A 261,476-nucleotide genomic window follows, 5' to 3' on the forward strand; every position below is an offset into this window, starting at 1 on the left:
TCACTGAAATGACACTCGTGGCAAAGGAGATAAAGGAGATGACATACTTCAAGCTCCTTAAGAACTTAGAGCAGGGATTGGAATCAGTATTGAAAAGTCATCATTCTGCAAAATAAGGAAACACCATATTAAAGATCTGGAGACCCTGCCACATGGTTGTTAATAGCAGAATTCCATTCTCCTGACTTGTAGTGTCTCTTTGTACTAACTCACACTGGATGTCTTATCCCTATGTATGTGCTTTCCATTCAGAACCAAGAGTCGGTGCATAAATGTGATGAAAGCACATTCACACAACGAAGTACAGAAATGAGAGTTCGTACAGCAATGTACACAAATTTCACAAACTTTTTTTTTTTTTTTTTTGGTGATAACTGGGGTTTGAACTCAGGACTTCACTTTTGGTAGGCGGGTGCTCTGCCACATGAGCCACACCTACAGCCAGACAAACATAATATTTAAAGAAGCCAAGCCCACACCTCCCAAAAATACTGTATGATTCCACTTATTTAAAATTCAAAAACAAAACTAATCTGTTTGAAGTCCAAACAATACATGGTGGGAAGAGGATATTGATAAAAATGGCTGGGTGCTGGTGTCTCACACTTGTAATCCTAGCTACTCAGGATGCAGAGATCAGGAGGCTCATGGTTCGAAGCCAGCCCAAGCAGAGTTCACGAGATCCACATCTCGAAAAAACCCTTCACAAAAAAGGGTTGGTGGAGTAACTCGAGGTGTAGACACTGAGTTCAAGCCCCAGCACCACAAAAAAAAGGCAGGGGGCTTTCTGGAATGTTAGTAGAACTCTGCTTCTTGATGTGGGTCCAGCTATCATAGGCATAGTTACTTTTTAAAAATACACACACATACCTATTAAAACTACATAGTACTCAGTTAATATGTACAATTTTTTGTTTCATGTATAAGTTAATAAGTTTAAAACAAAATTGATACAAAATTCAAGCACTTTTCTGTATATATGTCATACAATTAAAAAAAGTAATGATTGTAATTAAGGAATACCCATATATTTAAAGTAGCTTTGTGCTAAAAAATATGATGGTTTAAAAATACTTTTAGATTTTACCTAATAATAAAATGATCTTGGTTTTGTTTGGTTTTTAAACTTGCACTTTCCTAGCAGTAGTGTGTTAGATTTGAATTTGAGTTTAAATTTATATTTGTTTATTGACTTTGGTGCTGGGGAGCAAACCCAGGGCCCCAAGCATGCTAGGCAAGTGGTCTACTACTGAACTACACCCTCAACCCTGAATTCAATTCAGTAACTTTTCAGATTTCTTTGCAACCAGTAGCTTGCTCTGTTTTGTTAGATAGCTGATGAGGATTTGGGAAATAATCTGTTCTTGAAACAGTAAAGCTAACCAGACCACACAGTCACAGAATACATGAACTGTTGTCTCACTCACACTGCTATAGCCACTTGCATACAAATATGTGTTTAAGTATTTATGAATATAGCCAGGCATAGTGATGCACACCTGTAATCCCAGCGCTTGGAGGCTCAAGCAGGAGAATTGCAAGTTCAAGGTCAGCCTGAGCTACACAGTGAGACCTTGTCACAAAAAAATATATATATATTATATACATATGTATGCATATATATATGTATGTGTGTATATATATATATATATATATGAATACATACCACAGTCCTCAAATTGCAATGAATGATTGTTAACAGCAGGTTTCATGTTTTTAATATACATTTTAATTAGGTTTTCCAAACTTGTCTGAATATACGAGGTATATGGGATGTGGTAATAACACAGATTTCCAGGCCCTGTCCCAAATCCACTTGAACTGGAATCTCTTGTCTAAGGAAAGGGTAGGGAGTTCAATTTAGCAAACATCCAGGTAATTCTTACTCTAGGGCAAGTTTGGGGAAATGACTTTTATTGAATGCTTAGGTATAAAAGGTAATACAGAGACTTGAATATGTCCTCCCTAATGCTAGTTTTATCACAAACTCAGTATTATAAGCTTTTGCTGAAGCATTTCTCTTGAAACATTCTTTGGTAACAGCTTTAAACAGTACTCTGAAGATTTACATGTATTAACTCACTTAGAATAGTCTGGCAGTAGGGCAAAGCTTTCCTAAATCATGAAGTTGAAGCAGTAATTATTGATAGACTTATGGATTTCAGACAGGATTCTATTACAGTAGTTCCAGGTAGGTACTTAATTGACCAGCAGTTTCTCTTCTGCTCTTTATACACAAACTTTAAAAAGGAACTTGGGTGGAGCGTAGTGGTACACACCTGTAATCCCAGCTACAAGGGAGGCGAAGATTGGGAGGATCATGGTTTGAGGCCAGTCCTGGCAAAAAAAGACCCCATATCAACCAGTAAGCCAGGTGTGGTGGTGTGCACCTGTGGTCTCAGCTACATGAGAGGTATAGATAGGAGGATCACAGTCCAAAGCCAGCCCTGGGCAAAAATGTGAAACCCTATCCAAAAAAAAACTAAAAGCAAAAATGGTGGGGTGCATAGCTTAGGTGGGAGAGTGCCTTCCTAGAAAGCATGAGGCCCCGAGTTCAAACCCTAGTGTCACAAAAGAAAAGAATAATAATTCTACAACATAAAATCATAGAAAGTTATAATCCCATTTTTAAAAAAATTACATGTGCATAAATTATCAATTTCATTTCTACATAATAAAGAGGACATTGAAAATATCACACAAGGCACAGTGGCTCATACCTGTAACTGTGGCTCCTCCAGACACAGAGATGGAGAGGACCGGCAGTCAATCAGTGGGGGAAAAGGTTCAAGAGACTCCAACTCAACCAATAAAAAGCTGAGCATGGTGGTGTGCTCCTGTCATCCCAGCTACAGCAGGAGGTGTAAAGAGGAAGATCTTGGTCTAGGCTGGCCCAGACGTAAATGGGAGACCCTATTTGGAAAATAACTAAAATGAAAAGGACTGGTGGTATGCCTCATGAAGGTGCCCTCCTTCCCAGCAAGTTCAAGGCCTGAAATTCAAATCCCAGTACCTCCAAAAGAAAAATTACCAAGATATGTGTGGCAGCACACACCTGTAATCAGTGCACTCAAGAAGCTGAGGCAGGAGGATCACGAGTTCAAGTCCAGCTTGGGCCATATAGGTAGAACTTGTCTCAAAACAACAATAGCAAGAGCAACAAAAGCCCAACAACAACAAAAACACAGATGTAACAAAATCAAGCATTGGAGGGCTAGGTATATAGCTCAGTGGCAGAGCACCTGCTTATCAAGTAAGAGAACCTAGGTTTGATCCCTAGCATGCGCATACACAAAAAATCAGATATTGGGTAATACTCTTAGAACCCCATTTCATATGCAATAAAATCAGAGAAAAAAGAAGAGAATGGTTATTAAGGAATCACTAGCTACTTCATTGGGTTTGTTGTGAGGATTAAATAGCTAGAAGAAAGAAACTTTGTTGAATATAGGGAGCATTTAGTAGAAATAACAAAAGAGCCATGTGCTAGAAGTAATGCTTCTCTAAACTGCTAGCGTTTGCTTCTCAAAAAAGTTTCAACATACTTTAATGGAATGTAACAAAATCCAGTATTCAGAGTTATAAAATTCGCAATGTCATAGGACATTGCCAATTAAAACTAGGAGAAAAATTAGCCAAGAGAAGCAAATGCAGTAATGATAGATGATAGAGTTGGTGGAATGAGTGAAGAAGAATCTGAAAAGGGTTATTATGAATGTGTATACTTCTTATACTCAGGAGAGGACTTACTGAGAAATGGAAGATAGGAAAAAAAGAACTGAATGGAATTTCTAAAACTATAAAGCACAAGTGGAAATTTACTAGAAGTGTTAATAGTAGATTAAATACTGCAGAAGAAAAAAATCAGTGAGCTTGAAGACAAAGCAATGGAATCTGTCCAAAACAAAGCACAAAAAGAGGACTAGAAAAAGTACTGAGCAGAGCCTCAGTGGCCTATGGGATAATAACAACTGTAACCAGTCTAATATATATATAATTGCAGTTCCAGTGGAGGAGAGAGCAGAACAATATATGATTAAATAATAGCAGAAAAAATTTAAATCTGATGAAAATGAAAAGCCCACAAATCCAAGAACTAAATGAAACTCTCCATAGACACATATACAAACACAAAGCAAAAACACACCAAGATGCATTATAATGGAGTTGCTGAAAGCCAATTATAAATCAAAAACCTTGGCAGAACTAAAGAAAATCCAACACATTCTGTATAGATGAAAGAACAGACGAGACGCAGATGAGGTACCTAGAAATACCTTGTACACAACCACACAGCTGGTGCGTGTTGGAGCCAGATTTTAAATCCACTTCAACTTTATGCAAAGTCTTTCCCCTTAACCATCCAACTACATGCTTACTTCAATTGGAGACTTTCACTTATTTTTATGAAAAGTAATTTAACCTTTTCTTTTTTTCTTTTTTGTGATGCTTAAGGTTGGAATCCAGAACCTGATGCATGCTAGGCAAATGCTCCCCCACAGGAGCACTATCCCCCAACCCTTTATTTTGCTTCTTAAAAGTATTTTCAAGCCAGGTGGCTCAAGCCTTTAATCCTAGCTACTTGGGATGGAGGTTTGAGGCCAGCCCAGGCAAATAGTTCACAAAACCTCATCTCAAAAAAACCAGAGCAAAATGGACCAAAGATGTGTCTCAAGAGGTACATACAGTGCTTGAATTCAAACCCCAGTCCCACCAAAAAAGAAAAGAAAAGATTTTCAAATGACAATGAACCCAGATGCTAAATAAAATATTAAACATTGGTTTCACCTTTAACATATTAATAACTATTACCAAAAATGTTCTTAAGTTAAAATATGAATTAAAGTAAATGGCAAAGTGTTAGGTTAAAAGAAAAACAAACATAAAAGCATTAGCTTCAGGAGATGCCATTGGTGACCTGCCCTTTCCCCTTTACCAGGCCATTTCAAGATCACTCTGACAGTTGTTGCAAGGATTCACAGCAGAACTTTGATACTGAGCTGCCCATCTTGGTTGCTTAAACCCTCTGGTTCTGCCACCCACCCAACCCACTCATGCCAGTGCGAGGTTATCAAAACCAATCCTCTTGTCTCACACTAACACAAGTCTGTGATGACATTCGTGCTCCAGAGCCCATGGGATCTCGCTGAGGATAAACGTTAAGTTCACCCACATCAGTAACCTTCACTCTCCTGCTTCCAGAGCAGCGCTTTTTACAGAATCTCTTTCACAAAAATCCCTTTCTCAAGCTCTCCTTCTGGGGAACTGAACAAGGAAGATGTTACTCTTTCATTTAGTTTTCCTCAGGTACTCTCCCTGAGCAGAAACTACTGTTATGATTTTTCCAGTTATGTGGCAGATGGTTAGAGGAGCATCTTGTTCTGAGACATGCTTAGGAAAACAAAACCTTCAGGCAACATGTTAGGAGTGCAGTATTTAGGGCTGGGGTTGTAGCTTGATGGTAGAACATTTGGCTAGAATGAGACCCAAGGTTGGACTCCCAGCACCACAAAAAAAGTTCATTAAAATATCTACCAATGAGGTCTATTTTTGTCTCATTTTATAGAACTGCTTCAGTGACCAACTTTCATTTTTAGAGAACCAGTAATTAAAGTCTTAATCTTTCATCCAGTGTCTTTCTTCTGTTCTAGAATCTGATAGATGCTGTGCTCCAACATTTATAATAAATGTACCATTTAATAAATGTACCATTGGGAGATCCAAGGTAAGATTCTCACTGATATTTGTATTCTCTCTTTCCAACAAACATAGCTATATAAAAATACTACACATTTTACACTTTATGTATTTTTAGCATGATTTCCAATCACAATGAACACAATTTCTATTCTTATCTTTAGAGGGCAGAATTAACACTTCCCCATGAATTATGACTGCTAAATTGCTAATGATCTCATTAGAGATTTTTATTATATAGTACTCCTGTGGCCTGTTAGAGTCAATGAAATAGACAATATGGTTTCTAAAATTGTCTAATTTCTAGGAATGCTTGAATAAAGGAATTGTCTTAATGTGTTTAGTGGTCTCTGAATTTAACTATATCATCAGTAAATAGTCTATTGTAAATATTTGCTTATGTCTTTGAAAAGACTGAGAATTCCCACTTAAAATGGCAATGTTAAAATTAAGAGGTTTATGCCAAAGGGATAGGAGAGGAGAGGGATAAGTTAGGCACACTTATTTATTTAACACCATAGGTCATAAAGACTATGTTGATATAAGGCATCTCACCTCAGAAATTGGCTCAAGACAAACTTGAATAATTCAGTTTAGTGAAACATGAATCCAGAAACCTAATATCCTTAGCAAATGACCTAAGAACTCTCACTTGTACTTTTCTTTTACCCCAATGCTAGCTTCTACTTCACATATAACCTAATTTTGCCAGTTCTGGCATTTGTTTAGTCCAGTGGATATTGTCCTGCTATATTCCAGGAAATTTCACCCCTCTTTTTACCCAGCTTATCTTAAACCTCTTTTTCCCTATTTGTTCTTTTCTATAAGATTATAAATACATTCCAGTCATTTTCACCTTACAAAAATCTTATGATTTCAAATCATAATAAAAATCTATCAATCCAAAATTCACTAAGAAACATTAAATTAAAAAACCATTCCTTTTATTAATTTCTTATTTTCTTTAAAATATAAAAATCTATATCATGCATACTGGAAGATATATAGTATTTATGTGAGCAATTTTAAAAATAATATGTATCTACTACTCAGTTTGAGGAATAGAACGTTGGCGTAGCATAGAAGCACTCTATGAGTTCTTCCCCAATTGCATCCATCTTCCTCTCTCCAAAGACAGACATTACCCTGATTTTGTGATAAATGAATGCCTTTTTAAAATTTATAGATATGCCATTCATGTATGACATAAATATATTTCTTAGTTAATAAAAAAGAAAAGATAGATAGAGAGTATCAATATCCCTATTAAGGAAAGGCTGACATTGTCAAGATCAGATAAGAACTTTCAGAAGCAAATAAACCCATCAGAGTCTTTGGGTCATTATCTGACTTCAGTTTGCCTCAGAGTTTGTGAGTCTTCACAGGGAAGTCAATGGGCAAGGGCCTGATGTTGTCCGGGACAACGTAAGCCTCACTGTAGCTGAAGCACCTGACCAGATACTAGATATTTGGCAAAAGTATCATCAGAGAGAGGGAAGCACCACATTTTCTACTTCTAAATCTTATATAGCTACTTCCAGCTTTCAGGGGTAAGTCAAAGAAGAATCTGTGGGGTGAAGCAGCAGAGCATAGAGGGAGAATGGGAACTTCACAAGCTAAGTACAGAAAAGAATCTCAGTGGCTCATGGAAAAATTCTGTCTTTAGTTAAAAAGAAGGGAAATGACCACAGGGATCTCGGAGAAGACAATGCCCAGTGAGTTTGTCTCTTGAGTTGCCTTGTTCCACTCTGAACTGGTTGCCTTCCATATCCAGCCCACAGCTGTCATTGTGGATTGACCATCAGCATTTTCTTTGGGATTCCTTCCATCTATCTTCTGTTTCCATCTCCCATTCTTTGTATTGTACATTTTGTCTTTACCGGTTTCTTAATAAGCGATTTCCCCAGTGACTTGTTTCTCAAGTAAGGTTGGTGGTAAAATGTCTGAGACATTGTACATCCAAAAAAATTACACTGCTGCCTAGCAGCCTCGAAGCAAGGAGATGAACCAGAATATGGCTTCTCACATGGCTTTGACCCTTGTCCCCCTTGTTTTAGCTACTCATTCCTTCCCTCCTCATTTATCACCAGTTCCAGAGGTATTTTAGTATTGCTACACCCATGCTGTTTGAGGACTCTGTGGTCCAAGTCAGGTGGGTCCTCAGTTTTCTTGGCTTTTTTCATTTTATGAACCCATTGTAATTTGTTCCACCGCTTTCCAGCTTGCAAAATTTCCTTGCTCTGACCCCCTCTCTTGGCCTCCCTATTTGTCCACAACTCTTATTTTTGTTTTGGTGGGTCTCAGGAAGGAATAAAATTAAATGCATTTGTACAGATATATCAACTCACCATTTATGGGGTAGGAAAACTAGGAAATGCAGTAAAAACTCATAGTGACATTTTCTACACATCAGGATGGCAAGCAGACATAGTCAACATTTTAAAATTTTGGAAGAGTGAAGTTTCCAAACTTCTTAAAATTTTTTCTAAAATGAAATGTAAATTAGAGAGCTATACTTAAGGAAAATTTCACCCAGTAAAGAAGCAAATGGTAACATATCATCCTTAGCACGGCTTGTGGACTATATGGGAAGGAACAAGTAGGTGACACCGACAACACCCCATGTTTCCTCAGCTCATATCTTAACTACCACCCCACTACCAACTCCAAAACTCTTTCCTAGTGTGCTAAGGAATTCAAGATCAGACATTTCCAAACTCCCCTATATCCCAAATTCTCTGAGTTTTCTCTGAAAATTCTCTAAAATTTCCTTTCATTTTGCTCTAACTGAAACCTGGCTCTTCCCTGAGGTCACTGCTATTTCTGCAGAACACTCAGGTTGTTTTCTCCCCATCATCATCATCATCACTTTTCTCTCAGAAAGCCTCCGGTGATCCTGGCCTGCTAGAGCTCATGCCTTCTACAGTTGCCTCCCCCAGCGAATCAGAGGGGGCTGGCTCCAATAAAGTATAGTGTAAGTGACAGTGTACATCTACTAAGATTAGGTCATAAAAGCTGGTACAGCTTTCACTTTGGTCTCTTGGATCACGTGTGCTGAGGAAAGCCACTTAAGCCACTTTCATATTATGAGAACACAAGCAGTCTAGTGTCCTAGTATGGAGGAACCAAGACCCCCAACCAATAGCCAGCATCATGTTGCCAGCCAAGCAAGTGAGACAGCCCAGAAGTGGATCCTCCAGCCTTGCCCAGGCCTTCTGATGACAGGAGCCTCCTGTAACTACTGCAGGCTACCTCTTGAGTGACCATGTACCAGAACTGCCCACCTGAGCTGCTCCTAAACCCTGATCCACAGAATCATGCAGGATAATGAATGATTATTTTTGTTCTCAGCCAACAGTACACCAGTGGGCCCAGATTAAAATTGCCTACCTTTCTCCTGTCTGTTACTTCTAGACTCTTCTTCACTCTTCCCTAAAACTCTAGTTTTCAAATTCATTGAACTAATACTATAATCCATCTAATCTACTGACTAGTCAATGTTTTCTAGTTGTCCCAATAATATCTTTATAGAAAAATATTTTTTCAATAAAAATCCAACCTAATCACACATTGTGTTTATTTGCCATATTTTTTTGTCTCCATTAATATGAAGCAATGCTTGAGTCTTTCTTTGCCCTTCAAGAACTTCACATTTTTGAACCATTTAAGTGGATTATTTTGTAGACTGTCTCTCAATTTGTTTGACTTTCCTCATGATTAGGTTTAGATTATGCATTTTTGGTATTCTTTGTAGTTTTTCACCTTGTTTTGTTCATGTTCTATTTGGCCAAATATCTGATTTCTATCTCTTTTGTCTCTCCTTCATAAACTCCCACTATGTATATGTTAATGCACTTTATAACGTTCCATAAGTCTCTTTTCATTTTGTTCATTTTTCTTCATTCCTTTTTTCTTTCTGCTCCTCAGACTGGATAACCCCAACTGATTTGTCATCAAGTTTTTTGATTCTTCTGCCTGCTTAAATGTATTTGAACCTCTCTAGTGAATTTTCAATTTCAGTGATTATACTTTTCAACTTCAGAGTTCCTATGTGGCTCTTTTTATATTTATTTCTGGCTCTTTGATAGTCTGTTTGGAGAGACATTGTACTCGTGGTTTCTCTTATAGACAGGTTTCTTTTAGTTCATTGAGGAAATATAAAATGATTGATTAAAAATTTTGCCTATCTAATGTCTGGGTTTCATTAGGGACCAGTGCTATTTTTTTTCCATGTATACTGCCCATACTTACTTGTCTCTTTGCATACTTTGTAAGTTTTTGTTGAAAATAGAACATTTTAATATTCTAATGTGGCAACTCTAGATATCAAATTGTCTCCCTCCCCAGAGCTGGCTGTTGCTTGTTCTAGTACTTATTATTATTTGTTTGCTTAGTGAATTTTATGAACTACTTTTTATTGTGGCAAAATATACAAAACATAAAATTTACCATCTTATCAGTTTTTTAGTGTACACTCCAGTGACATTAAGTACATTTGTATTGGGGTACATCCCCATCATGTCTTCAGAACTTTATCCTCTTCCCAAACTGAAATTCCAATCCAATACATTCAATATTATTCATGCTGCCCTCTGCACAGCCCCTTGAAACCGTCTTTCCATTTTCTGTACGAATTTGACTACTCTAGCTCTTCACACAAGTTGAACTAAATTGTAAAGTTTGTATTCTTTGTCTCATGTGACCACAGAAGTCACTGTTCTGTTATTTTAGTGATGAGCAGATCAAAAAAATGAAAAGAAAAAGAAGGAAGGAAGAACGGAATGTCCACGCATGGTGTTTTATGCCCTGTAATCTCAGCTACTTGGGAGGTAGTGATCAGGAGGATCACAATTCAAGGCCAGATCAGGAGATCCTCAACTCAACAAAAAAGCTGTCCATGGTGGCACATGCTTGTCATCTCAGTTATGTGGGAATCTTAAGTAGGAGGAAATACATAAAAGCTATCTGGAAAATAACTAAAGCAAAAAAGGGCTGAGGATATAGCTCAAGTGGTAGAGTGCCTGCCTAGGAAGATTGAGGTCCTGAGCTCAAACCTCCAGTATCATCATCACTACCAAAAAAGCAAAAACAAAAACAAAAAAATAAACAAACAAACAAAAAACCCTGGAAGATCTTCTAGTCTTTGCAGATGGGTTCTTATTATTAAGTATGCCTTTAACAACTGAGCCAGGCATGTTACAATTCTGCTTTTGCTTCCTCTTTCTGCCTGAGCAGAGTGAAAAGTCAGCCTGATGTAAGAATTTAGGACCTTCTTAGATCTTCTGAGCATGCTCCCAACTCATGGCATTGGGTGTGGCTTTCTGAATTCCCAGGAATTTGTGGGAGCTTTTCAAAACCCTTATTCCCCAAAGCAATATCATTCCCATAGTCTTTCCTTCAAAACTTTTTGTACTTAAATGTTATCTTATGCCCCAAGTGTCAGTGGCTGGTACATTTGCCTTCAAATGTTTTGCACAAATGTGTCATTGTCCCCACTCATTCCCCCTCCCCCCAGCTTTTTCCTCTAGGTAGCTGTCTTAGTTCTGGGAGAGTTCTGAGTTAGGTGAGATAAAGACAAGTAAATCCTTGAGCCTCCAGGGAGCCAACAGACAGGCCAAAGCAACAGCTTTTTTTTTTTTTTTTTTTGAATAACATCTATACTATTCCCTCTGAGACTAGGAACCAGTGCCAGGAATGGGCTATTAAAGAGTGTGGAATGGTACTAGAGTAGTTTAGATTGTCACACGATCACTTACTGGGATTCAACTTCCTTTTTCTTGATTAAATGTTGCCTGATCTTTAGCTTGTGGTTGGATTCCAGAGTGCCATATAAGTTGGTTCTGACAATTATTTGTTGCTCTCATGGTAGTACAGACTTTTGGAGTTCTTTGCTGTTTTTGACATTACTTCTCGTTCTTTTTCTTTTTTTAACTTTATAGAATTCCAGTATATAGAGATACACAACTTATTTATTTACCAGTCCTCTACTGATGATGAATTGGTTCTAATTTTTATTAATCTAAACTATCCTACAGTGAATAATTTTGCACATTATTTTGCATGCATGCAATTAAAGCTATAGGAGAAATCTCAGAATTGTCATTGCCATAAGGCTATGTGTATTTTATCATTTTATAGCTACTGCCAAAATACTATATCTCTTTATACTCCCATAAAGAGAATTCTTGCATCCCCATAGTCTTCTCAACAGAATGCAGTATCAGACTTCTGTATTTTTGTTGATCTAATAGGTGAAAAATAGTACTTCTGCGTGGATTTAATTTCTATTTATTTTATTCTGAAAGAAATTGAGGATTTTAAAATATTTTTTAAAGAAACACATATTCTTTTCTGTGAACTTTCTGGCATATACTTGGTTGTGGTTTTTCCATATTGATTTTTAGGAGCACTTTATGTGTTAGTATGATCTCAGTTTAAATACTGACCATTGATCTCAATTAGGCATTTATGTTGCCCAGCAATCTTACTACTATTTCATTAATAGCTCATTTTCCTATGCTTTCCTCCTTTCTCCTCAAACTTCCAAATTTTCCTTCATAATCACTTTCAGTGTGTGCTTTTTTGTGTGTGGTACTGGGGTTTGTAGTCAGGACTTGGCGTTTCCTAGGCAGCGCTCTGCTGCTTGAGCCATGTCTCCAGCCCATCATCTTATGCTCTTTTTCACTGAGTGTTATCAATGACCTTGAACCAAAGGCCACCAGGATTGTGCCTATAGTTGAACAACTTCGGGTTTATTGAGTCCTTGCAATAAGGACTAAAGCACCCATGGAGAATCATAAAGACATCTAAGTGGAAGGGTGTTAGAAAGGATTTAGTATAGGATTTGCATTTGCGCTCAGTGATTTGGGAGGCACAATTCAAGAAGTGGTCCTTTGTTCTGGATTAGATGTTGTCAAGAAGCTGTGGTAATTCTGTGGGCATGTTAATAAATCTTTCTGAAATGGTAGGTGGAATAAGCCTACGTTAAAGCTGGAACTAGGAAAGAAGCAGCATTCATTTATATCCCCAGCGTAGGGGGCATTCAGTCATTTTTTGTGGGTTAAGCTATGACCACTTTTTGGTCTGTGTTTAGACACAATTACACAGTGTCCTTGTTTTTGTTTTTCACGGTCACAGAGTGGCTTTGTTTAATATTGGCATTGTGTGAAACTTTTTGTGCTCAACAGGACACAGCTTACACAAAATTTTGCAGGATAAGGATGGAAATATGTCTTATCATGTCAGTATGTAATTTATCTTTAGTATGGAACATATGTTTTAAAAATACATTCAGTAGTTGGCTTTTTGTAGAACCAAATTCAATTTTTCTTTCTACTCACTTTACACTTATGGTGATTTTCAGACATATCAAAACCATAGAACAATCACTGACAGTATTATATCTTCTACCTAGATGCAATGATGGTTAACATTTTGCTATTTTGCTTTGTCTGTATTTATCTTTGTGGCAGCATTTGAAAACAAGTTAGCAAACATGGCACTTCACTCCTAAATACACCAACACAAATTTCCTAAAATACAAAAACATTCACTAACACAACCACAAATTATTAATTGTCCATAAATGAATATCCACAAATTTGCCCATACATCATTAATTGTTTCACAATGTCAACTCTAGTATATACATATATTCAGCCTTTTTCAGTTTTTCTGTGTCTTTAATGGATATTTTTTTAGACCCAAGGGTCTGCAATGCTCAACGACCTTTTATGAGTAACTTCAATCCCTTATTCAAAGGAACAAGACTTTCCCACGGAATTCACTTTGTTTTTGCACATTGGGTGAGGGCATGCATTTTACGCTAGGCACAGGTGTTGGAGGTTGAGAGGAAAGGATCGCCCTGATCGCTACCAGTTTGGCCTCCTGGCGAACAAATTAGACATCTTCGGGGGTTAGTCAAAGGCATGGGGAATCAACCGCCGCCAGAGGGCGCAAGGCGCGCCAGCAGGACCCTTAGGTGGTACTCAGAGGGCCGGCAGACGGGAGCGCGCGGCAGAATTGGGAGCGGAGCGCGCGCCTGGTCGCCCCCTCCCTGTGTGTGTGGGAAGGGGGAGGGAATAGACAGGGGGAGGGGCGGGAGGAGGGAGGGGAAAATGCAAGGACGCGCGTGCGCGGCCCCGCGGCCGCGGAAGGAGCCGCTATGGAGAGCGCTCTGACAGGCGGCGAGGTAAGCGGCCTCGGTTCAGCAGGCTCCCGAGCTGTGGCTCTGCCGGCAGTTTTCCTCTCCATGATTATTTGAACCTTCTCATTATGATAATAAATTCTTCCCTTATCCCTTCCTCCCTAGACCCCCGTGCTCTTTGGAGTCATTTAGAAAGTCGTTACCAAGGAAACTGTTTCCTGGGCTTCCCGCGAGCCCTTTCCCCTCTGGGTGATGGAATCAGCGTCTGCTGCTTTGAAGGTGTTGAGTGCTTGAATTTGGTCCCGAAATGACCAAGTCCAGATGTCTCAGGCCCAGGTCCTATGGAGTCTGGCTCCGTTGTGATTTTGACCTGGTATCAGGTCTTTCCAGCCTCACACCCTCCCCTTCATTATCAGCTGTTGATGAAAGGGCCCAGATAGGTTAAATCCCTGTGCTGTCAACCAAGCTTTTTGGTTTCAACTAAGTTTTCTCATTTGTTTACTACCTCATTTTGTAAAATGGAAAAAAATCTGCTTATTAATCGTCAGGGTGAAATTCTGTTGCAGGGGTTGCCTGCATTCCTTGACACTCTTCATTGAATTTGCAGTGGTTGTGTATATATTGTACTTTTGGAGAATTGCAATCAGTGCTATACCTGTTGGGTGGTATTTTAGTTTACCAAAGGGTAGAGGCATTCAAATAATTGTTGAATGAACAAATGAATGAATGCATCATTTTAACTGAGTCTCAAAACATTACTATGAAATAGGAAAGGTAGATATTCATGAACTCAATCAGTCGTTCATTCAGATGCGTCTCCTGAGGGGTGTGTTCAGGAAAAGACAGTGAGCAGCACAGATATGATCACTGAGCTTATTGCCTGACCAGAGAGAATTATTATCCCTACCTGTAGAGTTAAGGAGACAGATTTAGAGTAACTGAGTGACTTTCCAAGGACCACACTATTGTAGGAATTCATTGACACCACCCTAGAAAGCCAGAATGGATGGACCCCACCATTCTGGCTATTGCCATGAGCAATAGCTTACATAGTTGAGGCCTCTGAGGAGAGCAGGGTGGGCCTTTTAAAAGCACTGTAAAGAGACAGGCTCCAGGTTTTCACTGTGGTTAGGAATTGGGGCCTGGGTGAGGTTTCTATATATGGGCAGGGACCTGATTGGTGTGAATCTCCTACCCACACCGAAGGAAAGAACACTCACGTTTTCTTAACTACTTGCCCAGAGGAGGAAGAGGTAGGGGTGATGCTTAAAACTTGTCTGCAAGCAAACAAAAAAAAATTCTAACAACTTGTTATAATTCACCCCTGATATTTAACAGGTGACTGAAGTGTGCCATTTTTCATTTAATTGAATTCAAACTTGTTTAAGAGAGTCTTTGTGGCTGTCTATGAGGCTTGCAGCTGGAAACTAGTAAGGAAAGAGAAAGTTGCATTAAAGCATTGGTCAAGAGCCTGAAGTTGTATTTTGAGAAATAAAATGAGTGCCTTGGTCTTGGTGGGTAATGTCTGTATCTCTGAAGAGAGGATAAGAGTGTCTTGATGAGGTCTCGTGTTATGGCTTTAGTATTTGTAGACATATGTGTCACCTTGATTTATATGAAATAGGGTGTCTGAGAATTCTTTACCTCAAAAGGACAAATCCCTGGCAGTGACCCAAGAATCTGTAAAGATGTACAGATGGAGCCAGCTGTTGGCCAGAGCTCATAGTGTTAAGATGACTTCCTGAATGAAATTCAGCCAGTTGTGCTGACTCTTGGGTCCTGTCCCTTATCAGAGACCACCTGCTTAAAGGATGAAAAGCAACAGTTCTCCAGAGAGCCGCATCACATGTAATGGTGATACTTGATGCTGTCCATAACGCATACAAACTCCCATTGCTGTTCACTCAGTTGAATCCAGGCTGCTCCTCAGATCGACAAAGGTCCGGGAGAGGGGAGACTTCTAGCACTGTGGCATCTGCTTAGGAAATGAGGGTGCAGAGGCCATACTGTCCTGCCCAAAGGTCCAGATTTGGCTCAGTTGAGATCTTACATGTAAAGGTTCCAAGGGATGGTAAAGGTGTTTTGTTCTCTGTGGGTAACCAGGTAGAAGATCATGTATGCCTCTCTGCAGGTGAAGGCAACCTGTGGCTGAGAAGCTGTTGAAAGAGGCACTGAACAGATAGCCAAATCTATGATGGCAGAGTATTTACTGCTTGCTGATTGGCTAGTCAGTGATTTCAATAGTGTTGGATACAGGGGCTTTCTCAGGTAGGACTGTAGTACCGAGGATGCTAAAACCAATTATGAATCACCATTCATTCTTTCCAAGTTTAACAGGTTACATTGGGACGTTAAAAAGCAGTAGGGATGGTCACCCTTTTATTAATTAGGTTTTAGTTTTAATTCTTGAAAGCCCTATTTTATTTTACATTGAGCCATATTATTTTAACTAATGGTTGGGGATGGTGGTCCAAATTGGAGCCAATTTGTGAGCTCCAAAGACTTTAAAAAAAAAACATTATTCATTGGGTCAGAATGTCTATGTTTGCTAAGAATATCTTAGGACAATGTATTCTATGCCTGTGAGGACTTTAGGCAAGGCAATAGTTCTGATGGTTAAGGTGAAGCATGCCTAACAATTTGTTGTCTATTTTATGTTGCATTGCTCCCCTAAGATCATAGGTGTACTATGGCTCATAGTGCTCTGCACAGGGAATGGGATGCTCACTCATCTGTCCTTTAGCTTCCCAGACCCAACAAGTCCCACCTCTGACACAAGTACCCAACTTCTGTTGGGGAGTGGGGTGATGACTCGTCTAGCTGATTCCTGCTGACAGTGAGCAACGAGGGTAGGGGTGGTGGAACTTGTTTCAGGGGTTGACCCATGTAGTCTCCAGAGGCCCCCAATTGAACTGGATGGAGGGCTCATGCTTAGGCAGAGGTGAGTATTCCTTGACTAAGAGCTGAAATTTGATCCATTGGACCTGTTGAGATATGACTCTGGAGAAAGCATTTATTATACAAGGCCCAAATAGGAATATTAGAGGGAGCATAAAAAGGGGGCCAGCCAGAGATAGGCCCAAGGAACCCAGTTCCATATGTTGTTTCAGAAGGACCATGAATTGCCTAGCTCGCTGTTATGAGGGATTATTGGGGTCTTTAAAGGCAAACACTGTCAGGATGTAGAGGAATGTAAAAGAAAGCATCCTTTAAGTCTAGTGCAGAGTAATATTGAGCTTTTTGAGGGTATTTGAGCCTGTAGTTGAGATAACAAATCCTATCCCAGCAGGGGCTCTAGAGTCTCAGGAACTATGAGAAAAGAGTGACAGAAGTAGAGGTCTCCCCAAGAGCAGGTCAGAGGCCGAGTAAAATAGTGCTCTAGGGGCTGTCCAGATATGCCCCAAATTATAACCTTGTTATTGGACTGGGGACCAGGAGAGAATGGTAAGACAAAGAAACAAGCTCCACTGTCTAGGAGGAAGATGACCTTTTGCTTGTCTACTATTGTGGCTACCTGAGGCTCCTCAACATTGATGTCAAGAAGTGGAGCCTATACAGGAGGCCCTGGGACCCATCAATCCATAGGAGGTGACTCCTCGCCTTCCACTTGGAGACAGGGGCACTTAGACCTCCAGTGGTTACTTTTGCAGAGGGGGCAAGGTCCTGGTGGGGGCTGGGGCTGTCTCCTGGACTGTCCCCCTTTTGGGCATTCCCTGTAGAAGTGCCCCTCCTGTCCACAATGGTAGCAAGGGATGTAGGGCCCCATCGGGTGGGGCACCCCCTGAGAGCTGTGATTAGGTCATGGTGTTTTTTTATCCTTTTTTCTCTTTTTAGTGAGGTTCTGGTTATAGTATACAGATACGGGTAGTTGAATTAGTTGGTCCAATGAATTTTTCCCTTCAGAAAACTTTTGGAGTTTTCTATGGATATCTGGGGCTGACTGAGTTAGAAATCTATCTTTGAGAACCTCTCCCACCTGTGACTCTGGGTCCACTGTGGTATGCTTTCGGATAGCATCCTTGAGACGTTGTAGAAAGGTAAAGGGCTGTTCATCAGGACCCTGTTGTACTACAGTCACCTGGGAATAGTTTAGAGGTTTAACTTTGGCCCTTTTTAGCCCTTTCCCTATAAGATAGATGAAGTGGTGTCAACATTCATCCCTCTCATCATTTTGATCCCAATGTGGATCTGCCAAGGTGACTGCCTGTACCCTCATGGGCATGGGCATATTTATTTCCTCATTTCTAGGTGCCATGGGTATTGGGGCTCATTGTAGATGGAAATCATCTCCAATGATGTAGCCTGGGCTAGGGCCCATTGCTTTTCTAATGAGGAAAGAGTCTGGTCCAGGAGAAGCATGATATCCTTCCATGCCAATTCAAAAGTTTGGATCACAAAAATAAAGGCCTGGATATATTGGTCTGGGGCATCAGTATAGCTACCCAGATCTTGTTTAATCTCCCTTAGAGCTAATAGATGGAAGGGGACATAGACTTGCCCTCTTCCTACTACTGCCTGTTCAGGGGGAAACATTCATTAGGAGGTCCCAAATATTGGGGAGGCTCAGAAGGTGGGGCAGAGGGTGGAGCAATAGAGGGAGCAGTAGGGACAGGGGCTTGTCACTGGTAAGGGGCTTAACTGGTCTTCCTTCTCCATGTTTATCCTGTGACTTACAAAGAACAGCCAGTGTTTGAGTATCTAGATAGCAATTATGGAGCCATTCTGGGTGGTCCTGGAGATAAAAGAAAAGCTGTATATAAGGGACCTTAGCCCACTTTTCCTCCCTTTTACAGAAAAGGTCTAAGTGGAATATGGTATTATAATTTAAGGAGCCCTCTGAAGGCCACTTCTCTTGGTCACCCAAAGGGTATTGAGGCCAGGCCTCAGTACAAAGAAAGATAAAGCTTTTTGGTTTTTTTGTTTGTTTGTTTGTTTGGTTTTTTTTTTTTTTGAGAATATTAGGAAGAAGTTTCTTCCAACATTTCAGTAGACAGGTCAGGGGAGACTGCTTGGGTACTGAGGCCAGAAGATTGGAGGGGGCAGGTCCCATCTAGATGAACAACAAAAAAGACTGAGTCAGTTCCCCTCTTGTTGACATCCCGACTGGGGATTGACTTGACAAGAGCAGGCATCTCTGTCTCATGATTTCCTCTGCTGTCCATGGCCATGACTAAAACAAATGTGACTGGTTGGACTGGCCACCCTACTGATGCAGTGAATACCTCTAGGATCCTGCCTTTTAGCCTTATATCACCAAAAGCAGGCAGCCAAATGGAAGGCTACCTCTTTAACAAAGGTGTGAATCACCTGGAGAAGTGCCTGTAGAGTTACAGAAGGGTACTTGAGGGAGTCCCGGGGCAATCATAGTGTCACAGAAGGATGACTCATGTCAATGTTTGGAGGAAACTTTTTTTTATACTGAGGCCAAAAGTGTAAGTTTTAAATGAGAGGTCCAGAGACCATGTTAACACCCATTTTTTTCGCCTGTTCCTGGAAGATTACATTAACTCTTCTTCGGGACTGTAACTTTGGGATAAGAATTGGCTCTAAGGGCTGGGTCAGTTGGGCTCAGGCATGAAGTGAGGGTGGGCGCAGGGCTGGGTGCATACTGTGGCACATGCTGTGGCTGGGTGAGGTGCCACCACCCTCCTCCACGCCCAGGACAAGCAACCCTCGCTGCCCAGGCCCGCCCCTGCGCCTGCTGCTCCTCCTGTGCATGCGTGCACGTTTGTTTATTTTCCCCCTCATCCCTTTTCAGGGGACTGGCAGTTTGTAGTTTGTTGCCTTGCTTGGCAAGAGTACGAACCTGACTCTGTATCTGAGCTATGTGAGCTGGGCCCTTCGCATGAATTGTGTTAGCTATGGTGGGCAGCGCTGCTGTGCCCAGGAAGGCCAGTGGGACTGGCCAGCATCCCTATGCATGGGAGCGCTTCCCCTCCTCCCCTTGTGGGCTGGTGGGGTTAGGGTGTATGTGTAACACAGAGGCCCATGTCAGTCCTCACCCCTTGCTGGTCTGCCCCTGAGGCCCACAGCTCCTCCTCTAGTTCACGCACATGTGCACATTCATTTCCCTTTTCATCTCTTTTTGGGGGAGTGGTGGTGGTTACTCTCAATGACACCTGGGATCTTCCCCTGGATTGCCTTAGCTGCAGCGAGGACTGTGCCCCAGGGGTGGGGTTTGGGTGTGCCTGTGGTGCATGAGGCCTACATGGGTCCTTAACCCCACAGGGTCTGCCCCCTAGGCCACTGTTCCGTGTGGTGCTCTTGCCTTGGCTGGCACCCTGCAGTTGACTCAGAACTCGTATAGACCAAGGGGCATGACAAACTAGGTGCAGGAGTAACTCAAGAAAGTCATAAGAAACTATGGTATGAGTTTCCCATGGGAAGCCAGGATCACAGTAAACACAGGGAGGGGAAGGTGGACAGAGACAACCAAGGTGGTGGGACCTGGAAGGGAGCATATGAATAAAAGTATGTCCTCCATTTCTGGTGGGGACAGAAGGGGAAACCTGATACCCTAGGTGAGGGAGGGGGAACAGAGCCAAGAGACACGACACATGCTCAAGGGATTAACAATTAGGTGTGCTTTCAGGTTGCTCCCATTAAGTGGTACTGGGACACTGTCAGCCACACAAAAACTCCACTCTTGGGTCGCTGCCTCTGGCAGAAGGGGTTACCAACTGGTGTGGGACGAAGAAGAATACCAGGTGCCAAAACCAAACAGGCCTCCTCCAACATAGTGCAAGGCTCTGTCTTGACTCTCGTAGGGAGAGAGCACCCCCAAAGCCAGAACCCTGTGAGGCCATAGTTGGCTACGAGCTCTTGGTTCAATACCATGATGGGAAAGTCCCTCAGGAAGACAGGAACAGAGAGAGAGACAGGGGGACCAGCACAGGGAAGTCTGCTTTTGGCTAGTCCTCAGCAGGAGATTTCTCCCAGCAGGAGTATCCAGCAGGGTGCTGGAGGGTCACAGTCACACCTTAGGTAAACTCCTGTTGGTTTGGTGCTCAGTTGTACTGATCTTGGTCCAGGAGAGGTGTCCCTTCTTGGTCACCAGAAATGTTATGGGCCGGTGTTGATAGCTCTTGCCTTCACAGGCCAAAGAATTCGCTTGTGAGGCAGCATATTGACTCATGAGACAACAACGTCAGCATGCAAAGTAGAATTTATTAGAGAAAGAAAGAGCTACAGCTAGAGCAGGGCAGTGGAGCCCAGAAACTGGTGGCTCCCTGGTCAGGTGAAGTTTGGGGCTTTTTATGGACACTTTAACTCTGGATTAGGGTAAGGGTTAGGTGGGTTCTTTTCATTGTCGTGGATTTGCACACACGGGCTCTCTTAGATGAGCTGGTCTGTTTAACCTTTATGGGGGGAAACAACCTTGAGAGCATTTTGTTAATCAGCCCCATGGCAGATTAATGAGACCCTGCATCTCCTCCTCAGGGTGCAAGGCTCACAGTGCTCTCCATGGGGGATGGGACACTCATTCATCTGTCCTTTAGGTTCCCAGACCCAATGCCTCTTTGTTTATTTATTTATTTGTTGTTGTTGTTACTGTGTGAGGGTATATTGTGGCATTTATAATTTTTTTACAATATATCAAATACATCACTCTTGAGTTCACCCCCTCCACCATTCTCCTTTATTTCCTCCTCTTCCCCACTCCTGTAATTTCTTTAGCTCCCTATGACAGACAGCTCTTTCACGAGCAACTAACCATTCAATGGTCGCATGTTTGCACAAAGTATAATCAATCATTGTTTGAGTTCTCTTGGATTGGAGGTCAATGCCTGCTTGAATCTTCTAATTCATTAATTTTAACTCCATTGTTTTTATAAATCAGTTTTCATTTGTTAATTTATCTAACAACAGACAGTGAAGTTTTCACTTTGTTGGTGTTACAGACATCTTTGACTTCAGGCATATGTTAAATATCTGGGGTGGAGTGTATACCTACCTTAGACTCTATTGACATTGCAGATTGTTCTCTAAAATGGTTGCACCAACTGACATTTCCATTACATTGCATTTTTAATATTTAATTGTTGTTCTAGTAGACAATGAGCTTCTGGAGGCTGACTAAGCTACCTAATATTGTAGTAATTGGATAGTGTTTGTTGCATGTATAAATGATGAACTATAAAAGCAAGAACTTAATTTCTGTCTTTTAAAATTTTAAATATTTGTCTTTAAAAAGAAACTTCTATGTTTTGAACAGTAAGTCTTTTCTTTTTAAAATGGGCATTTCTCAACAAATAAATTTAAATTGATACTTGTTTCCCGGTAATATAGGAAGGGAATTCAAGCCTGGTCACCAAGTTACAGGAAGAGGTAGAGGAAAATCCTAGTCCAATTGTGGATAAGAATAATAGTGTCTGCTAAAAAACAGGGACTGCATTTATATAACTGAAATGGTGACTGGGGCTTTTGGGTAATATATATTTTTTTCTTTTTTGCATCTTCATTTTACTCTTGAATACAAATTCTCCATAGCAGTTCATATAGTACTTATAGTATTTTCTTATTAACTTTTAGATTTTAGATGTTTGATTTTAGTCTAGAGACATAAAGACATTTTTTATTATGCTCTCCTTTGACCACTAGAATGCACTCTTGTCTGGTTTGCTGGAATGGAATTGCCTGCTTCAGTTTCCTGTGAGAACACTACACCACAGAATTGGATTCCACGTACATTGTTGTTAGCTCTATTGGCAAGAAAACTAATGTTACGTCAACCACATTTCTCAGTATTGCTGAGAAACCAGCTATCTTATATACTTTTTATTTAAAGAATTAATTCCAGTACTTAAAAAGAAGTTTAACAACATTTGACCTGCAGTGTATAATGACTATAAGAAGGGTTTTAAGGTTAGGAGTTTCAGATTTTATTTGACGTGTAATCCGAATGTGCTTCAGGTTACCCCACTGTACAGTGACACTACTGCTTGTTGATTAGGCACATTGAGATGTTGGAGTCTTTTTATAAGAGCTATGTTATATTAAAGGGCTCATTCTAAATCTAACATTTCCTATGAGAATTACAAGTCATTTGATATATATTTAGTATAATACATTTTATTTATATAAAATCATAAAGTGTCTATGGTTCCAATATTAGAAACTGATCTTTTGAGAATTAGATGTCCTTGATGGTAGATTTTCTTGTAATTTTGAGACTGAAAAAGACAAAATATCAACAGGTTATAAAGAATAATGTTAAGTACCATCATTCTTTTCATAATTAGCAATTCAGTTCATGGGAACGTTATCAAATCTCATACCACAGTCACACTCTGACTTCCTATTAAAAATTTTTTAACAACATAAGATTTTTGAGCCATAACCTAAGGAGAATATTTAATTGCTAAGAAATATACCAAAATAACAGCATATCCTAAAAACCATTTTCATCTATGTTGACTATACTATTTTGGTCACATTTAGAAAAGGTTTATGACTATAAAAATGTTTTGATTCTTTTACATTATGATTTTATAATTTATGTTATGGATTGGAGAACCTTCAATAGCTGCAAGAGCTGTCTGTAGTTACTATGTTCATTCTTGGCAAACTTAAAGCAAGAAAAAGGTAATGAAAGAGGAAAAGCAAGGGAATGAGAATTCAGAAATAGAGAAGACAAAAAGTATGCGTGCCAGACTCTTGCTACTCAAAGTGTAGTATGTGGGACCTGCAGACTCAGCATCGGCAGCCAGCTGATTAGAAACGCAGCACCTTGAGCCCCCCTCAAACCTCCTGGATCAGAACCTTCATTTTCTCAAGATTTCCAGGTAATGTGCATGTACAGTCACATTTGAGAAGCACAGGCTTAAAGTCAGAAGTCTTCTTTGATTAGGTTTAGGTCCCTAAGCTGACTACAAACACTTTAAGAAACTTTTGTTTGAGTTTACATAGAATAGGTTTAAAGATAAAGAGTCTCAGACTTTTTCAGAGGTTACTTATGCAGAAACCAGAACTATCAAGAATTGAGAAGCAAACAAAAAAAAAGATGCTGCATAGACATATCAGTTCAGGCTAATATTGCTACTAATAGGAAACTTCCTCTTCATTTGGAGTTTCTTTAATATATTTTTGCCATATTTTTAATAAGCTTAAATAAGGTGACTGTTATTGAAAACGGTAATTACTTGACATGAACACGGCAAGAAATGGCAGCAGAAGCTCAGAAAGTACAGCAATCTAGGTTCTTTTATTATTATTATTATTATTATTATTATTATTATTGTGCTGAGTGGGGTACATTATAGCATTTACAAAGGTCTTTGCAGTGTATCAAATATATCATACTTGGGTTCAGCCCCTCCACTGCTCTCTTTCATCCCCCTTCCCCAATTCCTGGAACAGGGCAATCTAGGTTCTTAAGGTGGAGGTCAGAGGTCTTTGTAGTTAAGTTGATCTGTTATAGTACAGACATACATTCTGAGAAAAGCATTGTTAGGTGATTTCATCATTGTGTGTGTATCATAAAGTGTACTAACACAGTGTTAGACAGTAGAGTCATATTTTTCATTATCAAGTACTATGCACTGTACATAATTGTATGTGTCATGCTTTTTTATGACTGGCAGTGTAGTAGGTTTGTTTGTACCAGCATCACCACAAACATGTGAGTAACATGTCTCACTACAATGTCAAGACTGCTACAGCATTAGTAGGTGATAGGAATTTTTCAGCTCCTTAATAATCTTATGGAATGATTGGATTCTATGTTGACCAGCCATTGTTATGTGACACATGACTGTACCATAACTGGTAGAAATGACACTTAAGATGTCTGAAAAATAAATAACACATTTTTTTCTCTGCCATTTTAAATCACTCTGTTTCTACCACTGACTCTACCAGGTTGCTATTGTCTTTTTTTCATCCTTCCAGCAGTAAAATAGGAATTGAATGACTGCAATAAGATGGCAGAGTTCACAGAGGAATCCAAAATCAACACAGGAAGACCGGTAGCATAACAGGAAAATATTCTTGAGGCAAATGACTTGGTATTTAACCAAAGAGTAAGAATGTCAGAGACATTTCTTAGGAACGTTAAGGAATCTAGAATCCTGCCTTTGCACTTTATAAATGTTACTTTTCTCTATTTTTTAAGAAATATGCATCTCCAAAAGGTTTTTTGCTTGTTTGTTTGTTTATTTTGCATTGTTGAGAATCAAACCGAGGGCCTCAGGCATACTAGGCACTGAGCTACCTCCTAGTACCAAAAGGTTTATTTTAAAAAAGAATGGATTGGAAAAAAATTTTGGCAAAAGTTTAAAAACATTTTAAGGTTTTTATATTTAAAGAGTTAAGCTCCAGAGATCTGGAAAATTCAGTATTATAAATAACTCCTAGCTAGATCAGTTGTTCCACAGTAGTGAGTTGAGAAGGAGCATGGTATAGTTGAGCAAATTGAAGACTGGGAATAAAACATCGGAAATAGTGTCTACTTCGCCCCTGGTGATGTACTGTGTGGTGATCTTGAATGTCGTAGAACCTGTCTGACCTTAGTTGTATCACCAGTAAAATTAGAGATTGGGTCATTGTCTGACAACACTGGTATGCCTTGAGTCAGTCAGAATCACGTGCTATTTAACAGATTGGCTAATAAGTGTCTAACAATGAGACTTTAAAAGAAGTGTAAGTCTTTTTATTGATAGTGAGATTAATAGCTTCAGATTTTCTATTTCAATCCTGTTATATAAAGCTAAGAATCTCAATTATTTTATTTTATTTTTATTTAGAAGATAAATGAGTTTTATTATTGACTTTTAAACTTATGAAACAATAAAAATTATGTGAAATGAGTAAATGAAGTTAATAGCAAATAAATACTTATGACTTTGCTCTTTAACTGTTAGTAAAAAATATATAGGAAAAGGAAAAATATCCAAAACAAAAAACAGTTTTTTCCCAACTAAAATAATGATATATTCCCAGTGTATTTAAGGTCCCAGAGGACAAGCAAACAGCTCTGCAGCAGGTGTATTTATTTAGTGCAACTTTTCTTAGTGATGTAATGTTGGTGACTATAGAGAATAGAAAAAAGCTTCTGAGATTTTCTATTGTGTGTGTTTAGAAGATGACATTTTTAACTGGGTTTTTTGATAGAAGTAATAGTGCTTTGGATGAAGGGTTGATTACTAAACATCCTTTTGTGCTTTGGTATTTTATTAAGTTCCCCTTTAAAAATATTTGTCATTTGTATATACTTATTTCCTTAGTAGCTGATTTGGTTTATAATTGTATTTTAAAGGTGGTAAAATTTATAGTTTTCTGAATTGTGTTACTAAAATCAAATTTATTTAGGAGTTCATTTGCTTTTCTTTGCATAATTATGTATTTGAAAATCTTGATAAATATACATAGACTAAAGAAGATATGAATCTCAGATTTTTGATTAAGGAGGGGTAATGGGAAGAAAGGTGGAGGAGAATTTTAAAGGATGTTAGAATTCAAATGAATCATTTCTTTTTGCTATAAATATTTTAAGAATATAAAAATCTAGATTTTGAAACATTATTCTACATATAAATAACAATTAATATGTGCTTGTGTTTTAGTAGAAAATAGACTAACTTTTCTAGATCATAATCAAGTTCTTTTTAAGTACATAAGAAATCATAAGTTTGATTCTGTTCTTTATCATTAACGTATACAGGGGCCATGGCAACATTATTCCCAGGATTTTCTTTACTTATAAGTGAGGATAAAACTTGCCACAAGCCTGATGGTTTATGGGTACATTGTCAGATTAATTAATGTACTGTAAAATATTTTAAAAAGAGTCCCAGGGGGGTTAATTAGTGTGTTTATAATAAACCTTAGCACCTTTGGAGAAAAGCTTTCCTCTTCTCGTGTTGGCCTCCCTGACAGCACATCTTGAGTTTATTCAAACGTATTAGGGTCAGGTCTAATTTTCACTCTGATGATGAATAAGAAAGAATGAACTCATTTTACAATTTTATGTTGGATTAAAAAACATTTTATGCTATTAGAAAAAATTCAAGTATAGGTATTAGGTATTTTGACTAATCTAGAAACCTTTTAACATCTTTATAGTTACAAAAAGAATAGTAACTAATAATTGTGGTGGTATTAGGAGGGGCCTACTAAATTTAGGAGGCTCTTCTACTAACGGTACCTAGAATGCAGGATATGGTGTTGGAAAACGTCCTATGATGCTTGCCCAGGACCACAAAATAGCAACAGAAATACCTAAGAGTGAAAAAGAAGAGCAAACTGGTTACTAGAGCTATAAGCACATGGGCTCATGCTGAGCAGCACCGAGGTGTTTGCTAGTCATAATCTTTAGTGGACACATAGGGATAGGAGATGGTAGGAAATGATGTCTTGGACTTAACATGGGTTGGAACTGAGAATTCTTTACAAAGCCATGACTCATGAAGAATTATACATTCTGCAAAATGTTAACAAAGAAAAAAATCCACCTATATCTGCAGGTTGAAGACAAGGAAGCTTGTCTATCCAAACCTGGGCTTAATGGAGATGGGAGTGTGTTTCCTTTAAGAGTACATAATTATGTGTACTTCTAATGAGTTTGGGGGGGGCTTGAATTTAATGCTTTATTAGTGAGCAGAAGGAGATTCAATAAACAGCATATTAAATCCTCCAGAGCCAGGCATGCTGGCATATGCCTCCAGTCTCCACGACTCGGGAAGCTGAGGCAGGTAGATGGTGAGTTCCAGACCAGCAACCTGAGCTACATAACAACACCCTGTCTCAAAACAAACAAACAAACAACAAACAAAAAAGAAAGAAAAGGAAAGAAAGGAGACCCTTCAAACTTTAGATGAAACTGTCAAGTGAAGGCATGAAAGTCATACATATTAAAGACTTAGTAGAAGTCAAAAAATATGATCAATGGTTACAAAATTCTCTACAGGCAGATTTCAAACACAACCAAATAGAAGTTCTAGAAATGAAATATTATATGGAAATTGAAATAACAGTAATTAACAAGTGCAATAGACATGTAAAATAGCAGCTAAAGAAAAATCAGTATAATGAAAGATGTATATTAGGAAATTACTCAGATTGTTTCACTGAGAGGTAAAGGTAGAAAGTGGATTCAAAAGGAACATGCATGAACATTTTCTACTCTTGATGGAAGGACTGCAAGATACTGGCTTATTGAATTTTACTACATGCACATGTATAAATATGCTAAAAGTAAGTGTTAGAGTCACTTAAAGCAAGAAGATTGTTATTGTTCAAAATTATTTTAGAGAACTACAAAAAAAGAAGAAATTGAGGTCTTTAAGGACAGAAACTTGAAAAGTTTAATTTTTTATTTTTATTGCTTCAAATATTGCATCTCCCTCATTCTCTCTTCCTCTCCTTCAGTCATATGTGTGTTAGGCCTCCTCACTGTGTGCTTAGTCTATGATCCTTTATTCTTGGCTTTTCATAATTTTTGAGTCCAAGAGTGATGGCTTCTTCCAGGGAGGATTTTCATATGTAGCTGTCAAGAAATCTGGGCTTGCTCTATTCCATTTTTAAGGATTTCCTATTTAATGATGATTTGAAGCTGGGCTCTAGTCCTTCTGTTGTTGGCCTCTAATTTTCTTCTGTTGTTCACAGAAGCATACTTATTATGATTTCATTCCTTTAAAATTTATCAAAACTTACTTTGTGTCCTAGGATGTCATCTGTTGTAAAGAATGTTTGATATGTGCTTAAAAGAAATGTATATTCTGCAATTGTCAAATGAGGTATGTATTAGTCAGCTTTGCATTACTACAACTAAATACTGGAGGCAACAAACTTTATGAAGAGAAAAGGTTTGCGTAGCTCATAGTTTTGGAGGTTCAAGTCCAATATTGGGTGGTTCCATTGGTTTGGCTTCTGGTGAGGACAGCAGATGGCAATAGTGGGAGTACATATAGGAGCAAGAGTTCACATCTGAAACCTAGAAGGATAGGGAGAAGGGAGGGATGAAAGAGGAAGAGAGAAGAGATAGAAGAGGAGGAGGAGGAAGAGAAAGAGGAGAAGGGAGAACAGGAGGAAGACAAAGGGTCTCCTTTTGACACTACCATTACATGCATTTTAGTTCAGTGGATGTTGTCCTACAGGTCTCTGAGAGTGTTTATTTTCTTAAATCGTTTCCTTTGCAGTTCTTCAATCTTGATAATTTTTACTAATCCATCATGGACTTCACTGATTCTTTTTCTGCCATTTTAAATTTTCTGCTGAACCTCTCTAATGAATTCTTATTTCAGTGATTATAGTTTTCAGCTCCAAACTGTCCATCTGTTTCCTTAAAAAATAAATTCTATTTTTTAGATATTTTACTTCTTGAGTCAATATACTTCAGTTCTTTAAGCGTGGTTCTCTTTAGTTCTCTGAACATATTTATAATTGTTTTGATGCCCTTGACTGCTAAATCCAATGTCTGGAACCCTCAAAGACTGTTTTTATTGCCTCTTGATTTTTTCTTTCCTTGGTATGAGTCATATTTTCCTGGTTTTTTGCATATCTTACAGTTTTTATTGACAGTTTAGATAATATATTGTAGTATCTCTGGATTCTAAATGCATCATCCCTGTCCATAGGGTTGCCTTTGTTGATTTTTGTTTGTTTGTTTAGTAACTTGCCTAGAGTAAGTCTGTGTTTGTCCTTGGCATGCAGGAACTAATATCTCTGCTGAGTTTATCATTGTTTTTTCTTTTTAAGGCTGACTTTCTAGTAGTCTTCCCCTTTGTCAACCAGTGATTGCTCAATGATGTATTCAAATACATAGAGCCAATAGGCTTTTCCCTTCTGATGACAGATCTATGTGTAGATTGAGGAATAGATTGAAATTTCAGGTCAAGTTTGCTCTTGTTTCCATGCTCTCTTTAGGCCTTTTGTGTCGGGAATGTACAGATAACTTAGACTGTCTCTTGTCTCTTGTAGCCTCTATTTAGTGGGGAGAGAGTATCTGGAGAGTCTGTCTATGGTTGCTTGTCCTTTAGGACCTCCCTGTGAGTCTCTTGCTAGTCTTCCAGTCTGTTTGCTCCTGTTGGGACTGTACCCTCATACTTGCTTCAATAGCTCCAGGGTTTTCCTTTTTTCTTCTGGGCACAGATTTTCTGCTTTCCACTCCAAATCAGCCCAACCCTCTCTGTCAACACAGCTGCAAGATTTCATGGCCTGCTCCACATTCCTAGAATGATCATGCTGCCTTACCTATAGAGGAAGGGTTATAGGAGCAGTCCAGAAAGAGTGCAGCATGTATCTGACATCCTTATCCAGGTCAGTAGATTCTCATGAAAAATAAGCTTCTCAGTTTATTGTATACCTTTGGTCAATTTCCAGTCATTTGAAATTATTGTTTTTAACTTTTTTTCCAGCTATGTATTTGTTTTTGCAGAGAAGATAGCCAACTCCCCATTGTATTAGAAATAGTTTCTTCTGCTTTTTTTCTTTAAATTTTTTAAAAATTGTTTTTCTTATTTAAGGACATACAAAATATTGCATAGAAAGCATATCACTTAAAATTCCATTAAAGATTCATTTTCTAAGACATTACAATTATAATTAAATGAAAGTTTAATTATTTTATCATTGCAGATTTCCAGTTCCACCTATAAAGACAGGAATGAGGACTACAAAAGACAGTTCACACATCTCCGTGATACAGAGAGCCGATAGCAGGTAACAACAGATTGAACACAAAAAAACTATCTCTATCCCATCAAAATAGAAGTGGAAGTGACAGTATATGTAGAAAATTTAAGCCTAGTTTTCAAGATAAGCACCATCTTATCATTCACAATTAGACAACATAAAATTAAGTTGTAATTTGGTTACTTTTTTTTGTGGTTTGAACTCAAGTCTTCATACTTGATAGGCAGGCACTCTGCCACTTAAGCCACTCTACCAGCAAGTTGTAAGTTGGGAGGTATGATTACTGACTTAGAAGAATATTAAATACTGAGAAAATAGAACTAAGAAGAAATGGTTTGTAGTTTCTCTGGTACTTGCATCATGTGATTTTGGAGGGAAAATTTAAACCTGATGTTTAATATGTGTGAACTTTTCCCAGAAAACTACACTCTTTAACAAATGTACTCACAGAGCAATTTAATCGAGTGTTCTAGGATAAATCACTATTCATGCTATTGTTATATGGACTTTTTTTTTTTGAAGTAGGATTTAAGAGGAAAAATGTAGTCATTTTTCTTATGGAGTTGCTTTATTTTTTGTATAAGCTTATTATAGATTTATGACAATAAAATATTAGAACTAGGTTCTAGTTTTAGTACTTATTTAGTTTAAAACATGAAGAGAATCTTGAGTTTGAGGTCAGGATTGGACTGTGTATCAAGACCTTGTCCCAAAACAAAACAACTACTGCAATAAGCAAAAAAATCACCAAGAATATCAGGAATCCTAACTATGACAGTGAAGCTAACTGTATTACAAATGAGTGACAGGGTGGCACTCGAGGATGGGTTTATATATATAGTCACCCCTTGGTATCCCCAGGGGATTGGTTCCAGGACACTCCTTCAGATACTGAAGCCTGTGGATGTGCAAGTCCCTTACATAAAGTGGTGTAGTATTTGCATATTTCCTAAGCACAGTCTCCTGTGTACTTTAAATCTTCTCTAGATTACTTATACCTAATATAATGTAAATGATATGTTAATAGTTAATATATATTGTTCAGGGGATAATGACATGAAAAAGTTTGTACATATTCAGTACAGATGCAGTTTTTTTTAAAAAAAGACATTTGTATTTGCAGTTAGTTTAATCTGGGATGTGGAACTTGTGGGTTTGGAGGGCTGACTTTGTACATCTATTCCCTAGTTCTGTCTGCCAAGAGGGGTTTAAAAATGATATACTGTAGTAGGAATGAGCATGTCCTGGGCCCAGATCTTGTTTTCTAAATATCATTCTTCAATAAAAGGAATCAGAACTCCTTGAAGAAATAGCCTAGTTCAGGACTTAAGCAGTGAGTGTCCAAGACAATGAGGCTGGAGCATCTTGTAATGCCAGAAAGTAAAGAACTGTGTTAAGAAAGAAGACAGGCACCAACTTCAAAAGGCTCCCCATGATCAAAGCTAGAATATATTGAGCAGCAAAATAACAATAATTTTGGCTTAAAACCTGAAGAATAAAATAAGTACCCATGAGTCTGTTCTGTTATAAATAAGTGACTGAATAATTAAAGAGGAGAAGTCACACTGTTCCAGGGAATTTCATGTATCCCTAGGTAATTTATATGCACATTAAAATTTGAGTTGCCCTGATCTAGGGAATTAAGTATGTATCTAGAATTGAAAGCCTTACTAGGTTTTCTGCACCTATAATGGTGAGTCAAGTCTCTAAAGTATTTTAACCAATCCTTGAATATTGATCAAACTAATTTTACCATTGTTAACATTGGTTTACCATCCAATCACTAATGAACAAACCACTGATTTCACCAATGAAACCCGTTTCTAATCTGTGTGTGCTAATCAAACATTTGCTACCAAACATTGATAATCATAGTTGAAGGGCTTATAGCAGCCTCTGATAGAGTGTAGTCCTTCTAATTAAATTATTACATATTTCATCTCAAATGTAAATCTGTAATTAAGGCAACTAGCTGTCCCTGAACAATTTCTAAAAATTTTCTTTAGCAAGAGTATATGTATCTACTTTTTCACTCCTACTATTCATTTGTGCTTTCTTACTCATCTTGTTTAATTTTGGCCAAAGAAGTATATATTAAAATTAAAAACATATTTGATCTGCAATTCTACTTCTAGAAAAATGGTATTATGGTTGGGGTATATATTAATACCCCAACACTTCTGGCCTGTCATGAGTATGTGTAGAGGGAAGCTCTGGGGTTGAAGAGAACCTTGATGGTAGTTGGAAATTGGACTGGAATACATTGAAAGGCACTGGCAGAATCATAATGTAAGTTACTTAAAGAATCTACAAACTCAGGCTGGGTGACTCACATCTATAATACCAGCTACTAAGGAGGTGGAGAATGGAAGGATCACAGTACAAGGCCAGATCAGGCAAAAAGTTAGTCAATGAACCTGTCTCAATCAATAAGCTGAGCATTGTAGCACTCGCCTGTCATCCCAACTGTCTGGGAGGGAAAGGTAGGAGGATCAGGGTCTAAGGCTGGCCCTGGGCAAAAGCACAAGGCCCTACCTAAACAATAACTAAAGCATAAAGGAATGGAGGTGTGGTTCAAGTGATAGAGTGCTTGCCTAGCAAGCAAAAGCCCTGAGTTCAAATCCCAGTAATACCAGCAACAATAACTAAAAAGAAGCTATAATCTCAATTTTTATTAGTCAACAGTCTACCCAATAAAAAGCTCAGATGTTTTCTTATATAGTTTTATTTATCTTTGAAAAAACATTTATACTGTTAAAAAAAGAGTAAAAAATTCCCAATTTGGTTTAGGAGTTATTTTAACCTTGAAATGAATTGGGGCTGGTTGGTGAGGGTTGGGGGAAAGGGGAAAGAATGTGTGCCAAATGTACATGGCTTATATAGTCTTGTGTTGTCCTTTCATATTATGAATGGAGGACTAGACTGATTTAACAGTTGAGTGGGTTGCCTCTGAAAGTGTGTATCTCTGTTTAGCCAAGAGAGCTCCCTTGTCTGTGTGAAAAGATAGAAAGAAGGCAAGACAACCAATGCGTCGTCACTCTGTGCAGAGAGAAGGAAACAGATTGGAATTTCCATCCTATGTTAGTTGGCTTTCTACTACAGTGCCAGAATTCTTGAGATAATGTACTTTCAGTGAGGAAGGGTTGATTTGGCCTCATGGTTTCAGAGCTTTCAGTCCAAATTCCTTGGCTCCTTTGCTTTTGCACCTGTGGCAGGGAGCATGTGATAGAGCAAAGCTGCTCACCTCATGGTGGCCAGGAAGCGGTGAGAGAGAGAGTGAGTGAGAGAGAAGAGAGAGGAAGAACAAGAGGGAGAGGAAGAGGTGAGAGAAGGGGGAGAGCGAAAGAGGGAGGAAAGAGAGAAGGGGGAGAGGGAGAAGGGGGAGACAGGGAGAGAGAAAGAAGAAGAGAGAGGGAAACAGGGGGAAACAGTTGCCTGCTGAGCGACTCCCACGTGTTTCTTTGATCAGTGTTTGGGAACAGCACTTCTAACAATTTGGCGCCCAATGTGGGGCAAACATTGTTGCCATGGAGATCACAGGGATCCCCTTCTCAGAGGAGACACATCCTGCTGCCTAGTTGCTGCAGCTTCAGAGTGGGGAGATCTGTCATCCCCTGACCAACAATGAACCCAAGGTTTAGCGTCACTCAGCAATGTGGGGAAGGGGCCCTTATAGAAAACATCGTGGTGGTCAAGCAATCCTATGCATAGGCCAAGGTAAGAAATGCCACTGGGTGACAAAGTATTCCTTGGTGACCAGGTTCAAAGCACATGAGCAGCGTTTAGACACCTCCGGGAATTAGGGAGATTGATCACCTACTGGGTTTTCTCACCAGCTAGATAGACCAGGATGGGGAAAAACACAAGTAAAAAGAAAGCACTTTGGGTAAAATGCAAGAAACCTCCAGTACTGGGGGGTGAGAGGGGGTAGTTGAGCTTTTCCTGGGGAAATAGCCAAAACTGAGGCTAAGGGATGGGTAACAAAAATTCATTTCCACAGAGGGAAACTCACAAGAGAGGGATGGGTAACAAAAATTCAGTTCCACAAAGGGAAACTCACAAGAGAATAGATGCATCATCCACCATTAACCAGATAGCCCTCTAGGTATGGTTTAAAAAGTTTTTTCTGAGAGTGCATTCTAATTTTGTGTGTGTGTGTGTGTGTGCGTGCGTGCTTGTGTGTGTATGTATGTGTATGTAAGCATCTTCAAAATGGTTCTGAAACTGTTGTTATAAGGTTAATGTGATATTCAAGGTAACAAAAAAAACCCAGGGTGTTTGTGTTAAAGATCTCTGTTATACACTGCTTAAACTTTTTACATATGAATATGTAAACATCTTGAGGATGGTTCTTATTATAGAATCAGTGTAAAAAATTGTTACTTTTACTCTGTTCTACTGCTACTTTTAAGAAAACCAGTTTTCAAACTTATTTCAATCAGGTCTCACTAGGATACAGGCATTCAGGGGTTGGCACTATGTTTCAGACCAGAAAGAAAAAGGGGACCACAGCCTGCAGCAGGAATCTTGAAATTTGGGTAGTTAAAAAATGATCTTAGCCTGTTTCATTCTGTCATAAATAAAATCTGGGATTTAATTCTCTCTTATAATATATGGATCTATTAACAAATGGGCTTTCTCTAAATTGTTTTTATACAAAAAAAATAATTTTAAGGTTGTTTTCTGTCTGGTCTTTTCATGTAGATATAAGACTCTAAGTTAAAAGGTTTTATGAGTTATTTTCAACAAGTAACAAAAAATATATAAAAGGTATTAAGGATATGGTTTTTTAAAATAAAAAGCTAAAAATAAAAAAAGGATTATATGAAAAAGGTTTGTCCTCAAAATTGTCTCAAAATAGAAGAAAAAAGAGGATAAAGACAAGCTCCCCCAGGGGATACAAAATAAGTTGTCATAAAGGTACAGAGCAAGTTGTCATAAAAAGATGGAGCTTATAAATGCTGATGTAAGTGATTGAGTTGACTAAAATCCAGTTACATTAAAGATTTTGTAAGGTCAAAATTTAATGGACTGATGTTAAACTAAAACTTAATTCTCTAAGCTCATAACAAGGCTATCTTAAAAATATTGTATTGTCCTTGATAACATTTACAAAAAAACTGTCTTAAAAAAGGTTTTTGTTTTGTCAAGATAACTGTCAGGAATTTTTGGTGCTAAAGATTAATCCAAAAATTTATCAAGACAACAACAGTTTATTAAAACATAAAGAGACAATAGGCAGCTGAGCACCAGGGGTGCTGCTGCACTGATATAAGGATTGAGACAGATTTACTTATGTAAAACAAAGTAAAAAAAACAAAAACAAAAACAAAGCCAAAGTGCACCCTCCAGATAGGATAAAGAAAAGAAAAAAAACAAAAAACAAAAAAACAAGACCTCAAAAAAGAGCACTACATTGGAGGTCAAGACCTCCAGTTTTTATTAGAGTCAACAGAGTGGAGATGTTAGTCCTACTCCTTCCTCATGTTGGGCAGAGGGACTTTTTGGCCTGGGATGTCCAGATTAGGCCTGTTATTTTAAGGGGGTTCCATTGACTACAGGTTGGTGGGATCCTGCTATATGTCATGGGCCATCTGTTAATATAAAAGATCTGGGATGTGATCCCTTATCAACATCTGAGCCATGATTCTTGGCTATTAGGTTTCCTAACTCCACACTTAGTGCACATAAATATTTACCTGTGTTCTCTGGTGATTCTTGTCAGGGTTTTGACTACTGAGGTAACTAAGTCATAATTAAATAAAAGTTCATTTAAGAGTTGATTTATGTAAAATTTTCTAGATGACCTCATAATTGTTGTTAAATAATTAAACAACTATTAAACTGTTAAATAGTTAAACAACTCTTGTCTTGGGTGATTCAAATGCAGTTGGTACCCTATATGTGTCTTTGGGCTATTTGGGGTCACTGACACTGTTCTCCAACCCCTCCCCACAACTGATGAGAAAATCTAAGGTTTTACTTCAAGAGCAACAACTAAACTAATATGTATATATAAACTCTATAGCGCTGTAATGCTGTTGCTGGTTCCTGTATATTAAATATGTTTATGTTTTTCAAGTATATCAAGTCTTCTAAAATACAAGATTTAGATAAACACGGTAACAAAAAGTTAATGGTACTGATACAATGTTCTGTTAGTTGCTAAATTGTCCATCAGAATTTTAACTATGGCTCTTTTAAGTTTTTGTCATTATAGTTCTGATCCTCTGTGGCATTTACAATCAAGTCTATGAAAAATGACTCTAGTGTCAACCAGGTTAGCTTTTTGTATGCCTGCTTTTGTTGGATTTCGTTATGTACTGTCCTTGTTTAGAAGCCCACTGCCAAAGAATCATGCCTTCTAAGCCTCTTTTTAGCTTAAATTTGTCCAAAAGGGTCTAGTTGGCACTGACTCCACCTAATCTGCTCATTACTTCCCCAACCCCTACATGGGACCAAAATCAACCAAACAAACAAAAATCTAAAAAAGAGAAAATCCTCATAATGAGGGAAGAAAATGGCCAGTCAAGAAAGATCTTCAGTCTAAGGCCATACCACCCTAAACATGCCCAATCTCTCTGGTCTCAGAAGCTACATAGCGTCAGGCCTGCTTAGTACTTGGATGGGAGACAGATCTTCAGAGGAGACTGCTCAGAGACAAGCAACTTGGAGATAAGGGGGGAATGCCATCAAAGTTCAAATGAAGTCGCTTGTGCCAGACCTCTCAAAAATAACCAAAGCCGAGAGGATTGAGGAAATAGTTCTTAAGCATGTGTGGCTATCTGGCATTAAAGCCCTTCCAGGCACAAACTCATATTTTTTAGACGGGGTCTTCTACTTAAATAGAGACAAAGTGAGTATTTTTACTGACTCTAGACATGTCCTTTGATACATAAAGATGTTAAGCAATGTTTAAAAATGTTTTTCTGGGACATATACACTGATAATGTATTGTTGCTGTGGTAATTCTACTCAGCACAAGAAAAAAACCCCACAGGTTCAGACATTTAAAAAATGTACTATAGCCAACGCTTTCTGCTACAAGTATGAGAAAAAAAAATTAATCTTGACTACTGTCACTAACCTGGTTCCTCCCTCTTCTTGGCCCCTGGTTTCTTAATCTGCTTGTTAAGTTTGTTTCATCAAGGTTGGAGACAATCAAGCTCCAGACGGTGATGTAGATAAAGCCACACATGCCAAAGACCTCCTCCTGATACTATGGACTCTTTGGCAGACCCCCTTTGAGACACTAACTGACTATCCAGGGACCCCTTGAGTTAATGCCCCCTTTCCTGACAGAAGTCAGGGTTACCTCTAGAAAGGGGCAAATATAAAGAGACAAATGTAAAAAAGAAAAAAGACAAGGATGTCCCTGGTGATGTAAATGTAAAGGGACAGATGACAAAAGTAACTTTGTTTTAGATAAAGGAGACAAAAAGACATACTTAAAAACAAAACACTTAAAAAGACATGACAAACCAGCTTCGCATACAGTGCTGAGCAAAACATACTCCCCCAAAATAAACAAAAAGAGGTCTCACCAAAATAATGAGCAGTAGTCATAAAATATAGATAACAAGCCTCAAGTACAGGATGAACTAAGAAGGCCCTCTTAAAATGTACAGTCTGTCTGATAAGGATAGGGGCAACTAGATGGTCAGGCTTAACAAAAAGTCAATTAATACTATCTAAGTTTAAAGAAAAGAGCTATAAATAAAAAGAAAGGGGGGAACTGTGAAAATCGACTAAAGTTAGGTCTTTTCTGTCAAAGGAGTTAATGTAAAACTATCACTGTGTAGATGCCAGCTAACTTCTTACATGTTTTGTGAAAACGTTGCTTGACCTTGCAAGGTTCTTGTGGTCAAAGAGCTGTTTATCACCAGATGTCCTAATCTCAAACTGCTTGCTTAAAGGTGAATATTGCCCCAAAGAATTTTCTTGTTCTTCCTGCTTCGAGGTCCCCCTTACCCCACGTGCCCCCTTTTCTAAGCAACCAATTGCAAAAATTGTGAACCCAAACCCGTCCATCAGGATGAGGGACAGAGAGAGATAAACGAGCTGACTCCACTCTCAGTGTGTTCTGCCTATCAGACTCTGGACTGTGGCTGCACCCTTTTGCAGAAGTAAAACTTTTCTTTTTGCCTTGCTGAGCAACTCCTGCATGTTTCTTTGACCAATGTCTGCGAATGGCATTTCTAACAATAATAAACCTTATTTCCTTTTCCTCAAAACCCTGATCTCCTTATTTGTGAATTGGCATTGTGGCCAGGAAAATGACTTTCCAATAACAATTACTAAAATAAAGTTCTTTTTTGTTGGTATTGGGGCTTGAACTCAGGGCTTTGAGCCTGCTAGACAAGTTCTCTACCACTTGAGCCATGCCACCAGCCCCAAAATAAATCTTGGCAGTTGGGGCCATTCAGTTTTGCCAAAATTGATCATGTAATGGCTAGTAAATTGATGTAAATACATAGATCAGAGTGGCCTAAGTTGCTTGATTAATTAATTTTAATGTAACATTCTAGTAGCCATTATAAAGTTTTAAAACAAAATAATTTTGACATTTTCTTATTCCATTTTAGGTGATTCAAATTGTTAGTATGATTCAAGTCAGGTAAAATATTGCCTCCTGAAATGAGGTTTTTACTGTTGTACATATTCATTTATCAGGGAAATTGGGAGAAAAAAAGAGTAAAATCTTTTTGTTTTTTAAAGAAAATGTTCTATTTCTTGTATAGGATATATTGTCTTTGCCATTTCTAAAAAGGCCATTTTACTGAGATATATACTTGTTATGATAACACACGTACTTTAGGGACTCCGTTTTTTTAAGCCACTGAAATGTCTGTAATGTATATCAAATAATCTTCAGTTAAATTATTTCAAGTGGGTACCAGTGCTTTTAATATACCTAATATAAAATAATGCAGTGTGACCTACAGACTATGTGCACTAACATCACCTGAGATCCTGTTAGACACTCAGACACTTGACCCTGCCCCAGCCCTACTCAGTCAGAGCTTTGAGCCAGGGGCCTCGCAGTCTGTGTTTTAATAATTTGGCCAAGTACCTGAAGTCTGAGAAGCACTGAAATGATTAAATGTTTCAGTGGCTTAGACAAAATTTCATGACACCTCACAGTGACCTTTAGCTCAATCTCTGTTTGGGAGATTTATACCAGTAAATGAGTAACTTAATCTGTTTAATTATTTACTAGGAATTTTTGTTTGATGGCATCTCAGTTTTGTTTTTTTTTTAACTGAAGGAAACATTGCGAAAGACTAATTTGCTCAGTTTTTAGTATTTGCTTGGAAATTTAACACAAATTTTAATATTTTGAGGTTTATGCAACTTTTTTCTAAAGTTATGAATTACTGTATAGAATTTTAGGATTTGGTAGTTAACTAAGTCACCTCACAGCAGCCCTTTATATCTTGTATTATCAGTAATTTAGTAATACTGTTTATATTAGCCACAGAGTCAAATCTTACTATTAGAGGTATGATAGCTACTTGTTCTGTAGGCAATGATTTTGGTAGGCTGTGACTGTTTACAGAAGACTGCTTTTTCTTTTTTAAACTGAAGATTTGATTTTGCTAGATTTTAGTGTTCAGATGGAGAGGATCAGCTTTGAATCTGACTTAAATGTATACAAGTTTCTGAGATCTTTTTAACCACTGTCTTATTCTTGTCCAATGTCTAATCAATCAGCAATAACCCATCAGTGCTACTGTTGCCAGCAGGGGTGGTGTCTGTGGTCAGAAGACTTCCAAATTCTTTGTGTCCTTTGGGGAAGACTCCCATCATAGGATACGGGGGTGTAAATGGAGTTTATTAAAAGTTAGGTTAGGGAATTACAAAAGGGAGCATGGTAGGTGCAAGTGGAATCTGGAGGCAGAGCATATGTCTCTTCTCCAGGTTTTAAAATGTATTCAAGGTTTATGCTAAGGGAGGGACCAGGTGATTCTCATCCAAAATCAGTGAGTAGGGAAGGGTGTGGGTAGTTCCCAGCCAGGTGAGGGCGGTCCCAAGCCAGAGCATGGTCAATCTGAGATGCAATTTTAAGTTTCTATCAGTCCTGAACTTTCCCTAATTTTAGCCTGCCTCACTACTTCTTAAAGGTCTCTGAATCTCATTATTTGTGTCTCCTAATATTTCTACTTCTGGTCTGAACCACTATCAACTTTTCCCTGGACTTCCAGCTGACTTACTTGAATCCATTTTCAGAGTATAAATAAAGTGGTTTTTAATAATAAATAACCCATCATGTCCCTTGCACTTAAAGCTCATCAGTGGGTTCTCACAGAGTCTGTTCTACTGTGGTCTGTGAGACCTTACAGCATCTAGCTTCTCTGTCTTCTCTTCTTTGGCCCAAAGGTCACCTGTTTTCATTGAGTTCCTCTAGTGTGCTATGTCTTCTTCTACCCTGGGGCCTTTGCATGTGCTCTTCCTCATGATCCTGCTGGCTCTATTGATCTCAGCCTTTAGTTTAAAGATCCCATTCTCAGGGCAGTCCTTCCTGATAATGCTCTTCTCACACTCTTTACCCCTTACCTACATTGCTCTTGTTATAAGCTTTCATAGCTTTCTCTACTTTTGGTCATTATCCTACTTATCTTTGTTGTATTTATTAATGACTCACATTCTCTCTGTACTGTTTCATTATCATGCAAATCATTTCTGGTAACTACTAGTATACAACAAAATATCTAGCATATAATGTCGGAAGTATATGGATGGATGAATGAATGAACTAATGAACAAAGTGATGACTTTCCATGTGTCCAAGTAGCATAAGGTTTATGCAGTGGCCAGTTGTCTTTTTTGTGAATGAGCTGCTCCTTATTCTACTCTTCAGAGGGACATTTTGCTTCAGGGACGACTGTATCTTTCAGAAAACTGGTTGTGTTTCTATAGCAACATCTTTACATGGGAAACTATGGTAAGATGTATTTTTGCATTTGACTTGTTGATACAAATAATTATGTAGGTAGAACTATATATAGTCCTCTTTAAAACAATGTATTTTAGATGTAAATTCACAAATATTTCACAAAGTAAATTCACACATATTTGTGCATCTATACTTATATATGTGTAAATATATTTATTTGTTGTATGCATAAATTTGTAGTATATTTTTCTAAGTTAATATTTTGAGCCCCATTTGTACTTATTTAATATAGTAAGAGAAAGGATTCAGTTTGAAAAAAGATTGAACATTTGTCTTTTGGCTCTCCAACCATGTCTTACTTAAAGACTGAATTTTGCTTGTGTGTTTGTTAATGTGGAATCTGACACCCACATCATGTCTTTTCATACTAAGGTTAGATAAAGGAGTTGATGGGGAGAATGCTGAAGGAAAGAATGTCTGACTGCTGACCTTGGTTTGCATAGAGAACACAAGCACATGCTTATTAACTCTTAAAGTTTTCCAACTGAATATTCTTTTTTTTTTTTTCATTTTTCTTTTATTATTCATATGTGCATACAAGGCTTGGTTCATTTCTCCCCCCTGCCCCCACCCCCTCCCTTACCACCCACTCTGCCCCCTCCCTCTCCCCCCCCCTCAATACCCAGCAGAAACTATTTTGCCCTTATTTCTAATTTTCTTGTAGAGAGAGTATAAGCAATAATAGGAAGGAGCAAGGGTTTTTGCTGGTTGAGATAAGGATAGCTATACAGGGCATTGACTCACATTGATTTCCTGTGCATGGGTGTTACCTTCTAGGTTAATTCTTTTTGATCTAACCTTTTCTCTAGTACCTGTTCCCCTTTCCCTATTGGCCTCAGTTGCTTTAAGGTATCTGCTTTAGTTTCTCTGCGTTAAGGGCAACAAATGCTAGCTAGTTTTTTAGGTGTCTTACCTATCCTCACCCCTCCCTTGTGTGCTCTCGCTTTTATCATGTGCTCATAGTCCAATCCCCTTGTTGTGTTTGCCCTTGATCTAATGTCCACATATGAGGGAGAACATACGATTTTTGGTTTTTTGAGCCAGGCTAACCTCACTCAGAATGATATTCTCCAATTCCATCCATTTACCAGCAAATGATAACATTTCGTTCTTCTTCATGGCTGCATAAAATTCCATTGTGTATAGATACCACATTTTCTTAATCCATTCATCGGTGGTGGGGCATCTTGGCTGTTTCCATAACTTGGCTATTGTGAATAGTGCCGCAATAAACATGGATGTGTAGGTGCCTCTGGAGTAACAGTCTTTTGGGTATATCCCCAAGAGTGGTATTGCTGGATCAAATGGTAGATCGATGTCCAGCTTTTTAAGTAGCCTCCAAATTTTTTTCCAGAGTGGTTGTACTAGTCTACATTCCCACCAACAGTGTAAGAGGGTTCCTTTTTCCCCGCATCCTCGCCAACACCTGTTGTTGGTGGTGTTGCTGATGATGGCTATTCTAACAGGGGTGAGGTAGAATCTTAGTGTGGTTTTAATTTGCATTTCCTTTATTGCTAGAGATGGTGAGCATTTTTTCATGTGTTTTCTGGCCATTTGAATTTCTTCTTTTGAGAAAGTTCTGTTTAGTTCACGTGCTCATTTCTTTATTGGTTCATTAGTTTTGGGAGAATTTAGTTTTTTAAGTTCCCTGTATATTCTGGTTATCAGTCCTTTGTCTGATGTATAACAACTGAATATTCTTGATTAGATTGATGCAATACCTTTGTGTTGTATGTGCTTCTGAAAATTTATTTTTCAAATTTTATTCTTTTGTGTGTTTAGATATGTATTGCTTTAAAGAATATAACTTTAATGACCAAGGAGAAAACTGCTCAACTCATCCCAAATGCAATCCAGATCATTACAGAGGGTGAAAAGGTGAAAAACTATTCTACCTTTGTCATTTTACATGGTGTGAAGAAAATCTGCCTGATACTGATAATCATTCTGGAATATAGGCAGGTCTTATAGTTAGAAATGACTTATAGAGATATGCTGAACTTTAATACTAGAATTCTCTATGTTTGGATAGCTATGGGAGATTAAATGATTGCTGACTTTTTGTACTTTATAGTTTACAAGAATTTTCACCCATATTTTCCATTTCTTCATTGTAAGAGGTAGGTAGGGTAACTATTGGTAAAATGTTCTTAAAATTTCTAAATATCCTAATAATTTCATGGTTATTGTTTAGTCAATAATACCCACATAGTAGCAACTAATAAGAACAAATGGTTCTTGTGAACAGATTTTGGTAGCATACAAGTAAACACATAATCATTACAATATTTTTGTAGAATGGGCAATTATCTTTAACTGCCATCATTTTTATTATTCACCCTCAATATCTGTCATTTTGGGATATATGAATAATCTTTGTGTACCCATCTGAAAAATTGGTTAGGGCTCTGTTTATGACTTAGAAGCCTAACACTGAGAACAAAAAAGAAAAAAGGAAGATAAGAAGGAAGGTAAAGAAGTATGGAAAACCATGAAGGGGAGGAAGAAGGAGAGAAGGATGGAAGAAAATAAAGGAAAGAAAAACTTAAAGAGAAAGAAAGAAGGTGGGGAGAAATGGTACCATGACAAATCTTTGTAATTACACTTTTTACACTTGTAAAGTTTCCTTCAAATGTATTTTAAGTTCTACAAATTCCATTTAGTTAAATATTGCTCTTGAATTTCCTGGAAGAGTCCTGTAGTGTTTCCTTCACTTTTATGCTCTTGACATTTAAAAAATTATACGTTACTTATTTTGTAGAATATCCCTCAGTCTGTATTTATCTGGTATTTCCTTGTGATTAAATTTAGGTTATGCAATTTTGGAAGAAAAACATGGAAATAATGCTCTGTTCTTTCCATTGCATCATATCAGACGCCATATGTTTCAGTTAGTACCATTATGGTGATATTTACATTCATCATTTGATTAAGGTGGTATCTGCCAAGCTTTGCTATAGGCATGTCTGTGTTCCTTTGTCACAGGAATTCTGTGGCAAGAAACTTTGAAACTATGTAAACATACCATTCTCACCAAATTTTATTTTATTTTTTCTGATGGTAACAATATATTTAATTTAATTTTTAAAACTTTTTTTCTGTTCTTGAGAGATTTTTTTTCATTAAAAAATGTTATCATGTTATTGTTGTATTGGGGGTACAATGTGACATTTACAAAAGTGCTTACAATACAGCTTAGTTGAATTCATCCCCTCCATTATTCTTCTTTCTCCCCCTTCCCCTAGTCTTAGAATAGTTTCAACAGATCTCATTTTTCCATTTTCATACATGAGTACATAATATTTCTGCCACATTCACCCTCCTATATATACCTTTTCCTTATATCTTCCCACCTCCCACTGGTACCAACCTTGAGACAGGACCCATTTTACCTTCCTGTCCTCTATTTTTGAAAAAAACACATTTTTGTTTGTTTAAGAAAGCTACACACAGAGTTTCATTGTGACATTTCCATGTATGTATGTATTATAACCTGAATTGGTTCATCCCCTCCATTTTTCTGCTTTCTTCTTATGGTGATTTCAACAGGTTTAAAAATTCTGTCTTCATTCTTGTATAGAAAATACATCACATTTTCACCTTTTTTACTTCCTTCTTTTACCCTCCCCCTTCCCTTAGTATCCTCCTCTTAGTGTGACCCATTTTTCATTCTTAATCCTTCATTGTTTAGGTGTCTGTCTGTTTTTCAGTGAGATTTATGCCTTGGTATTATGCATGTATTATGTCAGTGTAACCTCCCTTCACTGTACTTCCTTGCTGTTCCCCTCCTATCTGTGTTGTTTAGGTTTTTAGTGTGTTTCCTTGAGTCCTGTTCCTACACAGATGTGATGTATTTCATTATTATTCACTATCTTTCTTTCCTTCTGTTCCTACTCCTTTGGTCTCCTCTACCAGTCTCACTTTTGGGTACATGGCCTATATATTTTTCTATGTATTTATAATATTGCTTATATTTGTATTGGGCTTTATATTCCACATGAGAGCAAACATGCTACCTCTGGCTTTCTGAACCTGATATCCAGAGTCTCCATACTGTTTTCCATAGTGGTTGTGCTAATTTAAATTCCCATCAACAGTGTATGAAGGTTCCTTTTTTCTTATATCCTCATCACTATTATTTGTTGTTTGTGTTCTTGATACATGCAGGAGTGAGGTGGACTCTTAATGTGGTTTTGATTTGCATTTCCTTTATGGCCGGGGATGTTAAGCATTTCTTCATGTGTTTTTTGGCTATTTGGACTTCTTCCTTTAAAAAAGCTCTATTCAGTTCATTTGACCATTTCTTCATTGGGGCATTGATTCTTTGGGAGTTTAGTTTTGTGAGCTCCCTGTATATTCTGGTTATTAGTCCCTTTGTCAGATATATAGCTGGCAAAGATTTTTCTCTCATTCTGTGAAAGAAAATAGTCTGGTGACTGCAGTGCAGAAGCTTTTTAGCTTCATGTAGTCCCATTTGTCAATCCTTTCTCTTAGTTGTTTAAAGTTCAGTTTAGGAAGTTATTGCCTGTGCCTAAAAGTTCCAGTGTATTCCCTGTTCTTTTCGCTACTAACTTCAAAGTTTCAGGTCTTATATTAAGGTCCTTTATCTACTTTGAGTTGGTATCGTACAGGATGAAAGACATGGATCTAGTTTCAGTTTTCTGCAGGCAGATATCCAACTTTCCCAGCAACATTTGTTGAAGAGGCTGTCTTTTCTCCATATGTTTTGGTTGCCTTTGTCAAAAATCAGGTGGGCATATCTGTGCCATTCTCACTAAACTTTAAATTTAATCATTCATTTGTATATATCACTTTGATCTCATGGTTTATTTTATTCATGAGTTATATCCCATTACTATAATTATGATGTTTTTTTTGAAGCTCAAATTTCCCAGATTCGGCCAGTGGAAACATTCTGAAGCTGGGCCTTGTGTTTTTGATTTATTCTCAGCATTGGTTGAGCATTTCTTGTGCTCTGATTTTCTGTTTTAAGTCTTATGAGGCCACTGTCCTTACCCTGCTCACACTCTGACATCCTACCCAAGTGCCCTGAAATGCCTGTGCAGATTGACCCACTCACAGCTACACTCTTCACCATGTTTGCCTTTTGAATACCCTATGCCAAGCTAACCCTTTACACAGTCACTGTCCTTGGGGTCTGACTTGTGCCAGTCTCCCATACTTTTCTTGTTCTAATACCGTACTTCAGGCCACTCCCATATATAGAGACCCATCTTACCCAATCTGACAATCTGTGTGGGGCAACCCTTCCATATGGACTGCCTTCTCATTCTTTTCTGGTTTTTTTCTTGTGTTTTTGAGACATAGTCTCACTGTGTAGCCCAGGCTGACGTGCAACTTATGATCTTCCTGCCTCAGCCTAATGAGTGCTGGGATTATAGGCACATGCTACCACACCCACTTATTTTCTGGTTCTGACACTCTGCTGTGGGCTGATGCAGCTCTCTGTACTCCCTAGAGTGGATGCCTACTTTTCTCTCTTCTACAAGTAGCTTTAGGGAAGAAAAGACTGAAATATACTTATTCTTAACTTTATGATCAATGCATGCATTCATTTAAAAATTAATACATTAATAAAAGCATCAAATAACTCTCAAACTAACGTCTTTTTTCCATCCTTATAATCTTCAATTCCATTGTGTTTCTAGAGGCAAACAATGTTATCAGTTTATAGTTTGCTTTTTTAAGTAAATGACATCTAATTCATGTTTATCTTCAGCTCTCCTTTTAAAACAAATATTATATATTGAAGTCACAGATGGACAAGTAATGATAAATCTATCTCTTTTTAGTGCTGTATAGTATTTCTTTGAATGGATAGACAATGGTTTCCTTAATCATTAGTTCATTTTTAATGTTTTGTTATTATGAATGGCACAGTAGTGAACAGCCTGACAAAACCTTCTCAAGCTTATGTGTGACTGTTTCTAATACATTTAATGAAATTTCAGGGTCAAGCATTTTAATTTTGATAATACTTACAACTAGAATCTACTGAAAACTATTTTAAACACTTTACATAAATTTTCTCCTTTAAGTCCCACAATTGATTATGAGAAATTATTGTGAGAAAATACAACAAGATCTGCTACTGTAATTAATTATTTTCATTTTACAGATGAGAAAAAAAAACTGAAGAAAAGAGAAGTTGCTCAAAGTGGCAGAACTGATAATTGGTTAGAGCCAAAAGATGACCCCAGACAGGTTCTGTCTTGAATTCCTCAAGGTGTTAACCCAATTTGCTTTTTCCATTATCATGGGGAAAAACTCTGTACTACTTAAGTTTTAGCCTTTTTTTATGTACTCTGTGACTAAAGGAAGGCTAATCATGCTACTTTGGGTTGTTTTAGGTTCTAAAATACTTTCTATGCTCTAGCAACTTAGACATATATGTTACTGTTCAGAGCTTTTCCCACATTGGGAAGCTTACTGTTAAACCAAGATTTATTACTACATTTTTGAAGTTGGATATATAACAAGGAATAAAGGAAGGTGCTGATTTGCAGAGAATATCCAGAAAACTGGGAGTTTTAAGGAGCTGGGAATGTGGTTCTTGTATAAGGGTGGATAAAGTTAATAGCAAACTATTTAGTTTTAGAAGTGGATATTAGCAAGCACAACACATTACTGGACATGACAAAGACTTTTCTAACCTATATATCTGAACACAGGGCTACTGTAATTAGGCAAAACAATTCTGCTTTGGAAAAGGGCAGAGGGGACAGTAGCAAGCAGTGATCAGTAGATCATTTAGTGTGTTTGTGATGCTGTTTGGAAGAGCTCCTGGATATATCCCCTCTATAAAAAGTTTTGCTCTATGAAGAGCATATATCAATGGTTCCAGTGTAATGATTTGGAAAGTAACACTTTAAAATATTTGTATGAAAAACATTAATACCCAAAACATCATTTGTTTGACAATTTACTTAACAACACCAGCATCGAGCTAAACTTTCTTCCTCCAATGATAACCACTTAGTGATGAAAGGTCACTAACTAGGGGATTGGAAGAGAGGACAGGGCTGCTTGTTGTTACATTCTCTCATAAAAGCCTATTTTTAAATATGGCTTTGCAAAAACTAATTAAATGCCAAGAAATATTGGGGCTGAAAGCAGGCATTATAGATTGAGACATGCTACTTTTTCTCCTATAGCATTAAAAGAAAAGTTCAGGGTTAACATGGGTATTTTATATCTAGGGGTAGCAGAGATTCAGTATTTCTGAAAGTTTTTTAAAATGTATAAAATATGGTATAAAGTTTAAGATTCTTAAAATAAATTTGTCTCAGAAGTCCACTTGTATTTTTTGATCTTCTTTGTGTATTTTTGCTCAAATGGCAAGCAATTCAGATATTGTTGTAAAGTTCAGGATAAAATAAAGTTTTCCCATTTTCATAAATTTATTTAGACTCATTTGAATGAACTATGATGAAAACAGCTGCCCTTTCTTTAGTAAATACTGACACAATTATGTAAGATACTATTTGTTGTAAGACAGAATTTGAATTTGCAGATCCCTTGTTTATGTAACAATTACCTATTTTTCTTCTATTGTAATGCAAAGTTAAATAAAAACAGTATATAGACTGTGACCACCACTAGTTTGCTCTGACCATAGCAAACACCCACAGATCTTCATGACAGACACTTTCCCTTATTTTTCATAACACTAAAATTGTCTTATTATCTTTCTTTGCAGTTTTTCTTTACATCTTTTGGTGCCAGGGATAGAAGTTACGTCAGTATATTTAGGTTGTGGCAGAACATATTATTAGATAAGGTAAGTGTCATTCCGGAGCCAAGTGCTTCTTATAGTAAGAAACTCCTAATCTGTACCTACCTAAGCAGAATTTGTGAAGAGCTCCTTTTTAATTTTTCTGATTCTAATTTTGAATAGACTATTCAAATTCCAAGAAGAAACTTCAAATAAAACAAGATCCCTTTGCAAGTTTTTTGGTGCTACGGATTGAACCCAGGGCCTCAAGTATGCTAAGCAAGTATTCTACCACTGAACTATACCCCCAGCTCCTGTAGTTGTAAGTTGATATGTTAATAGCAATCGCCAGTGTTGTCACCAAGAAAATAGCTAAAAAAGTAAAAGAAACATCAAAGGAATTAAGATGGTATACTAGAAAAATATATATTTAACATATAAGAAAGCAGTAATGGAGGAACAAAGGGACATAAAAGATAGGACACATAAGCCAGGTACTGGTGGCTCATGTCTATAACCCTAGCTAGTTGGGAGGCTGAGATCCAGAGAATAGTGGTTCGAGATCAGCCTTGGCAAATAGTTCACGAGACCCCATCTCTAAAATAACTAGAGCAAAATGGACTGGAGGTGTAATCCAGCAGTAGAGCACCTGCTTTGTAAGCAAGAAGCCCTGAGTTCAAAGCCCAGTCCTCCCCGCTGCATAAAAAGATATGGTATATTAGCAAAGTGGTAGATATTTCATAGTCATTAAACATAGATTAAACACTAGAATAAAAAACCAGAGGAAACCGATATGATGAAAAAATACATGATTCAACTGTATATGAGACAAATTAGATTCAAAGATACAAATATAGTGCAAATAAAAGATGGAAAATCACAAACAATAACCAAAAGAGAAAATAAATGGATACAGTAATACCAGACAAAATAAACTTTAAAACTTAGAATTAATAGAGACAAAGGAGAGTATTTTATAATGATAAAAGGTCTGTTCATCTGGAATTCATAGTAGTCATAGATGTATATGCATCTAGTAATGGAGCCCTAAAGTACATAAAGGAAAACTGACCAAATTGAAGGGAGAAATAGAGAATTCATACTTTCAGTGATGAATAAAACAACTAGACAGAACTAGTAAATAGAAGACTTGAACAACACCAAAAGCTAGCTAAAACCAAAAGACATCTATGGGACTCTCCATCCAACAACAGCAGAATATACATCTTTCTCAAGGGCACATGAACTTTCTCCAGAATAGACCACATACTAGGTTATAAAACAATTCTCAATATATTTACCAGGATAAGCATAATACTGTTTTCTGTCCAGAATGGAATGAAATTGGATATTAATTTTGGGAAATTCACTACAAAGTATAACTTAAATAGAACACTCCTAAATATCACAGGGAGAATCAGAAAATACTTTGGCGAATTAAATGAAAAGAAAACACTACATACCAAAACTTATGGGATGCAGCTAAAGCAATATTTGGAGGGAAAATTATAACTGTAAACAGATATACTAAAAAAGAATGAACTTGAATCAATAGCCTAACTTTGTACCTTAAGAAACTAGAAAAAAGGAGAGCAAACTAAACTTAGTGCAAGCGGAATCAAGGAAATAATAAAGATTAGAGCAGGATAAATGAGATAGAGAACAGAACACTGTACAATCGACAGAACCAAAAGTTTTTTCTTTGGAAAAAAATAAAAATTGATAAATCTTTAGCTAGATTTATCAAGAAAAAAAGAGAGAAAGGACTAATTTATTAAATTTGGAGTAAAAGTGTGGACATTACTACTGGCCTCACAAAAATAAAAAGGCTACAAGGGAATATTTTGGACAAGGGTATGCCAACAAATTAGCTACCCTAACTGAAGTGGACAAGTGCCTGGAAAGTCACAAATGACCAAAACTGACTCAAGTAGAAATAAAAAATCTGAATTGACCTGTAACAAAGAAAGAGGTTGAATTAATAATAATAATAAAAAAAAAACTACCTATAAAGAAAAGTCCAGACCCAGATGGCTTCATTGGTGAATTCTTCCACAAGTTTACAGTAAAATCAACACTAATCCTTATAGAACTCCACAAAGTAGAGGAAGAGGCAGACTTCTCACTCTGTGTGTCTGCTATTGCCTTGACATCAAAATCAGAAAAAAATGACAATAAAAATGCAGACCACTAAGTTAATTAATTTGGTGATAATGATCACTTCCCATGCATTCATATACCAAAACATCAAGTTGTATTCCTTAAATATATTTACATTTCCCACTTATTAATTATACTTCAGTAAACCTGAAAAAATTAAAACAAAAATGTTGAGGACAGAGAGAAACTGAAGTCCTCAAGTACATTACTGTTGAATTGTAAAATGGTGCAACCACTTTGAAAAACAGTTACTACATATTCTAGCAGTTTCACTCCTAGATATATATGCATCAGATTGAAAGCTTATGTCCATAAAAATCTTAAACCAAGGTGTTTACAGCAGCATCATTTATAAAAGCCAAAAAAAGTAGAAACAACCCACTGTTCCATCAACTGATGAATGGATAAAGGAAATACATATCCATACAATGGAATATTATCCAACAATAAAAAGTGAAATACTGATACATACTATGACATGGATGAACTTGTAAACATTATGCTATATTGTATAAGCCAGTCACAAAGAACACATATTGTGTTATTCTTTTCTTAAGAAATTTCCATAATAGGCTAATTCATTGAAATACAAAGTTGTGCCAGATGCTGGTGGCTTATGCCTATAATCCTAGCACTTGGGAGGCAAAGATCAGGAGTATCAAGGTTTGAAGCCAGCCTGAGCAAACAGTTTATGAGACCCTATCTTGAAAATACTGAACACAAAAAAGGGCTGGCAGAGTGGCTCAAGTGGTAAAGCGCCTGCCTAGCATGTGTGAGGCCCTGAGTTTAAACCCCAGTACCAAATATCTATCTCTATATCTCTATCTATCTATCTACCTATCATCTATCTATCTATCTATCTATCTATCTATCTATCTATCTATCTATCTATGTTATTGCCAGAGGGATGGAGTAGTGGTGAGTGAATGTGAATGGTTTCTGTTATTTTGGGGTTGATAAAAATGTCCTAAAATTAGTGGTGGTGGTAGTTTGTTTTGAAAAAAAATAGAAAGAAAGAAAAAAGTTTAGGGAAAAGAATAGTTATCCAGAGGATAAGAAAAGTCTTGGTCTGAGGGTGTACTCACTGGTATTCAATCCCCAGCACAGAAGTAAAGGAGAGAGAAAAAGAGAGAGAGGGGGTGGGGAGGGAGTGAGTGCCTAACAAGTAACAAAAGGCTGCTGTAACAATCCACACTTGTTTATACACTGACTCTGGGTATCCTCCCCAGATTACATTTGCACTTAGTATGCGTGAGTAAGTTAGAATCCATTCTTATAAAAAACAAATACCTCAGGCTGGTGGAGTGGCTCAAGCAGTCAAAGCACCTGCCTAGCAAGTGTGAGGCCCTGGGTTCAAACCCCAGTGCTGCCAAAAAAAACCCAAACAAACAAACCCCAAAAACGAATACCTCCAAGGAAGTGATAAAGTTCAGTTTTACAGATGAGTCAGGGAAAAACTGAGGTCCGTACTTTAAAAGTGAAGAGCTCTCTGAAACGGAAGGAAGAAAGGGAATCCCAGGACACTTTCGAGGCCCCCATAGCTGAGAAATGCTTTACATAGCATATGGAGTAACCTGGAATTTGTGGGGCCAGAGGGGAGTAACCTGGAATTTGTGGGGCCAGAGAACAGGCGCAGCACCAGTCTCTGATACAATTGGTGCTTCTCAGTCTTTTGTGATGAACTGTGCAGGCATGGTTCAAGATAAGGCCCAGACCCTTCCCCACCCACCCCTCAGCTATTTTGCTTAGTTTAAGCCAGCGCAGCTCCCATACCACAGCCAAACAGACAGGCCCGCCTCCTGTGTTTGTATGTTCTGCACATGAGAAATGGTTTTACATTTTAAATGGCTTAAAAAAAATCAAAAAATAACATTTCATGACACTTTTCAATTATATGAAATTCTAATTTTGGTACCCATAAATAAAGTTTTATTGGAACACAGCCATGCTCATTTGTTTGTTTTCACACTACTGCAGCGCAGTTGAGTATTTGTGACAGAGACCATATGGCTCACAGAGCCTATATTTACTATATGGCCCTTTACAGAAACAATTTTTCCAACCTTGAACAGGACTATAGCCAAAGTTACATTTTACAAAAAAATAAGTCTGAGAATTATTTTTTGTAAATTTTTTTTGTGGTATCAGGGAGACTTATTTTTAGTTTTTTGTTTAATACTAATTGCTCTTGGAATTAAAAATCTAAAATTTTATATAGGGACCACATCATCTGGCCCAAGCCCGCCACTGCAGCCATCTCTCATATGTCTCAATATCTCCTCTTCCTAAACGTTCTCTCTTTCTATGTGTGCATTAGGTCTCCAGATGTTCCTGCCTGGAACTCGTGACTCTCCTACTCACACCTCTTATCCTAACTGAAGCTGCTTCTTATGTCTGAAGTCAGTCCTTCTATTTCTATTTTCCTTGCTTACCTATAAACACCTTGAGGACAAGGACCATTTCTGTCTCCCTTGTCGTTATATACCCAGTAACAGAGTTAGTGTTGATGTCTCTGTTTACTCAGTGTAGTCTGGGAATGTCTGGTCCTAAACCTCTGTCAGAGAAAATATTAACCATGCTCTTTTGTCTCCAAATATGCCAGTTTATATAATACATGTTGCAAATGTTCAATATTTTTAAATGATTCAATTTGGCAGAATTTAAATGATTTAGAGTCTCAATAATCAGTACCCTGAATTAACATGATATTTAAATTTTTCTTTGTTCAAGGGAAAAAAAGCAAAGGATGGGGAGAAAATGCAGAAATATTATTGCAGACTAAGACTTTACTCTAAATTCTATGTATATTTAACTCAATGTTTTTGTTGACTTGTGTGTGTGTGTGTGATTGTGGGACTGGGGTTAGAATTCAGGGGCCCCTTGCTTATTAGGCAGCTGCTCTCTACTTGAGCCACACCCTTTTTGCTTCAAACTGCAGTGTTCCCAATCCCCACCTCCTGAGTAGATGGGAGGTGAGCCAGACTGGTGTGAGCCATGTGCCTGGCCTTTTAACTCAGTTTTCTTACCATCTCTATTCATAAAGGGATAGTAGATTATCTTGAGATAATAAGTATGCAGTGAAGTGTAAGATAAACTTTATTTTCTGTATTGAATTACTAAGAAAATAAGGCACGTATATAAGGTCATCAGTGGTAATAAGGGTTACAAATCAAAAGTTTTTTTTAATTAAAGCTCAATTAATTCTTTTATGTTCCTACTTATATTACTATGTTGTTGGATTTAGAGTTACTGATTAAAAATATAGGCAAGCTGCATACAGAATCAAAATTTACTTTCTGTGGTATTTTTCTCTCAATAAGATAATAGTTGTCTCTCTCACCAGTACATGGGAGTATAGGAAAGCTAGCTCTCCTCAGAAACTTTAAGAGTGCATTCTGAGAGTGAATACTTAAGTCCAGGGCCTAAAAGAACAGAAATCTACTTAAAGAGACTGCATGGCTTTCAGGCTTAAGGGCTTAGCATGTGTTGTTAGATTCAGCCGTGAGCTAATGAGGGGAGTTTTTTTTTTTTTAACGTATACAGCCCAAATTCTGGTATATGTTATTCCAGCTTTTTTTTTTTTGTATGTGAAGTAAGATTTATTAGAGAGAAAGGAAAGGCTACAGCTAGAGCACTGCAGTGGAGCCCAGAAGCCGGTAGCTCCCCAGCTTTTATTTTGAGAATCACTAAGTAGAAGGGTGACAAAAGAGAGTCTTGGTTGTCAAGTGTGTTTGGAAAAAAAAAAGAGTTTAAAACAGGTGACTGATTGTATTAGCGTACATATAAAGAAAAAGTATGTCAGTTGAAGAAGGTTTGGTCAGACTTAGGCCAAGAACATAGGACTTAGGACAGAAAAAGAGGCTAGCAGAGGTAAACTTTGATCAGTAGAGAGACGGGACAGAGATGAATTACCAGGCTCCACCAAGGTCATGGCAAGTTGTTCCTGAAAGCTGTCTCCGTTTATTCAGATTCCATGCTTAGCATGAAATTTTCTGATTACTAATCAACTTCCAAGGTGTTCAGGTGCCCTGGATGATAGAATGGAAGATTTCTGATCACCAGAAAGGTGATCAGATTATCATATTTCCAGCTGAGTAAGTCTATACAATTTGTGTGCATGTGTGTGTGTGTGTGTGTGTGTGTGTGTGTGTGTCTTGCTCAGGTCAGCCTCTCTGAGCCCATATCTAGGACACTGACAGCAGCCAAGGCTGTTCTCCAAATAGTGCTCAGCTTACAATGCTAATGTCACCTCCAAGGCTTTTTGGATTAGTGTCATCTACCTTTCTCCAGACACTTCCACCTTATTAAATCCCCTAGTTCTTCCTTGTGCCACTCTCCAATGATCATTCTTTTTGGAGTACTTAGCATTCTAGAAGTTTTCCAGTAGTGCTGTAACTCTAATAAATGCATCATTCTAACCTACCTTGAAAAAAATAAATGCAAAATTGCTAACTATTTTAGCAAATTCACATTTGCTATGTAATAGCCTGTCAGGGTAAAAGTATGTGCATTTCTATATTCCCTCTTTTTTACCTTTTTTGGTTGGCAGAACTCCTCCACTTATTCTCCTTGGCGAGTGAGCCATCCCATCTTCAGCCCAGTCATCCAAGGTAGAAGCCTGGGCACACTCTTGTTTGTTACTTCTTTGTCAACCATGTATAGTTGTTCACCAAGGCCCTCATTGTTTCTAGCTTGAGCCATCACAATAGTCTCCTAAAGATCTCTTTCTAACACTCTAATCTGTCCTTGGAGTTGTTGTCAAGTTGTGGTTTTAGAAGTGTCTTTTGAAAACACAGCTCTAAACTTGTTACTATTCTACCTGAATTCACTGGATGGCTTTATATTTCCATAATGCAAAGGCCACATTATTCAGCATGGCATACAAGGCTCTTTATGACCTGGCTGTTCCTCCTTCCTCACTGACTCTCTCCTTCCCTTACCCCAGCACACTACTCTGGTCACAGTGACCTGGTTTGCTAGGCTGCTTCAGCCCTTGTCCTACACTTGTCCTACATGTGTTCATCACATGCTCATCTCATTTGACCTTTCAGCAGCATTTCACACCTGTATACACTTCATTTTTGAAACACCTCTTCCCTTGACTTCCATGATGTCATTCTCTCTGGACTTTCCTCTCACCTCTTTGGTATTTCCCTTAATCTTTTTGGCTGGTCACTCCTTCTCTACTTACTACCATTTGTGTGTCAGGCTTTTTAGGGGCTCAGTTTGGGGTTCTATTTTTCCTCTTAAGGCTACTAAATTTAGCTGTGCTATACATATCAGTAGTTTGCTTTGCTATAAGGATTTTTACAGGTAGTGAAAGAGATAGATAAAACCAGTAACAGTATTTTTTTCATATTTGGTCAGCTGAGAAAAGAAAGTAGATATATCTACAGTTTCAGCCAATGAGAAGTATATACATAGTGTAAGCCAAGTGAGAACTAGTATAATGTCTAAATACTAAAAGCACTAGTATTTACACAGTGGAAGCTGGCCCCTACAGTCCGCTTTCTTCATTAGAGAAAATGGAATTCTCCAGTGTCATTCCAGTCTCTCATTCTGCCATTGTATAAATGATTACATTTTAACAACCCTAGAAAATGTTAATCATTGCAGTTCATCAAGTAGCATTTGACCTTTCTATATACTTTACTAAATTAATGAAGTGAGTTGATAGAGTTTTGATTTCTCATTTAGAAAATTCATCTTCTATAGAATGAATTTCCTGGAATTGGTAAATGAGACTCCTCTATGTACTGTTTATTATAGTCCAGGTTCCTGCCAGGAAAATTTTCTGAATGGACTAAAGTCAGAAATATTTTCAAAGCAAAGAGCTATTGATGTCACCTTAAACTTTTCAGTGATGAAAGACATGCAGGTGCTCAGTGGAACTGCTCACCCTGAGTACTGGCTCTTCCTATTTCCGGACTTTCCATTTACAACACTCAAGATCTTTGGTGATTGTGAAGGCAGGAGTCTCATGGGAAAGCTACATCACTATTGAAGAAGTGGTATGTGAACAAGTACTAATAACCTTGCCAGAATTAAACTGAACGTATTATCATAGAGAAGTTTAAACTTCAACATAGTTAATTTTTCAAGTGAGGTTAAAATCATATTGCAGTAGGCGTTTTAACATTATTTGGGCACAAGTGAGATATCTGCATTTCCATCTTGTCAGTAATGTGTGTGTAGAACAGTCACTGTCCCTTTAATAAAACCCTGTTTACCTATCCTCTTCTAGTAGGAGTGGCTTAAGAACCTGTAGAGTGAGGTATAACTTCCAATTCTACATTCTGACTGGAGCCTTGGAAAGTGTTGATACTGCAATCCAGGAAGTGACAAGTAATGTGCTTTTAAATGAACGAGAAATTGACTTTTATGTGGAAAAGCGTCTCCTAACAAAATTAGAAAACCGAAGCAGAGATTTTGCATGGCTGTCATTAAATATTTGTAGCTGTGCTGTGAATGGAGACTTTGCAGCATACTTAAAACACAAAGCTTTCTGGGACAGAAATTGATCTGCTGACTTTTGAGCCTTATCTGATTACTGTTTGGTTCATCTTTATTTTGCCAAACTACTCTGTAGGCTGAAACGGGGGAGAGTCTCCTTTGTTTGCAGGTAGGTGGTCATCTTTTGTTTAAAATTTAGGTTTTTTTTTTAAGGTTATTTAGACCAGTTGGTTTGGCTGCTGATTATTGAACAAATTGTGACTAGCAGGCTGGGCATGTTTTAATGTCTGAATATTCAGCATGTTGTAAAAAAAAGAAGTGTTTTATGACACCTAGACAACTTCATAGAAAACGTCATTTTTAACAAATGAGCAAATCTACATGTTGAATTAAATGAGTTTTATTTTGCTTTCTGTTAACCTAATATCTATTAATATTTAATTAATGGATCAAGAAGTATATTGAAGTTACCCTGCTATTAACTTTTGGCAAAAATTTAAAATGTATTTATGTACTCAAATAAAATACCATTTTTGTTGTTAGTTTTTTTACCAACAAATTTCATTTCTTTCACTGTTAGGAAGCTGTCTGAGTATTCATCATTGGTTTATTTGTTTTCTTTAGTCTGTCTTGGGAAATGTCATTATTTCAGAAAAGCTTTTATGAAAGGTTAATCTTGAACAAATATATTAAAGTACTGTCTGTTTCTCTTTATAAACTTAACCATCCTTTCATGACACTAAAAATATTTCAAAAAAAATGTCTTCAGAAGAATTAATTAGTAGTATGAATTGTTATTAATGAAAAAAAGAGTTCACAAATGAGTTTTTGGCGGGGATTTCAGAACAGAAATGTGGGGGGCTCCTTTAGGATCCAAGCAGTGGTTCCTGAACTTTCTCTACCTCTAATGGTTCTTTTTATTTTTCTTCTTCAGATACTGTATTTCAAAAGAGTTTGTCTACCAAAAAAGTGGTTCTAATTAAATAGTCAATATTAAAGTATTGCTATTTGTTAGGCATAGATTATTTCACCTATCTTCTTCTCTAGGTTAATAACTCAGCTCAAAGTGAAGAGGCTTGCAAGTTTTACATAGCATGGGTAACTTTATTGTAGGAAATGATTTTGGATATACTTGATGTTATGAAATGCTGATAATAATATCTGAATTTTCATAAACTATTCCATATCCTAATAATTTGGGCACAGCAGATTGAAAACTAATGGTTTAAAACCAGAAATTTTTTTCTTAAGCTCTTTGAGATTCCATGAAATGTAATGAAGGTCATCTAGTATAACATAACAAAGATGTTGTTGCTAGACAGAGAAGAGAAAGATGGAGAAAGCAAAAAGAGAAGTGACATTTGTTGTAGGGAATATCAGGATAAATTCAAGGCATTTATACATTTTGGCCTCACTAAGTTTATATTTATATGTACTGTTTTTCAACTTAAACTTTTTCTTCAGTTAGGCTGATAAACTATTAACTGATTTTAAAACACATATTTTTCATGTTCATGCAATTACTCTGTATTTATATGTTGGTTTCCTTCTCCCAACTTTTCCCATTCCTTCTTTCCCCCATTCATGTCTTTGCTTCATCTCAGCTGAAAGTCCTTTCCATCATGGAGCTTTATCTGATCACTCTAATCCACAGTAATATTTCCTTTCCTTAGGTTTTCCAGTCACCTTGAGTCTTCCAGTGCTTTAATACATAATCATATCTAGTCATATTTAACTCGAGTGTCCTGAGTCTCTTCAAATATATCAGAAGTCAAGAGCTTAACTATGACATCATTTTTATACCCCTTAGCATCTAGTGCAGTGGAACTCAGTAAATAAATACCTGTTGAATGAATGAAAGATGTGAAGAATAATGCTTCTAGAAATCAGACCATTGGTTTTCATAATATGATTGTTTTTGTTCTACTATGCGTGAGTTTGCTGTATTTGGTGATTTTAACACTAATTTGCTACCTACAAAGAAAGGACAAGTTGGACTTTGTTAAAAGCAAATCAGAGGAAATATGCTGAATCCCAGGATCTTGCATTTTATATATTAGGAAGACATTCTTTAAAGTTTAGTGGTATATAACTTTTTAAAAATGATTAAAATATTCAAATACATTTTGAATTAAAAGGATTGGTTCTGAGCTGGCATTTAGGACTCTGAAGGATGCAGTGGTCATGGTAGGCTGGTTGGATTTCAGATCAGTATTGCCAGAAATTATGAATAAATTATTTCATAAAAAAGGAAAATATATGCCGGATACTGGTGGCTCACACCTGCAATCCTAGCCACTCAGGAGGCAGAGATCAGTAGGATTGTGGTTTGAAGACAGCCCAGGCAGACAGTTTGCAAGGTCCTATCTCAAAAAAATCATCAATAAAAGGGCTGGTGGAGTAGCTCAAGGTGTAGGTCCTGAGTTCAAGCCCCAGTATAGCAAAAAAAAAAAGGAAGCTATAAATATTTTTACTTTCTCTATTAAATATTAAAAAGTCATTATTTGCTAAATGGCATGCATCTGTAGTCTCAGCTACTTGGGAGGCTGAGGTGGGATGATCACTTGAGCCCCATGAGTTCAAGACTAGCCTAAGCAACTTAGGGAGACCCCCCCATCTCAAAAACAAAACAGAACAAAAAAACCTTCAGTATTTTATCTATATTTCTCATATCAAATCTGTCAAATGGTTTTATCCACCCATTTTTATAGACAAAGAAAATTGAGGTATAGAAAGGTCAAAAAGCTACTGACACCACACTCCTTGTAGCTGTACCACAGGTCATTTGCCTTCAGTCTTCATGTTTGAATCACTGTGTTATATTATCTTTTACATTTTCCAGTAGTCTGTGTCATGTTACTGTCTTTTTAGAGCCTGACCAGACAGGAATTCTGCCAACTGCTTCAGCAGAACTATGGCACTGAGCTGGGCTTAAATGCTGAAGAGATGGAAAAGTTACCACAGTTGATTGAAGATAATGTGCAGCCAAGGTACAACAAAATCCTTTGGAATGTCATGATTTATTTATTTATTTGTTTGTTTGTTTATAGCAGTACTGGAGTTTGAACTCAGGGCCTCTTACTTGGTACACAGCCACTTGAGCTATGTCTGCAGCCCTTTTCACTTTATTATTCTTTGGATAGGATCTATGTTTTTGCCTGGGGTTGGCCTCAGGTCATGATTCTCCCACCTACACCTCCAACATACCTGTATTAGAAGCTTATGCCACCACACCTGGCTTCTTGATTGAGATGGGGATCTTGCTAACTTTTTGCCTGGGCTGGCTTTGAACCTTGATTCTCCCAATCTCTGCCTTCTGGGCAGGCGCTCTACCGCTTGAGCCATTCCTCCAGTCCTAATCTCTGCCTTCTGAATAGCTGGGATTAATAGCTGGGTGACTCACTGCACCTAGCTCTAAAATGTCAAGATTTATTAACCTTTAGGGTAGAACTATTTTAGTCAGGTTCACACCTGTAATCCTAGCTACTTGGGCTAGAGCTGTAGCTCAGTGGTAGAGCCCTTATCTAGCATGTGTGAGGCCCTGAGTTCAATATCCAGCACCACCAAAAAAGAAAAAAATGAGGTTGACACTCAGTAAATATTGAATACATTAATGAAAGGAGCTTATAGTACTGTGGGGATGCCAATAATTATGATATAAGATAAGGGTCATGAAGGAATAATAGATAATACAATAAAGAAATTAAGAGTAGAGAAAGATTATTTTGACAAATAAAGATTCATTTAGAAGAGTAGACATTTTTATTGATCTATACAAGTAAAAGTGCACTTTGCCCAATGGTAATTGAAGCCCAGTAATAAATAAAGACAATACATTAAAATTCTATAGCAAGCATTATGCTCAGTGAAAGGAGCATTACGTAAAGAAAAGACCATATGTTGTACAATTCCATATATGTGAGATGGAAACCAGAATCAATAAATCCATAAGGAAAGTAGATAAGTAGTTGCTGAGGTCAAGAGGAAGGGAGAATGGGGATGACTGCTGATGGGCACAGGGTTACTTTTGGGGTTGATGAAAATGTTGAATTAGGTAGTAGGGATGGTTACATAACCTTGTAAAGAACTGAGTTGTATGAGGCCAATAGGAAAAGGGGACCAGGAACTAGAGAAAAGGTTAGATCAAAAAGAATTAACCTAGAAGGTAACACACATGCACAGGAAATCAATGTGAGTCAATGCCCTGTATAGCTATCCTTATCTCAACCAGCAAAAACCCTTGTTCCTTCCTATTATTGTTTATACTCTCTCTTCAACAAAATTAGAGATAAGGGCAAAATAGTTTCTGCTGGGTATTGAGGGGGTGGGGGGGGGGAGAGGGAGGGGGTGGAGTGGATGCTAAGGGAGGGGGTGGGGGCAGGGGGGAGAAATGACCCAAGCCTTGTATGCACATATGAATAATAAAAGAAAAAAAAATTAAAAGTCAAAAAAAAAAAACTGAGTTGTATACTTGGAGTGGGGTGAATTTTAAATGTGAATTATATCCTAATAAAACTGTTATTTAAAAATATACTGCAAATCTTATAACAGAAATGTTTTGAAGGTCTTAATGCATATACAAATTTTTACTCATGTATGTAGTCCTCTAGTTCGGCTGATCTCATCTATACTGTTTCAGTTTAAATAAATATTTTATAGTATTTTTATATGGTTACACATGCATATTTTATTAGCTTTCTGTAATGTTAAAATTTCTATTGTTCTGCTCTCTTTGTAAAGTTTACTAGTCTCTCTCTGGTACAGAGCTGGGTACAAAAGCAGCTGATCAAATGCAAAGAGCCTAAAATAGTGGCAGATAAGATGTGGATTCTAGTCTGGGCTACCAGATAACTGAGCAACCTCAGGCAGCTCTTATCTTTCTCTTCCTCAGTCTACTCATCTGTGAGTGGATGTAAATTTTTTTGTAAATTTTTAAAATGCTTTTTGAAATTCATAGTCTCGTGTAAGCATATCTGTTTTATCTTTAGGAATAAAGTCATTTGGCATGTGATTGTTATAAGTAGAGGCTTATTTGTTAATTACAATAATTTGCTGTCAAAATGATTTATAATAGAGTAGTGAGGAGACAAAATCACTTATTTGTGTGGAGGTGACCTTGTATTTCTATAATGTGTTTCTTACAGAAGTCCAGGAAGAAGCACTGTGGATGATTCTGGGGAAAAAGATGAAAAATTATCCAAATCCATCAGTTTTACTCGGGACTCAATTACTCGAGTTGCAGAAACAGAGTCATTGGATGGAAATTCATCAAAAGGAGTTAGTATATGCTGTTCCTTTAAAAATACATCTGATACTGCATTAATCATATTTAAGATCAAGTGAAAATGCAATCTACAAAATGTTTTAAAACCTAAGATGTCAGGCTACTACTTTATATTAGAAAAGTTTTACGCCTGCAAGTAGCAGAGGTTCTGTGGTTTTGTTCAGAGCTGGATGAGGTACAGAGCTATCAGGTACCTCAGCATCAATATCATTAAGAAAAATAACAAGATGAGAATGTTGTAGTTAGCAGAATTTTCCTCAAGGTGAGTAGTGTGTGTGGTGGAGAGAATGATCTGTTTTGAGTGGAGAGCTGAGCCCTTGAGCAGCAGGCTGAGTAAAAACTGATGCTCCAGAAGCCACCTGCCAAAGAAGACTGGTCCAGATAAATACTAAGAATTCTACTTGGCTAGTTTCTTCATTCATGTTTTTTTCAAGTATCATTATAAGTGATTTTTAAACTTTAATTAGTTTTGATCACTTGGAGTCATTACTATTATTATTACTTTTTTTTTTTTAGACAAGTCTTGCTATGCAGCCTGATCTGGCATTTAACTATGTGGGCCTTGAACTTTCTATGTAAGCCCAGGCCAGCCATAAACTGGGGCTCCTCCTGCCTCCCTTTTACTAGTGCAACAATTACAGATGTGAGCCACCACACCTGGTTTATTATTATTATTATTTGATAATTAGTTTGTCCTCTCTGTCAATGGGAGCCTCCTCAGGTGGGCTCCTTTGTGTTTTTAAATGACCAGTAATCTTTGATGGTTTCCTTTCTCTTTGGCACAGCAGTAAGTTCCAAGCATATTTTGTGTGTGTTTTGTCACTCATTTTCTTGAGGAGTCGTTTCTTAGTGAAAAAAAAAATGGTATTTAAAAACTATTTGAAAGCTAAGAGTGCTCTTACTTTAGAGCTTTTATTCTCCTGACTGGGAATGAAAGTTGGGGCCACAGCCAAATTTATTGGTTTAAAATAGTGCTCTGGCTTCAAATCTTACCTCTGCCACTTGCTCACATACGACCTTAAATAATTAATTACTATGTTAATTACTTAAACTTTGCTTTGTTTTTTCAACTATAAAGGGAGGGTTTGTAAAATAAGAATTAAATGAATTAACATATATGAAAGTACTTAGAGCAATTCCTAGCACACATTAAGAATCCAAAAACCAGAAGCTGTTAAAATTGACAGTGAGCCTGCCTGTGGCCTTTTCTATCCTCCCCAGGGAACACCCTGTGTCGTTTCTGAGTAAATGTTGGGAAAACTCTGAAAGAGAATATATTTATGTAAAAGGCCCCAAAGTTATAAACTTGTCGTAGATAACCATCATCTATCCATTGTGGGGTGAATTTCTTGCAAAATTTATACATTTAGAGATATTTAGGGACCAGTGCAAGAAATGTGATTCTGGTTGTTAATCTCTCTGTATGCTCTCACGGAGAAGATGAAACCACTCAGTTGGGGAAGGTAACACTATAGGGGATTTCTTGCAGTCTGCTTATCCTTTTACAAAGGTCCAACTTTGAAAACTGGGTTCTCAGAACTGCTACCCTCTACCTGAGTCCTCTGACAACCTCTGATAATTTCTTTAGCACCTCCTCTGGAAATAATTAACCTGTTGGTTCTTGCCTCTAGTTTTTGTGCCTAAAGGAAGTCACCTTTTCTTTCAGTAAAGGAATAGAATATAGAGTAACAATGTTTTAAGATCAATTATACATTCATTGATGTTTAGTATAGATGTTTTCAGGTTATAAAATACAAGTTATATGAAGCTTGGTTCTTTTTTTTTTTCCTTTACATTCAAAAGCAGCATAGTGGGATTCTTGTGTGTCAACAAGTATTGCATGTCACTTACTCTGTTTCATTTTCACTTCCAACAAAGTTGGAAATAACAAAAGGTCAGAAATAACATTTTCTCAAGATGAAAATATGCTTTTTAAATTATAAAATTAATACTTTTTATAAAAATTGTTGAAATATAGAAGAATATTTGAAGAACTAAACATCAGCCACATGCCAACCACTAAAATAGTGACTTACTTTTCAATACAGGCAACTGTCTATATTCTTTATAATAGGAAATATATTTTAATCTGCTTAAATGTGGGCCCATTAGAAATGAGATTCATCCCCAATGAACAAAATACTGTAAATATTTTTCAAAGAGCAACATTTCAAAGCATCTTTAATATTAAAGTTGTTACTGTAAATCTAAACTTCAAACCTATTTTTATTTTTCACCTGTACTGTTTGCCTTTTAGGGATTAGGGAAAGAGGAGTCCCAAAGCGAGAAGCATATCAAAAAGAGTCCTTTATTAACTTCAGAGAAGAGGTTAAATAGAGTGCCATCAAAATCACTGGACTTGAATAAAAATGAGTATCTTTCTCTGGACAAAAGCAGCACTTCGGATTCTTTGGATGAAGGTAAAGAATTTCTTATAAATTTCAGGTATGTTTTTTAATGTTTTTCTTTGTATTAGGATGCACATGTTGAGAATTTATCCTCAAATGAGAAGCAGCTAAATCCCACCCATCTCCACTTCTTCTGAAGCCTTGAATTTGAAAGTCTTTATCACATTTAGCTTTTAAAAACTCAAGCTTTTGGCAATCCATGTGGAGCAGTACTGTTCATAAAATCCTGCATGTCCACTCTCACAGACCAGGCAGTGTAAAATGCTCACATTCTATAGGGACCCACCCATCAGTTCATCTAGGTTACCTTTCATTTTATTGGCAGGGAAGTAAGAGCTAGAGGGGTTTAGTCTAAAATCATGCAGCTAGTTAACAATACAGAACTAGGGTGAGGGACCGGTCTCAGTCCAGTGTTCTTTTTGTTTTACTCCAAGTACTTCCCAAATTCTTTTTTCTCTTCTTCCTTTTTAAAGAGACACCTTAGCAAAGAGCTAATCCAAGCCTATATCTTTATATAATTATGAATGCAAATAGTCATGGTAAGGGCATATTCTGAGATAAATATAAGTTTAAATTATTATTTTGCTTCCAAAAGGGAACCAAAGTTCCCCACAATTTTTAGAAAGGAATTTTTAAAAAAACTATGCACTGATAGTACTTATAAGAGTATTCAAGTCTGTGTGTGAAGAGGCAACCTTCATCTGTATTTCAGAACAGTAGGATGAGTTTTTGGAAGCAGGAGCATGAACAGCTCATCGAAATTACTTCTGAATTTAGTTTTTTAAAATTGTGATCAACTTTCAGTTAATTTTTTTAAGATTAATTTTTAAGATTTTAAAGATTTTTAAAAATTTCAATCCACTTTCAGAGGAACATTCTGTAGTTGAAATTTATTACAAAGACAACAAATAATAATATTCCATTTGGCATTAAAAAGTAACTAATTTGGTTTTAGAAGGTCAACAGAAATTTAGCTTAACTTTAAAGTGGCGAAGTTAGAGGTATACATGTGTCGAAGGTAAATGGGCTGCTGACTCGCCCACCAGTCACCTGTGATGTTCACCCTCCTCCCCAGGTGGAGGGAGGGCTGCCCTGGAGGAGCATCAGCTTCTAGAGCACTTAGGTCCTAGAAGAAAGAGCAGAGGCGTAGCTGGGCATAGTGGTGCACATCTGTAATTCCAGCACTTGGGAGGCTGAGGCAGAAGGATCACAAGTTCAGTGTAAGCTAAATAGCAAGACTCTTTTCTCAACATGAGAGAAAGAAGGAGAGCGAGAGAGAGAGAAAGAGAGAGAAGAGGAGAGGAGAGAGAGAGAGAAAGAGGAAGGAAGGAAGGAAGGAAGGAAGGAAGGAAGGAAGGAAGGAAGGAGGGAGGGAGGGAGGGAGGGAGGAAGGAAGGAAGGAAGGAAGGAAGGAAGAGAGAGAACGAGGCTTGCCAAGACTGCCCAGTGTACTCCTTCCATGGTTACTAATTATATTAGCGTGGCTGACCTATCAAAAGACACGGACTGTTTGGCTTAACAGAAATGTATTTTCTTATAATTGTGGAGGATACAAGTCCCAGTTTAGGGTCCAGCACAGTCGGTTTCTGGTGAGGACTCTTTCTGGCTTGTAGATGGCCACCTTCTTGCTTTGTCCTCACAGATCCTTTCCTCAGGGCATGCTCACAGAGGGGAGGGAGGGGCAAGAGGAGGGAGAGGCAGGGAAGAGGGAGGCAGGCAAAAGTTGAGAATATACTAAAAACTAAAAGTAGTTGTTTAAAGGAAACTTTATAGCAAATCATGTTCTCTCTACTTTCTCTATAACCTGGGCTTGTTGTACTTAAGGTATTTTAAGGAGTCTTTTTTTTTTTTTCTTAAATTATAAGATCACTGACATTGAAGTTAGTACAGTGGAGCCACTGGGAAAGATCAAGGGTAGTGACTGCTTTATTAGGACTGTTAACATCTACGCCTCAGTATACAGCAGGGTATGAATTAGTTAACTCTGCCTGACTGAACTTAGGACTTTAGGAAGATCTACTCTGGCACCCAGTGGCCAGATAGGTAAGTGACATGAAAACAAGAAATAATTTCTGTTTTTTTTTTGTTTTTCCTTTTTCTCACCTACTCTTTTGTAAGAATGGAGTTTAAAAATTAGTTTCATTATTGAGTTTCTATAAAAGTGTCATTGGTGATAAGTTATATAAGGGACAACATTAAAGCTCATAAAAGCTATGCATGTGTTTAGAAATAAAGCGAGAATAATAGCGGTACTCGCTGATGTGTTGGCTCAAGCCTATTATCCTCGCTACTCAGAGACTGGGGTCAGGAAGATTGCCTGGCCAGCCCAGGCAAAAAGTTCGAGAGCCTCCACCTCAGCCAATGACTGTTGAACTTGTTCTAAGAAGGGGGCTCAGGGAGAATGAGGGAGAACATCCGAGGGGGTGAATCCAATTAAGTACATATGTAAATGTCACAGTGTGTCCCCCCTGTACAACTATTATATCATAATAAGTTTCCTTAAAAGCTCTTTTTAGAAAAAGTTGCAAATTCAAAGTCCTATATAAATAGATCTTAATATATTTTTAGTATTTTCAGTAGTAATTTACTCATTCAAAAATAGTTACTTACATTTCTTATGTGCCAAGCCCTGGAGTTACATAGGTGTTTAAAACTGACATGGTCCCTAGTCTCATGGAAGTTAGAGTCAAGTGCAGGAGAAGATGATAAAGCAGTGAATCAGCCACCAATGAAATTAAAGATTGGGACAGGTTCTGTGAAGAAATGAGCAGGATAAATAGAATCACCTATAGTTGTTTACTTTCTATGTGAAGATTTGAGTTGTATCTACAATGAACATATAATACTTCTGTCAGTGAAAACCGTTTTCCAAGTCTAACTGGAAAGTCACCCCACAAAACCTTAGCAAATTGCCTGTTATTTGAAATTGCAGCAAATCATTTCTGCCTATGTATGTGGTGTTGTTGCAAGGAGACAGTAAGTCAATATCTACCTGGGATTCCTAAGTTCTTTGCACTTGGAGAGTAGAGAAACGCAAATCATTTAATGAGGGGGAAACAGCAGTAGTTAGGGTGATGCCAGAGCTGGAATGGTTTTTCTCATTCGTAGAGCACAGTCCTTTTATTTAACCAGACAGCATCCCACGGATTAACATTGACAAGTGCTTTAGGCAGATAATTTTTAGAACTTGATTTCTGAAAGTTGAGGGGCTTTTGTCATAGTTTTTGTTCTATATTGATGGGGATAATTCTTGAAATAATAACTAATCCCAGTCCACAAATCATTAAAATTTCATGTTGGATTGCTCTTCACTATTTCCTTTATTATCTTAGGCTCTTATTTCTAGCTGTCTTTTTAAAAATTGTTCTAAATTAAGCTCTTTCTGTCAGCATAAAATAGAAATTATGTAGGGCTATGTCTGGTAGTTCGTGCCTGTAATCCCAGCTATTAGAGTGGTGCGGGTAGGAGGATCATGGTCTGAGGCCAGCCCTGGAAAAAGTGTGAGACCCTATCTGAAAAACAAACTAACAGCAAAAAGGACTGGGGCATGGCTCAAGTGGTAGAGTGTGAAGTCCTAAGTTCAAATCCCAGTACTGCCAGAAAGTAGAGGTTATGTTTGTGTGTTGTGGAACTGGAGTGGGTTCAAATTCCTTATTAGTCACCAGCAGTGGAGTCTTGGTAATTCTCTCTGTGCCTCACTTTCTTCATCTGTGAAATGGAGATGATGATGATAATAACCTTTGTCTCAGAGGATTGCAGTGAAGGCAAGAGGGTCAATGCTTACAGGGTACTTAGCATAGTGTCTGAAGTTGTAAGTATCATGTAAGCTTTTATCTAGTGTTTCCAGGGAACATGAGAGAAGTGAGCAGTAATTTACAACATCCTTATCATACTCAAGTATGCCCAGAAAAAATGTAATATTCCACTGGGCATTATTTAGCTTTGAAGGATACTTTTCAGAAAGATTTTCTGTTCTTTTATTGTGTGGTTTTGGGAATAAGTTGTGAATACAGTGATCCTTGTCTTGAGGGAGTCAGTGTTAAGTTGTAGGTGAGTTATAATAATGTCCTGGAATGTGTTGGTCATTATAAACACTTTTGAAAACCATTGTGTGCCAAAAACAAAATAAAACACACAAAACACCGCCAAACCTTGAAATTACTTTCCCTTAATCTCTTCTTTTTTGGTCTGTGTTCTTGTTTCTCTAGAAAATATTCCTGACAAGGATCTTCAAGGAAGACTTTACATCAACCGTGTTTTCCACATCAGTGCCGAGAGAATGTTCGACTTGCTCTTCACTAATTCACGCTTTATGCAGAGATTTGTCAGTTCCAGAAATATAATAGGTTGGCCCTTCTGTCCTTACATCATGATACATTTGGAAGGATTTTTATTATCCTTAGAGGGTTGAGCCTGTATAAACTGACTTATGTTGCCAAGGGAAAAAACTAGACATGCTTTGATTTTATTTTGGTGACAAATAAAGTGGTATTTAAATGCTTGGTTAATTCACATGTAAACAGTATAATTGTTTAATTAGGCAGATGCTACTTACAATTAAGTTCAGACCTTTTAAAAACTTAAACTACATTTATTCATTAATGTACGTATTCAGATGGGTGGAACACCTGGATGTTGGTAGAGTATAAACGGAGCAACCACTTTGCCAAATGGTTCGGCTGTGTCTCTGACTTGGCAGTTACACTCCCAGGTATATACCCAGCAGAAATGGGCACATATGCACTCAGCATGGCATCTACTGCAGTGTTCACAGCAGCATTATTTATGATGCCTAATGTGCAACATTTCAGACATCCATCAATAGTAGAATAAACTGTGTAAATTTCCACAAAAGAACACTATATACAAGTGAAAGCAGTAACAAACTACTGCTACTAAACCAATATGAGGAAATTTCCCAGACACAATGTTAAGCAAAAGAAATCAGATACAAGAGTTCATGCAGATATGAGAGTTCATGCTATCTAATTTCTTTAAGTAAAGTTTAGAAACAGGCAAAAGAAATTTATAGACATACAGTCAGCCATAGTAGTTAGCATCGTGGAGAGTCGGGTGGTAAAGACTGAGAGGAAGTTTTGGGGCTATTAGTAAGAAGTTGTGTATCTTAGTCTGAGTTGTGGTATGCGTGTGTGTTCCCTTTGTGAAAATCATGGAGCTATACACTTGAGGTCACATTTTTTAAAGTTTCATTTGGGTGTACTCATAAGAAGAATTTCATTGATCATGTGTTAAGTGGTCTATTTTGGTAAATCTTTCAAATAGACATAGTTATTTTAAAGATGAGTTTACTTTAAATATTTTCAGATATTTTATTAACTTTGGGTACTTACTATATAAAATTAGAACACAACAGCAGCAGAAATTACTACAAGGTAAGCCATTTGACATAGTCAATAAGAAAGTAATTCTATAATCAATTTAAATACAGGGATTTTTATTACCTGGGATGTTATTCCTTTAACAATTAGATGTTACTCCTTTATATGAAACTTTTACATAAACGTAAGTATATATTCACAGATTATATTATTGATATAGATTCTAAGTATAAATATTATTTTTTTATTTTTATAGTAGAGTAGCAAAGAGATTTTGGCTAGAATGTCTTGTGATTATATTAGGATGGTTTTAAAAAATCATTTTTTTATTCCACTTTTTAAAATGTGGACTATTTCAGAGTTATAAATCTTCCTCTTTACTCAGGATTATATTTAACTTATTATATCTCTTCTGAGCCTATCTTATATTTTATTGCTAATTCATTTCTACCTGGAGAATCTGATATTTCAGAAGAGTTAAACATAACACTTCTTTTAATTTTCCAAGTGATGCCTGGTGACATTGCACTGCCATTTTTATGGCTGAAAAGGCCCAAGAGGAACCAGCTAAATGAAGTTTGTTTTTTGCAACAAAATTGCATTTACTGCTAATATCATATCAGGTTTCAACATGGATGACTATATCCAGTATTTGGTGTTAAAAAAGGTTTTGTTAATGAGAGGCTTCTGGCTAAATCCAAGACTAAACCGTTATAGGTACATTGCAAGGTAGATCTAGAATTAGTCAGAAGGTTTTCCTCAAAACAGAATCTGCTCATGACCAGAAACCATACTCTGTCCTTGGAAATTGTTACCTGATCATCAAAGTTATATTTCTTAAGACTAAGTTTCAAAGACTTCTTTCTAAAAATAAAAAGAATTTATTAATTTTGTATAATCAATTAATTGTGGACTCAATCTAATTCCAACATTAAAATGGTTACCACTGGATCCAATTTTAATTAGAGACCTTTTAAATTGGTATTTTCTTTAATCTCTGTTTAAAGTTGTATGACACTACTTATAGTTAAAAGGTCAGTTTTAAGTGTTCTTACCCAAACTTTTTACTTTGAAAAATGTAAACCTTCAGATAAGCTGCATAAATAATCTAAATCACCCATATATCCTTTGCCTAGACTTAGCAATTTTTAAAATTATGACAAAATATACACAACATACAATTTACCATTTGTAAGTGTACCATTCAGAGCATTAAGCACATTTACATTGTTGTGTAACCATGACTAACATCTATCTCCAGAACTTTTCATTATCCCAAAGTGAAACTCTGAAACTTTTAAATAAAAACTGTCCTTTTGTCCCTCCTCCAGCTCCTGGCAACTACCATTCTATTTTCTGCCTCTAAGAGTTTAACTACTCTAGGTATCTCCTATAAGTGGAAATATACAATATTTGTCCTTTAATGAAAAGTTTTATTATACTTAGTACAATGTCTTCAAGGTTCATCCATCCATGTTATAGGAAGTGGCCAAATTTCATTCTCTTTTAAGGCAGAATAATATCCCATTGCATGCATATACATCATATTCTTCTTATTCACTCATCTGTTAATGACATTTGGGTTATTTACACCTTTTACTTACTATTGTGAACACCAATGTGGAAGTACTCACTCAAGTCCTTGTTTTCATTTCTTTTGAGTATATACCTAGAAGTAGACTTGCTGCATCATGTTTAATTTTTAAAGCACAGCCATTGTTTTCCATAATGTTAAGTACATGCAGTAATGGAGGACTAGTACAGGCCAAAAATAAAATTTTAAATAGTTCTACAACCATACTTTTGATTCTGTTTAAAAATCATACCCTTCAAACTTCTAGAACTAACTTGTTCTATTTTTCTGTGATTAGATGTAGCATCTACACCTTGGACTGTTGAATCTGGAGGTGATCAACTGAGAACCATGACCTATACTGTCATTCTTAATAATCCACTTACTGGAAAATACACTGCTGCCACTGAGAAGCAGGTATGTCTGTTTTGTTGGTATTTCAAAAAACTTGTGTGTGGTAAGAGAGGATGCCAGTCATAGTGACCAGTTTACAAGACAATTTCAAGAAATAAATGGCATGAAAAAAAGAAAGGAGAAACTTTCATCGGATAAGAGACTGACAAGGCATCTAAACCACATTAATCCAATCCTAATCAAAGAAACCACCTATTTAAAAAAAAGTATGAGATTTAGGGAATGTTGTTATGTGCAATGATGATACTGTAGCTATATGCTTGTTTGTTTGTTTTGTGGAATCCATGCACACTAGGCAAATGCTCTGCCATTGAGCTATGTCCCCAGCCCTGTAGCTATGTTTTAAAGAACATGCTATTTATTTTTTAGAAGAGATGTACTAAAGAATTTATAAAGAGATATGCTAAAATATTTATAAATGAAATCGTTTTGATGCCTGACATTCCTTTTAAAACTAATCTAGACAGGCTAAGGATGGTGGTAGAGGGAAGGAATGTGAGGATGGGGTATGAACGAAATAAGACCAAGCAGTGGTTAATGCTGTTGAAGGTGGTGGATGAGTTTCTGAGGGCTCAGCATGCACATTTCTACTCTTATGTGTGTTTGGGTTTTTTCATAATAGAAGATTTAAAAGACAACACTTCTAAAAATCTGATTTACAGAATCATGTCAAAAGTGAGGGCCAAATAACTAGATGACTGCTGTGACACACTTGAGTTTTCAGAGCTAAACATGAGCAATTGAATGTTCCTCCTCTGTGTCCAGTGTAGCGCTGCCTTAGAGTGGAATATGTGTCTGGCCAATCTGTGTTGAAGAATAATATCTGAAGTACAGTTGGAATGCCTGTTTGACATCTGAACTAGGTGTGCTTTGCAGTTTTGTCCATCATTGTTAAAAAGGATGTGACTCCTTACCTTTTAGAATTTTTAAAAAGATTGTCAAACATAGGAAAAGCTCAGTATTTTGGTGCTGGGGAGTCTTTGATAACCTGAAAAAACCCTCTCCCCTTAGAAGATAGGTAGAATATGTGTGGTGAAAGCGGGAAAGGTTTAGGTGACAGCTACTTTAAAATCCTGTTAAGGGAAAGGAATGTTTTATCTGGTTATTCCTACTTCTTTGCTTTTTGGTGAAGGCTGGTTAAACTTTGGTGAATTTTTGGGTGGAGCCTTGTATTGTTCAACTGATTTTAAATTGTATTTTGTCTCCCCCATATGCGGACTTTAGATCTACGGCAAATGCAGCAATGTGGTTGGACTTGGATCACAAGACAAGGGGAGAGCACATATGGGAGACATAGGAATAGGTAGAAAACCCAAAACATGAAAGCATTTGATGTCCCCACTCCAGAGGAACTAATAAAGAAACCTTAAAGTGACAGAGGTCAACATGAGAAGGGGATCAGGAACCAGTGTAAAGATGAGTTAGAGTTGAATCAATATGGGTTGTAACACGTGTATACAAAAGCAATGCTGGGAATATTTCTGTATAGCTATCCTTAACTCAACTAGCAAAAATGCTTTGTCTTCCTTACTATGCTTATGTCTTTTCTTCAACAAAATTAGTGATAAGGACAGAACAGGACCTGCCTGGAACTGAGGGGGGGAGGGGGGAAGAGGATGGGGGAGGGGGGTAGGGAGGAGAAATGACCCAAACAATGTATGCACATGTGAATAAGTGAATAACTAAAAAAATGCACATCCAAGCAAAAAAAATTGTATTTTGAGTGTGTGTGTGTTTGTGGTGTTGAGGATTGAACCCAGGGCCTTGTACATGGTAGGCAAGAACTCTACCACTGAGCTATATCCCCAGCCCTTAAAGTTTGGAATTGTTAATTCAACTTTTCATTTAGTCCTCTTTATAAGCTAATTAATGCACAAGGAAGATTAATTCTTTTCCCCTCCTCATGCCTACAAGAAAAAGTTGTTAATGAAATGACAAGGAGACAGCAAATCTATTTCTGCAGCTCCCTTCCTTCTCAGTTCCTAGGCAGCACAGCCAACATGGAGGCTCTTCCTTCTAGCTTGCTATATAGACTACTTATGTCTTTAATATTTCTGAGAGGCAATTTTAGCATAGATGTTCTGAATTGCCAACAAACTTATAAGATATTTAAATTGTACATGAAAACTTTCAAATCTTATTTTGGCAGACACTGTATAAAGAAAGTCGGGAAGCACAATTTTATTTAGTAGATTCAGAAGTTCTGACACACGATGTTCCCTACCATGATTACTTCTATACCCTGAACAGATACTGCATCATCCGGTCTGCAAAACAGAAATGCAGGCTAAGGTGAGCTATTGAAAGTGAGCGTGTTAGCCAGAATAGGCTAAATTATACTTTGGTAACATATTAATCCTGAACTCTTAGCCTTTACACAGCAAAGCTTTATCTCTCGCCTAAGTTACATGTCCAACAGTGGTCAGAAGAGGAGTGGGACTCCAGCTGATGCTTTGATATCCTGGAGCTACACAATCCAGAATAAGTGTTTAGTTGCCACAGGAAGAGAAAGCAATGGAATTGCTCTCATGGCCAGAACTAGTCATCTGACCCTGTTTAAGGGCCCAGGGGCTGGGAGTTGGGGGTAGCACATGGTGAGAAGTAGTTGACTCTGCTACAGTGGGAAATAAGGCATGTTGGTGCCTTACAGAGTGACAGGCCATCATATGCCTGGCCTAGTCCTGGTTAATGCAGCTACTTTCAACTAATGTGTGACCACTAAAGATTTTTTTACATAAGGCATTTAGAAAATATAGCATTTATTTGCAACCTTGATTGCTATTTAGGTAAGGAAAATTCAGAGCAAGTGAAAGGAAATGAATAAAATGGCAAATACTTTGAAGGAAAATTTGATGAAATAATTAGCAGTTCACAGTAGTCTTTTTCAAAGAAGTCATTATTAGTGAACAAATTTTCTTTTATAACCTTAATGACTTTGAGTCCTTTTGGCTTTCCACCTAATGTAATCTGTAATTGCAATTTTAAGATAACTAAAGTCTGTCCTTAAATAAATATTCTTCTTTCATTCTTATCCTATTAGAGTTTCTACAGATTTGAAATACAGAAAACAACCATGGGGACTTGTGAAATCATTAATTGAGAAGAATTCATGGAGTTCACTGGAGAACTATTTCAAACAGCTTGGTTTGTAAAGTTTTTGATGCACCTATTTTTATAAAGATAGCCCTTATTCACAAAATAGATTGATTCTTCATTTGGATTCATAGCAGAAACTCGTAGGTGATGTTGGGATGAATCTTACTGAAGTGGTTTCAATTTCCCTACTTGTGAGATTTCAAAACTTTCAGTTTTCATTGGTCTAACAAACACTTATGTTATGCTTATTACATTCAGACATATAATAAAATTTAATGTGCATTACAAATATTAACTCATTTCATTCTCATAACAACCTTTGAAGCAAATGGGATTTTATTTTCCACTTTGCCAAAAAGGAAATGGAAACAGCATGGTTAAATGACTTGTCCAAGGTCACACAGTTGAGAGCCTCTGCAAAGAGCAGGAGGTTGGCAGTGGTGAGGGATTACCTAGCCACTTCACAGATACACCTTTGTGCTATGTAAAATCTGGAGAACGTCAGGCCCACCTCTCTTCTTGGACGCAGGCCCACTTAGCAGTGGTATTCTGTACATGTATTGATTTATGGAGGTAAGTACTGGGAGCTGGAAGGGGAAGTAATGCAGCTGTTCTGCTTGGATATTTCTTAATATATACATGAGGAAAAATTTACATACATGAGCATAATTTTAGTTAAGGAAAAGCTGGAGGTTGTTCAGCTCAGGATAGTTTAAGGCTTTATCATTTAGTTTGTTGGTTATTTTCCCAGTCTTTTCCCCTTTGGCTGTTTCATTATTAAATTCCTCATCAGGAGCAGAGAAAATGAAACTCAAAAATTAGTTTGGCCACTAGATGATGAGCTTCTAATAAAAGAATTGAGTGATAGCAAGCGTGAAGCCCTGCATTCAATTCCACGTACTACAAAAATAAATGAAATGAAATTTAAAAATTGCGTGAAGGAAGTTTGAAATAAATGACAAAATGGGGGTTTTAGGTTATTTGCAGATTTTCTTTTTTTTTTTAATTCATTTATTCACATATGCATACATTGTTTTGGTCATTTCTCCTTCCTGTCCCCCGTCCCCGCCCTCCCTACCTCCTCCCCTCACTTCCAGTCAGAACCTGTTCTGCCCTTATGTCTAATTTTGTTGAAGAGAAGACATAAGCCTAATAAGAAAGACAAAGCATTTTTGCTAGTTAAGATAAGAACAGCTATACAGACAGATTCCTAGCATTGCTTCCATGCACAAGTGTGTTACAACCCAAGTTGATTCATTTCTAACTGATATTTACACTGGTTCCTGATCCCCTTCTCGTCACTTTAAGGTTTCTGTATTAGTTCCTCTGCAGTGGGGGGGATATCAAACGCTTTCATGTTTTGGGTTTACTACCTATCCCCTTACCTCCCATATGTGCTCCCCTTGCCATGTGACCCAAGTCCAACAACATTACTGTATTTTCCCTAGATCTAAAGTCTGCATATGAGGGAGAACATACAATTTTTGATTATCTGAGCCTGGGTAACCTCGCTCAGAATGATGTTCTCCAGTTCCATCCATTTACTTGCAAATGATAAGATTTCATTCTTCTTCATGGCTGAGTAAAATTCCATTGTGTATAAATACCACATTTTCTTGATCTATTCATCAGTAGTGGGGCATCTTGGTTGTTTTCAGAACTTGGCTATTGTGAATAGTGCTGCAATAAACATGGATGTGCAGGTGCCTCTGGAGTAACCTGAGTCACATTCCTTTGGGTATATCCCTAGGAGTGGGATTGCTGGATCATATGGCAGATCTATGTTTAGATTTTTAAGAAGATTCCAAATTTTTTTCCAGAGTGTTTGCACTAGCTTGCATTCCCACCAGCAGTGTACCAGGGTTCCTTTTTCCCCCGCATCCTCGCCAACACTTGTTGTTGGTGGTGCTTTTGATGATGGCTATTCTAACAGGGGTGAGGTGGGGTCTTAGTGTGGTTTTGATTTGCATTTCCTTTATGGGTAGAGATGGTGAGCATTTTTTCATGTGTTTTTTGGCCATTTGAATTTCTTCTTTTGAGAAAGTTCTGTTTAGTTCAGTTGCCCATTTCCTTATTGCTTCGTTGATTTAGGGAAAGTTTAGTTTCTTAAGTTCGCTGTATATTCTGGTTATCAGTCCTTTGTCTGATGTATAGCTGGCAAATATTTTCTCCCACTCTGTGGGTGGCCTCTTCAGTTTACAGACCATTTCTTTTGTTGTGCATAAGCTTTTAATTTTATGAAGTCCTATTTGTCCATCCTTTCTCTTAGTTGCTGGGCTGCGGGGGTTGTATTGAAGAAATCCTTGCCTATACCTATTACTTCCAGAGTGTTTCCTGCTCCTTCCTGTACTAACTTCAGAGTTTCAGGTCTGATATTAAGGTCCTTGATCCATTTTGAGTTGATACTAGTACAGGGTGATAGACATGAATCTAGTTTCAGTTTCTTGCAGACAGATAACCACTTTTCCCAGCAACATTTGTTGAAGAGGCTGTCTTTTCTCTGTCATGTATTTTTGGCACCTTTGTCAAAAATAAGGTGAGTATAGCTGTATAGAGTCATATCCGGGTCCTCTATTCTGTTCCACTGGTCTTCATGTCTGTTTTTGTGCCAGTACCATGCTGTTTTTATTGCTTTTGCTTTGTAATATAGTTTGAAGTTGGGTATTGTGATACCTCCAGCATTGCTTTTTTTTCTGAGTATTGCCTTAGCTATTCGCGGTCTCTTGTGTTTCCAAATGAATTTTAGGGTAGATTTTTCAATTTCTGTGATGAAAGTCATTGGGATTTTGATGGGAATTGCATTAAATGTGTAGATTGCTTTTGGTAGTATAGCCATTTTTACTATGTTGATTCTACCAATACATGAGCACAGGAGATCTTTCCATCTTCTGTAGTCTTCCTCGCTCTCTTTCTTCAGGAGTTTGTAATTCTCCTTGTAGAGGTCATTCACATCCTTTGTTACATTTACTCCTAGGTATTTGATTTTTTTGAGGCTATCGTGAATGGAATTGTTTCCATATATTCCTTCTCAGTTTGTTCGTTGTTGGTGTATAGAAAAGCTAATGATTTTTGTAAGTTGATTTTGTATCCTGCCACCTTGCTATAGCTGTTTATGGTGTCTAGGAGTTTTTGGGTAGAGTTTTTTGGGTCTTTAAAGTATAGGATCATATTGTCTGCAAATAAGGATACTTTGACAGTTTCTTTACCTATTTGTATTCCTTTTATTTCTTCTTCTTGCCTTATTGCTCTGGCTAGAAATTCTATTACTATGTTGAATAGGAGTGGGGATAGTGGGCACCCTTGTCTTGTTCCTGATTTTAGGAGAAGTGGTTTCAGTTTTTTACCATTAAATATGATGTTGGCTGTAGGTTTTTCATATATAGCCTTTATAATGTTGAGGTACTTTCCTTCTATTCCTAGTTTTCTTAGAGCTTTTATCATGAAGTGGTGTTGGATCTTGTCGAAGACTTTTTCTGCATCTATTGAGATGATCAAGTGGTTTTTGTCTTTGCTTCTATTGGTGTGCTGTATTACATTTATAGATTTGTGTATGTTGATCCACCCCTGCATCCCTGGGATGAAGCCGACTTGGTCATGGTATATTATCTTTCTGCTGTGTTGTTGGATTCGGTTTGCCATTATTTTATTAAGGATTTTTGCATTGATATTCATGAAGGAAATTGGCCTGTAGTTCTCCTTTTTGGAGGTGTCTTTGTCTGGTTTTGGGATGAGAGTAATATTAGCTTCATAAAATGAGTTAGGCAATGTTCCTTCCCTTTCTATTTCATGGAATAGTTTAAGGAGGATTGGTATTTGTTCTTCTTTAAAGGTCTGATAGAATTCAGCAGAGAATCCATCAGGTCCTGGACTTTTCTTTTTTGGGAGACTCTTTATTGCTGCTTCAATTTCATTTTGTGTTATAGATCTATTCAGGTGATTAATTTCCTCTTGGTTCAGTTTTGGATGGTTGTAAGTATCTAGAAATCTGTCCATTTCTTCAAGATTTTCAAATTTGTTAGAATATAGGTTCTCAAAGTAGTCTCTGATGATTTCCTGGACTTCCATGGTGTTTGTTATTATCTCCCCTTTTGCATTTCTGATTTTACTGATTTGGGTTTTTTCTCTTCTTATTTTAGTCAGGTTTGCCAGGGGTCTGTCAATCTTACTTATTTTTGCAGATTTTCTTGTGCTTCCTGCTTCCTTTCTTACAAACACACATTGACAATTAGAACTTTGAGGTAGATGGGTACCATAACTTACACTGGAAATCTTTCTAATGATCCAATGTAAGTGGGTATCCTGTTGGTTCCATAACTGAAACCATTACATTAATATTTAATATAGCACATGAATGGCAGATTTGTCCTGCTGATCCCATAATTTATTAATACTCGTTCTTCCTAGAATAATGAAACCTCATTACAGGGTCATTGTATTCTAAAGCTTTTCATTAGGCCGTAAAATCCTAAGCAATAGTTAAAGAGAAAAATCAAGGTTTAAACAAACAAACAACACTTACATCTTATAGTGAGAAGGTTCCCCTATATCTAAAGATTCTTTAAAAAAATTTTTCCTTCTTAGAATCAGATTTGTTAATGGAAGAATCTGTGTTAAATCAGTCCATGGAGGAGCCTGGAAAACTCAGTAGCCTGAGAAGGAGAAGGCGAACATTCAACCGAACAGCAGAAACAGTTCCTAAGCTTTCTTCTCAGCGTTCTTCTGGAGATATGGGCTTAGAGGCCAAAGGTGATATTACAGGTAGCTGTCACTGTTAGAGGAAGGAGAAGTACCTCCTGTTTATAAGACATATCAGTTTGGAGGTCTGCCTTTCCCCTTCTTTTGATAATGTTTCTTGTACTCTGAGTTCTTTAAAGGTAACTACTATAGAAGCATAAAGCTGTAGCTGCAAAGTGGTAGGGCTATGGGCAATAGTAGTATTTTATTTGGCCCACAAGCATTTTAAAAATTGGGCATTTTAAATAAAATCTCAGATCTGACAGTCCTGTACTAAATCCCTGTGTAGCCGCAGTTGCAGCTTCCTTGTAACTGCCTTTCCAGATAGTCTGTGCTCCCAGCTGGTTACTGTCTTCAACTAAGTCACCTCTCTCCCTGCTTCTGGGCAGCTTCACTCATTTATTTCCTGCCTGGCTCTACAGACATTTGATTTCTTCCTCTGAATGTACTGCTCTTATGTAATGTCAGGGCCAGGCCAGGAAAAATGCAAAGATGGACCTTGACTTTTATTATCTCTACTTTCAATTTTGAAGACATTCTGCTTTTACTAACAGTTATTCCCTCTCTCTCTCAGGCTATAAAGCTGCCATACCTTCTGATCCTCCTATATTACCAAACCTCTTCAGAATTATGTCTTAGTATGACTATATTTACCCCCTATTTAAGATTAATGGCTCTCTAATTTTGGAATTTAAAGTTTTAGGTAACAGTGATTGGTGAGGAGGATTTTTTTAGAGAAGCACTGTACATAAACCCATTCAAGTATGATTTGCAAAGATTGTACTTAGCTATATGTCATGAATGATGTATTGAATTGCTTATTTAACTTTAGAGCAAATGAATTTGTTATATATCCCAAATTTGAAGGATTGCTATAGGTTTTCTCACTGTGGGTTTGTTCACTTTACCTAGTACATCAGAAGTGAAAAAAGAGATGCAGGGAATTTGTGCTAAATCACTTGGTCTTTGCAAATAATTTTCTTTTCCAGTTATTTTCAACCAAATATTAATTTTTTATCAGTGCAATCACAATCTTCACTCTAATTTAGCCTTTTTCTTATGACCTTCAGGAAAGAAAAAGGAAGTGGAAAGATACAACACTGCTCTTATTGTGGTGATGAGTTTTTTGTAAGTATTTGTTGCGGATGCTTATTTTGCTTGTGTCTTCATTTACCTTTAACTAGTTCCCAAAAGAATGTGAATGTATTTGTATATTATTGGGTAGAAATTTATCCACTGTGGGCTAAAAACAGCAATTTTATAGGTTTCAGTCTGATAGTTTTGGATATACGATTTTCAGAATTGTTAAATTTGAAGGAATGCAGTGTACATTCAACATTTTTTATTTTTTAACCAATTTGGTTTATTTCTGTTATCACAGGTTTTTTTGGGGAGATTCCATAAATTTAAAGGGAGTATTTATATACACATGCTGGTGAAGACCCAATAACACTATTTGACTCTGCTTGATTAGATCAGTGGCTCTTACCTGTTACTGTGCAGAAGAATCACTTGGGGAGTTTGCTAGAATGCAGAATTCTCAGCCTCAATACCAGAGAATGATTCCTCAGACCTTGACTAGGGATCAGAAATCAGTTTTTTGAGGCATACAACTTGTTACAATACAAGTGATCAAGCATCACATGGTGAGAAATACTGGGCAATTAGTGTAAATCTCAGGACACATTATAGGAATCAACTTAGTTATATTTAGAGCACTAGTATTTACTTTGCTGTATATAAATCTTGAGGTACTCTTTAGACTAACTGTATTGATTCTGACTTAGTGATACACTCTCGTGTGATAATTTTTTGAGATGAAGCTTTTATGTCAGCTGTTTTTTCTTATAGATTTCAGAACACAGAAAATATTTGTTATTCCTTTGAGTTTTATAAAATAGTTTTTTATATTCTGCTTAATCTGTGAAAATTTTGAGTGGCAAATATTATCATTGGGCTTCTGCAGTGCTTTGCAGAAGGCATACTCAAATATTGAAATGTTACCCACATACCATTTCAATGTCATAATAATTTCACAATTTGATTTTTTGCTACCCTTAAGTTTTTTCCTTACATCCTCTTCTTAATGGGTAAAGGTAAATTCTATATATGTGTATATATATATATATATATATATATATATATATATACACATATATACATATATGATTTGTTTGTGTTGTGTTGGGATCAGACTCAGGGTCTTGTACATCCTAGGCAAGTTCTCTACCACAGAACTATACTCATAGCCCCAATGTGTGTATATGTTGAAAGGCGAGTAAATATTTTAACAGAAAAAACATAAGTAGAGAAATATGATGCTACTTACATATTTGCATATGGGTCTTTATTCACTTGAAAGGCTGCTGTGAAAACCAATATATTTAATTCATGTAAAATTCTTTGACATTAGTGTATATTTGATATTAGATATTTCCTTTATTCAAGATGAACAAGACAAAAGTTTTGCTGATCGTATTTTTTTTGAGCTTCCTCTGAGAATAAGAGATATGTCATAGTCTCCCCAAGATCAGCTTCATATTGATCTTCATTTCTTTTCTGAAATGCAGCATTGTAGGTATGTAATTGCTTAAGCCAAAGTACCCAAAAATAGATCCTAAAAGCTTACCTGGTAGATTTCTTAGCTGGTGGTCCCACATCATCACTGGCTTAGATCCCTAGCAGAGAGTAACAGATGTCAAAGACAAATGCAACCTTGAGTTAGGATTATTATTATGTGACTTTTATTGTCACATTAGTTACTTTCCATCTTTTTCTTTAGTTTTTCAAAGCAATTCATACAGTGAAATGAGAGAATTTATTTAAATAACTGGAAAACAGTCTATATAATGTACATTTGTAAAGCTTTGTATTGTATGTATTTTTGTATATATATTTTTTTCTTTCTTTTTGGGGGGGGATTTTTTTGAGGCAAGGTCTTCCTATGTAGCCCAGTATGGCTCAAATTCACCATCCTCTTGTCTACACTTCTGGAAGACTGGGATTACGGGTGTGTCCTACCACACCTGGCTTTCATGGCCTGGATAAATATGGGTTAACCAGGTGTCATGTGTTCTGCCTAGTTTGCTGCTGCTAGTTTTGTTGAATGTGACACTGTTTCTGAAGTTGTCAAAGATAGAGCATGCTGCTCAGTCCTTTTACCATCTCCACTTCCAAGAAGAGAAATCCTTAAAGTAAGTATCCCTCTCCCTCGTCTGTTTCCATCACATTATTTCAATAGTTCTCTATAGAAAATCATATTCCACTTTCAGAAATTCTGGTTTTCTAGCTATCCTCTAGTCATAATGGCTTGTTTTTTTTGTTGTTGTTGTTTGTTTGTTTTTGTGTTTTATTTGTAATTTATGTGGTACAACACTTTCTGGAAATGAAAGAGCAAAGGCTCTTCTCTTGATTTTGAAGATGTTATCTTTCTTCCAGGTTAGCCTCTGACATGGTCTCAAGAGCGGAAAATATTGAAAAGAACAAGGATCAGACCCATCGTTTAAAAGGAGTCCTTCAAGATTCCATACTGATGCTAGAACAGGTATGCAATTTTCGTCCTGCAGTACTTAGAACCTTTGTACCGGTGTGAATCGGTTCCTCTGGTTATGAGAGAATATTTACTACACCATTATTTAAAGAAGGTTTCTGCATTCTGCATATTATGTATATAGCCACCTGTGTTATTTTTCTTACAAAATGGGAGCATACTCGACACACTGTTGGGTACACAGTTTTTTCAGTTAATATTAGATTTTGAAGATGTTTATCAGCATGTATACATCTGCATCATTCTTTCTCTTGATCCTTTTAGATCAAACTTTATGCTAAAAATAAACTTTTTTTTTGTGAGACTGGGGTTTGAACTCAGGGCTTCACACTTGTAAAGTAGGCACTCTACCACTTGAGCCACACCTCCACTTTATTTTGCTCTTGCTATTTTGGATATGGAGTCTCTTGAACTATTTTCCAGGGCTGGCCTCAAACTGTGATCCTCCCAATCTTAGAGTTCCAAGTAGCTAGGATTACAAGGCATGAGCCACAGGTACCTGCCTTTAACTTTTGATATAAACAGTAGCTACTATATATTGTGTTCATTATTTTGCTTTTATCTATTAACTGTGTATCTGGGGGATACTTATAAATGAGAATATAAGGTATTTCTTCTTTTTTAATAGATGGATAGGGCTCAACTGTATAAATGTGGCATAATTATTTTTACTAATTCTGCATTACAATGAATACTTAGGTTATTTCAGTATTTTGCTATTAAAATTATTAATATTCTTTTGGTCATTTTTACTTTTTTTTTTGAGACAGGGTCTTTTTTTTGCATGGGTGTTGGAGATAGAGTTTAGCTATGTAGCTCAGGCTGGTCTTGAACTCACAATCTGGCCTCTGCTTCCTGGATGCTGGGATCACAGGCATGTGCCACCACACCAGGCATGCATGTATACCTGCATTAGCAATGCATGAGTCTGGGCAAGTGGGGATTAGCCAGGCGCCATTTACTCTGCTCAGTTTGCTGCTGGTGGTTTCATTGGGTGCGATACCCCTTGAGCACCATGTCATCAGTATGTGCTGTCTCATCCAATGAACCAACACTTTGAAAAATAAAGATCAATATTTAGTTATGAATACAACACACACTCGCTTTTCAAAGTTGGAAAATAGAAAACAGTAGAAGAGAAGAAAACATAATAGTTCTAGTATTCAGACATAATCAGTGTATTTTATTTCCTTCTAGCCTTTTCTTCTATCCACATGATTTTTTTCAGAAGATTCAGTCATGAGCATTTCTTAGACTATCATGAAGGTTACTGCTTCAGCTGTGCACTCTTCAGATGTGCAGGCTCTACAGTTCCTTAGTAACTTTCTTCTCCATCCTCAGCAAGGAGCACATCAGTCTCACTTTTCTTCTCTTCCTCGCCCCCATGTCCACCTCACTCTCAACTGATGACCATGCCTTATGGAGAAAAGAGATACTTTGATTCTCTTTCTATAACCACATCTATAAGCCATCCTATCTTTGTGCCCATCTTCTTCTTTTTCTTTTTTCATTTCTATGTTGTTTTTTAATTGTACAAAGAAAGGGGGTTTCATTATGACATTTCCATATATCCACACAACAGACTTTGATCATATTAGCCCCTCTATTTCTTGTGGATATGTTTTCTCTTGTTCTTTAGTTTGCTTATGTCTTATTCGTACTATCATGTTAAGTTATCATCATTTCAAAATAGCTTGCAGTACTCAAATTTTAAGCCTCTTGTTAACCACAAAGCAAAAAATATAGTTGATACTTGTACAGGGTGAAAGTAATGAATCTAGTTTCAGTTTTCTGCAGGCTGATACCCAGTTTTCCCAGCAACATTTATTGAAGAGGCTGTCTTTTCTCCATTGTATATTTTGGGAGCCTTTGTCAAAAATCAGGTGGGAGTAGCTGCGTGGATTCACATTGGGTCCTGTATGCTGTTCCACTGGTGTTCAGCACATGCTGTTTTTATTGCTGTGGCTCTGGAGAATGGTTTGAAGCTGGGTAGTGTGATTCCTTCAGAGTCGCTCTTTTTGATCAGCATTTCTTCAGCTATTCTCTGTCTTTTGTGCTTCCAAATAAACTTTAGGGATGACTTTTTTCTTTTTTTAATCATATTATTGTTGTACTGAGGGTACATTTACAAAAGTTCTCACAGTATATCATAGTCAAATTCACCCCTCTATCATTCTCCTTTGTCTCCCCTGTATATCTATCTTAAACAAACAAAAATGTCTTTTTTCAAAAATGGAGAGCAGGAAGGTGAAACAAGTCCTGTGTGGGGACTGGTGCCAGAGGGAGAGGGGAGGATATAAGGAAAGGGATAGGAGGGATGTGCTGGAAATGCAATGCACACATTCTCTTCTTGACTAGCATTAGGGCATTCCTTTGCCTGTGGGAGGCAAGTTGCAGTGCATGAGGGAGACTGCGCCCACCACTTGTCTAGCTTCTTCATTTCCAGTCCTTTCTTCTGCTGGATCTTTACCATCAGCATGTGACCCTGGCTCATCATCTCTTGTGTTAACAGACCCACTTCATCTACACTCCTCTCCATCCACTCATCTGTTTCTACTTCCTTTCACAGCCAGTCTCTTTAAGACTTGCCTGCTCTGGCTGTCACTATAACCCATCCACTTTGTACTTGTTCTTTTCATCAAAATCACTTCATTGCACCAAGAGTTAACCTGTTCTATAAAGTTTGTTCAGAAAAATTGAAATCCCATCACCTTCCCCCATTTCTTTCCTAGAGTTAATAGTACATAACTTATTATTTTGCTTACCTCCATTTTGGAAATAAGCATGTATTTGATATGTCTTGATTTTCCAATTTTAGATATTATCTTTTGGCTTCCTATTATGGAAAAGTGTTTGGTTTTTCTTTATTACTCCGCCACCCTTCCCCAACATAATTTCAGTTTCCTACCATCTTCCGAAGGAAGTTACAGCATGATTTGGGTTACATCAATACTTGGTATTGACTCTGTTTTGACCAAGTTTGCTGTTCCAAGCTCCAGGACTACCTTTTCTATGCCTTAGGTTATCCTTATAATTACTTTCTTATCAGTTTCATCTCCTAATTCTGTTTAAAAGTCTCCTGGTGAAATCTGTATTTACTGATGGTGCCTTCTACTGACTCCAGTCAGGTCCAGGGGTCCTCTGTGTCAGGTGCACAGCTATCATCCTGGGATTCCTATTGTCTATTATTTCTGCTTCGTATGTCCCATGTTTTTCCTTCTTTTTTTTCCTTTTTGCCATGCTGGGGACTGAACCCAGTGCCTCATGCATGCTAGGCAAGTGCTGTACCACTGAGCTATATCCCTCACTCCTACTTTTTTCTTTTAATGGAGCACACCCTTTAAGTAGCTTCCTGAATTTGGAGGTAAATGTTTTAAGAGTACAACTTCCTGAAAAAAGTTCATTTTTTGAAGGTGCTGGTAGTTGAACTCAGAGCCTCATGCTCATACTTACTAGGCCAGGGCTCTTAACATTTGAGCCACTCTCCCAATCCTTTTTTGTGTTGGGTATTTTCAAGATAGGGTCTCACAGACTATTTGCCTGGGCTGGCTTTGAACCATGATCCTCCTGCTCTCTGCCTCCTGAGTAGCTAGGATTACAAGCTTGAGCCACCAGCACCTGGACCTTTCTGATCTTTTTATATGCAAACTCATTCTCTATAGTTGTGAAAATTTTCTTGAGTCATATAGTTGATGATTTCCTCCTTTTCATGTTCTTTCTCCTGATTTTCAGTAGGTTCTATTGTTCAGATGTAAGCTGTGTTAGCTTTTTGTAGCTATGACAAAAAAAAATAGAAAAACAACTTAAAGGAATAAAGATTTATTTTGGCCCTTGATCCCTTGCCCCCATTGCTGAAATGAGACCAAACATCCATGGTGGAGCAAAGATAGGAGGGGGAAGGAGGGGTACAAGGGAGGAGGGATAGCATTTGCAGAATATTTAAGATCCAGTAACATCAGCCTTCTGTTGAATGGTTTGTATAATTTTTTTCTTTCCAGCTTTTATCTCTTTGTCTTTGTGTTCTACTTCTGAGAGATATACTCAACTTTATTTTCAGATTCTCCTATGGAGTTTTCCAATTTTTGCTAATAAGTTTTTAATTTTAAAGAGAGATTATTTTTCTGAATTGTTCCTTTTGTGGTGGTGTAATCTCTTTTTTAAAAAATTTTTTCGCTTTACTGGGGTTTGTATTCAGAGCTTTCACCTTGAGCCACTCCACTTCTTTTGTGATGGGTTTTTTCAAGATAGGGTCTTGAGAACTACTTGCCCAGGGTGGTTTCATACTGTGATCCTCCTGATCTCTGCCTTCTGAGTAGCTAGGATTATAGGTGTGAGCCACTGGAGCTTGGCAGTATTTTTTAATAACCACAATTTTCAGCTCTCTGAGGCTAGTACTGACAGTTAAAATTTTTCTTCTTCTTGCATACTCATTTTACGTCAAGATCCTTTCCCCTGGTTTTAATGTCTGTCTTTAGCTTAGAGGGCCCATGGATTTCTGGTAGTCCTTGCTTGTCTGCTCATGTGGATAAGAGGCTCTTAACACGTAGCTTGGGCTTGTGTGTCCTGAGCTTCTCCGTCCACCTGGCTGGAATGGCAGTTGATTAATCCTGTTACTATCTTCAGGTCAGTCAGCTTGCCAGATGATTGGTCAGTATTCACAGAAGAGATGCTTCCAGTCTCCTAGCTAGCCAGAGCTGGCTGGCTAGCATCTGGGGAGCTGAGTGTAAAAAGAGGAATGGTGAAGGCAGAGCAGAAGAGATAGCCTTAGTCTTCGGCATACACTTTTTCATTTATCCCTGAGCTTTTGCTATGGCATTGTCCTTAATAACCAGGTGTCCTTCTTTATTATCCTCTTCAAAAACTACAAGTCTAGATTTCTGCCTAGGTAGTAATAGACATCAGGTGCCCCAAGTTTAATCTAGTCCTTCTTATTTTGGTTCTTCTTTCTGGCCATCAGTACCTGGTGATCCTGACTGTTAGCTCAGCATTGAAGTTTTTTTCAGGCCTGCTAAGTCTTTCATCTGCTTTCTAGTTCCCAATGTTGCATTGCTCTTGCCTCCTTTCTGTTCCTCCTGCCTTTGTGGACTAATGCCTAAAAAAATCTCTTTACTGTACTTTTAGTGGGATTTCAGGAGGAACAAAATTGGATGCGTGTTCACTCTTGCCTGGTTTTCTTCCTTCATATCCGCCCCCCACCATCAACAGTGCTTGAGATAAGGTCTGCAGTGATCTCTTTGTAAAAATAATGTACCTTTTTTTTAGTCTTCATCTTGCAGTGTCAGAATTTGACAGGGCTGACTACTCCTTTCTTGAACTGTATCTAATCTTGCCTTTTTTAAAACCATTAAAGGCTGGGGCTGTAGCTTAGTGGTAGATAACTTACCTAGCACATGCAAAGACCTGTGTTTGATCCCCAGCACTTGAAAAAAACCAAAACAAAATAAAACAGCTTTATTATGATAGAATTGACATACTAAAAATTCACACTTTTAAAGAACTTTTATAAGACTGACATGCTACCTTCTGCACTAACAAGTCACCTTAAAGAATTTTTAGTATATTCCCAAGGTTGTGCAACTTCACCACTATCTAATTGCTGAACACTTTCATCACTCCTGAATCAATCCTATACCCATTAGCAGTCACTCCTCTCAATCCCTGGTACCTACCAATCTACTTTCCATTACTACAAAGTTTTCCTCTTGAAGACTTTTCATATAAATTGCCCTTACAATATGTGACTGGCTTCTTTCACTTAGAGTATGTCTCTTCTACTTGACCAACTTTTCTAGGCCCCAGTGCTCCGGGCTCTGTGTTACATCCTTTTCCTTCTCTACTACTTTCCTTTTAGGCAATTTCATCAACTCGCCTAACTTTAAATAACTACTCCTGTCTTGGTCCATTTGTGCTGCTATATTAAAAAACAAATGGAAGGAAGGAAGGATGGAAGGAAGGAAGGAAGGAAGGAAGGAAGGTAGGTCTTAGACTGGATGGTTTATAAGCAACTGAAACCTCTCACAGTTCTGGAAGCTGGAAAGTTCATCAGGGTGCTGACAGGTTCAGTATCTGGTGAGGGCCCATTCCTCATAAATGGAGTCCTCAAATGGCAAAAGGGACCAATTGTCTTAGCAAGTTCCCTCTAGCCTTTTTATAAGAGCACTAATCCATTCATGAGGGCAGAACCTATCACCTTCCAAAGGCAACACCTCTCAATACTGCTGCATTGGGGATTCAGTTTCAACATGAACTTTGGGGCAAGAGGACACAAACATCCAAACCACACCAACTCCCAAATCTGAATCTCTCACTCTGACCCCTCCCTTGAGCTCTGAACTCATGTAGTCACTTGCATCTTCATCTGGATGACTAAGAGGCATCCCAAACTGATTATGCCCAAAACAGAATTCAATTTTCCTAAAGGCTAAAACTCAATTCTCTTCTAGTGGACCTCAAATGATAACTACTATGCTCTAATTTCTCAAGTCAAAAGTGTAGGAAATAAGTATATATTTATGTGATTATTGGTTTTGGTTCATCCCTCATGAGTCTGTCAGCTCTATGAAAGCAGGGAGCCATTTTGGTTCACCATCATATACTCAGTGCTTAGCATAGTGCCCAGCATGAAATAGATATGCAATAAATATTTGTTGAATGAATGAATAAATATAACAAAGAATAAGACATATTTTTGTCTTGAGTTGCTTACAATTTTATTAGAAAAATCAGATGCCCATGTGTATAGTTAAATAATATAAAAAGTACAAAATTAAATGTCAAAGTATTAAGTAGTAAGCGAAAACTACATGGACCAATGGATATGTGCAAAGGAACATGAGCACAATAGGAAGGAGTGGCCTAGCATAGAACCTGTGTTTATAAGGATAGTGAAGACACCACTGCAACTTCAGAAAACACTTAAGAAAACAAGCCTTTCGCTTGGAATAATTTGATTAGTGGGCCTACTGGAAGGCAGAATGTACAACAGCAGGAAGAACAGCCAATACTCCAGCACATGGGAGGAATTCTGTAGCAGTCACCCTGATAGTCAGATGTCCTATCATCAGTGTTTTATTTGTGCACTGGTATAACCAAAATTATATTGAATATAATTGTAAACTTTTGGCATAAAATGTCAGAAAAATTTAAACAATTTGGTTTTGAAAATTAATTTTGTTTGCAGCTGAAGAATTCCCTTGTTATGCTTCAGAAAACCTTTGATCTACTAAATAAGAACAAGACTGGCATGGCTGTTGAAAGCTAGTGATTTTAGGACTGAAATTGTAGCTACTTGGAATGACAAGAAAACATCTGGAAGAAAACCAGAGGATGAAGGATTGTCATAGGAACATTTCCACTTTTTCTTATTATTGGCACTTTTAATACAAACATTCTTTTTAATAACATTTACTTGATAATTATTCTCTGATGGTCTTAAGAATCTATTCTTTCACTTCCTATAGATATTTTTAAGCTGTGACTTTCTCCAGCGAACCGAGAAATGTAATTCTGGAACTGAAATTCTGTGATACAAAAAGAAAAGGATACGCTCTGAATTGAGTGGTACGGCTTCTTTTCTACAGAGAGGCTTGAAGATTGATGCTTTAAATTTACCTGTTAGCACAGAACCAGGATGTGTTCAATAGAATGTGTTTGCACTTGATATAATAGGAGACTAAGAATAATATAAAAAGTCACTTCATAATCATTACTATTTTTAAAGGATCAATTTTCAGGCATATACAACATTTCTAGGTTTGTATCTTATAAATATTATGCTCTCTTTATTTGGCATGCAAATTCAATGGACCTTTTGAATCTGTGTTGATGGATATTATCTAAAATGTTCTTCAGCCATGTATCTTTATGAAAGAAATGTTTATTAAGGTGGTGGAGGTGAAATTATCTTGCCTCTTCATACATCAAAAGGCAGAAGAGGAGTCAATTTAGCAAAAGGAAGCACTAAGTAGGATACCAATGCTCAAAATGAAGAACCATCCTCTGAGTTTTAAAAACCAGAAGGTATTGCTAAAATCTGGGCATTTAGTGATAAAAGTCAGATGCACACCTGAACTAAGCTTGGATTCTGCTTAGCAGTCCCATCTGGTTGTGTTATTTTTCAGTAGCCATGTATGACTTCATTCTTTATATGTGTGTGTGGCTTGTTTTTACTTGGTAAAGTATAAGCCAGACACAAACTCTTCTAATAAATACTTTTGGGAAATGTATGGCCCAATACTAGTGCACTGTGTGAAGTTGTAAGGCACAACCTTGGACTCTTTCATATGAGATTTTAAGGCATTTTTGTGTCAGTACAAAGGCTGTGAAAATTAGGATTCTGAACTGACTTGAAATCAGACTTTTTCATGAGTTAGGAAAAATTCAGGAAGTCCTTACTGTCTTCTTGAGGTCTTTTTCTGGAAAACACACACACACACACACACACACACACACACACACACACACACACAAAAACTGTATATATTCTTACTGTTTAAACAACTGTTACTTTAGTTTAAGTGTCCCTTTTTTCCCCAGAGTCACCAAAGCTACATGGCATCACCGAAGTAATTTTTGAGATGATTGTATGGAAAGAAATATGGACTGGATTAGAGCGAAAATACGTTCTTTGGGTGAATCTCAACTAACCTAAATTTATCTCTCTAAGGTGTTTTTTATTTGGTTCCTTTTTTGGCGGTAAGAATTTATGAAGTGTCTGGCTGTGAGCAAGAGTGACTGGATTATAAACGTGAAACTGTTAAATTCACAAAAATGATTACCGACAATATTTTTGTGGTTTCTCTAAAACTCGTCCTTTATAACATACCTCAAAGATTACCAAAGATGCTTTATAAATTATATGTATACAGAATTCAATTAATAAACTGCACCTGTTATGTTAATATCAATAAACTCCAAAATGCCTGAGTTGCATTTTTTTCTTTTTCTGCTTAAAAACAAAGACAAAAACCTAGAAAGCCCGAGGCAGTGGAAACGTGTCCAGAGTCTACACTCTAACATTTCCTGCAAAACTAAAACCCGAAGAGGACTCTTGGGGGAATTTCGTTTTCCAGGTTGTAGACTCCTGGAGCAAAAGTACTGGCGAGGCCTGCGAGCGAACGCGGCCCGCGCTCCTCGGAATCAGAAGGGACAAGCTGGTCAGCAAAGCTCCACCTGGGAGCGGGTTGGGCCTTTAAGGGAAGGTCCGCGAGTCCGGGGGAGGTTCCTCGGTGACACTGCGGGGGAGCGCGTCCCCTAACGCCTGTTGCCGGCGCCGGTCTCTCGTACTTGCGAAATCCACGGCTTCCCGGGATTTGTCTCCGCACCTCGCCCGCACCGAGGACTCCGGAGACCCACGCGCCGCCCGCAGTGCCCGGAGTGGGCAGGAGGGGCGGGGTCCGCCCTGCGCCCCGCGGCCAGGACGGTCTCGGGAACCGGCGCTCGGGTCCCGCCAGGGCCGCGGGCCGGGAGGCGGGGCCTCGCGGCGGGCTCGGCGGGGCGCGGGGCGGCGGGCGGCGCACGTGCGGCGGGCGGGCAACCCCGGCGCGGGGGCGGGGCACCCGGAAGCGCGCGGACTTGCGGCGCCGGGCCGGGCTGGCCGGGGTCAGCGGGGACCGCACCGGGAGGCGCGCGCCGCCCGGCCGCGGTCCGCTGCGGTCACAGGTGGGCGGCTGCGGCGAGGGTTCAGCCACGCGGAGCGGAGGTCCCCAAGACGCCGGCTGTCACACCCGGAGCCCAGCGGAGCCGAGGTCGGAGACGATTCCGCGGCTCGGGAGGAGCCGATCCTTCGCCACTCCGTGTCTGTCCCCGGCGGCAGCCGCACCTCGGTCGGGAGGACAGGTAACTTCCCTTCCAAGGTCATTCTCCGGGCGGGGCGGCGCTCGAGGGCCGCCCACGTCCTCCCTATTGGCGGGGGCGGGAGAGGCGCGCCCGGCGCGGGGCTGCAGAAGCCGGGCTGGACCGGGACCTCGGAGCTGGTGGCACTCCCCGGATGGGTTGGTGGCCCCAGGGCGCGTCCTAGGCTTCGCCTTGCCCTGAGGATGAGTTAACGCAGCGCCCGGCTTCGGGGCGGGGACCGCTCGGCCCTGCCCACTCCGCACCCGCAGGTGAAAGCATCCGCCCGCGCTGGGCTCTCCTGACCGCGTGGTCGGCTGTCGCCATGGGGACGGTTGGTGCCCAGACAGCAGTAGCCCTGGTTGGGAAGGGGAGGTAAAGTTAGCTCCGAGACCCTAGAACCTCGGTCTGGTCACGCAGTTCCACAAAAGCCTGATGACACTGGACCCCTTCACCCTTTCTTCTCATTTTTGATAGCTCAGGCGTTGGCGTTAATCAGAGAGAAGCGTGGATGTGTTTACAAGATGTGAGTTGGCTTCTTTTCGCCTTTACCTTCTGAAGGGCTAACGTCTCGTGGTGACAGGTGCACATCATCACACACAAGAGCCAGGTATGAAGCTAGTGAAGAAAAAGAAAACCGAAGAGCCTGAATTGGAGCCCCTGTGCTGCTGCGAGTACATAGATCGAAATGGGGAAAAGAACCACATGGCTGCTTGTTTGTGTGATTGCCAAGATCTCGATGAAGGGTGTGATAGGTAAGAACAGTGTTTCTTGATGCTGACCCCACCGGTCCTTTTGAGAACTACCGTGTGTACTTCAGCTTTGCCATTCTGAACGCTAGAATTTGCTCTCGATTCTATTTACAAGGATCTAAAATTGAGAGTCGTTTTCTGTGTCAAGTGTGAGGATTTTATAAAGAGGAACTATGCAGAAGTGCACAATTATCTGTCCAGCTCAGTTTACTAGAACATTATAATTTTTCAGTTAAAGAGAGATGATGGACAGAACACGCAAATAAAGGGATAGTAGGCAAGTGAAATGTATTTAAAAATACAAGCCATCAGAATCTGTAAGTTTAAAAATGAACATATTAATTCCAGAAAAGTTCCTAACTTCTCAGTGGTAGACTCTCATTAGAGACTTACTAAATGTGACTGATTGCACCTGGCCACAATGGGCCTTGGGGCTAAAAGATGATTTTCCTGTTGTTGGTTCACCCGTTTCTGCTGAAGAACTGCAGCCAGAGGCATGTACCTTCCCTGGACAGGCTGCTGTCCCTCCGTGTGAGCAGCAAGACTGTCTTCATTGATTACTGTATTTGGCCTTTATGCTCACCACCATCTCAACGGTGGAAGTTACTGTCCAAAAAGAACAATTTTAACATTAATGAAAAAATTCATATCAGGAAGTAATAAACTGGTTTTTAGACATTTTCTAAATCATATATTTAAAAACTATTATATGGTAAGTATCATATGGGGAGAATAGGGATGGTAGAAATTTGGTTTTCCCATGAACACTTAATTCTGGTTAAAAAAAAAGTCACTGCAATGACAAATTGTTGACTTAAAGCTTGGTGCATTAATCTAGCTATGAAAAGCATTCCCTGGGATCACTGCAACCAATCTTGACCCCCACAGACCACAACCTCTGTGTAATTCTTCTGTGGCAGTGTCTATAGTCTTTTTTACAGGTGGCTTTAAATACAGATTTTTAGACTTAGTCTAAAATCCATACTGAGAAAATGGAGCACTCTGCATTAATGAATGAGGAGAGGATGCTGTTCTCATAACCACCATCACTCAAGACCTCAGCTTTTCCATTGACTTTGCTAACCCTTCCTCCCTCAGCCCTTGAGACCTGGGCTGTCCCGAGTTCTGTCCTCTGCTTTCCATACCCTTTTCCTCTGGAGATGGGCTTCCAGTGTTTCATTGTCCCTACTGATCGGTATGACACCCAGATGGTTATCTCCTACTCATTTCCACATTCTGGTCCTACTTTTAAAAATGATCTAGAATCAAAGTTATTTTTGCTTAGACTTTACCTCTTGTTACTAGCCTGACTCAGTCCATTGAGGCTGCTGTAACAAAATAGCTTACAGTGGTGTATTTATAAATACAGAAATGTACTGCTCACAATTGTGGAGGTAGAGAAATTCTGGCAGATAGAGTATCTGGTGTGGGCCCTCTTCCTTATAGACAGCACCTTCTTGCTCTGTCCCCACCTGATGAAAGGGTGAATGACCTCCCTTGGACTTCTTTTGCAAGGGCACTAATAGCATTCATAAGAGCTCTGCCCTCCTGAAGTAATGAGCTCCTAAAGGTGCTACCTTTTGATACTGTTGCACTGACGAATAGGTTTCAACATACGTTTTGGTGGGACACAATATTCAGGCCCATAGTATTTCACTCTGGTCCCCAGAATTCAGGCCCTCACATGCAAAATATATTCTTTCTACCTGACAGCCTCAAAAGTCTACTTGTTTCAGCAATAGCACAAAAAAGTTTTGGTGTTTTTTGTTTGTTTGTTTCATGGTACTGAGCTTTGAACTCCCAGCCTCATGCTTGCTAAGGAGGCGCTCTACCTCTTGAGTCATTCTGCCAGCCCAGCACAAAGTTCAGAGTGTGGTCTAAATACCATCACCTAAATCAGATATGAGTAAGACTCAAGTACAATTCATTCTGAGGCAAATTTTCCCCCAGCTGTGAACCTGTGAAATCAACTAGTTGTGTGCTTTCAAAATACACTAGTGAGACATGCATTGAGTAGCCATTACCATTCCAAAAGTGAGTATAGGAGAGAAGAAAGGAGTGACAGGTCCTATCAGGGCAAATAACACTGAGTTTTGAGCCTTGAGGATGGTATTTGGCCCTTCCAAGACTAGCTGAGATTGAGGTTGGCCTCCCAAGGCTCTAGATGTTTAGGCCCCACAGCTTTGCTGAGTTCAGCCCGTGCTCTGGCCCTCCTCTGTTGGAGTTGTGTCTGCAGCTCTCTCATGCTACTGGAGTAGCATGCTGGCGTGGCATCTACTCCTCTGGGGTCTTGGTGCCCCTATAGCTCTTCTGTAGTTGTTTGGAGACCCCACCCCCTGCTCCACTGGGCAGTGCTGTAGTGAAGGCTCTGTGGTGGCTCTGCACATCATTGAGGCTCCCTGAGACATCCTTTGAAATCCAGATGGAGATAGCCATGCCTCTACTGCTCGTGTACTCTGCACACATGAGGAATTGGCACTATATAGATACTGCTAAGCTTTACCACCCATGTCCTTTGTGGCCACTGGAGTCACACCTGGGACTGCTATGGAATGACTGTACCTAGGAGCAGAGAGTTGAGGTGGTACTAGGCAGTGAGCCTCCAAGTTTCACAGGTGTCTTGGGCCTTTTCTAAGAAACCGTTTTGTGTCAAGGCCCCAGTATTCTGGACTTGTGTTAGGAGTGGAGCCCCAATCTCTGAAATGCATTGAGGGTCATCTTTCCACTGTCGTGATGAATAGCACAGGGCTGACCTTCACTGAGCATCTTATCTGCCTTGATGTTCTCTTCCAAACATGCTTTCTCATTTGTTACCATATAGATAGGCTGAGAACTTTCCAAATCTTCAGATATTCCCTTTGAGTCTAAATTCTATCTGTAAAGCCGTTTCTCTCCTCACTTTTACTATAAACATTCAAGAGAAGCTATACAGCACTACAAATACTTTGTTTAGCAATTCTCCCACCAGTTATATTTAAAACACTTTTATTTTAGTGTATGATAGTTATATAGGGCATTTCATTATGACATTTCCATATTACATGTATAATACCCCAATTTGGTTCATCTCCTTCATTCTCCCTCCAACTTCTTAAAGTGACTTTATCAGGTTTCAGTGTTCCATATTCACACTTATATAGAAAGTACATCAGCCACGTTCACCCTCCTTTACCCTCTTCATTTCCTTTCCCCTTAACATGACCTGTTTTACATCCCTGTCCTTCATTGTTTGGGTGTCTGTTCATTGTGTGGGGACTTTGCCTTGGTATTTTACCTATAAATATATTTGGTTTCAACCAGTCTGTCTAACCTCCTCCACTATTATTCTTCCCTTTTCCCCCTACCCTGTAATTGTTCACCAGTTTTCAGTGCATTTCATTGTATCTTGTTCCCACACAATATGTGATATATTTCATTATTATTCACTCCCTATCATTCTTTTCTTCTCCTCCTCCTCACTTAGTTTCTTCTAACAGTCCCATTTTTGGAAATATGTTCTGTATATATTTTTATGTATATAGGATAATGTTTGTATTGGGTGTGTCTTCCACATATGGGAGAAAATATGCCATCTCTGTCTTTTTGAACCTGGCTAATTTCACTTAAGATGATACTCTCCAGTTCTATCCATTTACCTGTGCCCTCAAAGTTTCATTCTTCTTTATGGCTGAATAAAATTCCATATATCACATATTTTAAACTGTTCATCAGTTGTAGAGCATCTGGGCTGTTTCTGTTGTTTGGCTATTATGAATAATGCTGCAATAAACATGGGTATGCAAGTGTCTTTATTGTATCCTGACTTAATTCCTTTGGATATGTGCCTAAGAGTGGTATTGCTGGATCATATGGTAGTTCTATTTTCAGTTTTTTGAGGAAACTCCATGCTGCTTTCTATAGCGGTTGTACTAATTTACATTCCCATCAACACTGTATGATGGTTCCTTTTTTCACTTGCATCCTCGCCAGCATTTGTTGGTGTGTTCTTGATGAGAGCCATTCTAATAAGAGTGAGGTGGAATCTTACTGTGGTTTTGATTTGCATATCCTTTATGGCCAGGGATATTGAGCATTTCTTCATGTGTTTTTTTGGCCATTTGGACTTCTTCCTCTGAAAAATCTCTGTTTATAGTTCATTTTGCCCATTTCTTCAATGGGTCATTGATTCTTTGGGAGTTTAGTTTTTTGAGCGTTCTGTAAATTCTGGTTATTAATCACTTTGTCAGATGTATACCTGGCAAAAGATCTCTTATTCTGTGGGCCGCGTCCCCTATCTTGTGACTGTTTCCTTTGCTGTGCAGAAGCTTTTTAGCTTCATGTAGTTCCATTTGTCAATCCTTTCTCTTAGCTGCTGAGCCATTAGATTCTATTTAGGAATTTATTGCCTATGTCTGTATGTTCCAGTGTATTCCCTGCTCTAGATTTAAAGGTCTTTGATCCACTTTGACTTGATATTTGTACAGGGGGAAAGACATGGATCTAGTTTCAGTCTTCTGCATGCAGATATCCAGTTTTTCCCAGCACTGTTTGTTGAAGAGGCTGTCTTTTCTCCATCATATGTTTTAGGTGCCTTTATCATAAATCAGGTGGGCATAGCTGCGTGGATTTATGTATGGGTCTTCTATTCTGTTTCATTGGTCCTTGTGTCTGTTTTTGTGTTACTACCATGCTGTTTTTATTGCTATGGCTCTGTAGTACAGTTTGAAGTCAGGTATTGGGGTACCTGCAACTTTGCTCATTTTACTTGGTATTGCCTTGGCTGTTCATGGTCTTTTTTGCTTCCAAATGAACTTCAGGGTAGATTTTTCAGTCTCTGTGATGAATGTCATTGGGATTTTGATGGGAATTGCATTGAACATGTAGACTGCTTTTGGTAGTATAGCCATTTTCACTATGTTGATTCTACCAATCCATGAGCACGGGAAATCTTTCCACCTTCTGTAGTTTCTTTGATTTCTTTCTTCAGTAGTTTATGGTTTTCATTGTAGAGGTTTTTCACTTCTTTTGTTAAGTTTATTCCTAGGTTTTTTTTTTTTTTGAGGCTATTGTAAATGACTTCCCCCAGTTATTCAGTCCCATCACTCTACAAAACTCTAGGACATATGAACACAACTCAGTCATCTGCTTTGTGGATGGTGCTTTCTTGCTGCATCCTCATTGGCCTCCTTTATGAGGGTACTAATCCCACACGAGGGCTCTGCTCTCATGCATGACCTCGTGACCTTCTAAAGGCCCTATCTGTCCATTTCTCTCTTCCCCATTTCTCCCTCTCTCCCTCTCCCTTTCTCTAAGACAGGGTGTTGTTACCTTGCCCAGGCTGACCTTGAATTGCTGGACTCAAGCAATCCTTTTGCCTCAGCCTCCCAAGAAGCTGGGACTACAGCTGTGCAATCATGCCCAGCAGCCTCATCTCTTAATACTAATGTGTTATGGATTAAGTTTTAGCATGAATTTTGGGGAAAACACAAATATTCAGACCATAACATAGCCTAAGTGTGCAAAAAAGTTAGCAGATGCCATTCTGTTTACCAGCATCCATCACTGGACTCATTCTAGACTGGTTCACTCCTTGGGCCCAGGACAGGTTTTACGCCGCACCCATTTCTCTTCACTGGAATGCCTCCCTCCCTTCCTTTCCTCTCTTGTAAATGGTCAAGCACAGATTCTACCTTTCTGCCTAGACTCCTGATAACTCTACCTGGAAGTGTTTGCCCTGCTAGTAACCATCACAAGAGTTCATTGGATGATTACCGTTTACCTAGTAATTTTTGAATTCTCATGCTGTCTGTGCACAGCTAGATTGTGAATTTTTTGATTCTTCTGACCACTCACCCAAGTCTAAGCATTACTTGTATGGACTGTGTGTTTATACCTATTATGTGCCTATGTATTTGTTTAAGAAATAATCTTGACTGTTAAATTTCTGTGTGCTATGTTTTTATTATATTTTGTTCCTATTGTAAAAATAATGCATGAATCTGAAAAGTTTGGGTTTAGTAGTAAGAAAATAAAATAAATACATGGCCTTTGGTCTCTTTTACCACTTATCTTGTTGTTTGGCATTCAGTGTTCCGTAGTTTTTAATTTAGCAAATGCATATGAAGTGCCTTTTCTTTGTGCTCTTTCTGAATAGATGGATTACGTGTAAATCAGTGCAGCCAGAGACTTGTGAAAAAATCATGGATACAATTTCTGATCGCCTACGAATTCCTTGGCTTAGAGGAGCCAAAAAAGTTAACATTAGTATCATTCCTCCACTTGTCCTTCTTCCTGTCTTTCTTCATGTGGCTTCTTGGCATTTCTTGCTGGGGGTGGTGGTTTTGACCTCCCTTCCTGTGCTGGCACTGTGGTACTACTACCTCACTCACAGAAGGAAAGAACAGACTCTGTTTTTCCTGAGCCTTGGACTGTTTTCACTGGGCTACATGTACTGCGTGTTCCTGAGGGAAGTGGTCCCCAAAGGGCGTGTGGGGCCCACTCAGCTGGCTGTTCTTACCTTCGGGTTATTTCTGATACTCTTAGCCTTGTACAGAGCCAAGAAGAATCCAGGCTACCTCAGCTATCCAACAAGCAATGACAAATCCCTAAACAGCAGCCAAATTGAATGCCTGAACAAAAAAGGACAGGAGAAGACCACAGGGTTCCCTGGAGCAGATACGTCAGGTAGTCTCAGCAATCGCACGCTGAAGGATGATCTTAAAAGCTCCTCCAGGATGGGGGCTGAAAGCCCCACCAAGGCGAAGGAGGACTGGTGTGCCAAGTGTCAGCTGGTGCGACCTGCCCGGGCATGGCATTGCCGGATATGTGGCATCTGTGTGAGGAGAATGGATCATCATTGTGTCTGGTATGTTGGAAAAATCTGGAGGGCTGGAAAGTATAATTTCACATAACAGTTCTATAGCCATATTTGATTGTTCTTTGTGCTATCCTAAAATTTCTCTCCTTCCCAGTTTTACACCTTGTAGATATTTGTGGGCTGTAAGGATTTTCCCACTTAGTCATCAGTTTGAGTTTCACAAATTTAGTTCTTTCAATCATTTCCTGAAGGAGAAAAGCTTGTGTGTTGGGATTTTTTTTTTCTTTCAATTTTCCTTTTAACTTCTCTTCATTTATCTTCTCCTTTCTACTAGATTGATTAAGAAGAATTATCAGTATAGGTGTATTTCCTTCCTCCTTTTGAACACAGAGATGGGAAAGAATTCACCTATTTTTAGGTGACTTTTGTCTTCTTGCTGTACATGGTTAATAACTTTTGATGCTCTAGTGATTTCCCACTCCACAAGCCTTTATTTGGTTGTTAGTAGACAGATGGGCTTCTTTTGTACCTTCCAGCTGGCCAATGACAAGGAAGACACCTAAGGCTCGTAAGATAGAAAGTGCAGTGTTTAAGTATAATGTTGCAGCTTTATTGAGAAACTCCGAACTAAAGGCAGTGTAATTACTCAGATGTGAATGTTGTACGTAGCATGTTTGTAGCCTCATTGCTCTTAAGGCACTTGTGATTATTAAAATTTTACTTTGAGGACATGTGGTATACTCCCCCCTCAGAGGGGACATAGTAAAGTGTGAGAAGCAGGAAAGGCCAGGTGGTACTGGAGTGGACCACAAATGGATGATCCTAGTACAGGGACAGCTCTTTTCTGAGACTTTGTCTTTAGGAATAGACAAGGTTTTCCTTTTTAGATACTACTCTTCTTTGTCTTCTTCATTTATTCCTGTCATGTGTTTCAGTATGCATATGTGTTGCCCTGTTTCCAAATGCTAGTTTGCAGAAGACCTGATAGCCCCTCCTAAATGGAACCCTCCTCTGGCCACCCAAACATCCTGGGGTACAGTGAGCAGGACAGATGGCCTGTACATCCTGTTGTACAAATGGTCATCACAGGACCATTTTGCCTGACAAATAGTGTGCATATTATCATGTTGTTTTCCACCCCACACCACAGTTTTAATCTCTTCGGATCTTTTTATTATTCTTTTATATAGTTAACATAAACATACTTTCCTGTACAATATAGGAAAGTTTTTTTGGTTTTTTTTTTTTTTTTTGGTGGGACTAGGGTTTGAACTCAGAGCTTCATGTTTGTAAAGCAGGCACTTTACTACGTGAGCCACACCTCCAGTCCTGTACAGTACTTCTGACTTGGGGCATTTTTAAAGTTTATATAACTGTGCTGTATGTTTTTGATTTAGCGTGGCAATGATAATGTTAACTCTCTTTGTAGCTGGGTAATAGACTTTACTTACTAGTAATAGAAAAAAAGGATGGGGGTGTAGCTCAGTGGTACAGTACTTGCCTGGCATACTCAAGGCCTTGGGTTCAATCCTCAGTACTGCAAAAAAAATTATATATATTATGTATTTAAACTATATATTATATATATAAAATATATGTACATATATATGGATGTTAACTAGGTTCTGCTTTTTACTTAGTTGTATCCTTAAACTAAATGATAATGATTCCACTTTGTAAATAGCAGAGAATATAAGACAGCATCACTCAGTGGAAAAGTTTTGAATTTCCTAAACTGAAAAACAGAACTTTTTAATAGCTGAAATAAACACTGTTCCGATTTTAAAAGCTTTCTTGTTTATTATGTGAGTTACATAAAGAACTTTTTAAAACATTTGCTTTTTTCTCTCTGCTATTTTGAGGATAAATAGCTGCGTTGGAGAATCAAATCATCAAGCATTTATACTTGCCCTTTTGATCTTCTTGCTTACTTCGGTGTATGGGATAACGCTGACTTTGGACACCATTTGTAGAGATAGAAGTGTCTTCACAGCTCTCTTCTATTGTCCTGGAGTTTATACAAATTACAGGTGAGATGTGTATCCCTCAGTGCTTAGGCCCAGAAAACAAGTAGTAAATGTTGCCATTGGCAGGTTGTTTGTTGCTCTGATGGGAGTTCCCAACCAAAACATAGGACAGGCTATGGGAATTGCTGGGTATTCCTAAAATTGCAAACCAAATTGTATAGTGGTTATGTGCGTTTTCCTAGGGTGATAATCAAAAGGATCACTGACCCTAAGCAAATGAGCAACCAGTGCTCAACAAACAGGCTCAAGCTTAAATAGGGAATTCCAGAGTCAAATGACCACGTTGATGGCCTTTGTTTTCTGTCTAATCTCTCAGAGCATTTCTTAAATTGCCACTCATTAAAATTTCCTTTGGCATTGTTAGGTGGGGGCCATTTCCATAGTGAAGATTTCCATGCGGGGCCTAATCTGGGATTCTTCACTGTTGACTCCACCACCTACTCCCAACACCAGGGGCTCCTCCTGCCCGTGTTCTTTGTTCACTTTGTTCATTGAGACTGAGGCTGTGTCTTCTTCTTCCTTCTCACTCTTCATTTCAGAACCATCACTGCTTTCTCTGCCTGTTACCCCTCCGCAGCATTTGTTTTATTAGTAAGTCTGCAGACAGTGCTCCCCATTGCCATTCTAGATGGGGACATTTGTGGGCATTATTAAAATAGCTTAGTTCTCCTCTCCAGGGTACGTTCCCTCTCTAGACATGTGGAGAGTCCAGTTGTGAAATTCTTGACTGACACTGTGAGTGCTAAATGTCCTAAAGCAGAGCATGTCTCTGTGCTCTGTGGGGTGACTTAAATCCTGTTGTTGAGGATCTTGGATTCCATAATCTTCAAGGTCTTTTTCAGCTTTACAAATAAAGATTCTGTGTGAATTTATTTGCAACTAACTCTTCACTTATGAATGTTTGAATGAATATAATCAATATTCATTGATTGAGCTAAGCAGCACCTCCCCCACCACCACACATACACATATACAGTCTCAGAAGGAGCCTGGAGGGAGCTTTCCTGTCCTCTGTGAGTCCATTTGGCTTTAGGAAACCAGGTGTGAAATGGCCTCTGCATATCTTATAAGTAGAGAAAGAATGGTGATGAATCACATTAGCCCTGTTTGTAGGTAGGGTAGCTTTGTAGAAGACATTTACGGCAATCTCCTGGCCTTCGTCTTCTCATGACTTTATACAGTTTAGGAATTAATCATTGAACAAATGATGTTGAATGCCATTGTGTGAGGCGCTGTGCTGGTCACATGGAGGACACAAAGTGTGAAGCAACGACAAAAGTGTTGCTATTCTTGTATGGCATTCTAGAAAAAGAGGCACCTACTGCATCTTTTAGTTTTAAAAACTAAAATAGGACATTTTACTTCTCATAAGTGAAGCTGGTTATCGGTGTTCTAAGCATATTAAGATGTGAGGATTGGAGAAGATGCCCAGAGGCCTTAATAATAAGTAAAAAGTGTATGACATGTCAGTCTGGTTTCTGAATGTGACAAAAATGACAGCTTCCCTGACTGGCCTTTTCCCCCTTCCAGCTCGGCTCTGTCCTTCACCTGTGTGTGGTACTCTGTGATCATCACAGCGGGCATGGCCTATATCTTCCTGATCCAGCTGATAAACATCAGCTACAATGTGACCGAGAGGGAAGTCCAGCAGGCCCTCCGGCAGAAGACTGGGCGCCGCCTTCTCTGCGGGCTCATTGTGGACACGGGCCAGTACAACAGGGGCTTCCTGCGGAACTGGCACCAGTTCTCTACCCTGGGCACACACCCATTCCCCCACCCTGCCGAGGACATTGTCTGAAGTGCCTTCTGCATGGCTGAGGGGTGGCTCCTTCCTCTGTTCCTTTCCATCGTACACTTCAGTGTCCAGAGGATGTTCATTTCTCCCCCGTTTCTTAAAGGCATTGTAGGGCCATGCTCAGGTTTGGGGACTGGACTGAAGTTAATTTTTCTGACTTCATAACTTAAGAGATTCTTCTATTGAAGCAGTAAAAGTAGAGCCATTTCTTTCCAGTCACTTTCTTAATTGACTCAGCCACCAGAAGTTGAAAAGGATGTGGATTGCTAATGCACAAATTGATAGAAGCAATTCCTGTCCATTTGTATGGGGGAAAAGAGTTTTGGATTAGGATAGTTTCTAGTCCCTCTTTCAATTCTTAATAGCCATGTGACCTTTGGTAGAGTCACTTTCCCAAGTCTCAGGTTCACCTGTAACGTGGGGTACCACTACCTGCCCTGGCTACCTCAGAGGGTCAGTTGAGGGATAAGGGATGTGGACAGCACCACAAAACAACTCAAGCACCTGGAGGTATGAAGTAGTGTTAGGAGAATCCCAAGACTGAATAAAAATGTTTGTAGGTCAGAATATTCAGGCCAATAATAGGGTAATCAGTTTTCAGCGTATGCCATGTTGTACAGTTACGGGAATTTCTCCTTATTAAGTCTTATACGTTAACTACTCACACAGGGTAGGAGATGACCAGATGGATTGATGCTTGTCATCTGATCTTCAAAGGACAGTTGATAATGATAAGAATAATCACTATAGTGTGTAGTGGTCATGAGCTTAAGTGATGAGTTCTTACTTTTTTTTTTTTTTTGAATGTGCTTTTGGATTTACTGTGACTGACTCTGCTAGGCATTGACGTTTTCTCTCCTCTGTCCATGTTTTACCTGGTAAGGTGCTAGCACACTTGTGGTAGTGGCTGAAGAGGAACAGACACTCCCATGTGAACATTTTGCTCTCTTTCCTGGGTAGTCTGGCTGATTAATATCAAGGGCTTGAATTTTCTTTGTTGTTGTTCATGTAAACATTTCAAATGCTGTCAGTTTATAGTGCTACATTATAAAACTCAGTCTTGTGGCTGAACTTTCTCTGAGGAGTTGATTGACACCTGTCTACTTGACTTGCCCATTGCTTCCCATTCACCCTTCCCCACTCAAAACTATCTCACCAGGAGAGAAAAAAAAACAAAAAAACAGGGTATATGTGGTTTCCAGTAATTAATGGGTTAATGGTCTTCCTTTGCTTTTCCCCAAATAACACATTGCTTCTTTAATCATGTCAAGACTGAAAATGATGAAAGATTAGTATTTCTATAGAATGGATCATTCTGCCATAGAACTAAGAGGAGGGAGATTCAGATGGAGGAAAAATACCCTCTTGAAGTGTTTGGTTTTATGTACTGTCCTGCAATTCCAAAGATGTAAGAATTTAAGAATCCCAAAGTTCTTAAATTTGCTTTGGCCTATTGCATAATATAGAGAAAATATTGCTAGCTTTTCCCATCATTCTGTGCATGCTGCTTTAGCAACAGATTTATAAACGTTGAGAAGAAATACTTCTACTTCCTGCATTTCTGCCCTCTGCAGTTAGCACCATCTCTTGCCATTAATCCTGGCTGTCCTTAAGACAGCTGCCACATATTCAGGCTTGTCATTGCTCTCCCCAGAGATGAATTGTTTAATGAGTGATAGGCTCTGTATTCCACTGGGACGAGCCAAAGTACAAGCCAGGGGATGTTAGCAGATGCTGTGGTTTCTACACCGATGCCCTCTCCCTGGCCCAGAGTCATATATTCATTGGAATTAAAGTTGGTTCCGATATAGTGCATTTCTTGCTGTGTCGGTTGTAGATAAGAGAGATGGTAATGATGTCAAGGACAGTATATGTAGGCAGAAATAGGTAGTTTTTCATGTCTCTTGAATGCCAGCTATATAACTAACTCTGACTGTCTAGCACTAGATAATAAAATTCATAGAAACATTAGTCAGTAATTGTAGATTGCTAAATCTTTCACAACAATCCAAATGTGATGGGATGAAGATGAGTTGTAGAAAAAGACCAAAGTCATCGGGGAGAATTTGGAAGGATCACCATCTTTCATTGTTAACAACTCACCGTTAATGATCACCTGGATGAGTCAGGTCAGTTTCCCTCACTTGGACAGAGACTCCTTGCTTACTGGAATTAGGGGGCTTGTTTTAAGTTCCATGAGAACTTGTCAGGAAGCTCAAACCTGTAGGAGGATTGTTGGTTTGACCATGTCATAATGGCCTTCTGCAGTGTTTCTGCCTAAAAGAGCTGCAAACAAGGGGTTATCTATGTGGAGGGCTGGGCATCCTTGCTTTATAGTCCTAGGCTTTCAGGCCTTTTATGATGTGGAGCTATTTGAGAGATTTTTGTTACAGGCCTTGGTTTTCTCCAGAGGGCAAAGGCTCTGTGAATGGGTTGTCCCAGACAGTGAAGAATTGCCTGTAAATTTATAAACCAGTCTCTTGGCCATGGGAGCAGGACTGTTCCCCCATCATGTGATTCTAAACAAGCAGATCCCTTCTCTCCCCACTCTTCAGCCTCTGTTAGAAGCACTTGGACGTGGCGCTTAATAACCTGCTATGTCCTTTCCACTTACCATTATTTTCCCACCATGTATACTTTCCTGGGGAAAAGGAATGGGTCCTTTTGAATGATTTTTAAAACATTAAGGACCAGGATTGGCTGAAAGGAGAAAATCCTTCAATATTTGAAATGTTTCTTAGGACATACGCGAGGGTCTCTGTGGTTTTAACGTGGTGCTCCTGACATGAAGAGGCCATTAACGATGCCTGTTCGGTAGGTTAGGTCACTGTAACGTGGCTAAAGCACAGGCTTAAATGTGTTTTCAGGACAACATGCTGCTGGTTTCACCTCAGACACATGTAAATCTTTGCTTCCCAAGTATTTTCCTTTGGTGAATGAAGTGATTGTGTCTTCCATTGTACTATTTGCCTGAAAAAGAGATTGCTAAAACTTTATTTTGCGCAGTAGTCCATGGTACTTTTGATCTTTTTAGCAAGAGAAAATTTTCTATACTAAAATCTTCCACTGCCAGAAAACACATAGTAAGATTTTACGTAATACTGATCATTGCTTAACAGACTTACTTCCTTTGGGTAAGACATTAGCTTTTTATTATAAAGCTCAAGTAATAGAAGGAAAAATACATCTAGTTTTAACCAGGCTATTTAAAAGTTAGTATTTTGTGAGACTTAGGGTCTCTTTAAAGTGGGTTAAGTAGGTTTATGTGACTTAACTTCATTTTAGCCATATTTTGGTACCCTGAATTTTGAAAAGGAGAATTTCCTCAAACAAGCAATGGACAATAAGTGACTTCTGCTTAAAGCTCCTGTTCGGAATCTGGTTTTCTCAGCAGCAGTTTGACAAGTATATTAAACACAGAAGGCAATGCAGAGGAGAATGAAAGCCATGCTAAACTTAATACTGAATAAAATTCAGTGTCTTCTTGTGGATGTTTGCTGTGATGAATACTAACTTTTTGCAGAATCAGCTAAATTTACTCCTGTTGCTAATGGATCGTTACCCAGATTTCAGCTGGGACTAAGCATTTCATTGCATCAGCAGCAGCAAGCCAAAGACTGAACTGCAAAGGAGACCGATTTCATAGAGGTTGTGGCTGTTTCCAAGTTAGTCTTGTGACTTAATACACTAGTCTTCCCAATGGCACTTTTTGTCTTTAGAAATTCATATTTAAAAGGCAAAGCTTTAAAATCAGAGCTAATCTATTCTAATTATTGACTAAAATTCTCTAATTCTGCATGTGGAGCCACTGACAAGATGTCATTTTACAGAGCGTGCAGACTCAACTCATGATCCTGTGGTCTAGGTGATTTGATGGTTTGAGTTGTGAAGGCTTTTCATTTGATTATGTTTTTGGGTCTGATGTTAGACTGAAGGGAGCCCAAAAATATTGATTTAATATTAAATTCAATATTTGACATAATAGGCCCAACAACATTACAGGTGATTTCTGAAGCCAAGCTGGAGGCTGTGGACTAAACATTTTGCACTGTTTTTATACTTGTACTGATATCCTCTTACCACCTCAGACTCAGACACAAGGCCTTTTAAATGGAGATTTTACAAATTACTGCCATTTGTGTAAAGTAATGTCCTGTGGTCAAGTTGTTTAAATGAAAAATAAAGTGCTTTCTTTAAGGAAAATGGTGTTCCTTGGTGTGTCTTTTGCTTAAAACCCAGCGTGGTAGTGTGCTGCCTCCTTGCTGCTTAGATGTACATCCTGTGGACCTGTACCCAGTCCTGAACTGTCACTTTCCCGATGGATATTTTTCCAGTTTTATAGATCAGGATATTCCCTATTTGGGCATTATGTTAGTGGCACTTCCAATCATAACTTCACAATAGCCCAGCAACAAGATGATTTTTCTTTTCTTTTTTTTCCTTTTGCAGTACTGGGATGTGAGTTCAGGGCCTCACACTTGCTGGGCAGGTGCTCCACCACTTGCCATGCCCACAGCCCTTCTTTGCTTTAGTTATTTTTTGGATAGGCCTGCTCATTCTTTTCCCCAGGCTGGCCTTGTACCATGAGTCTCCTATGTATGGCCTCCCACATAGCTGGGACCACAGGCATGCAGAACCACACCAGCTTATTTGTTGAGGTGGGGGGAGTCTCAATAACTTTATGCCCTGTGCTGGCTTTGAATAGCAATCCTCCCAATCTCTGCTCCCCGTGTAGCTGGGATCACAGATGTAGACTAGTGTACCTGGCCCCTTATATCGCTTTAGAAGGTTCTATAAATAGGTAAGCCTGGCTGACTAAGCATGGACTGTGAAAGACTCGATTTCTGGTCTGATGCATCAGGTGAAGCAAAAATAAAGTTTGAAGAAAATTTAAAATTTATGGGATTTATTGAGGCTCCTGACATGTTTACTTAAGGAATTCACCCTTATATATAGGGTTGGCTTAAAATTAGTACTGGTTTTTAAATGTGAATATCAGCCAATATTCTGTAAATTGCTATAATCTAGTATAAACAGTGGTTTAAAGGGAATGAGATTACAGCCCTTAGTCTTGAAAACACTTGAGGTTTTAGATAACTGTACAATGAAATTAAAGGGAAAGGTGGGGGTGGACTGTAGAAGAGTCCACTGTTCAGTTTGGGGTGCTTTGTGTAGTGAACCCTTACACATCTTTCATGAACAAAGAATGTAAGTCATTTTGCAGGTAGAACTGGAAATCTTAGGAAGCATGAGATAGGACCAAGCATATTTACTTGAAGGACCACAGAATATTATTTTACTAATTCAAACTTCCAACACCAAATCATAGTTACCTCAGGCCTATAACTATCTTTTTTGTTTTACTGTATTTATGGACTATTTGAATTTGTTACAATAAAAAATTCTTTTCCTAGCAGGTAATTCTCCTAAACAATTCACAGAAGAGAGCACCTTAAAGATGAAAATATTCTTTGAACTCATTTTAAAATAAGTATCTCAATATCTAGATCAAACTGGTCTGAGGATTAGAGGACAAATCAAGTGGATTACTTAGAAGTTGCAAATGGGAGCAGGACCAGATTCTAATGAATGACTGGGCTGCCCTTGATAGAGTTATTACTAGTGTTTGGAAATTCCTCCATGCTTAATTAGGTACAGCATCTCTGGTGCCCTAGTTTCCCTGAAATCAAGGTGTTGCCTTCTGCTGCAGCAGTGTAGAGTACCTTTTGAAATGTGATTCAAAAAGCAATGGGTGTGGTGGGGAGCTTGTCACTGATGTTGAGGTACTAGAACTCTTATCACCATGCCTCCTTTCTTAAGTACCCCCATGTTTTGTTTCTATTTAAAGTTACACTTACCAGCAACTCATAAAGCCATAAGATCACATTTTCCCTCACAAGCTTGGGCAGGCAAACACTTGTCCTTTTTGAAGTTTACTACACTAAAAATACGTAGGATACATTTGAACAGTGGTACTCTAGACTATTCCTTTGGATGATCCCACTGTGATAAGGTGCTATGAATGACTAGCAAGCCAGGAGAAATCAAAGGATGAAGTACAAATTCCCCAAATAATTCCTCTGGTCCAAGAAGTATCTCAGAAAATAGACCAGGTACAGGTATGTATGTGGGAGAGTGGAGATAACACACACACACATTCTGTACCAACTAAGATTCCCTTCCTAATCAATGCAGTTTTTGTGTGCAGGCACACCAAAGACTCATCTGACTTGGGCTGAGCATCTAACAATCACAGTGGCGCCAACATCTGGAAGTCTGGAAGAATTTCAGCGACCTTCCTGCGGAGCTGCTCTCGCCTTTCTTCTTTCACTCTTTCCTCTGTCATAAATTTTATGAACTTCTTCCATGTCTGAAATGTGATGCTGAGAGTCTTCCTTTGAGGAGAGAGAGGAGGAGAAAAAGTGCAATACTAAGGAAAAGTAGGCTTTCCAGAGGAAGGATGTTAAAAACTATAAAAAGAATTTTCATGTGAATAAAACATTATGTACAAGGTATGGAGATCACAACTGGGATCCAGACAGTGTGTGATGCTATGAAGAAAGTTAAGTGATGGAAGGGGATAAACTGTGTCTGAAAGGGCAGTGGTTTACATTTTTGATCAGATGGTCAGGGAAAGCCTCTCTGAGGAGGGGACATCTGAGCAGAGCACCCACTGCTGATAACGCAGGCTATGAGACATACTCCTTAGTTGGTCGGACCACAAGCTGCTCATGGTGCCCAAGCCAGGACTAGCAATACCAACAAGGACTCAGGCAGCTGCAACCCTCTGGGCAAAGATGCTAGAAAATCACATGCAGAATGTGACACAGATATAGACATCGAGGACCCTGTGCTTTAGCCATGTTTTAAAAGCCTGCTGGTAACCTCACTTCCGACAACAAAAAACAAACCTGGATTTCAGTTGATAAATAAAAGTACCTTAACATCAAGTTGTGGAAACATAGTTACTGGGGAGGGGTGCTGTTGAAAGCTGAGTGTTTCTTATGTCTCAGGGAAGCATGTGTGGTCTTTGAGGGCTTCTTAATACCCTCTCCATCTGAATACTAGGGATGTGGAGGTGAACCACAGTCTCTTGCCCAAGGAAGCAGTTAAACTGGACAGGGAGAGTGGTGGAGGGAAGCACAGGAGGCTGCCCAATTTGGGGGTGAGAAGTGATGCCTGAAGTGAATTTTAGTCAGGGAGGGCATGTCTTGAACAAAGGCAAAGAGGCAAGAGTAGCATAGTGTGTCTGAGGAATCACAAACACAGTTACGTTGTTGAAACAAAAACACAAGTTGATTTTCACAAGGAGAGACAGAGCCAGGCCTCTTAAGCCCTAAAATGCATCTCAACCCTCATTAATTTTATGGCTGTTGGTTGTTTGATGTTTTGGATAATGTTGATTTTATTGGTGGAAATAATACTTTTAAAAAAAGGCTGCTTCATTGCTTACAATTTTTTATCCATTCAGTCTACCATTTACAGCTTCCTGTACTCATCCCAAAGTCCCTTCTCCCAGTCCTCCACCCTACCTCCCACTCCTGGTTACACTCCAGTTTTCTGGCTTCTACATTTTAGCCCCTACTATTCTACCTTACCAAAGTCTCTGCCCCTGTGGGGAAAGAAATAGGACAGCAACCCAAGTCGGCTTTTCAGGAGGGGACACTAGAGCAGAACTGAATGATGAGAGAGACCAGGGCATGTGAAAGTCTGGAAGCTGAAGTGAGCTTTGAGCACATGGACAAAGAGCAGAGCAGGAAGAGACAGTCACAGTGACGCTTTTATATCAAGTAGATATTGGCTGAGAATTCATTTCTTATCAATTACGTGGGTTTCTGTGCTGATTTCATAACTTCAGACCCTGAAAAGGAACACTATCTTACTATATATTTACAGCTTACAAATGATGGTGAATCAGGAAAATGGGGAGGAAGACTGATGTATCAAGAGGATGATATTTTGAAACCATAACAAATGCTGGTGATGATGTGGTGTGTGTTGGAGGAAGGAAGCCTTACACACTGTTGGTGGGCATGTAAATTAATGCAGCCACTCTGGAAGCAGTATGGAGGCTCCTCAAAAAACTATAAAGAGAACTACTCTATGATCCTGCTATGCCACTCATGGATATATATCCAAAGGAATTTAAGTCAACATACAATAGAGTATTATACACCCATTGGGACACCCATATTTATAACAGCACTATTCACAATAGCCAAGCTATGGAATTGGCCTATGTCCCTCACAACTGATGAACAGATTAAGAAAATGTGGTATATATACATGAGGTAGTATTATACAGCCATAATGAAGAATGAAATTATGTTGTATGTAGGAAAATGGATGGAACTGGAGACCATCATGTTAAGCAATATAAGCCAGACTAAGAAAGACAAATATCACATGTCTCTCTCATCTGTGCAATCTAGACCTAAAATATATATATATATATATATATATATATATATATATATATATATAAATAACATGAATGCAAAGTGGGGACTATTTGGGAGTAAGTATATGATTGAAGTACTTTGGAAATGTCAAAATGAAACCCCTTTCTATAATTAATATACACTAATTAAAAAAGAAGAAGAGGATGTTTTGAAGTCAGAAAACCTGGTATGGAGTCCAGAGAGCCACCATGTGCTATCTATTAAGTTGGGCAATTCACCTACTTGTCTGTACTTGTTTTCTTATCTGAAAGTGTAAATGATGGCATCTGCCCCCACCCCTGGGTGACACTGTGATCAGATGAGATGGTTTGTGTGAAGTCCTGAAATGAATGTCAGCCTGTATATAATGGCTGAGAACAAAGAAAACAAAGGCAGTGAAAAGGATGCTTGATAAAAATGCAGTCACAATGATGCTCAACTCAAAACAAATTAACTCTTCTTCTGGGCTAAGCTAGCTGTGGATTAAGAATATTTACAATATTGTTTAAGTCAAAAACAGGTTCTGCTGTTATCCTCATTTTATAAAAGAGGAACAGAGAGCCTCAAAAGGTTATTTGTCCAGGGTCACATGTATATTGAGTCCTAGCCTTTAAAGCTGCAGCATATAATTCAAAGGTAAGTCCTGAGAATACACTCATTTATTGAATATCTATTTTAGACAAAATTAAAATCAATTTGCTCATCTGTTTGCAGCCCACCGATTTCTACTACCTACAAATTAAACAAGGATGAGCAGTTTTTTTTCTAGTAGCGGGCATCCTAGTGTAACAAGATAAGAAAACTATTATATAAAGAGCAGAGATGCTCTCTACAACAAAATTAGAAATAAGGGCAAAATAGTTTCTGCTGGGTATTGGGGGGGGAGAGGGAGGGGGTGGACAGGGTGGTAAGGAAGGGGGTGGGGGCAGGGGGGAGAAATGAACCAAGCCTTGTATGCACATATGAATAATAAAAGAAAAAGGAAAAAAAAAACACACACACAAAAAAAGCAGAGATGCATACACACATACACACAAATGAAAGCTGAATGTGAGGGTAGTAAGGAAAGGACACTTGTACATGTCACAATAGCTATCACATCTCACAACCTGGAAACATCACTGAAGACATCCATATTAACTGTGGTTCGTTCACAAGGGATGATGCCAAGTCACCAAAAAAGGATAGATTATGTGTTTACTCTCAAGGGATATGCATAATGACATTCAGAATGTTCCTGTTTGATAGAAAACAAAAAACTTTTCTTTATACAACATCCTTATTTCCCAAAGACACTGGATTAAATAAGATATAACAATTTTAAATATTAATGTGGCATACAGTATGATTAAATATAAGCAAAGCTCAAAACCAGGCAAAACTAAGCTCTGGCATTGAAAGCTGCCTGCTTGAGAGGGAAAAGTGAAAACAAAAGCAAGGAAGTGTTCATGGTACAAGTCAGGAGATCAGTTTACCTGCAGTGGGGACTTGTTGTTGGGAAGGAGCAATGTTCTACTTCACAACCTCAGTTGTGATGACACGGGTGTCTACCTTAAATTCTTTAAACTATATTTGTGCCGTTTTAAGCACTTTTCTATATTTGTGTTATATTTCACAAGAAATGTTAAGAAATTAAAAACAACTATATGACTAACAAAGAAAACAGTACTACTTTGCTTAGGTATTAGTTTGGGTGTTTCACATATTTGATCCTCTTGCCAGTCTCTGTGAGGTGGACAGGGCAGGCCACCTCCTCACCTCCTCATTTTATATGTGGGAACCCTGGAGTCTCAGGAGGTTTATGGGTAAGCTGGGACTCCCACCCTGCCTCCTGTCTCTGAGGCCTTGCTCTCCTAGCCTCTCCTTCATCTTTTCAGATACGTTCCAGAATATATTGCAGAGCACTTGAGAAGTCAGTGAGTCTGAGTTTCCTCAGAGATCAAAAGCTCACCTGTCACAATGCTCCGCTGCAATCTTATGCTTGCTCTGAGAATTGATCGTCGCCTCCCTGACCATGGTAAGCCAGGCTCCGAAAATCTTCTTCTGAAGGAAATGTACACAAAGTTTTCTTACTTCTTCCTCCAGGTCAGTTGTATACTGAGAGTGAGAAAGGGACTGAAAATGATCAAATATCAGCACACCATGAGAGCAAATAAGCAGTACAAAGGAGAGAATTGAAATAGAAACATACAAAACAAAGGAACAACGGATACTGGAGGCATAAAGAGAAAAGGATACATGGTAGCCAAGATAATATCCCCTGTAATGTTTTATAAAAACAACAGAACCAGAGGGGTAGAAACAGGTATAAAATTGAGGTTTCTATTGAAGTCACTTGAGCACTATGAGAAAAAAATAAGAAGTGAGCCAAGGCATGTGGTACACACCTGTGATCCCAGCTATGCAGGAAGGGTAGGTAGGAGCATCACTGTCCTAGTCCAGGACCAGGCAAAAAGTGCAAGACCCTAACTGTAAAAAGGGCTGGGAGCATGGCTCAAGTGGTAGAGCACCTACCCAGCAAGCGGTGAGACTCTGAGTTCAAACCCCAGTACCACAAAAATGAAACAAAACAAAACCCTAATAAGCCAGTACAAAAACAAAAGCAGATAAAATGATACATTACAGTTTATACACATATACTTTATGTGAAGAGATGTGCTTAAGATTTCATACTAATAAAAATCGATCTGACATTTTCAAATTCATTTCAAAGCTATGAATTAGATTCATTACTTATTGTTCTTGGAAAAAAAGGCGTAATGTCCTCAGGCATTCCAGAGCTCCTTCAATTTCTTATGAGAATTGAGCAGTGAGATGGATTTACAGTCGCCTTACTGCGGCCTTACCTGTAGCCAGCCCTTGAAGATTCTCCTGAGCAACAGTTGGGTATAAAACTGGTCAGCCTGGGTCATCTTCCTAACCAGACTTTCCTGACTATACTGGAACCAGGTCAGCAGGCTTTTCTTCTGTAGAGCCAAAGAGTGATGTTCTTCTGCCACCTGGATAATTTTTTGAAGGAAAAGAGAAAATTATTTCTTAAATTTTAAATCATTTAAGGAAACGTACACCATCTTGGCAAATGAATCTATAGCTATTATATTCCACATTTAAGCAGCTACTAGAGAAGATTAGTCTTAAGGTCGATACAGACTATGTCCTAAAAGCTTTGACTACAGACCCCGTTGTACAAAGGCTAGATTCCCATGGCGCAGTTCTCAAGGCTGACTCATGAAGACCACAGCAACTGGCTGGTTATGGAAACGGAATAATGAACTTCCAACACCATCGCTTCAGTTCTACGGCATTTTGGAGTGTGTGGCTGGCAACATTCCTGCTTTGCTCTTTTGGACTTGGACAGCAACTCCATACCAGACCTCTCTTTATTATGTACTTAACCACTGTCTAATTGAGGAAATGCCAATAGTTTCAATTAGTTTTGTAGAATGAACTGTCACCAGCACTGAAATTTAGGTATTATCAATACACCACAAAACTATTGATAGAAAAATAACATGATGAATAATTTAATGTCTTACCAACTTAAAAGGCTCAGAGTATCATCCTATCAAAATAAACACACAACTCAGAATTATAGATTTTTTAAAAAGTAACTGTTACATTCTTTCAAGAGACAGGAGAAACCCTTCTCCTCTTAGTCCTTTTCAGACAAGGACACATTTTCCTAAGACTTGTCTTGTGATCCAGTACTGTGAATATGATTGGTCTAAGCAAATCTCCTTATAAACATAATTATTGGCCAAAATGACCATCACAAGGGTGCTCTGTGGAACATCCCAGCCTGGCAAGGTAACATTTCATATACTTTGAACTTCTTACCACTTACTTGAATGCCCTGTTCTATGTGCTGCCTCAATTTGTTTGGGAAATGTCATAAGTTTCAATGGCGTTTGGTAGACAGAGCCTCCTTCCCGTCCTCAGTGACTTTGAGCTTGACCCTTTGATTTTCTTTATCCAGTGAAATATTAGTGGACAGTGGTTTCATATGGGTTTACATAATTTTGTTTGGTCTTTTATTCATGCCAAGTGATATACGTGGCATGCTGTGAGTAGCAGCTGGAACCAGAATGAGGCTTGAGGGGAGAATGAACCCAAACGACCACTGGCCTGCACATATGCTAAGTGATAAATACATACTTGAGCTGTAAGACATTCATATTTGGGGTTGTCTGTTATATAACTTCATCCCAGCAGAAACCTGACTGCTATACTTTATAACCTCAAACTCTGCTAAAATTCAGAGAATCCTCTATTCATGTTACCTTAGAGGTCTACAATAAAAAAAAAATTAGGTTTTTCCAACCTGTTAAAGTACAAAAGTTCTTAGAAGAATAAATCTAAACTCTTATCCAAAACAAAGAAATATACATACTCAAATCACTTATCTTTCTGGCTTTTAAATCACCTCTCTTCAAAAGACTAATTGTGTATTTGTGCTATTTGAAATGGCCCATTTTCTAATTTGGGGGGTAATAGCAGGATAGTGCACCTGGATATTTTGTTTACTTTGCATTCTCAATCTCTTCCAAGGCTCCAGACCTTTATTTCTTAGCAAGACCATCTTATAATGTTCTTTGGCCACTGTTTCCAATTCTTGGTTCCTCTTAATTCTCTTCTGTTTCTCTAGTTCTTTCTGGAAAAAATAATGAAGTAAAAATGCCATGATCAAAAAAACTCACAAATTTCATTTCAACAAAAGGTAATGAATTTAATTTGACCATGAAACCACTAAGCAATGTGTTAATCATAATTATAGAGCTTTGGAACATTAAAAAAAGAATTCTGCTAAGAGGGTCAGAAAAGGTTGGCTATGAGCCCTACAAGAAACAGGGCTATGTACGTTCTTGGGTTTATTCAGTATTGTTCACAGATATGATTTACCTGTCCCTATGTTATTAAAACTAAAACATCTAGTGGATAGTTATCAGGAATTTTTCCTCATTATTATGGAAAAGTCATAATATAACCCCTTCATTTAAATTATGAGGTAGAGATTTATAAATAAATAATTTTATTCAAGTGTAAAGATACTCCAGATTCTTTTTTTCTTCCTTTTTTTTTTGTGGTACTGGGGCTGAACTCAGGGCCTTCATTTTGAGCCTCTCCACCAGCCCTATTTTTGTGAAGGGTTTTTTCGAGATAGGGTCTCACAAAGTGTTTGCCCAGGCTGGCTTCGAACTGTGATCCTCCTGATCCCTGACGCCTAAGTAGCTAGGATTACAGGTGTGAGGTGCTGGGCAAGGAAGAATACTCTTACTACTATGCTGTTTTCATTTTAAAGTGATAAACAAGTCCAGAGACAAGCTAAAAATATTTGATCATCATCAGACAGCCTTCCCTCCTCTTAAGAGATTAATAATCCCTGGTGATACACTGAGAAAAGACATCTTGTGTGCCTCACAGAGGACATGCACCTGGTGCTGGAGAAAGAAAGAAGACAGAAACTTAATGGTCTACCTTACAGGAATCATTCTTTCTTTTCTTTTCATAAAAATAGCCTATAATAAAGACAAAAGGAAGAGGTTTAACTAAAAATGGTGACTGGAATCAAGTGACACCTGTTAGGAAATACACAAAAGCAAAAGCAAGGACTGACGACTGCTTTCATGGTGGTTGTCATTCTGTGGAGTACAAATACAAAATGAGTAACTTTGTCTTTACTTCCCATAATTTCATGTCGAGAAAAGGGCCATGGAGATTTGGCTGGTTTGATAAACTATCTGACAGGCCAGAGCCTTCTGCAAGAAAAAAAATTAAAGTGAGAGCACTAAATCAGAGTGTAAAAGGAGGATCGCTTTTATTTTCTAATGCAAATCACCTACATCTGTGTAAGTTCCTGAAAATGAAATGTCCACATTTTCTAAAGCATTAAGCATCAAGATTATTATAAATAACTTTTATAATCTTTATTCCATGAACCTTACATACTTATTGAATGCCATGGCTGGAAATAAAAGCCATCAATTTCCTCATGAGTACTAATAGGAAGGCAAAGGTGAAATGGGGATGAAACAGAGAAATGACTGCTTTCACATCCACCGAAATGTCCCTGCAGCACCATGATGGCAGCTACAACAAAGGTACAAACTTGTAACCCTTTGGAAGGCCCTCAGGCTCAGCCAAAAGACTCAGTTACCATTCACACATAAGTTATGGTATAACCATCTTCTCAGAATTCTAACTTTATGGCTACTCTAAGCTCCAAAAGGAAAACCATTTTTAGATGGATTGTAGAGGAAAAAAATTGACTTTTTTAAAGTATGTATATACTTCCACGGAAAAACATAAAAGAAGACACTTAATAATAACTGTACTTGAGTTAAAATTTTGTACTCTTATACAGTGATTTAATTCAAATATGTATTTCTTTTTTTCTTAGTTAGTGATTCCTTAATAGAGTTGGTCATATTTCATTAATATTATCATGTTTTCTATTTCCTTGTATATAAGATGTGTATGACAGTAGCTCTATCCACAATTTGCTATGAGGATAACAAAACAGGAGTCTGTTTATTTTGAGAGACAGTGCTTACATTACATTAAACCCTACACAGTAGGGTTTCACAGAACACACAGTTCACTTAGGCTAAAAAGGGATACTACCTACGGGTTTCCCTCTGACTTACATTACGTTTTACATAATTACAAATGATATACAAAGAAAGACTCATTTAAATGTTACCTGTATCAACACTATGCATTGAGAGAAAAACCAGGAGTCACAGACACTTTAAGAGAAGTACAATGTAGTGTCGATTCAAAGTGGATCGAAAACCTTAATGTAAGATCTGAAACTGTGGAACCACTACAGGAAAGAACAGGGAAAACACTGGAGCATACAGACATAGGCAATAACTTCCTGAACGGAACTCTAATAACTTGGCAATTAAGAGAAAGAATTGACAAATGGGATGGTGGCATCAAAATAAAAGGCTTCTGCACAACAAAGGAAAATCACTGGACTGAAGAGATAGACTACAGAATGGGAGAAAATCTTTGCCAGCTATACATCTGACAGGGATTAATACCCAGAACATAAAGGTAGCTCAAAAACTAATCTCCCAAAGAATTAACAACCCAGTGAATGAATAGTGGGCAAATGAACTGAACACACAATTCTCAAAAGAAGTATAAATGACCAATAAATACATGAAAAAAATGCTCAACATCCCTGGTCATAAAGGAAATGCAAATCAAAATGACACTGATACTTTACCTCACTCCAGTCAGAATGGCTATCATCAAGAACACAAACAACAAATGCTGGCGAGGATGTGAGGGAAAAGGAACCCTTATACACTGTTGTTGGAAATGTAAATTAGTACAACCACTGTGGAAAGAAGTATAGAGGTTCCTCAAAGAACTAAAATATGGAACCACCATACAATATACCACTCATGGGCATATATCCAAAGGAATGTAGTCAGGATACCATACAGACACTTGTACACCCAGATTTTTTTGTTGTTTTTTTTTTCCTTTATTGTTGTGCTGGGTAGGAATACATTGGGCCATTTATAAATTACACCCATGTTTATTGTAGCACTATTCACAATAGACAAGTTATGGAAACAGTCCAGATACACAACTGATAAATGGATTAAGAAAATGTGGTATATATATATGTGTGTGTGTGTGTATATACAATAGAGTTTTATTCAGCCATAAAGAATAATGAAATGATGTCATTTGCAGGTAAATGGATGGACTGGAGATCATCATGTTGAATCATATGTTTTCCCACCTATATCTCCTATGTGGAAGCTAGACCTAAAAGATAAATGTATACATTAATACATATATGATTATATATATAATTATATATATATGTATATATGTTTGTAACAGTACGACTGTTTGAGGGGACTAGGTTGGAGGCAGGACAGGAAAGGAGAATGAGAGTGAATAATATCAAAATACACTGCATCTGTGTATGAAGATGACATAATGAAACATTGAAAGCTGTTGAATAATGGAGGGTAGGAGAGCTAGAGAAAGAGAAAATAATAGAGATGGTTAATTTGATTAAAGTAGAATATATGCATATGTGAAATACAACCACAAAACCCCTTTGAATAATTATTATACACTTAAAAATGAAGGACAGGAAGGTAAGATAAATCCTATTTAGAGGTAAGTACCATTGGAAGGGGGTAGGGTGAGTGGAGAAAGTGAAGGAAGGTGACTATGATAAATGTACTTTATATACTTGTATGAAAATACAACAATGAAACAGGTGAAATTGTTTTAAATGGGGGAGGGAGGATGAGGGGAATGATGGAGACACAAATCTAACCAAGGTACGTTGTAAACGCATATGGAAATGTCACAATGAAACTCCCCTGTACAACTAACTTATGCTAATAAAATGTTTTCTTTTAAGAAAAGTACAGGGCAATCAACATTGCTCTAAACTTAATTTCTCCCTCACTACTAGATCATTCCCATCAAAATAACATGTGCCAGTAGCTCCCATCTTAAAAAAAGCAAATAAAACCAAAAAGCAATAACAAACCAAAAAAATCCAATTTTAGTCCCATGTGACCCCTATGTATACTCATGGTCTGCCTTCTTTACTATTCTCAACCCAGTGGAATGTGGCTCCTTTTCCAGTACACCACTGAAAGAACCCTTGTCTAAGTCATGAAAGATCTCCATGTTCCCAAATCAAAGAGTCACTTGTCTGTCTTTTTAATTGAGCTCAGTAACATTTTGCTGGATTAGGCATCACCCCTCCCCTAACACAAACACTTTTTCTCTCAGCATTTTGATTTTAAAGTCTCCTGGTTCTCCTTCTGCCTAACTAGCTCCTCATTCTCTGTCTAACTATTCATATACCCTAGGACTTGGCCCTGGACTCTTTTCTCTAGCCAGACAATCTCCCAGGTTGATTTCAGCTACTTCTAGCACATTAAAAACATCAATATATTTTTCACTCCAGATTCCTTACAATCTTGCTGTCCAGGCTTATATATCTAGCTGCATGTTCATGTTTGACACACTCATTTCAACATTAACATGTGGACCTTGTGAGGGCCTTCTCAGCATCTAGCAGCTCAACTATCACCTCCTCTGGTTGGTTTTTCCATCTTTCTTTCTCCTATTATTCCTCTCCCTTCCTACTTCTTCAGTTGTTGACTTGTTTATTGCCTGTTTTCCCAAACTAGCATAGATTGGGGATGGCAGGGCTGTTTTGTGTCTTCTTCATTACTTTATTCTAACACCTAGAACAATAACACCTAGAACAATAGCAGATGTTTCACAGGTATTTGTTCAATGAGAAAACATGCTCATTGTTAAACATGCCCAGGTTACACATGGAAGACTTCAAATCTTGCCTGATCTTCTCTGATAAAATTACCTTTTCAACCACAAACTTCTATTGCCCATCAAACAAAGGTATATTTATCTACTCACAAAAGTTACCATGTAATAAATATTACAAGAAAAATAAGCATTTGACAAAAACAGAGCAATAGGATCTTAGGAGGTGGTTAGATTTTTATTTTCAGGAGGCCATGGTGTGAGACTATGAATGTCCACCTTACTGGTACATCTGTCATAAGACTCATAGAGGCACTAAGCTGCAGCCATGTCTTGCCCTTATGTAACTTCTTCCTGAATGTAGAGGACAAGTTTGCCATGGGCTTATTCCTGAAGAATTTTTCCAGTTCCTTTATCCTGAAACTTGTGTCACAGGGCCTCCTCCCACTCACAACTGGGCTTATCTTATATTTTCTATTCAGAGAAATATACGTGATTCCACCATCACCACCCCGACCGTCTCTATGATCAGCAGTAGGGTTGTTCATCTATATAATAGAAAACATGGTGCCTCTTTTGGACAATTTGCTGATAAAGTCTATGAGCAACAAACTGCCCAACTAGAAGAAGTAAAGCAGATTTCCCTCAAACACATCCAGGCATATACAACTCATTCAGAGAAGTCACAGCAGGCACTGGTTCAAAAGTACCCAAAAGGAAAATGAAAAGAACAGGTGAAATATTTGAAGAAATAATGGGTGAACATATTCTGAAATTCATGACAAAACATAAAAACATACAGTAGACCCTTTGTACCTGTGGATATATAGTTCCAAGCAGACCACCGTTGAGGAAAAAACCCCCAATGCTCAGGGTGCACAGATTTAAACACAATTGCCAATGATTCAGGACTAAGAGCTTCTCTGCATCAACTGAGCTGAGTTATGCGTGCATGAGAATTTGAAATGTTTGTTTTTTACATTTCTTTATTGATTTATTTATTTTGACTACATTTGGTCAAACCTGCTTGTAGTAAATCTGTAAAATGAGGTGGGGTTACTGAATATCCAAGTATGTTATGCCAGTGTATGTCTCAGAAGCTTAAGACTACGAAGGAAGGGACACAAGCCAACCGAGAAACAAATCACATCTAGCTATATTATATTCAAAAAGCTGGAAACCAAAGTCTAAGTTTTGAAGGCAGGTAAGGGTAAAAACCCACTTTGCCTACAGTTATGGACTAAATGTGTGTACCCCCCACCCCAAGGTCCATATGTTAAAACCCTAACCCCTAGTGTGGCTATATTTGGTCATGGGACCACTAAGAAAATAATTAAGGTTAAATGAGGTCCTAAGGGTAGGGCCCTGACTGGATAGGATTACAGTCCTTATAAGGAAAGATTACCAGAGGGATCTCATGCATATGCACCCAGGAAAGGTCATGTGAGGATACAATAAGAACAGGGCTGTTTGCAAAAACAGGAAGACAGCCCTTTCCATGCTGGCACCTGGTCTTGGACTTCCCAGCCTCCACATTTTGAGAAAATGAATTTCAGTTGGGTAGGCCATCTATTCTATGGCATTTTGCTATGGCAGCCCAAGCATAATAAGACATCTACAAAGGAACAAAGATAAGAAATACAGAAAACTTCTTTTTAGAAACTGGGCAAACAAGTCTATAGAGTAACATCTTTCAAGTGCTGAAGGAAAAAATGTCAACCCCAAATTCTTTATCTAGCAAAAATATCCCTCAAAAATAAAGTAGAAGGTTTTGGGTGTGGCTCAAGTAGTAGAATGTTTGCCTAGCAAACACTATGCAAAGCCCCAGGTTCAATCCTCAGTACCATCGCCCACACCCAAAAAAGGGAAGGAGAAATAAGACTTTCTCAGTCTTTATGCCAATGTCAATTCCTTTAGTCACTGTCAGAAGACTATGCTACAAAAATGTTAAAAATCTTCAGGCAGAAAGAATCTGATGTAGGCTAAGGATTTAGATCTATACAAAGAGGTGAAGAACGTCATATTGGAAAAAATTAAGGGAAAATATAATTATCTTATTTTTAATTCCACTAATATAACTATTTAAATCAATAACTTTAGCAGGGTATTTATAGTACAAATAAATGCAAAATATGACATAATGCAAGAATAGCATAAGGCAATGAGAGAGAAAGTACAAATGCACTCCCATGTTAAGTGCAGCATTATTCACAATAGCAAGCATATGAAAACAAACTAAGTGTCTGTCAGTGGATGGATCAGATGAAATGATAAAGAAAATATGTATTACCCACACACATATATACATACACATAACGAACACTGTGTTCATGCACTCAAAACTCAATGTTGTTAAGGTGTCAATTCTCCCTAATTTTGTCTACAGTCAATATAATCCTAATGAAAATTAGAGTATGATTTTTTTGGACATATCAATAAGATTCATCTAAACTTTATTAAGAAAGGTAAAAGCATTAGAATGACCAAAACATCCTGAAAAAGAATGGAGTAGGAGAATTCACATTGGCAATAAAGCTACAGCAATCAAAGACATTTTAGTACTGGCAAAGGAACAGACGTAAACATCAACAGAATAGACAGAGTCTAGAAATACACTCATACAGAAGTAGTATTGGTTCACTTAACAGATATTTGACAAAGGTATAAAAGGTACAAAATTCAATGCTGAAAAGATGGTCTTCTTAAATAATACTGGAACAATTGGCTGTCTATATAAAAAATGACTTTGACATGAACTTTATGCCTTCTGCAAAACTAACTCCAAACAGAACACAGAACTTGCTATGGTTTACTACGAAATGTTTTCCACAGGCTCATAGGGAGCTTGGTTGCCACTTAATAGACTCTTGGGAATTGACTGGATTCTTAAGGCTCTGATCTAATCAATGGATTAATAATCTGATAGAATTATTGGGAGGTGGTAAAAAGTGGAAGTGGGGCCTGGTTGGAGGAGGTAGGTCACTGGGGGTGTGCCTGGAAAGATGTATCTTGTCCCCTGCCTCTTTTTCCTCTGCTTCCTGGTTGCCACGAGGTGAGAAGTCTCTGTTACATGCTCCCACTGCCATAATGTTCTGCTTTGCCTTAGGCCCAAAGCAACAGGGCTGCCCTTGGACTGAAACTGTGAACCAAAAAACAAAAAACAAACAAACAAAAAACCTGCCTTCTTTTAAATGGCTTCTCTCAGATATTTGTCACAACAACAAAAGCTGACTTAAAATGTGAAATGTAAAACTACACAACTTACTAAAGAAGCTATGCTAGAAACCAGGCACGGTGATACATGCCTGTAATCCCAGCACTTGGGAGACAGAGGCAGGAGGATTGCAAATTTGAAGTAGCCCATGCTACATGGAGAGACCCTGTCTCAAAAAGGCAAAGAAAAAAACAAACAAAAAGTAATAGAAAATCTGATTGACCTTCAGTTTGGTGTTTAGTTTTTGAATGTAATACCAAAAACTACAATCTGTTAAAGAAAATATTGATAAGTTAGACTTCATTCAAATTAAAAACATTCCTCTGTGAAATGCCTTTAAGTAAACTGAAATACAAGTTGAAGACTGGGAGAAAGTATTTGCAAGTTATCTATTAACAGAGAACTTGGTCCAGACTATCTAAAGTACTCTTAAAAACAACAATAAATAAACAAATCAGTTAAAAATGAGCACAAGATTTAAACAGAAACTTCATTATGGGAGACAAATAAATGGCAAGTAAACATGAAAAAACACCCAAGTCAAGGTTAACATCTTGATATCATATACCACAAGCTATGATGTGATTAGGAGAACACTTCATCTTGATTTTATTCTTTCATAAAACCTCTGTTAGCCCAGAATAATTAAAACATCAGACAAACACAAATGGAGGGGCCGTCTACAAAATATCTGACAGGCAGTCCTCAAAACTGTCAAAATCTTCAGACAGAAAAGATTAACCATCTGTCACAGGCCAGAGGTCACAAAGGAGACATGACAACTGCATAGAATTTGGCATCCTGAATTATTTCTTGAACATTAGTGGGAAAACTGGTGAAATTCAAATAGAGTCTGGAATTAAAAGCATGTATTAATGTTGATTTCTTAATTGTAACAAATGTATCATGGTAATATAAGATGATAACATCAGGAATAACAAATGGAATGAGGGGTACATGGAAACTCTCTGTTCTACTCTTGCAGTTTTTCTGTAAATCCTCTATTATTCTAAAATAAAGGTTATTTTTAAGTGACCTGCAATATACAAATTAGAAGATCTTGAAGAATTATGGCTGGCAAATGAATATAGTCATGATGGAATTTAAAATTTAAAAAATCATTTTAAGAGCTGGTAGAGTGGCCCAAGTGGTAGAATGCCTGCCTACCAAGTGTGAGGCCCTGAGGTCAAACCCCAGTCCCACCAAAAAAAAAAATTTTTTTTAAGTTTAAAAACTATATATATCTACATACACACAATGACCAACCTAGTAAAAGATAGCTGGGCTGGGGGCAGGGCTCAAGTGATAGAACGACTGTGTTTAAACCCTAGTACAGACAGAGAGAGAGAAAGATATGCACTGAGTAAAAGACTAGAAGTAGATATACTCAGATATTAAGATATTAAGAGTAGTTAACTCAATACTAAGCTCAGAGTCTTTTTTCCATCTTCTTTATATTTCTCAAATTTTGTACAATGAACAGATGAGAAAGAAAATATTTTAAAAATTATCTTATTGCTTTACAATAATTGACCTCAAATTATTCTATGATATGTTACTGGGTGGTCTATAACAAGGGATCCATAATCAGAAATATGTGACTACTTGGCACACTGGGTGCCTCTTCTGGAGACCTGTAATGTCTGGTAGTATGTTAAAGATTCTGAGAAGTCAACTAACATGGAAACTTGTTTAACTTTATCTTAGCCAACATTCTCCAAAATGATTTGACTTCAGAACTTAATACTTTCTCAAAATAACTTACTATCTCAGAGGCATTAGGATTACATGGAATACAAATTGGGGAAATGTGATTTTGGAACCCCTCACCATAGTTTTTAAATTATGAAATAGCTATTTTTAGAAATTCCTTAGACTGACTTAGCACAAAATTTTAAAAAAATGCTCTAATGTCCCCAAAATCTTTATGGATCTAGCTTTGCATAACTTCTTGATCGCTTTCGTTCAGTGTAGCGCATGGCAGTATCATATTGTTTCTAATTAGTCTATATATTTCAGCCTTATCTTCCCAACTAGAATTTAAGATTTCTGTCTCTTATTACTTCTGTGTATATTTTCTTCCATTATTCACTCACTCAAAACACGTTTGCAGAGTACCTCCTATGTTCTGGCATGCCACTAGCCAACACAATGGTGAGCAACACCAGACTCCTCTTTTCCTCTTGAGGAGAATACACTTTAGTTGGGGATGGAGAAATGAAATAGCGCCATAAAACAGATGCATAACTATAGCAAGAGTATGTGGTGAAGGAAAGATACTTGAGGAGAGTCCGCAAAGGGAGACCTAATCTAACCTTGGGCAGGACAGTGGAAAGAGCAGGGGAGGCTAACCTGGAAGAAGTCGTGAATGATATAAAATCTGAAGAATGAGTAGTTTTTCACACAATAAGATGGATAAAAGATGAAGAGTATTCCAGACAGATTTGTGGCGGGGAAGGTGGGCAAGGCTACAAAAATCACAAATCATAGACCTCCACAGACAGGTGACTGACCAAAGACACTACTAACCATTTTCTTCAGTCTCTTCTCTTCTCGTTTTTTCTCAAGCTGAGTTTCCTTTTCTTCTGCCTCCCTCTTCTGACGTTCCTCCTCTTGGGCCTTAAACTGGGCCTGATTGAGATTGGAATGCAGAAAAATCAGAATCCTCCATCTGCATGAAAAGAAGGTCTTTTGTGTTAAAACAAGTCAAGCATCTACCAAAGTGCCTGCACTGTCTCTGGAAAAAGTTGCACTTGGTGATAAAAGCATGAAACCCAACCAACATGTGATCAGTTGTATAACTTAAAGTTTCTCTGAAAGGATTCTTTTCTATTGGGGAAGGTGAGACTGAACTAGTTTTTCAGCATAAAATGATTTTTTTAAAAAAGTTGGGCATTGCAGTACATGCATATAATCCCAACACTCAGGAGACTGAGGCAGGAGGATCTTGAGTGTGAGGCCAGCCTAGACTATATATTAAAAAAAAAAAACTGTCTCAAAATACAAAACAAAAGCAAAAACAAAGTGATTTTATTTTTTAGTTCTTTTAGGTCTTGCACCTATGACATACTAAGTCCAGTGTGGGGAAATTTTTTTTTTTATTTCACCAAACCACTCCCACTTCAAAACTGTTAGAACAGTTAATTTTTTCATGGGAGATGCAAAATTTACTTCTGACAGTTAAGTCTGTAAGAACTGTTCTCCTTTGCAAACTCATCAGGTCAGACATCAACCTATAACACAATATTCGTGGTTACGTGTCAATCTTCCCATTTGCTAGTGATGTTGACGTCTCACCACCCCCTTATTTTCCTAAAAGTGTCACAGAATTCAGGTGAGTAAGCCATGAGCTATTTGTTTAAAAGTTGGTTTAACTCTATCATCTCTGGAGGCTTGAATTAGCAAGGTTTCATTTTTAAAGATCTAGACAAACTGTTTTTCTTGCCTCAGTTTGCATTCTGAATTTATTACCAATTTCTCTTCTTCTTGTTTTTTCTTCTTTTCTGCCAAGATCCGCCTACGTTCAGCTCGTTGAACTGCTCTCTCTTCCATGGCTAAAAAATAGTAACATAATTCCAATATTAAAAAATATGAGGAATACTGCAAAAGTAATGTCTCCATCTCATAGTAACATTTAGGGTTATCACTAGGGCTTTCTTGTAATTGAATGTCCACTATCTCAAAAGAAAATCAGACATATGGAACTTGTAAATACTCTACAAGTTAAAATCCCACTCTCACTAATGATGAAAAATTTATAGACTGTGTTTTTATTTGCATTTTTATTAGGAGAAATCTTTACTGGTTTAAATAAGATAATGTGCCTGTGATGGACACTTTTAGTATATGAAACTCAGAAACAGAATTTTAATTTAATTATATCTTTGATGAATGTAGAAAAATTGATCTACATCTAACAAATACTTTGTGAATAGAAACATTCATTAAATCCCATTTTAAGTGGGCCTGCTAATTTTTCTTAAGTTACCATCCATGTGTGTGTATATGCAACAACAAAAAAACTAAAGTTTGGGGTCATTATGATGAATACATTTTAATCTAGTTTTAAGACCTGGTTATCCAGATGGGCAGGAAATGGAAGTCTACCAGGCATTTGGAGAACTGGCATCAGAACAAATTTGAGTGTCAGACTGCTGTTCTTGACAGTCTATTAAATATCGATCCAAAAGAAACAAATGTGCAAGATGGCCTGATAATATGACTCTGTAATCAGTAGGGGCTTTCACAGGAAGGAGGGGCAAGTGTAGGGAGAGGATCAAGTTCTGCTCACCTAAGCCAGCCAATAGTTTCTTTCAGTTCCTTGGGACATGTTACAAAGAAGAGAATTTAAGTCCAAGTTTTAAGAATTAATAAACAAAAAACTCACAAAGCTATTTCTTACAGACATTAAGTGTCTGCTTTGCCACAAAAGATTAGTGGTGGTGCCATAGATAGTGGGAGTGAGACTGTCCTTAAGGAGGCAGAAATAGACTAGAGGATTAAAGAGAGGAAGCCCTGAGAAGCAGAGCCTCAGTAATAAGCCCTTTCCCCATCTTTTTTAGATTGAATTTTAAAGACTACTTGAAAAATAGACAGGGATTGTAAAATAGCTAACTCCTTGATCAAAGGATAATTTTTAGAAACTTATCACTGAACTAGGCATTTCCTGATCAGCATTAGTGGTGGGCACAGACAGCAGAAGCCACCGTCTAGGCAGACAGTCATTGCAAACACTTCCAGTCTTTTCATGGACAGGAACTGACTGCAGGAACAGTGTCCTTCAGATGTCATCCACTTCTTGTTAGGACAGCAGCCTTACCGCAGATTTAAAAGGTCAGACTTACAAACCACAGCATAATTTTCAGAGTGCTGACAACCATATACAAAAACATGCATTGTGAGTGACTAAGTAAATGATGAACATGATTAGCAGATTTGCTAGCTGGGTTCTGAGGAATGTCCCTATTCACATAGTATTATTTTGTTTTAAAATCAAGGTTTCTACATGCAGCAAAAGTGTTATCAAATTAAGATTTCATTACTAAAATCCCATCATCAAGGCATAACTTATTATAAAATGATATAATGATTTGAGTTGCTATAAACAGATACACATTTTAGCATTAACAAAATACAATGGTAGGTGACCAATGACCTTGGCAATTACTTGGACTTTTCTCATTTGTGTAATTTTCACATTCTTTTTACACAATCCAAACGTTAAATTATAGAAAAATGACACACCTTTCATAACAATGTGTGTGTGTGTGTTAGCTGAGAAGACCAAAGAAAAAAGTTGGCAACAAGGGCAGGAAAAAAAAGTTGTGGCGTTCTCTGGTGCATTCTGTTCTCCCCATGTCTACACATCTTAAATTCTGACAAGATTTTCCCAAGTCTCAAAACCTAAGGGTTACCAGGATTCAGTCCCAGTCATATTTTACTCTAGGAGAGCAAACAGCCACCACTTATGCCATCAACAAGACAGCCATGCCTTTCACTATAGGATGGGGTGCCATCATATGCTTTGGGTTCCTTTTAGGTCCAGAATGAGAATTTCGGGAGTCACTTCTACTGTCTTCAGTCTTTGAGGAAGTAGCAGATATACTGGAAGAAAACAAGAAAAAAAAAACAAAAACGAAAGGAAAAGAATTCATACCAATAATCAGTTTCCTTCAAAACCTTTGCATCTGAGAATTCAAAGCATTTCACAAACTTAAATTATCAATTCCTCCCTGTGAAATAACAGCATATTATTATACCCGCCCTATAAACTGGTGCAATGAGGTATGGAAGCTTGTCATTGGCTTGAGTTTACAAGAGAGTCCAGCACTCTGACTCCCCTCCTAGTGCTTCATGTCAATAGGTATCACCACTTATCCTATCATTGTAACATGTGGTAAGCACAGCTCATCACCCTCTTAATGACTTTTAACTATCTTCAATGACTTTTGGGAAATGTGGACTCTTATTCCAGATCAAAGATGTAGTTTTATCCTAAACAACTACTAATTCAAGCTAAGTAATTAGCTAGCCCAGGGGCTGCTCCATGTGGACCTGGTGTCCAACGTGGCTTCTCAGCCGTCTACATAATTTTGTTTTTCTTTTTTGGGGCTAGGGATTAACTCTGGGACTTGTGCTTGCTGGGCAGGCACTTTACTACTTGAGCCCTTTTTGCTTTCATTATTTTTGCGATGGGGTCTCATTTTATGACCAGCCTGGCCTGGACCACAATCCTTCTATTTGTGCTTCCCCAAGTAGCTAGGATGGCAGGTATGAGCCACTACACCCAGACATTGGTTGAGATGAGGTCTCGTGAACTTTTTGCCCAGGCTGGCCTCAAATCACAATCTTCTTGATCTTCACCTCAGTAGCTAGGATTACAGACTTGAGCCACTCTTTCCCTTACTGAACAGTTCCTCAGACAAAGACAGCCATGACCCAAATGCTAACTGTATAATTGGATCCTTACGGGCAGCCATTTGCCTTAAATATGTTTATACCTGTCATGTACAAGTCACAATACCTAAGGCTTCTTAGCTTTGAGAGTGCACAATAGAAGTAAAGATCATGAAGTTCAGAAGCAGGGCAAAGGAGTTCAGGAACCTCTTTTACCTAAAAGTAAAACAACCCACAAAACACTCAAAAGAGTGTTTTGATACAACAGACATACTTTGAAAGCACCTGGCAGGTTCCTTTTGGGTCCTCTGCTTCTCTGGGATTTGACAGGAGGTGGTTCTGAGAATTCTTGACTGCTGCTGCATGCTTAGATGCCCATTGAGCCTCCACGAGCCGCTGGTTTTCCTTCAGTTCCAGAATGATTTTCTGCTGTTCCTGAAGTTTCTTCTTTTGCTTCTCAATCAGTTGTTGTTGGTAGACATGGCGGTTGCGGAAGTGCTCCATGCAAACAGGTTCTGCATCCTGGATAGAGGTTTCAAGCTTCTTGTTGCCCCCAGGTTGTTGAGAGATCTCAGCATCCAGGGTCTTGTGCCGCTTAATGTCAGGGTTGTTCTCAATGACATTCTGATGGGGACCCAGCAAATTACCCTTTTTTGTTTTTTCTAGGGGAATGTGGGGCGTAGGTCCATTGGTCTCCAAGGGTAGCTTTTCATACAAATGAGGCCAAGCAGTAACCTGAGAAAGAACATATTATATGAAACATATGTTATAGCATACTATAGTCATAATATGGTATAGGATTCTGCTGATGTCTATCTAATTGGCATTATTTTGTTCAATGGCACAACTGCCCAACTAGAGTTGCCCTGTCTCCTGACCAGGGTATCTCAGAGACCACCAGCCTTGGCTTTGTGACTCACTCTTAGAATGCATACTGCTGCTCACCATGAAAAGTGGGAGGGAAAGTGGTTGCAGCTGTGAGAACCATTGCCCTGAATCAAAATAATTGCAATAGGAAAAATGTTCTCTATGGATTTCTAATTTAGACAGTTCATTTGTGAAGTAGGTAAGATCACTCTAGCACACTATAGGAATTTTAGCATATAAGAATTGGCTGTGAGTGTTGCAGAAATATGAAAATTTTGTGACAAAGGATTTATTCTTTCTCAAGAATGTTTGCAAACTAAAGAACACCATTACAAATCAATAATAACTCTGTTATTTCAATGCCTCTCCTGTCACTAGTAAATTACTCCTTTGCCACAGTATAGTATATTTCAGCTTCAAGGCCTGGTTTAAAGTCTAGTTTTCAACTATTCCTGAACTATTTGTGGGAAGTATATGGAAGCCCAGGATTACTAGGCAAATATCTGCATTGCCTAAGAACAGTATTACCTAAATATTTTGTATTAGTATAGATGTTGATTTCATTTAACAGACTGGGTATCATACTCAATTACAAGTTCTATATAGAGGGGAAGGAAATAGGCATTCTTATTTAGCAAAACTTATCTCGGGCAAAATGGTACCAAGTTAAAATGTCTGCTCTATGATGGCTTGGCTCAACAATCTTAAATCCAATCAGCTACTGTCTCTGCCATTTGCACTGGTATAAAGGGAAAAACAGTAGCAGCTATCTAATATCACAGGCTTTTAGCTTTAGCAGGGTACCACCCTCAAGTACTCAAAAATCTTTTCATGATTTCTATAGACTTAACTGAAGTGAAAGATGTGATATATGGAAGCTCTGACATGGTAAAGACTTTAAAAAATAACCTTTTATTTCAGAAATGTCAGTGGACATTTATTCATGAGAACGCCTGCTTATGCAATTTAGCATCAAGCAGGATAGATGTTTTATGCTCTTTCAAACTTAGTGGTAATGACACATCACTAACCCAGCAAGACTGTAAAAGCCTTGAGTACAGCCACAAGATTTCTTTTGGATCATGGTAACTTTTTAACGTAAAAATAAGAGAATGAAAGAAGAGCTTAATGGTACGAATTGTACTTAATAGAAAAGGAGTGACCAGCCTGTTCTAATTAGAGAAAATCACCTATTAGCTAACTGATGATTTTGAAAATTTTCTAGGTATAATTTGTATGTTCTTGGTACATGAATTTTTATGATTGTATAATTAATTAGCATCTAACTAAAGATTTTATATTTTTATTTGTTCATGCTTTACTCTACACTCTAGGAAAGAATTAGTTTATTTAGTAATCTACTAAGTCTATTGTAGCACTCTTTTCATTTGCTCTTTTTTTATTATTATTCATATGTACATACAAGGCTTGGGTCATTTCTCCCCCCTGCCCCCACCCCCTCCCTTACCACCCACTCTATCCCCTCCCTGTCCCCCCACCTCCTCAATACCCAGCAGAAAATATTTTGCCCTTATTTCTAATTTTGTTGTAGAGAGAGTATAAGCAATAATAGAAAGGAACAAGGGTTTTTGCTGGTTGAGATAAGGATAGCTATACGGGGAGTTGACTCACATTAATTTCCTGTGTGTGTGTGTTACCTTCTAGGTTAATTCTTTTTGATCTCACCTTCTCTCTAGTTCCTGGTCTCCTTTTCCTATTGGCCTCAGTTGCTTTTAAGGTATCTGCTTTAGTTTCTCTGCGTTAAGGGCAACAAATGCTAGCTAATTTTTTAGGTGTCTTACCTATCCTCACCCCTCCCTTGTGTGCTTTCGCTTTTATCATGTGCTCAAAATCCAATCCGATTGTTGTGTTTGCCCTTCATCTAATGTCCACATATGAGAGAGAACATACAATTTTTGGTCTTTTGAGCCAGGCTAACCTCACTCAGAATGATGTTCTCCAATTCAATCCATTTACCAGCGAATGTAACATTTCGTTCTTCATGGCTGCATAAAATTCCATTGTGTATAGATACCACATTTTCTTAATCCATTCGTCAGTGGTGGGGCAACTTGGCTGTTTCCATAACTTGGCTATTGTGAATAGTGCCACAATAAACATGGGTGTACAGGTGCCTCTGGAGAAACCTGTGTCACAGTCTTTTGGGTATATCCCCAAGAGTGGTATTGCTGGATCAAATGGTAGATCAATGTCTAGCTTTTTAAGTAGCCTCCAAATTTTTTTCCAGAGTGGTTGTACTAGTTTACATTCCCACCAACAGTGTAAGAGGGTTCCTTTTTCCCCGCATCCTTGCCAACACTTGTTGTTGGTGGTGTTGCTAATGATGGCTATTCTAACAGGGGTGAGGTGGAATCTTAGTGTGCTTTTAATTTGCATTTCCTTTATTGCTAGAGATGGTGAGCATTTTTCATGTGTTTTTTGGCCATTTGAATTTCTTCTTTTGAGAAAGTTCTGTTTAGTTCACTTGCCCATTTCTTTATTGGTTCATTAGTTTTGGGAGAATTTAGTTTTTTAAGTTCCCTATATATTCTGGTTATCAGTCCTTTGTCTGATGTATAGTTGGCAAATATTTTCTCCCACTCTGTGGGTGTTCACTTCAGTCTAGAGACCATTTCTTTTAATGAACAGAAGCTTTTTAGCTTTATGAGGTCCCATTAATCTATGCTCTCTCTTAGTTGCTGTGCTGCTGGGGTTTCGTTGAGAAAGTCTTACCTATACCTACTAACTCCAGAGTATTTCCTACTCTTTCCTGTATCAACTTTAGAGTTTGTGGTCTGATATTAAGATCCTTGATCCATTTTGAGTTAATATTGGTATAAGGTGATATACATGGATCTAGTTTCAGTTTTTTGCAGACTGCTAACCAGTTTTCCCAGCAGTTTTTGTTGAAGAGGCTGCTATTTCTCCATCGTATATTTTTAGCTCCTTTGTCAAAGACAAGTTGGTTATAGTTGTGTGGCTTCATATCTGGGTCCTCTATTCTGTTCCACTGGTCTTCATGTCTGTTTTTGTGCCAGTACCATGCTGTTTTTATTGTTATTGCTTTGTAATATAGTTTGAAGTCAGGTATTGTGATACCTCCTGCATTGTTCTTTTGACTGAGTATTGCCTTGGCTATTCGTGGCCTCTTGTGTTTCCATATAAATTTAACGGTAGATTTTTCAATCTCTTTAATGAATGTCATTGGAATTTTGATGGGAATTACATTAAACATGTAGATTACTTTTGGGAGTATCGACATTTTTACTATGTTGAGTCTACCAACCCATGAGCATGGGAGATCTCTCCACTTTCTAAAGTCTACCTCAATATCTTTCTTCAGAAGTGTATAGTTTTCCTTGTAGAGGTCTTTCACATCTTTTGTTAGGTTTACACCTAGATATTTGATTTTTTTGAGGCTACTGTAAATGGAATTGTTTTCATACATTCTTTTTCCATTTGCTCATTGTTAGTGTATAGAAATGCTAATGATTTTTCTATGTTGATTTTATATCCTGTTACCTTGCTATAGCTATTGATGATGTCTAGAAGCTTCTGAGTAGAGTTTTTTGGGTCTTTAAGGTATAGGATTATGTCATCTGCAAATAGGGATATTTTGACAGTTTCTTTACCTATTTATATTCCTTTTATTCCTTCTTCTTGCCTAATTGCTCTGGCTAGGAATTCCAGTACTATGTTGAATAGGAGTGAGGATAGTGGGCATCCTTGTCTGGTTCCTGATTTTAGAGGGAATGGTTTCAGTTTTTCTCCATTAAGTATAATGTTGGCTGTAGGTTTGTCATATATAGCTTTTGCAATGTTGAGGTACTTTCCTCCTATTCCTAGTTTTCTTAGAGCTTTTATCATGAAATGGTGTTGGATCTTATCAAAGGCTTTTTCTGCATCTATTGAGATGATCAAGTGGTTTTTGTCTTTGCTTCTGTTAATGTGGTTTATTACGTTTATTGATTTTCGTATGTTGAACCACCCCTGCATCCCTGGGATGAAGCCTACTTGGTCGTGGTGAATAATCTTTTTGATGTGTTGTTGAATTCGGTTTGCCATTATTTTGTTGAGGATTTTTGCATCAATGTTCATTAAGGAGATTGGCCTATAGTTCTCCTTTTTGGAGGTGTCTTTGCCTGGTTTTGGGATAAGTGTAATACTGGCTTCATAAAATGTGTTAGGCAGTTTTCTTCCCTTTCTATTTCGTGGAGCAGTTTAAGGAGTGTTGGTATCAGTTCTTCTTTAAAGGTCTGATAGAATTCAGCAGAGAATGCATCAGGTCCTGGACTTTTCTTTTTGGGGAGACTCTTGATTGCTGCTTCAATTTCATTTTGTGTTATAGGTCTATTCAGGTGATTAATTTCCTCTTGGTTCAGTTTTGGATGATCATATGTATCTAGAAATCTGTTGATTTCTTTAAGATTTTCAAATTTATTTGAATATAGGTTCTCAAAGTAGTCTCTGATGATTTCCTGGACTTCCATGGTGTTTGTTGTTATCTCCCCTTTTGCCTTCCTCATTCTACTAATTTGGGTTTTTTTCTCTCCTCATTTTAGTCAGGTTTGCCAGGGGTCTGTCGATCTTGTTTATTTTTTCAAAGAACCAACTTTTTGTTTCATTAATTCTTTGTATGGTTTTTTTGGTTTCTATTTTGTTGATTTCAGCTCTTATTTTTATTATTTCTCTCCTTCTATTTGTTTTGGGATTTGCTTGTTCTTGTTTTTCTAGGAGTTTGAGATGTATCATTAGGTCATTGATTTGGGATCTTTCAGTCTTTTTAATATATGCACTCATGGTTATAAACTTTCCTCTCAGGACTGCCTTAGCTGTGTCCCATAGGTTCCAGTAGGTTGTGTTTTCATTTTCATTGACTTCCAGGAACTTTTTAATTTCCTCTTTTATTTCATCGATGATCCATTCTTCATTAAGTAATGAGTTATTTAGTTTCCAGCTGTTTGTATGTTTTTTGTCTTTACTTTTGTTGTTGAGTTCTACTCTTACTGCATTGTGATCAGATAGTATACATGGTATAATTTCTATTTTCTTATATTTGCTGAGACTTGCTTTGTGCCCTAGGATATGATCTATTTCAGAGAAGGTTCCATGGGCTGCTGAAAAGAATGCATATTGTGTAGAGGTTGGATAAAATGTTCTGTAGACATCAATTAGGTCCATTTGGTCTATTGCATATTTTAGATCTTGGATTTCTTTATTGAGTTTTTGTTTGGATGACCTATCTATTGATGATAATGGGGTGTTAAAGTCTCTCACAACCACTGTGTTGGCATTTATATATGCTTTTAGGTCTTTCAGGGTATGTTTGATGAAACTGGGTGCATTGACATTGGGTGCATATAGGCTGATAATTATTATTTCCTTTTGGTCTATTTCCCCTTTTGTTAGTTTGGAATGTCCTTCTTTATCTCATTTGATCAATGTAGGTTTGAATTCTACTTTGTCAGAGAGAAGTATTGCTACTCCTGCCTGTTTTTGAAGGCCATTGGCTTGGTAAATCTTCTTCCAGCCTTTCATCCTAAGCCTATGCTTATTTCTGTCAGTGAGACGGGTCTCCTGTAAGCAACAAATTGTTGGATCTTCCTTTTTAATCCATTTCATCAAGCGGTGCCTTTTGATGGGTGAATTAAGTCCATTAACATTAAGCGTTAGTACTGATAGGTATGTGGTGATTCCTGTCATTTAGTTGTCTTAGTTGTTTGAAGGTTTGATTGTGTGTACCTAAGTTGAGGTTACTCTCTACTGTCTTGCTTTTTCTTTTCCTGTGGTTTGATGCTGCCTGTCTTTTCATGGTTAAGTTGGGTTTCACTTTCTGTGTGCAGAATCCCTTGCAGAATCTTTTGTAGTGGTGGCTTTGTGGTCACATATTGTTTTAGTTTCTGCTTATCATGGAAGAGTTTTATTGCTCCATCTATTTTGAATGATAGTTTTGCTGGGTAGAGTATCCTGGGGTTGAAGTTATTTTCATTCAGTGCCCGAAAGATCTCACCCCATGCTCTTCTTGCTTTTAATGTTTCTGTTGAGAAGTCTGCTGTGATTTTGATGGGTTTACCTTTGTATGTTACTTGTTTTTTCTCTCTTACAGCCTTCAATATTCTTTCCTTAGTTTCTGAACTTGTTGTTTTAATGATGATATGTTGGGGTAGTTCTATTTTGATCTGGTCTGTTTGGTGTCCTGGAGGCCTCTTGCATCTGTATGGGAATATCTTTCTCTAGATTTGGGAAATTTCCCATTATTATTTTGTTGAATATATTACGCATTCCTTTCGCTTGCACCTCTTCTCCTTCTTCGATGCCCATGATTCTCAAGTTTGGTCTTTTGATGGAGTCGGTGAGTTCTTGCATTTTCTTTTCACAGGTCTTGAGTTGTTTAATTAATAGTTCTTTGGTTCTTCCTTTAAGTACCATTTCATCTTCAAGTTCTGAGATTCTGTCTTCTGTTTGTTCTACTCTGCTGGATTGGCCTTCTGTTTTGTTTTGCAGTTCTGTTTCATTCTTTTTTCTGAGGTTTTCCATATCCTGGCTGGTTTCCTCTTTAATGTTGTCTATTTTTGTACTGAGTTCATTTATCTGTTTATTCATCGTGTTCTCTCTTTCACTTTGGTGTTTATACAGTGCTTCTATGGTTTCCTTTATTTCTTCTTTTGCTTTTTCAAATTCTCTATTTTTGTTGTCTTGGAATTTCTTGAGTGTCTCCTGTACATTTTGGTTGACCCTATCCGGTATGGTTTCTATAAAATTCTCATTGAGTACCTGTAATATGTCTTCTTTTAAATTATTCTTGTGGGCTTCCTTGGGTCCTTTGGCATAGTTTATCTTCATTTTGTTGGAGTCTGGATCTGAGTACCTGTTTTCTTCATTCCCCTCTGGTTCCTGTACTAATTTTTTGCTGTGGTGAAACTGGTTTCCCTGTTTTTTCTGTCTTCCCGTCATTGTCTTTGGTGTTGTTACTGTCCCTGTACTGTGTGCAATTAAGTATTTTCTAGCTTGTAATAATAACAATGGTAATATTTAGAATGGAAGGGTGAGCTGAGATGGAAAGCAAGAAGTTAAAGAAAGGTGGAAAACAAATACACAGACAAGAAGGAGAAAACAGAACAAGGTATCAGACAAGAAAGTTTCAAAGGTATAAACAGGGAGTGTTAGTGTACTAATTTACAGTAAGCTGAACAGACATTAGAGAGACAGAGAGAGGATTGAAAATCAAAAATAAAAAAAAAGATAAGAATAAAAATAAAAAGTACGTGAAATATCTATATATAAAAAGGAATTAAAATAAGATGAAAAATAGAAAATTAAAAAAAAAAAAACCAAAAAACCTCCAAGTTCAAATGCAATGAAGTTTCAGTCTTAATAATTTGGGTATCCGTCTTAGTCTCCAATCCTAGAGATGGTGCCTCAGATGTTGTTCTGTAGTTGTCTCATCAAAGAGGATGCATAAAGTAGAACAAAACTACACACACACACACACACAAAAAAAAACCTACCAAGTGTCCCAAGTTCAAATGCAATACAGTTTCAGTAAGTTTTTCAGCATGCAGGTATAATTCGGTTGTTCTCTCATCAAGGGTAGGGAGAAAAAGAAAAAAAAAGAGTCTGGAGACAATTCTGAGAATGGTATCTGCAGCTGTGGCTTGCCTGCCTGCTGCTGTCAGCCTGCTGTTGCTGGCGCGTTATTTATGCAGATCTCTGGGGTAAGCTTAGCACTTACCTGGCCCCGCAGGCTTTGTTTGCTCAGAGTTCTCCTGTGTGTGAGCCTCTACTACAAGCTTTCCCCTTTCCAAGCACACTGGGAAAGGTGACACTGCTCCCACGTTGTCAGGCTTGCATGTTTATTTACAGTTCATGTGGAAGGTGGGTCTTCCCCTCTCTCCTGTGGAGTTTTCCTCCCACCGCCACTTTTACAAGCTTTCCTGCTCCTGATTACTGGGCAGTGCTGCTGCTCCTGCCAGCCGCCATGTTTGTTTACAGTTCACGTGGGAAGTGGGTCTTCCCTCCTCTCCTGTGGAGTTTTCCTCCCTCCTCCACTCTCACAAGCTTTCCCCTCCTGGTTGCTGGGTGCGCACCCCCCCTCCTTCCAGAGCCTCTCTGGCCTGCCCGGCTTGTTTATTTACAGTCCCGGGAAGGATTCCCTTCCCCCAATCTTCGGCACTCAGGGCGCCCCACCCTCTTTCCCACATGTCTTTATTGTTCTTATTGTTTATTACTCAGTTTCTCTTTTTTCCCCGAGTGGAGGTCAGTCTGTCCAGGGGGCTATGCTGCTCTGGCCCAGGCTTGTCTGTGGGAGTACTGCAGTACTGCAAAGCTCACCTGGTCTGCATCTTCCCAAGCCATCTGGGCGTGGGTGACTGGCGGCCTGGGGGCCCTCCTGGTTTCTCTGTTTAATGTGAAGTGGAGATTCTCTGCGCCAGCTGGAGGTGTGGAGGGGTCAAAGTTATGCCTCTTCTCAGTGATTATGCCTGCAAAGTGTGTCTCCAGTGTCTCTCCAAGATTTCACTATAGGAGGCTCGCTTTCTGCTTCCTCCCTCTAGCTGCCATCTTGGAATAGATCTTTTGCTCTTTTCTTTTAAAGAATATCATCCTTTGTTGATAAAATCTTTTGTTCTTGATTTCAGAGATTTGAAGCTTTTTTCTTAAGCCTAAAAATATGTATGTAGTAATTTTCTCTGTTTTTCACAGGTAAAAACATATTTTGTGCTGACTTTTTTCGTTAAATATTATAATAATGGAACTTTGTAAGGAAAAAGCTTCCATGCAGCTATTTCTTAAGGTACAAGTCTCTTCTGGGTCTCAATGGAGACAGAATTATCTAGCAGACATAAAGGTAGATAAATTGCCTAGGGGAAGGGACCAAAATGTTACATAAGTCCCAGTAAACAGCCTCATGATACTCCTTTGCTGAGAGACTAAACTTAAACTAAAACAGCCTCCTTGGTAGCAACAATCAGGGTAAAAAGCAAGGCTGGGACCCTTCAGTGTCCAGTTTAATTTCACATGTCTAAGTTAAGTACTTAACAGCATTATGAGAAGGTAGAGGGGAGAGTATAGAGGATCTTCTCCAAAAGGCTTTCTAAACATGACAAATGCAATCAGGAAATAAAACTGATAGGACTGACTTTAGAAAAATTAACAACTGTGAATATTACCAAACACTGTAACTAGACCAAAAAGGCAAATGACAAAATGGAAAAACAACTTGCAACATATGCAATAAGAAAAGCACCAATAATCTTAAAAACATAAAGAGCTCCTATAAATAAGAAAAAATATGTATTAAAATAGAAAAATGGACAAAGGACATGGAGGCAAGTTACTATGCACCTATGTCTTTCTAATATCCATCTATAGCCAATATATAATGTTTAACCTCACTAGTAATCAAAGAAATGCAAATAATGAAGCAAGAATAAGGAGAAAATAGAACATGCATTCTATTTGAAAATATTTATCCTAAAAAAACACCATGGGTATGTATAAAGATTTAACTATTACAATGTTCCCTGAAGCACTACTTAAAATAGTGGCAAGCTCGGAACTCTTCAAATTCCAGCAATAGATGAGTTAAACAGATTCTAGCTTATGGTTCATTATAGAAAGTCATCAGTCATACAAAATGTTGGTATAGAATGACAGTTGCTAACTAGGGGTAGAGGTCAGGCTCACCCGCAAAATCTTAAAAATACAGGTGCCTCATGCCCAGAAATTCTGAATTACGCTTTCAGTGGAGATTGACCACTCCTAAAGTATATTTAATAACACAGAAAAGTCAAAAACCTTTTTAGGAAAACAAAATAATCATTCATATTAAAAAGAAAAAGCCAACAACATAGCCTTCCTTTTCCTGACTGTGGCAGATGAGATTTCCTCAATGGCCTGACTAAAGGAAATTTAAAAGAGAAAGAAAATATTAACAAAGATAAATTTGCATATGCCTGAATAAAGACTAGATGGTTACATTTTCATGTTATTTGTGGTTACCTCAAGATGTGGTTATCTGAAGACTGTTTTTACCTTTGTGATTTTCTTCTACCAAATTGCTACAATTAACATATGACTTATTTTTTAAATTTTATTTTTATTATTGTTGTACTGGGAGTACATTGTGACATTTACATAAGTCTTTACAATATACTTAAATTTACCCCCTCCATCATTCTCCTTTATTCCCCAACCCCCTTCTTAGAATAGCTTCAACAGATCTTGTTTTCCATTTTTATACACCATATTCACCCTCTTTTGCCCTTTTTATATATCCTACCCCCCACACACTGGCACAACCCCCAGCACATGAGCAATAAAAAATTTTTAATACCCCACTTATAAGTCACAAACTCATTTAGAAAGGAAATGTGTGAGAATCAATTAAGAGGAGTTCAAGAGTTGTAAATAGTGTTTTATCTCTTTCTAAAGAAGCCTTTTACTTAGCATTTATAAACTCTCTCTTTATATTATATCTAACTATCCCAGGCTTATATATGTGATTATAAAAAGATATATATATATTTATATATTTATATATATATATATGTGATATATAAAAAGATGATTCAGTTCAAGAAAATAAACACTGCCTAAAAGGTAACCTTTGTGCACTGTAGCAGTCCTAACCTTTAGATAGACCAGACAAGGCAATCTGACCCAGGCTATGAAAGTGCAGGAAGATCAAACAAGGGAAAACAATTTACCTCTCCATTTCCTACTGGGGGGCCCACCATGGCTGCTGCCTCCTCAGGTAGATGGATACCCGATGACTCACTGGTACTCAGTTTCCCTAGAGATGCTGCCTTCAGCAGCTCATCCATTTTCTTCCTAGTATCCTCCTTTGATACAGCCAGCTCCTTCTTTAGGACCTCTGTACCATGCCAGTGCCACCATTCCACAAAGCAGTGTCGGAGAACTTGTTTCCGGTTATACTCGGTGGCCAGATGTTGTTTCCTAAGTGATAAGGCACTTCCATTAAAATAAAAGTCCCATAAACAGTGTCTTAATAATGTAAATGAAACACAAGACCAAAGGAGTCCATCTTAACTCCAGCATACTTGTTATATTAGGCTAAATGGAATCACTTTATACATTCCCCAGTGCAAAGGGTCTCCTCATAAGTACCTCAAGACATTACTTTCAAGAAGTGACTGTTTTGTTCTATCCTGTCACAAGACATATGAAAGCTTTTGACTATCATGCCATAAAATAGTTTCTGGAGATTTTGGAGGGGAAGGAGCAAAAAAGAATAGGTATCTAAATAACTATTTTAGAAAGAAAAATGCATGATGGAAAGAAAGATTCAGATAGGGGTGGACATCTAAGAAAGGCAGTTTAGGAGAAAAGGCAAGGAACAAAATTAAATCACTTAACAAATGAAGTCAATATTTAACACTTATAAAAGTCCAAGTCGAACTCTGAGGGTAGACTTTATAAAAGAAAGCCTTGGTCAGGGAAAGGATCACCAAAGAGAAGGACTCTTTTACCAAACCCCTGAACTGAATAAATGACTGTCTTGTGAACACAACTACTTGCTAAACACCAGACATGTGAAAGGCAAAGGCCAGGCACTTGATTTCATGGAACGCATTCATCATTGACCTCCTCCTAAGGAAAACTCCTTTGGATCCTGGAAAGTTTATAAATCTTAGGAGACAGTGCCTTTCCTTCATTAGGAGACACGGTGGTGGGAGAGCCAGTGGAGAATTTAAGCATAGAGGTCTCTGAGATCTATCAGAGATAGATCTGAGATCTATTGATGGATAGTTATTATCTCAGTGAGCTTGGAACTTATTATGTCTATCAAAATCAATCTGGAGGTTTGAAAATCTAACATTATTTTGATGCCTACTTGATTTTACCTTGTAAAAGTGACTGGTATAAGTTCGCCACAACACTATTCATAACCATTTCTGTTAAACATATATAATGCTTAACTTTTCCTCATGCATTCTTTGGGATCATGTCAAGAAAATTATAAACTTGGGGCTGGCCAAGTGACTTATGTGGTAGAGTGCATGCCTAGCAAGTGGGAATATCTGAGTCCAAACTCCAGTACCAAAAAAAAAAAAACAAAAAACAAAACCATAAAGTTCATAGGTCAGTGAATCAGAACATTTCTTCAGTTCTATAAGGCTTACGTGACTTTTAACCTCTTTTGACTGCCAACTATGACTCAATATACAAGTTTATGTGTGTATGAACCAAAAGCATACATAACTGAAATAAAAGTTTCACCAAGTAGTTGGCACCCTTATTACCAGAGAGATACTCTAATATTTCTGTTCTAATATAGTCTATATTTCCTTAAGAAATGGGCAACTCTGCTGCTGTGGTTTGAATGCACTCTCCAAAACTAATGTTGAAATTTAATCCCTATTGTTAACAATCTAAAGAAGTGGGCCTTTAAAAGGTAATTAGTGGCTGGGGTGTAGCTCAGTGTTAAGAGTACTTACCTAGAATGAAAAAAAAAAGGTAATTAGGCCATGAGGGCTCTCATGAATAGATAATTAATACTGTTATCTCAGGACTGGATTTCCAATAAAAAGAATGAGTTTGGTCTAATTTCCCATCTGCCTTATGTGTGCTTATTTGCCCTTCTGCCATGGTATGACAGCACAATGCCCCTTGTCAGATGCAGTACCACACTCTCGAACCTCCCAGCCTCCAGAAACATGACCTAAATAAACTTCTATTGTTTATAAGTTATCTAGTCCATGGTATTCCATTATAGCAGCAGAAAACAGATTAAGACATCTGCCAACAGCGCATTTCATTACATTTAATTGATCTTTATAATGCATTGAACTCAATAATTACTTGATGGGTTTTGTAATGAAGGTATACTCTAAGTGCTAATAAGTGTTTGTTTATATATAACATTTTATTTTAGTGGAAATAAATGAGTATATGAACTTGAGTAACCTTGAAATAAAAAATTGGGAAGAAATAAAAAGAGTAAATTAGGTAGCAGTGCAGGTAAGAACAAAGCTCTAAAAATATCACTGTATAAATAAGGAAAAAAACAAAAACCCTGTAATACTTCTCAAGTGAGTAAAAATCACAGTTTCCACAGGACAGAAGATGTATGTTGCTCTGTCCAATTAATGTGAAATTCCATTTACATCAATCAGCTCAGGAAGGATGAGTGTGAAATTTACCTGATGTGTTTACTTCATGTTTTTACAGCATGAACAGTCAAAAGTAGCACTGGGGTTTTGACTGTCAGAGAGATTATTTGGATACTATAAAAAGGCAAAGAAAAAAACATTTTTATAATTACAAGAAGACTGAAAAAGTACCAAAATTATTTTAAAAATCATACTCACTAGAATGCTTAGAGCCCACTCCATACTGGTCATATAGAAGGTTTGGAAATGTAGTCAAGATAACTGTATTTGTGGCCGAGGTGGGAAGGCAGAAGAAAGAAGAAAGCAGTTGGAGACCAGGAGTCAAGCCTGGCTCCATTCCTGCTTCCTTGCAGTTTATTTCAGTGGAGGAGTGACAATGTCCCACTTAAGCCAATTTCTACACTTTTAAAAAGATGACCTCAAAACACAAATATTTATGAAAGGAAAAAAATCACCTCAGTCAGATATAATTTACTTAGATAAATTCACCTAAAGAAATAGCTTTAGACACAGTTCTCAGATAAACCTAAAATAAAGGGCAGAGTTCCCTTATGGAAAACAGCCTGCCACAATATGTTTGCAAGCTAAAATCAGAACATTTCTAGCAAGAGTATATAAATTGATGATCACAATTATGTAACTACATGCACAGAATGGCTGTCTCTGCAGACCTAAGAGCATAAAATACAAAAGATTTACATGGAATTTAAGTATGAACTGAGCCGCCCAGGATCAACTCCTCAAAGGCTGTTTTAGTGAGGGATGCATAACCTAGAACTGAGAAGTCAGAAGCACACCAATCAGATCTGAGACATGCAGCAAGTGGTGTTGAGAAGTCCTACACTTCCTATCGTACAAGGTCTTTTTGTTTTTTTGAGAATCTAATTAAATTTTAAAAATCTGAAACTATAGAACAAAATTCACATGTAAGGTAATAACTCTATCTTACAATGAGACTACTGAACATCTAAAAAGTGTCTTGAATTTTTAAAAAAGGGAATGGGAAATGAGAAATAACCACATACCAACCAGTGATCTAACAGAGTGCTGATCTGATGCAAAACATAAAAACAGCAGTGACAGAAACAGCTGCATTTGGGATAAGCAGGTTCAGCAGGAATAGGAATGAGTAAGCTAATGCATTCAATAATGCACTAGGTAGCCCCAAGGGAAAAAGTGGAAGATAAGACAATTTTGTCTTAGAGTTTTTAAAGCAAGCCGGGAAACCCAAGTCTGGTCCTCCTGCCTGTCTGATAGATCTGTCAGGAGCTTTGTCAGCTGCAGATGCCATGCGGCTTCTGGCCACTCACCTGGGTACCCAGGTGAGCACAGAGGGAATAGAGCACAATTGAACATGACTAACAGAGGCACTCTACAATTGATTGAACCAATAAGGCTGAAATCAGGAGTGCTGGAAATGAATATCTGACAATAGAGGATTACAGAACCAAAAAGTAAGCGATTCAAGGGACAAAGGGAAGAGATAAAAGCATGTTCAGGAAGGCCCACAGCCCTGGTGCAAGAAAAGGCAGGGTTGAAGATACTGTGGAGGCTCATACAGGGAGGAGCAGAGGTGCTTCCTGGGAAAGAACTGGGAAACCAGGCCAGCAGGGCTCAAGAGGGGCTGACAGAGGATGCTGAAAGCAAACCTTGCTTCTTCACAGATTTGTCTAGGTCTGGCTGTAAATTCAGGGAGGAAGGGAAAGAGGAGGAATAAAAGATCTGGAACCAACTTGCAAAAGTGAACATGCTAAGGAAACTGATAATACAGTTAAAATGTCAATACCAGTATGTCAAAGAAGTGAGTACTAGAATTTTGTTGTAGATCAAAGTAAATTAATCCTAAGGGTTTGAAAATGTTTGTTAATTTTGAAACTGTGCTATGAGTCAGGTGTGGTGGGACACATGTGTAATCCCAGCTATTGGGAGGTAGAGATAGGAGGATTAAGGTTTAAGCCCAGTCTGGGCTAAAGTGCTAGACCCTATCTGAAAAATAAATTAAAGGCCAAGGATGGGGGCATGGCTCAAGTCGTAGAACCCTTGCCTAGCAAAAGTGAGGCTTTCAGTACAATTTCTAGTACTGACCAAAAAAAAAAAGGAAATTATATTATGATACCATATTGAAATTTTGTAGCACCATTAGTTACAATAACTACATTTAAAAGAAAAGAGATGGATAAAAATAGAATGACCACAATTCTTGTTAGGGAAAGCAAGATGCACTTTTAGAAGAAATAAGAAGATAAATCTTTGGAGTGGAGGTGAGACTCTGAGCACAGGCTCAACAAGAAAAGATGGTTGCTAAATTACGAATAAAAAGAAGAGAGGGATTTGTTTTTGCTTCAGAAAGAAAGTAGAAGAACAGAAAAAAGCCTGTAGAAGGGTCCAGTGAGGGGACACCTCAGAGGATAAAACCAATGGCACAGGAGCTGGAGGATGAGGACTCAGTTAACACATGAGTAACAGACGTAACAAATGATTTCAACAACATGGGCTGCAGGATCACCTGTGTTTTGTCTATCCAGTAAGAGCTAAGTTTCTACAATGAGCAACCTATTATAATAAATGCTCTCCTATCCCTTTGTATACTGCAAAGAATGCTTTGAAAACCTTATCAAGTTAAGTTGCAGAAGAAGAAGCAACTGTGCTCTTCATTCACTCACTGGCTAACTTATTATTCAACAGATATATATTTGGTGACTATTGAGGAAAAACCCTAATGAGCACAATGAAGAGGATGCTGGTTTTGCTGACACCTCAATACCACAGCTCTACTTGAACTTTTTTCTCCACTTTTAATATTTCAAATGTCTTTGAACAAAATTACCCAAATTAATTTCCTAAAACAATTTTTAGATCAGTGCACAACACACAAAGAGCCAGGGAGAAGAAAGCAGCACAAAGGAAAGTCTGTGTGGAATAGCTCCTTTCTCCCCATGTGTTCCTTGGATGACCTGTCATTTGGTAATCACCACTCTTAGTTTTCATCTGTTACAACCTAAAGTAAATGTCAATATAGTTGAAAAACATGAGTGTTGTAGGTAGCAGGAGTAGTGTGGTATAGGAAAAAGCATCTGACTCAGAAAGACAAGGCTCTAGTCCTGGATGAGCCATTCTCAGCTTTGTGACTGGAAGAGTCACTTACTCTCTCTGAGTCTCCCTTTTATCATCTGTTAAGTCAGGGCCTGTATCAGACAATTCATGAGATGTTTTCCTACTCTAGAATCTTTTTTGTTCTAAAGCTTTGTAGTGAAAAAAAAGTTAAATATTTTATAAGTTAAATATTTTCTAACTCTGGCAGCTAAAATTTAATACCCATTCTGAACATTTAAAAATAGACACGTGAAAATAATTCACAGATATGAGATGAAAAGTTCTGAGATCTTTTAAAAAAACTGGTACATCATTCTATTATGAAATCCCCATTTAGTGCTTTTATGTTTAAACTGTTTAATTGGAATGTAATCCTAAATTCTCCAGATTTTTCTTCTATAAGTCTCTTCTAGTATGTAAATCTCACAGGTCACTTTTAATTTTAATATGTCCTTACTCACATTGCTTCTACTTTATAACACCTCCAGTTTACCTTCTTTTTTACAACAAATCCTCCTGTCATTCAGTTTTCAGTAAGTTATCATTCCAATTCCTTATATCAATGACTAGGTTCTGAGTTTCTGGAAACAAAAGGGAAGTTGACTTGCTTTAAAACTTCAAAAATTCATCTTCATTACCAAAGAAAACCTAAACTCCTTGTCCTAGCATTTAAAGCCTTTCAGAAGTTGATGGATGTGACCACCACATGCTTGATGGTCTCCAGTCAATCCAGCTGGCTACACTTCATGCCATTGTCCCCATTTCCCCATCTCAACCTAGAAACATCTTGTTTACCAGGTGGAGGCCAGATCAAGACCCATCTTCTTGATGAACCCTTCTCTACATTCTTAAGCAGCCTCCTCGGCCACTGCACACTTCCTTTCACTATTTTCTCAGCAGCCAAAAGGAATGTACCTCTTGGTTTACAACACTACTTAGTACCACTTGTACTGTCTCTAGATCCTGTTTCCCCCTTACAACTGTGAGTTCTTTGAGGACAAGGAGCCATATGCCAGTCTCCTGTGATAACTCCCAGGGTCTGATGCTGTCATGGGGCTGCACAGCTTCAGGGGGTGCCATGCCCTTCTACATAACAACTCTTCCACATACCATTCACTCATTTTTCCATCCTGAATGACTAACAGAGTTGCCAGTAGAGAAGTGGTTACACATAAGACCATGGATCACACCCCACATACCAATAAACAAATGGCTTCTTCTACATCCGTGATATTGATTCTAGAATGCAAAGCTGATGGGCCAGGGATTGCAGTGCAGCCCAGTGGTAGACTGTGTATTTAGTATGTGCAAGCCTTGGGTTCAATACATAGATAGCATCACCAAAAAACAAAACAAAACAAAAGAAAAAAACGGAATGCAAAGTTGAACTTGGAAGTGAAAAGAGAAAACAATTTTTAAATGATGGAAGAAAGAAAGCTTCATTTGAAGACAAATTCTGTGTCTTACACTTGTGCTATGTCAAGAGGGATTTGATATAAAAGTGTCAAAAACCTCTAAATAAGGTGTGGAACAGAAGACAGCAGAGTGGGAGGAATCATTCTTGGCAGGTCGGCCCTCCCAGATGGATGTTCCCTGTGTCCTTAACATTCTATGAGCAGACAGTGATTTCTATCAATGAGAAATACTGGCATGGAAAGCAAACTCTCTCTTTTGAATTGTAAGATGGTCCAAGGTGCAATGCTGGTATATTGGCATTAGGAAAGCTTAACACCTGTTTCTATTAAAGAAAGAAAGTTGGGTACATGAATATAATTTAATAAAATATTTTGTTTGCTCATAATTTTTAGCTAAATTTTTCTAGTTGAGATGTAACTGAAAGACAGTGATTACCACATTTTATAAGCAGATAAGATGATTCTAGTGCACAGCATTTTTAGTTTATTTCTGGGTTTGTCAGGAGGAAGATGCCCTAGATAAACACTCTAGAAGGATTTTCATGGTATAAATTTTCTGGTACCTGTTTTCTTCTCTAAGATTCTTTTCCAAGGCTTGCTTTTCCTGCTCTAACTTCTGTGATCTTGTGTAGTCTCTCCAGGCTCGTAGGACCTTCAGTTGAAGCTTCCAGTCCGACAGGGTCCCAGCTTTCCCCAGCTTAATCCTATGATCAAAAATCAGCTTGTGCCATGCAGAGAAATACCGTTTTTGACACTGTAGTGGAAACATTTCAAAAATCATTAATCAGTACTATATTTCTACTATGTAACATTGAGAGCCTTCTCCTCAGATTTTCCTCTTTCATTTTTTTCTAACCAATCTAGAAACTGTAGTCTTGATGAAAGAGAATAAAAGCACAATTCTTTCATGCTTATAGTGATGAGAAATAGTCAAGTAATGCAACTGAGGCATTCTCAGCCTCACAACTTAAACTAAAATTCTTAACTCCTATAGGAAGCTGGAGTAACAAGTCATATCTCAGACATGAACTAAAGGGCTTGCTTGAGAGGCTTGAAAGACCTTTCTCTGGGTTTCAATCCTAATTTGTCCCAAGCAAATTTAACTTTCTTTGTTCTTAACTCCATTTATTTTGTTCTGGGCTGATAGTATTGATCATTGCAGAGCTTAATATATTGACTATCAATTTGTAAAGAAGAATAAAAGCAACAAATATGTAGAATAATTATTTCTGCATAGATTAATTTTCTTAATAATTATTTCAGCATAGATTAATTTTCTTTAATCAGTTTTTAGCCAAATGTATCCATAATATCTTGTCTCTGGTATTTTTAAAGAGTTCTTTTTCAATAAGTCTTATTATTTTAAATTTTAAAATAAAATTGCATGCTTACCTTCAATGTTGTATTTTATAATTAATAGATTTAAAATTATTTACTTCTTCCATTGACTCTTCTCTGTACATCATATTTTCACTTGAGAAAATATTTTTTTTCCTTTATTGTTGTGCTGGGTGGGGGTACATTATGGCATTATGGCATTTACAAAGATTCTTACAATGTATCAAATATATCATACTTGAATTCACCTGTTCACTGCTCTACTTTACCGCCCCCCCCAATAATTCCTGGAATAGTTTCAACAAGTATCATTTTCCATTTACATATAACACATTTTTTGCACCATATTCACCCTCTTACCTGCTTTTCCTGCCACCTTCCCCCTGGAGCCAATCCCACTCTCCCAATCCCCTTCTCTTGGCAGGACCTGTTCCACCCTCCTGTTCTCCAATTTATGTAGAGGAAAAAGGGAAAAGATAAAAAGAAAACAATGATATTTTTGCTGTTTGAGATACAGGTAGCTACTCGGAGTTTCCTTGTGATAGTTCCATGTATATATGTATTGTAACCCCAACTGATTTTTCTCCTCTAATTTTCTTCATTCTACATTAGTCCCTTTCTTATGGTGGTTTCAGTGGGTTTAAGATTTCTATATTCATTCTTGTATAGAGAGTATATCAGATATTCATCTTAGTTTCCTTCTTTTACCCTACCCCTCCTATGTGTGATTGAAAAAATCCTTACATTAATTAAGATATCTGTTAAGCTTAAGCAAAACTCAGATAAATGAATGCTAGTCTCAGTCTGATTTTTTTTTTATCTTATTGGCATACAACTATTTCAGAATAAATATTCTTATGGATACTGTAGTTCTGCTTCTACTTACATTTTTTAATTAGGAATCATCAAATCTCAAAAAAAAAAAAAAAAGAGAATGATCTGCTTCCAACATGACCTGCCCTACCCAGCTGTCTTGGAGCTTAAAATGCCAACCATTTAATTAGTTCCTATTACTAACAGCACTGATGTCCTATACAACTGAACATGGGAAATAACAGGAGGATTGATTCAGGCCTCTTGTCCCTGAGAACAAGGCAGCCCAAAACAATAATTTTAGCTGGGCTACCAGTAACCACATCAGGGCTTTTCTGAGGAGGGCTAGAGAGACAAGACATTTAGGGTGCCTGTAACTGTCTACCATATGCAGCTGACAGCAAATGAGACGAGGTCTTTGAACCCTAAGGGTGTCCCCAGAGTAGTACTTTACTATGGTCCTAGTCTAAGAAAAATCACTGCAACTTAGTCCTTGACAACGTCTTCTATCTCCACAGCAAACTTTGTATTCCTTCTAGATCAATCTACTTTGACCTCTTGACTATAACACCAACCATACTACTTCATACTTTTCTGTATTCACACTAATTTGTCTTTATTTTCTCTCCCTGCCCCCCAGTACTTCAGGAGTCAGTTCTTTCAAGAATCCCTCCTATTACCAACCCTCACTATTCCCAAAGCAATATGTTTCTTTCAATGAAAACATTTATTACACCATATTATAATAACAGGTTTGCTAATTCCCACTAGACTATAAACCTCCTGAGGGAAGCGAATAGGACCCATATATAGGAATGGCAAATCTGAGAGTGATTCTGAGTGTTACTTATAGAAGTAACCTTACTGCAAGTGACTTTATGGGAATGGTGGGCTTCAAAGGTTTTAGCAGGGTCAGCCCTATTTACTGCTTCCTTATGTGTAAAAATACTTAACTGTCATTGTTTCAACTTATACTAAGCACCCACCACTATGTTTGAATTTGGGAACTCTAACCAAGATTGTGTAAGATATAACATCTACTTTTGAGAAGTTATAGGGAGAGACGATATAGAAATAAGACAATTAAGATAAAGAAGCATATTCTAGAATTTTTAGAAATATACTATTTGGCCAAAATTATTTTCTACATGGGATATCAGTTATATTCCTATTTAGAAAAACTACATGGTGTTATAATTTCTCATTGGGAGAGACCATGGCAGATTTAAAAAGTCTTTGTTCCATTTCCACTACTTCAAATGAGGGTACATTTTCCATAACTTTACTTTAGATTCCTTGAAAGAAAGGAAGGAAGAAAGAAAGGAAGGAAGGAAAGAAGAGGAATGGAAGAAAGGGGGGAGAGAAGAAGGATGGAGGAAAGGGGGAGGGAGGAAGGAAAGGACGAAAGGAGGGAAATTTGCTAAATACAGGCTATGCCTTTGGTCATAACAAGAAGACACACAGCTACCAGGTTGAGGGAATATGCTTTTTTGTACTATTATTTATCTATCTCACTAACTACAGCATTTAAAAATGATGTTAAATGTGTGCCATTGTCAAAAGAAAGTAAAGAGTTAGTGTAGATGGGCGTGTTGGCACATACGTGCAAACCCAGCTACTTGGAAGGTGGAAGCAGGAAGATGAAGGCCATCTGGGCAAAGTTAACAAGACCCTATCTCAAAAAACAAAATATAAAATAAAAGGGCCGTGGGCATGGCTTAACTGAGCTTGTGTGAGACCCAGGGTTCAATACCCAGTACTGCAAAACAACAACAACAAAAACCCAAACAAAATAAAATTTTTTAAAAACCCAACTTCAATTGAGACTTTGAGAGCAAAATGATTGGATTAAAGGTTTAGTTTCACTACAGAGAAGTTAACAGCAGCAAAGTGACAGACTCACAGAGCAACTGCTTTCTTGAGATTGACTGGTTATTGGGTTTTTTCTGCCTGTTCAAAAAATCAGTCTCATTTTAAAATTTAAATTAAAAAAGTATGAATTAAGGGTAGCTACTTAGTTATTTTTGATTTGTAACAAACCTTACAGAAATCCCATAAATGTGCTTGGAAGAAAATACTGAGGAAAGGAATATATTTATTCTCAGTCCTTCTCCTACGTTTTTATTTAGAAGGGACAAGAAGTGACATATTTCCACAGACTCAACCAATTTATTCTTTCTCTTCCTCCCTTCCCCTCGATTCTCCCAGAACTGCTTCTCCTGACCAGTTCTACACTCTAGAACTAGAATAGTGCTCTATCAGTTTGCTCTTTGAAACAAGACTGTTATTTAAAAGCGTAACTGGGTTGGAAGAGGAATGTATTCTGAGTAAGCCAGGAGAACTAAAGTTTTAATTAGCCAGGTAATGATTCTGACCTCTTCCCATTTCTTTCCCACTTCATTTGTTTCTACACCAGGTTTTTAGTTCTAACAGGTTTCAAATATAGTCACGAATTCTTTTACTAACTTCTACCATCTCTTTATCATAGTTATAGTAATAATTAAAGCTTGATACAGGTAAGTGAAATACAGAAAATCACTGTGGGGATAAAGTATTCCTAAGTACATATTAATAATAATTTCCTAAATAAAGAATTACAACATTTAAGTTTTAAAGTGAAATGCTTTCCTCCCCTAAAAACCTTCCACAAGACATCATTTGGTTTTTAAGAATTCCACTCAAGAGAAGAAATGACAGCTCACCCTGCTAAATTTATTACCTGCACTGGAGTTGCCCTCATTCTATTGGCAAGAAAAGCTCTTCCCTGAAATGTAATCACACTGCTGTCACTGCCAATGATTGACGTTAGGTGGAACAGCAATTTGCTATCTAATCTTCATTGTAATTCTAACCCTGTCACTAGAGATGCCTGTTCTGATTAATGAAGTGGGTAACTCATCAAAATTCCTCAGTGATTTCCCTTTGTCAGAAAGCTCAGTGATAATTGCATCAAAATTCTCTGTCATGAAAAAATAAACAATGAACTGTAAAGAGGACAAAAATGTCAACAAGTTTACAATTTATTTTTGCTGAATGGAACTAACTGTGGTACAACTAGTAGTCCAGGGGAGATGGCCAAGGTTCAAATGTCAGGAAAAAAAGTACTGCCCCCCAATCCCCAAGTGACTCCTGTTGCTCCCATTCCAAAAGGAACAGACATCCATTGTTTACAAAAGGAAGTAATCTCTGGAAACTACACAAAAGACCCTAGAGATCCTACAAAGAGTCTGGGGCTTAGGGAGAAAAGGATCTTTACCCTCCAGTGGGAAGGGTCAGCACTGAATTTTGTGATGGAAAAGTAGTGCTCTATGACCTACCCAACCCCTGGTTTTCATCATTGTGCTCCCATCCCAAAAAGAAGAAATCATGGCATCATGGCACCCCTCCAGCCTCAAATATATATATATATGTATATATATCCCCCTAAACTGATTACATTAGCAGAAATACACTCAGTTCCCAGAACACAATGATAAGACCAGAACTTGTCGTTAGGTTCCAGGGAAAAATGAGAGGATTAAACTTCTGTATTTAAAATTTTTTTCCTTCTGAAAACAAACAAACAAATTCATGCTACATTTTAGGTCACAACTGAAATTTGCTGCTGTGGTCATTGGTTGTGTTTCAAATTGCCTTCCATGAATGATATATTTACAAATATAGGTATTTTTAGAGATAAAAACTATTTGATATAATTTATATAATTTCCCTAATTTTATATACAGGTATACACCTGTACCTGCTATCCAAAAAATGTGAAAGGGTTTTCAGTGCTGCTATTAAATAATGGTTCGCATACTCAATTCCATCTTTGCATAAGTATCTCCACAATACACTGAATATAGGTGACAAAAAATAAAATTATTCTCTTTTTATTTATTTTTGATGGGGTTGGGGTTTGAAGTCAAGACTTCACACTTGCAAAGCAGGCTTGAGCCACATGTCCTGTCCATTTTGCTCAGTTTATTTTGGAGATGGGGTCTTGCAAACTTTTTGCCTGGGCTGGCCTTGAACCACAATCCTCCCTATCTCAGCCTCCCAAGTAGCCAGGATTATAGGTGTGAGCCATTGGCACCACATTTCCTTCTTTGAAACTTTATTTAAATCCCTTATTACAGAAATTTAACAAATTCAAAAGTAGAACAAAAAGAATAAGCCTTTACTCAACTTCAAAATGGATCAACATTTTGCCAATCGTGTTCCGTCTGTCTCTTGGCATATTTTTTTTCTGGCATATTTAAAAATAAATCCCAGACATTATATCATTTTACCCATAAATGTGTCAATATGTACCAGAACCACAGGATGTTTTGTAAATTCTTTTTAATTCTACTAAGACATTTCAATCAATTGTCGGAGACAAGGCTCCCTTTGTGAGCCATTCTGTCTTGACCTTGCCCTGGAACATTTTGCGGTTGTTTGTCCCAACTTCTCCACCTCCAGCACAAGATGGCGCCGTCCCTGCTTCTCTTCCGGGAGTTTACCTTGCCACCGGCGCAAACGTGCACCCTATCAGAAGTCCTATAGCAGAACCAGCCAACCAGCCTGCACCTCATCGTACCCCTCACTCCCTCAGCACATAAATACCCCTGTGTGAACAATAAAATTTTGCAGCTTGATCAGAACTCCTGTCTTGCTGTCTCCTTCGTGTCTCTTGTCCCTTCATTCTTCCCCTTCTAGGTTCGCTACCCACGCTGATGTGTCCTGCAGGACGGGACATCTGGCGCCCAACGTGGCTGTAGCTATTCCTTTGATTGCGGGGAGAACACCGTCCTCCGGGAAGGCTTGGGCCCAAGCAGAGTTCGCAATCGCCTCGGCAAACGCAACCGAGAGACAGATCCAGGAGGAGAGTGAGGACGGCGAACGGTGAGTGACCCACCCTGGGACAAGCAGTGTCGTCACATGATTTGTTTCTTTCAGGCCTCAAGGAGGCCCTCAAGACACGAGGGGCACGTGTTAAGAAAAAAGACTTGAGGTCATTCTTTTGTTACATAGGAGATTTATGTCCTTGGTTTCCTCTCGAAGGAACCATTGATGGTAAAAGATGGCTCCGGGTCGGAGACTGTTTAAAAGACTATTATGAATCTTTTGGCCCTGAAAAGGTCCCTGTGACCGCCTTTTCTTATTGGAACTTGATTAATGACATTCTCAAAAGTGCACCCTTTGATAATGGTACTTTAAAACTTGTTAAAATTGGGCAAAATGCTATGCAGACGGCTTCCCGCCCTCCTACAGGGGTTCTGACGGTGGAGGACCCACGGATGCTGTCAAACATCTTCAAATAATCAAGCTTTTAAAACCCCAAATCCCTGAACTCACATATCACCCCTTAATGTTGCCTAAATCTCAGATTCCAGATTTAGATCCCAATACATTAGATATTTTGGGAAGTACCTTCTCCTTGCTTAACACTTCCAACCCTACCCTTGCTAAGGATTGCTGGCTTTGCATGACCACAGGAGCAATAATGCCCATGGCAATACCTGTTAACTCCACCGTAAATAATCAGGATACCTGCCAATCTGGACTTCCCTTTAAAGTACAGCCTATGGATGCACCTACAGTATGCCTTCAAGGCAGGATGCAAAATAATTCTTATGATATTGACGTTGGGGTTAGTTCTTTTGGAAATTGCTCATCAGTTCTAAATTATTCCTCACCCACCCCAGCTCTTTGTCCCCCCAACGGTACAGTTTTTTTGTGTGGAGGAAACTCAGCCTTCCCCAGGCTTCCAGCAAATTGGACTGGTGGCTGTGTTGTTGCCTTATTACTCCCAGATATTACTGTTGTCTCAGGAGATGAACCTCTGCCCATTCCTAGCTTAGACACCTTAATTAAAAGACATAAACGGGCAATACAAGCCTTACCGCTCCTTGCCAGCCTTGGAATAACAGCAGCTATAGGCACAGGTACAGCTGGCTTAGGCACGGCTATACACTCTTACCGTCGCCTATCTCAACAACTTATAGATGATGTACAAACTCTATCTGGAACCATTAAGGATTTACAGGACCAAATAGACTCCCTGGCAGAAGTGGTCCTTCAGAACAGGCGAGGCTTAGATCTGCTAACAGCCAACCAGGGAGGTATCTGCTTGGCCTTAGGGGAAAGCTGCTGCTTTTATGCCAATAAATCAGGCATAGTACGCACCAAAATTAAACAGCTTCAAGAAGATTTAGAAAAGAGACGAAGGGAGCTATTTGAAAACCCCCTCTGGACTGGGCTTAATGGAATTCTACCCTACCTTCTTCCACTATTAGGCCCCTTGCTAGGTCTACTTTTAATTGTGATCATAAGGCCCTGCATTATAAACAGGCTGATACAATTCATTAAAGAACAAATTAACACCTTAGCCTCTAAGCCTATACAGGTCCATTATCATCGCCTGGATATGGAAGACCGTGCTCCTGAGACCTTCCTTTCAATAGAAACTCGCTAAATGCTCCATCTGGGTTTCCAAATTTTCTCTCTGCCACCCCCTCTTCTTATATAACATTCTTGACCACTCATCGCCCATTGGGCCCTCCTCCACTGGGCCCCTCTGCTTGGGGGAGGCAGCACCCAGGGAGAGTGATCATAAAGGCTTTTCTAAACGAGGGTGCAGGTAAGACTGCAGGAGGGTGGATCCTAGGATCCCCAGACCCAAGACCTCTGTATGACATGCCCTGGTGCATGGCGGTTGGCATGCTCCTAAAAAATCCGCCTCCTCAAAAAACATGCCGAGGAGATTCTCTTGAGAACTTAGCAAGGACGCTTGCTTACAAAGCAAAAATGATCTCCACCCTGAGGAACTGGGCCTCTGTCATCCCCTCTCAATAAGCCGACATATTCTGGTCATGTTTGTATAAGAATAAGGGGGAAATGTCGGAGACAAGGCTCCCTTTGTGAGCCATTCTGTCTTGACCTTGCCCTGGAACATTTTGCGGTTGTTTGTCCCAACTTCTCCACCTCCAGCACAAGATGGCGCCGTCCCTGCTTCTCTTCCGGGAGTTTACCTTGCCGCCGGCACGAACGTGCACCCTATCAGAAGTCCTATAGCAGAACCAGCCAACCAGCCTGCACCTCGTCGTACCCCTCACTCCCTCAGCACATAAATACCCCTGTGTGAACAATAAAATTTTGCAGCTTGATCAGAACTCCTGTCTTGCTGTCTCCTTCGTGTCTCTTGTCCCTTCATTCTTCCCCTTCTAGGTTCGCTACCCACGCTGATGTGTCCTGCAGGACGGGACAATCAATAATACTGCTATACTTATTTGTTATTCTGTTTAAGAAGTAGAAAAATTTTAGCAAGCAACTGCTTAGTACCACCATATAGTAAGATCTAACGAACAGAAGCCTCTGGGCTCCTTTAAAGAAGAATGACCTTAATACAGCTTATTACTTCTATTAGGATAGGGTTCCTTTCCCAACACAGCCTGGACCAGTTCTGAGGATACCATCATGTCTTTAGGGAAGGCAGACTTGCCAGTCTCTAATGTCTTTTCTTTCTCTTAGAGACTTTCTTCTATCACTCCACAATCCCTACTCCCAGTCCATCTCCCCACCCCACCACACACACACACACACACACACACACACACACACACACTATCAAACTATGCCAAGAACACAGCTTACCTCAATATTTATCAGACAGATGCTTGCTCACCTCTAGGGTAGTCTGACAGTAAGACAATGAGGTAATGTCATTTGCTCTCACCTACTCAAGGTTCTCATAAATATTCACCTAAAATTGTCTAGTATTTAGGGCAAAAGATATTCTACTCTGTAAAATTTTAGAGAATGGGCTTTCTTTGTGCCAAAAGCTCTTTTCTTACTTTTTAAAAGCAAAATTTCATCTGTACTTTTTTTAAAAGACAAAAAAAAATCACATATTTAAGAATAGGCCATGGCAGAGTATTTGTCTAGTATGCATGAGGCCTTGGGTTTAATTTCCAGCAGGTTAAAAAATTGCTGAAGAATAGAACCTCTGATCAAGAAAAGGTTTACAGCACTTTAAAAGGCAAAACACTGCCCAACATTCTGGTAAATTGGTCCTCACTGTTCCTCTGCAAGAATGGGAAATTTGAGTTACTCATAGGGTGAGTGAGGAAAGACTAAAGTAAACAAACAGCCTCCTTGTCAAAACTGATAAATTGGGTTGCGGTGGGTACAGTACTTGCTTAGCAAGTATGAGGCCCTGGGTTTGATCTCTAGCAATACACACACACTAATAAATAAAATAAACAAAAGCTATTTTAAAAAACTGATAAATGGGACTGGGGGCATAGCTCAAATGGTAAAGCACTTGCCTAGCAAATATTCTTTTATTTAAAAGATAAATTTTAGTTAGAAAATTCTTATAAAGGTGGCTACATAAAAGTAATATTTAACAATGCTTCAAACACTTCCAAAAATGTATGTCACACACTGCCCTTGGCAATAAACCCAGAGGGTAGAGTTTCATGAACCTCCATATTCTTCATATGTCTGCTGGCATCTCTCTTCCTCTAAAGCTTTATTTGCATAAATCCTTATTTGAAGGCTTTTCTTTCATTTCCCTCCCCAAATTTATGACACTGTTGAGGGGATGGCTGCTATGTGTCAGTTCAGAAATGGTTTTGCTTCAGTGGTGTGTAGGCAGTTCTGAGAACACTAATCTTTGGAAAGGAATCATGCTATATAAACGAGGTACTTAACTACAGTTTCCATCATCCTGTTAGAAAAAAAATGCAGGCTTCCTTTCCATATAGCACCATGTTTCCTTTCTTGGTTTGAGGTAGATTTTTTGGAAGGTGCTATGCCACAAGCATAATATTAACCGATTCCTTTGGGTCATTATTATCTTACTAACAGAAAAACATAACCACATAAGCAAGTCAAAATCTCCCCCAGAGAATTGAGATTTACGTTAGTGTCACCCCCATCTTTCAATGTTCTCTTCAATTTTTACAGGCAGGAAAGATCATAGGGTTTCTAATCTTATTAAGAAAACAAAAGTGTATTGCAGAAGAGAGTGAGAATTAAGAACGCCATTTTCCAAACAGTGTAAGAATTTCATAGTTAATCTCTTGTTGTTTCTGCTAATTAGCAATGACATGTGGATTGCTGAATTTCCCCAAGAGATTTTACTGCAAGATGAAAACTAAAAAATCAGATAGGTTGGAATTGTTAAGTATCTATATAAAAACAAGCTTCTGATACCACAAAGAGGCATGACAATGAAATGGGTGGGAAAGACACATGAAGAGTGCTGCACCTGAACTTGTGTGTTGATAAGAAAGTGTACACTGTTTCTCAGAAAGTCTCATATTAAATTACATGGCCCAAATGAGATTTTAACAGTGTGGTAGAACAAATAAAATACAAACTCAAAGCATAAGAAATTTCAGGAATTAAAGGAACCTGAACTGGAACCGTTCCTAGAAACATATTCTTTAAAGTCTTCCTGCAAATATAGTTATTTCTATTGGATTTGTGCCAATGAAACATTTTTGAGACTGCTAATAAGAGCTTCCAGTTATCTAGTCACTTGGTGCAAGTCACTAGGCATTTTCCTCTTTTCATCCTGTGGCACTATGTAGGCTGCTGAACATCTGGGTTTCATTACTCAAGGGCAGGTTCAGGCTCCTTTAGAACCAGGCTAGGAATGAGGACCAGGACCTACATAATGAGCCCAGAACGCCTGCCCACTCCCCTGGTGTTTACCAGAGGAGTGTTCTGTCTCCAGCCAAGTCTATGTAAAAGTATGAGGAGTCTGGTAGGTGGACTTTTACCATGCCTCAGTTATACCTACATACATAATCTAAATTAGACGTTCACAACCCATAATACAAATGAATAGCATAGTCACACTGAAGGGGAGGGGAAGAAAGGAGTTAGCCTACTTGGAAAATATTGTGACTGAATAACATAAAGCTAAAACCAAAAAATAATGGTACAAGTATTGTGCTGTAGATGGTATATTTGCTTGCATAGTAACATGGATTAGCAATTCTAAAACTACTTTCATAGTACACTGGGATTGAACTAAAAGTAAATTGAATATGGATAATGACAGCCAGGGTTCTCACTGTCAGAGAAAGAAGATGCAAATGATCAAGAAGGAAAGACTACAATGTGGTGCTGGATTAACACCAAAAATATCAAACTGAGTTCACAATTACTTAGTATATATTCAAATAGTCCAAGAGTAAGTTACAAAAAAGGAGAATAGCATGACTTCAGTCCCTACCTTATACTGGAATTAGAGGTATGAGTAGGAGCTCATGGATTTTAATATGTATACATTAAGGGGTATGTGTATGCATGGATTAGTAGATACACATATATTTCCTATGTCTGTCTGCTGGAGGGCCTAAAACAGTAACATCTCGGCAGCAGTGAGCACACTGATCTTGGTTTCTAAAAACCATCCTCCAGTAAAAGGAATCATGATTCTGTATAGAAGTGGTTTCTAAGGCAGGGAAAATACAAGATGAGCTTAAAGTATCTTATGGTTCATTAAGAAAGGAAGTACTCAAAAAAAGATGGAAGCATGTTGAAAAAGCAAAGGACTCAACCTGAAATATTTCCTAATAGCCAAAGTTGGAACAATTTGAATAAGAAAGTAACTAATAATAATACTAGATTATACCATACAGAGTAAAATAAATATCAATAAGTCAATAGTGAATAAAATAAATAACTGCATAAACAAATAAATGGGGAGAAGGGATAGTTCTACCTTCTAGAAAAATGTCAATTAAATATTGAAAAAAATGAGGGAAATATAAAACCACTATTAGATAAATTCCACATTAATAATTGGTGCAGGCAAGATCCACCATTGGATGGTGAAATTAATGAGTGAGAGTTTAAGGAGAAACAAGATATTTCACAATATCCCCTGAAAGATACTTACTAAGCGTGAAAGGAAAATAGTAGCTTTACAATAAAGAAACTAGCAGACAAACTCTTAATCAAGTGATCAAGGTATCCCATCAACAATGTGTACCCCTGATACTGATATACTGAGAAAGGCACAGTGTCATTTCTTATGGTAGTATTCTTACCAAAAATGTACAATCTCATTCTAAGCAGGAGACAACATCAGAAAATTAAAACTGAGAGACATTCGATGAAGTACCTGACCAGTTCTCTTTAAAAAAAGAAAAGTCAAGTTCTTAAAAGACAAGGAAAGACTGAGGAACTGTCACAGACTATAAGAGGCTAAGGAAATATAATAACTAAATGCAATGTATAATCATGGGTTCAGTCCTGAAATAGAAAAAGGACATCTGTGTAAAAACTGATGATATTCCAATAGAGTCTATAGTTTCATCAATGGTATCTAATAGTATTGTACTAATGTTAGTTTCCTAGTTTGGATATATACACACTGTTTATGTAAGATTTTAACATTGAGAAAAGCTGGGTGCAGAGTATTCAAGAACTCTGTACTATTTTTGCAACTTTTCTGTATGCCAAATATTGCCTCAAAATAAAAGTTTAAAATAATATATAGGCACAAATCAGGCAGAATCTGTGGCAAAGTAGAGATAATTTTTTCATAATGTGTCGTTTCCTCCTTTAAAATACACGGATGAATCCTTTTAAAAATCAAGTAATCTATTTTAGATGGGCCACTAATTTCTTAAACCTGTATGTGTCCAACATTTATAATAGCCATTCCATCTAAATGATTTCTTATCATACAGTAGACTTCACTGCAATTTTCAAATTAATTTTTGGGGAGCACATGTTTTATTCATTCCTCATCGGTTGAGTAACATACCATGATACCTTTTCCTTGTGCCTTCTCAAGATGGCCCCTGGAAACTCATGTCTTTTTCTATTTTCTCCTAGGAATCTTTGCTTGTTATTAAGGTAGGACCCGCTGGAGTGAGCTTTATCTTGCTCCTGATTCTACTGACCTAACTGGCATAACTGAGGTCGGCAGGAGATGCAGAAAGGACAAATGATAGACAAACAGACATGCAGAAAGTTGGGGTCAGGTGTGTTGGGCACTTGGATGGAGACGCACAACAGCCTCATTGCTTCTTTTCTCTATTACTCTCTTCATTCACTTTGCTTCTTTTCTCTTATTCTTTAAGGCCTTGCTTCTAAAGTCTTTCTTTAAAATCTTCCTTCACTGTTCTTTAAAACCTTACTTCTAAAGTCTTCTTTTCTGTTCTTTAAAGTCTCTTTCCTTAGACTTGCATTATCCCTGTTTTCTCTTAGCTTTTCTTTAGCATAATCTCTCTTAAATTCTTTGCCCCCAGACTTGCATTGTCTCATATTCTCTTTTTAGCTTTCTTAATGTCTTGGTGCTCAGACTTGCACTGTCTCATGTTCCCTTTAATCTCTCTTAGAGTCTTTGCCCTCAGACTTGCAGATAAACAACAGCTGTGTCTAAAAACGGCATTAGCATAACTCTTAAAGTCTTGGTCCTTAGACTTGTACTGTCCCATGTTCTCTTTAGCTTTTCTTAAGCCTATGTATAAAGTTCTCAGTGCAGAAAGCTGCTCTGGTGGAGACATACAGCAGCCAGCAACAGTGTCAGTGGCAGCCAATCAAAATCCCCCATCAAAAAGCCTCATGCCCTCCTTCAGCAAGTCTTTTATATCCAGTGGTAAACAAGGAGGTGGAGCAACAGTTCTCAGGGAGCAGCATGACATTGTAACAAGAGAAACTTGTGTTCTTACTTCCCTGAAGTAAACAATTTAGGAAAAGCAGCTGGGCTGCATTCTGCCTCCCTCTCTCTGTAGCTGTGGCCCTGCCAAACTCAGCCTGTCATTGAGCACAACTGTGCTTATGTCAAATTCTCATAGGCTTCTCATAATTTGCTCCCCATATCTCCCCCTTTTTTATGTCTTAAATGCTCCTGATGAAGCCCATCCCCTAATTCAAGGAGTTGTCTTGAAATCTCTGTTGTATGCCAGGGCTGTTAGGATCCAGTCTCTTAAGCACAAGGTAAAGCCTCTTTGACTATGAGCCGCCTGCAAGGCAGCCTGCAGGGGACTCTTCGCAGGAGGAGGAAGTCTCTTGGCCGTGGAGGTAACTCCAAATGCATGGGTCCCACACTTGAGGGCTGAAGCATCCTCCTGACCCTCCTCATCTGACACTGAATTAGAATCAGAATCTCCAGACTGAACTTTACTTTTAAGGTGGGGCTGACGGTTCAGCGGCTCCACCACTCACAGCATTTTGTTACGGCCTCTCACACTCCTGTATGACTGGTTGTAAGGGGTAAGTCTCACATCCTGGCTCAGCTACCAAGGAGGAAAATCTTTTACTTCTTACTTCTATTTCCTTACTTTATTAGAACATCTCTCTATTATTCTACATTTCTTCTATCTTTCTACCATATTTCTTCTTCTACCACTCTACCTTATAATTCTTCTTCTACCATATTCTACCATATAACTCTTCTACCGTATTCTACCATATAATTCTTCTACCTTATAATTCTTCTACCACCATATAATTCTTTTTCTATCTTATAATTCTTCTATTTTTTTCCTTTTATCTAACTTGTTTAACATTTTAAAGAGCCTATATATAGCGTTTCCCATGTTTTTACACCTGACTGTATTCAATTCACTCTGCCTCTCACTTTGCTTATTTTTCTGTTCCTTGCTTATTTTTCATTTCTCTATTATGTGCATGCTTCCCGGAGAGTGTCTCCTCATCTTAGGCTTTGAGATCCCCCATAGTTAAGTCCGTATAGTTAGGTCCCTGTTCAGGTGCCACCTCTCTCTCTCTCGTCCCACACGAGCTCATCCTAGAAACCTAACTGGGGGTGATGGGAGATGCAGAAAGGCCAAAAGACAGAAGACAGAACATGCACAAAGCTGGGGCCAGGTAGACTGGGCACTCAGATGGAGACACACAACAGCCCTCTCACTTCCAGTGAGTTCATTATACACAGTAGCAAAACAAGGTAGAGCAACAGTTCTTGGAGAGGGGCATGGCAAGAAAAACCTGCTTTCCTACTTATCTGAATGTAAACAACTTAGGAAAAGCAGCTGAGCTGCATTCTGCCTCACTCTTCTGTGGCTGGGGCTGTGCCAAACTCAGTCTGTCATTGAGCACAACTGTGCTTATGTCAAATTCCTATAGACTTCTCATAATCCACTCCCCACAGCCCACTAATTTCATCTGTGTCATAAGGGATGTAGAATCTAACGGTCTTTGCCAATGTTCCTCCGAATATTAATTCCAGCTCTTAACATTTCCTTCTATTGCATTACCTCCTCTCTATTCCTAAAACTCTGACCAGATTTTTATTGTATCTGAGTAGTTACAATATCCTGCCCATCAAGCTAAAATGCCCCCATCAAATTTTAAAAATCACTTTGACCAATTTATTTTTTTCTCTCATATCTCAGTTATCCATATCCTGTTCAAATTCCTATTATTGATTTTCAGGGTCTTTGTAAGTCTATTCCTATAATTTATCAAACTCCCTCAATATCTTCGTAACATTTTCTTTTCTGTTGTTATATTTATTGATTCACATATTCATTCTATTAGTTTTCCCTGAATTTCTGCATTGTCTAAGACCCTGAGGAAGGTGTTGTGGGAGACAGAAAATATACATATTTATCTTTTCTTATCAAACCATCTCATTTACAAATCTGTCAACTAATTCATTTTACATGAAATGTTACAAGCCCCAAATTCATGTATCTATCAGTTGCCCTTCACTGAAAAAACTGCTTAAATAGTCTGAGAAGGATACTCATTTGTCAACATGAAATTGTCATTATTTTTGTAAGAAGAGAAAGTGAAAAGAATAAAGGACAAATGAAAGGTAGACCACAAGAAAGAGAAGCACAGAAGTAGGTGTATCATTGCCTTAGGATCTGATCTACCAAAAGACAACTAGTTCTTACACCTTCTGAATAACTCAGACACAAAGGTCCTTAAGACTATCAAAGTAGAAACCAAGTGTTCAAAACTGTCAGAGTTACCTCAGAAGCTAAGTGTTATTCCAAAGAGGATAATTTAGGAAGGAATCCTAAATTTATGCCTTAACTTCCCAGAATTATACCCAGGATCTCTATAATATAAAAAGAACAGTCTCAGAATAGAACTAGTGACCTTGTGGGCCAGGAGCTCAAATGGTGGGGGCAATTTTGGTATTTAGGATAAGTCCCTCATGGGCTTGGTGTTTACTTTAGCCCATCTGTGACAGAGTTTCTTGTCATTTATAGTACAAACTGCTTAGAGACATTATAATTCCCACCTGGCGATTTTCCTTGAACGTTTGGATTAAAATCTCTTTCAGTTTCCTTTTTCTTTCTTTTGCCACTTTTTCTTCATCCAGAAGAATGTGAACACTTTGAAACATGTCTTTTTCTGAATTCTTTTGAGACTTTTCTTCCTGTCTTTTCTTCTCTCTATTAACAGTTTAATAACACATATAGGTATGATACATTTAACAATGAGTAATTACAATCTACTGTAGTGGAATGAACACTGAATTTTTCATCAGAAGACATAGATTTTTAGATTTGGCTTTAAAACTACATAGTAGGGTGATTTTTTTTCTTGGAGTCTTAGTTTATTCCTATATAAAATATAGATTAAATGAAATAAATTGTTATAAAGTACTCTGACAAATATAAAATCCTATAGACTTTAATAAATTATTTTTATTAAGTTTAACATTGACCATACTTTGAGCAAAATTTGAGAGTTAACAACTATTAAGTATTATGTAATATATATATATATAAGTTCTTTCTCTTATTAGGAGGCAAAAAGGATCCTCAATTAAAGAAAAAAAAGTATGAGAAGTCAGGAGCCAGTGTCTCATGCCTGTAATTCTAGCTACTTGGGATGCTTGGGAGGGTAAGATTAGGAGAATCACAGGTGAGGCCAGTCCAGGTAAATAATTTGCAAGACCCCATCTCTAAAATAAGCATATCAAAATGGACTGGAGGTGCAGTGCAAGTAGTAGTATGGCTGCTTTGTAAACTCACAGCCCTGAGTTCACACCTCAGTCCCACCAAAAAAAAAAAAAAAACACAAGAAAAAAACTCATTCCTTTTTATTTTGGTGGTGGTACTGAGATTTTAACTCAGGGCTTCATGCTTGCTAGGCAGGTGATTGACAGCTAAAAGCCCACTTCCAGCAGGAATGAGATTCTTAATGCAAAGTTTTTATAAGGTTTCTAGGACAAAAAATAATAGAAGAATCACATGTTTTTGAGTAAGGAGAAAATGGAATCTAGAGTAATTCTAAAATAGCTTAAAAGATAAAAATAGAACTCAATGACAAGGCAAAGGACTTCAGGTGAGTAACCAGAATCTCTCAGGAGCTTTGTTGCTCATCTTTCTGGCCACACTCTTTCTCTCATCACTACCCATTCTTCCTCATGCAGGCCATCTCTCTTTTAGTCACTAATTCAAGTAAGTTCATAGCTACTGCCTTCCTATTAGAGTGTAGTTAATTACAGAGGTATGTGTGTAAAGTATACACTATTAATGATGTGATAAAGATAACACCTAGTCAGGAGTCAGGATTTATGGCCTCTGGTCACAGAACACCTGTGAAAACTCAGGCAGTCTTCCAGAAACTTCACTTTACAGTCATGGAAATTCAAATTGAGAGGGATGGCAGAATACAGACATTGTCTCATTCATTCTCATATTTCACACAGGGGGCACATAACATTATGTCTTATTACAGGTGATGTTAACCTTTTTTAGTTAAGGTGTGTTCTCCAGTATAAAGCTATTATTTTTCTCTTTGTAATTAATAACTATCATGGAGAAAATACTTCAAAACTATACAATGGAACAGATTCATGGTAGTTTACAAATAAAGTTAAAAGGCCCTATCAACAGTAAAATTTTGCTGAGCTTTTTTTAAGCTACTAATTCCATGACAATGCTATATTAAATAGTTATAGACAGATCATAGTGGGCATTAAAGAAAAACAGTCCTAATACTATGTATCTGAGTTTGTAAAATGATGTTAAAATATAAATTCATTATGAAAATCATATCAGCTCATTGTGAAAATCCAGAGAGGTACAAATACCATCCATATTTCTACCCAGAAATATATATTGATTGCATCAGTCCTGTTATATTGTACAATCTTATTTAGTAATTTCTCTGTTTATTAATATCCATTATTATAAATAATACTATTTTAATTATCTTTGTACACAAATTATTGGATTTGTCATAATTTTCTTAGGGCAACTTTTCTAGGACAAGATTTCCCAGGTCAAGGGATAATGCCATTTTATGGTTCTTATTGTTTATTGCCAAATTGCTTTCTGGAATGTTTTAATCAGTTTATCTTCCTATTAGTAGAGCATATTATATGTTTCACTGTAACCATAGTAAAAGTCTAACTTTCATAAGAAATGACTGGTTAGTGAACATTTATTGAGAGCCCACTGTGAACAGAGTATCCTGCTACCATCAAATGTTACTTGTTTTCACAATTTATTTTAGGTCAGCCTAGTTTTTTCCAGGGCTTGGGAGCAATCTGAAAAGCAAGGCTGACCTTAGAAAGAACTCACTAAAACACTGGTGATTGCTGTTTGAAAGAACGGCATCTGGAGAAAGCCTGAGTCTGGCACTTGAAGGTTGAAGCCCATGTCCACTGGTGAGCTGTTTTAAATTGGGTAGAATGAGAGCAATCAAGAACACAGTGGGGAAAGTGATGTAGGCTGATGGGGGTGGGAAGATTATCTAATAGGTCTTTCTGGCCTCTCAGTTTGAGTATTCAGACACTTTAGTCACGTTGTTCCAAGACTCTGGCAGTTCATACATCAGTGCTATTTCTTAGAATAAATACATTAGTTATTTCACTTATGAAGCTCATTTTCTGCATTAGGATGGTAACAGTACTACATCCTGTGAGCACTATTTTCATTTTCCTCTTATGTTAGATATTCTTTTTCTTTCCCCGTGGCTATAAGGCAATGTTAACTTGCTACAAGATCATCAGAAAATAAGGTGGTAACACAGTTCACTGTTGGGCAAGGGACAATTACCAAACATGTATAAGGAATATAGAAGCATGTGCAACCTTAAAAATATTATGCAATCCAAGTAATGCAAACTAATCGATATAATGCCTATTAAAAGTGTAAAATGTTGAAAGTAATGATACTTACTCCCCAAATACTGAGAAGAGTGTGGTAAACTGGTCCATTGCCCCACAGTAAATAAATACACATGTTCTGAAAGGAATTTGGCAGTGTTTCAAGAGTCATATAAAGATCTATACCATTTAACTCAGAATTACACTAAGAATTTATCCTAAGAATATAATTCAAAAGAATAAAAGAGCTCTAGGTTTAAGGATGCTGTTGCAATATTATATTTGTAAAAAATTCTAACATAGTCAAAATGCCTAACAGTATGGGCAAGAGGTCATTATATAAATTATGGCATAACAACTCAATGCAGTAATATACAGATAGACTGTAGGATTCCAGGCAATGTGTTAATTATAGCAGGATAACAAATTAAATGTATGTTATGGTTATAATTAAGTATGTAAAGGGGTCAAGATCAGGAGAAAACAGAAAATTAATTTGTTAAGATGGTGGGATAGTGGGTGATTTCTTCTTTATATTTTGTTATCATAGTGTTTGTATAGTTTAAAAACTTTACAGCACTGCCAAAATTACTGCTTAAACAAACTCCACACTGCTTATGACACTGCTTACATTTTCCATGCTTCTTCTACTGTGCGTCTCCTCTCAAGTATCTCCCTCCGCAGCTTGACCATCTCCCTTTGAACCTCCTCCTTCTCTTTCTTGGCCTCCAGAGCTTTCCTTCTCTTCTCTTCTTGCACAAGATACTGAGCCTCCACGAAGGCTGATTTTTTCAGGGCTTTTTCCATTCTCTGGCACTCCAGTTCTTTTTCACGTCTTAAGCGATTTTCTTTTACCTTAGCGAGAACACAATAAGGATGAAATATAGCCTTTCCAGAAGGGATGCAAACCCTTACAACACATTTCAAAGTTCAGATTACAGCCAGTTTGAAATATTCTGGCCCAAAGCCCCACTGTTTATTGGTAGAACAGGGCAATTTGTTTGCTTACTGGGTAAAGACCAACACAGTTTTACATGAAGTCAGGTGAAGATGACTCTAACAATCTGAGAATGAGCTGCAAGATGGAAAAGTGGAGTCTAGTAGGTCAGATTCTAAGTTCTGGATTCTTATTTAGAAATGATTTCCCACCCATAAGACTGTCCCAGGTGTACATGACTGCTTTTTAGTTAGGTTCTGCATTTTAATTATAACCAAAATTTAAGAAAGAATAGGGATCCTTTTGGAAGGCTACATTGTGAAGGATGGCACAGTGATTCATTACCAAGTTCTGGTAACAACAACTCTCTATTTCTATTATTATTTAAATGTGCCAGTGATTCTGGACCATATTCAGAAACCAAAAACACAGATATTTCTGAATAAGCACATTCACCTTTCTCAAGCCTATTAATTCTGGAGAAGCTTAACTATCTATGAATTAAGAAATACTTCTTCCTCCTGCTTCACATAGCTTTACCTTGTCTTACTCTCTAGTTGTGATAAGACTTCCAGATAATGGCCATACATCTTCTTCAACCTTCACTCCTCCCTTATGTCATACATCCAAACCAGGATACTTCTACCCCCGACTCTCCAACATATCCTGTGCTCATAAGGCATACTTTTATGGTTTAAAGCTGTGATTTTCAAACTTGGCAATCATAAATTCAGTTTTATAAAAAGACAGCACACACATGTACAAATATTAATTCCAGACCGGTCTTAGTCCTGGATATATGGGGAAGACCTGGTCATTCTGACTCCCTAAAGCTCCTTTGTAAAGCATTTAGATGTTCTTTTCCTCTATTAACTACTATTGCCTTTGGAGAAAGGAAAGTTACCACATGTCTTTCTAATTCAAAACAGCTGAACTAGATTTAATTCAGATCTGTCCTCCTTTTCAAATTATAATCACAAAATGAGTGAATTTCAGTTGTCTAGAAAAGAATTATTCTTATAATATTCACTAGAATATTCATGATAATATATTAATGTCACAATTCAAAACCCAAATTCAACCAAATGCAATCTGCATATTTATAATAGGAAGTACCACAGTCAGACTAATAAAGTTTACTTCAATGCTCTACTGGTCACAATCAATTATTCTAATTTTGGTTAGTTCTTAAATAAATTGTTTCCTAGCCTCAGTTTATGAGAATTATTTTTCTTCTGAAGTTCTTATATTTTATTTTTATTCTTCCTAACCAAACCACAGATGGCACCCTTTTTCGTAATAAAGCTTAAGTCTTTATTTAAGCTTATTAAATGTGTTACACAAAGACTGCTTCCTGTTATCCATTTTAATTTTGTTTTTCCCTCCCACCTGCTTATGTCTCATCTCCATGGTAAGACGAGGATCCTTCTGCTGCTTCTTGTCTTGGTTTTCCTTCATTCCAAGATCTCCCAATGTCCCAGAATCTACCACTTCTTTATGGAGCAGATGCTCTATAAATTTTTGAACAGTGGTACTTTCCTCTTCTTCCTCCAAATAGCCACACAAATCTGGGGGTAACAGAGCAAAAAGGGGAAATATTTAAAATTAATTTTAGTATAATATTCATATTTATATAAAGAATCCTGAGAAATACTAAGGTGTGAGTATTCAATAAATAGTAATGGATAATGCCAACTGGATGCGTATAGCGCTCAGCAATTACCTTCAGCTAAGAGGAAAAGGCTCCATTCATCAGGAATTTCTCTCACCCAAGTTGCTAAAAGCTTCTTCACTGCCAAATCTGAAAAATACTGCTTCAATCTAAACAACTTTGAGAACCTCACTGCTATAAAAAGCTTTATTGTGCTATAACTGGATAACTGGCATACAATAAATTACAAATATTTAAAGTCTACAATAAATTTTGATGTATGCATATGCCAGTAAAGCCATGATCACAATCAAGATAATGAGTCTATCAACCCCCAAAGTGTCTTCATGTTGATATGTAATCCCTTCCTCTTACTCGCCCCCATGCTCTGTACCCTGTTCCAAGTAGGCACAGATGTGCTTTCTGAAACTAGATTAGTTTGCACTGTCTACAATTTTATACAGATTAAATGATAAACTATGTGCTTTTTTGGGGGGGAGGTCTGGTTTCTTTCACTCAGCATGAATTATTTTGGAGATTTATCCATTTTGTGTTCATCAGTATTGTATCGGTTTTTATTGCACTGCAGGGATATACCACTATTAGGTCATCATCTGCTGATGGACGTGTGGGTGGTTTCCACATTTTAGCTATTACAAATAAAGTATTATGGATATTTATATATAAGTCTTTGTATGAACATAGGCTTTCTTTGACTGGTAAAAATGGCTCAGGGTACAATGAGGTAGATTATATGATACATTATGTTAACTTTTAAAGAAACTATCAAACTCTTGTTCAAAGTGGTTGTACAATTTTTCAATTGTCATTAGCAATGTGTAAGTGTTCTAGTTCCTCCATATCCTTGCCAATGCTTAGTTGGCATGGCCAGTCCTTTAACTTTAAGTCACTTTAATGGGTATAACAGTTTTAACTCATTACAGTTTTAGTTTGTATTTCCCCAATGATGAATGATACTGAATATCATTCTTGGCATATTTTAAGTTGTTCAATACAGTATTGATAGCGGGGTATTGAAGTATCTACCTAGACTGCCTATTTCTCCTCTTAATTTTGTCAGTTTTTTTAGTACTCCTTTTCAGGCATATATTTGTTTATAATTGTCATGTTTTCTTGATGTATAGACCTTTTGTCATTATAAAATGTATACTTTTTGTCTCTAAAACCAATGTTTTGTCTTAAAAGTTTGAGTTTTTTTTTTTTGTTTGTACTGGGGTTTGTACTCAGGGCTTTGTGCTTGCTAGGGTTTACATGGATTTAAATTTGTCATTTTGATATTTGTTTTCTATATGACTTATGTAAGCGTCCTTTATCAAGATGAGGAATTTCCCTTATTAGTTTGCTGGAAGTTTTTTTTTAAATCAGGAATGTATGTTAGATTTTGTCAAGTGTTTTTCCTGAGTCTACTAATATAATTACAAGTAAATATTTTTGCAAACATCAATAATGGCTATACAATATTTTGTTTATTATTGCAACCAATAAAGAAACCTCTACCAGAATAAGATGATTGAGACTTGGTATGATACTTGACAATAATAGCAAATTGAATTAAAGGGATAAGTACATCTATTAGCGTCATATCAAAGGAAGTAACAGATAGCATAAAGTGGCATACAACTATAATCCCAGTGCTCAGGAGGCTGAGGCAGGAGGACTGCAAGTTTGAGGCCACCCTGTGCTACATAGACTCTATTTCAAAAACAAGATATGTGTATGGGGGAAGAGTAAAAGTTTTGCTATATTCCATAAGTTTGCCATAGAACAGATATGAAATACTGAAACACTTTAAAATGACATTAAAAATTTAGAAAACATCCAGAAAACAGCAACCAGGATAAGATCCAGAAACCATGTGGCATAAAGAATTGTTGAGAGTACCGGTGCTATTTAATCTAGGAAAATTAAGTATATGAGTGCTTAGATCTAATTCCCACCAAAAGTAAAAAGATAATTCTTGAGAAAGACTATATTTTCTTGTGCACCAAAGGGTAAGATGTTGCTGAGGGAAAAGAATCCTAATTCTCCTGACTGAGGGAAGTCTATGAAAATTGAACTTCATAGTAGGCTCCTCCCAAAGCACAGGCTTAAGCACAGGTTCCCTGTCCTGGGAGGGGTCAGGCAGAGAGTTCATTACCACATGTTAGGGACACTATCTGGGTAGGTAAGGAGAGTAGATTAGGCTAGGTGATCTTAAAGGATTTTGTAGTGTCCTGGAAAGGGGAGTGCTGCCAGGTGGATTGACTAAGGCTATTTGAATCATGCATGTGAATCTGCCTCACCCTTGCCACACCAACACCTATGCTCAGAGAAAAAAACCTCAGACCCTTGAGTGTATTCAAGGGACCCTTACGAGTTTGCTATTTAATTTCTCTGACTCTTGCTTTGCACAAAATAGGAAAATGGAAAATTAATAACCTCTTATAAGTAATAACTAATAAAAACATAAGAACTTTATAAATATAAAATGACATATGAACTTAAATGTAGTCTTTATCAAAGTAGTCATCTGATGATATATGGACAAGAGGTACTTCTAATTGCTATTATAATCATAAGCAAAGTTATAAATAATGGACTGTTTTAATATTAAAGACAACAAGAATTTACTGAGGATATAGCATAAAAAATTTATATTCAAACAAGAAAAATTTAAACCAATAATAAAGCTAAACAAAACACAGAAGTCAAATAAGATACATTTATTATTTGACACACTTAAAGACTTTCTTAGACACATTCATTCAATGCTTAAGCTTAGAACAATGAGGATAAGGTCTCACCATCAAACTTGTCATACTTCAAATGGCTATTGGCTTCTGGCATAGGAGTGATAGCTGACACAGTGTTTTCAGCATCTCCTTCTCCATCACTTGCTAATTCTTGCTTAAGTTTGGTGTCTAACCAGTCATTGACCATCTCCTGGGCTGTCAATAAAACAAAAACATCTTTTAAATTTTCAGTTATGTCAGAGGTTTTTCATTATTTGCTGTTTTTATTGATTCAATATTACTTAAGAATCTATCATGTGCTAAGTACTGTTCTAGATGCTGGAATATAGCAGTGAATAAAAATGGAAAAACAAAATTTACTACCATGAAGTTTACATTCTAACTGGGGAAGATAGCTAGCTAGCTAGCTAGATAGATAGATGATAGGTAGGTAGGGAGGTAGATAGATTAATTGATAGAAGATAGATGATAGGTAGATAGATAGATAAAATGAAAAACAAAGTAGGGAAGAAGAAATAGAATACAGGAAATGGTGACTGGGATTTTTGGTTTTAAATTGGGTGGTTAAAGAAGGTCACACTAATATTTTTGAGCAAAGAAGGAAAGGAAGTAAGGGAGGAGCCATATGGATACATAAGGGAATATTATAGCATGCAGAGGGAAAGCAAGTGCAAAGTCCCTATCAGGAGGGTCTAGAATGTTGGGAAAAAAGCAAGGAGGCCAATGTGACTGGAGAGAAGTGAGTGAGTGTGAGAACAGTGGAAGATAAGATGGAGGAGGTAAAGTGTAGATCAGGGTTGGAGCAGTGGTTATTGAATGGGGGTAATCTTGCTACCCACTAGAGATATGGCAATGCCTAGGGCCATTTCTGGTTGTCACAACTAGGAGAAGTGATGTTAGCATCCAGCAGGTAAAGACCGGGCAGGATGCTAAATATCCTACACCTCAGAGGATAGCCCCCTACCACAAAAAATCCCTGGCCCCAAACGTCAATAACCCTGAGGCTGAAATCCCTTTGTTTAGATGCTTAACAATCTTCCAGGCATATTGGTCCCTACTCTGAGTGTATTGAGAAGCCACAGGAAGGTTGTGAGCAGAGATGACAAAGTTAAGAGGATCACTTTGACATTCTGTTGAAATAGACTATAGAGGGCAAACACGGGAGCAGGGCACTGATGGGAGACAAATGCAATCATCCAGGAGAGAGCTGATGGCAGCCTGGACTTGAAGTGAGGAATTAAAAATGGCCAGATTCAGATTTCCCTGGGGAAACCCACCATTCAAAGGTTGAAGATACAAGGTGGGAACGTGAAAGCCAAATAGGAAGCGAGGCCACTGAGGTAGGAGGAAAGTCAGAGTATGATATGCTGAAAGCAACTTCCATTCAAATTTCTTTCCTAATGTTATTGAGAAAATCTTAAAAATAAAGTGCAGGGGCAATGTCTACTTTAGTGTTACCATCATTTTTTTTTCATCATTATCAAACAGCTCTTTTGTGTAGGGCATGGAGATTTCAAAGAAGAAAAACATCTACTTTAGCTCTACCTTCATCACTGTCACTATGTTACCTCACAGCTCTTAGAATATAGGGTATTTCCATATATTACCTGATGCTAAGAGGCATTTAATATAGATACAATAGGAGAAAAATGAATCAGAGTCCAATGGTCCCCCTCTTATTTGCAGTTTCACTTTCCACTGTTTCAGTTACCTGTGGTCAATCAAAGCCCAGAAGCCTTGTCCGGAGTGTCCACACTCAATACACTACCTGCATGTTAGTCACTTAGTTGCCATTTTATTATCAGACTGACAGCCAGGATATCACATTGCTGGAGTTTAAGTGACCCTACAGTGAGAGCCTACTGCTATGTCATTCACCTTGCTTCCTCTCATGTAGGCAATGTATCATCTCACATCATCACAAGAAGGAAGAGTACAGCACAATAAGACATTTTAAAAAAAACCAGAGACTACATTCACATTAATTATGGAATATTGTTATAATTGTTCTATTTCACTATTTTTTACTGTTAATCTCTGTGTCAAATTATGATAAAATTAAACTTTATTATAGGTATGTGAGTATATGAAAAAATAGAATATAGAGGGATTGATACTTTCGGTGGTTTCAGGGATTCACTGAGGGTCTTTGGACATAACTCAGGGATAAGCAGGGACTACTGTAGTAGAAGCTAAGTATAACAAATACGCTAGCAACAAATACTATTACTTTCAGAAGAAGGTAGAGAAAGGGAGCAGGTGTTTATTGTACAACTTTTATGTACAATAATCCAAGCATTTATGTGAATAATACTTTATGTGTACAATAATTTTATGTAAAATAAATGCCATTCACTGATAAAAAAGGGTTTACTATGAAGTAGTACCCCTAAATAAACAAGGAGAGGAAAATTGTCATGGAGATTAAACTATAGAAATCCCTCATGTTGGATCAGAGGCAAGGTGTGCAGGTTACCTGAAACAGTTTCTCAAAGTATGTTCCTTACGATGCTAGTTATTGTAGTTGATGAGAGGAGAAAAAAGTGAATAGACCTCGGAACACCATGTTCTCTCTATAGTCTAGTACATTCTAATGTGGATCACTAGTTTCTCAGGATGGTAATAAGTAATTCAGAGTAAAAAGAGGTCCATGGTCTAGAAAGCTGGGGAAATGCTGCAAGTAAACATTTCTTTTTAATGGTTGGACTTCTGGGAACCTTTAAAATATTTGTGTATTCCTCTTGGCAGGGTGAGAGGTGGGGTGGACAAGACTACTTATGGCAACAATGTCCTTTCTTTATCTTTAGAACCACCAGCCACCTGAGACCAAAGTTCATCACTGTTCATCCAGACCACTGCAATATCCTACTAGTTACATTTCCCTCTCATCTTCTCCCCCATAACCCATTCTTCATATAGTTAAAAAACTGTCATCTTACATATGTACTCCATCCTATGATATTCAGAATAAAATTTAAATTCTTTCTGCAGGCCTATAAATGTCCTATGTGATGTGTGTCCTGTTCATTCTTTAAATTTCATGTCTACTAGCAAGTGCCAGCCTCACAGGTCTTCCCTCAGTACTTCCTGTGTAACAAGCTTGTCTGTACATTAAGCTCTAAACACCACCTTTTCCTCTACCTGGGAGGCTGTTCCCCAAGATTACTCAGCTGACTCCTTGTTATTTATGTCCAAACTTGAATGATTCATGACTACGAATAATTTTTTCATTATCTTGATACCTAAGTAAAACGTACATTCCATGAAAACAAAGGCTTTGCCTCTCTTGTTCACAACCAGAACCTGGAGAAAGAGTAGGAATTAAGTACAAATGTGTTGAATAAATGAAGAAATAAAATAATTGGCAATATAAATAATACAAATGGAAGATGGCTTGTAGGAAATTCTACTGTGACTTGCCTCTTGCCTCAGTGGTCTCTCCTTCATAGTCTCTTTTGCTGGTTCCTCCTGATTCCTTGAATCTCTAAATGGCAGTTCCTGGGGCATTAGTAATTAAAATACTGAATTCCAAAGGAAGAAAGCTTTTAGGTACTTTGGGAGGTAGGGAAATTAGGCTAGTTTTAGAGTTTCTGTATAAGAAACAACACTGATTTATAGATTAGTGGTCAAGTTATCAGCATAACACCACATCAAACTAATAAACCACCAGGTGTGCCACAGGACAATACATTATATCACTTACCAGTTAGTTATTATATCAAACTGACTCTGGATGTGGCTGGTTCTATTTCAGGAAACAAAATGGGCTTTAAATATGTCCTTACTTATACTAACAGAGTTAATTCCAGAGTAAATTATCTTCAGGGCAGTGGAGAGAAGCAAAAATTAAGAGCAAGAATAAGAAAAGCTTCCATTCCGTATTTCCAAGTACATTATGGGTTATGCTTTAAGAACTGTTAACACCACAGGAAAAAAAATGCTTTCTCTCACCTTCTGCATAGACTTCATCGTGATCCTCTGGTTGTTCAGATGTTCCCAAATCTATCATTGGGCTCCAAAGCCTTCCTGGTAAATATGAATTCCTGGCATACAGTGCATTTGGAACTGCACATTCTGAGGCTTTCTCTATTCTCTTTAATATAACAGAAAAAAAATCCATTAAGATGACAGAAATCTTGTTCAGGATTCTTCTATTCAAGAATCTGATTTTCTACCAACTACTATGATTCTTTCATATTTCCAGTTTTGATGGAACTCCACATCAAATAGGTTTTTTTACTTTCACATGTAATATTAAATTAACTGCAGAATTTTACCAATTCTATCAGGTGTTCACAATGCTTATAAATAAGTTATTTAAGCTTCAGGTAACATATGCTTAGGGCATTAGAAACGAGATACTGACACCTGGATATTTTATTAGGCTTCCTTACCACTAGGGCTTGCACATGAGTGTGAACCACAGACTGAACAACTAAAATTTCCTGAAAATACCACTCCTGAAAGGAACCTCCCATCATATATTAGGTTAACTATAGGTTCAGTAAAATTAAGATAAAGAGCCACTGCACTATAGTTATCTAGAATGTTTTAACAAGAGTTTAGTACATGACCAAATTCACAGGATTAGAGAAGAGAGTGGTGGAAGTAGGCAAACTACCTTGGCATTTTGACTTACCAGCACAAATGAAGAACTTACTTTACCACTAAATCTCTGGCATTCCTTCTCCCCTTCCCACAAGCTTGCTTTCTCATATGCTCATTGTGCCCCCAGCCTTCCAACTCAGGTAGTGACAACTCTTTTGTTTTAGTTCCTCAGGAGGAAAACTTCGGCATCTTCCTTAACCCCCTCTCCTTCCCTCCCCTTCTCTTCTCTTTTTCTCCACTCTCCCTCCTTCCCTCCCTCCCTCCTTTCCCTCCTTTTTTCCATCTCCCTCTCTGTTCACATAATATGTTAGGAAATTGTTGGCTCTACTGTCAAAATATATTTGGAATCTGATCACTTGCCACCACTTCAGTCCAAGGCACAATTCCCTGACAGGTTTTGTGAAATGGTCTCTTACCACAATAATGAGCGGCCCCTTTAAAATGAATGTCATATCATGTCATAACTCACTTCAATGACTCCCTATCTCAATCAGTGCGAAGTCAAATCCTTACAATGTGCTTTAAGGTCCTGGGTCACCAGGGCCTTTATGGACTCTCCATCCTCCTTGCCTTCTCACTCTGCTTCAACCACACTGACTTTGTTTAACCTTAAATATGCCAAGTGTGTTGCCATTCAAGGCCTCAGTACTTACTTCCCCTCTGTCTGCACTTCTGTCCCACCAATACCAGTATGGCTCTCTTCCTCGCCTCTTCAAGTCTTTGCTCAAATGGCATCTTATCAGTAAGGCCTTCTCTGCCTGCCTATATAAAACTGTAACCACCTCCTCCTCTTGGCTCTCCTCTCCCTTTTCTATAGCCTTTGTCACCTAACAATGCAGAGATGGCGTTCTTCTTCATGAGAGCACTCCTAGCACCTAAAATTGTGCTTGTCATTTAACAGGAGCACAAGAAATGTTTATGAAAGGAATGAGTAAATGAAAAATTTATTCATAAAAGCTGCACTTTCCTATAAAAGCTGATTTTTCCTCTTGCTTTTGATAGAAAGACAGGCAGTACCTACGCAAAACTTCACCATAGACTTAACCATCTAATTCTCACAGTTTATATATGTTAGGTTTTGGACAGAAGTGGAGATAAGAATAAGACTGATTTTGGTACTAAAAAAGAGTGTGGTATTGACAAGAGAAATTTTGCTTGGCTCTAACACCACAAGTGTTTGGGATATCACTTAAAATAAAGATCTATGTCATCACCTACTAGACGATACTAAGGACTGGAAATAATCTTTGTGTTTCTTTGCCTTAAAACTTTACTTTTTTGTTCAGGCATGGTGGTTTATCCCTGTAATCCTAGCTACTTAGGAAGTAGAGATAGGAGGATCACAGTTGGGAGGCCAGCTTGAACAAAAAAAGTTATCAAGACCCTTTCTCAAAAGAACAGGCTGGGCAAGGTGATTCATGTCTATAATCCCAGCTACCTGGGAGGTGGAGGTAGAAGGATCACAGTCTGAGGCCAGTCTGGGAAAAAAGCATGAGACCCTATCTGAAAAATAAATAAAGCAAATGGGCTGGAGACTAGGCTCAAGTGTTATAGTGCCTGCCTAGCAAGTGCTAGGCCCTGAGTTCAATTCCCTGTACTATTAAAAAAAAAATTAGGAGAGGTCTACTCTATACTTCAGTAAATTGTGTCAATTTAACATCGTACTCTTTTAGCAAGTCCTGATTGAAGGCTAGCTCCAGCACCATTACTGGGCATTAAGGGGAAAACAAAGGTGAAAGTTTCCATTCTTAAAAAGTTCACATTTTTGTTTTTGGTTCCATTACCATGCGAGCAATAAAGAACTCAAGAACAGTTAGCTCTAAAGCAAGCAGTGATTTAAAAAGAACCAATCATCTTTCAAAGTTTATTACTCACTACTATGTGCTCTAAGTATGCAATTTGTAAAGAGCTATCTCAGTTACTCCTATGGCCTTATACATGCTCCTGTGTTCCACAGATTGCTGTGAATGGCAGGAACAGTGGTTACAAAAGTGACCCTCATTTCCTCAAGACCAAGCCATATAAACATGAGTTTTTCACATACCTTCATGTGTATTCATACATAACAGTTTTGTAAATAATGTTTTTGAAAATGCCCCATCTTTTTAAATTCCTCTGTATAAAATCAAATGCTTGATGCTTCATCAATAAATGTGTGCATAAATGCCAAATTAATTCCAAGGGAAAGAGCAGGGATTGGGCAGTTAAGGGAGGGTGAGGGGGATCATTCAATATGAGGGGCATCTCAAGCTGAGCTGTAAGGGAAGGATCTGGATTGGCCTTCTGGAGAACACAGGTAAAGTCCAGGTTGAAGAATCAGCACGCATCCAAGCAAGCAAAGGGAACACCTATTTGATGGGGAGGATGGAGAATGGCCTGGCAGGAGCAGGAGTGACACAGGGCATCTGGGGCTGTTTCACGTAAATTGATATAATAGGTTGCCTTGACAAAGGGCCTTTAAATGCCCATCTGGCACTTTCAGTTTCATCTGACGGCACATAGAACCACTAAAGGTTTAAGAGTAGAGAACTGGCTTGATGAAAATGCTTAGAAAGCTCAAACAGCAGAACACACTGTAGTAAGATGAGTCACTCTATCAAATCAGGATGAAGATGAATTGTAAATTATGGACTCTTGCACTCAGTACTAGCCAAGCACGTGCCTGAGTCTAAGTGATTTCAACATCTCTGGGGATGACTCACCAATGTCTCAGACTCAAAGTTTGCTTGATCTTCTGGTTTTCAGCAGCTTCTCCTTAATTCCACATCAGTAGTCTACTGACACAGTCATTCTGAACCATGTACACACAAATTTTCATGCCTCCAACCAAAGTGTTAACTGCCATTGCGACATCAACCTCTTATCCATCTCCCTGTTTTACTCCCCATACTACCACGACACTGATGTTGGACCTAACCAAGTCCTTTAGTCACTGTATACCACTCTCTCCTCAATCTATGACTCCTTTAAAGGGTTCTCTTCCCTTCCTACTCAGTGTAAATATTCAGCTACTATCTTACATCATTTTAAATCCCTACTCCTTTGCTTTTGCAATGAAAACCTCCATGCCTGGATCAATCTAATCGACTGATTTTTAGTACCATGAAAAATTATGGTTAGCTACTTCTGCTAGATCCCCAGTGCTGCTGGGGAATCTTTCTTTTCTGTTCTGAAGAGAGGCCTTTCTCAACCATCACCATCCTCCGCATCCTTTGCATGTTCTGCCCCTCCTTCCATGGAACAAGGTCTTAGCTGCTTTTGGAAGGGTGGTCCACTCAAATGGATTTAGAAGTTTTATGTCTAGAGGTTATATCCCAGAGTTGGGATATAACAGGAAGAAAAATCAGAAAAGAAGACAGAGAAGTGAACATAAAGGTTGTAGGAGAAAACAATGCTACAAAAAAGATAATGGAGGGAAGGGTTTCTAGAAGAAAGAAATGATAACTATCAAATGTAACCTGAAGAAGTTTGAGGACTACCAAGAGACCACTGGGTTTAGTCTGGAAGTTATTTATAACAACAGTTCCTGTGCAATGCAAACTGAAATGAGAAATAGATTTTTTGGTGGTGGTGGGGATTGAATGAACTAAGAAATAGAAACTGAAGAAAAATAATTGTGGACAAAACAGAGTAATAAAAATTGCAAAGACAGAGTCTGATGAAACATCAGATAAGAAAATGAAATAATTTGGCAATTAGAAAGGATGGCAGGGTTAAATAGGAACACTGATTTATTTTCAAGATGGGAAATTTGAAGGCATAATGCAGAAAGAGCCACTGCAGAAGTTTTAGAGGAATGATAAAAACCTGAGTCAAGTTGGCTGACAATTGTATGAAAGAAGAAAATGATGTAAACAGGACAGAGCAGAATTTCATGCTCCTGTTTTAAGTCTTACCCTCTAGAAGAGAGGGTAACTAGCTATGGGACTAAGCCCCGCTGGGAGCAGCACTCAGACTCTCAACACTGATGTGCAAGCTAGGCCTCCTGGATGGTGAGGACTCTTCTTAGAGACTAGCATTTGTGATTACATTTTTATATCTCCTATCAGCTTTAGGTAAGTTATTTATGCCCCTTGAGAGGGCAAGGACTGTACTTGCCCTGAACTTGTGTCCTATTTTAGCTCCAGTGCCCTATCTCATGGGCTAGTACTTAGTAGGCATTTAATAAATACAAATAAATAACTGGCTGAAATTATTACATCTGGCAAGCTTTCTTTCTGACCTGGTGCTCATGGTACATGTTGATTCAGATAAATAATAACTCTTCAAAATACTACAAAATACTACAAGGAAGAAGGGTATTTTCTCAGGAAAGTGCTGCATATTTTAGAATAGTGCAGCACAAAAATGGATTGACTATAACAACTTGCCAAACTGACACTCAGAGGCATGTTCCTCAAGAGATTTAAAGGTAATTTCAACTTACCTGCACTCAAAAAGATACATCTCAGGACTGAAAGAGATCTCAGAGGTGATCTAAGCCAATCCCCTCTCACTGAATGCTCAAACATATTATTTGTTAATATAACATTAAATGACCTTTTAGAGTCTACATGAATACCTCCAGCAACAGAAAATACACACCTTTATGAGAATGCTCACTCCATTCTGGGGTTATTATAGATAGTAGAGAATTCTTGTGATGCACATATAGCTTTACCCCCTGGCTCCCTATGTCCATGTAACTATAGTACAGTCTTCTCAGTGTCTGAAGAAGGCCACCACATCCTCCTTCAAGGTTTCTCCTCTCCTGCTTCTTTAATCCTCCTCATATGATACTCATGGCATTTAAAAGGGCATATCTACACACTTGTTTTCTCATCATTCGTACTTAAAACACTTTCGTGAGAAGCAAGAATATAATAAAAATACTAAAAAGCTAAAATTGAGGCAACATACATCATATGGGAATATAAATAGCAAAGTATGTGCAAACTGGGGAATCTATTAATATTTCTTTCCCATCTGATTATGCCTGACGCTCAATGCTCTTTCTATCTTAATTTTGAAATATTCTTACCTTAATCCAGTGCTCCACCTCATCAGGGGCAAAAGTAAGCTGTAGAAAATATATATAGGATATTAATGCACAGTAATATCTTTATCAACTTGACCATTTTATCTGTCTTTCTCACTAAAGCAGGTGGGCAAGTATCTTTTATTCTTTTCCCAGAACTTTTCATTGGAAAGTTCAGTACTGATTAGCAATAAAAGAAATAAAATCACCATTTTAGAAGAAACAAGAAAACTTCTCTGGGATATTATTTTTAATCTCTGTCTACTTTGAGATTGCAATTTAATTGGTTCTGGAGTAGGGCCCAGGCATTGGTATTTTTTTAGTGTTCCCCAGGGTTATGAGTCAAGATATAGAAATGCTAAATATAGAATTCCCCATAAAAACCCAAACAAACACTGTTTAATTAGCCAAACTATCCAAGTAATTTTATGTTTGAAGAAGGGGGAGTAGACTGTAGCATGAAGCTTTTCTGAGTTACCTACATCAGAGATATTATTTAGTCCAACAAGAACTGGAGGAGTTGGGTGAGGGGTTAATCATTCAACAGAAAATGAGATAGACAACAAATGAATTTCCATCCAGATCAGTTGGATATTAATTTGAAATTTGAAACCAGGCCATTAGGACACCTCTTTTCTTTATTCTCTGTAAGTCCCAGAAGGTTGCAGAATTCTATTAATCATTTCACAGACAGAGATGTTTGCTTTGCTAAAAATTCAGGTGGGTTTTAAAATAAAGATATATCTAAACTAGCATACTGACACATGGAGGTGGGAATGGTATAATACTCTCACTTACCTAACACTTCACCTTCAAAGCACCTTACTAATTAATGCAGCTGTACCTCTGAATAATTTTACCATTGAAATAAAGAAAGAGCTGATCCTATTAAAACACATCTGAACTTCAAAGAGCTCTTGTTTTTATAATGAACACTATTAGCAAAAATCCTCTTTTTTGGAGTCCTAAGAAATTGTCCCAAATTTTTACCTTTCACCATCAAGTCTATATTCACAGGCTATTTTTTTTTCACTATTTTATTTTATTTTTTATTCATATGTGCATACAATGTTTGGGTCATTTCTCCCCCCTTCCCCCACCCTCTCCCTTACACTCCCCCCTCTACCCCCCAACCCCCTCGATACCTGGCAGAAACTATTTGCCCTTATCTCTAATTTTGTTGAAGAGAGAGTATAAGCAATAATAGGAAGGAACAAGGGTTTTTACTAATCGAGATAAGGATAGCTATACAGGGAGTTGGTTCGCATTGATTTCCTGTGCATGTGTGTTACCTTCTAGGTTAATTCTTCTTGATCTAACCTTTTCTCACAGGCTATTTTGGATCTTATCTATTATGCAACTGAAATTTTATAGTAGGAACAGCCTCAGTTTCTAAGTCTCCCTAATGCTCCAGTTTGTGCCCTCTAGTATATGGAGCAAGATACTCACTAAGGAATATGTCCAGTGCATTTATTTACAATATTGAGAAGAAAATCATAACAATTTCCTGGGGCCCTCATAAAGGCCATACATCTACACGATGTTTTCTTCCTCCTTCCTCTCCTCCTCCTCCTACCCTTTCTCAGGAAAGGGAAACTGAAGGGTGAAAACAGCTGTACAACTGCTCTGGAGCTGAAAGCTGAGACGCTTCTCCATTTTAGTACTCTCATTTACTTTAAAAGCATTTATTTAGTGAATGTTAAAAAGGTAATCTAGAAGACACACACTATGTGACTGTGACTTTGCACGTCTTTTATATATATTTCAAGTTAAAAATGGGGTTATCAGTTTTTTCGTGTCTTCAGGAGTTAGTGCATTGAAAGAGGTAACAGATATACAGAGGATCTATTTTTGAATTGCCATGTGAATCAGGTATTGATATATTCCCCAAGTTCCTTTTAGATTTTTAGATTCTTTATGTAAAACTGGAAGGGGAAGGATATAGGTAGAACATTTAACGCGATGACTTCACCTTTTCAATAAAGATCAGTTCTCCCAGATTTTCAAAACTTTTTTTTAAAAAAATGAAATATGAGGGAAGTTTCCTAAAATTGGGAATGGGGGGGGGTGGGGGAGAGCTTCCGAATTCTCCTCACCCTGACGGGCACTCACAGGTTTCTCCGGTTTGAGAAGAGTTAAATGGAAACAGTTCTACTATGAAGCTGCCCATCACAGCCGTGAGAGCAGCTAAAAACCCCTGGAATCACTTTGCTCAGGGCAATGTTGCCTCCGGGGCAGTTTAGGGCAAGGACGCCCCTGGGGGAAGAGGGAGGAAGCACAGTAGGGGCAGGGGCTGACTTCTGGACTGGGCAGGATCTTGGGCCGTCCCTGCCCCGCAAAGCTCCCGATTGGGATCACCTTGGGATCAGGTTTCCTTGCGAACCGTTTCCAGCGACTCGGTTCCATCTTTTTCTTTGCGGTGGACCTTTCCTCAGGAGCCAGTAGCATTTTCTAGATTCAGGCCCCGGCCTCGATCAAATCTGCAACAACCGCGCTGCACCGAGGCTGCTTCCGGGTTGCACTGGGAGTTGTAGTTCCTTCCATACAAGGAAGGCAGGTGTCTGAAGCCACCGAACCACCACTCCCAAGAGGCTTCGCGCAGATGGAGTGCAGTCGTTCAGTTACCATGGCAACAGCGGCACTCTACAGACATGCTTTGATAGGGTCTTTTCATCTTCCTGGCGCCTGCTGATGACGCAAGCTCCCTGATTGGTTCTGCCCGGGAGGCGGTGGTTCAGCCGGCAGAGGATTCTGCAAACCCTGCACGTGTTATGAACAGCAAGGAGTTTTAGAGTTCTGAAGGCCGAAAGAGTGGGAAGTTTGCAGGTAAGAGTCCCCTTCTTCTGCTGGTATGGGGCTGGTAGGGAGGGCGAGTCGCTTCTTCCCCACTACTTCGTGGTTGTGTTCCAGAAATTTTCATTTTACTCTCTCTGTGTCTCTCCTTCCCTTTTCTGGGTTTCCTAGTAGATCTTGGTTTCTGTAAGCTCGGATTCTCCCGAACCGCGTGGGCGTCGGCGGCATCTCTGAGAGAAAAGAAAAAGGCCGCCACTTGACCCGGCCTTTGCTCGAGGGTAAGGTTCTCTGCCGGAAGTGTTTTCTGAACTACCAGGGTGTTTGGGAGTGTGGGCCTTCCTCGAATGTTCCGAGCTAGGCAGAGTAGTGATTTAGTTCTGCAGTTTTGGACCCAGCTACTTGTCGGAACTCCCACCCCTTCAGTTTTCTTAATGGCAAAATGGAGTGTTGTCGTGATTAAAAATCACTGTATGTAAAACACTGCCAGGAAATGCAAACTCAGGTTCACTTGAAATTAGTGCAAATGATGTCAGGAAAACTGCTGTCAGACTGCAGCGATTCTAGGACCTGCTCTATAACTTCACTGTCCACCAGAAAGGGGATGGTCAAGTAAATTGTGTTACATTCAAACCTTGCCATGTCAAGGAAGTGGTTCTTTTAAACGGGTAAGTCAGCTTCAGGTCTCTTCTTTGGGAAGGATGGCCATTTTGTATTCCCGAGAGAGACGCAAGTTACAGAGAAGTGCATATAGTATAGTACATTTCCATTTTTGAAAAGCAAATCCTCTCCCACATACAAATATGTCTAAATGTTTAGATGAGTGTAAAGAAAGATTGTGGAGGGTGGATTAGAAGTAGAGGAGGGAGAAGGGAAAAGAATAATAATAACAAAATAGAAAATGTGACTATAAAATTAAACTTTAATTTTACAGTTAATATGTGTACATTGAGGTGCTCATGGACAAATTGCAACTTCTAATAAATTAGTAACCTATTAAGGGTATACTCTCTACAGCTAGACTTATCCCTGGTAACTTTATTTGCCTTGTTTTCCTAATTTTAAAATGCAGATGATAATAGCATGTGTAGTGTGTGGCTGATGAGAATTAATGGAGTTAAAATGTAAAGAACAGTATTTGACACATAGTAAGTACGCAGTTAGTTACTACTGTTGTTAGGCCTTTCAGTGGATGAATTCAATGTAACTTTTTTTGTGATCACTGACGTTTGGACTTCTGCCATCTTAGTTTGTATTTTCCGTTTTTGATGTGCTTTGTTTGGTTTCTTTTCCTTGCCTTCATTGGATTAACAAAATTTTTTTATCCTTCTCCTTCCTACCCCCACAGGTTTGGAAGTTATACATTCTTTCATTAATTTCTTCAACGGTTATTTCTAAAGGTTTAACATATATACTTAATAAAGTTTAACATTCAGTATCTCTTTCCCCTATAAATAGTGTAAGTGTTTTCGAATACTTTCCCTCCAAACTGTTTCCTCATACTCTGTTACTGTTTTCTAGAATTTTAGCATCCTTTATTTTTGAGTCAGCTCAGTGCACCATATTTTTTAGATGTCCTTCAGACTTTTTCTATGCATATATATTTCAGAGTCTGTATGGGGGAGGTAGAGGAGATGTGGGTGTTTATTCATAAATATTTATAGTTTTCCTTTCACAAGAAATGTGATCACCTAAGCTTTCTGTATTCCCTTAGCGAATTTTGCACATCTTTGCACCGCAGTATATAGAAAATTCATTTAAGAACCATTTTTAGATTGCCCTGTCCTGGTGAGTTGAGGAACAGGGGTGGTGTGAGTAGTGTTAGGACAGGTACAGTGTTGCCTTCTGTGCAGGGAGTCTTTGTTAGTCCTTGTAAAGGCACAGATCCATGACACCCCGCCATTTGTCCCTGTACTCAAATGGGTGTTCCTTAGGACTTTTCCAGGAACCCCATCTGTAGAAGTAGAAAGCATCATACCAGAAATGTGAGACTCACAAATGGATGGGGAAGGGTAATGATAAAGGCAAATAAAAATCAGAGTATTTTGGAGACCATTGGTCTGCATTTTGTTTTGGTTTGTGGTTATATTACTCACAAAGCATGTTTTTAAAACTGTGTACATAAATATGCATGTGTGTCTATGTTATATACATTACTTAATAATAAAAACTTATATTTGAGAAGAAGAGGTACAATTAGAAAAACATTTACCATACATTGAACAGTGAATGAGGAAAGGAAGTGTTAGCTCTTCTAGCTGTGGGCAAATTGCATTTTACTTTTCTGAGTGTTGATTTCCAGCTAAAGTGCATTCTCTGGTGCTGTCCTCAGTTTCCTTTTTTTTTTTTTTTAAAGTCAAGGTCTTGCTGTGTAGCCCAGGCCAGCCTTGAACTCACAATCCTGCCTCTGGCTCCCAATAGCTGGAATTCCAGGCCTGTACCACCACCTTAGGGTGGAACTTTTAAGAAGCCCCAAACAGCAGAATGTGAGTGCACATTCAAAGTCTTGCACTGTGGAGAAAACTGAGTGGGTGTTTTTCTCAACTGAGCTGGTAGGTTCAGTATGCTAAGCTGAGGATTTTAAATTTGATCGTTAGGGGATTAAAAGCATTTTATCGCACAATGAATCTAGGAACTGGCAGCTGATGTCCTTTAGTGCTACCAATGACAAACCTTGGGTTAAAAGTGAAGCTACTCAGGAGCAGAGATTGAGAGGATTGTGCTTCAAGGCCAGCCCAGGCAAAAAATACTAAGGCCTCATCTCAACAAATAGACAGGGTGTGGTGGTTCCCTGCTATAACACTAGCCACTCAGTAGGCACAAGTAGGAGAATCATAGTCCAAGGCCACCCGTGGTAGCAATGGTGGACCTGTGTAAACTCTTTTTAGCATTTCTAAAAGTTTACTAGAGCTTTGTGGTTTGTTGTTTTCACCTGGAATTGAGTTAACTCAGCATGAAAAAGATGACCTTGAACTCCTCAGAAGCTTTGATGATCAGTTGTTTATGTAATTTATTCATAAAGTGGAGAAATGGAGCCTTATAAGTTTGACTTAAAAGTATCAGTAAAGTTATTAATGCATATTAATTTCACATTATAGTTGTGCAGTGGGTTTCTCAGTGGTAGTTCCATACATACACGTATCTGTTACCCTCTCCTCGCTCTTTACCTCATCCCTTTACCCTCCCTAGTATTTTCCCTAGTGGTCTCTCTCCTATTTTCAGGTCCTCTTTTATTTATTATTACTATTTTAGTTTCCACATATGAGAGAAAACATGTGATACTTGTCCTTCTGTGTGGGGCTTATTTCACTTAACATTGGTCTCTAGTTCAGTTCATTTTCCTGTAAATGACATGATTTCATTCACCTTTGTGGCTGAAATCATGCTCCATTATACACATATACCATATTTTTTTTTATCCATTCATCTTAAATTTTACTTTTCATATGTACTATTTTTATCCTATGAAGGTTCTTTTTATCTTTATCTGAACATAATTTAAAAATACAACTGCATGTTGTGGAGTAATGGGAAGAACCAGAAAGTTCTGGTTTCCAGCCCTTTCTGAAATAGCTCCTTCGAATGAATCATTTCTTTGATACTCAGATATGTGTGTAAAGGAGGAAGTGCTCTTGTTACTTCAGTGTGGAGTAATCCTGGTCCACTAAATTTTCATAAGTCTGGTTTATGTTTCAGACCCTCCTTGTACTCCATAGTTTGATTCCAACATTTAGTCAGCACAACAGATACTGGATTCATCAGCTGTAAGGTACATTTCCTGTCTTTGTGCTTACCCCCCTTTAGTTCTCCACAGCTTGCTTAGCTTGGAAAATACTGCCTTAAGTTTTGCTGTACAATGTCTTCAGAGATCTGTTGGTTTAAAATAAAATAAAGTTTAACATGTGAAATGAATATTATCAGATAAATAAGGCATGTAATTCTCATATTTTTCAGATTACATTCTTATTGCCTGTAATTATGTTTTTATAATTTGAGGGGATATAGTTTCTTCTCTTACCAGTTTTAATGTGTACCAGAGTTTCTTTTTTTAAACATCTTTTATACTATTCATTTTTAATATATAACATTTTCCCCTTAACATTCTCCATTTCTGTAGCTTCTAATGACAGTTGATTTTATGTTTCTACATTTGTGATAACTTGAAATAATGATGTTATAGTTGGAGAAAATTGACCCAGCTTTCCTCAAACATTTATACTAGCTTTTGTAATTTAACATGAAATCTCTTTTGAACTATACAGAAAGTAGTTATTCTTATGTCTAAGATTCTAATGTTTACTTTCCTGTATTTCTTTTTTTTTTTATATCTTATTGTTGTCTTTATTTGGATTTTTCTTTTTTTTTATTTATTTTATTTATTTTTATTTTTATTTTTTTTTTTCATTTTTCTTTTATTATTCATATGTGCATACAAGGCTTGGTTCATTTCTCCCCCCTGCCCCCACCCCCTTAACCACCCACTCCACCCCCTCCCGCTTCCCCCCTCAATACCCCGCAGAAACTATTTTGCCCTTATCTCTAATTTTGTTGTAGAGAGAGTATAAGCAATAATAGGAAGGAACAAGGGGTTTTGCTGGTTGAGATAAGGATAGCTATACAGGGCATTGACTCACATTGATTTCCTGTGCGTGGGTGTTACCTTCTAGGTTAATTCTTTTTGATCTAACCTTTTCTCTAGTACCTGGTCCCCTTTTCCTATTGGCCTCAGTTGCTTTAAGGTATCTGCTTTAGTTTCTCTGCATTAAGGGCAACAAATGCTAGCTAGTTTTTTAGGTGTCTTACCTATCCTCACCCCTCCCTTGTGTGCTCTCGCTTTTATCCTGTGCTCATAGTCCAATCCCCTTGTTGTGTTTGCCCTTGATCTAATGTCCACATATGAGGGAGAACATGTATTTCTTTAACTAATGATAGATAAGCTTGTTTGACTGCATCTTAAACAATAGCTGACTTCGAAAGTAAAGCTTGAGAGAATAGGACCCAAGGTTGGAGTTTCTCAGGTAGCTATAATAATTTATCTACTAATAAGACTTAGAATTCCAGAGGGTATGGCACTTGCTGTAGGATGTAATAGAGTATGTGTAGTGTTGATATGTCCAGTCACATTTTGCAAATGATCTGCTGTACCTGCTTCTCAAGTTCTATAGTGCAGCTAGTGGATTTGTCTCATTCAATACTAATTATTTATAGCATCTAACAAATATAATTGGTAATGTTTTCTGGGTTGTTCCCCCCCAACCCCTGGTTTGTATCTGTGGAAGTTAGAAAGGATATCTTGATTTTTTTTCTTTAAACAGAGACTTGGCTTTCCCGATTGCAAAAGTAATGAAAAATATTTATAGTCATATATATGATCCGTGCAGTTTCTCACTTATGCTTGGATATCAGCTGTGAATAAATTGGAATATAATTCCACCTTAAAGATAATTTCTGCACCTTTTAATGCATAGTCTTTGATGTATATTCATATGTTCTTTTTTTTTTTTATTGGTACTGGGATTTGAACTCAGGGCCCCATGCATGCTAGGCAGGTGCTCTATCTATTGAGCCATGCCCCCAGCCCCTTTTTGCTTTATTTTATTTTTAAGGTAGTGTTTCTCATTTTTGCTCAGGGATGACCTCAGGCCACAATGCTCCTACCTATGTCTTCTGTGTACCTTTGGCAATAGGCATACACCACCATCCCAGCTTACTGACTGAAATGAATCTTGCCAACTTTTTGTCAAGGCTGGCCTTGAACCATGATCCTACTGATATCTGCTTCCCAAATAGCTGGGACTGCAGTTGGGGGCCGCCGTTCCTCGCCCCTCTATTCATATAGTTAAATAGAGAGTGCTGTTTGGGGTCTGTTTTCGTTACTGAGCAGCATTATTAGCAAAGTCAAGAGATTGCTTAGTATTCTCTCAAGCTGGAGAATGAAAACAAAGGTTCAGGTCCATAATCAGTATGGCCTAAGCAGTGTGATGCCTTTGTATACATTGTCAAGACTGAGAGTAACCTTGGCTTCACGATTAGTGTTTCTACTTTCATCCTTCCATTTGCTTGACTTTCATTACCTCAGACAAAAATTTGTAACTAAATTTAATAGTTGATGTCATCATATTGCACTGGGACTTTAGGGAAGGTGTCTTAGTCTATCTTTTTCCATTTTCCTCTTCCTAATAGCCCAAGAGAAATCACAAACTGTAAGTAGTAATAAACATGATAGCCATGATTTTTCTGAAGGTTGCTGTCTTTGTGAAATGTTTAGCCTTTAGCTGGTGAAGCTCTCCTAAAGATAATGCTTTTTCTTGTCAGGACCTAGAGGAATTCCTAAGGATGAAGCTGTGTCTTACCAAGGTTGTTAATGGCTGTCGTCTAGGAACAATACAAAGCCTGGGCAAAGCAGGGGACCGCAGTATGGACATCCCAGGCTGCCTTCTGTACACCAGGACTGGCTCTGCCCCCCACCTGACCCACCACACTCTGCATAGTGTCCATGGGGTTCCAGCCATGGCTCAGCTTACCCTGTCATCCCTGTAAGTGTCGAAGCCAGCCACTCAAGTTTGACTCTAGCAGCAACTTAGTTACCTTAATTAGATGCAACAAAGAGGAGGATTTCTTTTGCTTATATGTATTTTTTGTAGATTTTCAGGATAAAATCAGAAGAGAGATATTAAACTGTTACATAACACTTAGCTCTAATTGGGAACCACAGGTTGGACCTGTATGTTAGCACTACTTTACTTTCCTCCAAACTTGGAAGTCCATACTGTCCTCATTGCTACTGCTCCCTGTAGTGACAGGGCAGGGGTTGTTCTGTAAGAGTTAAACTTCTACTTCAGAGGCTGTTGTCATGCATCAGCCTCAAAGTTTTTTATGCTCTGCACTTGTATTTGCTAGGATCTCTCTATGGAAACAGAATGAATAGAATTAATTCATTTTGTGTTATGTACTAGCTGAGTTTATACTGAATTGGAGAGCCTACCGTATGAGCAGATAACTCCATAGTACTGTGCTAATAACAGTGATTTTAAAGGGACAAGAGAAGGAAATCCCAAGTATTCAGTTGATCCTTACGAGTTTCTCTTCTCAAAGAGCCACTTGCAAATTGAAGACCTTGACTTTGACTAATGAACCTAGCCTGGGTAGTTGGGACTCTTAAGTAATGATGCGCTTTGTTGTTCAACACCATAATTACTACAGCATAGCTTATTTTGGGTGAAGAAAAGAGGGCTTCAGTTGTTGTATATAGTGTGCAGAATGACTCATTATTCTATGTATTTTTTTGTTTTACTAATAGGGCAGAACATCATGAAATATTGGCAGAATATAAAAAAGGAGTTGGAAACTTTATAGGTAAAATATTAAATTATTTGTATGTGCTTTGTGATGTGTTAGTTTGGGGTTTGGAGGTATTACTGACTTGCTGATACTTCTTTCATACATTTATTTATTGTTTTAATAAATATCTTTTGAATGTTTAAGAATCAGGTATTGAAGGTTCAAAGTTGAATAGGAAACAGTTCCTGCTGTTATGGATTTGAGAGCCAATCTAGGATAAAGATAAAACAGGTAATTCTTACCAGAATGTGGGGACTGCTTTGCAGAATTAGGGGTATATGCATATGTCATGACAGCCCAATGGAAAGAGCATATATCTTGTTCTGGGTACATGTAGAAGGTGATCAGAATGCAGAAAAGATTCTTACTTGGGGCAAGGGAGAGCAGGTGTTAGCCAAATCAGGAGTTGGAGCAGCAGTGATTGTGGACAGGTATGGGGAAGGTACTCCAATCCTTGAGCAAAGACCAGAAGGAAGAACTTGCATGGGATACATGTGTCTTATCACCTTTGAGCCTCAGTTATAAAGCAGAGGATGAAGAGTTTATATAAACGGAAAAAGAATGTATGAAAACAATTCCATTTACAATAGCCTCAAAAAAAATCAAATACCTAGGTATAAACCTAACAAAAGATGTGAAAGACCTCTACAAGGAAAACTATACACTTCTGAAGAAAGAGATTGAGGAAGACTATAGAAAGTGGAGAGATCTCCCATGCTCATGGATTGGTAGAATCAACATAGTAAAAATGTCGATACTCCCCAAAGTAATCTACATGTTTAATGCAATTCCCATCAAAATTCCAATGACATTCATTAAAGAGATCGAAAAATCTACTGTGAAATTTATATGGAAACACAAGAGGCCATGAATAGCCAAGGCAATACTCAGTCAAAAGAACAATGCAGGAGGTATCACAATACCTGACTTCAAACTATATTACAAAGCAATAACAATGAAAACAGCATGGTACTGGCACAAAAACAGACATGAAGACCAGTGGAACAGAATAGAGGATCCAGATATGAAGCCACACAACTATGAGCAACTTATCTTTGACAAAGGAGCTAAAAATATACGATGGAGAAATAGCAGCCTCTTCAACAAAAACTGCTGGGAAAACTGGTTAGCAGCCTGCAAAAAACTGAAACTAGATCCATGTATATCACCCTATACCAAGATTAACTCAAAATGGATCAAGGATCTTAATATCAGACCCCAAACTCTTAAGTTGATACAAGAAAGAGTAGGAAATACTCTGGAGTTAGTAGGTATAGGTAAGAACTTTCTCAATGAAACCCCAGCAGCACAGCAACTAAGAGATAGCATAGATAAATGGGACCTCATAAAACTAAAAAGCTTCTGTTCATCAAAAGAAATGGTCTCTAAACTGAAGAGAACACCCACAGAGTGGGAGAAAATATTTGCCAACTATACATCAGACAAAGGACTGATAACCAGAATATACAGGGAACTTAAAAAACTAAATTCTCCCAAAACTAATGAACCAATAAAGAAATGGGCATGTGAACTAAACAGAACTTTCTCAAAAGAAGAAATTCAAATGGCCAGAAAACACATGAAAAAATGCTCACCATCTCTAGCAATAAAGGAAATGCAAATTAAAACCACACTAAGATTCCACCTCACCCTGTTAGAATAGCCATCATCAGCAACACCACCAACAACAGGTGTTGGCGAGGATGCGGGGAAAAAGGAACCCTCTTACACTGTTGGTGGGAATGTAGACTAGTACAACCACTCTGGAAAAAAATTTGGAGGCTACTTAAAAAGCTGGACATCGATCTACCATTTGATCCAGCAATACCACTCTTGGGGATATACCCAAAAGACTGTTACTCCAGAGGCACCTGCACATCCATGTTTATTGCGGCACTATTCACAATAGCCAAGTTACGGAAACAGCCAAGATGCCCCAGCACTGACAAATGGATTAAGAAAATGTGGTATCTATACACAATGGAATTTTATGCAGCCATGAAGAAGAACGAAATGTTATCATTCGCTGGTAAATGGATGGAATTGGAGAACATCATTCTGAGTGAGGTTAGCCTGGCCCAAAAGACAAAAAATCGTATGTTCTCCCTCATATGTGGACATTAGATCAAGGGCAAACACAACAAGGGGATTGGACTATGAGCACATGATAAAAGCGAGAGCACACAAGGGAGGGGTGAGGATAGGTAAAACACCTAAAAAACTAGCTAGCATTTGTTGCCCTTAATGCAGAGAAACTAAAGCTGAAATTAAAGCAACTGAGGCCAATAGGAAAAGGGGACCAGGTACTAGAGAAAAGGTTAGATCAAAAAGAATTAACCTAGAAGGTAACACCCACGCACAGGAAATCAATGTGAGTCAATGCCCTGTATAGCTATCCTTATCTCAACCAGCAAAACCCCTTGTTCCTTCCTATTATTGCTTATACTCTCTCTACAACAAAATTAGAGATAAGGGCAAAATAGTTTCTGCTGGGTATTGAGGGGGGTGAGCGGGAGGGGGTGGAGTGGGTGGTAAGGGAGGGGGTGGGGGCAGGGGGGAGAAATGAACCAAGCCTTGTATGCACATATGAATAATAAAAGAAAAATGAAAAAAAAAAAAAGTTTATATATATAGACAGGCATATTCTGATATATAATATGTTTTGTTCTAGAAGTAGGATTTTATATACAGATCTATGTGCCCATTTGCTTAGAGAAAACATCTAATAACAACTAGAGAACCACATTCTTCTACAGCTTTGCCCCAATGTCTAGGATTCACTTAAGTGAATGAAAATCCTGTTTCCTTGGTTATTCAGTCTTGTGCTGCTGAAGGAAGCTACATGGTAACTTGTTGGTTCAGCAGAGGAACTTATATAATATTATTCTCCTTGACCTGAGGCCAACTTTAATCACCAGTTTTAAGGTATACAAGCATATAATTTTAAGTGAACATACCTAGTACACACTCTCTAAAAATAATTGTCATAATTGAAATTGAAGAAAATAAGGTGAAAAACTACAAGAGTTTTTTTTAATTTGCTTTATTTATTTTTGTCTCTTTTCAGTGGAATACTGTTTTATTTTGTTTTTTTCCCTTAAGGAAAATGTGGGGAAGCACATGAAGCTTAAGCACCTGTGGTTTGCTACTCATTTTGTGGATTTTTTTTTTTTCAGCAACTGTCTTTGACTAAGGAACCTAAGAAATTCATTTTTTAAAATTACTATTATTGTACTAGGGGTATATTGTAATATTTACCAAAGTTCTTATAATATATCGTAGTCGAATTCACTTTATTATCCCTCCTTCCATTCCTTGTACAGAGAAACTGTCATCTTGAGTCAATAAAACATACTGAGAATGAGATCCATTTGCAGTACCCACAGCTTTCATGTAGAAGCTGCCCCGAAGGACACATCACTATTATTAATGAGATTTATTGTTAGTGAGATTACTTTCTGACTATATCATTTCATTTTTCTAGTAGCTACTTCCTTTTGGATGGCTCTAGAATAAGCATACTTGATATTAAATTCCTTAAATAAAGTGGAGTGGGGTCATTATGTCACTAAATATTTCCATTGTATCTCATACTTTAACATATATCTTTCCTTTGTAGCAACTCATTACATCATTATACACTAAACCATCACATACAAGTCTTCTTTTATATTAGTAGATTTCATAGTAATCTTTTCATTCTTGTTAGTAGATTTCTATAATTCCAAAATAAGGTGCCAAGTATTTACTGTGATTGGAGTTTACTTTATCCACTTGTACACATTGTGAAGCTGTTCCCTGTTACAACACAATGTAATTGTTGATGGAAGCACTTTCAGTGGGTCTTTTTTTTGTGTTTATACAGGCATGCCAGAATCACTGTTATACTGTTCCCTGCACGATCCAGTCAGCCCCTGCCCAGCTGGTTATGTAACAAACAAGGTGTGTTTTCAGAAGGGCTTCATAGACTGCCCCTTTGTCCTAGGAAGTCAGCTTATCATGTCCTTCAAATGCTATGCTCCCTCTGTCTGTGATGATTCCTTTATGTCTTCTGTTTATTTTGATGATGTTAATGGATGAGATGGTTTATAAAAGTAAATAGACTACTCAAGGATGAGTTAAGGTGAGGAATATATCCTCAGCAGTTTTATTATTGCAAAAAATCTTAGGGTGGAGGAGGGTCAAGTACATGCCAGAAAAAGAAATTGCTATGAGGGGAGAAGACAATAATCTTTTGATGCTATGCTTTATTTGCAGTTTTAACAGCTTCAGGAAGAGTGGAAAAAGTTGCTGATGAGTGTTACCACATGCATAACTAAATATAGTAGAACCTCAGTATAATACTGCTTGCTGGTAGAATTTGAAAAAAAGCTGGATCTGCAGCCAGAGGTTGTAGATAGTAAAGGATGGTAGCAAAAGGACTTCTTTAAAACTATTCATCCCATCTGGACAGTATCAGGCAGGGCTTCAGTGTGTTCCTTGCACTCACTTTATTGAAGTTGACAGTAGCTATTAGTCATTACCTACAAGTATTATTTTCCATTATTTTTCAGTGTTAAGCTTTTTATTTTACAATTTGAAGTCAGAAGAAGTATTTTGACCTCAGTCAGTTATGTACCCCGTTTGACAGGGGAAGAGTATTCATTTAAACAGCGTTCTTATGTCTTAGTACAGACTAAAAAGACTACATGTGGCCTCTCCATCTATGTCCTTGGTGATTTCTTCTAAGAACAGAGATAGTTTAGGGAAGGAGTAACCAAAGATGGAATATTAAATACCAAGTCTCACAAACTAGGGATTGATGTCTTTGCACATCATCTGTATCTACCTCAATCTAGTAACTGCTTATTAAATGCAGTGTATAGGGCAATAGACTGCTTTTGGGGTACAGTCGTAAATTGGGATGCTCTAGTCAAACAAATATACAATGATGTGATAAAAGAAATATGAGTAAAAATATACAAATTGCTCTAAGAGCTTAAAAGAAGTGAGCAATCGATTATACCCAGGAAAGTTTGGAGGAACACATAGAGTACATGACATTTAAATTCAGCTTCTTAAAGGATGCATAGTGTATTGCTGGGCAAAGCAGGAGAAAGGCATTCCAGTCAGAGGGTACAATGATATCAAAGGCAGAGAAGAATCAAAGGTTGTGGTTTACTTAGGAACAGTAAGCATGTGCGTACAGTAGGGAAGATGGAATGAGGGGCATTGAAAGATTGTGCCAGAAAAGTATAATAAATAATTCATTGGAGGCTAGTTCAGAAGTTGGCTTGCATGACCATTGAAGAATTCTCTTTGGGTTATAAGATCTCTAAAGAATTTGGAATATAGTACAATTTTTTTTGTTTTACCATGTCTAGGATGTTAAGACATCCAGATATAAAGAATTTTGCTTTATCATTGTATTACTTTCCTTTTATTTGAGTTTTCCTCTTGATAATTCCTCATCTTCTTGCTCCATGGCAGTCAGTATCTGTGTGGGGTGTTGGAGGACGAGTAGAAATGACCGTTTCCAAGTTCATGGCAATTCAGCAGGCCCTTCAGCCAGACTGGTTCCAGTGCCTCTCAGATGGAGAGGCATTTTGTGAGGAAGCAACTTCCATGAAAAGGGCCAGGAAGGCTGTAGACCGATCACTTCTATTCTTGGACAACTGTCTGCAGCTACAGGAAGAGTCAGAGGTGAGGCTGCCTGACTAACCACTCTTTTCACTTGACACTCACCACTCTTTCTCTCCATGATACACCTTTTCTATTTCTGTGCTCCTTGCTTCTTGGTTTTTTTTACTTGCCAAAAGCAATCTTAAGCAAATAAGAACAAAACTGGGGCATTATATCATCTGATCTGAAAATCTACTCCAAAACAATACTAATCAGAACAACATGATAGTGGCATACAGAACAATGGAACAGAATAGAGAAATACCCCCATGGAAAAAACAAAAAAAAAGAAATACCCCCATGGAATCTTAAGAATATGCAATAGTCTCTTCAACAAATGGTGCTTTCCTGTTTTTCTTGTCTGAACCCTAAGAATTACTTGCTAGGATTCTATCTTAGACTCTCTTTTCATCACATTTTATATGTTGCCTCTAAGCAGCCTTCCTTTGTTTTAATTGCTGAATAATTCTAAAACCATATATACTATCAAGATCATTCTACTTAACTCAGAATTATAGCTAATGGTTGCATCACTAGAATGTCCATCAAACTTGGAGGTAACCAGACTACCTTTCTTTTCTTTTTATTTTTGACTTTTTTTCTTATTTCCTCAAACCCATTTTTCCTCAATATTTTATTTCAATTCATGATATCCACCTTTTTTTTCTCAAGCAAATTTAATATCCAATTGTCTCTAAATATGCTTAGAATTTGCCTTCTTCCCGCTCTTCCTATCCCACCTTAAGCCATGACCTCATCATGTCCTGTGTAGGTAGTTACCTTTGAATCAGTCTTTCCACCTCCATTCTCATTTTTGTCCAGTCCATCTTCAGCTCTGGTTTCCAGGAAATCATTGTAAAGAAAAAATGTGAGCCCATTGCTCATTTTCCTAAAGAATTTAAAGACTCTATTTCAACTCTTACTTGGCATGGACAGCCTGCTTTGACCTGGCCTCTGCCATTTCTTCAGCTCATTGGGGGCTACTTTTTCCTGTGGCATACACTCTGGCCTTTCTAAATTATTGGCAGGTTCTTGAGGCATTCACCTGTTCCTTTCTGGGACTTCTTTGCCCAGGCATTCTTCTGGACTGTTTCTTCTTTTCTTATCTACAGTCATGTTCCTTTCTTGCTTCCATCAGGTTCATTTCATTCATTCATCATTCTATGAAGCCAGTCCCTGACGCTTTCAGAAAGTTCCCTTTATGCTTTGTTACCCCTTTAATTTGTATGTAGCTATATTGAGGCCCCAATCATATTGTATTGCAGTGATTTCTTTACGTATTTATCTTTATTAAACTGTGACTTACTTAAGCTCAATTTTTGCATGCCATTTTTATATTATCTTCATGGACTGAGATGCCTGACACATTGTAAGCCAGTAAATGTTTGCTGATGCTAAATAGTTATGATGGAGTAAGGATTGCAGTAAGGGAACCTGAGAACAGAATTAATGAAGTTGGAAAATGGTATTTACTAGGAGAGAGCAGAGGACATAAGGGAATACAAGATAGTAACCAGAGGGAAGAACTTCAGTATTTGAGATTATTTATGTGGAGTAATCCTGAGCAGTGATTTGCCATGCCAAAGCATGTTAAGTTTGAAGAATATTTTGTTTTGAACTTAGCAATAAAAATATAACTTGGCTAATAAATTTGGTGTACATAAAATAAAGAAACTTCATTGTCATTCTGAATAGAACAAGAGTATCTGCAGTAGGAATCCAGTATGAGTATGTTGCTGTGTGTCTGGATAGTAAGTGTTGACTTGCTAGTAATTGCTTTGAGCCAGTTATTATCCTTGCAGGACTAGTAATGTTTTGATAAATAGAAAGCAGGACAAGGGATGTTACAAAAATGATTATTAGAAAGGTCGCATGAGCCTCAAGTCCCTTATCTATGCTGTTGCCATTGGCCTTACCATTTCACCTTACTTCTGTGTATTAGTCAAATGCTGGGATCCCTTTCCATATTCCCTATGCTTATGCTGTTGCCTTGATAGCATTACTAATAGCGTCCCTTTTATTCTTAAGTGTTCCATTTTATATCATGATTTATATGACCATATTTCTTATATTCATGAAGGGAATTTCCCAAATAGGGTTATGCTAGTCATGAGTGATTTTCTGCTTTAAATACTGCATACTTCGTTTCCTTTTTCTGTGATTCCTTCCTCTTATTCACTAGATCCTCTTTATTCTGAATGCCCTTCAATATTGAAGTTCCCCAAGGTTCTGATTTTGGCTTTATTTTCTTCTCCATATTTTCCTAGTCAGGAATGCCAAATGGGTTTCATTCAAGGTCCTTGGAGACACATCAGGTGCTGCAGGAAGAGCACTTTTTCATTAGCCATGGCTCCTGTGGAAGCAGGAGAGGGAAGTGGTGGCATCCTGCCAAGCATCTGCCATTCTAACCTGGGTACTCTCATCTGTATCACATATATCCATAACTTAAACTTCATCTATTCAATGGCTGAGTAAATATTGGCATTTGTACATCCCACTGATACCTCAGATTTAGCATGCAGTCATCTTGCCTCACCAGTACTGTTTTTCTAGAATTATTCCCCATCTTATATCCCTGGACTACCAAAACAGAAACCAGTAGTCATCCTTTACTCAGAAAACTATTCAAGTTATGTTGATCCTTCGTCCTGAGATGACTTTAATCCAAGTCATCTGGTCTTTCACTTCCATTAGTACTATTGTCTCCTACCCCATCCTTAGCCAGGCTCACCCTTAATTTATTCTTCACATCGTAGCCAAAATATATTTCCTAGACAAATGGGTAGATTCTGATCATCCTGCTTAAGAAGTGAAAATCCCTTTTCACAATATTCCATATTTCTTCCCCATCCCTGTTTCTCCAGAGAGCCATTTTTGATTTGTCTATGTCTTTTCAAACCTTATTTCTTGTAGTTACTTGGCATCTAATTAATACGTAGACATGTATGCCTATTATACATGAATATGATCACATGTTCAGCAATTTGCTTGTTTTACATTAACTGTGTCTTGAAACTCTCCCTGACGATGCATATATTAGGACATCTACTTCATTCTGTTTAAAACAACTGCATCGGGAGCCATACTATGAATGTGTCATCGTTTATTTCAGTCTTTATTGGTGAATTTTTACACTTTCCAGTTTTCGTTATTCTGAACATCTTTGTAAGTAAGTATACTTTGGTGCATATGAATGGATATATTTACAAGAGAGATTTGGAGGTGGAATTTTGGAACTCGGAGGTAAAAGCATTGACATTTTGGTGTTACCTGCTTGCCCTCCTCAGAAGCTGAACTTCTTTCACTCTGTAATTGTCAGGGTGTATCAGGGTCATTTCCCATACACGCTCACCTCCACTATGTTATCTGTGGTTTTTTTATTACTGTAGTAGGCAAAAATGGCATCTCTTTTTTTCTAATTTGCATTTCCTTACTGGTGAGATTTAGTAACTCTCCATATTTGTATGGGGCATTCACATTTATTTTTCTGAATTTCATTTTCACATATTGTACCTAGATTTCTGTGGAGTTGTTTCCTTAGAGGATATGTTGTAACTCTTTCTATGGTGTAGATATTTATCTATTCCCTCAAAGGGTAAGTTTTTCTTTTCCTTTGTTATGGTATATTTCACTAGAGAAGTTTTAATGTTGGCTGTTTCCTGTAAGTTTTATGTTGAGATATTTGTCCCATTGAATTTGTTTTTAAGGATGGTGTGGAGTAGTAAATTTTTGTTGTTCTTTTCCAAATCATGGTCAGTTGTCTCAACTAAACTGTTTCTAAGTTCCTAAACTTGGATCTGTAGTTAAAAGGGTGGAAGAAGCCTAAAGCAGCCCTGGATAGTCATTTTAATTAAAGCTTTTCCTTTTGTCTATTTGTTCTTATGCCTGCTCAGGGTACCTTTAATTTAATCTAAACTAGAACATGACAACATATGTTGATTATCTATTTTTCCTCAGTCTTTCCTTACCTGTTTGGTGTTTTCAATAGTGTATGCCCTTGATCCATGAAGGTTCATGGGGAATATCATCCTGCTTAAATATTTCATCTGTAGCAACTTCATGAGATCTTTTCTGTCCATTGAACTTCCGTGTAAGGCTAGTGTAAACAAAGGTCTTTGATGCTTAAAATGGTTAAGAACATTCAATCTTTTTTTTTTTTTTTTACCCTCAGATCCTTCAGAAAAGCATGATCATTGGAGTAATTGAAGGTGGAAATGTGATAGAAGAGAGGCTGAGATCAGCACGAGAGACAGCCAAGCGGCCTGTGGGAGGCTTCCTTCTGGATGGCTTTCAAGGAAATCTAACAACTCTGGAAACCAGACTGCACTTGCTATCATCAGTCACTGCAGAGCTGCCAGAGGACAAACCAAGGTTAGTAATCAGTTAGGATGCAGGACAGGAGTGCTGGCGGACTGTGTAGGATCCATGTTTTAATTATGTCCTATCCCAGCAGAATATGAGGGAAGTTTTCATCAAGGCCGCCCTGTCCTGATTGCAGAATGTAGAGCAGAGGGTAATTGCCATGTGAATTATCCTTGTAAGTTAGGTCAAGTGTTAACAGTTTCTCTCATTCTTGTCCCAGATACAAATATTGTTTTTTTATTCATTATAACATGATAGCTCGGGGCAAGTATAAAAAGTCATGTGAAACTCCAGTTTAAAACCAAGAAAGCTGAGGGCAAATCTAGGATGCCCAATGGAATGATAATGGGCCCTACTAATAACCTTTAGGAAGTTCCTACATTTGAGACAAGTAGCGAGCAGTGTCTTTTTTTTAAGCTGAGGGGACTGGCAACACTAGTAGAGTTGGTTCTTAGGTTTCTGTAAGTCACAGGATTCACTGTGTACTTCTGAGGTTCAAAGTTATAAATTCCAAGCTTCTGAGCAGCTGATGTCGTATTAGGCTACCTAAATTATTTTTCTCTTTCTTTTTTTTTTAATGACCTGGAGGTCATTATATTAAATGAAATAAGCCCAGTACAGAAAGATAAATACTGCATGATTCTCCTTTATATGGAATCTAAAAAAGGTGATCTCATAGAAGTTATCAGCAGCTAGGGTTGTTGGGGGGAAAAGAGGGTTGGGAAGACGTTACTCATAATTACATTGAGATAGGAGAAAGTTCACCAAAATCTGTTGCACAGCCTGGTGAGCATAGATTATGATATATTCTTGAAAAGTACAAAGAAAATGGTTAGTAAGTGTTCTCTCTTTAAAAAATAATTATGTGAGCTAATATACTTGTTAATTGACTAAATTTAATATTTCACGTTGTATACATCAAAAGTACATTGTACTTGACAAATACATAAAATTTTATGTTCTTTTTCTTTAATACTGGGGTTTGAACTCAGGGCCTTGCACTTGCTAGGCAGACACTATCCCACTTGAGCCATAACCCCAGCCTTTTTGACTTTAGCTATTTTTTGAACAGGGCCTTGCTTTTCTGCGCAGGCTGGCCTGGACTATGATCCTCCCATTTATACCTCCTCGTAGCTGGGGTGACAGGTGTGTGCCACCATTTCCAGCTTTGTATTGCTCTTACTAACTGTGTGTCTGAGCTGGCTTCAAACCATGATCCTCCTGATCGCTGCCTCCCAGGTAGCTGGGATTATAAGGCATGAACCAATCTGCTATTTGTCAGATTTTTTTTTTTTTTTTTGAATCTGTCAGGGTTTTTTTTTTTTGGCAGCACTGGGGTTTGAACTCAGGGCCTCATGTTTGCTGGGCAGGCACTCTTACTGCTTGAGCCACTCCATCAGCTGTCTGTCAGTTTTAAAAAATATATATATATTTTGCCTTTTTTTTTTTTTTTTTTAAGACAGGGTCTCACTATGTGTAGCCCAGGCTGGCCTCAAGCTTGCTGTTCTCTTGCCTCAGCCTCCCAAGGGCTGGGGTTGCAAGCATTCATCACCGTGCCCAGCTGATTTTGTAGCCTTTTATCCTACTCAGTGTGAATATTCATGCTTTTTCCCTCCCGAAGATATATTAAGAAGTTTGACAATGGGGTGTTGTGTTGTACTCTTTGAAGGCTATTGATTATTGTATAATAATACAACTTTTTAAAAGCCAGGTATAGAACACATACAGTAAAGTGCATGAATCAGAATCAGCTCAGTGAATTTTTATATCTAAACATACTTGTGTGAAGGACACCCCCCATAGGGTACTTCTACCACTCCAGCTAGCCTTTGGCCCCTAATTTTAACCTTGTTCTCTTGTGCTCATTGCTCCCCTCCTGTGCTCATTTCACTCTGGGGTAGATAACAGCTTAGCACAAGCATTTCTAGTCATTTTCTGGACTTTTTTATGCTAAGTGCCCACAGATGTCTGTTACTGAATTTGAAAGCTGGAGTTGTTTTTCTCTCTGTAAGCATGTAGAAATGCCAGCTTCAGTTGGAGTGGAGTTCTGAAACATTGCAGGACTTGAAGGAAGCTATAGTCAGGAAAACTGGCATATATTTAAGAGTTCTGCTTGTTTAATATTACATAAGTCTTTTTTTTTTTTTAACCTCTTTTAGAAATGAGAGCATACACAAGCTTTTCTCTTCCAGTTCATGAAATGGGGCTGTGGGTAGAAAAACAAACATGAAAAATAGTTCCACAAGTACATTCCCACATTTGTTTTAATGGCAGAACCTGGTTGAGAACTAGTAACACTCTCAGAATGCTTTACCCTTTGCCTGGGAAAACACCATTTAATTCCACAGCGTAGACGTTTATTAACAAAAAATATGAAGATCGATAACTAGATTCCTATAACCTGTTGACAGAGCTGAAATTCTGAGATCAGAAGTTGAAATGAATTTGTGAGACATATAGTAGATAAAATGTCTTTATTGAACCAATTATGAAAAATAATTACAGGCAAGATACAGTAAAAATGAGGAAAGTATTTGAGGGAGAAATAAAGCACATAGCTTTGCACCCTTAAAAAATCTGTACAGTACATAGATAGGCTTTAAAGCTTAGATGAAGACCAGGGAGGTTGTTCAAAGAGGAGGAGAGTAGGAAGGAAATTTGCATACTACTGAGCTTGTCTCTGTAGTCAGACATTTCTTTTTCACAGATCTCATTAATCCTCACAACGAGCAAGCATGGTGGTTCATTTCTGTAATCCTAGCTACTTGGGAGGCAGAGGGAAGAGCATTGAGAGTTCAAAGCCAGCCCATGTAAAAAGCTAGAGACCATATCCCAAAAATAAAATAACAAAAGGGCTGGGGGTGTGGCTTGAGTGGTGAAGTTCTTGCCCAATAAGTGCAATCCCAAGTGTTATTCAAAAAAAAAAAAATCTTCGCAATTCTGTGAAGACATGTATTATTGCTCTTGTTTTTAAAATGAAAAAAACTAAAACTCAGAGATGTTAAGAATCCTGCTCAAAGTAACTCAGCACAAAAGTAATAGAGCTAGGATTTAAGCCCCAGTCTCTTCCTTCAAAGTCCTAAGTTTTTTCCTACCACGTTGCTATACACTGTCTGCCACTGTAACCTGATTGGTGTTTTTCATTATTTCATTTTCATTCCTTTTAATGCCCTACCTATTGGAAAGACTCTGATTTCATTCCTGGCATTTCTTTGTGCCACTGTTCTTACTGTTATCTTTTACAGGCTCATTTGTGGTGTTAGCCGGCCAGATGAGGTGCTGGAGTGTATTGAGAGAGGAGTGGACTTATTTGAGAGTTTTTTTCCTTATCAAGTGACAGAGCGGGGATGTGCCCTGACTTTCAGCTTTGATTACCAGCCGAATCCTGAAGAGATGTGTAGGTCCTTTGAAGTTAACCTCTGTCTTATCCTTAAGTTTGTTCTATTTCCTATTAATTTTTGGCCGAAGTCTCAAGACAGAAATAGGTACACATAAAGCCTGTCTTTTCTAAAACTCCATCTTTAATTCTTATCTGTATTTCCTAGCATGTTGGTACCCAAAAGTATACTTAATAGTTACTTAATACTATACCCATAGCCAGCCTATCAGTATTAGAATGTGATTTTGTAGTGAACAAAAACAAGACCTCTTCTGTTAACAACCTGAAAAGAATATTCAGAGTGAATTGTGATGAAAATCTAAGAGAAGAAAACCTTTGAAGTGCTTGGTAAAAGTTAATTTGTTTTTTTACAAAAGAGTTTTGTCTTCTTTTTGCAAACCCCATGCAATTAAATTACAGGGAGATTTAGCATGTCTGATCCTTATTTTGCTTTTTGCTTTTCTGTGTTTTTTTGCACACTGAGATGTGAAAGCTCCTTTCTTATAATATTGCTTTGAAGCACTGCCATTTTCTTACACTGTTTAGTTATTCCTAAGTCAAGGCAAGCTATTTGAGATTCTAACACTCACCTAGCAGTGGAAAGGACAGGGCACACAGACTGTGGGCCTGGGTCCCTTAAAGCAGCTTGTAGGAATGAGCATGTGGCCTTCCCAATCTTCCCTCGGCTTTCAGAGGGGGCTTCCTTTTCCTTTTTCTGCTTTCATCAAACTCTTCCCTGACCACCACCAGCCTTCAACTTCAGTAGGACCTGAGATTTCTTTAAATGTTGAATTTACTCCCCATTTGTGATTAAAATTTCATTCAGAAGATGTCATACTTTTTTATAAAGCAATTTAGTCATTAATCTAAATTGGATTATTTCTGGAAACAAAATAAATCAGGTTGATCAAATTCTTATATATAGGAGGTCAATTTTCCTGTCCTTTTAGACAGACCAGAATATAATGTATGTGGATTGGCATCCCATTAACACTTTATAAATTTTCATGACTTCATTTACAAACTAAATTATTTCCACCAGGACAGAGGTAACTTAGTCATTCAGTACCATGAATATGCAAAGCTCTAAAAAGAACCTGATGCTAAATTCTCTGGAATGAATAAGTTCCTTTCTGGCCAGAGAAAGCTGAGTTTCTTCATGATTAGGAAAACCAAAATAGTTTGAACATTTTAATCAAAGTGTTATTAGTCATATTTTGTGTGTGTTATAAATTAAAGTCGTTTAGGGAAAATATTAAAGAACTTAACAATTATTCCCCTAAATGGCAAAGAGTTTTTCAAAATGCCAGGGCTTTATTATGGTCCCACATCAACACACAAATTCATGTGAACAAAATTATAACATCACTATTGCTTAGGTCACTTCTCTTCTTCCTTTGACCTTGATAATATTTCTTTTTAAGACCATCTGTCTATTCTTCTTGGGCCAACACTGAGATTGTTATCATTTGTTCCCAAAATACCTGTTCAAGGAAGTTGGCTTTTTGTAGAGTAGCTGGTGTTTCTTTTGCAGTTCCAGGAATATTCCTCCTTAAAGCAAAGAGGTCAAAGGAACAACTCAGGTTCCCATATGATTTTGGATAATCTGGGTTCTCTGGAGGGCCAGAGTCTCTATAGAATACATGAATTAAAACCATGTTCAACTTTTGTCTACTTGGAATATAGGCTGTTACAAAGCCCAATTTGTTTGCATGTGCATTGTGATAAGGCATAGGGAAACTCCAACATACACGTACATATTAACTGTTTTAAACATTCCTTGATGGTAAGATTATATGTTATATACTTGTTACCATAATTAGCTTAGACATTGTTGAGTATCTTTAGGATAATAGGTCTGTGGCCATCTGGGAACATGTTGCTATTTTTTTTTCTTGTGTGATTTCCTTAGGATAATTTCAAGAGTGGAATTACACAGTCAAAGGGCATGAAATAATAGCTAAAATTAAATTCTTCCAGCGACTACTCTTTATCTGATCTTCATTCAAGACTTTTTATTGGTTTTTTCCTTTAGTATTACAAAAAAATGGGATACAAGAAGAAATTAAATGCGTGGATCAAATAAAGAAAATTAAAACAACTGGTTGTAACCAAGAAATGACATCATTTGAAATTAATCTGAAGGAAAAAAAGTAAGAAATTTTTGTAAGTTTAGATTTTGATTTCTGACTTTTTAATTTTAGTCTATTTTAAAAGTTTATGTAACTGTTCCCTTTTCAGTTTATAACTTCATAAAATATTTATAGCTGGATATTACTTAGGCCTTCTCAAATTTGGTTCAAGAAAAACTTCTTTTTTTCTGCAGATGAATTTATATATTTTGTCTTGTCAGAAAACTAAGGCTAGGTACCTATTACTTTAGAAAAGCTCTTATGTCAGGAAGACCGATTCCATTGTTTATTGTCTTTTACTCCTTCCAATTACTTTGTTTGTTTTGGTGGCACTGGGGTTTGAACTCAAGGCCTTGCACTTGCCATGCAGTTACCCTGCCACTTGAGTCACTTCCCAGCCCTTTTCGCTTTACTTAGTTTTCAAATAGGGTCTCATTTTATGCCTGACTGGCCTGAACCCCAATCCTCCTATTTATACTTCCTGCCATAGCTGGGATCACAGGCATGCACTACCATGCCTGGCTTTTTATTGATTGAGATGGAGTCTCACAAGTTTTGCCCAAGCTGGGCTCAAACCTCTATCTTCCTGATCTCCACCTCCCAAGTAGCTAGTGTTACAAGTGTGAGCCCAGCCCATGTGAACTTCTTAATCCCCAGACTTGCAGATTGCATCCATTAGAGGAAAACTCCTGAGTCACCATGACTCATTATGTTAACTCTTTCCCACATTGCCATGTGGAGCAGGTGCCCACCACTGAACATTTGGAGGATCACCCCTGGCAGCCCTATCAGTAGAACAGAGAGCTTAGGTCGTGAATTTCTTATATCCTTCACTTTCTGGACTGTCATTGTAACTTCCTTTCTCAGGTACCAGGAGGACTTTAACCCACTTGTGAGAGGGTGTTCCTGTTACTGCTGTAAGAATCATACCCGTGCATATATTCACCATTTGCTGGTAACCAATGAGCTCCTGGCTGGGGTCCTGCTTATGATGCACAACTTTGAACACTATTTTGGATTTTTCTGTTCCATCCGGGAAGCTCTAAAAAGTGACAGATTGGCACAGTTGAAAGAGCTCATCTGCAGACAAGCATCTTGAAAACAGGCAATACAAGTCTGACTCTTCACTTGTGTTATAACATAGGAAGAAGCAAAGAAGAAATGGTCTTAGTTGTAAAAATTTATATTTAGGATTAAGATCTTCCAGAATAAAGAACATTTGCCCAAAATTGCCTACATGAGGGTGAAGAGATATCTTCTAAAGACTTGAATGGCCTAGATTGATCAGAAAGGATTGATCTGTGACCTTAACATTCCTAGACTAACTCTCCTAATCAGTAAAGATTCACTTAGTCAAAGACAAAAGTTTTAGAGGTGAGGAGACACCCTTGAAGGGGGTGATGAGATTCTAGGGACCACTGAGCTGGATTGGGACCCAAGGGCAGATGACTGGGTCTACTGACTGGAGAGGGAATCTCGCTGACTTGACAGTTTTATTTTGATCTTCATGCTCTTGGGAGGCTCTTGTGGACACTGTTACCTTCCATGCTGCCCTGGAGTGCATCACTCAAAAAGGGCTCTTGTGACAACCACGCTTGCCTCTCACTGGAATATGGGGCTCAAACAGTTCTCCTGTGATCAGAAGGCCATGTCGCACGCCTTCATTTGGCTACTTGATCTATTTGTGACTTGTCTTCCTAGAGCCAATGAACTTAACTGTTAGGAACCAGAAGTTTGCCTTACTGCTCTTGTCTGGTCATTCAGATTAATGTGAACTGCCTTCCAGGCTCATAAATAGTCTAACCACATAATGACTGTAGCCCTCTGACCTGTGGATTCGTTTGCAGTGTGTTCACACTCCTACCCCTGGCTGACAGTTAGATGATTTTTTTTTTTTAATCCTATTCAATTGTGATGCCTCGGCAAATCATGTAATTTCTCCATGTCTATTACCTCACGAATAAATGGAGATAGGCATTGTGGATCAGACTAAAGGGACTTCTAAGATTCTGCCAGCTTTAAAATTTGAGAAACAAAAAGGTTTAGATTAGAGTCCTAGCCTTACTTATCATCATTGTTGATTAATTGCTGTTGGCCTGGTTTTTAACAACAACAGGAAAAAGTGCAGGAGTACTGGGTAACAGTAGAGATATCTGAGACCTTAAAAAGAAATTTAGCCTGTGGATTTTGAGTGGTTGAATTGGTATCAGAAGACCCTGAAGCTGGAGGTCCTTCCTAGGTCCTCCCTGATTTCTGTGGTCTTTGTTCTAACATTTTTGTTGATGGTATGACATGGAATTTTAATTTTGTGTTTTTCTGTACTTGTCAGTTTTTTATAAAGAATATACAGAAGAGTGCATATATATATTGTTTTTATAAAAATAGCAATAACAAAACCAAAAAGATCTTTTTTTTAAAAAATAGGGATAAGAAATGTATTTTATACTCTTTTATATTTTGCTGTTTTTCAAAATTTAGTGGGCATTACTGAACATTGTTTGTAGTTACTATTTGGTTATTGTATCTTTATGTGTTGGGAAAACATCTTATGTTTTTCTTTCCAGTGGTCTAACTTCTGCATAAGTGGCAAGGGATACTTATAAAAGACAGAAATTCTGTGCTGCAGGATTGGCTGTCTTGAAATGTATTGTTTTGTATTTGTTTATATGCTCATATTCTCCTTCAATACCAAACCCATTATTGAGGGAGTATCAGTAAATATCCAGAAATCTCTATAAAGCTTAGGAGTTTTATTCATATAGTCCATGACACTGAAGATTTTGTTCAACATTATTCAATTTCCTAGGTCTTTTTCTTATTAGCACATTTGAAAAAATATTTCTTCCCTTTAATGTAGTAAATCTATTAAAGGCAATAGCCAATAAACATTTTTAATTAAAAAAATTCACTGTATTGCTTTCTGTAAATGATGGTGAGTCTATTAAACAAAATATTAAATTTCCGTAGTACTGGAAGTGTTCTAGGGATTTCTCATGGGAAAATTTTTTTCTATGCCATCTGCATTCACCATAAACAACATGTTAAACGCAGACTCAAAAAGGAAATATTATTCAATAATATATATTATGATATTAGTGAGTGATATATATTACATTGCCTGTTTCTTTGAGATACGTAATTAATGGTGTAAGGCTGTGCTAGTACATAATAAAAATAACAATAATCACAATCTCAGGAGGATTTTTAGTGTGCTGGCAACTTAGCAAATGTTTTCCAGATATATCTCATTGACCCTGAGAACATAGCTGTGAGGTATTGGTGTTATTATTATTATTCCTAAAGTTTGAACTGAGTTTTAGGAAGGTTGATTTAGTTTGCTTAAGGGTCTTCCAGAAATTTCAGGCAAGTAGTTTGCCTAAGGGCTTACCACTACACAGCTCCCAAGTTAGATTCTAGCTCCATCTGAGTAAAACTCAACAATTAACCTTTGCAGTAAGTTGATTCTTACTTATAGGTGTGGTGGTGCGCACTTAATCCCAGCTCTCAAGAGGCCAAGGCAGGAAGATCATGGATTTGAGGCCTGCCTGGGCTACTTAGCAAGACCTTGTCACACATAAAGAAAATATTTATTTTGATTCACTCCTATGTTGAAGAGGCTGAGAGACCTGCGGACTGAATACTGAGGGATATTCCAGTGGGTAATAGCTGGAACCCACAGATATTCAACACTTGTTGCCACTTCATGTCCCCTAATTGCCCCTTCCCTTCCCAGTTTGGCACTAGGCATACCCTAAATAGTATTGAGAAGGTTTGGGGGCTTTGACCAATTCCAGTGGACTCAAGGTAGGAAGTGTGAGGCTTCCTATATATTTTGGGAGAGGGATTTTTTTTATTCCCTGGAATAAAATAAAGGGAAAATCAAAGGGTCAAGTCTAGAGTGTAAAAGCAACTATCTTATCAGGGGTGTTTTTTCCATGAAGGCAGCTTGGAGCTACTTGGGAAACCAGAGTTAAATGATCATCCTCTGCTTTCTAATTAGGAACAGGCTGCTCTCTGCAGTTTGATTAGTCTTGCTTGTAGTAATGGACTTACAGCCTATTAAAACTGACTGTTGTATAGGGCAGGGAGCCTGGAAGGCCAGACTTCCATGCTGAGCCAGCCCCCAGCAAGGCCCTGCCTTTACCAAAATGTTTGGTGTAATTGGCATTCACTTTACTATTTTTTAAAATATCTTTGCTCTCTTTATAGTCATCATGTCTCTTCCTCCTTTTATACCTTTTCTATCTCTTCCTCCTCATGACATTCCCAAATTTGGGACTACAAGTCCCAAATAACAGTGGGCAAAGAAGAGTGAAGCAAGTCCAAAATGTAAGAATGTGACAGGGAAATCATTTTTCCTCACAATCCTTGTTGGAAATAATGGCACCGATAGGTTTCAGTTCTTACTGCACCCTTAAGCTTCTGTTTTCCAGGGTCACGGTCCTGCCTCAAGTCTAGCTTGAATCCTCCTTCTGCCCCAACCTCCAATCAGCATGAACCATAAGATCCTAACCAATCAGATCATGCTGAGTCCCACTGAGGGGTATTTAAGCCCCTGCCCCTCCTGCTTCTCTCTCTTGGCTCTTTGCTCTCTCCCTCCCCCACCCTGCAATAAAGAATCACTCCTCTCCACGTGGTCACTATGGGGCCTATATTTCCTGACAATCCTGGTTTAATGCCTGTGGCCCAGGTATAATTACTAATGTCGTCATCCTCCCTCACTACCATCCCCCCCATCCCTGCCCAGTTTACTCTCAAAAGTGCCCTAGTTTGGACAAGTTATATATCACACTAATGTAAGTGGTAGAGACAATCAAACCAGAGAGCAGGTGCCCCATCTAAACAGGACAGCTGCTACCCACATCTAACTAATAGCTGCTGTGGGTCCAGGGCTGTCAAATATTCCAGTCTTTTCAAGAGAAGCCAGAAATCTGGGTTCTCACAATTTTTAAATGCTGGATAAATTTTTAAAAATATTCTGCTAGCTGAATAAAACTTTGGGGTGCCAAGTTTGCAACTTCTGGTTTAAAATCTGGAGGGAAGACATTGGCATCTTTAACAATTAAAAATTTGTCAACAACTGACCAAACAACACAGAAAATGTACTAATAGCTTCCAGTTCCTGCAGCTGTTTACAGATTCTCACATTAAGAGGTCCCCATGTGAGATCTTCATGTCCTCATGCACAATCCCCAGATAACTCCTAGAACTACTCAAAATCTACTAAAAGGATAAAGTATGTATCATGTATTCAACCTTAATTTTGTGGACGTGAAATTTTAGGTCTGGAGAAGAAAGACTTAGTGGTAGGTTTTGTCTTTCCTCTTAAGGAATGTCCTGGTCTGTTCAGGATCCTGTAACAAAATACCATACAATATGAAGACTGAGATCAGGGTACCAACAGAGTTAGATTCTGGTGAGGGCCCTTTTTCAAGTTGCAAACTGGCCATCTTCTCATTTCTTCACATAATAGAAGGCTGGAGAGCTCTCAGGTCTCTTAAAAAGGCATTAATCCCAGTCACAAGGACTCCACCCTCAAGACCTAAATCACCTTCCAAAGGTTGCACCTCCTCATACTGTCACATTAGGTGTTGAAGTTTCAACATATGAATTTGGGAGTGATGCAAACATTCAGTCCACAATGAGTTTAAATACACACACATTTCTTTTTATTTACCATGTTGGCTTCATTCCATCGCACCCCTATTTTTCTGCTGGGTCTGTGCCCCTCCAAGGTCAGCATTAATTTCCCAGGGCTAACTTTCTAATAATTCCTCCTTCACAAAACCAACTGACCCAAGGACATAGGGCTCCTATTGGAGCTTCCAGCATTAGTCTTGGTAGGAACAGTGAGAGCTCAATTACCATTTTTCACGTGAGCACAAACTCAGCAACTGAGGCATTTACCTTTAAATTTTAGTTAGCCCAGTGCTGGTTGAAAGTGACTTATGCAGCAGTACATGTAGGAATGTCTTGTCAATGGTGGTTTTAGCGCACTTTATGTGAGCAAGGCAAGTTCCCAGTGGCCTGACACGTTATTTTTTTTTTGTTTCTCCTGTTGCTGGGTTCCACTTTCTACCATTACCACCTTTTAGTATTGACCTCAGAGCAATTTTCCCTGCTCTAACAAAAGGAACTCAGAATGAACTTTACTTTTGTTCTTACTCCTCATCATCCACTTTGAGACCAGGCTGAAGTTGTGGAGGAGTTCAAATGGCCCCTTGCTCCCACCAGTATGATTCAGAGAGATTAGCCCTCCTTTTGCACCCTCTTCCTAATGTTCTCCTCTTCCCCTGAGCTATCCTCCCGTGCTGTCTGCTCCTTTGTCTGTGAAACACATTTTCTCTCACTATCACTTTGTTCCCTGCCTGCACTGGATGACTTTAGCTTGTCTCTTAACAAAATCAAGATGTTGCTATTAATGGTCCTCTCTTTCTTAACAGCTTACAGTCACTTCCCTTTATTTAGTCCTTTTCCCCTTCCCTTCCAAACCACATAATCATCTCTGCTTCAAATAAAAGCTTTATAGCCATTTCATAACCACTGCTTTATAGTTGCTATCAAAAAGGCACAAGAGGAGGAGATAATAGAAAAGGGGGAGAAACCAAAAGGTGAGGGACTGAGGGATACTCCAATAATTGAGAAACACAGCCAGCATTTTCAGGTCACTTCTGCGAGGCAATTTAGGCATGGTTAGTTCATAAGACAACATTGCAAGCTCGGTGGTCTGGTGAAGTTTTCCTTTAATTTTTATGGATAGATAAGAAGGTGGTCTCCCATCTGAGGATTGTTTTCCTTCCAATAGTTAAAAATATTATCTTAGAACTCTCCCAGCATTATTTATGTTGGCCATAAATCCTTCCACCAAGTCCGATTATATGATAAATATGAGCTTTTCAAGTCATATCCTCCCAGCGCTAAAATATTTACCCGTATTTTCCATTCCTCTCTCATTTATTTTTATTTTTATTTTTATTTAACAAACATTTTTAAATAACATTTCCATCACAATGCCATTTATTGTTCCCCATCATGCCAGCTCTTGAAGAAAATATAAATGATGCAACTATATTCAGTTCCCCATAGTAATTAAACATCAAAAGAGAAGAGAGTGATGGAGTATGTTCAATTTTTTTTTTCTTTTCTACCCTTTCTCTGATTTGGGTGAGACTCTCCAATTTCATGTTGTTTTTGTAAAAAGTCTCTTCCAGTCACGTTGAAAACATCAGTTCCACTTTACTTTTCCTCTTGAACATTCAACTATTGCCACAAATCCAGTATGTCAAAAAACCAAATTTAATACCTATCTCATCAAACTAGTTCTACACTTCCTTGCCTATGTCAATGGAACTTATTTTCCAGTCAAATCCAGCTGGAAATGTTATTGCTTGGATGAATAACATGATATATACAAGCAATTGGTACAAGGTAGTGCAAAAAGAATCAGTAAGATTTGGTGAGTGGCTCAGAGGATGCAGTTAAGGCATTTAATCACATAAGATTACCATTCCTTCTGCCCTCACTTCCTTCCTATCCAAGCCAGCTTCATCCTCTTCCTCCTGCTGTTTTACCATTTTCTGCTACAAAGCTAAGCTTTCATAAATATCTTCATTAAGATACTTCCTTTCTCAAGCCTTCAGTGGCTTCCCAATATCATCCAGACCAAAGATAAAGTGGAAGCCTCATTTCTGGACCTAACATAATCTGAGCCCATCCGATGCCATAGACTTTCTGCCACCCCAATGGTAATATTCTAATCCTACCAGTTCTTCAGTATCCAAGCCAAGAACCAAATCTCCCATAAAAACTTGCTTTTCAGTTGGGTGTGGTGGTATATGCCTAATATCCCAGCACTCGGGAGGAAGATTTGAGTTTAAGGTCATCCTGGGATACGCAGAAAGACTTTGTCTCAAAGCAAAAACAAAATAAAACTTTTCAAGTGCTTAGACTCTCAAGATTAGAAAAGGATGGACTAGTATTCTGGTTTTCTTTACTCATAAAGGCATTAACAATCAGGGCTTGGATTCTGTGTGCCTCATCTCCCCAGCTGACTATCTGCTCTACAAGACAAGGAAAATTCCTCAGTATTCTCATTTGCACCTGTACCTCCCAGCTCCCCATCTCTATGATTCCAGCCTGCAACTTGTCCACTGAAATAATTAAAGGAGAATGTGGGACTAATTTTCAGAGTATGCCCTCTGCTCCTCTATCTTTAACACAGTGCTTGTCCCGTTACTCTTTTCATTATAGTTTCTTCAATATTTTCTGTACCTTAGTGCATTACCTGCTTTATCGCTCATTGCAATTCTCTGAGGTGAATAACATCTCCAATTTACAGAGGAGAAGCCGAGACTAACGGAGGTTGAGTGGCTTGCTACAGTATACACAGCAGGGGATTTAGGATTTGAACTCAGTATCATGACCCAGAAGTCCAGAATTTTCCCATTTCATTCCATGACCTCCCTAAATTGTGTTTTTTTCATACATCACCTGCTGTTCTTCAGGATCAAAGGCCAGAGGTAGGCTCGCCCTCCCCCCACACACACACCCCGGGCTACACCCACAGTTGTTTCCTAGTACTATAGGACGGTAGGATAGGATTACTTATTAACTATTCCCTTTTCCCTTTCTAGTTCTGGAAATCTGTACTGCATTTTAATGATGAGAGGGTTTAGGAATGACCCAGAGATGGTAATTTTGTTTTGGTCAAAGACTCATACATTTACATATAAATGAAAAGCAAAGGGACATTTAAATTGTAGAAAGGGGAAAAAATAACTTAGTCTTCCTCCTTGTCAGAAAAAGGCCTCTTTGGTGAAAGTGATTTTACAGCCAGAATGAATGTCACAGATCATTTGTCCAACCCCCTCGTTTTACTGAGACAGAACAGCTCTGGCAAGGGTGGGACTAATACAGGGTTCTACAGGAAATGATAGGCAAGGCCAGAAGAAGAGGCTAGGTTTCCTTCCTCTGCCTCAGCCTTTCGCCACATCCCTCTCTCTTATTCTGCTTCTACATAGCCCAGATGCATTAAAGTAGCTCCTACATCACACACGAGGTGCTTTGCAAGCATTAATGTTGTCATTTTTGACCCTGGAGTTTTAGGTCACAAGCCCAGCTCTGGGGGTTCCACATGTTGGTGCAGCCACTTGCCCCAGTGTGCCAAAGGAAAGAGATTGATTAACATGTCACAGGAAGAGGCAAAGCACACACCTCAGCCTGTCCTCAGGATACGGACATGAGCTTTAAGTTCAAACAGAAAAATAATTTAGCCAGAGGGAGAAAGGTAAGCGTAATCATTAAACAGTCCCAATTACAGTTGTGGCTTGGTTGATCATTATCTTGGTTCTGGTTCTGCGAGGGTACCAGAGAATTTGTTATCGCTGTCATCACTTGAGGGGAGCAATCTGGTTCCCATGAGATGATTACTGCTGCTCCAGGGTGCAGCATCATCATCATTATAGGTAATTATCTTCATTTGCAGGGTGGTCTGTCCTGTGAGGTTCTGCTCATTCTTTCCTTGGGGTTAGTTTCAGCTCTTGTTGACAGACATTATGGAGCAGTCCTGTCCTTCCTGGATTCCAACATGGCTGCAAGACAATGGCTCAAAGCAAAGAACACAAATGCAAAATGGAGACAAGGATGCCAAGCTTTTATAAAACTTGCCCTCAGCTAGCTCATGGGCTCATGGAAGAGTCAATACTTGTTCATCAAAGAACTTCTAAGTACCTGTTACACTTTGGCTATCAAGTATCCTCTCCAGCCACGGGGGTAATAGTGATTTTTGAACAAAGAGACCATTCTGTTGTAGATACATTTTAGAAGCCTTCATTGGTATCATTATTATGACTGTGAGCATCATGAAATTTGGCAAAAGATGTCCCAATCCAGCTCAGAAAGATCATATAGACCAAGTCCTTTCCAATGCTTTATATACTCCTCTCTGGTCCATACCCCTCCCATTAATTATACTTTTGTAATTGTTGTGAATTGATTGTTTTTTACTGGGAGATGGGAAGGAGCGAGCATTGGTGTTCAGCTTCCAGTGTCCTATTTTTTTTGCATGGGTTCTTGTTGGTCTTTTGAGTTTGTTCCAGCCAATTAGCACGTAAAAATCAACATCCTAGCACAGGGATATTGGTCAGTCTTACACATCTTTCCCCTCTTAATGCTTTCTGATGCCTACCATTCATTCATTTATACAGTCAAGAAAAAACTTTCCCCTTCTGGCTAAGTGGCAGGCTCTCTCCAGACACTTGGGATCAAATGACAAATATCCCACAGAGAGCATTTGCCTTGGAATTTACAGACCAGGAGCAAACTCTAAAATGACTATATTTTACATAAAATTGGAAATTTTCACTTTGCTCATACAGCCTATCAAATCATATCCCAATCACAATAGAACTACCCAAGAGCTGAGAGAAGGTGGAAAACCTGCACATGCCAGTATACACAGATAAAAACACGAGTGTCTTTTACTGTTCATTTTCTATTCATTATCAAGAAACAGAACCGCAGGCTGGATTAGTGAGCTGTATTTACTCCTTTGCTTGGATCAACTCATACTAATTCTGCTTGAGTGTTCTTTGTTTAAATGTTTCTAACAAATCTATTACCACCACCATCACCCCTGAAGTATAATTTTTTTCCTTTCATGTTTGAGGAAACAGGGCTAGACCAGACAAATAACTGTTAGCAGTACTTTTATTTTAGGAATATCTGGTTCTCAGGCCTATGCCATTATTTCGACCCTCAATCCCCTTTCCTTCACTTGTACTTGTGGGGAAGAGAATGGAACTGTTAGATTTTAAAATAATATAACCTGCCTACTCTCTGAAAAGTGTCTTTTCAGAGTCGTGCCAGTGATTTTTTAAAATCTGTTTTGTTTTTGTTTTTGTTTTTTGAGAGAGGGTCTTGCTATGTTGCCCAGGATGGACTCAAACTCATAATCCTCCTGCCTCCACCTCCTGAGGGCTGGGATTATAGGTGTGTACCACCATGCCTAGCTTTTAACTGGGTTTTTAAATAGGTAATTTAATTTGTGATGTCTAAGAAAATAATCATGGGAGGGAATAGAGACCTTTTCTAATGATACTGAAAACTTTTTTGGAGCAACATTTGGAAATAAAGTTTAAGAAAAGAATTTAGACCAGGCAGCATGTTCAGTTGAATATTCATAATGAGAGCATTGTATATGTGCTTTAAATTTTAAAAAATAAGGAAAGTCATTTAAATCCATGCTCAGACTGGAAATTGAAACTCAGTGGTAGAGGGCATGCTTAGCACGTGCAAGGTTCTGGGTTCAACCCCAACCACTGGAAAAAACATAAAAAGCAAAATAAATAAATCTAGCCTTGAGAGAAGATCAAGTTAAGTGACACTGGGTAGGCATGTGTGTAAAATAACTTACAATGGTTTTTGGTGTGACTTTTAAAATCAGTGACACTAAGAAGTGTCCATTTGGAGGTAAAAGATTTTAAAAGTTACCATTTGATACTGTTAATCTTCTCAATTACATTCGTTGAATGGATGACCTCTTCATTCTACAGACATGTTTTGCTTTTTACTATGTCCCACTTTCTGGATGGTGGAAATTCAAAAGTGAAAATGTCAGTCAGGGTTTTTGCTTTCGAAATCACAGCTTAGTGGAGGTAATAAACATTTCACTACAAAACAGCGTTCCAATGACTTTGCTAGTGAAGATACAAAGTGCCCTGGAATGAGAGATTGAAAGGCTTTCTCACCATGCTTTGTGAACTAATGCAAGAACTTGCAGGTTAATAAATGTGTATGGACTTAATGAGGACAACTGAGAAAATAGTGGACTTGGTAAAAGACGTAGAGCTTTACCAACGAAAGAATATTTCAGACCACTAATGAAAGAGTCTGAGAATTCCGTCGAGATTTGACTAAGTTCTTTCCATGATACCCATGTTGCCTCTAAGTATCCTTCTGTCATTCATTTTTTTGTCCAAAATTTGTAGGCAGAAGAGGCAATGTGAGTGATACTACGGAAAGAACAATGCTCCTTTGATGAAATGAACCCATATTGCCACAATTTACCCCGGAAGGAAAGAGACATTCTTCTTGGACGTGGTTAACTGACCATAGCAGCTGCAGTTTTGTGCTCTGGGGTTTACCTTACCTTTGGAGCTCACATTTTTTGGGTTAGTACTGTCTCCATCAGGCTTCTTTTCTTTCAGGAACACTGGCTCAAGCTGGTATGGAAACATTTATTGCTTTCCCTGACAGTTGCTGAATTTTTTTGTCTCACATAACTGAACAGATTTAGATCCACCATCTTTTTTCTTTAGCAGTGGGAGTAATATAGAGTGGCAGAGGTATTACCCAAGCCAGGGAAGACATTTGGGCAATTGTTATAACCTCCCATGGAGCCAGATATGACTGACAGTATTAACAGTTAATCCTAATTCTACTATCTCATTTGCAGTGGGTCACCAGCAAGCTGGAGCCATTTTCTTTGTGTCAACCAATTAGCTTATAGACAGTCTTGTGTCGTCTATATTCTTATCCAGTATCCTACTTTACCACTGGATTATTTTGAGGCAAATCCCAGACATTTTAAAATTTTACTCATAAGTATTTCACTATGCATTTTTGAAAGATAAGGGCTTGCTTTAAAATTTTAAACAAAGTGCTATGATTATATTTCTGTTGGATATTGATGATCTAGAGGACCCATAAGTTTCAGGTTTGATTTTTGGGGGGCAAGACTATTTCATAGGCAGTAGTGAGTTCTTCCATACAGAGGTACACAGTGGTTGACTCTCTTTGTGCTGATTGATCTGTGGTCCTAATATTTAGCTCTATCAGTGAGTTAAACCCCCATCAGCTAATGGTTTTAACAGCCATTACTGATCATTTTCCACATTAGCTATTTCATTAGGGGGTGCTTTGGGCTAAATGTTTACTCCCAAAATTTATATATTGAAACCTTATCACCAGTGTAATGGTATTAGGAGGTGGGACTTTGGGAAGGTAATAAGGTTTAGATGAGGTCATAAGGGTGGAGCCCTCATGATGGATTAGTGCATTTATAAGAAGAGGCCAGAGTATTTGCTGTCTGCCTTGTGAGGATATAGCAAGAAGGTAGCTGTCCGCCAACCAGGAAGAAGGTCTTCACCAGACACTGAGTTTGGGGCTTCTTGATCCTGGCCTTCCCAGCCTCCAGAACTGTAAAAAATAAATGTTTAAGCCACTAAGTCTATGGTCTTCTGTTATAGTAGCCTGAAATAACAATGATGGGGCTTCTGGGTTATATCTTGTCATTTCTTCTGCATTAAGTATTATAATGAACTCACACATTTAGGCAATCTAGTGTTTTATTTATTTTTGTGGTACTGGGGATTTAACCCAGTACCCTGGGATGACAGGGGTGTGCTACCATGACCAGTTTTTGTTTGTTTATTTTTTCCATTGAAATGGTTCTCACAACTTTTCTTTTGCCTGTCTGATCTGGAATTGCGATCCTCCCAATCGTAGCCTCCCAAGTAGCTAGGGTTAAAGGCAGGTGCTTCTAGCACCTGGCTTGTATTTTGTTTTTGAGATAGGGTCTGGCTAACTGCCTAGACTGCCTGAAACTCATAATCATCCTGCCACTCCTATCCCTCCCTCCACGCCCCAGCTTTAAGCTGTTTGGCATTTTTGAAACCATTCTAGTTGTTCTTTTTGATCCTCAAGTTGTCTTAGCTTTCGTTACAGGATTTTTACACCCTAGGCTTAACCTTCTGGGCTCCATAGGTCAGGTCTGGCCACTTGCCTCAATACACCAAATAAAGAGAAAAGTAGTGGAAGAGATCAGAGAGATGAGATTTAATTGATGAGGGATGGGCACACCGTGGGGAGAGGCAAGATAGCGTTTCAATCCGTCTTCTTCAAACAGACTTTTGTTTAGGTTTAAGTAGAGGAGGAAGAATTGGTGGCAGGATGAGAGGTATGCTTAATTATTAAGCAGTTCCAGCCACTGGCGTGTTCAGGTGGCCACAGGTGGCAGCCACAGGTGTTCCTGTTGCGTATTGTCTAGGGATTGGTCAGATGGAGCATTGTTACAATAAGTCACTGCTGCTTGCAGGGGTCAGCTTTGTCTCTTGTCACAGGGTGTTTGTCCGTCAGTCCTGCTCCTTTCTGGATTCCTGGACTCCTGGATGCAAAGTGATTGCAGGAGAGAAAGGGTCAGAGTGAAGGAAATGTTAGGTCCCAGTACTTGAGGCCAGTGTGTGGAGTGTGCAAGATTTCACAGAAAAATGGGAATTGAGGCAAAAGCAAAGTTTTATTCACTTTCCAAAAGAGGAAAGGACTCAGATACTAGGAGTAATATTGGCCCAGAATGAGGTTAGGGCTAGGGCATTTGTATCTTTGAAGAAGATACAAAGTAATTATATCTGGGCTTAAATTGATTCATTTATAATTTAAGAATATATTAATATACTGCTTTGAATTTGTAGAAGGAGAAAAAAAAAAGGTGTAGAAAGAATATACTGCTGACATTTTGGGTTTTTTGGTTCTGCTAGCTGTTCCAGGAAGTGACTGGGATGGTCAGTTTCTCAATGTTTTGCAAGGTGGTTGTTTATTAGTTTGTACAATCTTTTCTGTGACATTGTGTGGTCAGAAAGGTTGTCAACAGATTCAAGTGGGGTTCCGCTTGAGTTCAGAGGAAGAGTTTCTGCAAAACAAAGTAAAAGAGCCTTCCTGCCAGACAAAATGGAGTCCTTTCTAAAAAGGAGTAGGTTAGGCTAATTTTAGCTGGGAATTTACAGGACACAGATACAAAATAAAGGCTGTAATGCCTACTTTTATCCTACTTTCAGTTAATTTACAGACCCAAGTAAGGAGTCAGTACTTTTCAACAAAAGCAACTTGAGTATTTGTTATGCTTCAGTCAATAGGGGATCTGATTCTTCTTGATACAGTCCCAGTGTTCTTTGTTGTTAGTTTTGTTGCTGATTTCTGTCTGGAATAACAAGATGTCCAGGATCATATTTAGATTTCCTGCCTCCAATTTGGAACCAACCATTTTCCTAAGAAATTCTCATTCTTTTTATTGGGAAGTGCTTTTTTTGAGGTCATAATCTGATTTCTAGGAGTATTTATTGCTATACCTATTTTCATGCTTCCAGTGTATTTCAGTGGACAAAGCAAAGAACTACACTTTTTTTTTTGCTTTGCTTTTCTTTTTTTTTTTTTTGGCAGTACTGGGAATTGAACTCAGGGCCTCACACTTGCTAGGCAGGCACTCTACTGCTTGAGCCACTCCACTAGCCCCCCCCCCTTTTTTTTTAACAGAAAGAAAATACATTGTGAAGTCAAATAAAATGTAGATTAGTGGATTTTTACCTGATTTTTTTGGATTTTTCTATTTGTATCTTTTTTAAAACTGAAAACTTTAGTTTCTAATGATAGCACAAAATTACTTATTATGTTTCATCCATACACAGACATATGCAATAGCATCCAATATTTAAGAATAACAGTGCAATGTCTCATTACAGTTTAGAGATTCTTTATAATTCTTCATGATTTTGGAGGTGTGCACCTCTTGGAGACGCACAGTCAAATTACTGTGTTTTTTAATATCACTTGAAATTATTTCTAGCTGTGTGATTAAGCCATCAACTCTATTCAAAGATTCATTTATTTTATTTTGCTTTTGATTTTTAAGGGTTGCTTATTATCATGAATATTTAATCCAGGTGTGAGTGGTTTTTATTTCAACACTTTAAGTATTTCACTTTATTCTCATCTTGTTTACATGGCTTCTGAAGAGAAGCTTGTTGTGATTCTTATGCTTGTTCTCTGTGGATAAGGTGTTTTCTTGCTTCCCCTGGCTTCTTTCAAGATTTTCCTCTCTTCTTTGTCTTTGGTTTTCTTCAGTGTGAATATGATATACCTAGGTATAGATTTTTTATAATTATATTTTATATATTTATATCTATAGATATTAATGTTGATATTGCTTGATATTAGCTGACTCCTGGTTCTCTAGCTTGGTTTCTGTCTTTAATTTGGGGAAACTCTTGGCCGTCATTACTTTAAATAGTTCTGCTGTGTTTTCTTCTTTTGTTCTTGTATTCCAATAACTCAGAGTTATACCTTTTGAAACTATTCCATGGTTCTTGGCTATTCTGTACTATTTTCTTTTTAATGATTTCTTTTTCTTTTTGTATTACTGTCTGGAGAGTTTCTATTGATGTATATTCAACTTCCCTGATTCTTTTCTTGGCCATGTCCAGTCTGCTGATAAGCTCATCACAGGCATTCTTCATTTCTGTTATGGTGGTTTTAATTTTAGCATTTACTTTTGATCCTCTCTTGGAAGTTCCATCTCTGTTTCCATTGTTCAACTGTTCTTGCATATTGTGAAGTTTTTCATTAAATCCTGTAACACGTTAATTATGGCTAATTCCAAAATTTGTGTCATATTCGAGTCTGTGCTTGCTTTGTCTCTGTAGTCTCCTTTTTTTTGTTGCATTTATCAGGCTTCGTAACTTTTTGTTCAAAGCTGGACATGATGTATCAGGTAATCAGAACTTAAGTAAATAGGCCTTTACTCTGAAGTTTTATGTAATCTGGTTAGGAGTTGGACTATGTTTAGGGTTTAGTATAGCACTAGCTGTTGAAAGCTTCAAGTTCCTCTAGTGTCTTTGTTGAGTTTTTTCCCCCCCAATATTTTTTGGGGTTTCCTTAAATAGAGTCTGCACCTTTCAGCTATAACCCATAATAATTACACTGAAGCCTTGCTGATGTGGTGAGTAAATGTGTGGGAAGGGAAGTATTCTATGTTATCATTAAATCTCAGCCTTTTAGTGTGACTATGTCCCTGAACTGTAACCTTCACAAGTATTTCTTAGTGTTTTACCCTTGTTCCACCTTTGGTGAGCCAGGAAGGCTAGAAAGGACAGGATTTGGATAGTGGTCCTTCCCCTGAAACATGGCCCCGGAAAAGTCTTTTCCCTGCCATGTAGACCTTTGCAATGAAGAACACTATTTCCCTCCGGCTGCCAGAGGGAATCTCTCCTGATTCTTTATCATGAGAAAGTGTTGTAGGGGTGTCCTCCATATGCTAGTCCATATTCAACCTCCAGGAAACTGGTAAAAACTATCACCTAATAGTTCTACCTAATGGTTCTAGTAACTTCTGCTGCTAGTAAACTGATGTCAGCTGTGATTTTAGGTATTTGTCCATCTCACCAGATTTCTAAGAGTTGGTCTCCCTCAAAATCTCAATTTTCTGATTGATCCAAAAACAATTGCTGATTTTTCAGTTTGCTCAGATATTTTTTTCTTAAATATATGGGAGTAATATCTTCCCAGCTCTTTACATGTTGGGGCAAAAAACATAAACCCCTGCACATTTATTTATTTTTAGATTTTTGAGACAGGGCCTTATTATGTAACCCAGCTTGGCCTTGAACTCAGGATCCTTCTGCCTTCACCTCCTGAGTGCTGGCCAGGATTATAGATATGCATCACCACACTCAACTTATATTTATTTTTGATCTTTGTTTATTTTGGCTTTATTGTCATTTCACTTTTTAATATACTTAACATGATTCTATTTCCTTCTTTATATGATATTAGAAAGCTTTCATTTATTGTTTTCCATTTTATGAAAATTCCATGTAAACATTATTTTATAGATCCAGACCAATGCTGTTGAACTTTCACTGATAATAAAAATTTCTGTATATGAGCTGTCCACATGTAGTTATTGAGCACTTAAAATGTGTCTAAAGCAACAGAGAAATTAGAATTAACTAGAATTTAAATTTTATTTAACTTTGGCTAATTAAATTTACATTACACAGCTGCACTTGGCTACTGGCTATTGTACTGACAGCAGCAGCTCTGGACTCACTTCCCTCCTCTAACCTTCATTCAGAGCTTGAGCTCAGATGCTTTTTTCCCTTCTTGGGACCTTCATATGTGTTCTTTGCTTCACATGGGAAAATCTTTGCCAGACTCATTTCTAGGAAAACTGATATCTACCATACAGGCCTCTCTTACTTCCTCAGAGTGGTCTTTTTCTCAGTGTGATCTTCCCTGGTTGGCATCCCCTGTTATTTTGCTCATTAAAAATATTTTTGTGCTAGGGTGGGGAGGGAGGGAATCATGGCTTAAGTGCTTGAGCATCTGCCTAGCAAGTACGAGGTCCTGAGTTCAAAGCCCCTGTACTGCCACCCCATTCTTGTTTCTTTCATAATAATTACCACAATTTACAGTTATATACTCATGTGTGTGTATATTTATTTAATGTCTATTGCTCACACCAAATTGTAAGCTCTATAAGAATGGCCTATATTTGCATCATTCATCACTATATCTCTGGGGCCAGCAGAATGTCTGGCACATATTAGAACTTCAACAAAGAAAGACAAAGTAGTGAGTAGAGCTGGAGCCACAGACTTCCTAGACTCTAGATCTGAGAGCATCTAGTGGCATGTGGGAATTGATATTGTCTGGATAAGGAAGACAAAGTGTACCCTATGACGGACCAGAAACCAGAGCCAGGGATTAGGATGTGGCTTTTTGAGTTGTTCAGAGTTTGGGGAATGTGGCCTTGACTACCTCCTGGGGCAGGAGTGGCCAAAATATGTATTATAGGCCAAATCCATCCACCTTCATTGTTGTAAATAAAGTTTTATTGGACCATAGCTACATTCATTCTTTTACATATTGTCTATGGCTGCTTTTGTACTATAATAGCAGAGTAGTTGCAAAAGAGACAGCATGGCTGCTAACTTAAAATATTTACTATTTATCTCTTAAGAGCTCTTTATAAAGAGCTGCTGCCCAAAGGAAAAAGAAAGTCTCATGACCAGTAACAAAATAAACCTGCCACTGGGCATGTGGATAGATTTCTTTGGGGGAAAATATCTCAATATTAATATTGGGCTGGAGTTAGTAAGACCAAGGGCCTGGTCAGAAGCCACTGAAAGATTACCAGACACTGTGAGAACGAAGCAAAATTATGCTATCTAAAACATGCATGTGAATCAAAATTTCAAATCACACAAAGAAATGAAATGCTAAGGAAGTCAATGAAAATCACACTTAGAACATGAGTTAATTTTTTTTCTTTTGAGACATGGTCTTGTAGCTTAAGTAGACCTGGAATTTACTATATATCCCAGGCTGGCCTCTAACTTGTGACTTTCCTGCCTCCATCTCTGCCTCCCAAGTGCTGGCTTTATAGGTGTGTGCCACCATACCTGGTTTAGTGAATTCTTACTTTTGGGGGGGAAGGGGGGCAGTACTGGTGTTTGAACTTAGGGCCTTGCACTTGTTAGGCAAGTGCTTTACACTTGAGCCTTGCTCCCAGCACTTTTCACTTCAGTTTGTTTCTCAGGTAGGTCTCGCTTTTTCCAGAGTCTGGCTGAAACTAGAGTTATTGGGCTCTAAGCCCAAACTCCAGTACTATATGCCAAATAAACAGACATGGTGAAGGGCGGAGAAAGGAAATTTATTACTCAGCTCAGGACGTGCTGTGGGAAGAGGCAAAGTAAGCCTTTGGCCAATCTTTAGCCATCTTTGGGGTACAGACATAAACTTTAGCTTTAAATGGACAAAGTAATTGGAAAGGGTATGCATAGTTAAACAGTCCTAGTCACAGGTGTGGCCTGGTTGACATTATCTCAGTCCTGGTTCTGCAAGGGGTCCTGGAAAAGTTGCTATCACTGTCACCACTTGAGGGGAGCAATCTGGTTCCCGAGAGATGATTACTTCTGCTCCAGGGTGCAGCTTCATCATTATAGGTAATTGTCCTCATTTGGGTGTGGTCTGTTCAGACTTACTGTTGCTTGAGGGTAGTTTCAGTCCCTTGTCATAAAGAAGTTATCAATCATTCCTGACCTTCCTTGGTGCCAAGATGGCTGTAGGAAAGAAGAGCTCAGAGCAAAGGACAACAGGTACAAAATGGAGACAGAGATGCCAAATTTTTCTCCTGTTCTTAGCTAATTTGTGGGTCCAAGTAAGGAGTCAGTGTTTTTCAGCAAAAGCAGTTTAAGGATCTCTTGTGCAGCCTCAAACTGCAATCTTCCTACTTGTGTCTTCTGCATAGCAGGGATTATAGACATGTACCACCATGTAGGGCCCACCAACTTAGTTCATTTTTTTTTTCTTGGTATGGTTGACTGATGCTCTTGATAATGAAATTTAAAAAAATTATTAGCATATAATAGTTGTAGAGAGGGGACTCATTGTGACATTTACGTATGTGCTTACAATAAATCTTGATTAGATTTTCCCCCCTCCATCATTCTCCCTCACCCGCCCTTTCTTAGAACAATTTCAACAGGTTTTGTTGTTCTATTTTGCACACATATATAGTGTACATCCACCATATTTGCTCTTCTTCACCCTCTCTACTTACCCTCCCCCTCCCACTGGTACCCACCTTTGGATCACCTTCCTGTCTTTCATGTTTTAAGTGTATATTGATTTGTTCAAGGGGGTTTCACTTGGTATTTTCCACATGTATATGTTGTACTTTAATCAGATTAACTCCCTCTATTACTTTTTTTTTTCTTTTTGTAGTACTAGACTTTGAACTCAGGGTCTACACCTTGAGCCACAACACCAGCCCTTTTTTGTGATGGGTTTTTTCAAGATAGGGTCTCATGAACTATTTGCCTGGACTAGCTTTGAACCACAGTCCTTCTGATCTCTGCCTCCTGAGTAGCTAGGATTACAACTGTGAGCCACTGGTGCCTGGCTATGTACTCTTTCTTTATCACCCTGCTCCCCTATTATTCAACAGCTTACTATCTTCATTCACAGATTCATAATGTTTTAATGTTATTCATTCTCTATCATTCTTTTTTCCTCTCCTGCCTCTCTGTAGTCCCTTCAGAAGGCACACCCACTATTAAAATCATGTTCTCTCTTTATATATATATATATGTGTGTGTGTGTGTGTGCACGTGTGTGTGTGTGTGTATGAGTGTGTGTGGGAGATCATATATGTATGTATGTGTGCATTCATGTAATAGGTCTAGCTTCCACATATGAGGGAAAACAGGACCTTTGTCCTTGTGGGCCTGGCTTACTTTGCTTAACATGATGATATCCAGTTTCATGCATTTACTTGCAAACAGCATAATTTCATTCTTTATGGTTGAAAAATACTCCATTGTGCATATATACCACATTTTCTTTCTGATTTTTTTTTTTGGCAGTATTGAACTCAGTGCCTCACACTTGCTAGGCTGGTGCTCTACCAATTGAACCCACTCCATCAGCCCCCACATTTTCTTAATTGAAGGGCAATCTAGGCTATTTTCAAAGCCTGGCTATTGTGAATAGTGCTGCAATAAACAGGGGTGTGCACATGGCTCTATTGTGTCCTGGCTTAACTGGTATATGCCCACGACTGGTATCACTAGATCATATGGCAGTTCTATTTTTAGGTTTTGAGAAACCTCCATACCGCTTTCCACAGCAGTTGCACTAATTTACATTCCCACCAGCAGTGTATAAGTGTTCTTTTTTCCCTACATCCTCACCTGCATTTGTTGTTTGTGTTATTGATGATAGCCATTCTGATTGGAGTGAGGTGACATCTCTATGTCATTTTGATTTGCATTTCCTTCATTGTTGACTGTTGTAACATCCTGATTTTATTAATTTGGCTCTTCTCCTTTCTTCTTTTGGTTAATTTGGCAAAAGGTTTGTTGATCTTGTTTATTTGTTCAAAGAACAAACTTTTTATTTCACTGATTCATTGTATGGTTCTCTTGGTCTCCAGTTCATTGACTTCTGGCCTAATTTTTATGATTTCTTTCCATTTACTATTTTTTGGATTGGTTTCTTCTTGTTTTTCTAGAACCTGAGGTGCATCACCAGATTATTTGTTTGAGACCTCTCTAATTTTCTTATGTGGGCACTCAAGGTTATAAACTTCCCTCTTAAGACTGCCTTTGCTGTGTCCCACAGGTTCTGGTAAATTGTATTCTCATTTTAATTTGAACCTAGGAATTTCTTTCCTAATTTCTTCAATGACCTGTTGATCATTTAAAAGCATGTTGTTCAATCTCCATGAGTTTGAATGGATTTTGTGGTTTTCCTTCCCATTGGTTTCTAATTTTATTCCATTATGTTCTGTTAGGATACAGGAGATTATTTTGATTTTTTAATATGTGTTGGGATTTGCTATATGATCTATTTTGTAGAAAGTTCCATGGTCTGCTGAGAAAAATGTGTCATCTGCTGCTGTAGGATAGAATAGCCTATAAATGTCTGTTAAATTCATTTCACCCATGGTTTTGTTTAGTTCTAGATATCTTTGTTAATTTTTCTGTCTGGATGTTCTGTCTATTGATGAGATTGAAGTGTTGATGTATTCCCCTATTATTGTATCTGGACTTTTCCTTTATGCTCAGAAGTGTTTGTTTTATGAACTTGGAGACACTGATGTTTGGTGCTTATACATTTAGAATTGTTATATCTTCTTGCTGTATTTTTCCCTTTATAAAAATATAGCAACCTTTTTTGCCTCTTCGGACTGAGTTTTACTTAAAATCTGTTTTGTCTGATTTCCTATTGGCTTTCTGTTTCTGCATGGCTGGTGTATCTTGTTTGTATGGGTCTTTGGTTGTGAGGTGTGTGTCTTGTAGACAACAGATTGTTAGATCTTGCTTTTTGATCTAATCAGACATTCTATTTCTTTTGATTAGAGTTAAGTCCATTTACATTTAGGACAATGATCGAGAGGTATTAAATGATTCCTGTATTTCTACTGCCTTTTTACCAGGTTGAGTCTATGTTTATTGTTCTTTACTTTTGGCATTGTTCATCTTTAGGTTTTGCTTTAGTTAATTCTTTTTTTTTATTATTAATATGTGCTTACAATGTTTGGACATTTCTCCCCCCTTCCCTCACCCCCTCCTTTAACCTCCCCCCCTTGCCCTCACCTCCTCGCTACCTGGCAGAAAAAATTTGCCCTTATTTCTAATTTTGTTGAAGAGAGAGTATAAGAAATAATAGGAAGGAACAAGGGTTTTTGCTAGTTGTGATAAGGGTAGCTATACAGTGAGTTGACTCACATTGATTTCCTGTGCATGTGTGTTACCCTCTAGGTTAATTCTTTTTGATCTAACCTTTTCTCTAGTTCCCGGTCCCCTTCTCTTACTGGCCTCAGTTGCTTTAAACTATCTGCTTTAGTTTCTCTGTGTTGAGGGCAACAAATGCCATCTAGTTTTTTAGGTGTCTTACCTATCCTCACACCTCCCTTGTGTGCTCTTGCTTTTATCATATGCTCAAAGCCCAATCCCCTTGTTGTGTTTGCCCTTGATCTAATGTCCACATATGAGGGAGAACATACGATTTTTGCTCTTCTGGGCAAGGCTTACCTCACTTAGAATGATGTTCTCCAATTCCATCCATTTACCAACGAATGATAACATTTCATTCTTCTTCATGACTGCATACAATTCCATTGTGTATAAATACCATATTTTCTTAATCCATTCGTCAGTAGTGGGGCATCTTGGCTGTTTCCATAACTTGCCTATTGTGAATAGTGCTGCAATAAACATGGGTATGCAGGTGCCTCTGGAGTAACCTGTGTCACAGTCTTTTGGGTATATCCCCAAGAGTGGTATTGCTGGATCATATGATAGATCAATGTTTAGCTTTTTGAGTAGCCTCCAAATTTTTTTCCAGAGTGGTAGTACTAGTTTACATTCCCACCAACAGTGTAAGAGGGTTCCTTTTTCCCCACATCCTCAACAACACCTGTTGTTGGTGGTGTTGCTAATGATGGCTATTCTAACAGGGTGAGGTGGAATCTTAGTGTGCTTTTAATTTGCATTTCCTTTATTGCTAGAGATGGTGAGCATTCTTTCATGTGTTTTTTGGCCATTTGAATTTCTTCTTTTGAGAAAGTTCTGTTTAGTTCACTTGCCCATTTCTTTATTGGTTCATTAGTTTTGGGAGAATTTAGTTTTTTAAGTTCCCTATATATTCTGGTTATCAGTCCTTTGTCTGATTTGTAGCTGGTAAATATTTCTCCCACTCTGTGGGTGTTCTCTTCAGTTTAGAGACCATTTCTTTTGTTGAGCAGAAGCTTTTTAGTTTCATGAATCCCATTTATCTATGCTACCTCTTAGTTGCTGTGCTTCTGGGGTTTCATTGAGAAAGTTCTTACCCATACCTACTAACTCCAGAGTATTTCCTACTCTTTCCTTTATCAACTTTAGAGTTTGTGGTCTGATATTAAGATCCTTGATCCATTTTGAGTTAATATTGGTATAGGGTGATATACATGGATCTACTTTCAGTTTTTTGCAGACTGCTAACCAGTTTTACCAGCAGTTTTTGTTGAAGAGGCTGCTATTTCTCCATTGTATATTTTTAGCTCATTTGTCAAAGACAAGTTGGTTATTGTTGTGTGGCTTCATATCTGGGTCCTCTATTCTGTTCCACTGGTCTGTTTTTGTGCCAGTACCATGCTGTTTTTATTGTTATTGCTTTGTAATATAGGTTGAAGTCGGGTATTGTGATACCTCCAGCATTGTTCTTTTGACTGAGTATTGCCTTGGCTACTCGTGGCCTCTTGTGTTTTCATATAAATTTAATGGTAGATTTTTCAATGTGTTTAATGAATATCATTGGAATTTTGATGGGAATTGCATTAAACATGTAGATTACTTTTGGGAATATAGACATTTTTACTATGTTGATTTTACCAATCCATGAGCATGGGAGATCTATCCACTTTCTATAGTCTTCCTCAATCTCTTTCTTCAGAAGTTCATAGTTTCCCTTGTAGAGGTCGTTCACATCCTTTGTTAGGTTTACACCTAGGTATTTGATTTTTTTGAGGCTTTTGTAAATGGAATTATTTTCATATATTCTTTCTCAGTTTGTTCATTATTAGTGTATAGAAATGCTAATGGTTTTTCTATGTTGATTTTGTATCCTGATACCTTGCTATAGCTGTTGATGGTGTCTAGGAGCTTCTGAGTAGAAGTTTTTGGGTCTTTAAGATATAAGATCATGTCATCTGCAAATAGGGATATTTTGACCATTTCTTTACCTATTTATATTCCTTTTATTCCTTCTTCTTGCCTAATTGCCCTGGCTAGGAATTCCAGTACTATGTTGAATAGGAGTGGAGATAGTGGGCATCCTTGTCTAGTTCCTGATTTTAGAGGGAATAGTTTCAGTTTTTCTCCATTAAGTATAATGCTGGCTGTAGGTTTGTCATATATAGCTTTTATAATGTCGAGGTACTTTCCTTCTATTCCTAGTTTTCTTAGAGCTTTTATCATGAATGGTGTTGGATCTTATCAAAGGCTTTTTCTGCATCTATTGAGATGATCAAGTGGTTTTTGTCTTTGCTTCTGTTAATGTGGTTTATTACGTTTATTGATTTTCGTATGTTGAACCACCCCTGCTTCCCTGGGATGAAGCCTACTTTGTTGTGGTGAATGATCTTTTTGATGTGTTGTTGAATTCGGTTTGCCATTATTTTGTTGAGGATTTTTGCATCAATGTTCATTAAGGAGATTGGCCTATAGTTCTCCTTTTTGGAGGTGTCTTTGCCTGGTTTTGGGATAAGTGTAATACTGGCTTCATAAAATGTGTTCGGCAGTTTTCCTTCCCTTTCTATTACATGGAACAGTGTAAGGATGGTTGGTATCAGTTCTTCTTTAAAGGTCTGATAAAACTCAGCAGAGAATCCATCAGGTCCTGGACTTTTCTTCTTGGGGAGACTCTTGACTGCTGCTTCAATTTCATTTTGTGTCATAGATCTATTCAGGTGATGAATATCCTCTTGGTTCAGTTTTGGATGATCATATGTATCTAGAAATCTGTCCATTTCTTTAAGATTTTCGAATTTACTTGAATATAGATTCTCGAAGTAGTCTCTGATGATTTCCTGGACTTCCATGGTGTTTGTTGTTATCTCCCCTTTTGCATTCCTGATTCTACTAATTTGGGTTTTTTCTCTCCTCATTTTAGTCAGGTTTGCCAGGGGTCTGTCGATCTTGTTTATTTTTTCAAAGAACCAACTTTTTGTTTCATTAATTCTTTGTATAGTTTTTTTGGTTTCTGTTTCATTGATTTCAGCTCTTATTTTTATTATTTCTCTCCTATTTGTTTTGGGATTTGCTTGTTCTTTTTTTTTCTAGGAGTTTGAGATTTATCATTAGGTAATTGATTTGGGATCTTTCAGTCTTTTTAATATATGCACTCATGGCTATAAACTTTCCTCTCAGGACTGCCTTTGCTGTGTCCCATAAGTTCTGGTAGGTTGTGTTTTCATTTTCATTGACTTCCAGGAACTTTTTAATTTCCTCTTTTGTTTCATCAATGACCCATTGTTCATTAAGCAATGAGTTATTCAGTTTCCAGCTGCTTTCATGTTTTTTGTCTTTACTTTTGTTGTTGAGTTCCAGTTTTATTGCATTGTGATCAGGTAGAATGCATGGTATAATTTCTGTTTTCTTATATTTGCTGAGGCTTGCTTTGTGCCCTAGGATATGATCTATTTTGGAGAAGGTTCCATGGGCTGCTGAGAAGAATGTATGTTGTGTAGAAGTTGGATGAAATGTTCTGTAGACATCAAGTACGTCCATTTGATCTATTGTATATTTTAGATCTAGGATTTCTTTATTGATTTTTTGTTTGGATGACCTACCTATCTACTGATGATAATGAGGTATTAAAGTCTCCCACAATGTCCTTCTTTATCTCATTTGGTCAATGTAGGTTTGAAGTCTACTTCGTCAGAGATAAATATTGGTACTCCTGCCTGTTTTTGGGTGCCATTTGCTTGGTAAATCTTCTTCCAGCCTTTCATCCTAAGCCTATGCTTATTTCTGTTGGTGAGATGGGTCTTCTGTAAGCAACAAATTGTTGGATCTTCGTTTTTAATCCATTTCGTCAAATGGTGCCTTTTGATGGGGGAATTAAGTCCATTAATATTAAGTGTTAGTACTGATAGGTATGTGGTGATTCCTGTCATTTACTTGTCTTAGATGTTTGAAGGTTTGATTGTGTGTACCTAAATCAATGTTTCTCTACTTTCTTGCTTTTTCTTTTCCTGTAGTTTGGTGCTGCTTGTCCTTTCATGGTTATGTTGGGTTTCACTTTCTGTGTGCAGCATCTCTTGAAGAATCTTTTGTAGTGGTGGCTTTGTGGTCACATATTGTTTTAGTTTCTGCTTATCATGGAAGACTTTTATTGCTCCATCTATTTTGAATGATAGTTTTGCTGGGTAGAGTATCCTGGGGTTGAATTTATTTTCATTCAGTGCCCGGAAGATCTCTATCCAAGATCTTCTTGCTTTTAATGTTTCTGTTGAGAAGGCTGCTGTGATTTTGATGGGTTTACCTTTGTATGTTATTTGTTTTTTCTCTCTTACAGTCTTCAGTATTCTTTCTTGGGTCTCTGTATTTGTTGTTTTAATGATAATATGCTGTGGGGTAGATCTATTTTGATCTGTTCTGTTTGGTGTTCTGGAGGCCTCTTGCATCTGTATGGGAATAGGTTTCTCTAGATTTGGGAAATTTTCTGTTATTATTTTGTTGAATATATTATGCATTCCCTTCGCTTGCACCTCTTCTCCTTCTTTAATGCCCATGATTCTCAGGCTTGGTCTTTTAATGGAGTCAGTGAATTCTTGCATTTTCTTTTCACAGTTCTTGAGTTTTTTAACTAATAGTTCTTTGGTTTTTCCTTTAATTACCATTTCATCTTCGAGTTCTGAGATTCTGTCTTCTGTTTGTTCTATTCTGCTGGATTGGCCTTCTATTTTGTTTTGCCATTCTGTTTCATTCTTTTTTCTGAGATTTTTCCATATCCAGAGTTGTTTCCTTTTTTTGTTGTCTATTTTTGTCCTGAGTTCATTTATTTCTTTATTAATTCTGTTCTTTGTTTCACTTTGGTGTTTATACAGTGCTTCTATTGTTTCTTTTATTTCTTCTTGTGCTTTTTCAAATTCTCTATTTTTGTTGTCTCGGAATTTCTTGAGTGTCTCCTGTACATTTTAGTGGACCAAATCAGTATCATCTCTATAAAATTCTCATTGAGTACCTGTAGTATTTCTTCTTTTAGATTATTCTTGTGAGCTTCATTGGGTTCTTTGGCATAGTTTATCTTCATTTTGTTGGAGTCTGGATCTGAGTATTTGTTTTCTTTATTTCCCTCTGGTTCCTGTACTAATTTTTTGCTGTGAGGAAACTGGTTTCCCTGTTTTTTCTGTCTTCCTGTTATTGCCCTTGGTGTTGTTATTGTCCCTGTACTGTGTGCAATTAAGTATTTTCTAGCTTGTAATAATAACACTGGTGATATTTAGAATGGAAGGGTGAGAGGAGATGGAAAGCAAAGAAGTTAAAGAAAAAGGGAAAAACAAATAAACAAACAAGTAGAAAAAACAAAACAAACAAACAAAGTTTCAAAGATATAAACAGGGGGAGATAGTGTACTAATCAACCGTAAGCTGAACATGCATTAGAGAGACAGAGAGAGGATTGAATATATAAATAAATAAATGAAAAAAAATCTCCAAGTTCAAATGCAAAAAAGTTTCAGTCTTAATAATTTTGATGTTAGTCCCTCAGCCTTCAATCCTGGAGATGATGTCTCAGAAGTAGTTCTCTCATTGTCTCATCAAAAGCAAAAAAAACTTAAAAAGCAAAAAAACCCAAAACAACACAAAACAAAAAAATACCACAAAGTGTCCCAAATTCAAATGCAATACAGTTTCAGTAAGTTTTTTAGCATGCAGATGTAGTTCAGTTGTTGTCTCATCAAAGGTAGGGAGGAAAAAAAAAGGAATCTGGAGACAGTTCTGTGAATGGCTATTTGAGGCTGTGGCTCACCTGCCCGCTGCTGTCAGCCAGCTGTTGCTGGAGGCTTTATTTATGCAGATCTCAGGAGTGAGCTTAGCACTCACCTGGCCCCTCAGGCTTTGTTTACTTAGAGTTCTCCGGGTGCCACCGCCACTGCTACAGTTTTCCCCTTTCCAAGCACACTGGGGGAGGTGATACTGCACCAGCTTTCTCAGGCCTGCATGTTTATTTACAGCTCACGTAGGAAGTGGGCTCTCCTCTCCTGTGGAGTTTTCCTCCCACCACCACTTTTACAAGCTTTCCCGCTCCTGGTTGCTGGGCATGTGCCACCGCTCCTGCCTTCTCCAGTCCGCTTGTTGTAAGGGGTTGCCCCACCCACCCTCTTTGGTGCTCAGGGTGCCCCACCCTCTTTGCTATTTGTCTTTTTTGTTGTTATTGCTTATTATTCAGTTTTTTTTTCTTTTTTCCCTGGGTGGGGATTGGTCTGTCCAGAGGGCTATGCTAATCTGGCCCAGTGTTATCTGTGGGAGTACTGCATACTGCTTAGCTCACCTTGTGGTGCATCTTCCCAAGTGGTCTGGGCGCTGGTGTCTGGTGGTGGCATGGGAGCCCTCCTGGTTTCTCTGTTTAACGTGAAGTGGAGATGCTATGTGCAGGCTGGAGGTGTGGAGGAATCAAATTTTTGCCTCTTCTCGGTGGTGTTTCCTGTAAGGTGTATCTCCAGTGTCTCTCCAAGATTTTACTTTAGAAGGCACACTTTCTGCTTCCTCCCTCTGGCTGCCATCTTGGAATCTCTAGTTAATTCTTAATGTAAATAATTTTATAGAACATTCTCATGTACAATGTGCAAAGAGAAAATGACAAATTTATTTCATTTTTTAAAAAATCAAGAAATTATGAAAAAATAAGGAAAAATAAAGCAATAATATGTAAATATAAAAAAGAACTATTTAAAAATCATGGAAATAAAAAAATTATAATTGAAATAAACCATGTTGGATTATTATATTAGTTTGCTAGGGCTGCTATAACAAAGTACAACAAATTGCATGGATTAAACAGTAGAAATTTATTCAGCGTTTCCAAGACTAAAAGTCTGTAAATAAGGTGTTAACAGGTTTGGATTCTTCTGAGGTCTGTGAGGAAGAATTTATTCCACTTGTCTCTCCTGGCTTCTGGTAGTTTGCTAACAATCTTTTGGTATTCCTTGGTTTGTAGACACATCCCTCTGATTTCTGCTTTCATCATCATCTTCCTTTTCCTGTGTGTGTGTGTGTGTGTGTGTGTGTGTGTATTTGTAAGTGAGTGTGTCTCCAAATTTCCCTTTTCTATAAAGACACCAGTCAAATTAGATTAGTGCCTACCCTGATGACCTCATTTTAACTTGAATACCCCTGTAAAGACCCTATCTCCAAATAAGGTAATATTCTGAAGTAGAAAAGATTAATGATCACAGACACACTTTTTTGGTTGGGGACAAGGCAACACAATTCAACTCATAACAATGCAAAACCTTAAATCTACATTAAATTGAAGGATGAATTAGTAAATTGAAGATAGTATTGTGAAATTTACTTAAAGTGTAATCCAGAGAGAAAGATGAATGAGTATTTATTCAGAATACACATGTGTGTATTTGTTTATTTTGATTAAGAGACATAAAAGATAGGTGGGAACATTCCAAGATTCCAGCATATCTAATATTGTAGCTAGCTGTTTATCTAGGCACCATTCCCTTTTCCCCATCTTTACTTAGTATTGGAGTCTTGATTCTTTTCAGGAAGACAATGTGCTTAGCTGAAAATACTTGACTTCCCAGTTTCTCTTGCAATAAGGTAATCATGAAACCAGTTCTAGGCAGTAAGGTACCAGCAGAAGTCCCTAGACAGGTCGTTCTTTCCTTAGTAAAAGATCAAAGCCCCATTAGGAGAAAGCAATTCATTTTATAGCACTTCTCCCAAAGGCTCCTTACCTTAAGACAGAACTCAAAGTTGATTTTTACAGAGTAATTAAGCAAACTCTCAACAAACAGATAATCTTTACATTTTGAAAAAAGTGAGGAAAAGCTCCCATTTTATTATATCTTTGATAACAAAGCCATTTAAGAACCAACTAAACTCTCAGTACCTATGGAGAGAGGGAAATACTCGTATCTACCAAACATTTTGTAAAAAAAAAATAATGATGAAACTGTTAAACTATATTGCTACCTCCATTATACATTCCACTGGGCATCCTAGACAATGAAGCAAGATGTGAGAAAGAATGAAGTTACAAAAATTACAAAGAAGTTCCAAAATGGATCTTATCTGCAGTCAATGTATTTGACTACGTGAGAAATCTAAGAGAATCTACAAACTGCAAGAGTTAGAGAGTCATTGCTTAGGTACAAGATCAATATAAAGATCAATTATATTTTTATTAACCAGTAATAGGTAATTACAGAAGACTGATACCAAGTATGGCTATAAAATTATAGTGTCTAGAAACAAATCATACCTATTAGATTTGCAAATGAAATACAGACACTCCTTAAGTTACAATTGGGTTACTTTCCAATAAACCCATTATAAATTGAAGATATCATAAACCAAAAATGCATTCAATTTGTCTAACCTACCAAACATCACAGCTTAGCAATCCAGTGTACTATAGAAATGAGTTGTTTATGCTCAAAGTAGCATAGCTGCCTGGGTTGGCAGCTCACCACTGCTGGCCAGCATCTCAAGAGTATTGTACTGCATTTTCTGCGTTGTTAGCCCAGGAAAAGATCAAACTTCAAAGCAGAGTTTCTACTGAATGCCTATCACTTTTGTACCATCACAAAACTGAGAAATCCTAAGTAGAACAATTACAAATTGAGGACTGTCCACAATTAACAACTTAAAAGATTGGAAAGAATGTAGATTAAATAAAGGTTTGCATATATTAGGGATGGGAAAGGAAGTTAGTACAAATGTTTTAGAGATCATTTGAACATAGCTACTAAAACAGAAGATGTGCCAACAATTCTACCAGTAAATTTTTTTGACAATAATGAAATTTGAACTCAGGGTCTTGTGCTTGCCAGACAGGCACTCTGTCATTGGCACCATGCCCCAGCCTTTTTTGTTTTATTTTACAAATGGGGTCTTGCTTCTATGCCCAGGCTGGCCTGGACCATGACCCTCCTATTTACACTTCCCATGTAGCTGAGATGACAGGTGTGTACCATCATGCCCAGCTTTTTATTAGTTGAGATGAGGGCACATGGACTTTTTGCCTGGGCTGGCCTGGAACCATGATCCTCCCAATCTCTGCCTCCTGAGTAGGAGACAGATTACAGGTGCAAACCACTGCGCCTGGCTTCTACCAGTAATTTCTCTTGTAGGTTTATATCCCAGAGAAAATTCAGTACACATGCTCAAGGAGATACATATATATATATACTATGAATATACATGCATAGTAATGTTTCAAAATAGCTAAGATTTGAAAACAAAGTAAATGACTATCAATAGAATGGTATGTTTATACAGCAATTAAAATGAAATGAATGAATGCACTAAGTTTATGTGTATCAACTTAAGTGGAAAAGGAAGCTTCAGAAAATAGTGCTTAATATACATTGTGAAACATCTTTTTTTTTTTTAAATTTCTGTTTTTTTTTTCTTTTATTATTCACATGTGCATACAAGGCTTGGGTCATTTCTCCCCCCTGCCCCCACCCCCTCCCTTACCACCCACTCTGCCCCTTCCCTCTCCCCCCTACCCCCTCAATACCCAGCAGATACTATTTTGCCCTTATTTCTAATTTTGTTGTAGAGAGAGTATAAGCAACAATAGGAAGGAACAAGGGTTTTTGCTGGTTGAGATAAGGATAGCTATACAGGGCATTGACTCACATTGATTTCCTGTGTGTGGGTGTTACCTTCTAGGTTAATTCTTTTTGATCTAACCTTTTCTCTAGTTCCTATTCCCCTTTTCCTATTGGCCTCAGTTGCTTTTAAGGTATCTGCTTTAGTTTCTCTGCGTTAAGGGCAACAAATGCTAGCTAATTTTTTAGGTGTCTTACCTATCCTCACCCCTCCCTTGTGTGCTCTCGCTTCTATCATGTGTTCATAGTCCAATCCCATTGTTGTGTTTGCCCTTGATCTAATGTCCACATATGAGGGAGAACATATGATTTTTGGTCTTTTGGGCCAGGCTAACCTCACTCAGAATGATGTTCTCCAATATACATTGTGAAACATCTTTAAAAGGAAATGCAAATTAAAAGCACACTAAGATTCCACCTCACCCCTGTTAGAATAGCCATCATTAGCAACACCACGATCAACAGGTGTTGTTGAGGATGTGGGGAAAAAGGAACCTCTACACTGTTGGTGGGAATGTAAACTAGTACAACCACTCTGGAAAAAAATTTTGAGGCTACTTAAAAAGCTAAACATTGATCTACCATTTGATCCAGCAACACCACTCTTGGGGATATACCCAAAAGACTGTGACACAGGTTACTCCAGAGGCACCTGCACACCCATGTTTACTGCAGCACTATTCACAATAGCCAAGTTATGGAAACAGCCAAGATGCCCCACTACTGATGAACAGATTAAGAAAATGTGGTATTTATACACAATGGAATTTTATGCAGCCATGAAGAAGAACGAAATGTTATTCATTGGTAAATGGATGGAATTGGAGAACATCATTCTGAGTGAGGTTAGCCTGGCCAAAAAGACCAAAAATTGCATGTTCTGCCTCATATGTGGACATTAGATCAAGGGCAAACACAACAAGGGGACTGGACTTTGAGCACATGATAAAAGCGAGAGCACACAAGGGAGGGGTGAGGATAGGTAAGACACCTAAAAAATTAGCTAGCATTTGTTGCCCTCAATGCAGAGAAACTAAAGCAGATACCTTAAAAGCAACTGAGGCCAATAGGAGAAGGGGACCAGGAACTAGAGAAAAGGTTGGATCAAAAAGAATTAACCTAGAAGGCAACACACACGTATAGGAAATTAATGTGAGTCAACTCCCCATATAGCTATCCTTATCTCAACCAGCAAAAACACTTGTTCCTTCCTATTATTGCTTATACTCTCTCTTCAACAAAATTAGGGATAAGGGCAAAATAGTTTCTGCCAGGTATCAAGGAGGTGGGGGGTAGAGGGAGGGAGCAGAGTGGGTAATAAGGGAGGGTATGGGGGCAGGGGGAAGAAATGACCCAAGCATTGTATGCTCATATGAATAATAAAACAATAAAATTAAAAAATATATATATATATATATACATTGTGAAAGCCTAAAATCCAATGTTATATGGATTTGTGCATATGTAACAAGCATATATGAAATTTTAATGCCAGAGAATGATTCCTTCTAGGCATGGAAGGAGGAAAATGATGTAAGGAGGATTATTTTAGGTATATTTGTAATGTATCTTTTCTTTTAAATGATCTAAAAAGAATATGACAAAATGTCAATGTTTGGTAAAGCTATGAGGTATAGGTATCACTTTTTGAAGTATTCTGATTATATGATACATTTTATAACATTCTCAAAGGTGAAATAAATCATCAAAGAAGATAACACTTTTTATCTCATGGACCACACACAGGGTTGCAAAACCTAGTGTTTCTACCAGTTGTGTGTTCCAACTCTCTTTTCTTAGTTCTCTAGCTCCTCTTCAGAGATAGTATGAGGTCATAACTGTATAATCCACAAAGAGCACAATTAAAATCAATTACTGTATTTATCTGTTCTCCCTATGTATTTTCCTGACAAATTAAAATTCATGCTCTGATTTCTACCTCCATGATGTTGTTGCTCATCAATCAACATTATTAAACAAATCAAGACTTTTGAAATCTCTCTGACAATTCCTCAGGATAAAACCTGATAAAGGTTTGAAGGTGGGGGTGGCATAAATGGGTGGAATTACCAGGTAAGATTTTGTTCTTTTCTTGATTGAAAGGATTGACTTTTTCAGCATTCTAAGAAGCACTAAGCAGAAGCTGAATTCTTTCTCACTAACACATGCATTACAGATTTTCTTTTTTTGAGAGTATAATTTATTTTCATTTGATAAAGCATTTGCCTATCTTCTTTCTATTTCTACTCTTTGTAGAACAACTTTACTTATCTCCTGGAACCTCTGCTCTCTTATTTTACCTTCCTTTCCAAATCCTGAGCAAGCCTTGCCCTGTGTCTTCTCTCCTTCATCTTAGTCTTCTGAGATGAATCTCTGTACTATTCTCAAAAGTGAAATAAGTCAGTTAAGAGGACAGAAACATTGTCAACTCATAAAGCACTCTTTCTTCCTTGGCCTTTCCTTTCTACCCCCATGGGTGGAGGTAGGGCAATTCTTAGTTTAAAAAACTCATTGTTCTCAGTCTCAAATCCTATGTACAATGTTCTTCTGCCCAGTTTCACACTCAGAAATCCTGTCCTTGACATTTTCAGGCAACATATCTGTGATTAAGCATAAGTAGTGTACATTCTTTTATATGTAAATTGTGATTTCCAATTTGTATTATCTTACTCATTTCCCCTGTCTGTAAGACAGACAGGACAGAGACTCATTTACTACTGAGAAACCCAAGACTCTAGGAGATTTACTCCTTAGAGTTAATCAGCTACAGGTGGTGGGTATTGATCAAAATTGATAGACACAGGATAGTCAGGAAACGGAATGCAAGTCATCTGGGGTTCCAGACACAATGATCCCCTGCAGAAGGGCTTTCTTTTACTTTTTTTTTTCCTTCTTTTTCTGGTGAGACTGGGGGTTGAACTCAGGGCTTTGCTCTTGCAAAGCAGGTGATCTACCACTCAAGCCACACCTCCAGTCCATTTTTCTCTGGTTTATTTTGGAGATGGGGGTGTCTCATGAACTATTTGCTTGGGCTAGTCTTGAACCGTGCCCCTCTGGATCTCAGCCTCCCAAATTGCTGGGATTACAGATATGAACCACTGGGCACTGTGCTCCAGAAGGGCTTTTTTTGTTTGTTTTTACATGGCTCTATTCAAGGACTGTTTTGGAGGCAGGTGATAGAGGGGTTTGCTTGATACAACAGAGGTTCACTCCAACACATGAGCAGAAAGTATTTCAGTTCAGTAAAAATGGAGTCTAGGAGAAAAACCCAAGGGTTTTTCACCAATCTTAGAAGGAGGCAGCAGACAACTAGAGGTGAAAAGGACAGAAAGAAAGTGGGAGGGAGAGGAGAGTAAGTGACAGAGAAGGGAAAGGTGTGAAATAATTTGCCCCCAATTTATCTTTATGAAAATTTGATATGTGAAAATTCCTACTTGAAAATGAGATAAATAATGAAGTAATTATTTGCATTACAAATTAACTCTTCACTTCAAAAGAGTATTTACCACAGGTGTGATTCTGTGATGTGAGACTTTAGAAAAGAATGTGACTTAAGAGAAGTGGGAGATTTAAACAATCAAATCCTGGTTATAATATAATAGGAAATAATTCCAGTGATAAAGGGGAAGATAGATAAAGAGGTGGTTATACAGGGAGTTCTCTGCAGAGCTCAGGTTTTGAAAAAGACATGAACAAAAGGCAGAGGGAGGGGATTATAGATAAGCTCAAATACAAAAGGCTATCATGACCCTTCGGGAACAGAATAAAGTAGGATAAAGTCAGGAATGAGCTGAGCTTTTCAAAAGGGGCTAAAGGCTGCCTTACTTAGAATAAGGACAGGTGCAAACATGGAGCAGCTTGATTTTTGAATACAGTAGTGTCATGTTAATAGAAGTTAACTAGTTCTTATCTTTTATGTTTTTGATTTTGCTTCCATCTTCTCCAAGGTGCAAAAAGTAGTTTTAACAAGATGGAGAAAATGGCCGTTTCTCTTAGAGAGAGTGTATTTGTGTAGAAGTTACACATTGATATTAGCCCAGATGGGAAAGGGATAGAAATCCTGCTGGGCAACAGAGATAGGTGGAAACTTAGGAGCTCTCAGGTCAAATTTGAGGGAAAGATGGTGAGGAGCAGATCCAGGAGAGAGAAAACCAAGAATATGGTAATTTGAAGTCCCTTCCACCTCTCCACTCTGCTCAAACCTCAGCTAACTCTACTAAAATTTACTAATTGCATAGTTTGAGTGGATTTCTTATGAAAACAGCAGATGGAGAATTAGGAAACTCAGTTCCCTTAGGGGGACCAAGGAAAATGAAAGTCAACTTTCAGAGACAGGAGCTGGAGGAAGGAGACACAAGGATATGCCACTTTCAATTCTGAAATGAAGCTACTCAGAGAATTGAAGTCCCACATGGATGAGGGAGTAAGAAAACATGGAGCCTCTCTAAGTGGATTTAAGTTTCTAGAACTAGAGGAATTAAATGCTAGGGAATTAAAATAATGTGTAGTATAGAGAAGTTCTTGGAGCCTCTAACAACAATCTTTGGGAATTATAGCAAATGGGAGAGGGTTTCTTACAAAGGACAACAGATTAGATTCTATCAACGAGAGATCAGAAAGCAAATCTTGACATCCATCCCACTGCAAATGACTAGTATAAAGCTAAGCAAATCTTGGTATTCCATTCATCTTGTCAGGATGGACTGCTACTAGGATTTAATCCTAGTAAAAAGGCATAAGGAAAGTCAGGTAAAGAAATGATGTAAGAAGAAGAATGCTTCTGCTGCGGCAGACATTGTCATGTCAGATATGACTCCTGTAACTGCATCATAATTACCTTGTACCCACAAAGGTGGGAGGTGGGGAAGCAGCTGGAGAGCAATTCTCTGAGGTTAGCAGACAGGAGAGATGAAAAGAGCTTGAATTCGTCATGATGTTGCTAAATCACTGACTCTGCCAGCCTGAAGGCCATGCTACATGCAGACTTCTTCATTTAGTGGAGAACTGTTTGAGTCAAGGTTTTCTGATATTTGGGGCAAGTATGTTCTAATGGATACAATGGTATATTCTGAATTTGATAAAACATTTCATTTTTTTTCCTATTTTCCTTAATATGCAAGTAACACGTGGGTCAGATGATAATGACATTAAGTATATTTGTGGATGACTTAGAAGAGCAGTTACAGCATGTGCAAGTCCTACAAATATCATGACTCTGACTTTGAGGATCCAGTCCTCAATGTTTGATCAATAACATGACTACATTCCCTTTATGTCTTCTTTCATTTGAAGATAATTCAAATCTGGAAGGAAATCTAAAACAGTAGATATCAGAATTAAAAATTAAAGTGATGTAGCAGGCTGGAATGTTAATCTAAAACCAATAAGTTAAATAGATGTCAAGTGTAAGATGCAACATTGGCTCAAAAATCTACTGTAAAAGTTCAAAGCAGGGAATAGTGGCATGCACCTCTAGTCCCAGCTACTCAGGCAGCTGAGGCGGGAGGACCGCCTGAGCCATGAATTTGAGTCTAGCTGGGGAACATAATAATAATCCCATCTAAAAAATAAAAGTTCAAGCTGGGCACCAGTAGTTTACATTTGTAATCCAAGATACTTGGGAGGCTAAGATGCAGGAGAATTGTTATTAGAGGCCAGCCCAGAAATAGTTCATGAGACTTCATCTCCAAAATAACCAGAGCAAAAACGAACTAGAGGTGTGGATCAAATGGTAGAGTGCCTGCTCTGCAAGCGTAAAACCCTGAGTTCAAACTCCAGCCCCACCAATAAATAAGTAAATAAATAAAGTTCAACACCAGCGAGACTTGCCTTAGCAGAATTTATGAAAACAACTGAAATTCTTAGCTGAGCACATGTAGTGGACACTCTAGTCTACTGCCTAGAGTCCCCTTCAGAATAAAGGCACTACTTCTTCTAGCTGCAGTACTGGTGGCTAGGGGCCAATGGCTCTAAACTGAGTCCTTCTCTAGGATTGGTCTGTAGCTGAAGAAAATCATGTCCTGGAGGTTGTGCTGCCTCCCTGGAGACAGCTGCTTTTTTATAACTGATCAATAGAGGCATATTCTTATAAGCAGGACAAGTCGGAAGGGCCATCCCAGATCCAAAGCCTCTGAGATCTTCTGATGCCCTTGTTACACCTGAATCAGAGTTCCTCTTCTCTTCTGCCCAATCATCCTTTATCCTACACAGGTATGATCCTAAAATTTCAGTAAACTTGCTGCATGTGAATCGCCAACAGAGAGTCTGAATTTGTTGGGACTCTAAAGTGTCATCATGGGCCCACTGTGACAGCAGTTCTTATAGGATCCAGGTAGTAAATGTAATACTGGCTTGTGTGACTCACAAACATACACATTCCAATTTATACTTGTGGAAGTTGACAGAACCATCCACTGTTTGTTTGACCTGTGGATTGAGAACTAGTGGGGAAAGCCAAGTGAAAGCTTCTAAAACTTCCCCTCAAACCAAGAAAATGAATTTAAAAACAGAAGCTATGGGAGTGGGAGGATGACAAACTTTAGAGTGATCCTTGGATAGCTAAAGGGCATGAGGGTGATGGTTTCTATTAATTCATTAGTCTGACTCCTACAAAAATCTGAGGGATAACAGTTGACTACACACAATCAACCAAGAGGTAGCCCTCATTGCAGCTGCTATGCCAGATGTGAAGTCTTTTCTAGAACCAATTAGCATGACCCCAAGTATGCAGGCTCAGGTCATTTATTTGGTGTGTTTATGTGTTCATTTCCATCTTTATCAGAAAGGAAGATCAGAAACATATTCACCTAGAGAGAATGAAAGTTTACTTTTTTTTGTTACTGGGGCTTGAACTCAGGGCTTACACTTTGAGCCACTCCACCAGCCTTTTTTTGTGTGGGGTGTTTTCAAGATAGGGTCTAGTGAATTATTTGCCTGGGCTGGCTTCGAACTGCAATTCTCCTGATCTCTGCCTCCTGAGTAGCTAGGATTATAGGTGTGACCCACTGGTGCCCAGCAAAAGTTTACATTTGCAGTCTTTCTTGGGGCAAGGTAGACTTTCCCATTTGCTAACATCATGTAGTCCAAAGGGACCTGGACACTCTGCAGAATTTCTCATTGGGTCATTACATCTGTAACATCATGACAATCAGACCAAAGGAACAAGAAGTGGCAAGCTCATTGGAAGCCATGACTAAGCACATATACTAAAAAAGTGTAGGAGATGACAAACACTGAAGATTTGAAGACTTGCCACCTCACTGACATTTTTAGAGGTCCACTTGTTGGGTATGTTGGAAAAATCTTTCAAAGTAAAGGACAAATTATTGTAACTTGCACTTCTCATCACTCTGAATGAGACACAGCACCTAATAAGCCTCTTCTGGTTCTAGCAGCAGCACATTTCCTACTTGAAGATACTGTTGTAGCCCACCTTGCAGGTGAAGCGAAGGTCCACCAGCTGTGGCATCAGCTCTGCAGCCAGAAGTAGGCTGTAGTGGAAACTATTCAGTGATTTGAGTCATATGATGAGTGAAGCCTGTGGCATAGCAAGTATCATTGACAGGAAAAAATGTGTAGATTTTATGACAAGGCTCAAAACTAGATTTAAAAGCAAGGCAAGCTATCTGCAGCAGAACTATATATGTTTAGATTAATAGCTCTAATGGTTCCTGATAGAAGCAGAGCAACCGACCATGAGATGCCAAGTGTCTATGCAGTCAGAAGTGCCCATCATCAGTTCTGACAGATTCCCAAGTCATGAAGTCAGGCAGGCCCATCAATACAAAGAAAAAAAGTCACATCTGGGATCAGGCATTAGCAGAGCTAGAGAGCACAGATAAGCTGCATGAGTAGGTGGTCTACACTCCTATGTCATCCGCCAGTCTTACTCTGATACCCAACCCTTAGTTCACACTTAGGGGTGAGGGGAAAAGCTAAGTTTGATTTATGGATGGGTAAGATTGGTATGTAATTGGTATGTAATAACAAACCAAAAAACAAACAATAAACTAGTGCTATGCAACAGGGATGCAGCCTCCCTCGGGGTTGTCCCTGAAAGTCAGGGATGAGGGGGAATTCTTGTTAATGGATAAAGAATCAGCTAGTACACCCGTCAAGAGAATAGATACAGATACATATCACTTGTAGGCATTTGTGAGTGATTTGGGCAGTTGATTCTAGATAACCTAGGAAATACATATATTGGCAGTACTGGGTTTGAACTTAAGGGCCATGCACTTGCTAGGTGAGCACACTACCACTTGAGCCATACCTCCAAGCCCTTTTTGCTTTAGGTTATTTTTCAGACAGGGTCTTGCTTTTTTCCCAGGGCCAGTAGAACTGCAATCCTTATACCTATGCCTCCCAGGTAGTTGGGATAACAGGCCACCATACCTACCTTGTTTTATTGAGGTGAGATGTCACTAACTTTTTCCTGGGCTGGCTTTGAACCATGTTCCTCTTGATCTCTGCCTCCCAAGTAGCTAGGATTACAGGCATGGGCTGTTTGTACCAGGTCAGAGATGAACTAACTTCTTAACAGCAAGTTTATTATAATGGGCCCTTTCCATCTGTGAGTCTTCATGATGGGAATTAACACATATTCCAATATGAGCTTACCTTTCTTACTCATGCAACCTATTTGATCTATTGAAACAGTATCCTCAAATACTGCATCAGACTAAAGTAATTGCTGATATCAGTGGAGGTACGTCTGTGTGCACATGACTGTGATTCACTGCTCCTATCACATATCATACCTCCTAGAAGTCTCAGCCTGATGGAATGCAAACCATCTTTTTCAATGCACAACTGAAGTATCAGCTTGGGGATGATACCTTCCAGTGATGATGTACCAACTTCCAGAGAACAGCACACACTGTAAATCAATGATGATTACATGTGCTGACTCAACTGATAGAATACATGGATATGGAGATAAGTTCTCTCATGTCTCTTTTTATAAGGACACTAATCTTATCATATCCAAACTTCATTCTTATGACCTAATTTAACCCTTACCTCCTTATTGGCCCTATTTTCAAAGAGTCACATTGTGGGTTAGAAATCAACATATGAATTTGGGGGACACAACTGAGTCCATAGCAAAAGTCCCCATGCTCACTTACTATTGATCCAATTCTCACAAGGAACTAATTTACTATTTGCCTCTATAGATTTTCCTTCTGGGGACATTTCATATAATTGGAATTCTATGTAGTCTCTCTTTTTCTTTTCTTTTTTTTCTGAGCTGGGGGATCAAACCCATGGCCTTGTACATGCTAGGTGAGCACTCTACAACTGAGCTATAACCCCAGTCCTTGGTTTTTTGAGACTGAGTCTCACTATGTAACCCAGACTGGCCTCGAATTCACAATCCTCCTGCTTTAGCTTCCTAAGTGCTGAGAGTATAGGTGTGGGCCACTGTACTCAGATGATAACAGTTACTTTATAATATGTTTTGAAATCAGGGAATAAGCGTTCTCTAATCAATTTCTTTTCACTGTTGGAAATCACCAATTTTTTTTCTGTCTCTATGGATTTATTTATTTTGAATATTTGTTCTTGTTAAAAATTGTTTTAGCTTGTTTGCACTTCTATATAAATTTTATAATCTGGTTGTCAGTAATTTTCTTTTTTAGAAAAAGCCTACTGGAATTTTAAGAGGGATTGCATAATTCTACACATCAATTTGGAGAAAACTGTCATCAAAACATATTGAGTCTTCCAATCCAAGAACACGAAATGTTAGAGGTCCCTTTTCTTTTTTATTTATTAGTTTCTTTTCATAATTAACATTTTTAAAGTTGAGGTAAAATTCACAAAAGAGAAATTAACCATTTTAAAGGAATAGTTCAGTGGCATTTAATACTTTCACAATACTGTACAACTGCTACTTCTATTTAGTCCAATGACCTTCATTATCACCAGATTTTACAGGCATACAGATCAAGGAGTTATTTCACAAACCGCTTTCTTCTCACCACTGGAAACCACCAGTCTTCTTTCTATTGCTTAGATTTACTTATTATGGATAATTCATACAAATGAACCCATATAATATGTGACCTTTGTGTCTAACTTTTTTCATTAGTGCAATGTCTTCTGATCCATCCACATTATAGCATGTATCAGTATTCCATGCCTTTTTATTGAAATGATAAGAATTATTTTGAGACCAGCTACTGTGGCAGAGATTGTAGAACATCCCACTAACCTTCCACTGAAAGAGAAACCAACTAAGTACCTGATAAAGCTATTTCTAGAATTTACTGTATGAAGAAAGTAGAGCCAAGTGGCATAAAGAGTAGACTGCAGTGAGTGGTATGATATGCCACCATATCAAATTGCGGAATTTGTGCCCCTAGTTGCTGGGAGTGTTGACAGTGGAAGCTTTCAATTAAAGAGAATATTTATGGCTAAGTCCTGCCTCCCCCCCAGAGATAGCTCTCTCCAATGATAGGCTGGAGCTGTAAATTCACTGTCCCCTCCAGATCTGCCTGTGGGATTGCTGGAGTTCTTTATGTGACTGCATCACAATTCAAGTCTTGCCGACTTCTACTTCCTTCGCTCTCCTATAGGTGTTGATCCCTAAGTCATAGCCCATTAAACGTCTCCATTCTATATGCAAACCTCTTTTTCAGAGTTTCAGTATGAGCCCTAAAAAGTCAATGCAATTTGAGTTGGGTCATTAAAAATTGAGTATTTCAATCATGAGGATAATGAATTGATGGCACTCTGAACTGGTTAAATAACATTTAGAGGATTATGTTCTGTTTGAGGTCCTGCATTTTAAGAGAAACTAATAAAATGGCCACATTCAGAGCAAAGAAACCAAGATGGATAGTATAAGAAAATGTTCCTTGAACTAGAGATAACATTGAAAACTTTCTTAATCCTACAAAAGCTGTCATGTGGAAGATGGAATGAAGGTTTCTGTATTATAGGGGAGACAAGAAACCAAAAGGTGGATTTTATGAGGAGGCAAATTTTGCTTAATGGGAACAGGAATTTGTACTGAACCCTTTCCTTAATATAGTTAGATGATCACAGGTCAAACATATTCAAGGCAAAAACTTCTGCAGTAACTAGGGAACTGGCCGAAAGCTTTTTTCAACTCTCAAATCTCATGATTACAGGTTGCGATAAATTACAAGCTTTTAAGAGTCTTTAATGTGAAGACTTATGGAATATGCTCAAGCATAATGCCAGACTAAATTTTATCAGTTTTTCTTAAAGGGGAAAATACCATCTACCACCTTTAGTCAGTAGGGAATGCTGTTGCGTAGAAGAAGATAAATACCTGATATTCCCACTTATCTTCCCTGAACCCCAATGAGTTTTCTGTTGAATTAATTTTTTTAAAAGGCACAGAAATAAATGGTTGTCTCTGAACAGCTTTAACTTTTATCAATAAGCATGTTTGTAGATTTTTAAGGGCTTAAAAGATAATTCATATCCTTCTAGAATTAATTTTAGCTTGCCTTATCATAGCTTTCGGAATCTAGACTTGACACTTTTACTGATAATAAAGTTGAGCTCCAGTAAGTTTTACAGACTTGACCCAGACCATTAAAAAGACTATATGTCAAGGCTGGAATCTGACCTCTTGTTTTCTGAATGAAATTCCAGATCCCCTTGCCTTCCAGACCACTCTCATCATATTTTATGGATTGAATTCTGTCCTAACCCTAGAACCTGCAAATATGATCTTATGTTGAAATAGAGTCTTTGCAGATGTAATCAAGTTAAGATAAAATCATACTGGATGAGAGTGGGCCCTAATCCAATGATGTATGAGAGGAAAATTTGGACACAGTCACAATGCCGTGTGGAGATAGAGGCAGAGATTGGAGCTATGTTGCCATGAGTTATGGAACACCAAGGATTGTCAGCAACCATCAGAAGTTAGGAAGAAGCAAAGAAAGATCCTTCACTAGAGTCTTCAGAGAAAACATGGTTCTCCAGTTTATGGCAACTTATTATGGCAGCCCTAGGAAACCAGCACACCATTTCCAAGGCACTTCTCCCAGGAAGAAAAAGATGGAGTGAGAGAATGGGTTGTCAGGCTCAGATGTCATTAGGGACAACGACAGAAGGTCTTGAGGAATAAATCTGTTCTGCTCCTCATTGTACCCAGGAGAGGAACAAAGGACACAAAAAAAACTTCTGCAAGTAAGTGTTTCCTATCTTCAACCTGGGTTTTAGATCATAACGTACTTGGGCTGTGTAAGCAGGAAAGGGATGCCCTTTTTGGTGCTATCCATTTCCCTAGAAATAAAACTACAAAGTATCCTGGGTACATTTAGAGAGTAAAAGACAAGAGAAAAATTCAGTCTCACTTGGGAGGTGGAAAAGACTGTGCCAAATATTTTGAGAAAGTTCTGGGTAGGCTATGAACTAGGTAGGTATGATAATGACAGGTGCTTGGGGAAAAATAATAAAAATACCAATGGTAATAGTGATCTTTTCATTTGATAGGCTTTCTAGTTAACAAAGGCCTTCTGTTATGGTTTGAATGTTTGTGTGCCCTGTGAAATTCATGTTGAAACTTAATCCCTAGTGTAGCAGTAGTCAGAGGTAAGGTCTTTAGGAGGTAATTAGGCTATGAGGCTTCTGCCCTTATGCACATTATGGGACTAGCGGTTTATAAAAAGGCTAGGGGGAATCTACTAAGCCTTTTCTCCTTACCTTTCTGCCACATGAGGACAAAGCATTTGTGCCGTCTCGAGGATACAGTTACAGGTACCATCTTAACAGTAGGTACCAAACCTGCCAGTGCCTTAGTCTCAAACTTCCCAGGCTCCAGAACTGTGAGATATTTCTGTTGTTTCTAAGATACCCAGTAAAGGTATTTTTAATAGCAACAGAAACAGATAATGACAACTTCTAATTTGTGATTTTATTTGATGATCTAATAGGGAAGGCCAGGTCCTTAGGTCCCCATTTTACTCAGAAAACTGAGGCTCAGGTTAAACTACTTGCCCAAGTTTACTTGCCTGACCATTGTCTTTCTCATAAGGTGATCAGAGCCACCTTGGGTTCAGCCTAGCTCCTTCTTTGGAGCACATTCAACATCAGAGGCCTACGACCTCTTTCCAGCACCCAGAAGACTATATAAAGCAGAGACTCAAAGTACAAAGATGGACACGAGGTGATTAATTGAGGTGAGAGTGGTGGCGCAGCTGCTCCCAGGTCTTGTGCTTGGCCTGGACTCTCAGGTTCTGCCTCTGCCAGCATGTGCTACAGAGCAGAGCTGACACTAGCATCACCTGCACTGAGGCTTTGTGTTAGGAGGTAGTCATGGAAACTCACTCCCTTCCTCAGCTTATGAGTAGACAATTAGGTAGAACTGAGGAATTGAGTTAATTGCCTGTCATCCCCTCTCTGCTCTCTGTGTATTGATTCAAATTAAGCTTTTTCAGTTTTCTAATGTCAGCAGATACTAAATGATCAGACCACAGACCTGGGAGCTAGGATCTCCAGGAAACAACCAGTTCTGAGTGACTCCCTTAACCCTTCTGCCTCTCTGTTTAATTCTGATCCAAGCATTCACAAAAACAAATTTCTTTGCCTACCCTCCCTTGGTTTCTCACCCAAAGTGTCTGAACTGCCTTAATGTTAACCATCTCTGATGCCAGGTCCATTCACCTAGCCAATCCCTCTTGTTCAGAGAAAAGATAGACAAATTCAAACTGAAGCCTGAATTTGTTGAAAACTGGGGTAGCTCAGAGACAAACAGTTAAATAAATCAATAGTGGTTGTTCTGCATTGACCACATGGTGGTCAGGGGTGCAAGATCTAGAGATCTCCTATGACACCAACTCAGTTGCCACCTGAGCAAAGCTTTAGGAGGTCTTCAGAAATGAAGCCCTTTTCTTTCATGTCCTATGATTAGGGCCTCTTCTCTTCAGCCAGATGGAATTACTTATAATTCTTTGCATGATCCTTGTTTGTTCTTATCTTTAGCTCTTTAGAGGACTACTGCCTGGAATACCCTATTTTTTTTTTTTAATTGTATCAGTGCTGACAATATTTGCCCTGGAAGCATTCTCAACAGTCTGGAACTCAGTTCCCTTTTATGTAAAAGGAGAAGGCAGAACCAAATACTCCCTAAGGATTGTTCCATGATTCTACAAAAATAGGAATTGATTTCCCATGGTACTGTTTCAGAAATTGAACATGGCAGGAGAGTGAAATTAATGTCTTGGGCTGGGTTCTAGGAAGTTTAGGGTACAGGTAAATGAGGGCAGTGTGAGACTCTTCCTAGAAAGTTTATTCATCATTTTCTTCTCACCTTTTCCTTCCTCTCCCCCACACCTCTTTGGCGAGAAGCAGTGTGCTATGATGGCAAGTTTACACAGCATGGGAATCAGACATTTGAATTCTCTGCCACTTGTTGACTCTGTGTGACCTGGAGCAAGTGTCTTAACTTCCCTTGCCTCAGTTTCCTCATCTATAAAATAAATTCATCTTACCTAAGGTTATGATAAAGATTGAGTACAGTAGACATTTGGTATATGATTGCAAAGGTATGCTGTTCCAAGGAAACCACCACAGAGGAAAAATTGAAAATATGCAGGATACATAGAGTTCAGTACTATAAAATTACTCAAATCTACCTGTACTGTATGTAGAGTAGATCTGAGCATCTATAACTTGAAGCTGCATGGAGTAAGCTACTTACAAAAATTACTGTTCTACATATTAATACTTATCAACAATACCAAGATCTTATTTCATGTTCTTTATCTCAATTACTCTGGATGCTTGTCTCATTTTTTCTATAACACTGCTCAGCTTCTGCTAAAGGCATGCCACCTTTCAATAAATGTAAAATTTTCATTTTATCACTTAAGTGAGAGGATTATCATAAATTTTACCTTGATTTGGGGGCATCATTTTCTTTTCGGGAGGCATAATTTCACAAAATTAAGGACAAGGACACACTCAGCAGATCACATAATTTAAACACAGCTGATGGTGACATGGGACTGAAGGAGAGCATCTCTGTATAAACTGAGCTGCATAATATGTAGTTAAACATTTTTGGTTTTGAAATTTCTATTGATTGTTTAAATTTATTAATATTTGTTTTGTGCTTGGTCAAAACCACTGTAACAAATCTGCAAATAAGTTAGACTTACTGTACTTGATGTAAAGAAAAGATTCAAAATATTTACTATCATTCTTCCTCACAATAGTGATACTGATGCTGTTTATATTTCTGTCCTCAGACTCCTGACTTTGAATCACCTGTTTTCTGTTTATTTTGCATGGAAATATCTAGGAACCATAAATCTTTACTTCTACATATTTTACTTTTCCCAGGATGGCTTTGCTTGTAGCATCAGCCTATTGGTCTTTTTTTTTTTTTTTGCCTTTTCTTTTCTGTTGCTGGGATCAAACCCAGGGCCTCACGCATGCTAGGCAAGTGCTGTACCACCAAGCTACATCCCAGCCCAGCCTATTGGTCTTGATGACACAAGGTATAAAAACTAGTGGGCAGGCAGAATTTTGCCACCAAGTTACATTATAAACATTATTATTGCAATGACAATTTTTAAATGCTAGAATTAAAAGCATTCAGGATAGCAGCTAACTAACTCACTAGGGTATATATATATATATATATATATATATACTTCCTTGTTATAAACTTAAGGGTTAGAGGAATAAAGATGGGATGAGGGAGACCTTGGAGTCCTTGTGAAATTCTGATGTACTTTAAAGTTTTAACAGCATTGCAGTGGGTATCTGTCATGCCTATACACTAATAGCTCTTGATGGTAAATTTATTGAAGTTTGGATGACATTTCATAAATTATCCATAAATTTTACCTTGATTCTACAATCAATAAAAATAGCGACAGAAGCTACAGAAGGTGAGAAGGTAAATGATGAGAATATTTTAGTTTCTTCTAATGCAATTTTGAAGGACATTTACAAATCACTTGTTATACTTTTGAGCTCAGTTGTTGGGGTGATGATGTTTAGGATCTATGCTAGGATATTACAGACCGTCCATGTGATAGCTCCCAAGTCGTCAGTTGTCTTGTGCCTTCAGTTGTCAGGTCCTCTGGCAGTTCAGGTGAGTGTCCCTACCACTCTTGAATAAATTAGATGGAAAAAACTAGGAGCAGGAGATGAGGTCTTTGAGGACAGTAGCTGTCTTAGTCATTGGTATTTATTGTCTACTGGGAGATGACTGGCACTTTGCTGACACTTACTCCTCAGTGAGTCTCAGAACTGAAAGTTTTGGGTCTCCACTAAGCAGATGGGGATGCCCTGCCTAGGAAAACCTTTTAGTGTTATGGAAAGCATAAGTAAGGCAAGTTCTGGACCACAAAGTTCAACAGTGAGACTACAATGGGTATTGTCCTTCCTTCCTCAGTTAACATCCTCATCTTGAGTGACTCTGGAAATTGAGACTTGCCTTGGGAAGGAAGAGAATGGAGTCAAGGGGCCTTGTCAGCCAGAGCTAAAATAGAAGGGTAGCAAAGTTAAAATGAAGCCCAGGTCCCAATATGGGACAGTGTCTCCTTTGGGGTAAGGATTTCTTCTCACCAAATGCAGCCAATTAGATCCTCCAGAGAGGTAGACGCGCTGACCTTGCCTTTCACATTTTAGGATACAGTGAAGGAAGAAAGCAACCGAGAAGGAGCGGGGCCACAAAAGCACAAGGTTAGTCCTGCTGACGTTTAATTAGAGGTCTGAAGGAAGAGAGGCTGGCTGTTCTGCAGGACAGTTTACTGGCTGAGATTT

The 261,476-nt window shown here is 38.1% G+C and overlaps 4 protein-coding genes across 23 annotated transcripts; 3 read left to right on the forward strand and 1 right to left on the reverse strand.

The window, feature by feature from the left end:
- Positions 1 to 30,435: 30,435 nt before the first annotated feature.
- Gramd1c (GRAM domain containing 1C) lies at positions 30,436 to 93,088 on the forward strand. Of its 7 annotated transcripts, none has more exons than XR_012447936.1 (16): positions 30,448 to 30,502; positions 47,572 to 47,679; positions 49,153 to 49,233; positions 60,652 to 60,770; positions 62,925 to 63,057; positions 65,322 to 65,484; positions 69,681 to 69,818; positions 72,683 to 72,801; positions 74,948 to 75,090; positions 75,839 to 75,942; positions 80,476 to 80,652; positions 81,699 to 81,756; positions 83,712 to 83,822; positions 84,067 to 84,172; positions 90,030 to 90,152; positions 91,359 to 93,088. XR_012447936.1 is itself a non-coding variant. In XM_074073173.1 (16 exons), the coding sequence occupies exons 2-15, from the start codon at positions 47,644 to 47,646 to the stop codon at positions 91,702 to 91,704; spliced, it is 1,554 nt and encodes a 517-aa protein (XP_073929274.1). In that variant the 5' UTR covers positions 30,459 to 30,502; positions 47,572 to 47,643; the 3' UTR covers positions 91,705 to 91,738; positions 92,714 to 93,088. The 7 variants fall into 7 exon arrangements, 6 of the variants coding, with proteins under 6 accessions (XP_073929276.1, XP_073929274.1, XP_073929273.1 ...); XM_074073173.1 differs by lacking the exon at positions 90,030 to 90,152 and having other exon boundaries at positions 30,459 to 30,502; positions 91,639 to 91,738; positions 92,714 to 93,088; XM_074073172.1 differs by lacking the exon at positions 90,030 to 90,152 and having other exon boundaries at positions 30,460 to 30,502; positions 91,639 to 93,088.
- Positions 93,089 to 94,621: 1,533 nt separating this feature from the next.
- Zdhhc23 (zDHHC palmitoyltransferase 23) lies at positions 94,622 to 111,719 on the forward strand. 3 transcript variants are annotated; one of them, XM_074073185.1, is made up of 4 exons: positions 94,622 to 94,764; positions 100,895 to 101,605; positions 103,420 to 103,587; positions 111,588 to 111,719. In XM_074073185.1, exons 1-4 carry the CDS (start codon positions 94,622 to 94,624, stop codon positions 111,616 to 111,618), a joined length of 1,053 nt encoding a protein of 350 aa, XP_073929286.1. In that variant the 3' UTR covers positions 111,619 to 111,719. The 3 variants fall into 3 exon arrangements, with proteins under 3 accessions (XP_073929286.1, XP_020037557.1, XP_073929285.1); XM_020181968.2 differs by lacking the exon at positions 111,588 to 111,719 and adding an exon at positions 105,115 to 106,468; XM_074073184.1 differs by lacking the exon at positions 111,588 to 111,719 and adding an exon at positions 105,115 to 106,468 and having other exon boundaries at positions 103,429 to 103,587.
- Positions 106,318 to 188,900, reverse strand: Ccdc191 (coiled-coil domain containing 191). Of its 7 annotated transcripts, none has more exons than XM_074073178.1 (17): positions 188,730 to 188,900; positions 186,375 to 186,413; positions 180,698 to 180,839; positions 176,798 to 176,941; positions 173,732 to 173,910; positions 172,037 to 172,260; positions 168,583 to 168,736; positions 151,784 to 151,974; positions 144,286 to 144,535; positions 132,987 to 133,447; positions 131,808 to 131,920; positions 129,788 to 129,870; positions 128,846 to 128,947; positions 118,328 to 118,471; positions 116,667 to 116,819; positions 115,772 to 115,863; positions 106,318 to 111,774 (listed from the first exon to the last, which is right to left on the reverse strand). In XM_074073178.1, the coding sequence occupies exons 1-17, from the start codon at positions 188,817 to 188,819 to the stop codon at positions 111,630 to 111,632; spliced, it is 2,706 nt and encodes a 901-aa protein (XP_073929279.1). In that variant the 5' UTR covers positions 188,820 to 188,900; the 3' UTR covers positions 106,318 to 111,629. The 7 variants fall into 7 exon arrangements, with proteins under 7 accessions (XP_073929279.1, XP_073929278.1, XP_073929280.1 ...); XM_074073177.1 differs by having other exon boundaries at positions 115,772 to 115,917; XM_074073179.1 differs by having other exon boundaries at positions 106,318 to 111,770; positions 115,772 to 115,935.
- Positions 188,901 to 188,964: 64 nt separating this feature from the next.
- Qtrt2 (queuine tRNA-ribosyltransferase accessory subunit 2) lies at positions 188,965 to 215,214 on the forward strand. Of its 6 annotated transcripts, none has more exons than XM_074073190.1 (11): positions 188,965 to 189,197; positions 189,336 to 189,442; positions 192,858 to 192,930; positions 195,477 to 195,697; positions 196,462 to 196,517; positions 200,368 to 200,444; positions 201,972 to 202,184; positions 206,335 to 206,534; positions 209,771 to 209,922; positions 211,940 to 212,057; positions 212,904 to 215,214. In XM_074073190.1, exons 4-11 carry the CDS (start codon positions 195,498 to 195,500, stop codon positions 213,133 to 213,135), a joined length of 1,248 nt encoding a protein of 415 aa, XP_073929291.1. In that variant the 5' UTR covers positions 188,965 to 189,197; positions 189,336 to 189,442; positions 192,858 to 192,930; positions 195,477 to 195,497; the 3' UTR covers positions 213,136 to 215,214. The 6 variants fall into 6 exon arrangements, with proteins under 6 accessions (XP_073929291.1, XP_073929292.1, XP_073929287.1 ...); XM_074073191.1 differs by having other exon boundaries at positions 189,339 to 189,442; XM_074073186.1 differs by lacking the exon at positions 192,858 to 192,930 and having other exon boundaries at positions 212,904 to 215,213.
- The last annotated feature ends 46,262 nt before the right edge of the window (positions 215,215 to 261,476 follow it).

The sequence above is a fragment of the Castor canadensis genome, chromosome 5 (genome assembly GCF_047511655.1).
Source record: "Castor canadensis chromosome 5, mCasCan1.hap1v2, whole genome shotgun sequence".
NCBI classification, from domain to species: domain Eukaryota; kingdom Metazoa; phylum Chordata; class Mammalia; order Rodentia; family Castoridae; genus Castor; species Castor canadensis.

Coding starts and splice junctions, on each gene's coding strand:
- Zdhhc23 (XM_020181968.2), top strand. CDS start 94,622: ATGAAGCTAGTGAAGAAAAAGAAAACCGAAGAGCCTGAATTGGAGCCC. Junction 94,765..100,894: donor CTCGATGAAGGGTGTGATAG/GTAAGAACAGTG, acceptor CTTTCTGAATAG/ATGGATTACGTGTAAATCAG. Junction 101,606..103,419: donor ATGGATCATCATTGTGTCTG/GTATGTTGGAAA, acceptor TGCTATTTTGAG/GATAAATAGCTGCGTTGGAG.
- Ccdc191 (XM_074073176.1), bottom strand. CDS start 188,819: ATGCTACTGGCTCCTGAGGAAAGGTCCACCGCAAAGAAAAAGATGGAA. Junction 186,414..188,729: donor CAAGGAAACCTGATCCCAAG/GTGATCCCAATC, acceptor TATTTTCTACAG/CTTACTTTTGCCCCTGATGA. Junction 173,911..176,797: donor GAAGTATGACAAGTTTGATG/GTGAGACCTTAT, acceptor TGTTACCCCCAG/ATTTGTGTGGCTATTTGGAG.
- Gramd1c (XM_074073170.1), top strand. CDS start 47,644: ATGACCCCAGACAGGTTCTGTCTTGAATTCCTCAAG. Junction 63,058..65,321: donor ATGGAAATTCATCAAAAGGA/GTTAGTATATGC, acceptor TTTGCCTTTTAG/GGATTAGGGAAAGAGGAGTC. Junction 81,757..83,711: donor ATTGTGGTGATGAGTTTTTT/GTAAGTATTTGT, acceptor TGTTCTGCCTAG/TTTGCTGCTGCTAGTTTTGT.
- Qtrt2 (XM_074073190.1), top strand. CDS start 195,498: ATGAAGCTGTGTCTTACCAAGGTTGTTAATGGCTGTCGTCTAGGAACA. Junction 195,698..196,461: donor CAGCTTACCCTGTCATCCCT/GTAAGTGTCGAA, acceptor TTTTACTAATAG/GGCAGAACATCATGAAATAT. Junction 206,535..209,770: donor CTGCCAGAGGACAAACCAAG/GTTAGTAATCAG, acceptor TATCTTTTACAG/GCTCATTTGTGGTGTTAGCC.